This window comes from Parasteatoda tepidariorum, chromosome 3 (assembly GCF_982258835.1).
Source record: "Parasteatoda tepidariorum strain Cologne lab strain chromosome 3, Ptep-v5.0, whole genome shotgun sequence".
Lineage (NCBI taxonomy): Eukaryota > Metazoa > Arthropoda > Arachnida > Araneae > Theridiidae > Parasteatoda > Parasteatoda tepidariorum.
In genome coordinates, this window is record NC_141757.1 from 47506608 (window position 1) to 47710175 (window position 203568).

Consider the following 203568-nt stretch of genomic DNA (forward strand, 5'->3'; position numbering starts at 1 on the left):
TACATAGTCGATTACAGTAATCAATTACTTGTAATCATGATTACAATTTTCAAAAATTTTTGATTACAGCTGTAATCATGATTACAATTTTGATTACAGTAATCAATTACTTGTAATCATGATTCCAAGTAATTGCGATTACAAGTAATCACAACAAAAACGATTACGAGTAATTATGATTACAAGTAATCTAAATATATGATTACATGTAATTTGATTACATGTAATTATGATTACATGTAATCTAATTACACGATTACAAGACTATTGTATTCTTATAAATGATTATATTTTACAGTAGATAGTAGAATGTTGATTACAGTAATCGATTACAACTGTAATTGATTACAGATAATTACAGCTATGTAATCAATTACTTGCAATCACGATTACAAGTAATCAATTACTTGTAATCGTGATTACAACTTTCAAAAAACTTTGATTACAGCTGTAATCATGATTACAATTTTGATTACAGTAATCAATTACTTGTAATCACGATTACAAGTAATCAATTACTTGTAATCGTGATTACAACTTTCAAAAAATTTTGATTACAGCTGTAATCATGATTACAATTTTGATTACAGTGATCAATTACTTGTAATCATGATTACAAGTAATTGCGATTACAAGTAATCACAACAAAAACGATTACAAGTAATTATGATTACAAGTAATCAAAATATATGATTACATGTAGTCATGATTACATGTAATTTGATTACATGTAATTGTGATTACTTGTAATCAAACTATACGATTACAAGTTATTACGATTGTATACTATAGTCAAATTTTTTATGTAAGTATTCATGTGTTTACATATTTTTATGTACATAGAATGTACGCACGCATGAACGTACAATTTGCGATTCCTATACATACAATGTATGCACAAACGTTGTTTGTACGTACAATATTCATAATTATATTGTAATATACTTAATGCAATGCGCATATGCTTAGTACATATAATTATGCATTTATGATACATGTACGCATGTATGTTAGTTTGTACAAAAAGGCAATGTTTTGTATCTTTGTATACATAGACAATGTATGTATGAACGTATATGAAAATAATGTTTATGCGCTTGCATGCTTTTATGTACTTAAGTGCATATATTGTATAAATTTAAGATAATAGCACGCATATACAATGTACGTTTGTAAATAAAATTGTACGTATTTGCGTACAATATGTAAAAATGTTATTTAAAGGCACAATATATGCACATAGTTGCGTAAATAAAATGCGTACATGTATACATGCATATTTATATGTGCATCGATATATGTGCACGCAAAGTATGTACTTATGTACAACTTACGTATGTACTTGTATAACTACATACTTTGTTAATATTTATGCGCATGTAATGCATGGATGTACAAAAAATAGTTATATGCACAATGTATGCATGTGCATACAACGTATACATGTACATAATTACAAGTAATGTACAAATACGTGCATACATTTAAATATATGTAATTACAATATACACATACATTGTGCATACATTAAAAAAATTTATATGAGTAAAGTTATTAAAATTTGTTTTAAAATTATTCTAAGGTATATGAAACTCGACCTCATATTTTTTAGAAAGCAAACGATAATTTTATTTGGAATTTCTAAATATTAATTCCACACATAAAATTTACCGTTTTTCTTACCATTTAAAAAATTTCTATGAATCATGCATTATGCTATAAAAAAAATAAATCTGTATTGTCAAACATTTCATGAAAATACCTCAAAATAATTTTTTATTCAGAGAATTTCAAAATGATATAGAACAATTAAAGCTGAAAACTAAATTTAAATATCGTTTGATTTTGTCATTTAACTTGCTTGAGTCATTAAAAGTTAACTTACATGCATTTTATTTATTGCATTGTACACATATTTAGACGTAAATGTAATGTACATATGTATACGTGTAATGTATGTACGCATGTACAATGTATGTACATACATTCATGTATTGTACGTGCATATATAGTACATATGGATATGCATACATGGAACATACGTGTATTGTACATGTGTGGATACGTTCATTGTACATATATACATTGCACAATATGCATAGATAGGGATAGCATGCATGTACACATGTAAAATTTGTACGAAAGAATTATGCCCAATATATTTATGCACATACGTACTGTATATGTACACACATATGTACATTATATGAATATACATCTGTACGCTATATGTATATACATCTGTACAATATATGCATCTCAAATGTGTGTATGTACGTACGTTATGCATGTCGAATGCATGTATGAATATATGTGAAATATAAATACGCCCAATGTACGTACAATAGTTCACAAATGTATTATGCATATTTGGATACATACATTGAGCATGAACATATTATGTACATGTACATAAATACACTGGACATGCATATCATGTACATGTATACTATTGTACATCCTACAGATATACCTATATTGTACATGCATACATATATTGTACTGTTCATAAATAAATTGCACATACATGCATGGGACGTACATTGTACAGACAATGTATGTATGCTCGTACAAACACAAGTACTTGTATATACATGCGTACATGAACATAGATATAAATTTTACATACACAAATATTTGCATAAAATGCATATATTCATTATGTATAAATGTACATGCCTACATTGTTTGCACATACATACGTAATTATTATCTATATACATACGTACATATATTTTATACCTACAATATAAGTGTATGTACATGTGTGTGATACTAAAATGTCTGAACATATGCACTAGATAAAATCATATGTACATACATTTCAGTTACATTCATTTGTACGTATACAAATACGTACAAAATGCAGTACATGTTAATACGTGCAAAATGTATCATTATAAAATACATTCTACTATCTACTGTAAAATATAATCATTTATAAGAATACAATAGTCTTGTAATCGTGTAATTAGATTACATGTAATCATAATTACATGTAATCAAATTACATGTAATCATATATTTTGATTACTTGTAATCATAATTACTTGTAATCGTTTTTGTTGTGATTACTTGTAATCGCAATTACTTGGAATCATGATTACAAGTAATTGATTACTGTAATTAAATTTGTAATCATGATTACAGCTGTAATCAAAATTTTTTGAAAATTGTAATCATGATTACAAGTAATTGATTACTGTAATCAAAATTGTAATCATGATTACAGCTGTAATCAAACTTTGTAATCACGATTACAAGTAATTGATTACTGTAATCAATATTGTAATCATGATTACAGCTGTAATCAAAATTTTTGAAAATTGTAATCATGATTACAAGTAATTGATTACTGTAATCAAAAAATGTAATCGATTACATTTTTGGCCAACTCTGGTAGAATGTATTTTATAATGATACATTTTGCACGTATTAACATGTACTGCATTTTGTACGTATTTGTATACGTACAAATGAATGTAACTAAAATGTATGTACATATGATTTTATCTAGTGCATATGTTCAGACATTTTAGTTTCATACACATGTACATACACTTATATTGTAAGTATAAAATATATGTACGTATGCATATGCCTAATAATTGCGTACGTATGTGCAAACAATGTAGACATGTACATTTATACATAATGAATATATGCATTTTATGCAAATATTTGTGTATGTAAAATGTATATCTATGTTCATGTACGCAGGTATATACAAGTACTCGTGTTTGTAAGAACATACATACATTGTCCCATGCATGTATGTGCAATTTATTTATGAACAGTACAACATATGTATGCATGTACAATATAGGTATATCTGTAGGACGTACAATATATGTATGTATACATGTACCTGATATGCATGTCCAGTGTATTTATGTGCATGTACATAATATGTTCATGCTCAATGTAAGTATCCAAATATGCATAACACATTTGTGTACGATTGTACATACATTGGGCGTATTTATAATTCACACATATTCATACATGCATTCGACATGCATAACGTACGTACATACACACATTTGAGATGCATATATTGTACAGATATATAAATATAGTGTACAGATGTATATACATATAGCGTACAGATGTATATTCATATAATGTACATCTGATGAAATGAACATATAATGTTCATATAATGTACATATGTGTGTACATATACTGTACATATGTGCATAAATATATTGGACATAATTCTTTCGTACAAATTTTACATGTGTACATGCATGCTATCTGTATATATGTCCAATGAATGTATCCACACATGTACAATACACGTATGTCCCATGTATGCATATCCATATGCACTATATATGCACGTACAATACATGAATGTATGTACATACATTGTACATGCGTACATACATTACACGTATACATATGTACATTACATTTATGTCTAAATATGTGTACAATGCAATAAATAAAATGCATGTAAGTTAACTTTTAATGACTCAAGCAAGTTAAATGACAAAATCAAACGATATTTAAATTTAGTTTTCAGCTTTAATTGTTCTATATCATTTTGAAATTCTCTGAATAAAAAACTATTTTCAGGTATTTTCATGAAATGTTTGACAATACAGATTTATTTTTTTATAACATAATGCATGATTCATAGAAATTTTTTAAATGGTAAGAAAAACGGTAAATTTTATGTGTGGAATTAATATTTAGAAATTCCAAATAAAATTATCGTTTGCTTTCTAAAAAATATGAGGTCGAGTTTCATATGCCTTAGAATAAATTTTAAAACAAATTTTAATAACTTTACTCATATAAATTTTTTTAATGTATGTACAATGTATGTGTATATTGTAATTACATATATTTAAATATACGCATGTGTTTGTACATTACTTGTAATTATGTACATGTATACGTTGTATGCACATGCATACATTGTGCATATAACTATTTTTTTGTACATCCATGCATCACATGCGCATAAGTATTAACAAAGTATGTAGTTACACAAGTACATACGTAAGTTGTACATAAGTACGTACTTTGCGTGCACATATATCGATGTACATATAAATATGCATGTATGCATGTACGCATTTTATTTGCATGTACGCATTTTATTTGCGCAACTATGTGCATATATTGTACCTTTAAATAACATTCTTACATATTGTACGCAAATACGTACAATTTTATATACAAACGTACATTGTATATACGTGCTATTATCGTAAATTTATACAATATATGCACTTAAGTACATAAAAGCATGCAAACGCATAAACATTATTTTCATATACGTTCATACATACATTGTCTATGTATACAAAGATACAAAACATTGCCTTTTTGTACAAACTAACATACATGCGTACATGTATCATAAATGCATAATTATATGTACTAAGCATATGCGCATTGCATTAAGTATATTACAATATAATTATGAATATTGTACGCACAAACAACGTTTGTGCATACATTGTATGTATAAGAATCGCAAATTGTACGTTCATGCGTGCGTACATTCTATGTACATAAAAATATGTAAACACATGAATACTTACATAAAAAATTTGACTATAGTATACAATCGTAATAACTTGTAATCGTATAGTTTGATTACAAGTAATCACAATTAAATGTAATCAAATTACATGTACTCATGATTACATGTAATCATATATTTTGATTACTTGTAATCATAATTACTTGTAATCGTTTTTGTTGTGATTACTTGTAATCGCAATTACTTGTAATCATGATTACAAGTAATTGATTACTGTAATCAAAATTGTAATCATGATTACAGCTGTAATCAAAATTTTTTGAAAATTGTAATCACGATTACAAATAATTGATTACTGTAATCAAAATTGTAATCATGATTACAGCTGTAATCAAAATTTTTTGAAAGTTGTAATCACGATTACAAGTAATTGATTACTTGTAATCGTGATTACAAGTAATTGATTACATAGCTGTAATTATCTGTAATCAATTACAGCTGTAATCGATTACTGTAATCAACGGCCAACTCTGCTTGGGAGACATGCCTCAAACATAAATAAATTATATACTTGAGTACTTAATACAAAAAAACTTCGATAATTTAAGTCTTATCTCCTTAGTCTCAATAGTAAGGGAAGAAAAAATTTTAATAGCAAAAGAAATCTTCCATTCAGACTTAAAAATTAAATAACTGGTTGTCCAGTTATGGTCTAGTTTAATTAGCAATTAAACTTTTTTTTTTATATAGTTTTTATTTTTTATTGCCGGAGTTTAACAGCCGACCCAATTTTTGGGTTTACGACTACTAATATTCAATTCCGTAGCCTTGTAATTTTGAACCTAATCCAGAAGACAAGGGAGCGTACGGGGTGAAATTTGCCTTCGTGGAGGACTTTCTGATGGAACTAACACGCATTTGCTTTGCATGGAGAGGAAGACCACGAGAACCTCCCACGGTTAGCCTGACTTCAATGGGACTCTAACCCATGATCCGTCTACCACTGAGGATATTTCACGTTAGCACTGTGATCGGTGCAAGTCGGATGCGGAATTCGTATCGACCAGCCATCGCTGGGATCGAACCCGGTTCACCTCATTGGAAGACAAACGCACTATCACCTGAGCCATAGCAATTAAACTTATCAAATAAATGTAAAGACTGATTATAAGTTTTTAACACAAATGCTTATTTACTTGGTTATGCTATTTTTTAGTTCATTAAATTAAAATTATTTTTTAAAGTTCATTTTTTGCTTTAAAATGTATTGTTTACTGCTTTAGATAGGTGTATTCTATTAACTTAAGTTTATGACAGTTAAGGTTCATTGACTTTCATTGGTTGGGGGAACATTCATCTATGAACACAAACAGTAGAAATTTTAAATAAAATTTATTTCGTTTGAAAGAGGCAAAATTCAGACAATATAAAGTGCTAATTTAAGGGTGATAATTTCATCAACTTTGTTAACTATTGCCACACTCGCTTTATTTTGTCTCCTTGTAATTTTTGTTGTTTGTTTGTAGAATATGTTGCAAGAATTTCTTATAAAATGTGTGGGGCTTAGTAGTTACAGACCATGTCAACCGTCATCTATGAAAAGGTACCCCGACATAGAGTCGAGTCAACATGTCTTATATACTAGTGAATTGTAGTTGTAGATACGCTACAGTACTCCCCCACCAGAATTATATCTGTGATAGAATTCGATGAATGAATACCACTAGTTGATTCATTGCTGTTTTGTGTGAAGCCGGGTGAGCTGTATTAAGATCACCGTATTTCTTGAGTGTTGAATGTGAGAGGTGTATTAACTTCACGATCGTAGTCGCTCCTCTGTTGCCGTTAGCAGTCGAGTAATCACAAGTATGCAAGCCGACGTTGTGCGTGATCGAGACGAGACTGAGTAGCAACAGTGCGAGGAGGTGGATAATGTCGCAGTCACAAGTAGCAAGTCAACTATTTTAATGTGGATCATCCATCGAAGTAGGCGTTACTGCCGATGTAGGCGTATCCAGATCAAAGTGGGCGTTTTTGCCAAGGTAGGCGTGTTCACATCACGTCCGAAGGTCACCAATGTGGGGCTTAGTAGTTACAGACCATGTCAACCGTCATCTATGAAAAGGTACCCCGACATAGAGTCGAGTCAACATGTCTTATATACTAGTGAATTGTAGTTGTAGATACGCTACAAATGTTTAAATAAAGCAGATACTAAGTTGGTGATTTTGAATCACTATAATAACATCAAATAAGCCGTCGACTTATCACAAGCTAATATACCTCAGATAGGATTAAATGTGGCATATAAACAAGTCTTAAAAAATATTTGCACTTTATTCTTTGAACCTAAGAAAATAATCTTCGCACATTTTTGGGCAAAAATATCCTTTAAGGACTTTTACACTAACTTTCAAATGCTATTTTTTTCCAGTCAAAAAAAGATTTTAATCAAAAGAACATACATATCAAAACTTTGTAATTAACAGTCAGCGAATAAATTGTTAATATTAGGTGGGCAACACAGAAATCAAATCATTCTGAAAATTGAGTTTTGTCACATTATGTTTCGCACACATTTTTTATTGAAGCACACACAACTAACAAAAGAAAAATTTTATTTCAAAGGCTCATTACATGAAAATTATAAAAGAAAGAAACAAGTGCTCGTCTCGAGTAAACCTGTCAACATTAGTTGCTTTAAAATCAGATCCTTGCTTTAATCGTAATATTTCAAGTCCAGTGAGTTATAAATAAAGCAATACATATCAGTAAGCTCTTCAATCTGAAATAAAGAACACATAAATATTTTTAAAAAAATTATGAAAAAATATAAAAACTTTAAGTTATTAAATACTAAAACTACAGTTGAACGATGCTATAGTGAAAATGCTTTCCTTTTTACCATTTCACCATTTCTAATGCTCTTGAAAAATATGTCTGCCTATCTCAAATTGATATGTAAAAGAAGAAGAGAGCAACTGTAAAATGAATTAAATCAGAGGCAAGAGTAAATGAATTAATAAAATGGTGTTCCACGGAAATTTGAGGTTCCGTAAAAGGTTCCAAGAATTTAAATTTTTTAAACTGGTAATGATTGTTGAAACTTGTCGTTATATTTACCCCCAAACAACAAACCATCCTTTATTCGATATTTTGGATAGTTTTATGAAATTATTTAAGTAAAATAACAATAAAAAAAAGTTTAAAAAAAATCTTTTTTCTTCCAATAACAATAGGTTGAACAAATTATGAAAAAGATATGCATTTATAAAAAATTGCATTATTATTTCTCCTCAAAATCTTCAATTCTATATAAAATGATCAAATCCTAGAATAAAGAACTTTATGTTTTGCTGATAATTCTTCTCAACGTTTATAACAATTCTTTTTTGTAAACTAAAATTCAGCGCATTTTATTCATTTTCAGCTTATGCATATACTACAATTAAACTCAGAACTAGTCAAGACGTAGCTCCAGGCTTGTGAATTTAACTGTTTAACATAAAATTTATAATTTTAAGACTATCATTGATAAAACAATGACTGAAATGTCATTCCTCACAATAAATATAATCAAAATAATTTATAGTTAATAATTGGTTGTTTTATTCACAGCTACTAATTTTATTTATCAATTTGGGGTTCCAAAAAAAGATGTTCTATTTGGGGTTCCGTAGCTGTAAAAAAATGGGAACTGATGAATTAAATTCTTTTAATGCTTCCAAGGGGTGATTTGTAAATAGAGGCTTGTAAAGATAAGTACATTCCAAAACTTAACGAAACTTGAATGAACGGGTCAACGACTGTTTGTCGGAAGGTCATTCTGGGGGGGGGGGGGTATTTCTGTATCCTGGGGGGGGAGAGAATTAGAAGGATGCACTGTCTAACAGCTGGTCAAATGTGAGCGAAGTTGATAAGACTGAAATTTGATACAATGCTGTTGCTTGTAGTTCCAACTCCTGCAAATTTAAAGAACTGGAAAAAAAATCTATGGAAATAAAATTTGAGCCCACTTTATATGAATTACCAATTTCTCAGCAGTTCACTAGAAGCGTATAAAATACATTATTTAAATGGGAGTTCAGAAGAGACTACTAAAAATTGTTCACTATAACCGAGCGTTTGCTTTACTCCAGGTTCATTATAGAGGTGTTTGACTACATTTGTTTATTGTACATTGTTTACTTATCAAAAAATTTACTCTTCCAATGTATACTCACTATTTTAGCAGTAGGTTTTCCAGCACCATGACCACATTCAGTGTCTACACGAACCAAGAGTGGATTAACCTAAAAACATTAAAACAAAATTCAAAGTTAAATACTTCATAACTAAACTTAAGTAAGGACGCTTTCCAAGGATGCCCTTTGTATATATGAAGGGATAATTTTAAAGTACTAATAACAATCATGTAGTCTTTTCTGTCTTAATCTAGAAATTAAACAAGTGACGTTCTATAAATTACACTTTCGCAAAACAATATAACAAGCTTCAATACATTAATTTAACTGTATCAAGATTAGCAATCAATTCTCAATAAAAGTATCAGAGAAGTTTAGGTAAATTATGAAACAAATGATAAGTTTGTCCTATGCGCGGAAAAAAATAAGTCTCACCGAATCTAAAAGAAGTAACTAATAAAAGATTATTCAAAAAACGGAATAAATTATACGCGAAAATTAGAGTCCATTAACTAAAGAATAATATTTTGAGAAATCATATTCATCTACAGTGTTCAAAGGCTCTCCAAGATAAAAGAAATACTAAAATTTATAGAAATGATTTACAGAAAATTAGTACTACTCGGTATCTCTGTTTAAGTAATGCATGGAAATAGATCCATAAAGTGAAATTTAATTCCCTGAGCATTTTATCGCAACTTTTTATAATGAGCATGGTTACTTTTCTGCCTTTATTGGGAAGGAAATTTTTTTTATTTAGTTTAATATTGTTCATTCTGTGTAAAAAACTAATTATATTTATTCTAAATCAATTCAATTTTGAAATACAACAAATGTTGGTAAAAAAAAATTGAGAAATGAGATTCAACTTGAACTTATTGTTAAAATAAAAACTTCACTTTAGGAAGAAAAAAATAATAATGATTCTTTCATATTTATTTTCTGTGCAATGTATATATAAATAGCTCAATAGTAAATAAAATTTTACATACTTATATGGAAAGAGATTTTACTTCAGAAATAAATAATATCAAATATTTTCAGCCTTAAAAAATTTGACAAATTACTGGTAATAACTAAACTTATTTCTAACAAAAAATATTAGGTATTTTTTGTACAAGTTGCAGCACTAAAGAGGATTTGGGATGTATAAATGAGATTAAACAATAATGCATAAAGCAAACATTTATAAAAAACATATATACAAGTATTAGATCTTTTTTTATGGGAAATAAAAAGATAGAAAGAAAAGTACCTGTTTAGGACTTTTGCCTATCCTATACTGTAACTCAGCTATCAATTTTAAAGTGTGAAGTGGCACAACTCTATCATCATGATCACCAGTGAAGAGTAGCACAGCTGGATATTGAACTTGATCATCTTTAGGCACACGGACATTGTGCAGTGGAGAATATCTAAATCAAACAAAATTAAAATTTTTTTTATTTCCAATGGCTGTGGCGATGAATATGAATAGGAACAAAAAAAAATTCAAATAAAGAAACAAATGCAATAATAACCCCAAAAAATTCATGAGATAACCCAAGGCTTTCATTTCCCAGTATCTCAATTATTTCGTCACTCCTTGGAAAGTCCCAAAGGTAAGCAAGTTATATTTGTCCATAGACTTGTTTCTTTTATCACACAGAGGACTGGCAGCCTCAGTAAGATGATGCCAATGCAAAAGAGATGGGTAGCAAGGCAAATCATGCCATGTAAGTGTACAAAAAGCGGCCATTGCTGACTGTCTATGCTTGTCAGGCATACCCAAGAGGCAATTATTTCTTCCATATTTGGTTTCTATTTTAGATAAGAGTTCATCTTGGTGAATCCACAGCATTATTTGTTTAAGAAACAATTGAGAGGAGAGAAAAGAAGTTTTGTCTTGTACAGCGTGTCAGCAAAGCATAATTTTTGGCAAGAAAGTCTGCCTACTCATTAGAGTATAAATTACAATGGTCAGGGATCTTTTGCAAAACAATTTTTTGATTTTGACAACATAATTTTGAAGTTGTCTAATGATGTAGAAATAAAACATTAAATTTATTCAACAGTAATTAAATTGTTATAAATAACTGACTTATGCTTTGAATTCAATGAATAAAATCTGATTTTCTATCTCTTATAATTATATCATTTACACTGCAAACATTGTTTTTGACTTTACAAGAGCAATCACATATTTGGAGGTTATATTTTATGAACAGCTTACACTTTTCATAGAACTAGAAGATAGGTGAATAATTCAGGCTAAGACGATTTGATTCTGACAAGTTCCAGATGTATATTCCCCAAATCATTTACGTTATTAAAGAATGACGCATCAATTTTTCAATTAATTTAAAATGTACTGTCAGTTCGAACATTAAGTTTAAAGTCTTTCATGATTGTGTTACAAGTTTACTATTTAGAACTATAACTGAAAAGCAAATATGCAGGTCAATCAATGTTTTAAAAGTAATTATAATAGAAATAATTATGATAAAAATATTAGAAAATTGCAAATTGTGTTTTACGAAACTCACATTAAGACATGAATCATATAATAAAATCAGCTTTACACATAAAATTACATTTTTCTGAATAAATTTTTTTTTACATTTTATAAGAAAAATTAAATATTTGCATAGTTTAAAAAAATAAATAAATTTAAAAAATTTAAAATCAAAAAATTATGTATATAGCTGATATTAATTGAATTAAAAAAATTGATTGCTTAGTTAAAAAATAAATTTCCATTTTAAAAAAATTTATTTCTTATTACAAGCCCTTTCATTTAAACATTGAAAAGCAACTGATTTCATTTTTCATAATAAAACAAAAACATCTAAAGTTTTTTTTCTTTTTTTTAAAATTTAGGGATAAAAAAAAGCTTACAAGTATTAGTAACCTTAAACAGTAAAAATTTTACATCACGCAATGAGAGAAGCCTCAAACTTACTTAAGTAAATTATGAAAATTTTTCTCTTCATCAGGATTGCCATAATCTGATATCCAAGCACTGCCGATTGTAAATTTATGAAACCTCAGCATGTCCATCACTCTGAAACAAATCAAATTGATTTTCTTTACCAGAATGTATTTCGTCTTTACAAAAGAGTACATTTTTTTCAGCCAGCAACATTTCGATTACGAGCAAAGAAACATAACTTTCAGTACATACCCACAGTGAGCTAATGCACATCCATACAGCTCTGGTCTTTGATTAATACATGCACCAATCAACAAACCTCCATTAGAACCTCCATTTATAGTTAATCTACAATGTACAGAATTCACATTCACGTAACAAAATAATGACTATATAAGATGATATTGATCAATAATAAAACTAAACAAAAGTACAGAAAATTTTTGTTCATAAAAACCAATAAAGGGCATGGCTTCTCAAAAATCAGAAGCCTCAGAAATTTTTTATAACAAAAATTTAAGTTGCAGTTACAGTTACAACTAATTTTTGAAGTACCAAAATCAAAATGATTTTTTTAGACTTAAAATTATTCGATACAAGATGATTCAGAGAAGCAGTTAAAAACTTGAAAGGGTGCTAGGACACATCATGAGGATTGAGAATTGCACAGCAGCCTATACCCAGAAATATCATTCTACGCTGCTAGGAATGATTTCATATTATAAACTGGCTAACCATGTGAGCCGATATTTATATTTATATTAATTGATTTGAGCCGATATTTATATTAATTTAAATTACCATAATTTTATGTTTTTCAATAATTAATGTCAAAAAATATATTTAAATACGTCCAGGTTTGAAAACTTATAGAATTGGTAACCACTTTGGCAACCTTTGTAAGTTTATCCCCAAATCAAAATGCTATAAGATCTGAACTAGAAAACATAAAATTAATATGATTTAGATAATAAAAGTATTAGTACAAATATGGATGAACAATTAATACATAAGAGAGAAGCACGCCAAGCCGGATACAATGACATTTATGTACATGTGTTGCTGTAAAATTCTTAGTCACTGCCTGCTTTTTCTGTAACCACTGTGATGAAACTTCCTGTATAGCCTTCAAATGGAATGGCAAAATTAGTAATTGCCATTCAAACTAATGATGACTGAAGGAGAGAAAAAATTGATAATAAAAATCACTTATCACCACTTAGTAAAACAAAACCTAAAAAGTAAAATGAAAAATAAAGAAATGCTAAACTTAATCATTAGCCTGAGCCAGAAAACTAAATCTAAAGAATCAAGCATGAGCGTGCTTAAAAAAAATACTTATATACATCAATAAAGTAACCTTGAGATAAAAGAATTTACTCACTTTTTTGAATTTGTGTATTTATTTTCAATCAAATACTCCGCAGCAGCTTGGAAATCATCAAACACATTTTGCTTGTTAAGTAGTTTTCCGGCAGAATGCCAACTCTCACCATACTCTCTAAAACGAAAATGAACAAATGAATAATGAAAGGAAATTAATAAAGTTTGTAACCAGAACAAAAAAGTATAGAATTACAGAAATTTTTTCTTGAAGAAATGAGAAATTTATTCTAAATGTTTATTAAATTTTACAAGTATTTGAAGAATCAAAATTAAAATTTAAAGGTATATTTCAAAATTAAATGCTTGCTAACAGTGACTACCCTATATTTCTGAACCTAAACTGATCCAGGAATAAGTAGAGAATTTGTATTTTATGTAAAAATTGACAAAAATTCAAAACCAGCATCTTAGGGGGGAAATGCCAAACAATACTATGAATATGGCCAAAAATAGTTAAAAGATTTGTGCAGAATATTTTGCAATAAAATCACTGTAAAATAAAATGTCAGTTACTATAAATGATAATAATAACTCTGAAAACCTTATCTAAAGCTAACTTATTTTTACGATCTATCTTCTGTCTTGCATCTGTATTCTTGTATGTGATCTGTACTTTTTGATGTTCATTGTAAGTATATAAGTTGAGTTTTATGACTTATTTTTAGAAAAATTTCATGAATTCTTGAATTTTACTAATATCACAGAATTTTGTTTTTTGACCCATTAAAAATAATGACTAGCTGTGGTGCCAAAGAAGAAGTAATGACAATAAGAAAATAATGACAATTTTAGATTATCTATAGATTTTTATATACATCTCAGCCAAAAAAATAACATTATATGCAAATAAATCAGGTATAAAAAAAACTCTTAAAGCTACACAACTCTATTATCTTTAAGACATAACTTAAAAAATTTTAATGTTTACATTATTAAATACTAGAAGGTTTTGCTTCCTGTTCGCTCTAAATACCAACCCTGAAAATTGCTACAGGATCATTTTAGTTCCTTGATGACAAAATATTGTTATATCAAAATTAAAAGTTATTAGTACTTAAAAGATGCTTAAACTTCTTATTGTACTAAAATTTAAAAATGAATCATTTTGCTTGGATAAATCTTGCTTAAGCTTGAATTTAATTTTAGGTTACCATACAAACTAGAGCCAAAAATATTATGTAGCAACACTGCAGAAAGTTAACTCCTAATATTGCTTTACAATCTGAAATAATTCTTTTGTATTCATTATTTTAACTGTACATTTCTGCAGGGATACAGCAAAAAAGAAATATTAGAGTACTTTATAATAAACACAACTTATAAATTTGCTTAATTTTGTGAAACTATCAGAAGGTTAACAAAGGCATGTTCATATGCTAAAACAACAACAGTCACGCCAAAGAAGAAAAAAAGAGTACATGAATAGTAATAAAACAAAAGTGCAAATACATAAAGAGTAACAAGTAAGAGAAAAACTCACCCTCCTCCTCTGAGATTTGGTAAAGCAAGAACACCTTTGAAATTTTGAGAAAATATTAACCTGGTGACACTAAAATGAGGTAACAAGCTGATATTGAAACCTCCATAGCCATACAGAAATGCTGGAGCAGTGCCATCTCTAACAAAATCCTAAAATGAGAAAAAATTTGTTTACACACACATTATATATATATATATATATATATATATATATATATATATATATATATATATATATACATATACATATATATATATATATATATATATATATATATATATATATATATACATATACATATACATATATATATATATATATATATATATATATATATAAGTTACGGCCAAAACCCGAATTTGGCCAGCCAAATCGCGTTTGATAATGGTTAAGAACGCTGTAAATTGGCTGGTCAATGTCCGATCTTTTCTTCATTTTGGGAATTGGCCGGCCAGATTGCGAAGTGGCATGGGAGGAACAACCAAAGTTGGAAGAAAAATTCTTTGGCACGTATTAGTGGCTCTGTATAACTTCATTCCTTAAAAATTACAAGCTGCGGTACCCGCAGCTAACTGCTGTGGGATGTGGCCATTTGAGACAAAGTAAAAAATTTAATTTTTTAAATTTTAATTTAAAAACTTGTCTATATTTTTATATTTTTAAATTAAAAAAGAAAACAAAAGGGGCAATATTAGCAAATTAACTTTTTAATAAAACAAATAATAAAAAATTGTGGTTCCACTGTACCACCCGGTATGTGAAAAAACATACCACTTAAATTTTTTTTTCTGTAAAGTAATAGTTATTAGAAATACAAAAGATATTAAAAAAGTAGTAAAATGGGGCGCCTACCAGGCATTCTTGAACGAGCACATCGCCTTTTGGATGGAACATCATGGCCATTTCGTGAAATGGTCAGCCAAAGTAAAATATTCACTGATCGTTTCAATTACATCTCACTTTGGCCGAGAGGCATGGCCAATTCGCGAAGTGGCCAGACTTCGGGCTTTGGCCGTAACATATATATATATATTAAGTATTCAAACACGCAAAATATAACAATTCAAATATGGTTTTATTGCTATGGCAACAGAAGAGATTGTAAAATTATTCAAAACTTTTTAATTCTAATTTTCCTTTCTTTTTTTAAATTTTTAACTCATTAAAAATTTAATACGTTACAATACTTGATATCATATTAAAATTTAAACAGTTTTTTCAAAAAATTATTATTGTAAAACAATGAATTATTAGAGAAAACTAATAATGCAAAATGTATTTCCAATAATATTTTTTTTAAGTGATATTACCTGAAGAAAATTATAAGAGATGATTGAAGCTTAGAGCCCACAAGTAGAATGAACAGCGTAGCAGAAGCAATTGAGTTTTATGGTTTTCTTTTTGTTAAACAGTTGCTTTTAAGCATTCAGCAGTAAAATTCAAGAAAATGTTTACATCAATGAATAATATCAATGACACTGGTTTATAAATTATTTTTCAGTACAAATCACAGTTTTTAGCAAAAATGTAAAAATGAGCAAAAGAAGTTTAAAAAAAATCACAAGCTTTTAAACTACCTTAGAATGAATGATAAACATTGGAATTTTTGTACCATCTTTGCTTGGATAAAACACTTGGGTAGTCTGAAACTTTGAGGCATCAAAACCTTCAACTTTAATTGTTCTAAACTCCTAAAAAAATTAAACAATAATATAAATTAATGTGATAAAAAAAGATACCTCTTTTGCTACTTTACTATTTTCAAAATATTTTTTTAATTAAAACATTTATTTAAAAATATTTTTAAAAATATCATGACAGCATATTTTATTATGTCCTGTATTATGTAAAATTAAAAATAATTAAATTAAAAACTATGTAAAATTAAAAATAGAATTTTTAAAAGTTTCTTTTGAATTAAAAAAAAAATTTCAAAAAACATCTGACTTTTAACTTTTGCAAAAAAAAAAGTAAAATGATTAATAATACACATTAAATAAAATCAGAAAAAAGTTCACATTTTAATTTTCACAAAAATAAAAAAAAGTTGAATGATAAATAACACACAAATAAAATCAGGAAAAAGTTCAATTTAATTTTGACAAAAAATAAAAACAAGGTTTAACGAGGACTAACACATATAAAATAAAATCAGGAAAAAGTTTAAGTTGATGTTGAAATTTCCTACCTTGTGATTTAAATCTTCTTTTAATTCACAACGATAAATAATTCCAGGAGTCAAGAAAGAGACAAATCGAAAGAAAACCTAAAAGAAATTAGTGAATTAGTGAGATAAATTTAAACAGCAAAAATAAAGATAAACATTTAAATGCAATATAACAATTGAAATTTCCATAGTTTAATTTAAAATATTATCAAATTTTTAGTAACATTAAATGAAATACACAAAAATATGTAATAAATTGTGTAAGAATTTTAATTTTATGAATTTAAAACTATCATTATCAGCGTTCGTATAATCAGCGCTCTACTGTGTGAATTTTAAGCATACATTTGATTTGGATCAATTAAAACTAATTATATAGATGAATTTATTCCAAATTGTTTTTTAATACAGATTTGTACTAATTACATATGAAAAATTCCTTATTTAGAAAAGAAGCATTGATTTCTTTTTATTCGTATATTTTTTAGATTATTTAAACCAAATACCTCGCTCAGCTTTTTCTTTCCAGAGCAGCCTGTGATGGTTCCAACTTCTAACGGAAAATTGTGAATGAATTTTCCTGTTTTCAGATCATGTAAATGTAGTTGACTCTAAGCAAAAAAAACAAGAATAAATAAATCGTAAAAAAAATCACCATAATTAAATTTTTCACTTATACACAATCTCTCTGCTCAGAGAGCATTATATTCTCTGCATTGCATCTAGTTCAATAAAAAAAATCATCATGTAAGACTTACGTTCTTAAAATAAAGAATTATAATTAAATTTTACTGAAATAAAATTGAATACACATTCATCAATTAAAATAATATTAAATCAAACATCTATGAATATAGAATATTATGATAAATTCAATGAAGTTTTTCTAAGTCTTATACTTCAACACTAACACTTTCAGTGAGAATGAAATAGCAAGTTGAAATTCTGATATCGATTTAAAGAAGAGCACCAATTTATTTTAGTATAATTAATCCAAAAATACTTTTGAATTATAAAATTCAGACTAAATAAACAATATGTAAAATAAATTAAGAAATGTGCTGCAATGTATCATTTCTTCCTCTTCCTTTTCTTTTTTTTTTTTCAGGTTCACATTCAAAATGTCTTATTTTGCCACATTATTTTAACAAAAAAACAACAAAGAAGAAAAGATTTCCATTCTTTTAACAATTACTAGATAATGATTCAAGTAGCTATTTGTGGTTTATTCCCGGCAACTTATGAACTATTACAAAAAATAAATTAGAACATTATGTTTCAATTATGAGATATGGTTTAAAAAAATGGGTTCAATCCTAAAAATAATCATATGCATAAAAAAATTTTTTTAACTATAATACGAAATCCTTTTAATTATATATTAGAAAGTAAGACAGGACATGCCGACAAGAGTACAGCAACAAAGCTTTGTTTAAATCAAGAATCTTAGTCCATTGTGTTGTTTCGGAATATGCATTCATGGCCTGGAAAATGCTCCAAATTAAATCAATAGTTAATTTGTATAGATTAATAAATTTAGTTAATTTCCTATTTTGATTCTGTGAGCTGGTAGCATCACCATTATAATATCTTAGACTCAATTTATATGTAATCTATCAAGTTGATTTATTTATTGTAACAGAAAACTCAGTTCAAATTTATTCATTTACTTGAAATAGCAAGATTTTAAAAAATGACTAATAAACTTTTTTTTTCCTAATGAATTGCAGAAAGTAATTGCCTAGCTAAACTTGATGAATTTCACTTTTCAAAGATAAATATTAGTATTAATCAACTTATTCCATTGTGTTAGTCCATTGTGTTGTTTCGGAATATGCATTCATGGACTGGAAAATGCTCCAAATTAAATCAATAGTTAATTTGTATAGATTAATAAATTTAGTTAATTTCCTATTTTGATTCTGTGAGCTGGTAGCATCACCATTATAATATCTTAGACTCAATTTATATGTAATCTATCAAGTTGATTTATTTTATTGTAACAGAAAACTCAGTTCAAATTTATTCATTTACTTGAAATAGCAAGATTTTAAAAAATGACTAATAAACTTTTTTTTCCCTAATGAATTGCAGAAAGTAATTGCCTAGCTAAACTTGATGAATTTCACTTTTCAAAGATAAATATTAGTATTAATCAACTTATTCCGTAAATTATACTGTAAAATTGTAATTTTTTTTTAATCATACATAAAATTACTTAAATAAACAATGATTCAAATGTAAGTTCTTGATTATTTAGAGAGAGACAAGTAATCTTTGCTCAAACATTGTAGAGATGAATGAGGTAACAAATTTATTCTGATATTTGGTAATGGAAGCATAAACTAGGATTTTCAATTTTATATTGCAACATTTATTGTTTCCCTAATTCCTAAAACTGCCCAGGTTTTAATGAAGCAAAATTAAAAATAACATAACTTGCAGCATTGATAAGTTAAAGATTTAATTTCCTACTCTCATGAAAGTTATATACAGGTCTTATAATAATTTTATCTTAGGTCTTATAATCAAGTGAAAAATAATTTTATCCACTTATGCAAAACTTATTGATCAATTCTTATTTCAACTTCATTAACTACATTATGAAAGAAAATTAATAACACAATTCAAAATGCTCAATGGACAATTATTACCTTTTTTTAGAATAATAATCTAACTGGTTTTTTATTTTACACCTATACACATATTTTAAAATCAAAACTGCTACTTTTAAACGTTTGAAAATAGTTTGAATTTTAAGAATATGGAGCACTTGAATATTTTGCTCACACTATTGGAAACTGTCAACAAACTGCGCTTTTTTCTTATCTTTAACTTAATTAAAATGGATTACTCATGTTATAGCAATAACACATTTAATACCTTATTCCTATGCAAATTAGTTAGAAGAGTAAAAAAATCATTGTTATAATAAAAAAAATTTCAATACTTTCAGTTAAAACAAGATATAACAATATTCATAAAAATATTGATTTTAAAAACATTGAAAGTTTAAAAAATCTTCAAACATGTAAAATAGGAATAAAAATTTCATTATAAATATGCTTTGAATAATTAAGAAGAAAACCTGAAAATAAAAACACATTATAAATTTAAATATATCATTATACCTACTTTTACATCTTCAATGTAGCACACAAAAAGCTTATCGTTATCAACACATTCTGCCCATTCTAAAACATATTTTGGGTGTTCAGGCATTAAATCCTTCCAATTGTCCTTTGAAATAAAGTTTTAAATAAATAAACAAATATTTTCAAACGCATTCTGCACTTTTGAAAAAAATACACAACCTAAATTTCAATTTGAGCATGTTACTGTACTCAATTTACAGTTATTTACTAATTAAAGAAATTATAAATACTAGTTAAATAAAAATAATAATTTCAGATATTCATAATTTTTGCAATATTAGATGTGATTATAAAAGTTCAAACAGAGCCAACTCTTTTAATTTAAAGATTAATTCAAGAATATTAATTCAAATTATTGAATTAATCTTCAATGAAATTGATTTTTAAAAAAATTAAGGAAAAAAAAAATCCCATGTAAAAAAACTCAAGACTAAAGGCAGTAACAAACTGTTAAAATTTAAGAGAAAAGATTACAACAAAAACATCTAAATTAGGTATAGGTTAGGTATAAATTAGGTATCAAAATTAGGTGTTGGTAAATTACCGAAATAAAAAATGTCATTCTTTTAATAATGTACACTAAAACACATTTCATACTTGCAACAAGTGAAATTTTTTTAAAATATAAGAGCTCACTTAAAACTTACTTCACTGGTATTATTGAAGTCGATGTTAACTAATCTATACATGGGACTCTTTCTATCAGTTCTAAAAGTAAAAGTTGTTCCTTCATTTGTAACATAACTATATTCAGCTTCCATATTATCAATTATACATTTTAAAGGTAGAAGACCTGAAATGTAAGTAACTATTATAAAAATTTAGCACTGATGATGTTTTAGATTTTTGTTTTCTTAAATATTTATCAGTCATATTTTTATTCAAAATATCTAATATAATGCTCTTACAGTAAATCCAATACATTATTGCACAATGTTAGAAAAGGAATTGAAACATGATCTAATATTTATGCAATTATAAGTCAAATAGATAGCTTATAAGTTTTAAAATATTAATTTCAACATAAGCAATCAATATACTCAATAGCTACAACAATTTTTTAATTAGTTACCACAAAAATAAGAAAACAATATAGTTACTTTCATAATAATTAATACTTCCTTAAACAAAGTTTGAGTTTTATTCTTTAGTTTAACCATTCTCAGCTTGTAATTATAGAGTTCAAAATATTGTTTTAAAATCAAAAATTCTCATAAATGTCAGTTCAATAATTATATAATTATACTTTTAAAAATATGTAAGCCCTTTCTCATTAGCAAACTATCCGAAGGTAAAACTTATGCTAAGGTAAAACTTTTTCTTTCAAAATTTATTTATTATAACTTTAAAGTGATTTTTTTCCCAGATAGAAAAAATTTCGTGTTTTATATAAGCATTGCTTTTACTCTCTTTCTCTCTCTATCATCAAAAATAAGCAAATCACAAACCCTCATTCATTATTAGTCTCTGAAACAGAGGGTGCTAATTTTCCAAACTAGTATTAGTAATCGAAAAATAAAACAAAAGAAATATGTATGTACATTTAGCATTCACAAAATTCAAATTAGTGCAATTTTAAGGTTCATATACAAAATTCTATATAAGCATATAACATTAATGAAATTCTGCATGAATTTAAAAAAAAAAAAAGTAACATTTAGATAAAAGTAATAAATTTAAAATTATACAACACTGAACCTTTATACTTCATTATAAAATAAAATATAAAAAAAAAATCAACATAAAATTTATAATTAAAAGAGCTCATTTGCATAATAACAAAATATTGCATGAAAATTTATATTAATTTTTTTTATTGAATACATAAGCTTCTACCTTTAAGTCCTATTATCTGAAAAAAATCTACTTTTAGGTTTTACAAAAGTCCCTATCGTGTAAGGCAGTGTTCCCCAACCCCCGGTCCGTGGATCAAATGGTACCGGGCCGCCCAATTTAAAAATATTTGTGTTCCATTAAAATTTTATTTGTTTAAAGGAAGGGGCCAAGGAAGGTAGTGACGTAAATTTTTTAATGTTTTAAAAAGTTAAAAAAAAGAAAACCACCGCAATATTTTCTCTTTAAATTAGTTTTAATAAATCAATCATCATAACTGTAAATATCATAAATAAAACAAGAAAGCGCGGCGCGAACTATACATTGGAACTAATGAAGAATTTCGTCTTTCCTCCCGATCGACTAATTGATTAAACGTTCTAGTAAGTTAGAATGTTAAATCACTTTCTATTTATTTTTTGGTGTAACTGTATTTTATTTTGAAGGCATGTTTAAATACAATTAAATTAAGATTAATAAATCAAAATAATCTAAAATATAAACAATCAACGTCCGTCCCCCCAGCGGGCCTCGGTAAAATTATCAAACGTTGACAGGTCCGCGGTGATAAAAAGGTTGGGGAACACTGGTGTAAGGTACAAGACTTTTCATTGTACATGTGTCTATATATATTGCACAGTTAGCAATGCTAGCACTGTTGTTAGCACTTATTAGTACTGTTGTTTTGTCAGCATTCATAGAGACAAATACAAATACTGACTCAGGTATTGTACACTTTTGATTGTGATACTTAAAAATTCATAAAAATTTAAGTAAATTATAAAGTAATTATTTTTATAATTATTAAATTTATAAACATTATTTAAATTTAATAAAAATAATTCATAAAGGATAAATTTCAAGAATTACTTTTGATTATTCTCCATAAAACCTTCAAATTTCATAGAAATAAAAGATAACAGTTTGTAAAACAGGCTGATTTAACAGTAAAAATTTTTAATAAATAGCCCCAATACATTAGTCACACTTCCACAAATTGTGAAATTTTTATCTTGTTTTCACAGAACTTACCAGATATTCCATTAGGGAGAGTCTTTAAATCACATATGTAAACCATATTGTTTTTACAAGTTTCTGCAACACTGCAAACAGCATATTGGCCACAGTGACTAACAGATGCAGAACTAAAATAAAGAAAAGAAAAAGTTTAAAATCAGAACTCACTAAGAAAAAGTCAAAAATATTACAATCAATGGTTTTCATCTTGTTACTACTGATATCTGAGAGTGAATTATCTGCTTTACGGTTAAAGCACACACTAGGAAAAAAAAATTTGAATTGTACACAGAGGCTTATTTTGAGATCCTAAGACTTACGGGTAAAGAGCTTTTTGGGAATCCTCAACACAATGCCCTTATTATTCATGTTATTTCCTTCTTCTCTCTCAGTACTATCTGTACTTCTTATCGTGGAATCAAAGTAGCCCCACCTAATATGGTGCTCCTAAAAGAGTGGACAACATGTCTGCCCTTCTGATACCCGAATAATAAATGTTAATATTAATAATAATTGGAAATAATTATTAATATTAACATATTAATAATTATTTCGAATAATAATTGGAAAAAAATAAAGTCTATTATATGTATTGTAAAAAAAAAGCAAAAAAGACATTCAAAAGTACATATCATCAGACTACAAAAATATATTTAAAAACTTAATCCTTAACAACTATTTTTACATCAGGAAATTGACAAAAATAAATCAGCTTTACATCTTTAACTCGAAAAATACTAAGTTATAGATTTTTTTTCCAACTTTTTACATAAAAAAAAAAGATAAAAAACACATTATTTTAAGTCAAACTTAAAATCAATAGGAAACCTTTTAGAAAGCAATAAAATATTTTAAAAATAACAATAAAGAAATAAAGATGTTAGCTTTTTTTCTATAAATTTATATTTAAAGACTAGTTAATATTAAGAAGACTGCAAAATAACGAATGTTATGACCACCTAACATTTGAAACTATTATAATCAAATACTATCTATTAAATCTAACATCTTATCATACAAACAGTAATCATATTCAAACAGTAATCATTTCATTAATATAAGATTGAAAACACCTACGTCATCCATTTAGGGTGCTCAGGAAACTCAACACAAACAACATCTTGAGATTGATCTGTTCCAATCTTATGATAAATTAATTTATGGTTTTCCAAAGAAGTGGTTTCAGTTCCATCAACACCGTTTTCAGCATCTGGATATCCCTATGAATAGGAGAGGACATTTACATAAATAGCAATTAATTCTATATTAAATGTAGGGGTTTTAAGAACCCAAATATGGCTAACTCTCAATTATCCATGGAATTAAGAGGTACAACATATTACAGGCATGAAAGTGGACAAAAATAAAAAAAAAGCTGAACTTTTACAATGCAGATCACTGGAAGGAGGGGGGGGGTGTTCTATATGATATTGATGACATATATAAAAGTAACTTTTAACTATGCCGGGAGATTTTTTATAATATTTAAAGTGACAGATAAATTTAGACAGTTAACTTTAAATTTTCTTAAATATAATTTTAAAATTTTGACCACTACTATATTAAAGAAAATTAAGCAATTCTAGGAAGTCACGACTATTAAATTACTTACTAATGAAAAATATCACATCTTTACAGTAACTAATTCAAGAGAAAACTTATTCTACTTCTTTCAAGAATCGCGATATTGGATTTTAAAATTGCGTGAATATGAATCGCGATATTGGATTTTAAAACTGCTTGAATATGAATCACGATAGTATTGGATTTTAAAACCGTTTGAATATGAATCACGATATTGGATTTTAAAATCACGTTAATATGAATTGCGATTTTGGATTTTAAAATCGCGTGAATAGGAACCACGATATTAGATTTTAAAATCGCGTGAATATGAATCGCGCTGTTGGATTTTTAAAAAAAACGAAAATGCAAATTGCAATATTGAATTTTTAAGTCGCGTAAATAAGAATCACGATGCATAATTTTTAAATAGCGTACAAATACGAAAAACGATGCCTGATATATCAACTGCGTGATAACGAACCGAAATATTAGATTTTAAAATTGCGTGAATATGAATCACGATATTTGATTTTAAAATAGCGTAAATATGAATCGTTATTTTGGATTTTAGAATCACGTGAATATGAAACACGATAATGGATTTTAAAATCACGTGAATATGGAACGCGATAATGGATTTTAAAATCGCGTGAATAGGAATCATGACTTTGGATTTAAAAATCGCGTGAATATGAATCGCGATAATGGATTTTAAAATGGCGTGAATAGGATCACGATTTTGGATTTGAATATTAATCGCGATTTCGGATTTTAAAATCGCGTGAACATAAATCGTGAATTTGGATCTTAAAATCGCGTGAACATGAATCACGCTGTTAGATTTTAAAAACATGAAAATACAAATTGCGATATTGAATTTTATTTTTAAATAGCGTAAATAAGAATCCCGATGCATAATTGTTAGATCATGTGAATTCGAATCACAATGAGTAATTTTTAAATACTGTACAAATACGAAAATCGATGTCTGCTATTACAACTGCGTGATAACGAATGTCAATATTGGATTTAAAAAAGCGTGAATACGAATTGTGACGTTGGAATTCAAACTCGCGGGAATACAAATCACGATATTGGATTTTTGAATTGAGTGAATAGGAATTGCTAGTACGATTTTTAAATCACATAAAAAAATCGCAACAAGTAACTTTTAAATCAGTTAAATACGAAAATCGTTGTTAGATATTAAAATCGTCTGATTAAGAATCGCGATTTTAGCAGATTCCGGAGCAGTTCCTAATATTTAAAATTCCGAAAATCAGACAAAAAAAAAATAGAATATTGGAGGTCGAAACGAAACTACTTTAGACTCCTTTCCACTCTACAGCGGAAGCCGAGGTTATCAAAGCTCCACCCAGTTTCGTCTGAAGATTATTTTCTCGGAAGGCTACTGCAGAGTGAAAAAGTTTGTTCCAAGTTCGACTATCGTTCGGACGGCTTGGGTTTCTCGAATTGGACTCCCCAAAAAATGTAGTTTTTAGAAAATGTTCGGAAATTTTAAAAATTGGGAGAAAAAAGTGGATTTCCGCTTTTTTGCCGAAGTCTTTCATCCCTCATATTAGGAAAAGCTAATTTCACAAATTGATAAGTCTTCGCAAAAAATACTTCTTAATAATTATTTAGTAGACGAAAAAAATTTGATATGAAAGGTATATAAATTTGTACATAATTTTAAAGAATGAAATTTTATAAGGTAAAAATACAAAATTTGAACAAAACTGATCAAATAGTTCCTGAAAATCAAATTTAAAAAAAGTAAGTTATATTTAACTACCAGAAATAATCAGACAACTGAAAATAAATACAATCAAGAATGCATGATAAAAGTAATAATATAAATAATAATATAATAGATTATCTTAACTTACTGAATAAAAAAATCCTTTATTATCATGTGTCCATGAAAGAGCTGAAAACTTTACTTTCTCTATTGTCTCTGGAAATTCTTCACCATTAGATACCTTCTTTATCTATAATTTGATAAAAAATTCAATGAGAAATACAAATATACATTAAACATATTTCATCAACGCTAAGATTTTAGTATAATGAAAACAACCTTTATCTTTTGCCAATCTGAACCACTTTCACTGATTCCATAAGCTAGATATTCACCATTTTCTGAAAATTCATAGAAAGGTATGCTTATCAATCCTTCTTTGGACATTTCATTTGGATCCAAAAATATTTCTGGTTCACTTTCTAATGTCTTCTGCTTATATAAAACACTGAAAAGACAATAGTTGCTCAATGATCTTTGTAAAATAAAAAGGGAAATATCAGTTTATAAAAACTTTATTTAAGAAATGCAACTCAATTATTATTATTTTTTTTATTAATAAGGGTACTTTTATGGATATTGAATAAATGTGATAGCACCCCTAGATAACTTGATAGCAAATTTTTTTTTAAATATCATTCAAAACTATAAATAAAAAAAAACATGAAAATTGAAAAGGCGCTAACCCAGTGAAAAAAGTGAAATCCAGTTTTTATTGAATATTTGAATTAAGATATTTACCATATATTTTAGATGAAATTATTTTCTGAATTAGTTTTAAAAAATACAACTAATAATAATTGTTTATTCATGATGTTAATATATATTTTATTAGAAAATTGAATCAAACTTTTCTTAAATTAATATGAACAAAGCATAGTTAGTAGTTATGTTATAACTTAATACTGAAAAAAAATAATAATAATAATTTAATTAAACTGGAAGAAAAATGTTTGCAACTGTTGTTTTTTGAAGAATTTTTATTTTATTTTTATTACCTTAACAAGCATTAGGAAATTCAGGAAAATTGGGTAACAAGATAGCCAGATACTTCTTTTCTTCGTTTTCAAATAAATGATGTTTATTTGGAGAAGTTGTTTAAAAAACTTCTACAAAAATCCACTACTGATCTTGTATGATCAGCATGTACATTTGTAATAAATACGATTGGTATTTTTCTTTAAATCTTATCACTACAAAGTAGCCTTACCAAGGACTTAATAAATAAAGACAATAAATAAAATTACCTTTGGTTCTGCAATCCAGTGTTATAAAAATAATAATAATTCTCCCCTTCCTTGAATGGACAGCTATATTTAGGAAAGTTCCACATACTCTTAATTCTGAAAGAAAAGTACAAATCAGTTCTTTTTTAAAATGCAAAACAGCTTGCACAGTGTATTAGTATGCATCTCAATAAAAACATAAATTATAACAAAGAGTCTAAAACTTCATTACAGTTTATTACATTTTACTTTTAATAAAAGTTTATAAGGTATTTAATTATTTTAAAAGAAAATATAAAATTAAATATTCAATATAAAAATAGGATTTGGGGGAAAATTTATATAGGGGAACAGGGGGTAATGCCGGGCAGCTAAGATTCAAAGGCCTGTATGAAATAAACTGTTTGACTTAGAAACTGTTTGTCTTAAAAACTGCCTGATTTAACCAAAATATTCATTGTTTAGTTGTATACAATACATCATTCTCAAAAAGTCATAGATGGACTACTTTTTTTAAGAATGAATTGAAGAAGAACCATCCAGTTTGACTCCACTAGTGGGGTCAAACTGGATGGTTTAACTTTTTCACATGTTAACTGTATGGGAAATTTAGAAATACTAGAATTTCATTCAAAAAGTAACACACATTTTATATAACAATTTAAGACAATTATGCCCGTATTTTATATCTGATCTAGGTCTAAGCCTTATTCAAGAGGGGGAGGGAAAGAGCGACAATTGTCCCAAGGCCCAGGGTGACTGAGAGCTCAACCAAAATTCCTTACAAAAATGTCATGTTTATTAATATTTTTCAAAAAAAAATGGCAGAGAATTTCTTTGTATCTATATAAAAAAAAAACTATAATTTGATATAAAGGGTCTTCAAGCATTTAGAACTTTCAGAATAAGTAAATTTTGTCCTGATATACATAAAACTTTTGTTCAGTCTTGTTGTGTGTTGTTATCTTCTTCCGCTGAACTGCAGTTCTTATGGGCCCCACATAGACACACATCAGTAGGGTGGGGCAAAAGATCTGGTAGTTTACGGTTTTAGCCCATGAGCGGAGGATAGAACAGTGCTACCTATCGGGCTAAACTCTTACTGTTTGTTAAGGTATGAGTCATTAGTAAACGTATAATAAGCAAAAATTTTTAATGATGAATAAATAATGATAGCTTTAAAAAAATAAAAATAAAAATTTGAGAGTTGGAATAGTAACTTATCTACAGAGATGCCACACATTAATCAAATACAATCATAATCATGCCAACATTGAATGACCTTCCTCTTGACTAGTTAAGTGTAAATCAGAGTTTGCCTGCTAGATAATACTACTAATTTCGCCAATATCAAGGTATACCCAGTTTTACCCCTCTCTTACCTACATATTTTGTTCAATTATTCTACATTTAAATATAAATCAGCGTTTTAAACTTTTATTTAACAAAAAAACCTAAGGGGTCATCTATAAATTTTGTCTTATTTAGATGAAGAGAGGGATTTTTTAAATTGTGACAGTTTGTGGCAGGAAGTGTGACATCACACATTTTGGTTAAATCTGAATCATTCAAAATCAGCACATTAAATATTTTCATATATTTAGTTTTTGTAATTTTTTTCATCAAAATAAATCCACATCTGACCATTATTGTTGTTAGCCTCACAAATATCATTAAAATACATGAGTGCTTAAAAATAAAATTTGAAGCAGGATGCATAACATGGGTTTTGTTCCTAAACTGCTAGCATATGTTTATATATTATATTGTGACATGAGGTAAGGGGTAGTATAAAATAAATTAAAAATAAACTTAAAACAAAAATATATTAAGTTTAAAAACTAAATTTACATGATTGTGGATATTTCCAGGGTGTGAGATGTTGTGCCAACTACCATCACCAAGGAACTGAATAGATTTTAAACTTGCAAATTTAAAAAAAATTATAAACATGTAGTGGTTTACATGGAAGTAGCTACTAGTTCTGCCTTTGAATAGATCTCCTTCAGTGATGTTTTTCTTTTGTATTTCTTTATTTTTTTTTTAATTTCTTGCACGCCACTGCCTGGAAGTTGCCAAGACGTGAGAATTATTTTGACATAGATCACAATACGGAAATTTTCCCGTCGATCCATAACAACTTTCTGAACCATTAGTATATATGTTAATGCAAAATAGCATGATGCAAGACATAGGGGTAAGGTAAATTGAGATACTTAGAGATTAAGAAAATGAAGGAGTCCATAATATTGAAAAAATATGCAGCATTATTTATGAACAACTACTAAGTGAACAATAGTTAAGCCCAGGGCTCCCAAGTACAAAGGGCCTTAAAAAACTTTGAAGTTAAAAAAATATTTCATTTATATTAAAAGTATCAGATTTCCAGGAATTATAGGGCCCACTTTTTGTGTTTGATTTGGGACCCACGAAGTCTCGCTACACTACTGAAAATACACTTCTGTAATATTTTTACAATATATTCAGCAAAAAATATGCAATAAAAAAATTATTCATATAGCCTAAAACCTATAACATATCATAAAAATACCAATAGAATTAAAAATTAAATCCTCTGGTATGTTATTGAAAATGTATAAATTTCACTAGATTCAAAAATTATTAAGGTGATATGGATTTTTTCTACCTTAAAAATATTTAAAGCTAATGCAGTTTTTCCATTATCAAGTCTGCTTGTTCCTAGGATTATATATATTTATACATTCAACTAAATTAGCATTATACTAATAGTAGTAACATAAAAAAATCTTAGAATGGTTCTGCTTTTGAGGCTACTATATTCCATTATTTTACTAAAATTTATCTTATAATGTTCTTATACAATTAGTTTTTATTAAAACTTATTTAAATAAGACAAAAAAGAAGTTCAAGATATTTGTTAAAATAAAAAAAGACTAAGTAAGGTAAAAATAATAAAATTACAGTTCTAACAACCAATTGTAACTAACATGGTTAACAACTTTGTATCACCTGAAATTTTAAAATGAGCATAAATATTTTGTAGGTCCCACATCTGTCTTTATGTCTCCTTGTGCATTCTAGTTCAAATTTGCAACAAGAATTATTAATAAAACAGAAAATTAATACAAAGAAAATTATTTTTTAGTAGTTTACTTTCCTTCCCAACAAATAAAAATTAATTAGTATTAATATTAATTTAGATTATTAATATTAATGATATATTTTAGTATGTAATTTAAGATTTGGTATTTGCGAATTCATGAAAAGACTTCAGTGCTTTCACTACAGCGCGAGAATCTCGCATGTTTTTTTTCTTTTCTCGCATTAGAAAATGATTAACGTGAGAAGTTCGGGCACTCTATTAATCAATTTTAAAATGCGCGAATCTCTCGAATTTTGGAAAAAATTTCGTCTTCTGCTATTTTGAAAAAGACATAAAAACAGCTACGACAAGTGTTGAGGAAAAAAATGAGTCCTTTATAATAAGTTGTTTAAAGTTAGCTCTATTTTTAGCTGTTCATGAATTACTAAACTCCCTCACCGACAATTTACAGCAATTTGTAAAAGTTGAAGTCTATGAAAACTATGCTGGAAGACCTAACAAGAAGTATGAACATGGAAATAACTTCAACGAACTTCACTATTCTATAACAGAAATAATTGAAAGCCTATGCAGGTAGATGTAGAAGATAGGAAAGTGTGAGCACAATGCTACAAATTTAATTAGTGATTCTGAATAGTTCAGCATCTGTTGCAAGGTCATTTAGCACCCAAAACCAAATTAACACAAAATATTGTAACAGATTGACTGGTGAGCATTTGAGCAAACTAATGAGAATAACTGATGAAAAAGTAGATATAGAACATTTCCCATATGATAATGCAGCAAAAACATTCAATGGTTTAGAAATTAGAAGACGTTAAAAATGTATTATAATTAAAGAAATGTTTTTTTTTTTGCAAGTCTATTCGTGTTTTTTTAGTTTTTAGAAATCTCACTTAACTTTTTGAAATCTCACCCTGTTTTTGAGAAAGAGTGAGAAATTCTCTCCCATTTATTTCTGAAATGAAAACACTGGACTTATTAGATTGCTTTGTTACATAAAATTTATTATTACTTGAATAAAGTTATGTTTTATAAAAATATTAGTGCGATGCGAAAAAATTTTAAAAATTTACCGCTCTCTAAGCTTCTCTCTAACTGGACAATTTTCTAAATAAGGAACTGTTATATCATTTTGAGCTTTCACAAATTCTTTGGTTTCATCTGCATCAGGATCTTCAAGCCATCTATACGGATCAATAACCTGTAAATAGATGAAATTTTATTTTTGCTAACCAATCAGGAAGGTCTCCCTGTTTAGAAATAGTTAGTTGAAGCTGTTAAAAAAAAGTGCAAGCTTATACTCAGGTGTAATTCGATTGGTCGACAAAACGTTAAAATCAAGCATTAAAACTTTTAATAGATTTTAATAACACATACGAGTCCTGGTAAAAAACTGTCAAGGATATTTCTGCTTTCTGATCTGTCACTCTAACTGCAATTGCCAGGGTGCAAAACAAATTTTTAACTTGCAAATTAAAAGGAAAAAAAAAATATTTAGAGGTTCGACCTGGGAAGCTATAGCTTTCTTATTGATCTCTTTCTGTGATGTTTTCTTTTTTTTTTATTTCGGCTCAGATGTCGAGTATTTTAGTGTATATCAATCGGAAATGTTTCCCCCTTTACGGAAATATTGACACATTTTCAATTCTGATTTTAAAAAAAAATATACACAAAAAAGTAAATATATTTATTTAATTTACAAATATATTTAAAAGAGGTAACAATTAAGTTTTAAAACATTAAGTCTTGACAATTTAAAAAGAAAATTAGATGAATGATTAATATAAGAAGAAAAGATGTATAGTTACGTAATTATTAAGAATATTTACTGAAACTGGTGCAAAAACTTTAAGTTGCTGTGCCAAACAAAACTTTTAGATATTTAAATTGTAACTAAATATATGATGATCTATTTCTAAGTGTGGTCATATTTAAATCCCACATTAGTAAAATAAAATTGATTAAAAATAAATTGCATACCTTTACTCCATGGTGATCCTCAGTTGTTCCGTCTCTTTTCGCATCCGGATAAATAAAAGACATATTTGCCCGGCTTTTTTTGAAAGAAAAATTTATTCTCCTTACTGATTTAAATATTGAATGAAATCTATACACAGAAACTGGAACACAGACTTTCAATAAAGCTATCATAAAGAGGGAGTAAGGAGCGGTGATTGTTTACGTTTTCTCCGGTAGCCTGTTTCTTCCTCATTAAAGACTGAGATATTCGCGAAAATTTCTTAACGATATAGAAGAGTTACCATCGTTATCGTTATATCGTTCTTCCAAGATTTATCTACTTCAGCCTTTTTTGTCGCTTTTGCATTATTTTTGAGTTTTATAAATTTATGTCGTATTTTTCTCTCTCATTTGACATTTACCCGCTGTCCGAAGAGGACCGATTTTTTCAGTTTAGGAGCATGGGGCTTCAAACTTCATTCAGATTTCATGTATTTTCAAGGAACAAGCGTTTCCAGATCCAAACGATTATCCTTCTATTCTTTTACATTTATGAGGGTAAAATGATTCTTTAACAATATTTCAATTAAATTTTTTCTTTCATCTTAGTACACGCATCACTGGCTGTGGTCAGTCAGCGAGTGGGTGACCACTTTGATCAGCCTGCTTAAGGATCGAGGGTGTGCGGTATCGGTCCTCGTTAAACTGTTCTACTGTAAAGTGATCGACTTCACGCGCAGGTAGTTAGGCTACCAAAGCAGGGGAGACATACCCTCTGCAGAGGATCAAAATTGCGATGACATGTCTTCGGATCATCCTCAGGAATGTTTCCCAAATCGTCTCCAATAGCCGCCATTGTGCGGCTCCAGTTTGCGCTAAATAAAGTACCTACCTACCATTTATTTCATTTTAGCAATGTGCATTAATGCAGTGGTGTATACAAACTTAGGTGCGCCCTCTGCAAGATTTATAAATGCCCACTATCTCAGATTTAACTTAAATTTTTTTAAATTTTAATATGAAACAAAAACACTATGAAGATATATTCGGGTATTTATAATCATTCATTTTATTTTATTTAATACTCTTTAATTTAAATTATTTTAATTAATAAGGACTTAATAGTTGCAATGGAATTTAGAAAAATGCTAAATTGGAGCATTGTATGCACTTAACAACTTACCACATTTAAATTAAATTCATCTTAATAATACGAGAAAATTATTCACTTTACTACAATAATGTATTCAAAGTTTAATTAAGGGTTATTATTTGAACAGTGAATTAAAAAAATATCTTATAAAATATTTTTGTTATAATTCGTAGGAGTGCGCAACCTTTTCTTGAATAAAGGGTTACGTGCCCAAGTACCTAGACATGTTGATGATAATTATTATAATTTTAATGCAAATATCAGTGCTTCAGCCGCAATTCTTTTTAGCAGTCAACTTAGTAAAATATTTGCATGAAATTAAAGTCTTTTAAATAATTAAAAAAATTATTATCTTTATTTTTTTCTCCTTTTCATCAGTCAACTTTATATTTGCGTGAAATAATATATATATATATATATATATATATATATATTATTATATATAATAATATATATATACATAATAATATATTTGCATGAAATTAAGTTCTTTTAAATGTTAAAATTCGATTAAAACTGAAAAATACCAACTGATACTTTACGAAAATAAAATATTTCCTCGTGCCCCCCCCCCACTGCACTGAGGAGGTTGCGGGGTGCTATTTAAGCCACTGCATTGACGCAATGATTATTCTTTCTTTTTTTTTCGTACGATTTGAATATCACCAAAATTATTTTATCTTCTCGATTTGTGTTTTATTATTTTTTAAATGCTTTCAAAATTAATATTGACAATTAAATAAGTGGGTAAAATTCTAATAGTTAAACCAGATAATACTACCATGCTAGAAAATGCTAGACTCCTAACCCAAAGGTAGCACAGAAATATTGCTAGATAACTAGATTGATATCTCGACATTGAGAACGCCGAAGAATCTGGAAGGCAATGGAACATCCAGGTGACAACATTGCAAGGCATCCACAGATAACGTGATTTCATGAAAAGTTATCAATTAATTCCTGTTTATTAATTCATTTCATACGAAGTTAATTTCCCAAGTAGCACAGAAACATCGATCTATATCATGGTCATTATTATCAATATTATGAGCATGGAGAAACATGGATATCTGTTAGCAAGTTATGGAGTAGTAGGTAAGTAAGTAGGTTTATTTACGTCATACTGCAGCTGTACAGTGGGCTATTATGGGAAACATCCCCGAGGATGATCTGAAGACATGAAACCACAATTTTGATTCTCCTCTGCAGAGGGGATAGCACCCCCGCTTCGGTAGCCCGACGACCCGCACGTGAATTAGAGCACTTTACGGTAGAACAGTTTAACGAGGACCAATACAGAACACCCTCTGCTCTGTCCCTACGCAGACTGATCCAAGTGCTCACCCACCCGCACACTGACAGCAGACAGTGGTGTTCTGATGGGAACCGTGTCTTTACGATCAGTCCACTGCGGGACATTTATGGAATTAATTCCGTCAATAAAATTTCAGTCTTTTTCTTAAAACACTCCACATTAATGATATTTTCGTTCTAAAGTCCCAAAAAATTGTCAGGAAGATCAGAATGAGTAACATTTCTTTATACTTTCACATATTTGTGAAAATAAAAAATAATACTTCGTGGAAATGATATCGAAAGTTATAAGAAACACGATATTGAAATCGACGAAGTCTGTAGATGTTTATTTTACACATTATTTCTATGAACACATGTCATATGACTTTGAACTTATGTCGATTCTTATCTTCGAATCGATTGATTCTTATGTCTTATTTTGATTCCAAAAGGAACAGTTGGATTATGTGCTCTTATTTATTACTTTCAAATAAATAAAAAAATTCTCAAGACTTTACAGTCATTTCATGCAGTTTAGAGTTTTATTCCTTCGAGTGTGAGGGAGCCTTAGTCAGCCCTTCTCATGCATGGCACTAAAGAAGCAAAGAAGGGCATCGAGAGGAATATAACTCTACTCGGAAAAAAAATGTATGAGATAAAAAGAGTTTGCTCGACGTTAAATGTTGAGTTAATAAATTATGTCGATCTAAGAAGCCGAGGAAATTAATTTTGATCATTATTAGTAGTCCCTGGTACATTTATGGGAGGCAAAGTATTGCATCAATAAAGAGCCAGACAGGTAAACATTTCTGGGATAAGAGTCAGAAATGCTTATATTGCGCCAATCACAAAGAGAAAATTGTGAACGTTATTGTCAACCTGGAAGCTCCGTTCTCTCACAATATTTATGGTGGTAATGAAATAAAAATTAAGTAATACATATAAAGAAAATTACGTGAGTCTATAAATTCGTGATGCACTGTTTACTGCAGCCTTCTATAACCCTGTAAAAATCTCTATCGCCGAAATAATATAAGGATTCGGCAATGCTTTGCCATTGCAATTGGTTATAGATCACGAACTCGGCAGAAATAAAAGGTCACTTTATTAAAGCCATCACAACTAACAGGCATCTAGTGTATACTTTGCAAATCATTGACTGCAAAATAATCCTGACGTGATTTTAATAAAACATGCCAGAAAAAAAAATACTTCAAGAAGGTTAAGATTACCCAATCTGTGCTCAAAAAGCTAATTTTGGATTGTAGAAAATGGACGATTTAATGACCTTAATTCATTACCGATTTTCAAACCTAGTGTCGTTGTGAACGAGTTCTTTAAATTAAAAATTTTTAAAAGCATTGAATATATGCTATTAATTACCAAACAGGAAAACACTTTCTGGGAGTTCGCTTCCAAAAAAATATGAACAGTGACTCATGAAGAATGCAAAAACCTTTATTCCACAAGTGATTGCTGGACATCATCTGCATACGAATCTTTCGTAACAGTCACAGCTCACTTCATCGATGATGAGTTTAAGATGAAATCAATTTTGCTCGAGATCATCAGAATGATGGATTTTCATATTGGTGAAAATTGGTTTCAGGAAATCGATAGAATGATTGAAAAATGGGGCATAAAAAAACTAATTGTATCATTTCGGACAATACATCCAACATGACCAAATTAAAAAAATGGATATTTCCATACCCTAAACTAAATTGAAATTACTAAAGATAATAAAGGAGGAGCATAAAAGATGCAGAAAAATTGCAACACTCTTCAAAAGGAACACCAACGCAAGTGAACGTTTGTTAAGTGCTTAAGATGCTGTTTACTGCTGCTTCGAATAGAGAGTTCCTTGTCTTCACACTTGTAAAGTCGGGAGTTCTGGAAGAAATGCGTCAAATTCTGAAATCTTCCTTCGACGTCACCGTAGAAATGAGAGGTGAAAAGCGCTTAAAAGACAGGTTTATTAAAATTAAATCAGGTCTGCATGCACTTAATTTTCTTTACTGCGTTGACGGCCGGTTTATCATGGCATGGCTGTTAGATTAAGGTTTAATACCAGAAATAATTCGAAATAGATACAAGGTAATGTGTGTACCAAAAACGCCACATATGGTTCACTTTTCTAAAATTAAGCAGCTGGTTTTTTAAATTTTGTCAGTTATAAAAACTTAATATAGTACTCTTGCAATCAGGTCAATAGATTGTTGCTGCCCTATTTGGCAACCAGTAATCATCAAATGCTAAACTGTTCCCCAAAAGAGGTTTCTTTCGAACATTGGAACAAGCACAACGCAACCATAAGGATGAATGTTACTCAATCGGCAGATGGGTATCAAAAGTCAGAATTGAAACACAGTGAAAAGAGGCTAAAATAAAAGAGTTAAGATTTTTTATTTTTAAATTCCCTGAACATTTTATAATATTTTCTTGTTAGTATTTCTTTTGTGGCTGATAGAACAATTTCCGCAACAGAATAATTTATGGTAGCAAGAAAGTCTTTGCACCATATCTCGCAAAATTACAGTGAAAGAACTGTAGAACAATAGCTACTCCAGTATCTCGTAATAGTTTTTTTGAAAAATTGATATATGCCTTCTGAGCATAGAACTCGACTAAGTAATGGGATAGTACAACTGATCAGGGCTCGAAGAACCGCCCGTCCGCCGGTCCTCGACGGTCAAAAATTCCCCGCGGACGACAAATTTCTCGAATCCAGCGTCCGCCCACACGGACGGCCATTTTTCCGTTAATGTTCGTGATTCATTTTCAATTTTTGTTATCTTACAAGAGTCTAGCGCCTCACTTCTAAAATGACCCTCTAATCTCGAAATACAGCAACATGCTGCGCATGGTGGAATTGATGTTTTCTCTGTCTGGGCGTACTGCAGCGGTTGAAAGGGGCTTTTCAGCAATGAACTTACAAAAAAACACATTACTTACTGGTCTTAAGCAAGAAGCGTTAAACGCATTTATGAACATCTACCTAAAAGGAAAACCTCTTTCAGATTTCTGTGCAAAAGCCTCTGTAAATCATTGGCTTGATTGTGGAACTGGCAAACGTCATATTTGATTCATTTAAAAAACGCAGTACCATCGGATAAATTGACATGATAATTGATAGATAACTTAACCTTTGTTATTTAAATTATTTCCTCAAAGAAATAAATTATTTCATAATAGAAATACTAGGTTTTACTATTAGTAACCTAGTACTTCTTTTATTACTGTATAATGTAATCCTAGTATTTGTAATCCTAGAAACTACTAATTCATTGTGCAATTTATATAAATGTTTGTAATAAATAAGAGAAAATTATATTTTTATTTATTTAGAAGCTACGGATTAGTTTCAAAGGAGGACGGGTACATTGTTGGACAAGCCGTCCTCGGGGACGGGTAAAATTTATGAGTTTTTTTGAGCCCTGCAACTGATATTATTCTTTTATCAAGAGACAGCAGCAGCTTTGCATTTTCTAAGTGCTCCATCATACAATAATGACTTCACTCTTCTATATTTTCAGGAAAAGAAATATTACAATATCATTTGGCAAGTATTGTAGGATTTTCAGATGAAGTCTAAGATTTCTAGAGTGACAAGAAGTAAAGATAGTATAGGGGTTGTGTTAAAAAAGTGTAGATATTTTCTCACGCAGTTTTAAATGTCATAATGTAATGATTGTATAAATCTTAATAGCTATTCTTTTAAAATTACAAAAAAAAAAACATTTTAATGAATTATAATCTGATTGAATTATGTATATAGCATTTAGAACCTACTAATAAATACATCAGTTGGCGATGTAACAGAAAGTTTAATCAAGATTTATTAGTTTTATTATTATTATGGAGTCCTAAAATTTAAGGATTCATACAATGAGTAAGATCTATTGAAGTCAGCAAATTGCGAAAAAGAAAATATTTAAAAAAATTTTAATTATTATTATATATTTTTTAAATTATTTAACACAGTGAATGCCATGGGGGTCACCGGGGACCGGCACTGAGTTTGTTCGTAGCGCCACGGGGATCACCGGATCACTAAAATGGTTTGATTCGTTTTTTTCGTAGTTCGTAGTCCATTTACGTCTCACTAGAGCTGGACAATGGGCTATTGGCGACGGTTTGGGAAACATCCCTGAGGATGATCCGAAGACATGCCATCACAATTTTGATCCTCTGCAGAGCGGATGGCACCCCCGATTCTAAAATGGTTTGAAGAAATTAATGCAATACATACTGAGAAAATCATTTTGACCAGATGGGCAAGCCATGTAAAATTAGCGTGGCATTCAACGTGTTAAGAAGAATGTAACATATGACTGGCGGACTCGGGATTTGGGCACCCGTGTTTACTTAAAGTAAATCCCCTGGGTTACCATTTTTAAAAGTACTCTTGATTTAAAAGGCAAAATCTAAATCTAGTCGAAAAATTGCAATAAAAATTATAATTAAGCTGCCAACATGCAACGGAAAAAAATCCAGTAGATTAAACAAAATATGTTACGCTAACAGCTAATTATAGCATAATATTTAAAACACATAAATTTTAAGAATTATTGTAGTCAATAAAATACAAAAACTGCACTCCACTAATAACTACAAATTGACTAGAATATATTCTATTCATGGTAGACATTAAACTAACTTGGATATAGATTGCGATTACATAGAATTCATAAATTTCAACTACAGATATTGAAATCATTTTCGATATTTATAATATCCTGAATTAATTTAAAAATAGAGAGTTGCAAAATTTGATAATTTTAGAATATTTAAAAAAAAAGAAAAATTTCAAACTGATTAAAATTCAGCTTATTTCATTATTTAGCGTCCCGCAGTGGACTGATCGTTAAGACACGGCTCCCAGCAGATCACCGAAGTCAAGCATTACTGGCTACGGTCAGTGTGCCGGTGGGTGACCACTTCGATCAGCCTGCATGGGGACCGAGGGTGTGCGGTATTGGTCCTCGTTAAACTGTTCTACCGTAAAGTGCTCGACTTCGCGTGCAGGTCGTCGGTCTACCGAAGCGGGGTGCCATCCCCTCTTCAGAGGGTCAAAATTGTGATGGCATGTCTTCGGATCATCCTCAGGGATGTTTCCCAGACCGTCGCCAATAGCCCATTGTGCAGCTCTAGTGCGACGTAAATGAGCAACAACAACAACATTATTTAGCAGTAATACATATTTAAATACTCAAGTAAAAAATGAATGAGCAGATAAATCTATCTTCCTAATGAATTTTTTTTATTTCAATTTTAAGGAATTTTCTGAAATTAACCAAAAACCAGGAGAATTTTTAAATAAATCAGTAGAATAATAAATCAGGCCAAGAGAAAGTGGCAAAATCCAGTGAGGGAGCAGCTAAATATAAAATTAAAAAAGAGAAATTTGTTTTGAATATTGATGGATCTAGGAGAATCAGAATAATATGAAGCTTTATATAAAACATACAGCTTAAATTACGTATAAAATTTAGCTAATAAACCATTTTTTAATCAATGATGATGAGTATTTGTGCTGTTTACTTTAATATTACTTTGCTTTTTACAATATGACAACATCATGATAATAAACTATAAAAGAATTTAAAAGAATTCCATCACGAAATTTCCAAATTGAGATTTTAAAAAAATCTGTAGAATAAGGCTTAAATTTTTAATTATCAAAGATTCCAATAGAGCCTACCAGGTGGCCGAGTGGTTAGCGTGCCTGACTGCGGAGCCGATGGTTGCGGGTTCGAATCCCGCTTAGGGCATGGATGTTTCTTTCTCTCTGTGTTCTATGTCCTTTCTTCTTTGTGTGTGATTGTGTGAATGTGACCCGCCCTATAAACGGGTTTGTGGTTGTGTGACGTGGGTGACGCTGCTCCACCGCCGTGGCTTCGCCAGAGGTGCCCACTGCGTAACGAAGAAAGATTAGCAGTTCTGGCACTCCTGGCCAATGGGACAATACATCCCAAGTGCCCGCCATTAAAAAAAATAATAATAAAAATTCCAATAGATCACTGGGGAACAAGGGAATATAATATCAATATCTACTTCAGACAAATCCCCTGAGAAATATTACTTTTTTTCACAAAAAAAGGAAGGAAAAAAAATTGAAGATATTTTTACTTAAAAGGAAAGTTTCAAATCTCGTGGAAAGAATTACAAAAAATTACAGTAATCAAAAATAGAAGATGTTTTTTTTTTTTTTTTTTTTTTTTTTTTTAAATATTAAGTGATCTAAGTATCAATGTAATATTATGAAGCTTGCAAATAGCAAAATAGCAATCTTATAAATTCTGATTGATTGATTACTGTTTACATTGCATTAGTAGATTGATACATTAGTATTTTTGTGCTGTTTACTTTTATACTGTGACCCTTACAATATACCATCATAATAATAAATCATAAAATAATAAAAAAAATTAACCTTACAAAAAAATTTGAAATCGTAAATATATACAATTTTAAAGAAGGCAAATGAATATTAATTTTGGTACTTCATTCAAGCACTTTATAATTCTAGAACATGTATGTAGAGCCAAAATATAATAATTAAAACAAGACATTTGCTAAGATCAAATATTTATTATTAAAAAAAATACACAATCTCGAGATATTTTGAAAAATATCGAACCCGTTTCCCCAAATATCACATAGCAAAGTTCTAAAACATTTCAATAAAGATTCTCTGCAAAATTGCACATTCATGATCAATTAAAGTTTATGCACTGAACGTAAAGTGATTAACCCTTAAATGCATAACAATGTAGATCTGCGTTGTATGCCTAGATCCTCATATCAATTTATGTAGTAACCTTTGAAAAGTTTTTCTTTTTAATTTTATGAAAACAATTGTACTGTTTCCAAACACAACTAGAATCTTCGAATCTTTTGTCCTGTGAAATTAATTACTGGAGCTCTATCTTAGTACAATTTTATTTTGGTGGGTGTTAGGAATTACGACTGCTTACACCTATTTCGCAGCTGATATGAAGTTTATAAGTTGAAGTTTAAAGTTTTATATATATTAAAAAAAAATTTATGCATTGAAGGGTTAGTCTTTTACTCACAATTATAGCTGCTGTAATTTAATAGCAAAAATTAGGGAAATTAATAAAAAATACCCGTTAAAATTTATCAAATAAAAAATATATCTTTAAAATATATTTTTGACATTAAATGTTGGTAACATTGCAAAGGCTCTGCTTTCTGTAAAATTTGTCATAAAGCAGTTATCTAAAGATTTTTCAGTCACTAAAAAATCTTGAGAATTCCATTTAATTTTAAAATATTTAAATTCGTCTGTAACAAAATAAGAACAAAGAGATATGTTATATGTATTTCCGACTTCCGGGGACAAAAAAAGTAAACTTTCAACTTACTAAACTAAAAATCACTCATTAAAACAAATTTTGCGACCAATGGAAATTTTTTTTTTCAAAAATCAAGTAATTTAGTAAATGATTAAAATTGACGAGATGCCCTTGCAATAACAAAGAGTTTTTTTCCCACTCCAGAAGGATTTTTCATATATGTTACTTTTTTTTTTCTGAATTCAACAAAAATTTGCAACTAGTAAATTTATACACATAAAACTACAAATAATTACTGTATGCTTTGCATACTATTATTCTTGTAACAAATTTTTGGCAATAATTTTGCTACCCGTCCAAGTGTACTATGTACATTATTCTGAAGTTGACACGAAAATTAATACTGTTATTTGTACTATTTTAAAACAATTCAATTATTAACTAAAAACGAAATGCAAACTTAAACAATAGTATTGAAAATCTATACTGGTACAACAATATTGAACAAGTGAAGGAATGCTAATGATATGGAGCAAAACATCTAGCATATAAAATAAGTATAGCAAAATAAGCTCAGAACTATCACATTTAAAACCGCTAAAAGAAATGTTCCTATTTCAAATGTCAATTGAAGGAAAATTCCTTTCCGATTATCAAATTAGAAAATTTTGTCTAAAAAAAACATTTCAAATGCAATAAAAAATGCAAAAAAAAAAAAAAAAATTTAAATTTAAATGCAATTATTTATTATACATTACTTGTTGAATATTTAACATTATCTATTTGTAATGAAATACTATTATCCTTCCATGTCATTTGGTTGAAATGCCTTCTTGAAATTTTAATTCAAAACTTTTAAAATTTTAATTTTTACCCTAAAAAATTGAAATAAATCATGAAAAACATGTCAACTTAGGAAACATAACAGTAAATTATTTATACCAGAACAAAACAGAGCATATAAAACACACAAATAAAGCAAAACAAGCTCGTAAACATTTAAGAAGTAATGAATCAGATAATCTTCTGACAATAAAATTAAACAGATGTAAAAGTGCGTTATTTCTTTTACCCAATCAATAAAAATAGAAATGTAATTACAAAATAAAATAGAGAACTGATTATATTAAGTCAGAACGTGATAATAAGACTAGTCGATGCTTATAAGAAATGTATACACAAATATATTTAATAAAATATTTGGTTATTTTTTCTCAATCATTACACACACAAATCTAAATAAAGTTCATATTTAAATGAAAAAACTATAATTATTAAAATTTCTCGAAAAATAATATCAACTATTTCTTATCAACAATTTTATTTTTCTCGCGAATACGGTGCAATAGCTCTTTATGATAAATGTTCCATCTGCTCTCTACTAAATTAAAGCAGCCTATCTTAAATTCTCCAACAAGGATATGGTATAGTATTGCTTCTATCATTAGGCAACCATGAAGTTTTGTCCTTGTAACATCTAAATCATAAAAGCGAAGACAGAGGACAGCCTGTTTAAAAGTTGGAACTGCAAAACATATGGGAGGCGGATTCTTTGCTACAAGAGAAGGGAACAAAATCAAAGCTATGTTAGAAAACTATGTAAATTTTATAAATAATAAGAAACTAATTTAATAACAAATGACAATATCCTACAATAATTAATCAAACATCAAACTGTGATGGTATACACTCTATAACAAAAAAATCGGGGCACCAAGAAGGAGTTGTCCGATTGAAACGAAAATCGGTGGATAGGAAGACAATGCACAGAATAGTAAATGATTAAAATTTCAGAACAATTGAATAATTTATTGCAGAGTAACAGTAACAAGCTCAATAAGGTGTTGACCCACCTCTAGCCTGGATACAAGCTGCCACACGGCATGTCATAGACCGATAAAGCTCCCGGATGGTCTCTTGCGGTATTTCTTGCCAAATTCGATTCAATTGTCGAACGAGGTCATCAACATTCCGTGCCAGATGCAATCGCCTTCCCATCATATCGCAGACATGCTCGATGGGAGAGAGATCTGGTGATCTGGCAGGCCAAGGAAGAGTTTGACAAGCTTGCAGGCAGTTCATAGCAACACGTGCCGTATGTGGTCTGGCATTGTCCTGCTGAAAAACCAGCCCAGGACACTGCAAAAGGAACGATAGCGAAACAGGTCTTAGGATGTCATCGACGTACCTCTGTGCAGTAAGCGTACCTCTAATGATGACCAAAGGGGTCCGGCTGTCAAAGGAAATGGCACCCCAGACCATAATGCCTTGTTGAGGGCCGGTGTGGCGTGCAATAGTGAAGGCAGGATCCCCCCTCTGCCCTGTGCGTCACCAAACACGTCTTCGATGATCGTCAGGACACAGTTGGAAGCGGGATTCGTCGCTAAAGACTATACGTCCCCAGTCGGCATCATTCCAGCCATATCTGTTCAAAACATTCATGCATACGAAATTTCAAAGCAATCGGATGATTGCTTCTTGGTGCTTCGATTTTTTTGTTATAGAGTGTATGTAGAGAAAATATGGGAAATGAACCATAGTTCAGTAGGGAGATAGAACCTATGTGTTGCACTGCACTGGCAACCCCTCTAGCTTGAAACAAGATTTTGATAAATTTATTATAAGAAATATTTTGATAAATTACAAGATTTTGATATATTTATGCCCAATCAAATTATTATAATAAATTGCTTATTTGAAAAAATTAAAATTTGCAGAAAACTTATCATTCAAAGCCTTTAAAAAAATTATAAGAAAGTATAAAAACTTATAAGCGAATTTCTAGAAACTTGTTGAATTTTCAAGATGTTTAAAATACTTTAGTAACCAAATATGATTTGCAAGAAAATAATTAAACTTTTTAAAATTGTTGTTGTTGTTCTCATCCCCATGACCAGCTGAGCTAGATCAGGTCCATGAGCTCGTTCACTCTGAGAAAGTCTTGATCCAGGTCCTGCCTGGTAAGTCCCAGACAAGATAAAATGAGGTCAGGGGATGCCTGGGCAGCAGAACACTTAGTGCAGATTTCGAAGTGCATATTACCATCGATATAAGTCATTGATGACAGATGTCCATCTTGCATAATTATCAATGATTTTTCTTCCAACTTTAAGACATTTTTTTTTCATGAGTTATTTTTGATTAATAATAAAAATTACTCCGGAAATTTGGTTTTATTTTGCTGAATACTTTCTTAAGGTTCACAAATTTTGATGCAGTTCTTGCATATAATAACTAAAGTAATAAACTGAAGTTCCAACTAATTGTTACATCTCCTGTTCAAAAAACTTTTCTTTTAATGTTCTCAATTTATTCCTCGTTCCTAAAACTCTGAAATCATCAAATATCATTGATAAGTGTGAGCAATTGCATGATTTAAACACATCTAAAGTTTTATTTTAATATTTCTTGAAAAATTAGAAAAATTTAAAAACTGAAAATGTCTTTTCCATTACTGCACAGCATTGTGTATTAAGTCCAGTGTCACAAAGAAAAAATATAGTGAATAAATATAATTTATCATATCTTCTTACATCATTTAACAACAATTGTTTGCTTCAAGCAATACTGAACGAAAATTAAATAAGAAACTGAATAATAATAATCATAATATATGTATACACAATATATTATGATTATTATTATTCAGTAATTATTCAATAATCTTAAATAAGAATCTATCTATATATATATTTCTCTTACACGGCACCAAAAAAAAGCCTCATTACAACTCCCCGAATGGCAACGTTAGAAAATAGACCAATGATTGCTGCTAAAAATGTCACATGGCAAATCTAGCTGAGGTGGCTCAACATATAGCGCTTTTAAAAACGGAAACTGAAATAACCAGAGAGAGCATCAGCATGTTGTTCAATTCAGCTGCTGCACTCTCATACTATTAAGCTAGGCAGAAGTGAGTAATCTTTGTCGATGGATCTCTATTTTAGTATTTTGTCGAAAGCGTTTTTTTTTTCCACGAATTTATATAGACTAAACCAGTTTTTAGTCATGGACAACTTAATGTTGGCCTCTCTAGGGTTAGATCATGCAATTATTTTTTTGCTATTATTTTTTTGCTAAGCCTTTAATCTTTCTCAGTATTTGTTAGCATTTAGTATTTATTGCAAATTAATGTTTAGTTTGTGCAAGTTTTTCTTTTGTATGTCAAACTTCTAAGACTTATACTTACGTTTTTAAAAAAGTTGTGAATCGTTCATGGTTATTATTTTTTAAAAACATAACGTTTTGTTTATGTAGGTTTCTCCATTGCAATTCACTTATTTCAATTTTTAATAGACTTAATTATAACCAAAATTTTAACATTTTTGAAGAGATATCAGTTTTAGAAATTTTATCTTAAGATTTTATACTATAGCACATTTCTAATAGGTTTAACGAATTACATGTCATTTATTTGAATTCAAATTTATTTTAATGACTTAGTATTTACTAAGAAGATGTATTTTTTAAAAAAAAAAGTTGTTATATGGATTTGAATGATTGTTTTGAATTCTTAGAATTTTGTGCATTTGCAATGTACCTAAGTTAGTAGCGAGCGAAGCGAGCTTGGTTTACGAAGCAAACCATATAAGATTCCGTAGCAATTTTAGGGGGTTGGAGAGCGTTAGCGAGCAGGGGGAGCAGCCCACTAGTATTATATAAAACGCTAATACGTACGTATGTATGTATGTATGTATGTATCAATAAAACCGATGATATTTCTTTTCTCGCTCTGGCAACAGTTTTCATTTTTAATTGATTGGATTCGGCGCGCAAGAGCACGTAGTGAGCAACCAGATAACAATAACCAGAGTGGGCATTATCAGGTTGTTCAATTCAGATTCATGCACTAAAAACATGACAATATTTAATTTAAACTCAATTAGGAATTAATTAATTGAAGTGAGAATGCTTTAAAAGGCCGCTGTTGAATTGATATTTTTTTACTGGGAGCTACCTAAACGTCTAAAAAACGTTTAAGTGTTTGCATTGAATTTTTTATATTTCGCGTTTATTTATGCATTGAATTTTCACGCTTTAAAATGCAGAATATTAGTGAAGCAATATTTGATAATTTATTTTGCTAATATGTTTCTTATTTAGCTAATGTTTTGATTTTTTTTTTACCATGTACAATCTAAATAGCTAATATACTTTTTTAAAAGCCAATAAGAACATTGGTAGAATTCTTCTACATAAGTACAATACTATGTCTTTGATGATAAAATACTGCGTCTTTGATGATAATATATTATGTCTTTGTGCTAGAACATTGAGTTCATTGGCGAGCGAGCGCAGCGAGCCATGGTTCACGGCGTGAACCACATAGGATTGCGTAGCAATCCTCGGGGGTTGGCGAGCGTTAGCGAGCAGGGGGCGGAGCCTCCTAGTAGTGTAATATTTCAGAAAAAGCGGAGAAAATAAGACTATAATAAGCAGTATCTCGTGAAATGAGGAAGCATAGTAAAAAAGAAAAAAAATGCACACAAAATAAAATAAAAAAATCGATTAAAAACATACAGGAAATTCAATTCATAGATTGAGCACAGACAATTAATACTTATATATCAATGGTAATATATTACTATACCTGATATGGTTTTATTATAAATGGTAAGCTTATCTATAGTAACAGTGAAGGATATTCCTAAGTCCTGAGGAAGATACGTCAAATTTACACAAGCTGCAAAAGGAAGGAAAAAAATGTTTAAAAAAAATATTTTTTTTAATATTCAAACCTTTACAAGGAAAAACATTTAACAAGCTACTATATAATACACACATATGACTTTGCTTATGAACAAAACATTGAAAAAAATTATAAAATACTGTTATTTAGACTGATATTTTCTTACTAAATTTAAAGACAACTGAGTTTGCATACTACAAAGATGGAATACTTATTAATCTAAGCAAAAAAGCACTTGAAAATTATCGCACCGAAATGATAGTTAAAAAAGGCACTAATATATATATTAAAGCCCGGAACAAGGCAGGATATTATTAGATCAACGAAATTAAAAAAAATAATAATAATGATAAAAAATAATTAATTTATAAGCGTGTACTGCCGGATAATTCTTGACCGCAGATAACGAATTAGAGGTAAATTTTCTACTTATAGGACTTCCTAGTTATTTCAATAAACCGAAGGGACGACTTAACATCAGAAAGGTCCTGGGTTCAAATCCCGGACAAGTCAGTAATAGTCAGGAAAAACGAGATTCGAAAGAAAAGTCAGTGAATTGTCAGGAGAAAACACAATTTCACCCCAAAACCGGGAATTGTCATTGTCAGAGAATTCGACATTCAATAAGATTTCACTCTTCCCTTTTTCATAATATCATTATTTGCTCTCACGCAATAGGGGATTAAAAAAAATCCAATTTTTTTTCAAACCAACCATCGTCCCGCAGTAGACTGATCGTTAAGACACAGTTCCCAGCAGATTACCGAAGTCAAGCATCACTGGCTGCGGTCAGTGTGCGGGTGGATGACCACTTGGATAAGTCTGCGTAAGGACCGAGGGTGCGCGGTATTGGTCCTCGTTAAACTGTTCTACCGTAAAGCGCTCGACTTCGCGTGCAGGTCGTTGGGCTACCGAAGCGGGGGTACCATCCCCTCTGCAGAGGATCAAAATTGTGATGGTATGTCTTCGGATCATCCACCGGGATGTTTCCCAGACCGTCGCCAATAGCCCATTGTGCAGCTCTAGTGCGACGTAAATTAACAACAACAACAGCACATTATTTATTACGAACAAAAGTTTTTTTATCACCTGTTATATTTATCTATTTGACATCGATTAACAAAACAATATTTTTCTTTTGAATAAATTTTGATTCTTTAGAACTGCGGTATCATTCGCAAGTTTTTCTTGGCATGGAATCACATCTGCTTTCTTTAAAAATCGTGTTTTCATAAAAAAAATAAAAGGAGACGATTGTTTATTAATTTATGCATGCAATTATTTATTACTAATTGCAGACGATTATTTCATGAAGCTGAGTTTTTTTTTCTTTTCTTTTCTGGATAAATTTCGTACTCAATAAATTAATTCTTTTTTATAAGTTTTTTGTTTTAAAATTTCGTTGATCTAGTAATATCCTGCCTTGTTCCGCGCTTTAATATATATATTAGTGCCTTTTTTAACTATCATTTCGGTGCGATAATTTTCAAGTGTTTTTTTACTTAGATTAATAAGTTTTCCTTTTATTTCATCGCCTCCCCCCTCCCGTATAATTAGGTATGAAATATATTGCGCTTTTTAATCATTCGTTTTGCTTTATATTAGTTAAGTTAGGAATTTTAATGATTTAAAAAAAAAAAAAATATGAGAATTTTGTATTTTTTAAACTTGTTTTTCTTGTCTAAACTTGCAATTTTTTTTATTCTTTTAAAAGTTATTTTTCTGTCATTTTTTTTTTAAATTTTGGAGAGATTTCTTTTTTTCTCTTACTTTAAAATGTGTTACACTTTTTCCTTGTAGTTTGGGTTTGATAAAACATCGATTAACTTTTTGGTCTATCCAGAAAACCGGGAAATTCAGACATCCGGGATAGCGATGGTCCCGAGCATCCCGGAAAATTGGATATATAAAGAACGACATTTTGTTTTAAAATATTGAATTAAAAAATTGTTCCTATGAACTCTAGTGGTGCTAAAAAAGTAAGGACCTTTAAAAACCGTGTAACAAAATTAATTACTTTTAAGGGCCCTTATTTTCCAAAATTAAAATTAAGCAGTTTTTAAGGAGTGTGGGAACCATGTTTTACAATTTTTAGTTAGAAAGGTTGCAGTTGATTACTGCTGCTTGTTTTACAAGGCAATATTTTATTTTCAAACAGATAATCTTTTTTTCAATTTAAAAAAATAAATAATTGTATTTCCGAGCTCAAATCTGCTGCATTTCACAAGATATTAATGATATTAAGTAATTCTGGTGAAATTAATCGAAAATTTATTTTAGTTATTACGCCTGTGCTAGGGATTTCAAATAATAAACTTTTAAATTAGTCAAATATCAAAAGCATTTTCAAAATTTCGAAAGACTTCGCCAAATGCAAATCTTAGAAATTTTTTGTAATTAATTTTTTACCCATAGAAAACTATTATGCAATAATTTGTTTCAAGCTTATATTATTTGGACCCAATTCTGATTGGCTATGTGGCGCAACTACCGAAAATTACTGTGATCGAATAAATAATACTGATTTGCTTAGAAAAATGCAATTTGATGTAATTTTTGAGGATCGAGTAAAATACTGTTTGTCTAAGATAGGTACTCTGACCTCCACTAAGTATGCGGCAGTTCGGTGCTATGGAAACAAGAAGAGGGCATTTTAGGGAGGGTGGCTCGATGAAGAGGTCTCCTTTTCTTTCACCGTAAGAGGGACCCCCATCCTTACTTGAAATAATCACACCTCGTTACCATAGTCACCGCTGCAGCTCCAGACGAATTCAGCCAGACTCTTTCCAGTGGAAAAAATCATTCGCTAAAGCTACGATTTTATCGCATTTGGCAAGTTGGCGATTGCTTAGCGCGGGCCCTGGTTATTTAAAGATATATTTCTAAAAAAGGAGACATTGTTGTTATATTTACTGGGCCCATCTTAGCAAAATTGGGGCCTGGGGCAAAAACTTCTTTCGGGACTTCCCCTAGCTTCACTATTTCAGTAATGAAGAACAGAAGACGAAATGTCGTTCTATCCATTTTATTGATTTTCTGAGATTTATATGTCCATCGTGCCGAATGTAGTTTTCTGATTGTTTACTTTGTCATACAGCTACGAAAAATTCATATCCTTGCTGACAGTAGGGCGGAATTCAGCGAAATTTGTCAATTGCGATAGATCAATAAAGCCAATCAGAAGTCTGCATTTTTGTAAACATATCACATTTCACGACATGTAAAAAAAGAAAAAAAGCTTTTGATTGGCCAAATTTGTCTATCGCAATTGCGAAAATTTAGCTGAATTCCGCACTAGAGAGTCATGGATTTACGAAATATAGGTTTTTTATGTTTATACAATAGATTAATGAAGAAGATAACATAAGACTAATGAATTTTACACTGTACTAATATTTTGTTTAAGAGAAGTTCATTAAAGAAGGAAACCTAAAATAAACCTTCTGTTGAAGAAACACACCCGTCCAAGGAGGTGTCGCCAAATCTTCATGACGATAAAGGGTCTCAAATGGTAAACCGATTTACCTCGATTTTGAGTGACCTAGGTAGAGCCTAGTAGCCTAGAGTAAAAGAGAGTGGACAAGGGAGAAACGATTCCTGATTGGTGGACAGAAAAACTTTACCGCCGGAGGCGAGAGTGGAAAATTCGCCATTGGAATTACATGGAGTGAAAATTATCTGACTCAAAAAAATTATGTTCTGTATTAATAAATGCATGTAATAAGTTCATTACTTACTTTTTTTCAATAAGAAACTTCACAGTTACAGTAAATGTTAAAATTATGGATGAAAATTTGGATAGTTGTTAGTTATTAGAATTTATCCTTATTATCACTTACTTGCGTGCATATAAAGTTATGTTTATCTCATTGTAAAGAGAACAAGGTGATGAAATAACTAATGGTTAGATAAGAATAAATGTATTTACTTTTAATGCACATAATTTCTATCTAAATTACTTATAAATTTTAAGATTTGAGCATCTTTTTATCAAAACTTCAGAAGTGCAGAGTTTGGCGATATTACTTTGACATGTTGGCGCGTTACAATGTTCGCGTTACAATGTTACAATGCGCGTTACAAAGTAGCATTTGTTTACTTTTCGTTACCAACTGTATAAAATGCTAGTTTGTTTTAAATTTCAACTAATTATGGAAATTTTTGTTTACAATTTGTTGAAATAAACAATACCTTTTCAGGTGAATATGCGATAATTTTTTCCTGAAAAAGTAATAAATAATAATAAATTATATAATTTGTATTATTAATTATTATTTCTGAAATAAATGGCATAATCATTATTAATTTTTATATTTTATTTAAGGCATTTATTAAAAGCTGAAGTCTTTTCATTAGTCTTTTTTTTTTTCATTGACGTTAATTTTTTAACAATTTCAGATGCTAGACAATGTTTCTTAAAAAATCTGTAATATCATGTGCTTTCCAATCTTAAAGTTTATATTATTGATACTTTAGTATATACTCTTAGAATAACAGAACCTTCAGAATAACACCAAATGAGCGAGTGGCGCCAATTTCGGTGTATCATCTGGCTACCCCCTTGGACAAAAATCTGACGGCAGCGCATGCGCTCTTGGATATTGTCATCACTCTTTTCAATACAGGCACTCTAATTCCACCTTTAGTGGGATTTATCGGAGGCTCAAGAGATTTTTGGGATAAAAGCTTTCTTTATCATCTCTTATTCTCAAATGAAAAGGGATAAATCAGTAAAAAGTAAAGAAATTTTACTAGAAAAATATTATTCAAAGATTATAAAAATAATTTTTTAAAATATCAGTAATCCTTCAATTCAAGATACAAGCTTTGAAGTATTTTGTTTGTTCAGTTCTCGTAAAATTATTCTCTCGATAACAATCTTATCTTCATTCTAGAAAATTGAATTCTGAAAATTTATACGACGTTTTCGAGTATTTTTCTTATGGGTACCATTCATATGAGAAAGGGGGGGATTCCGATGCGAACTTTTCGAAGTTATATATACATATCGTGTGTTTTCATGCTTTTTTTATACTTAAATTTAAAGGGCACATAACAAAGCATTATCCGATTGAAAATGCCAATCAAACTATTGCATTTGTAATATTGTTTTTCTTTCTTGAAGACTTAAAATAGTTGTGAAAAAAATCAATATTTCACAATAATAGTTATTTATGGAATTCAAGTAAATATGTTATCATTCCCTTATGATTAAAATTTTCTAACTATGCAATGTTTAAAAAAACTTATAAACATTAAAAGACTCTGCTAAAAAATTTTTTTTTAAAAATAATAATAAACAAAAAGATTAAAAAAAGAAATATTTTTCGAAAAATATATTCATAGCACTTAAGTCTCAATATATCAAGTTCTTATAAAAGAATGCTTTCGTGGCTCATTTACCGTCGTCGTAAAGTGTAAGCGAAAAAATTACTGAGGTGGCATATTAATAATCTTTTGGCGCAAATTGGAGACTGATGTCACTTTTATAATTTTTTTTCTGACTCTCTAATTATAAGCAAAAATATATTTAGGTACTTTTCAATTATAAAAAACACTCGATTAGTTACCGGATCAATATCAGATTATTAGGAAAGAATTTGTGCAATTTTTTGTTTTAAAAAAAGCGTGGGTAGACTATATTTGAGGGTGCCCCCGCCAAGTTGTGATCGCCAAGCTGGGCAATGTTGAAAACCAATCGTGATTCTGATTGGTTTAGATTTAAACCGTAATTCCGATTAGTTTAGAATTTAGTGTTGCTTTTAAATGAATTTTTAAATGTAATTTCAGAGATCCGTTTGTTCTACATTGGATACCGGCTGGTAAGGTTACTTTTGCTTCTGGCACTATAAATGAATACTGTCAATAAGATAAATCTTAAGTTTCTGTACGATTTGAATAACAGTGGAAAAAAAGCAGTGATTGACTGGTGTATGAATGAAGGTTTAATTAGCAAAAGATTTAAATGTCCTGTTTGTGGGTTACCACGGCGTTCTGGGCAAACAAGTATGGCGCCAAAAATAAGTCGCCAATTTCGCCAAGGGGCACCCTCAAGTATATTTTTCCCAAAAGCGTTATTCGAAAGAATTTTTTTTATAAAAATGTATCAATAATTCTTATTCAAAAATATATCAATAATTGATTTTGTAATTACAATAATGAATGATTGTTTCTCTTAATTTAAATCTAAATAATTGAAAATAAGTGCACATTTGAAGATTGTTTGGAAGTGTTATATTTGGAAAATTTTACTTTTAACGCAGGGAAGACAACGGTTGTTTCATGTCGTATTTCGTAACCATAAATTATTAAAATACTGAATACAATATTTTCACTTGTTTTGACTTAAATTAATATAAAGCAATGAGAAAAATATAAAAATCATATTTAATAAAAATTCTGGGCCAAAAGGTTAACGATTTAATATATTATAGTGTAAAATAAGTGAAAGAGTAAAAGTGAATCAGTAAATAAATAAAAAGTATTAAACATTAACTAAACAAAAAATTTTTATCTTATGAGCGCGTGTAAATCGGGTATGCGTTGATAAGGAGTTGAATTTCCAGTTTTGTTTGAGAGAGAGTGGAAAGATAACACCACTATCTTTATCACTCTTAAAGGTAGGCTGGAAGATTTACATGCAAACAAAAGGCACATTTTGAGTACATCGATTCGATTCGATGTGGGAAATCAGTTTTATTTAACAAATTTTTATTTAGATTGAAAATATGAAACATAGGACAAAAATCTATTATAAGTGCATTTTAGAATTTTAGATGATTGTAAAGCATTACTAACTAAACTATAATACAATTCATTATAAAGCTCCTCATACCCATGCTACTGATAAGGGGAAAAACGTGAAAAAGTGTTGCAGAACCGTAAAGCAGACAAATAAAGTTCGTGTAAGCAACAGAGCACCCCAAGAATTTTTTTTTTTTTTTTTTAATAAAAGTAGTCACACTGGTTAATTGTTGCATAAAGATCATACTTTTACACCAAATTTACCAAATATTCTAAACTTAATTAGGGGATAAGTAAACTTAATAAAGGGAATATTACAAATAAATAAAGTACTAATAAACTTAAAGTTACAGTGTCTGCATACATTTAAGACTATTTTTAAAATTTACGAACCCTTACGAATATTTCGTGAATTAGAATTTTAGATATAATTATATATATATATATATATATATATATATATATATATATATATATATATATATATATATATATATATATATATATATATATATATATATATATATATATATATATATATATATATATATATATATATATATATATATATATATATATATATATATATATATATATATATATATATATATATATATATATATATATATATATATATATATATATATATGCAGGGTGATTCTAAAAAGATGGGAAAAATTTTAGGAAGTGATAGTACACACCCAGACAAACAATTTTTATCAAAGAATGCATGGTCGAAAACAAAACGCAAAGGTGCTTCGCCTATCTTTTCTTCGCCGTTGTACCAGCATAGCCGCTGCCGGTCACTGTTTTGAACACTTATTGTAATCACATGCCATTAAATTTGCTTTTATAACTTAACTTCATCGTTCTTTGTGTGTTTTTGCCTCATATAAGAGCATAAACTTTGACGCCCTCTAGCGGTTTTGGGTTTTGTTTTCGATCATGCATTCTTTGATAAAAATTGTTTGTCTGGGTGTGTACTTATTCAAGTAATTAAATTGCCTCTGAAACTAATTTTTCCCAGACCACTGTTCTCGTAACTTTACAGAGGAAGAAAGAAACTGGCCAAAATAAGAGCCTCCAATGATCTGGGAAACTTAGAATAACGTCCAAATGTGAGGATAAGTTTATTTGCATTCAAAGTAAACAGCAGCGGTCTCGAACAGTACCTGAAATCCGTGAAGAATTGAATGCTACTAGGTAGAAAACTGTGTCAGTAACTACTGTACAGCGTCGACTTCGTGACTATGGTTTAAAAGGTTGTTTAGCTGCAATAAAACCTCTTTTGAAAAAACAAAACATAGTTAAGCGAAAACGACTGTTATGGTCTAAAAAACATGTTAACTGGTCTTTAGAACTTTATTGAGGAGTCAAAATTTGAGTTGTTTGGAAGCAAACGAAGTCCGTATATTCGTCGTTTAATTGGTGAATGTTTGACAAATCAATGTTTACTAAGAAATGTGAAGCATGGTGGAGGTACAGTCATGGTTTGGGGATGTTTTGCAGGGGACAAAGTTTGGAGATCTTGCAAGAATGGAGGGAATAATGGATAAAAAAATATTATTAAAGAAAATTGCAGCTTTTCCATGTGGACAGAGAATCGTTGGTCAAGGATTTGTTTTTCAGCAAGATAATCCAAAACATACATCGAAATTGTGTAGAAATTGCATTGCATCAGAAGAAAAGAAAAAAGTACTGAAATACCCCGATATTAATCCTATTGTGGGTTGATCTCGATAGAAATATTAGAAAAATATGATGTACCAATTGAAACAAACTTTGGGAATCTTTACTTAGTTGCTGGAACCAGAACATTGCAAAAACTAATTGAAAGAATGCCAAAAATATGCTCTGCTGTGATTAAGGCTAAAAGAGGATATTTTGAAGAATCAAAGATTGGATATGTTATACATAAAATTATAGTTCTTACCACATAAGTGTACCTATATTTGTCAAAATAAAAATAATTATGTAACAAAGAATACAACTATTATGCAGGGCCGTAACTACGCCGGGCACTACCCCGACGGTCAAGAGGGCCCCATATGAAGGAACCACATCACATTTTTTTCAAAATTAAGTTTACCTCTTTTATATATATTTATATAAATTTTATTTTAACAACATTGTTAAACATTAACTCTGACTTATGAGCATTTATACTACTAGCATTGTATTTATTACTTTAATTTTGAATTATTCAGTTCAAATTTGAGATTAGTAGTGTGTACATATATTTATGATGTTTAAAATAATATAATAGTAAAATAATGATAATAATAAAAATTTCTTTGGCTTAATATGCAAAATTTAGCTGAAAACTTATTTACATTATTGTAAAAGCAGAAAATTTAAATCAACGTAGAGAAGAATCTTGTTTAAATTTTTATATGCAATGTCCCTTACATATAACTTTTTTAAATGCATGATATATGTTTCTTTTTATGGCTAAATCATCAAAACCAGGAACTTGGACAGGAAAGTCAGGAAATAGGGGTCAGATAAGTCAGGGAATTTAAATATTGCACACATTAGGTTAAAATAAGAAATATTTAGTAAATGCACTAAGTTATGCATCTCGAAATTTAATTAAAAATGAAGAAAGCACATTTAAAATTAGTTTCAACTTATATTATTTCTGCCTTGCAGAGCATATAAATATACATAGAAAATTACCTGTATCATTCAAGCCGATTTTTGGTGCCACTATACGTAAACAGCATCCACAGGTATTGGCCCAACATTGGCACCCATCTCTATTTTCATCCAGGTGAAAGTTCACTTCATATCCATACGTTATTACTAAAAGTATAAAATTAAAAAAAAGCAATTGAAAGATTCGAAGACACTTAATTTTTTAATAGCACTTAAACAAAACAATTTAATTAAGCCAAAAAAAAATTAACAATCAGTTAAAAAGTTGGAATTCCTAGAAATTTATAGCTTAACTCTATTGTTTGTTAAATTAAGTAAGAACTATTAAATGCACATTTAGGTAAAAATTCTGATAGTCCCCTTAGGTCCCTATGTCTCATATTGTAATCCAGACATGAAGTAGTTCACCAATCTGCATTGGTGAACAATAATATTTTTAAAAATGCTTAAGTCAGGATCGATTTGAACATTTAGATTCATTCTGTGTAGATTTGATTGATTCGAGGGAGTTGCCATGGATAGGAGGCGTTGGCGTTTGTCAGCTGTTGAGGCAGCCAAGGCTTGCAAGGGGTTGTAGCGCTGACAAAGACGAAGTAGATTCGATTCTTTTGCATTAAATGCTATTCTTTCAACAAATCTTATTTAGAAAGATTTGTTGAGATTAGTGTAAAAAAAAAGGAAAGGGTAGAAAAAAACAACTTAAAAATGGCTTTTAGGGGAAAAAAAGCTTTGTTGTTGTTGTTAATTTACGTCGCACTAGAGCTGCACAATGGGCTATTGGCGACGGTCTGGGAAACATCCCGGAGGATGATCCGAAGACATGCCATCACAATTTTGATCCTCTACGGAGGGGATGGCACCCCCGCTTCGGTAGCCCGACGACCTGCGCGCGAAGTCGAGCACTTTACGGTAGCACAGTTTAACGAGGACCAATACCGCACACCCTCGGTCCCTACGCAGACTGATCCAAATGGTCACCCACCCGCACACGGACCGTAGCCAGTGATGCTTGACTTCGGTGATCTGCTGGGAACCGTGTCTTAACGATCAGTCCACTGCGGGACAAAAAAGCTCTGAAAACGAAGGTAAAATCACACTAACTAAATGTATTTTTAAAAAAAAAATTATTTGAAGATATTTTTCATTCATAACCATACATTACACTGAAAATGTTTAAAAATTATGGTAAGATAACTTAAAGAGAAATGTTCAAGTCTTTTACATGCATCTTAAAATAATTCTGATACAAGAAGCCGCATTTTCAAACTAAGATAATTATTTCTAAAGAAGGAATTTAACCATGATAATTAATCTTGAACGGCTATGCACCTGTGAATATAATAATTAACAACACGTAGAGAATTCGTAAATAAACTTACAAAAAGCTGATAAGACTGAAAATCCAAAAAAATAAGTCTTCATAATAAACAGTTATTAAAGATCAATCTTATTACAATCTGATAGTTAAGACCTTGGCTAACAATGATAACTATCAATGATAATATTTCGTTTGTCAAGGGCAGTGGCCGATCAACTATTCCCACAGCCTGTTGTCAATGATAATATCTGTTATCATTGATAGCCAAGCTCAAAGCTATCTCGCCGACGTTGACAACAGCTCCACTTTACAGAAACTAATTCTTCCGTAAAACAGCAATTTTATGCTATTCAGCCTATATCTGGAATCGGTGATAAACTGTCATTGTTTGATGGATTAAAACCATAAAAATAAATAAATAAAAAAGAAAAGAAAAAGAACTTAGGATTTTTTTTCTTTAAAATGTATAAAATTTTTCATAGAATTTATAAAAAACTAAATAATTTATTAAGATTATGTTTGATTTATTCAAATATTAATTGGTTCTTTCGACCTATAATTAGCTTTCATTTAAATTTTAATTAATAAGTTTATTAATAATTTAAATTAATTTTTTAATGAAGTGCAAATAAGGGGGTTCCAAAATCATTGGACCAGTCTCTTTTCCTACTTGTTTTTCGGGTGAAATATACATATTTTTTATTTATCAATTATTTCAAAAGGTACCAAAATTTTCGAAATCATTATTTTTCTTTTAATTTATAAATTTTATGAGATAGCTTTAAGGGCGAAAACTCTTTCGGTTATTTAAATAAATTATATTAATTTCAATTGTCTGGAAAAAATATTTTTCAAATGGAATATTTCATAATTATAATTTAAATTCACCGGTTTTTATAATAATAATACATTAAAAGTCACGCTGGAATAATGGTATGAAAATATGTCTTGCGATACAGCTTTTTATTATACATCTAGGATTTGAACATAATATATATATATATATTATATATATATATATATATATATATATATATATATATATATATATTGGAAAAAGTTTTAATTTTTGACAACTATCCAACGTTAATTAGTTTTGCTAAGTCATTTAATTCCAAAGATCTCAGTGAATGATGGATTCCATTGACAAAATTCAATCCATGATCTAAGAAAACCTCCCACTTGGTTTTATAATGCAAAGATGCAGAGAGTGGGAGCTCCAAAGAAAGATACTTTGAATCAGTGTTTTAAGAATCTATATTCAATTTTTTGTCTTCAGATTAATGTTTTTAAGTTTAAGATGGTGCGGAATTCAACAGCAATATTTAAAGTGTGTGCGTACATTTATAATGTTGGGGCCCAACATTCTTACGCGCGTTAGAACCAGAATCTTACCCTACAAATTTATGAAAAATAATGGATTTCTTACTTTTATTATTATGATTTTTTTTTTTTTTTTACTATAGTCAGCATGCTCAGCAGATTGATCAATTTCACAATCCAACAGCCTTTAACGGCTCATTCTCTTTTTTGGAATTTTCCTTTTGACTGTAGTGTAGTTGGTCTCAGTTATATTAAAAGCTGCAATCGTGCAATCCTTTTAAAATGAACTAACCTGAACTTAAAAAAAAAAAAAAAAAAAAAAAAAAAAATCATAAATCATGTTTTTCTTTATTTAAAAATATTCTGAAGAAGAGAGAGTGGATCATTTAAAGCGTCTGTATAGGAAGATCGCCTCTCTGAGTAAATATACTTAAATTTTAGACAACTTCAGCCCACATAGAATACAGTGCTGATACAAAATATACTCCGATTAAAAAAGATCGGAGTTCCTTTGCTATCAGGCTAACCAAGAAAAGTTTTCGTTGTTTCGTTCTTCATTTCATACAAATAATCGTAAGTTTAACTGAAAATAATCTTGTCAAAAAGGGATATGTCCCGAATTTTGTCAGATGAGAAACAAAAATAATTTCTATTATCGAATCTCTATTAGAAATTTTTGGTCCGGGAAGGTAAAGCGGTGAATATCTTTTACGAAATTTTTAAACGAATTTCAAAATTTTCAATATTTTCCAACATAGCTCTCTCTCTCTCTCTGTATATATATATATATATATATATATATATATATATATATATATATATATATATATATATATATATATATATATATATATATATATATATATATATATATATATATATATATATATATATATATATATATATATATATATATATATATATATATATATATATATATATATATATATATATATATACACTGGTTATCATAAATTAAGGAAAAATCACAAAAATAGCGATAACTCTTTCAAAAGTAAGCCAAACCGTGCAAAATTTGCATATGTTGTCCACTAAGAGTAGCTGAGTAAAATTGCAATATGCAAATTAGTGGCGCTGCACTCGGCTTACGTCATCTGCCTGGAGCATAAAAGTCCAAGTTTGAGAGAAAGCACACAAATTTTACTGTGATTGCGACATTGAAAATCTGAGATAGCCAATTCGTAATAATGACCTCTAGGCATCATTTGCCTGAAGAACTACGATGGAGAGCCATCGGGAGACTAGAGGCAGGGCAGAGTCAATCAGAAGTGGCCAGATGGCTAAATGTGAGTCCATCTGTGGTTCATAGACTTTGGAGGCAATTTCAAACCACAGATTCGGCATCTAGGAGGTTCAGTCAAGGACGGCCAACTGTTACGACCAGTGCCGATGACCGATATTTGACATTAAGTGCACGCAGGAATAGAACCGCTACTCCGACACATCTTAGATCCTCTCTTGCTGCAGCCACCGGAAGGTTGGTGTCAACGTCAACTGTGCGCAGAAGGCTCCACGAAGGTGGTCTGTATGCGAGACGACCAGCCATTTGCGTGCCGCTCACATCACGCCATAGGAGAGACCGTTTGCAGTGGGCCCGACAACATGTCCACTGGACGTCAGATCAATGGAGGCCTGTTCTCTTTACGGATGAGTCCAGGTTTAGTCTAGAAAGTGACAGTAGACGTTATTTGATATGGAGAGAACCTGGGACCCGTTATCATCCATCAAACATCCGTGAAAGAGATGCATACGGAAGAGGCAGTGTCTGTGTTTGGGGAGGCATATCCTTAGGAGGGCGCACATACCTCCATGTCTTTCCAAGGGGAACCGTGAATGCTCAGGTTTATCGAGACAACATCCTTGATGCTTATGTGCGCCCATATGCCGGGGCAATTGGTGATTGCTTCCTGTTACAGGACGATAATGCAAGACCACACAGAGCTCGCATTGTTGATGATTATCTTCAACAGGAAACAATTACTCGCATGGAGTGGCCAGCTCGATCCCCGGACTTGAATCCTATCGAGCACGTTTGGGATGCTCTAGGGAGGCGTGTATCTGCCATCAATCCGCCCCCTCAGACCCTTGCCACGCTTGCAACTGCTTTACAAGAGCAATGGCTCTCACTTCCTATTGAACTGATAGACCGCATAATTGAAAGCATCACACATCGCTGTTTGTGCTGTATTGCTTCTAGAGGCAATCATATTCCATATTAAAGGTACTTTTTCTATTGCAAACCGATACTTCCAATTTGTTTATTTTATACATGTGCTAATTTCTATACTACTATTAATGTCTGATAATTTCTTTTTATGTTGTTTAATACCTTACTATGTGTTGTATATTGTGGGTAAGTTTCATAAAATTCCATGTGTAATTTCTTGAGTTATCGCGATTTTTGTGAATTTTCCTTAATTTATGATAACCAGTGTATATATATATATATATATATATATATATATATATATATATATATATATATATATATATATATATATATATATATATATATATATATATATATATATATATATATATATATATATATATATATGACTTCAGGTTGATAAATAAAGATCTCTACGAGTGAAAAAATGTAACGATATATATTATTCTTTATATAATATACATAATATCTTTATATAATTGTGAGCTTAAAAATTAATAAACTAGGTGGACCGTATAACACTTCACGTTTGTGAATTATTACCTTCGTAAGTATTAAAAAAAAATTAAAAAAAAAAAAAAAAAAAAAAAACAGCTTTAGGTTGAGCTATATAATCCTGAAGTATAAAATGTCGCATCTTAGGTTGATAAATTAATAGTTCTAAAAATATATACTTTTGAGGTTACGAAATAATAACCTAAGGTAGAACATGGAACACCTCACGTTAATAAAAAAATAACCTTTCCAAGTGTCAAAAAATACACTTGAGGTTGATTTATAATAACCGGAAGTGTAAAGTGGCACATCTTAGGTAGATAAATAAATATCTCAACAACTATATAAATCTGTACTTGATTTTGAAAAATAATAATAGTATATTATCGAACACCTCACGTTCACATAAAAAAACAACCTATCTAACTCTCGAAAAATACAATTGAGGTTGATTTATAATACATAACTTGATGTGTAAAATGACCAGAGCATACAGGGTAGTTGCCCCGTGCCCCCATATCATAGGGGTCCTAAAATAGAATGTAAAGTTTATTTTACTTTTCCTTCTTTATGGAACCTTTTTTTTTAAAACAAAATATAAATACAGTGTAAAATCTGTCAGTTTTATGCCAGCTTCTTCATTAATCTATCATATAAACACAAAAATCTATATTTCGTAAATTCAACGAGAAACCTTTAAATGCTTTTTTGAAAGATTTTATAAGATCATCAGCAAAAGTTAATAATGTGTATACCACGCAAGCACACACAGAAGGGATGAATCACACAGGTACGCGTCTCTCTCCAAACTACAACAGATTTAAAGTGCACCTTACTGCGTATACACACCGGTTATTTTGTTTACTGTCAGGATCAAACTTACAACCCCCAGTTTTCCATCAAAGTATGTCATTTTTATATGCAGTCTCCTGCACTCCATCTCAAAATTGTAGTGTTCCTTCCTAGTACTTGAAGATGAAGCTAAAATTATAAGTGAGAAAACTAAAACTTTATATTGAAAACACTAAATTTAAAACTATTAAAGCATTGGATATTTATTTGAACCTTTAATTATTTAATTTGAAAATGTATTTAAAAAAAATTTGTGATATCCTTCATAATAAAATTCAGCCCATTGTGCAGCTCTAGTGCGACGTAAATGAACTACAAACAAACAAACAATCATAATAAAATTCAATGGGTAGATATTCGTGTCAATACCTCTATCAATTCAGTATTAATACGCGTATCGACAAAAAATCCTGGTAGCGACACAAAAGAATCGGAAAACATCATAGAGAGCTAAAAGAGTTTAATTAGAAACCGCTCTCAAGTAAAAATTTTATTCTCTCTTGAAAAAAAAAAAAACCTTTACAACCCTTAACAAAAACCTTATTATTCCCTTTTATTTGAAGTGAACTTTCGAGCATATACTGATACGAAAATATGTCAAATTCAATACCATTAAAAAAAAATTTGAAGATGACAATGACACTTTAACTATCAAAATATTTTTGTACATTGCACAGACTCGTAGGGCTAACATGAAATGTTCACATTTTTGTAACGCTTCCTGAATAAAAATTGTACCTACTTTCCAGCATTCTTCATTAAACATAAACAAGACTGAATAAAAAATATTGTTGTTTATTTTTTAATCATTTGATATCATTTACAAATTAACATAAATAATGATGTATCGAAAACATACAGATCAGTCCATATTCAAGAAATGAAAATAAAGATATTTTACTAATTATTATTTTACAATATTTTAAACAGGAAAGTTTAATTAAGTAACAATAGTGTTCGTCTTATGAATTAAATTTTAAATATTCAAAAATGTAATGGTTTTTACTGAGCTAAATGTAGCCGATTAATTGATAATTATTTTAAAATGGCAAACTTGTTAACAGAAAATAATTTTTTATCTTTATAATTGTTGCAGAAAAATTCAGTCAGATGCGAATAACTAGTAAATATTGCTTTAAGAGTATATTCTGAACTAACTACATTACTTTTTATTTATAGTTAAACAACACGTTTCAATACAAAAGTTAACTACTATGCGTGAATATCATAATAAAAACAATCCGTAATATTTACTGACTTATTAGATTCATGATCATTAAATTAGTAATTAAATGTTTTGAATAAGAGGTCACAAGATTACTAAGTTACAAAAAGTAATGAGATAACTGATTATTTTAAAAGTTCGAAAGTTAGATTAGATCGATACTATTTAATCTTATATATTATTAACTCTAATATTAGAAGAAAGGATTCATGAATCAAGCGTTTTGTATCATTATTATATTCCACCCTTCTAAAAGGCAAATAATATCGTATTGCTACCTGGGTATCGTCCATTTTTGTCCTTTTTCGTATAATATTGCACACTTAAACAGTACTTAGGTAGCAAAACGATATTATTTAATATCAGATGGATAGATGCAATATAATACCGTACTAAAAATCCTAGTGGTGATAATATTAGAACTAAATGTTATAAGATGGAAGATAATATTAGAGCGGATATAATAAGGTTACATAGGATTAAATAATTTTTCGATCTTACACTTTAACTTTCAAAATAATCATCTATTTCATTAATTAAGGACGGGGGATACTCTTTTGGAAAAGGAAGCTTCATATTATTACGACGTAAAAAAATTATTATGAAAGAAAACAATAAATTAAAATATTTCCTAAAATGTAATTTTTCACCAATGCAATTTTATGCCAGAAAACGTAAGAAACGTCAGTTCACGAACGACAAACCGAAAAAAACTTTTTGAACTTTTGAATTGTAACTTCTTCGGCTAAAGACAGGACAAATAAAGAGGTTAGGTCTTTGAAAAATTCCGTGTTGTTGTTGAGGGATGAGCTAAAGGGGATAATGAGTATTGCTTTAATTTCTTCCCCTTCAAATGGCTGAAGCATCCTTTCCATTTGTTTTATGTTATTGTGATTATTACTTTCTTAACTCCATGACAAAAATGGAGTTAAAATTATGGGCAAAGAGGGAGTTTCAAGTTATTATTTAATCAAGGAAAAACATTGTCCAAATCTGACGAATCACTATTAACGAAGACGGGATTAAGAGATCAAAACCAGTCTGAGGCCAAAACAAATCTTGGAGAAATACGACGGTGTTTCCTATTACTTCAACTCAACTTACCCCTATAATCAAACAAGCGAAGTCAAGCATCACCGGCTGCGGTCAGTGTGCGGGTGAGTGACCACTTGGTCTGCATAGGGACCGAGGGTGCGCGGTATTGGTCCTCGATAAACTGTTCCACCGTAAAGTGCTCGACTTCGCGTGCAGGTCGTCGGACTACCGAAGCGGGGGTGCTATCCCCTCTGCAGAGGATCAAAATTGTGACGGCATGTCTTTGGATCATCCTCAGGGATGTTTCCCAGACCGTGGCCAATAGCCCATTGAGCAGCTCTAGTGCGACGTAAATGAACTACAACAGCAACATAATCAAACAAGCTTTTATATTTTAAATTCTGTCTTTCTTAATAGAGATTCATCAGATTTCGATGACGATTTTGCTTTCTTTAAATATTGATTTATGCCCACTAATGTGTAAAAAATTTTAATTCATTTTTACATGGTATAAAAACACGTATTAAGGGCGATGAGTACGAAACACCTTGCGTATCTAGTTTGCAAACAAATTACGAATTTACGAAAAATAGCAATACAATCGAAAAGTTTATATTTTTAAAAAGCATTACACAAAGCCAGTTTATATTCTTATGAAAAAGCAATTGGCCAAAACAAATTAACGCGACTGCAGTCAGATCTTATCTTCAAACAACAATCCAATCTTCTTGACACTCTAATCAGATTCAACTTTGAAACAATAATTCTATCTTCTAGCATTTCAGTTATTCATATAAATCCTATAACCTCTTCTAAAATTGTAGAAAATCTATTTTGGTCTCTTTTGTATGTTTTTAGTTTCTCAGAGTTAAAAGTTCTCTAGAGTTTTGAACAACTTAACAGAGAAACGCAATATTAAGTAGTCATCTATTTCCATTTGTTCCACCAGCTCACTGATGGTTATTTACAAACTATTCGTTGAATGCAGTAATTTTATTTTAAAACCGTCGTTGAACAGCCGACCCAATATTTGGGTTTGCGACTACTAATGTTCAATTCCGTGGCCTTCTAATTTTGATTCCAATCCAGAAGACAATGGAACTCCTGGATCAAGTACAGGGAGAAATTTGCCTTCGTGGAGGACTTTTTGATGGAACTAAGCCGCATTTGCGTTACATGGAGAGGAAGACCACGAGAACCTCCCACGGTTAGCCTGACGGCAAAGGGACTCTAATCCAGGATCACTGAGGATATTTCACGTCAGCACTGTGGTCGGTGCAAGCCGGATGCGGATTCGCATCGACCAGCCATAGGTGGGAGTCGAACTCGGTTCACCTCATTTGAAGGCGAACGCTCAATCCCCTGAGCTATCACAGCTCGAATGCAGTAATTTTATTTTATAGCCGTCGTTGAACAGCCGACCCAATTCTATGGGTTTACGACTACTAATGTTCAACTCCGTGGTCTTGTGATTTTGAACCCTATCCGGAAGACAAGGAGAGGAAGACCACGAGAACCTCCCACGGTTAGCCTGACGGCAAAGGGACTCTAATCCAGGATCACTGAGGATATTTCACGTCAGCACTGTGGTCGGTGCAAGCCGGATGCGGATTCGCATCGACCAGCCATAGGTGGGAGTCGAACTCGGTTCACCTCATTTGAAGGCGAACGCTCAATCCCCTGAGCTATCACAGCTCGAATGCAGTAATTTTATTTTATAGCCGTCGTTGAACAGCCGACCCAATTCTATGGGTTTACGACTACTAATGTTCAACTCCGTGGTCTTGTGATTTTGAACCCTATCCGGAAGACAAGGAGAGGAAGACCACGAGAACCTCCCACGGTTAGCCTAACGGCAAGGGGACTCTAACCCATGATCCGTCTGCCACTGAGGGTATTTCACGTCAGCACTGTGGTCGGTGCAAGTCGGATGCGGAATTCGTATCGACTCGGATTCGAACCTGGTTCGCCACCTTAGAAAGCGAACTCTCTATCTATAGAGCCATCGCGGCTCTCGAATGCAGTAATTTTATTTTATAACCGTCGCTGAACAGCTGACCCAATTTTGTGGGTTCATGGCTACTAATGTTCAACTCGTAATTTTGAACCCAATCCAGAAGACAAGGGAACTCCTGGATCGAGTATTGGGAGAAATTGCCTTCGTGGAACACTTTTTGATGGAGCTAACCCGCATTTGCGTTACATGGATAGGAAGACCACGAGAACCTTCTACGGTAAGCCTGACGGCAAGGGGACTCTAACCCATGATCCGTCTACCACTGAAGTTATTTCACGTCAGCACTGTGGTCTGTGCAAGCCGGATGCGGAATTCATATCGACTGGGATTCGAATCCGGTTCGCTTCATTGGAAGGCTAACGCTCTATCACCTGACGGCGAATGCGGTAATTAATGGTTTTTGTTCTATAAGGGATTCTAAGATAGTACCAGTACCTACCTGTTCAATTATTAAAGACGCTGATTTCATAGCGTCCGCCAGACTATCTTTTGATTTAAATCATTCCATTTTCATCTCAATGCTTTTTTCCGGAACGTATGTTCCACTCCCTTTCTGAAGAACAACTTCGTTGAAACCTTTGCTTTTCAAGACACGGAGAACATTTTCTGAGTAGGCAACTTATACGAGATCAGTGGCGTACGCAAGGGAGGGGTTTAGGGGTTTAAACACCCCCCTTGAGCTCAGACAAAATGGCAAAAATAGAAATTTTAGTAGAAATTATGCGAGCTATTATTTTTTAAGACAATATATTTTTATCTGCCTTATGCCTACTTTTTTTTCTCACGGTATTTCTCAGAATACTGAAAAAACATTTACTATTATAGGGTTGTACTTTTGAAACCAAATTCACGTGATACTGTTACGGACTGGTTCCTTTCTGTCCTGCCAGTATAGTTTTCGAGACTGGCTGTCATTCGCGAGATCTTTACGCGATGATTCTGTAATCCTAGACGTGCTGTCGTCTTTGAGACAATTCGAGAATTTTGGAGATGCGGTGAAAAATTATATAAAAGGGGGAACGGAGTACAGTGGATGATGTAATATCAAATTATTAGGGGCCCCCTTAAAATGGATTTTTTTGAAAATAAATTTAAAAAAATTATAAAACAATGACTGTTTTTAAAAAAATCAATTTTAAATATATATTAAAATTTTTTCAAAATGTTATGATTAAAATTTAGTTCTAATTTAACAAAATAAAGTAAAATTCAACTTATTATTTTATTAGTTTACTTTTAAACATGCTTTCTGAAATGAAAAGATATATAAATACTTTTATATTTGAATAAATGAAAAATATACGAGAAAAACAACTTAATCGAAGGGCCCCAAAAAATTTGAATGGCCTAGGTCCCCGCGTAAGCGCCGGCCCTGAGCATAGCATTTATTAATGTGCCAGTATATATATTTACTGTTCTTGGATCTTTAGGATGTCAAAACGTAAGAATTTAACAATTTTTAATTATTTTGAGAAAAAATTACGACCTGAAATTAGTGAGGTGACAGCATCTAGTATCAATGTAAGTTTTTCTGTAGTACAGAAATGTGATACTTTCGTTGAAGAAAACGTTTCTAACATAACAAAATCTGATGAATGTGAAAGTGGCCCTCAAAGTGTTACTTCCCACCCATATGACATTGGACTTTTTTCAGAAGATATTACATTATGTTCTTAAACTTAAAAAATCAAATCAAAATTTAACCAAACAATGTTGTCTAAATAAAAAGTCAAAATTGTCTAGCTGTCTAAATTAAGGAAATAATAGTGCTTTATTACAGACTCGAATTTCTTTTAGTAGTTTCAGAAAATTATGAACACCCCCCTTGAAAAAATTCTGCGTACGCCACTGTACGAGATCATTGAATGAAGTAGAACCAAAGAATATAGAAAGTATGTATATTCTTTGGCAGAGTACACTATCACGGAAACGGACAGCCAGATCTGTAAAGAAAAAATACTAAGGTACTAACGTTTGACATTAGAAGTTTACGAAGGTTTTTTATTAATCTAGTATCCACTCTTACGAAAAACTGTATACTTACTGCGAATTTAGATTATTTTCGAATAAACATGTTATTTAAAAAAAAAAAAAAATACTTCAGACATGCACGATTGTTTTTAAACAAATCGGCGCCCACTTTTTAATATGAGACCAATCTTAGATGGCCTGAAATTTTTGTTTTCTAATGATTATTGTTGAAAATTGCATTCAAGTAGGCCCAATTTAAGCTCAAGTATATCGTAATTTAATGATGAGGAAGCTAATTTGCCTAGCTCACTAAGTTGGTCGCCAAATCATTAAATTACGATAAGACAGCTATTTCTGGGCCAACTTGAATGAAATTTTCGTAATGAAATCATTTAAAAAACAACAACATAAATTTCAGATAAAATTAAGCAAATTTAGATCTTTTAAAGTACTGTTTCGAATGTGCACGAACAACCAGTTCTAAATAGGAAGTAGTTCTCAGATGGCATTTTTGGCCACAGGTTACAATGCAATTGTCAATCCTCATGATGTGCCCCACCTCCGAAGTCCTTTACGTGGATTTCAGAAAATGTAAATAAGAGGAAACAAATTCTTGGCAAGAAGTTATAGGCTGCATTACTCAATCATTGTGTGCTCTACTTCTCAAGTCAGTATGTGGCTTTCAGAAAATGTAAGCAAGAGGAAAAATTTTTTTGGCAGGCAGTTATAAATTACTATGAAATTCTAAATCCTCGTGATGTGCGTCTGTATCGTAATAATGTAAGTTCAAGTGGTTTTAACCTAAAGATTTAAGTTGGATGAATAATAAATTTATATTGTTTTCGGTCGCGAAAGAAAATTTTTTCCTCAGGTTTTCCTTTTTTGTTTCACAAAAAAGATTTTCTCTCAATCACTGGTAAAAATAAAATAAATGTGAACACAGGCGAGGTTAGTATTGAAGAATTTGAAGTACAAATCTACCAAATATATAAATATTTTTTTTTTCTTTTAGCTTTAAACACTTTTGCTAAACATGTTCAAATTGTAATTTGAATTATATTTAACTTTCTGCTTGCATGTATTTTTCTATACATTCAACACAATATTCTGATTCAAGTTATAAATTTCAAGCCAACTATTTCCATTAAAAAAAAAAAAAACTTTTAATGTGATAAATTTTTATTATTTAAATCCAAACTTCTCAACTTTCTTTTCAGAATAAACAGGATACATGTAACAAAATTGAAATAAAGAGACTGATATTCATGTGCTTCATTTAGGCTTTTATTGGGGATATGAATTTTATTTGCAAATTAAGCAGCAATATTATACCATGTATAAAAAACGGTTATTTTTGATCACATTTCATCATCAAAATTTTAAAAGAAAACTTGATTGAAAAATCGATAGTGACAAACTATAAAATAATTTGATAAATTTGAACATAAGCAAAGAAAAAGATTGAACATAAGTTGACAATTTCATAAGGAGGGGAAGTAAAAATAGCAAAATGCAAATTTGATTTCTTTAAACTTATCAATAAAATAGAGAACAAATAAAAAGAACAAAATTTACAAATTCAATACAAAAACATATCAAGTAACAATATTAAAGATAAATGTATGCAAAATACATGTTTTTAATTAATATTACATTTTTTAACATGTATATTTAAAAAGAAATAATAAATCAAGAATCTTAAAACAATAAGAATAAAAAACAAAAATAATAACTTAACAGGCTAATTTTCACAATATTAAAATATATTATTCAATAGTGAATAAATTTTACAATAACATCGTCGTCAGAAGAGAATGATTTATTTTTAAGTATAGAAATATATAATACATTAAGTAGAAAGAGTTAATTCTAAACGTTGACATTCCTAATACATAAATTTATAAATTACAAATCAGATCAGTTAAATCTAATAATACCAAGTAATCGTCACCAAATCATTAACTCTAATAATCATATATTGTAAAATAGACTTATTTTGCTCAGAAATTTACAAATACAATAGAAGTGAAAAATAGTCTGGCATAACAGATATATGCCAACGTTTTAGTTTCTGTACAATCTATTAAAAAAATCAAAAATTAACATTCTTTTAACCATCTAACTAACATCATTTAATTAAATATTAATTTTAGCAAAGTTTTAAGATCTAAAGATAAATAATAAAGCATAAAAAATTATACAGAAGAAATAGCAAGACAAGAAATATATTCAAGAAAATTACGTACTGATTGCAAATTAATAAAAATGTTCTTCTTGAAAGTTACAAGTTTGTAATTTAGAACTTTAAAAAGGAAAATTATCAATAAAATTAAGAAATGCTTAAAATAAGTACACATAATTAGATTTTAGGAGCACTATTTCAATAAGTTGATATTTAAAATCATTGTGCAGTTTCCTTTAAAGAAATTCATTCAAAACTATATTCAGTATTTTATGCAATCAATTGTTTTGGTTGAATTATAAAAAATGTTTTTATTAAAAATTATGTTACATTGCTAATGTAAGATCTAAAAAGTAATGTGATTTGCACATCATAAATTTGACTTAAAAAAAAGAATAAGACCTACTATAAACACTATTTATAATCGATTCATTTAAACTTATTTTCCAAGACTGTAACAAAACAAAAAAAAACTCAACCAGGTGACTTGTCTTGGTTGTATATTTTTTAGCATATTGTCTGCTGTGTTTAAATTGAATAACGCAAGTTTTCTAAAATTTGGAATTTTATTTATTTCTAATAATGTTATTTAATCATGAATATTGTGGTAGATATAGGAATGGTATTTACTTCCTAAACAAGCTTCTGACAAAAAAATAAAATAATAATTTTTAATGTACGTTAAAGAATATAACTTTTTTTTAAAAATCAGAAGTAGTTCAAATCTACATTTTCTAGAATATATAAAATTTAAAAAAAAAATTGGCATTAATGTTCTCATTTTTAATAAAATTATGAGAAAAAAGGGCAATTATAACAAATTTCTAAGGGAAATCAATAATATTTACATTTAAATTTCCTGTAAAGTCTTTTAAAAAAAAGTTGAATACCTATCCTTCTTAAATTTTACACCAATTTGCTGCACATATTTTTTTAGAATTGTTCTGTTGTCATTGTTTCACAAAAAGATTTTAAATTACTTTATAATATAAACAACAATATAAAAGTTACAACCAATTTTAAATTGTGGACGACCATAAATTTAAAAACCATCAATTACAAAATTGAAAAGAATTAAAATTCTTTCTTTTATACACGCCTCTTGCAGTTAAACTTACAACAACAGCTCTGAAATTAAATACAGAAAACACAAGATTGAGTATTTCTTACAAGAGTTACTGATAAGATTGGTCATATACAATGTAAAAAGATCTTGTTTTAAAGTAAAGTTCATTTTCACAGAAGCTATTTATTTTGCACAACCACTTATTGATTACTTTTAAAACTGTATGGACTATTCATAGAACATTTTTATTTTTATAACAATCATGCTTTATAAGATTGATTTTCGTTTCTTTTTTTTTGTTTGAACACTGAATGAAGCATATGCACTTTAGTACATATTAGAATTAAATGCTATATTAATTTTTAAATAGATGCTTTCAACTACACAAGTGTGATGCAACAGTTATTTATAGCGGTGGGAATTAGGGGGCAAAAGACTACCATTAAAACATTGTGGGGGTGAAATTCTACCCATGCGCATGATCATACAGAAGCTACTATGGTCCACTTCATATAGTAGGGTAAGATGGTTTCCACATGGATGAAAACCCACTGTCTAATTGCAACATTATCACCCAGATAAGGTTGAACAGATCAGTTAAGAGGTTTTTTCCTAAGTGCAATAATTTGGTGATTAACGGCACATTTAACTATACACACACAATATGCATAAATGAAACACTTCTTCTTCGCACACATACACACATGGAAACTTTACAGAGGAATGATATAACTCTCAAATTTACAATAAAAGCGAAAAAGCACTGAATTTTTAAAAATTTGAAATGCAACAAAAAATACTATACATCTTATACATCAACAAAAAATTAATATACAAGAAAATAAAAAATATTTGTATAAACATTTACAAATGCAAACTAAGTATATCAAGAAGAGATTAGGTATCCCTTCCTTTTGAATAAAAGTTTTAAATTATAACATCAAAATTTGCAGTGCACATAAATTAAGCTGGAACAAGACTTGTTCATTGAATGTTCAGATATAAGGCAATAATCCAATAGCTTTTTTTTTACTGGGTTACAGATAAAAGTAGCCAACGGATTTCTTCCCCAGAAGGCATAAGTTTAGTGCTTCTACACTGAGTAAGGTGTCAAAAAACACAACTTTTACCTGAAAGAAATAAACAATTGTGTCATTTCAATGAAAAGCAAAAGTTATTAGATTCTTAAAAGTAGAATTAATATATACAGGGTATCTGCTCAACACCTCCTAGAAGTAGGAAGGCCTCAGCACGGATCAATTTAGTAGTCCGATGTGACGAAGTTAACTGCGCAGTAGATGAAAAATAAGAAGGATGTCATTACGTTCGGGGTACTAAGCTGTGCAGTGGTTGAAAATACAAAATATGTCATTGCGTTTGGACTACTAAAGGATATTTATGGTAACCCGTGCTGAGGCCTGCTCTCTTCCAGGAGGTGTTGATCTGCTACAAAGTCAACACCTCCTCCTCAAAGTCATGACTTTTCATGATTTTCCATGACTACTTCCAAGAATTTTTCATGACTTCATGAAGTTACTATTTTCTACAACAAAAACACAACACTAAATTTAAAAAAGCATTATAATGACATTAATTGAAATGATCGGTATAAACAAAACTGTTACACTCTGCATCTTCATGTTTATAGATTTTAAATTTAAAAAATAGAGTAAAGAAAGAGTTGAAGCAATAAAATAGCTGAAAAAAATACAAAAGCAAATAATTATTTATTTTTTCTGCAGAATTATATTCTAAAGATACTTTTTTTGTTCATAGGAAAGAAAAGAAATACTCCAAATTTTTCTGTTCTCATTTCCGAATTAAAAAAAATCGCCAATGACTGGCTTGCTTCAGCTAGAATTTTAAATTGATAAAATAAATAAATTATAATAATTCTGAAATCCCAGATGTTTAAAAGATAATTTGCTCAAGAAAAGTTTTTTTTCTTCCATTTTTTGAAAGAACACCATAATTTTTTTTGAACACGATAAAAACATTTTATATTGTGATAAAATATGACTGTGAGTGAGGATTTTGTTACAATTTCAGATATTCAGAGCACCAAAAAATTTGAGTGGGTAGTTCCATTTCAAAAATAAAATTTTTCGGCAACCTAAATCCATGACTTTCCAGGATTTTTTTAAAAATGTAGTTAAAATCATGACATTTCATGACAAATTTTTTTCAATACCAAAATTCATTCCCCTGTATATGCATAAGTTTAGACAGATATAACAAACACAATCAGTGATTATGAGTTTAAACGACTGATAACGTTTACATTTGATAAAATCAATCCTAAGTAGATTTATGTAAAGAAACTAGTTCTACATGTATATATGAATTCAATATAAAACAATTGTAAAAAAATCCACAATAGTAAAAAAAAACATAATCACAAAGAGGTGTTCCTTACTGAGGTAAAAATGTTGCTTTTAACCACAACTGATTAATTTAGTTTATTATTTTATTTAACTGATTTCAACCAAGCAACTTTTGTAATGATTAAAACCCAGTTAACTTCACAAAACAAAGAGGTGTATAAAATGTCATCAAAGCTAGTTTCTGCTTTATATTGGAAGATTATATATCAAAGTTATACTCATTATTACGAATTCTGAAGTTATCACTTACTCAAAGAAAGAAAAATTCAATACATAAGAAATTATCTACATTTTAAGTTAGGGTCACTAAATAGCCTTACCTTTTTGACAAAAAGCACTACAAAGAAATTTGAAAAATGTGATAAATTTTAATTGTAAAAATCATATCAATGCCATACTATATCCTGAGAGTAACAATCAAAAGAACTAATTAAATTCGGTTATATATATTTATAATCGAATTCTTAATATGGATTTATTTTAATTTTTGAAATAATTTTAATTTTTCTTTTTCAAATATTTTGCGAGAACTACATTGGATTTTCTGTAACTGCAAATCTTATTTGTTAAAGCATAAATATGATATAATTAGTATATATATAAATTAGAGTTACTTATTTAGTCTACTTTGCTTTTCATATTTCCTTATAATTGAAAACAACATAGTTAATATAATATTAATTTTAGAATCACAGTAGTGTCTTGAAAATATTTGGATACGTGAGTACAATCATTAAAAAAAAAAAAATTTCTTAAGTATATTGCAAATGAAAAAGCTAAAAATAAAAAAAAAATTTAAGATATTTCAAAATACAATCAACATGGGAAATTTTATATTCAATTATCTCTAGAAAAAATAGAATAATGAAATCTTTAAAAGGATTTTATGTCACAAGAATATAATTAAATAAAAACTAATGTACTCTTCAAAAAACCTGCATGGTTGCTATAAAAATTTTTCTTTCATTGAATAAGGTTGTTTAATAATGAAGACTATAATATTGGATTTGCAATTCATAGCTAAGCCCCCAGAAGCGAGCTACAGTTGTTCAATTACATAAAGTAAAATCCAGTCAAGCTAACTATTTTCACACCCTATGAAGAAAATTTAACTTAATATTGAAATGATGAAAAGGCTATGTTGATTTTGGAAATAGGTTGACATCATAATTATTACTTACTTTTCCTAAGCATTGTATAAAATAAATAGTACTCTATAAAATGACAAATGCTATTTAGGCAAAGTATGAAAAAAGATTGCTGGATACTTTGCTGGTTTCTCATTTGGCATTCTGCAGAATGCCTAGGAAATATCTAAAATATGAATAGCTTTATACATTACTGTCAAGTTTCAGGCATTATATACAATGCCTAGTTATTTTATAGAATTTCAAACTTTTCTGGTAACACTTACTTAAAAGAATAAAAAATATCAACTTACATCACAATACTTGCTTTTTTCACCCATAGAAATTACATGTCTCTGTTAGCAGATCTTGCTCTCGGTCCTATTTTCTGTACAGGAATCATACTTTTAGGCTTAGCAAACTTGAGTGTGGGTATCTGAGACCTCTTCTTTTCATTATTTTCAACCGGAACTTGCGATGATGCAACAATATCAGGAGTATATCCTTTTCCTTCTCCACTATACAAATTTGCTTTACCTTGACTTCTTCGACTAGGTGGGGTTTGACTGAACATCTTGGTAGGGGTTTTAGGGACCACACTCTCATTAGAAGTGCGAGCAGACCTTGGAGGTGATATTTCCGTTTTTTTCTTTGATTTCGAGGAGCTGGAAATAGTAGGTCTAGCAGCAGGGGCTTTAGGTGAAGGTGTCTTGTTAACTATTTGCTTGTTGATTCCATGACTAATTTTCTCCCATTTTTGGCGTAACATCTTGAACTGCTGACCTTCTTTAACATCTACATTAGGAGATTCATCATTTGCAGCAGGTGAAACATGATTCAAATGATCAATTTGTGAGCTGCAGCCACTGTCGGTGCTAGAGCAAAGAGAGAAATGTGGTACATCTCTTCTTCCAAGTTGATCAATTTCTCTGGGAAGTAAAGTATCCCTAAGAAGATTAGACGGGACACCATTTCTATTGCTTTGGTTCTTATCTTTTTTGCTGTGACTAGTAACATTGAATTCTTCAGCGAATTTAGCATTTGGAAATGGATTAATGGTAATACCAGGCCAAACCTGATTCTCATTGCACTCTTCAGCTTCACCTCGAATATTCATCAAGTTATTAGAAGGTGATGACGCATGGCTGTGTTTGTTCTTAAGACTGAAATCATTAATCTTATTCCCCACTAATTGCTTACACGGTGAAAATTGCAGATTGAGATCCATCACATTTTTGTCATCGTGTTCTTTCCCGTTCTTGGATTCATTTTGAAACTCTCCTAAATTTGGCCTGAAATTCCCCATGTCATATTTCTTCCAGTTATCACCAGATGTTAGTTTAGTTTCGAAAATAAGGTCCAAGTTAAATGACAAGTTTGAAAGAGGACTTACAAGCTCTTTCAACTCGTGGCGTAAGTGTACAGCAGCCGGCAAAGCGAGTAGGCTTAGCAAAGCAGTAGGATGATAGTGATGACAAATGAGACTTTGACAAGAACACAAGTGTCCCAGCCACCATTCAAAACAGCCAAGGCTGAAATTAAAAAAGTGCTTATTAAGTAAAAATGATTAATTCAGAAAATAAATGAAGTACATTACATTTTCAAAGTTTATATTCTTGTTTTTATTCATGATAAATTTTTTCCAATAAAGAAATTAATTCAATGATGGTACTGACCAGTTTTCTCATTCAAGATGCTACTAGCTAAATCGATCAAGCTACTAGTTCTGTATCAAACAATAAAATAATTTTTACATAAAATAATATTTGATAAATTTTCTAGACATATTTAATTATTTTAAAATATACAATTAACCATAATAAACAATCTTAACTTGTTTCACAGTTACTAGCTTTTACCTAATTATCAATTTCATTAGAGCTTAACGTTGAGTTGGCTTACGTGCCAGATAAAAATTCAGTGGAAAAAAAGATTTTTTCCAAATAATAGGTCTTTAAAATAAACATCAAAACATCCTCATTCAATAAAAAATAGCAAATAGACGACAAACGTCTTCAAATCAACAATGTGTAAATCCACATGGTTTGTGTGGTTGCACAATTTTTGTAACTTTTGTTATATATTTCCACATGGTTTTCAAGATCTCAATATTTTAACATGCCATTATAACGAGAATTCCGAATCAAGCATTTCAGTTAGTTATAATTCCTCGATCTCCAATTAGAGACGATTCCACAGTGGTTTTTTTCGGTAGTTATTAAAACGGATTTTCACTTGCTTTTTAAAATCTCAATGTTTAATACGATATTATTTCATTTGGCAAACTTCGAATTGCGCATTCCGCACTCATTAACGATTCATCCGCAATCTGACGTGGATTTACAAATGAATTTTGCAGTTATTGCAACGGATCTTAATATTTTTTAAAGCTACATTATTATTATACACGGGAAATTTTGAATCATGCAGTTGAAGAATTACTTTTTCATGCATACCATTCTTGACGATTTTATTGTCCACGAGGTGACACTGAACCCTTAGGGATTTCCACAAAGTTTTTAAATTTTCGATTTCATTTTTAATATATTACTACGAATTGAGAATTCCGAAACACGCTTTGGAATAATCACTTTATGACCTGCTTAAATAGAGACAACTTAGTCTCAAATGTGAAATTGTTTTTCAAATGTGAAATTTTTGTTCACTTTAAAATTGATAGAATGATTCTTGACAGTTATAATCTTTTTATGCAAGACGAGAGAAAAAAACACTAAATTTTTTAGGGCTGTAGTAAAATTTAGTTTCCATGACATCCAATTTTTTTTCACCCCTACATTAAGAATGATCAATATGTACTGTAAAATAAATTTTATTCATAATTTTAAAAATAAGTCAAAGTCTTCAAATTTATTAAATTTTTTTTATGTATAAAAATGCAGTGCAAACTACTCACATAATGTAATTTTATTTAAATTCGATAGCGGGAAAAATTATCCTTCCCTAAGCAATTTCAGAAGAGCAATCAAAATATTAAATATGAATATAATATTTACATTTTTATCTGCTTATCATTTATGGCTGGCATTCTCAAATGATAAGAAAGTATTGTTTGTATACAATTATAAACTTTGCTTTTTTATATTTTAACAGTAATACAAAACATGAACGAAATATTGTAAAACATTCAACATAGCTAAAATGTATACATATTGGACTATTCAGATGTAAACATATGTTTCACTCAAAAGTTTCTTACTTGATTATGTGAATTCACTGCTAAATATTTATCATAAACATTAGTGCATTTCTTTATTTCTTTTATCTACCCACTATTCATAATTTTTTATGGATTGCTTCGCACAGTTCCCTTTTAATAGCATAAAATTTAATGAATAAAGGTAGGAGTATTTCAATCACCTATCATAATTGAATCACTTTACACCATCAGATTTTCATACATTCTAATCACAGTTCCCTTTTAATAGCATAAAATTTAATGAATAAAGGTAGGAGTATTTCAATCACCTATCATAATTGAATCACTTTACACCATCAGATTTTCATACATTCTAATCACAGTTCCCTTTTAATAGCATAAAATTTAATGAATAAAGGTAGGAGTATTTCAATCACCTATCATAATTGAATCACTTTACACCATCAGATTTTCATACATTCTAATCACAGTTCCCTTTTAATAGCATAAAATTTAATGAATAAAGGTAGGAGTATTTCAATCACCTATCATAATTGAATCACTTTACACCATCAGATTTTCATACATTCTAATCACAGTTCCCTTTTAATAGCATAAAATTTAATGAATAAAGGTAGGAGTATTTCAATCACCTATCATAATTGAATCACTTTACACCATCAGATTTTCATACATTCTAATCACTATAACATTTCTAAAATGCCTGTTTCTGATATTTTGCTCAAACACAAATGAATTTTATTAAACGAGCATTTAAATTTCGTAGACTAGATAGCAAAAGATATATGATAATGTGGACATTTTATATCAGTGATTAAAATAAAAAACTAGTTAAAATATATTGTATGATTTAATGTAATGAAAACGACATCAATTTCTAGTTCATTTAATAAAATTACCAGAAAAGATTGATCAGTAAAACTTAAAAATAAAAATTAATGCGATATATGTCATGATGTCTTAAAAATAAAATAAAAATTTGCCGCTTTAAAAAATTTCATCAGCACTAGTGAAAGAAAATTTAAGACAAAGAATGCTACATTGCCACACAGTTTGAAGGGTTATTTTGTTACCAGAGCAATATAAGTATTTTAACATTTTATTTTAGGAAAATAAGTTAATTTTAACTTTTATTTTTCAACAAGCAAGTGGAAAACTTTCAGAAGGAGAAAAAAGCATAAAAAGTTTTCAAATTTTTTTTAATTCAAAATCTAGCCTTACTTTACTCCGTCCCCTTCCTCGGCGACCTATAGGGCCACTTACCAGGCTTTGGCCCCAATTTTTTTTCTTCAATATTATAAAAGAAATCACATTAAAATCAAACAAAAATCGGAATTCAGCTAAAAATCGTAAAATTCTCATTCCTGCATACTTTTTTTACAGGTCAAAAAATAACAAACATGTCAAAAAATAAAACAAGAAAAAGGTTTTTTTTTTTTTTAAAGGAAAAAGAGTTTTGTTTAGTTTGATTGTTAAAAAGTGTTTGAAAAGAGACCTTTCTGGTACGGACATCCGGATATGAGACTTGGTAGTGTAGTACCAATTAGAAAAAAACACAGGATGCTGGAAATAACCGCAACTGATAATGTATTATTTCATATTTTCTACACATAAGTAAAAATGAATAAATAAAAAAGCATCACTTACTTAAGTAGACCAAGAATGAATGCATTGAATCGATATGTACTGTCAGTAAGCAATTTTTCTGAATTTACATTATTCAATAATTCTTCTACATCTTTTCTTGTTTCTCCTAAAATGAAAGACAAAATAATTATTGATGTTCTTATGTTTTACATTCTTAAGTTCTACACTGAAATTATCATTTAATGTATTACAAATTTGAACTAAACTCACAATTTTAAATGTTTGCTAATGGATCTAAATTAATATTTGCTACATTAATTTAAATGTATGTCAAATTGATCTTTTAAATGCTTGTAATTACTTTTTATGCCATCAATTTAATACTTTTTCTTTCGCCACAACATTTAAATAAAGAATTTTTCTTTGAACCTTGTATTTTCAAGTTTATTCGAGGTTTCGCTCTAACAAATAAGTTTAAAATAAATCCTAATCAAAATAAAAAAATTTTTTTGCGAAAGAGCGCGAATCCAAGGTTTTCTATTTGCGGAACCACATAAATTACATACCTGTATATTATTTTTTTATGTACAGGTATGTGATCCTATAATTCGTGTAATTCAGCAAATCATTACTTTATTACTTAATATTTTTAGATAACAAAAACTTTTAGTGAAATCTAGGGATTTTTTATTTTAAACAAAACTTATGAAAAATTAAAAGTATTGGGGAAAAAAGCTTTGGCTACTCAGATGAAAGAGTGTTACAATAACGTAAGAAAATGCTCGTAAAAGGAAAATAAACACAATGAGCATATTAATCAACATCAATAATCGCAGACCATTTTAGATAAAAAAAAAACTTATAACAGACTATAACCTTATATTTTTTAACAGGATATTCACAGCAGTATTTAACTTTTATATGAGGCATATTATAGAGTTCAACAAGTGCATAGTTAGATTTACTGACTTATGATGTGAAGAGGTGTAAAATGACAAAAATAGAAAACAATTCAGTAAAAAGGGTGGGTTTAATTGCTTTTTTTAAAACTAATTTTAAAAAACTCAGATTTTCCATAAATAATTTCAAAAGTTTTTTTTTTATTAATTTGTTCATCTGAGGAAATGGGAACTAGAAAGAAGGAGTTTCAGTTTTTATGCTAACTCTTTTTCACTAGAAACACTTTCCGGAATTCACTTTCAGAATAAAAACATACTAGTTTGGACTTGACTAAGCTTTTCTTTTTTTTTCTTTTCTAGTGATAGAAATTAAAAAAAGAAAACCAAATGATTATTTTAAAATTACATGTTTATCAAAATTTTTGTACTAAACACACACACAAGAAGAAAAAAAAAGAATACCACTAAAGGAAATACTAAAAATCAGGATAAAATATTTTTTATCACAAAGATCAGGACAACTACGCACACTAGTATACTACACACTGCTTTAGCATGTATTTAATATCTTTGCATGATTAAAAAAAAAGACATAATTTTTTTTTTATAAATTTAATTTGTTTAAAAATTGCTTAAACTGCATAAAGAAGTAGATAAAAAACCAGAAATTGTTCCGAATTAAATTTTCAACTAAATCATGAATAGAAAAATTTTTTGTTGTTGAAAGATTCAAGTTAAATATAGTGTAGAAATCTTTATTGTTCATAAGCTTTCAGAATGGTGAGGGATATTAGAAAATCATGATCCCACCTTTTAGCTTGTATTGCAAGTCCGGAGTTAAAAAATAAATTAATTAAATATAAGAGCATAATACCTTGCTTGATTGACGCTCCAGCAACCTTCCAAGGTGAATTAGGAAGTGGTCCAAAAAACCCTTGTACTGATGGCAACAAACCGTCTGAAAGTATTGTATGAACAGCAGGACAAAGCCATGTAAGGATCTTTTGACCAGTTGAAAAGGAAGAAGCACAATCTCCCTGTTGAAAAAAGTCCAGAAAAATATTAAAATAGTACAAAAGTTACAAAAAATGTAACATAACCAATGACATTGACACAAATTCAGAATGTATATTTATTCTGTTATCAATAAGTTTGCAAAAGTTCATTCCATACTTACTCCTTTCTTGCTGAATGTTTTGTGGTGCTCAAATATAATCTGAGTAGCTTTTCTGAGATTTTCGACCAAACCTAAAAAGATCATTCCATTATTTGATTACATAAGTAGTTATAACCAAATTACATAAACCGCAATAAAAGGAAATTAATAGCAATCAAACAAATTTTTATATTGTGGCTTGATTTACTAGCACTAAAAAAATTATGATATTGTTTTGAATTATTACCTTATACCCACAGCTAATATATCAAACAAATATATGCATTAACATCAATAACATTAAAAAATATGAAAAAAAGAGCTAAATTTAAAGATACCATGTATATCAGAAATACAAATGGATAATTCCATGTTAACTTAATTGTTGACAACTTGTAACTTGTTTCTTTTCTTTTTTCAAGAACGAAAACAAATTTGCAGCAAGTAAATAACTCAATTTTTATAGGTTCAGAACAGAAATTTTTTAAGTCAATGCTAAATATAGTACAAACCCCTTCTTTTTTTTAAATCTGTGATACAACCTTCTCTATTTGTATGATAAAACCTTTTTGTTCAGATAATTTACAAAATCGAGCACATTTGATAGATCCATTTTTTTCTTATTGGAGAAAAGAGATTATAATGATGTGATTGGGAATTTCAGAGCAAAAAATTTAATTGATTACAAAACAAAAACTTTTTCAAAGCGTTAATAGTTTTATTAATTTTGAAATTATTAGAAATAAAAATTTAATTTAACTAAAGAACTGAAAAAAGATTTAGAAGTTTTTTAAAGAAAAAATAACTTATCAACTTAAAAAAATAAAAAAATTTCACATCACAAGCTTGCACAACAAATATTAAATTTATTTATAAAGTAAGTTTCAGTCAAATATGTATAAAATGTGTGGCTTTACAAATTTCAAGTATTCTTCCTTAAAAAGTTGACTAGAGAGCTTGAAATGAAGCAAGAATAATTTTTTCAAAGTCTTCGTGGTAAAGAAAAAGAAAGTGTGTTTCTAAAACTCAAATGATCCACTGCAGCCCGAAACATTTTAATTGTTAGTATAGAAACAATAAAAAAATAAAACAAAAAACCCCAATTAACTGATAAATAATAATATAAAAGCATCAATGTGTAATGAGTGGTAAATCTGGGTGGTTAATAAAAAACACTGAATCTAATCAGCACGGAAAAAATTTCTTCTTCTTCTTCATAAGCGCAACAGCCTTTCACAGGCCAAGGCTGACTCGCAGATTTTCCTCCATCTGGCCCTGTCCGGTGCGACGGCCCGCCATCGGTTGACTCCCAACAGCTTGAGGTCCTTTTCAACGTCGTCTATCCATCTTGTAGGTGGTCGTCCCCTACGTCTCGTCCCTTCAATTGTGGAAAAAGTCACTTTTTTGGCAGGGACGGCATCAGAATTTCTGAAGAGGTGGCCCAGCCACCTAATGCGTGATGCTTTAATAGTTCTCACAATGTCGGTCCCACCGAATTTGTCATATTTTTTGTAAATTTCGTGGTTGTAAAGAATTCTCCATACGTTATTCTCTTGAAGAGATCCAAAGATTTTCCTCAAAATTTTTCTTTCAAAAATTAGCAGTTTTTCCTCCTCTATTTTGCTTAGGGTCCAGCACTCACTTCCATACGTAGCTATAGGCCTGATTAAAGTTTTGTAGATGTTTAACTTTGTCTTCACACTGATGAACTTGGATTTCAGTTGGTTTCTGAGGCCGTAGAAACTTCTGTTAGCCATGGAAATTCTGTTATTTATTTCGATTTTCAGGTTGTTGTGGCTAGAGATCAAGGTTCCTAGGTACTTGAACTGGTTAACAGTTTCAAAAGAGTAAGTCATTATCTCCAGAGGAGATCGATCAGGAGTTTTATTTGTTGCGATCAAAAACTTGGTTTTGTCTGCATTTATAACTAGTCCCATCTCCTTCGCCGCACTCTCAAGCGCTACAAAAGCGTCAATGACTGAGCGCTTTGTTCTTCCAACTATGTCGATATCATCAGCAAAAGCGAGTAGTTGGACAGTTCTTTGTAAGATTGTTCCATTTGTGTTGATACCAGAGTCTCTAATGGCCTTTTCCAAAGCTATGTTAAATAGCAGGCAAGAAAGGGAATCACCCTGTCTGAGGCCTTTTTCGGTGAAAAATGGTTCAGAGAGACTTGACGAGATTTTTATTCTGCACGAAACTCTTTTGAGTGTCATTCTTGTGAGGCTGATTAGCTTCTTTGGGATGTTAAACTCCAACATAGCCTCAAGTAGTTTTCTTCGGAAAAAATTTACACATGCCAAATTATTCCCAACAACATTTCATTATAAAAAAAATAAAAATAAAAAAAAATAATAATAATAAGCGCACTTGACTGATAAGCAGTAATATAAAAGTATCAAGTTATCGATCGGTAAATTTGAGTAATTAATGGAAAACACTGAATTGAATCAACATTGAAATAAAACTTGTACATGCCAAATTATCCCCCACAATATTGTATTAATTTAATCGATATAACATTCATGATGGTATTTAAAATTACAACATGGCAAATAAGTATGCTAAAACTAAATTTTTTTTTATTAAAACTAAAATAAAAGTATTTTAAGTAATAAAACTTGTACATGCCAAATTATCCCCCACAATATTGTATTAATTTGAAAAAACATTCACGATTGTATTTAAAATTACGACACAGCAAATAAGTATACTAAAACTAAAAAACTATTTTTATAAAAACTAAAATAAAAGTATTTTAAAATGAAATGCAATAAAAATCGGAAAAGAAACACCAATTAAGTCAAACCAAATAAGATCAGAAAAAAAACAAAAATGTATCATTAAAGAAATTTAAATAATCGAGGAAGTAACTAATAACTGTAAGAAGAATTTGTAAAACATTTGCCACACTTATATCATACAAAGAAATAAAATGAATAAGAAAAAAAACTCAAATTATACCTGTTTTTCTCCTGAGAGCTTCTTGAAAAAATTTTCCACCACCTGAGAAATTTTGTAGAGTATACGAATCAGATATCTCAGGATACAATAATGAATTTTGAGTAGGAGACACTAAAAATTCCTGAGTAGACTTTTCAGATTCCAAATTGCATATATCACATGAACATTGAGGGCTATGAGCATCTCCTGTAATAATTTAAGAAGTAACATCTAAATATCAAAAAATATTTTTTAACTAGGGAAATATGAATAAAAAGAAATGCTCTTTAGAGGCCAAGTTACAAAAAAATTGTATAAAATACACATAATACAATATAAACCATACATTTTCTTTTTATAAATATTATTTCCAATAATCCAAGTAGGTTATGGTAATCGGAAAAAATACTTCAATATTTCAAATAAATTAAAGAAGTTATTAAATATTTTCAAGTTTTTGTTACTGAAATACTAAAGAGAAAAAAAAATTCACCAAAAATAATACTAGGATAATTTTTATTTCTCACTATTAATAAATTTACAATTTTATTTAAATGAGCAAGAGTTCAAATGAAAGATATTGACACGAAATGTTAAGTCCATTTTGTTATAAACAAATATTACTTTGCTATAACTGTTTTAAAATAACATATTTTGAGAGTTTTACATACATGGTCAGTGTTTTCATTACAGAAAAACAATGAGAGAGAATTTCTCACCCTTTCTTAAAAACAGGGTGAGAATTCAAAAAGTTAAGTGAGATTGCTAAAAATTAAAAAAAAACGAATAGACTTGGAAAAAAATTATTTCTTTAATTATAATACATTTTTAACATCTTCTAATTGAACATTTTTGCTGCATCATCATATGGAAAATGTTCGATATCTACTTTTTCATCAGCTATTATATTTATTTGGCTGAAAAATATCCGTATTTGTTTCGTTTTGACCGTTTCCACCGACATTTGTTTCATTTTCATTTGTCCGTTACGGAGTAGAAGATGTCGCCTTAAGAAGGTATTTGTCCATCTTACATTCATGCACAAAATATGTTAACGTCTTACATGAAGAAACCTTACCGACGATGAACACGTGGTTGCAGAGAAATGTGTTCTGAAAGGGGTTCCGTGGATTGGGGGGTGGTGTTCTGCTGTTCGCACCGGTTCTGAACAATACTGGTGAATAGGGAAGCTAGATAACAAGAACCAATGTTCAAAATAATGAAAGATCAAGGAAGAAAAGTGAAACGGATTTTATTCAAAATAGCAGAATACGAATATTTTTTCCAAAATTCGCACATTTTGAAATTGATTAATAGAGTGTGCGAACTTCTCGCATTAAAAATTTTTTATTGCGAGAAAAGAAAAAAATATGCGAGATTCTCGCGTTCTCGCGCTGTTATGAAAACACTGATGGTTATCTAAATTTACATTAACAAAAAAAAAATTATTGTTAAATATTACTGAAAATTTTAAGTAATATTGGAGGGAATAAAACCTCGTATTGTATCTATAAAGATTCTTGAGACAATTCTCGTAATTAGTATAGCGGGAATACTGAAATACCAATCTAAGACATAACAATCTGTAAGTTGGTAACATGACATAAGCAAACAGTTTTTAAAAATAAATAATTATATCAAAGTATTTTACTTTACGTATTGAAATATAAGCTATAATTTATTTTAAGAATTATAATTTAACATATTGAAACATAAGAAAAGAAATAATACCTGGAGATCTATTTTGCATATCACAGCTACAGCACTTGGCAGACTTACAAGAGTCTGTTTGCTTGGAACTCTTTGTTGGACTTCTTTCACAAAACTTCACTGCTTTCTTTCCATGCAAACAATTCATCTGAGCCTCACCAGCTTGTACTTCACATCTAGTCTCAAATGGAGGTAGTATATTTTCATTATTAAATAGGTAGGGTAAGTTTTTACCAGAAAAGTTTTGGAGCAAGTTTTCCTCTTTGCAATGTTTGTCCAAAATAGTGCCAATATCATGCTGTTGTACACTTAGGGGAGAAGGCAATTTAAAGCTATCACAAGGACTACATTTTTTATCAGAATTTTGTACAACTTGGTACTTTTTTCCACTAGCATCAACCTTTTGATTATTAAAATAATCAGAAAATTTAACATTGCTAGTAGGGATGTTCTGCGGCGAACCTCCATAGAAATCTTGTTTATAATGTACTAAATCACTGGGTAATGATTTTCCTCCATCTTTTCCACAAATAAAAGACGATGCACTGGTACATCGAATTGGTAAATGAGCATGACATTGTTTATCTTCGCACTGTTCAACAGAATTTGACTTGCGTAATATACTTCTTGGTACATGCTGTTTATTAGCAGATTCACTACCTCCTATTTTCAACTTGGATGCATCGTCAATATTACAATAAGAAGAGGATAAAAACTGCAGGGCCTCTTTTGAATTCAAAGCATCAGTAAATGACGAACTATCCGATTTCATGCCTTTGGGACGCTGTTTAGAAATAAGGATTTTTAAGTCATCGGGCAATAACACATTCAAAGATTCCCAGTCCTTTATTTTTGTTAGATGCTTCTGCAACAAATTTTCATATGCTCCATATGATCTAGGTCTTGAAGGTCTTCTCTGGTTTAATATTTCCTGCGGCAACTTGTATTCTGTTGGAGTAAGAAATACTGATTCTGAATTTTCTTCAATAACAGACTTCAAGAAGCTTAAATCTGGTAAAGAGTAATTCGGATAACAGACATAAACAGATTTTTTATCTTTTGCCTTTTGTTTTCCAAATTGAGACTCAACATTATTCACTGGAGACTTGACTGATGTTTGGGAATGTTGATTGGGTTCTGGAAGATTTGTTGTTGATTCCTTGAAAGTGAATCCAGAGTTTGAATTGGAAACAGCCAAAGTTGATGTTTGCACACATGAATCCTTCACATGAACAGGAATTTGAGTCCCACAAGTACATATAGTAGTTAGAATAACATTGCTCTTCTGAATTGGACTCACTGGAGTAGTTACATTGTGAGTGGCACTTATCAAAGAAGGAGGGCGTATCCTTTCCACAGAGCTATGTCGACTACTAACATATCCACTAGATGCAGGACTTGAATCCCTTGAAGTAGTATACTGAACAGTAGTTGTTGTATCACAGTCTGTTTGATTACTGCTGGTTTTACAGCTGAAAGCTTGCAATGGCTTAAAACCATCTGGTCCAGAGCAATCATTAATATTGAATTGTTTCGTTTGCGTACTATGGCTTTCAGTAGGAATTCCATTTCTCTTAGCACTCGCATCTTCTTTATTAAGAACATGATAACCTTTGTTTAATATATCAACATTTGATTTACATGTTGGAAATATATTATTGATTCGTTCTAAATGAGCTCCATTTTCTTGCCTATTGGTTGAAGATGCATGATCAAGGTTGTTGTTTTGTATAACAGTGATTTCTCCAGATGAGCTATCATCACTACCGAATGGATTCTTGCTATCTCTCATGACTTCATCTCCACTAGAAATATCAGTTTCTTCTTCTTCTTTAATTGGAGTTGTATGAAAATGTTTAAGTGGAGGGGAGGGAGCATCCATCAAACTATCTTCAAAGTACTGAGAGTTATCACACTCTTCATTACCTCTCAGTTCTTCTATATTGTTATTATTCGGCACATTATCTGTGTTATATAGGGAATTGATATTGTTGTTATTAGTCTCGGTCATGTTCTGTACAGAATTCCAGTCCAAAATTTGAATATTGTCAACAATCATCTGTGCCTGACGTGTATCATTGTCATTTTGGTTCTTAGGTCGATTCTTATCCTTGTGGTTTTGCGAAAGATCATCAGTATTCCTTTGAAGTGGTTTGACCTTTTCAGATATGTTTAGGGAATTCTGTAGACTAGCATTTCGAAAATTTAGAGGCTGAAGTATCAAAGACGTAGAGGAGTCTGACTGGCCACTGGATCCTATGGAAGAGTTACTCGACACTTTGTGCTTCATAAATAATTTCAGCAGAGACACAGAGTGTAAGCACTCTTTACTATTACCTACATGCATTCCAGCAGCCTGGTAATTTTGTACTAATTCATATAGTGGCAGCCTATGGTTGCCACACCACTTGGCCCACTGGTTAAGCTGCTTGTCAGTTATAAAAACAGAGTTATGACTTAGATTAGGCAAACTTTGGCTTTTGATTGATATTTTTGTATTTGATGTATCACTTTTTCTTCGACTTATTCTATGACTTTTCCAGAGCTTGCTCCAGGTTGTGAAGGCCACATCTGATTGCACCATAGAACTTTGCTTTCGATAAGAGCCGCAATTAATATGAACGGCACCAGACATACTACTTTCTCCTTCACTACTTCGACAGACATCTTGGTAATCAGAATCATCAGAAAACTGTGTACTACTGCCTTCAAAAACTATAGTATAATTATTTTTATTTGCTTTACAAGTGAGTACTAAGTCTTGTTCATAGCTAGAACTGTTATCAAGACTATCTACTGATATCGTTGCTTCAGGAACTGGTGGTTCTCTTAATGGAGAAAATAAAGGTTCATCTTTGCATATGGATATTTCATCCTCGGAATGACGATTGCTGCAATATAAAATTATATGAGTGAAAACACATTAAAGAGTTTATTTAAAATATACACTCAACCTTAAAGGCATAAAAAGTATAAAAGATTACATGAGGAGCAAAATTTTACAACAGTTGAAACCCCTAATCTGCAATTTCCGTTTGTAATTAAAATACCTTGCTAAAAACTTTTAAAATCCAATCAATTGGCTAATGCAATTGAAAGACAAAATATTGATTTGAGTTAAGAGAAGATAATTTAGCTTTGTGATTTAACAGTACATTAAATACACATAAAGTCATTAAAAATACAGCTTAAAGGACAGTTGTTCAAATGAACAATTTTATACTTGCGGTTATAAAAAGCCTGATGTATCTTGATTGGAAGAATAAGCCAAATTTGCATTGGATTACAACACTGCAAAAGTTATTGTTCAAATGTGAGAATACGAAAGACAAAGCATCATAAAAACTACGGAGCAGATGTTATTTTATAAATTACCAATTCCATGACTAAAAGTAGAGTATAATGGCATACAAACAAAAAAAAATCCAAATGCATCAATAGAAGATTCTGCAAATAAGCATCCATTTGTTGGAACACAAAATCATCTGATTGAAAAATTATACATGGTTGTGCATATCGATCAAACACAAATGAACAGAAATTTGTATTTGGATTGAAACCTTAAGAGACAATGATCGGAATTATTCTGGGATTAGCAGATTTCTATTGTACTTTATATTTTAAAAGAGACTTCAAAAAATTTACTATGTACTTGCAAAAGAAAGAAAAATTCTTTTAACAGTTTTACGCAAATTAATTATATGATATTAACAAGGTGCCAACTAATCACGCAAAAAAAACAGTAAATGTATTAGAGAAAACAATACTGAATACTTATCACAGAAAGTTACATAATAAAGAGTAACAAGCATAGGATTTTCTGAATTTCATGCCTGCACATGAAATAGCCAATATTCTTTGTAATACATTTTTATATAAACATTTAAAATTCCTCAAAGAAGTATAAAAGAGAATCTTTGTTTATTTATTCATATACAAGATATATAAAAACATACAATATTTTGATCTTTTTGAGTCAACATACAGACTTTTATACTCATAAAAAAAGCTAAGTAAAAAATCTTTATATTTTGTACCGGAATTAGAGAAACAAAATGATTATTGTAACCTGGAGCTGAATAATACTTATGTACTTTACAGAGTTAATATCGTTAAGCTTTTATATACACAATTAATACCCAATTACACACAATTTTCAGGTATGAATTATTAATTCATGAAAACTAGTACAAACCTTGTTGAAGTATCTAACTCCAGACCATTAAGTAAAGACCCAGATACAGAAGCACACTGCTCACCACGACTTTCAGATTGAAAATCCCCACTATAAATAGCAGGTAGAGCCAATATGGAGTTTATGTCCTCAGATCGGAATGTTTCCATGTCTATTTCTGCAAGGTTGGCATCTATATTTTTTGACAAATCATCATAGCTAAGGTCTTTTTGATGCAATGATGCTCCATACATTGTAGTGGGGGATCCTGCGGGTGAAGTAGGTGATTTTCTGAAACATTAAAAAATTTTAAATTCAAGACTTAATTATATACATCGCAAATTTGTAAGCTAAAAAAAGTCAGGGAAAAAAATCTTAAATAAAAAATTTAAAAAATAATGATAACGAAATACAAGTGAATTACAAAACCTTATGAGTAGGTTAAACATTAAACAAGTTTTGACACTTATGAAACATTGATTACAGCACTGATAAAGAAGAAAAGTGAGTTTATTTTGACGTAACTTTTAATCATATCAAGAGACTACAAAATTCATGCCCAATTCGAAACCTAGTCTGGGAATACTACACAATTTTGATCAAAAATTTATCATTAATGTATTTTCTATTACTGATACATACTATTTCACAAATTTATGATTTTTTTATGAATTTTTTTTATTTTGTCTTTAAAAAAGTCCTGTGGGTAGGTGGTTTGTTTCTACTAAATTTTTTTATGTTAAAAAATTTTAATTGATATAATGAGATAAATACAAAATATTTTAGATTTCCTTCTTCTAGAAATAAGGACCTGCTGCTTCGGATTAACTAACTGGCATTTTCACATTTGCTTTCTACTAATAATATTATAAATACTTTAAAGATATTTTTGAGGTACTCTTTTTCTTTTTTTTTTAAGTACCTGCATTGTACAATTCTTTTCAGTGTTTTAAATAATAACGTACATAATATACCCTTGCCATTTCTTTTAATCTGGCTGCACAACACATCAGAGTAAGTTGTGTCATGACCTGGGTCATCAAGAGCACAATACAATAAAGAAGCTATATTAATGATACAAGTCATTTTCTTCCAACATAGATTAGCTACAGTAGAATGCCATGGATATGTTACTGTACAAGTCAAAATTTAATGATTGTCACCATTCATTGGTGAATGTTACTATTCCCAGTCACTTTGTTACATGTCTGAAATATTTTTAACTCGAACTAGAAAATGTGAATATTCTGCATGGATAAAATTCGAACAATCTGCATGGATATTAAGGAATATTTTGTTATCATTACTTATCAGTTAGAACTCTACCATCAAAGTATGCTGAATGTTGACCAAAATAAGTTAGAAATAATGAAAATTAGTAAAAAGAATTTTATTCACCATCAATGGATTGGATACTGAATCGCATGTGCACACACACACACACTATGAAAACGTTCTTGTAACACCAATGAATGCATTCTAGCTTAAATAATGCAAACCAGCTTATGGTAAAGAGTAAAAAAATACATAAATTATATTTTATGAATATCTGTTAATTTCTCTTCACACTTTAAACAAAGGAGAACTGATTTTAATTTTTATGTTCAATTTATTTTTTAGAAAGAGAATTAAAATTTCTGTTTGTTAAAATATTTTTATGCATATAAAATTATGTTTAGGTTACAAATGTATAAGAAAACAATCTTATCATTAAAATTTAACTGCATTCTATTTCATGCAATATTATTTTACTTCACTGTTTAGTCACTTACAAATTTTCTTTTTATTTGACTTGTCCATTCGTTCAATTATATAGCAGTTATTCACAATTTTTAAGTTTATGCTTTTAAAACTTTTCTATACAGCACTTAGCATATAAAGCAAACTGTTCTATTCCACTTGTACTAGTGGTATACAAAACCAGCCCATGCTTCACATCAGTTTAAATTTTATTAATAATTAAAATTTTAAAATTTAAATTATACATAAATAAAAAGATTTTAAAGGATGGTTAAATCAAAAGCTGTTTACTTTTATTTTTGCAGTTATAGGTGAATCATACATTAAATTTTGAAAATACTTCATAAAATTTCTAAACTTTTTTCTATTGTTGAAAATGTTGATTCAAAATACAAATATTTTTTGTTTAGTATCAAAACTACTAAATAGTAAAATAAAGTAAATTTATATTAGTTGGTTGAATGTAGAATTTAGTGATACAAGAGTTTGTACATAGGGCGAAAAATAGTAATGTTACTTTTAATGCCATACAATAAAGGGATAAAAAACACAACTTTTTCCAAGGTGCTGAAAACCTTACAAGGGAAACTAGGGAAGTGTGACTCGCCAATTTTGAAATAAACTAGTGGGGGGTATGCCTTATGGGGAATCATTTTAGGGGGAAACATTCGTTTCGGCCCATAGAAAGTCCTGTGAGAGATAAAAAATAATTCAATATATAGAAAAGTCTGTATTTTATTACTTCAATGCAGACTATTAGTTATATTAATTGTTTCATGCTCCAATTAATTTTGTGGTACCTTCACGTACTATATAATGCATATTTATTGTCAAAATTGATTTCGGAAATTTTATGTATCTGTAGTTTTTTAGAAAAACCTGGTTGGTTAATTTAAAAAAAAAAATTTGTCATCAAATTTTTTTATTTTTTTTTCTTCAAAAAACTTTCCAAATTAATTGGAGTATGTAAGTGCAAATCAATTAATTAATTAATAATTAATTTATAATTAATTAATAATTAACAAAATATTAATAATTAATTTATAATTAATTAATAAAATATTAATAATTAATTAATGAATTATTAATCATTAATTAATTATCCAATTAATTACACATTAATTGGATTGTGAGACAATTACAATAACTAATAGTCTGCATTGAAGTAATAAAATACCGATTTTTCTATATATTGAATTATTTTTTATCTCTCACAGGACCTTCTATGGGTCGAAACGAATGCTGCCCCCTAAAATTATTTCTCATAAGGCATATATCCCACTAGTTTATTTCAAAATTGGCGAGTCACACTTCCCTAGTTTCCCTTGTTAGATGTGTCTGACATTATTATTTTACCCTACATTTCTTATATTTTTCATGGTTATTAAATGCCTCTCCAACCCAAAAAAAATGTAAATTAATCCCTGCTAATTAAGGTTCAACTAAAATAACATAAAAGCTAACCAAAGCAATTTCATACAAAGACAAGAGAAATACAAGTTTTAAATATTCTTTTACCTGGAATAATCCTTATTGACATTATCTCTAAAATTTGAAATTCTTTCAAATAAGGAACTATCTAAGGATTTTTGGTCAGTCATCTTCACATCAGATGACAGGAATTGATTAGAGTTCCAGTCAGAATCAAAACAGGAATTATTTTGACTGGATTGATTACTATCCCCCATATTGTGCACAGCACCTAAAAAAATATATATACATATATGAATACAAAATACTTTCAACAAACAGTATTTATTTTAGAATTACTTCATTAAAAAATTTTTTGTTTCAAACTAAAGCTTTTAGTAAAGTAAAAGAACAACAAATTTGGCAATCATTGAACAATCATACACCATACAACTGTCCTTAAAAATTTTCCCACTCAATCAAATAGTGATTGTTCACTTATGTTGGCTAATATATATGTAAAAAATAAGAAACAGAGTGGTAAATATCAGTTTCTCGAATTAAATATCGCTGAAAAATGTACAAATGGTCTGATAATTTGAAATTGTAATTACTTAATTTTTGTTAATTTTTGGAAACTACAGTTGAAAAATTGCCGACAAATGGCAACTAAACTTATATGTAGTCCTTTATAAACAAATTTTATGCCATGTTGGTAGCAACATAGTCTTAATTGAGATATAAATAGCATCAGTGATCCTGCAAGGTGTTCTGCAATTACTGCCTATTATATATGATGATATTAGTAAGTTTTCAAAATCCAATAATTTTTATAAATTGTAATCAAAGCGGTTGTGAGGGATCAAAATTATGAAAAACAAGTTTATTTGTCAGATGCTGCTGAAATGCGTACTTTTTCCAATAGAAACTGGCTTTATGAGGACCTCAAATGACTATGAGCTATAATTAAAGTTGATGACTCATAAAATTTGATAATATTCTCTTTTCCTTATTTAACCAGTAGTTTGCAATTGCAAATGCACAGGTTTTAATTAATTAATGTTATACTAGAATTTTAAAAATTTACATTAAAAATGTTATAATCGTAGCCTAAAAAAACAACATATTTTTTAAAAAAAATTAGGATATTTTTTGGAATAGCAGAATACTTATACCAGATAACTTTTAAAGAAGGTAAACATAAAAAAAAAAGAAGTTTTGCTCTATTTAGGTAAGGCAAACACAATTGCAAAAGAACAAAAAAAAATTTTAAAAAATTGTATTTTTAATTTCCGAATTACTTTATTTATCAACAGTTTCCAAAATGATTTTATTAAAATAGAACAACTAACAACTCATAATAGTGAAGCCTGAAAATTTTTGTAATATTGTTTCAATTGATATTCCATCATACCAATATTTAATTAAAATTAGTAATCAACTTCAACCTTCCTTTATGAAATAATTTTATACTTCATTTGTATCTGAAAACAAAAACATGCAGTTTAAAATTTTTGGAGAAAAGAAATTTAGTGGATGATCTCTCAATTAACTATTTAAAAATTCTAATAAATGCAATTTCTGTATTGCTGATAAGAATCGATCATTTTTAAAATAAGATAAAAGACAATAACAGTAAAAATATCAACGAAAAGAAAAAAAAAAAAAACCCTACAAGATTTATCACTGTATTTGCTGAGAGTAACAACCCTTAAATTCATCACAAAAATTTGATAAAATAAAATTGCTAATTGAATAATTTTATCCTAAAACGACTGAATTCGCAAAAAGTTTAAAATAATAAATCCAGTGGGTAATGCCATACGTCTGAAACGTGTATAATTTATTAGTGATCGGTCCCTAAGCTGAGGGCTCCCTACATATTTCAGATGAAGAAAGAGGGGGGAAAAATTGTACAATTTGTGGTTAAAAAGAGGACTTTAGAGACCCATTTATAGTTAGAACCATTTATATACAGGTACTACTAACTATGATTTATTTAGTCAATATTAAAAAATCAGCTTTATACAAAATTAATTTAGATTGCAGGATCCTACTAAAGAGTTAAGAAATTTTACAATAAGTTTCCTAACTTAGTAAGTTATTCTTCCCCTTTATGAAACTGCTCTTTAGGTGAAAATATTTCAAAACCAAAACTAATCTGCAATTGTCAAAAATATGAATATTCACGAAAGAAACATTGAGTGAATTGAATTCATGTGTAATTGCATGGTAATGGACATAGAAAAAAAAATGTAAAGGAGGATCAACTTGTGCACCATTTAATGCTTTTTGCCTCTACCAAGTACTTAATAGCAAAAACTTTCTTCAGTCTTTTTTTTTTTTGGGGGGGGGGGTGAGAATGATGGGGAGAGGTTGGGGTGTAAATCTTTGCATGCATCGCAATTCAAACATAATCGAAACACTTTCTTAAAATGATTTTCAAATCATTCAAAAGAAGGAATAAAGCAAAGAAGCATAAAACTAAAAAGGAGAGGGAGGGGGGGGGGAACGAACCAATTGGATGCCTTGTAAGATTGAATTATTGAATTTTGCGATTTTAACTAGCATTATCAAAATAAAAAGATGTTGAATCGTAAATCCAGAACTTTTGATTCTTCAAATCCCCTATTTTAAAATATGAATACGTAGTATTTATGAAAGTAAAAAAACGAGATGGTCAACACACAAAAATCAGGACTATCAGAACAAATAAAAAAATTTTCTTTCTTCCTTCCCTCAAGAAAATCAGGGCAATTACGAGCCTTGAATAACAAGAATGATTATTTTTCACAAACACGATTCTAAAAAGAAAACTTAAAATGTATTCGAAAACAGTAGGGTAGAATTCAAATATAAATAATATGCAATATTTTCTTTTTTCTATTATTAATTTTTTTTTCTTTTTTAAAAAAGGAAAATACACTTCTATAAGTTAATTGTTCACTATCATAAGTAATTTCACACGGTAAAAAATGAAGTAATAAAAACTTAACGAGAAGAAATTTATTGAAATATACTGTTATAAAACAGGACAAATCTGTCATAAATCGTCATTAAGTCGCGAAGATGCATTGAAAAAGATGAGATGATCATATAGTAGAGGTAACATTGAGCTGAAACAATGGGTTTAATTTTGGTTTACGATGGTATGATTATAGAAAGAGCAAAGAGCCTCATTAAGCGATGTATTTTTTTTTTAAATGTGAAATTACATCCACAGTCTATGTTGATACAACTGAAAAATCCATAAGTAGACTCCTATAAAAATATTTCGATAATAAAATGGAGAGCTAGTGATATGAAATGTATGAAGTATTATGTCATATAAAAACAAATATATAAGAGTTCAAATAAAAACTTCATAGGAATAAATTTCGAAAAATTGAGCAGAAAATAAATCTCAAGGTAAACTATTTTTCTTAACTAGTTTCATGTCAACGCAATGATTCTAAAATTAGCAACGCGTCGAGTCTAGACGAAAAATAAAACAAAAATTGTAAAAGTTTCTGTTTTCTTTGACATCCGGAATTAAATATTAAGTATTAGAGATTAGAGAAGAGTAGAGCGATCCCGCAACAGCCTATTTTAGGCCGGGGGGAGAGGGTAATGGGGGTTAAGGTTCTACAATTTCGTGACCAACGGCATGGCAAAGTAGTCAACATTGGGCACCGGCCGCCTTTACTTTCCAGACAAGCTGATACCCATCGTTCTAAAGCTGTTCCGCCACCAGGGTTCGAACCTCAGTTAAATATTAAGTGAAATCTATAAAAGTTTACTTAAAGACAACATCGAATTATTATTATTTTTTTAAGAAAAGAAATTATTTCAAGAATTGTATTCATAAAATTACCTTGTTAAAATATAATTAACACAATAAAAGTCTCATTATCTTCCTTTTTGTAATTTTAATTGGCTTTTAAAAAATCATACTAAAAAGAAGAAAAAAAGAAGCTCATTGGCGTTGCATCAAAATTATTTTCCACGTTTTAAAAATCTTCATCTGCAGTAGCAGCAACAGAAAGAAAAAAAAAAGGTGACACTTTCTGGAAGCATGTACGTTAACGAGTGAAATTATAACTATTAAATTATTATGCACTATTTAAAGCGTTACTTCATTTTTTTCAGCTGCTATAATTCATATATTTAAATGCATTATGACAGATTTACAATTTTGTGTCATTATATGTTTTTTTTTAAAAAAAATTCTAAAGAAAAATACAAAATAAAGTTTTATATGTTGCTATGACATGGACTAACATTATAATTTAGCTATATTATGACTTATTATTACTTATTAAAATTGGATCACCCTCTAAAATCCGCTTCAACAACATTATTCATTTTAATAATTTGAAAGTGTAAGAAATTTATAAATCTATATTTGTTCTAGAAAGGCTTACTCCAGAATAAGATATTGGTACTAATAGACATTTTACATACTTTAGAATTTAATGCGTGTCCGAAAAAAGGGGGAATTAGGAACAAGGTGTGCATGAAAAGTGAATAAAATATCCGTAAAATACCAGATAACCTTCCTGGACCTTTAAGTAAAGAGGAAAGTCATGCATTTTATTCATCACCTTGCAAAATGGAGAGCAAAATCTTCGGTCAACCATGAGAAACACGTGATTTATTAAACAATACAAAAGGAATAAACTCCTAGGAAACACTAGCTGGCGATTCTGAAGAGATGGAAGATTTCGAACAAAAAGTGCCAGTGAGTTTTATTTTTATTTATTTATACTTTTTGGGCGTGTTGGGTTTTCTGATCGGCGACTGATGAAAGAGACATCAAGCGGCGAAAACTAATTTGAATATTTAGGAAGCAAATGAGAAACCAATGTTCTCGTATTTCTTAAAAGACAAGCTGAAGAAAATGGTCCCGACTCTATTTGAATATATTACGAGAGAGTAATAACGCAGAACAGAAGTTTTACTACAGTCTACAAATAGGTCAAATGACTAACTTTCCTGAAAAAAAAATACAATAACGAAATTTATAATAGTGTAATCAGTCTTTATTTATAAGAAATCGGGTCGTCCAACATAAAAATTGAAGTAAAACTCTACCTTTATTTAACTTTATTTGGATGCGAGCCAAATTCAGCGACCCTATTAGCTTCAGCAAAAGGGTGAATTATGAATTTAAAAAAAGCTGACATATATAGATTGAAAGGGCTGACAAATAAGCTAAAAAGGGTTAGGTAACTTTGAAATCAGCTAAATGAACAAAAATAAGAATATTGTACATAGACTCAGCACAGTGATGAAAGCATTATCTATGCGCAGGGCGGCTTGGAACTTTAAAGTAAAGGTGGACAGTGCGCAATGCTGACCACACAGCCTTCATCATGCAGTTGGCCTTAAAATCAAGAAACAACTGTGATTGCGGTACCGATTTACTTTTACACACAAAATTCTAACTATTAACATGTAGGACATTTTTCAGACTCTCGTTTAACTTTGTATTACATTTTCATCAAACTAAAAACATAATTTAGACCTGGTTATTATCGAGATTAAATTTGTAGAAGAATATAAAATATTAGTATATAATGTTTAGTATCATCCTAGAACATTTAAAATTAAAATGCAAACATTTGAAATCGGTATTTTTGAATTATTTTTAATCAATGTGCTATTCATCAATCAATTCAAGTATTTAAAAACAAAATTTTAATCTTTTTAAAATATTTAAACTGACGAAATATTTAAACTGACTGAAAGATATATTTGTTTATTAGAAATATACATATATATATATATATATATATATATATTCGATTTCAGAAATAAGTCACGACGGCTTTGATCTAGAATTTATTCATTTTTTCTCATATTATACAAGAACAATCTAAGAGCAAAACGTAAATCTTAAATATAAGTATTAAGCAGTAGCATACGTAGACTTAGTTGCACCCCCTGCAAGATTTATTAAGTGTGTCCTATCTTAAACTTACCATAATTTTTTTTAAAATTAATAACATGAAACAAGAAATACTGAGGTGAAGATATATTCGGATATTTATAATCAATAATTTTATTTTAATTTAAGAAAATAAAAATAGTAATTGTGATTAAAAGGTAGAATTAAAATACTAAATTGAAATACTGTATTCATTTACCAAATTGTAGTGAAACGCCCTCAAACGTCGTGCGGGGTTGTTATTTACGCTACTGGTATTAAGCAGTATTTTTCTTATATTTCCGGGATCTTAGATATTTCCTTGAAGAAAAAAAAAGTGAGAAGCAAATAAATGAAAGAGAAATCTGTACAATGCCGCAACTTAGAAACTAAACAATACGAAAACAGCGCGAAGCGTAAATACACAAATAGAGGGAGATATGAAGAAAAAAAAAAACTTTTTCTAGGTAATATTTTTATGGGAATTCTTTTATAGTTCAATAACGAAACGAAGTCATTGGCCTTAAATATTGCGTGATTCATCCGGTAATATAAACAATGAAGGATATATTTTATCTACCGACCTTCAGAACAGATTCAATTATCTTTCAATAATCTTAAACTAATTAGAAACTGTTTTATCCCTTTACAGTTCACCTACTTAATCGCAGTATTTTGTTGAATTCGTTCATAGTACTTCCTCCTCCTAGACGCATTTTGTATTATAAATAAGAAAAATAGAGCGACAACAAAAAATTATCTTCAGGGGGCTATTATTTCGCTTAATTGGGGGGAGCAATACAATAATCTTTAAAGACAAACCATAAAAAATTCACTATTTTCTTAAAAAGATTATTGTATCAAAATATTGATTTTCGTTAAAATGTGAATGTTACAGCATAAGCCACGAAAATCTCTCTATATATATTTCTCTTACACGGCGACAAAAAAAAAGCCTCATTACAACTCCCCGAATGGCAACGCTAGAAAATCAACCAAAGATTGCCGCTAAAAATGTCACATGCCAAATCTGGATGAGGTGGCTCAACATATAGCGCTTTTAAAATCGGAAACTGAAATAACCAGAGAGAACTGAAATAACCAATCTCATACTATTAAGCTAGGCAGAAGTGAGTAGTCTTTGTCGATAGATCTCTATTTTAGTATTTTGTCGAAAGCGCTTTTTTTTTCTTCACGAATTTATATATTACCAATTTATTTGACGATTTTTGATTTATATCACGAATTTATTTGTTTTATCACGAATTTATTCTAAGACTTATACTTATGTTTTTAACAAAGTTGTGAATCGTTCATAGTTATTATTTTTTAAAAATATAATGTTTATATCCATTGCTATTAACTTAATTCAATTTTTAATACACTTAATTATAGCCAAAATTTTAACCTTTTTAAAGAGATATCAGTTTTAGAAATTTTATCTTAAGATTTATACTATAGCACATTTCTAATAGGTTTAACGAATTACATGTCATTTATTTGAATTCAAATTTATTTTAATGACTTAGTATTTACTAAAAATATGTAATTTGTTTTTAAAAAAAAGTTGTTACATGGATTTGAATGATTGTTTTGAATTCTTAGAATTGTGTGCATTTGCAATGTACCTAAAGGCCATATCACACATAGCGAAAATTCGTTCAATTCAACCATCAACTCAACCCCAACTTCGACTTTCTGTTCAACAACCATCTGAAACAGTTGAACTATGGTTGCCATACGGTTGAAAAGAGTTGATCATTGATGAACGAGTGATTTCTTTCTTTCTAGGCGATTTAGCGCTTTACACATAATATATTTTTCAAATATATTTTTAAATTATTCTTTACCTTTAGTCATATAGTACTTATTTTAAATTATTCAAATAAATTACCTTTAAGTTTTTCATATATTTAATAACATAATATAGCATTTTGCAACTCACATTTACTATGTATATTTCACAACGGAGAAAACAAAATCTAATATAAAAGTAAAAATAAACAGTAAGAACAAAATTTAGGAGTTTGATAATTTTTTGCACCAAATTAATGCAATTAATTTTTTTAATGTTGACTTTTAAGTTTTTGAAAAATTATTAAAATAGTTTTTTAAGAGTTCGATAAGTATTATTATATATATGTTTAGTGAAATACTCTAGCTTGAGAAAAATTGTGCTATTTATAGAAAATTAAAAGTTTATGTGAAACTGAATTTTAAAAAAAAGAAAGCTATTAAACGGCACTATTTTGTTTTAGATTCAACATGAATAAACACAAACTATTTAAAAATTAGAAAAAACAAGAACTGATAAAAGTGATCAATTTATTCCAAAAGAAATGTAAAAGCAGTTTCGATTAATTTTTTATGAGCTCTTAAATGATATTTCCTGTGGTGGCGGATGTTACATTCCAAATGTTTTCTTCAAGAGTTCAATAGATGTGCTCTGCATTTCGATGCCATTTAAAAGTTTCCCCAATGGGAGCTTGTTCAAAATTTTGACTCATCTTTGCTGCAATACGAGTAAAAAATTTTATTAAGAAAGGTGAAGCAAGTCTATTTAAGGCAACAGACAATAAGGAACAGTCATTAAAAATAAAATAATACCAACCAATTAATTCTGTCAGCATATTGTAATGGTATGAGTAAGTTTTTTATTATAAGATTGCGTAGCAATTTTCGGAGGTTGGCGAGCAGGGGGAGCAGCCCACTAGTGTAAGTTATTTTATGTGATATTTTTGAATTTTTTTCAAACCACATCCATTTTGTGAAAAAATTATTTTTAAAAAATCCTACGTGCAACGAAAATTGCTTCATGCAGTTAAAAAAAAAAAAAAAAACTGAAGCAAGTTTGGATGATTTTTTTTCTCCATAAGTACAGCAAGTTATGGATAATTTTAAAAAAAGTTACAAAACATTGATTATTAGCTAACTTTTGGAATTTTTGTATTTATTACAGGATAAAAGATTAAAATATATACAATAAAAAAAAATGTATTAAAATAAAGTCGCACCGATTTCTGAGTCTTCCTTAAATAACAAAAGAAACTTACCACAACTTCGTGTAAACGAGAGGGACTAAAAATTACTCATAAAATAAAGTAGATTAAAAAAATAAAAAATTAAAAAAAAAAAAAAAGAGAGGGAGAACCGAGAAGAATTGAGAACACATAATTTTTTATTTATATGCAGCCCTCTAGATTATTTTTATGGCATAAATAAAATAATCTACATCATTACAGGGATTTGGAAGCGAAATACTCAGAAAAAAACGTTTAAAAGATGCCAAGATTGTATTCAAAGAGTCAAGGTTACTTAACTATTTGGCAAGTTGTTAAAGAGCTACTTGTTAAAAGGCACACATAAGCAATTTAAAGAATACAACACTTGGAATCTACTCGTTAATATTCTAGAATTTACACATATTAAGATAAATTGATAGTAACTATTCCGTCCTTCAATGCTAAAGAGAGAGTTGATGACTATTTTGTGTTTCTTTCGATATTTGAATTGGAAACTATTGTGGATCTTTTAAAATATTTACTTCAAAGAAGGTCACATACTAGACCTACAAATAACTACTCGGCAAGTGGCGAGTTAGATGCTTAGCTCTTAAATGATATAAACAATTCACTTTTTCCAATTATTTTTTTTTTCTTCAATTTTTTTTATTACCCATCGAATTTTCCAGCTCGGTGAAGTCAATTCTGTATGGCATTTTTAAACTTATAAAAATAAAATAATTATTTAAATTTTTGCAACTAAAAAATAGGAGTGGCATTTCAGATAATGTAAAATATAATAAAAAGATCAGTAGAATGAAAAGTTTAATGGCGTAAGAACTAGGAACGACTACACAGCACCAAACGTAATGTCATAATGTAATAGTTCCTAATCATTTCCCATCCTTCCTACCATAGTCAACGGTTTCTAATTATTTTCAGCTATGGAATCCTGAACGACAGACCTTCTTTGAATAGAACATATTACTTACAGCAGTTTGTTACTACCTTTAGAGAGAAATTATTTCAGATGCTTCCTATTTCACTATTTGTCCCTTCCTTTGAATTTATTTTCAAAAACAAAATTCAAATAGCTAAATCAAATGGAGATTCTTTTACTTGGAAACCATTTTTTTAAGTGTTAATATATCGTTCCTTATTTGACAGTTTTATTTCTTTAAGTAAAAGAAAGCATTAAATTATTAATCATGCTCTAAAACAACACATTGAGGTTGACAACGAAAATATGTATAATCTTGGATCGCTTGATTAAAAACTTTATTCGCTTCAAAAATATATCGATATGAAATAACAGTCAAATAGTTACATCGAACAAACTAGACGCGTTTTAAAATTTCGACTTAAGAAACACAATTGATATTTCCGTTATCAAAAATACGAGAAATCATCAATTGTTGCTTACCGTTGGAATCTTGAGCATAAATTCAATTTTGACAAAGTCAAATTATTCTCATTCTAGTTACATCAGCTTATCTTGATATCCGGGAATCTTGTTTTATTTATATGAATGTTGATTCCCTTGTTAACGACGTTAGTTCTTCACCACCTCTCCATAGAGCGTAGAAATGCACTTTACTCTGCTTTCCTCTAGACCAGTGGTGCGCAAACTAGGGGTCGCGACTCCTGCGGGGGTCGCCAGAAGTTATTTGGGGGTCGCCAAATTTTTATGAAATGCATTATCCCTGCATGCTGCATACCATACAGTGTACATATAAAGAGTGAAGCGCCGTCACTCAGTGTTTAATTGCAATTGGATTTCCGAAATGTCACGAAATATCGAGTCAGAAGTCATAAAACGCATACAAAATTCATCTCTATTTGCTTCACAACTGGACGAGACTACCGAAGACTCAGCTTTGCCAAAAATTTTGGCTATCCGTGGAAAAACAATATCCCGTTTTATACAAGAATGTCATCAGAATGTTAATACAATTTGCATCAACGTATTTATGTGAAACTGGATTTAGCAAACTAGTTTCAATAAAAACTAAATACCGCTCGCGTTTAAACCCTGAAGATGATATGCGAATCGCAATTAGCAACATACATCCAAACATCGATGAGATAATTAGAAACTTGCAGCCACATACATCTCATTAAAGGGCAATTTACTGATTTTTGTGTTATACAAAAAGCATTTTCTTAAAATTATAAATAAAATTAATATCAGTCAAATATGATGATGTTTTTTTTCGATGAAACGAAAGAAATGCGCGAAATATACATCGTATTTGTGAACATTTATCTCTAGGGGTCACCAAAAATTTTCTCTCTACAAAAGGGGTCGCAGTCGAAAAAAGTTTGCGCACCGCTGCTCTAGACTACTGTGGTTTTTCTATTTCTCACCTTTATTTATTATTATTTCTTATATATCCGTCGTTTAACAGTCGACCCAATTGTGGGTTTACGACTACTAATGTTAAACTCCGTAGCCTTGTAATTTTGAACCGATCCAGAAGGCATGGGAACTCCTGGATCAGTACCCCCAGAGGTATTGATTTGCTATGGGAACATGGAGAACTTTGCTACTCGACAGATTTAACGCGCATCAGTCACCATTTACTACACGGAGAGTCTTCAGCCGGCTGGGATCGAACCCACGAACTCTTTGACATGGGTCCAGTGCCCTACCGACCAGGCTATCCCGACCCTTCACCTTCATTTTTCTAATTTTCGTTACAACGTTACGTTTTATATTTCAAATCACTTTTGTTTCTTCTTATTCACGTCTGGCAAATCTTGAAAATGGAAGCCTGCTTTTGAGCGCTTTAAACATGCCTTATTTCCTACTTAATATTTTTGAAGCAAATGAAGTTTTTAAATCGAGTAATATCTTACCTCTTCAGTTTCTTGGGATTATTTATTAAACGAAGTCTTATACTTAAAACCTATGTATACATACACACAGAACCCCAAATTTCAATATTGGTACATATTGAAAAACTAAACAAAACAAAATGTAATGGAAATGCCCGAAATTAATAAAAATAGGATTTAACTCAGTGTCAAGAAATGAAATTCATTCAGTTAGTTGGTTTAACAATTTAAAAATAGAGTTCGTAACCAGATAAACTAATCTATATAGAAATTGAATGCATCAGATTTAAAGAAAAAGAGTAAAGATATATAGCTTCCATTTGAATAGAGCCATTTTAAACGAGACTGTGATAAGCACCCATTGTACACAGAGACCAGGAACTAAATAAGACAACTGAACTTCAGACAATTAAGAACATAAAATGGAACACGAAGTGTTGGTTGAAGTGGAAGGGGAAGAAAAAAAAAAAGGTCTAACTACGTCATCACTGAGAGACAAATTATTGAGTTGATTAAAACAGTCTTAATGGTGAGACAAAAGATAACGGCATTTAAAACTGTCACAACAAGCATATGGTTTTTTAAACATTTAATTATGACAGAGATAGGATTTCTTGATGTCCCGTGCAGTAAAATTTCATTACTTACAAGGGCATATGTAGTGGGAGGCTGATGGGGCACGAGACCCGAAAGCCTTCAAAATTTGGACATCTTCAGGGATGCAGCGAGGATAAATAGGGCATGCCTAAAAAAACATTAAAAGTTTCCGAGAAACAGTACAAATGGAATAAAAAAAATTATAGAAACTATCTCATGTAAACAATTTTTTTTTTTGTGTGCCTAAATATTGTCTCTTAACACCTGTAAATTACATTAATAAAATAATAAAAAATGAAATTGAATATGTACCTTATTTTAAAAATAAAATATAGATAATTTCTTTTTTTTTTTTTACCAAGTCACTGTCTCCAACTTCCATTTATAAATTTTTGAAGAAAAGGTTAATTGAAATAAGAATGAAGTTGTTTTAAAGATGGTCTAACGCAAATAAATGCATACGGAGAGTAAATGAAAAAATACGGATATCACCCTTAATAACTTTAGATTTAACCCGTTATAAGGCAGTGGGAAGCATACGTCCCATTATATTCAGCCTCATTAATATTTAAATGTTGGTGGGAAGATGTTGATTTGTGCAGCCATCTGCAGATAACTTCAAATAGAATAAATATATAAAATAATATATATATAACAATGAGGAGTTTCGTTTTCATAAATGTGGATAACAGTAAAGGTTGCTTTTAAATGAGTTTCTATATTTAGCTTTTAAAACGCTTTTCTATTCATAAATCAATCTCAATACCAAAAACATAACATTGCTGGAAATAAATGGAATAAAGGTTAAAGGTCAAATTTTTATGTACTATGCAATCTTAAAGGTTCGAAGAACACACATTAAATTAAGTATGCTAATTATTTAGAACTATCAATATACCTTAAGATATATTTTAAAGGCAATTTTTGGAATAAAATTTTGAATTTTTCAAGTGTGAATAAAACTATTTATTAGAAGAGAGAATAGTATGAGAATATTTTAGTTTAATTAAGCTACGCAGCGGGGCGATTAGGTGCTATGTGATAGTTTAACGGTATATCAGCCGGAAGAGTAACTATATTATTTATTCAAGGATGGGGGGGGGTAAGAAATGATCACCACAAGGATGTTTTCGGCACAGCTAGTATGAATTAGATCGAAATTAGAATAATTCGGAGAATTTTTTTGTAAATAACATGTAAATAACTGCTTATTTTGGAACGGAAGGTGAGCCGGCGAAGTTAAGAACAACAATCTCAATCACAACACTGCCTTTAATAAACAGTATCATCATATTAATATAGTTTCAAGGGCAATACACACCAAAAGCCGTGATAGCTCAGGGGAAAGTGTTCACTTTCTAATCACATGAAACGGGTTCGAATCCTAGCAATGGCTGGTCCATACGAATTCCGCACCCAGCTCGCACCGATCACAGCTTTGACGTAAAAATATCCTCAGTGGTAGACGGATCATAGGTTAGAGCAGTGGTTCCCAACCTTTTGTGTACCATCGCCCCCCTCTTGGGGTTGGCTGACACTTATCGCCCCTTTCTCTTTTTGCTCAAAAAACCATTCATTGCTGCTTGTGAGCAACCAAACACTGAAAATATGCTAAGCTATTTGATTTTAATTTAAATTGTAATGCAAATAAGGAGACACATTTATCCTGTCATTTTTATTAATTAAAAAAGATTGTGCATCTCTTTTTTTTTTTCAAAAAGAAATGATATTTAAAACGGAATAATCAAAACAAAAGTACATTTTTTAAAATTCATATTTTAATGTAATCATGAAAAAGTTAAAACGTTAACAACTAAAATTTGAGGGAAAAAATGAAGAGTGAGAAAGTACATTTTCCCCACTTCAATGACTGTCCTATGCTTGGTGTATTTCAAGTTAAAGCTTGAATGTCAAGTTTTATGCTCGTCAGATTTAAACGCGGTGCTCCTTTGAAGCAAATGTCCAACCTACCTCTTTGCTTTGTGAGCAGCTGGAAGACGGAACTAAATCTCTCTCCACTAAATATGTTGACGGGAACGAGATGAGAAGCGGCTCAGCTTGTTTCCACAATTGTGGATAAGTGTCCACAAGCTTTACCCAAGCTAACTCGTAAACGTAATTTTTAAAGACGACATTAGCCTCACAGTCATATTTCAAATCTAAAACCTCAGTCTACAAAGAGGAAGTGAGCTTATCCATAACTTCAAAAGAGAAAGGATCGAAAATCCAAACCGGAATTTCTAATTTCATCAAATCCTTAAATCTTGATTCCATTACTGATCAAGGTGATCAGTAAAAATTAAGATTTTGTTTTCGAGAATCTCGATATCTGCCATTGAACACTTTTTTAGAGTTGGAAATTGCATTAGCTCTTTGCGACCAATGTTTGGCTTGTAGGTATCAAACTTGGCGATGAATGAAGATATGATTCCCTTAGCCCTGATAATGTTCATTTTATTTCCTTGAAGTTTTACGTTGATTTCCTACATTTTTTCAAAACTATCAGTAAGGTACGCAGTTTCCAACTTGCGTTGCTTCAAACTCTCACTTAAAACAGGATCAGTGGTGTCGAGAAACTCAGTAACCGAATCCAGCAATTCGAAGAAACGGCTCAGTTTCCTTTTGAAAGCCATCTCACAGCTGTATGTAGGAGCAGGAATTCGAAATCTTCATCATTTTCATGGCAAATTTCTTGCAACAAACGGTTATTAGGAGAATTAGCTTTTATTGATGCCAGAAATAACCAATTTTTCGCAGCCAAAAGTTGACGATGAATGACATAATAAATGGTGAGATAACTTCCGGAACTTCTTTTTTAAGGTGACCCAGAAACCCAGTATTACTACCAGATATGGTAGGAGCACCATCTGTTGCACAAGCACTTACATTTGTGAGGGAAATTTCTTTTTCCTCAAAATAATCTTTGACCAATTTAAAAATCGACGATCCTTTTGTATCTGTGTTTAAAGTTCTAGTAAACAACATTTCCTCGTTAATCTCCTTACTCTCAGTTAAGAATCTCACATAAGCTAAAGCAGCTTTGTTATCTATCACAGTTGATTCATCAATCTGCAAAGCAAATTTACCTTCCTTCAAAAATCTGATGAGTTTTGATTCAACGTCGGCGGCCATCTCATCAATACGCCTGGAAACAGTATTATTGCTCAGAGGAACAGAGTGACTTATCAGATTTCCGCCTGCGATACCAAAACATATGACGAAAACGATCCTGCACTTGAATTTTTTTTTAATTTTTAACTATCATAATTCTTTGTCTACACCAGAACCATAAGTTTCATATATATTTTCAATTTCAATCTCAAATAGCTTTTGTTATTAATATTATTGGTAATTTTTATCTTTTGAATACTCGTCGCCCCCTGATCGCCCCCCGAAGGATTATCGCCCCCTTAAGAAGCTCTATCGCCCCATTTGGGGCGATCGCCCCCAGGTTGGGAACCACTGGGTTAGAGTAACCTTGCCGTCAGGATAACCGTGGGAGGTTCTCGTGGTCTTCCTCCTCTCCATGTAAAGCAAATGCGGGTTAGTTCCATCAAAAAGTTCTCCACGAAGGCAAATTTTGCCTAATACTTGATCCAAGATTTCCCTTGTCTTCTGGCAGATAACAATTAGTCATTTATGAATATAAATAAAATAAAAAAATAAATAAAAAATGATAAAATAGACTGCCTTATTTTAAGATTTATGCATGTGTATTTGCTTAGCTAATGATTTTTTTCTTTCGAAAAATTACTAGTAAAACGTTTTCAATTAACCTGAATATAAACAAATAAAATATCTGAACACAAATAAAATATTTGAATCTCAATAAAATACAAATGAAATTTAAGAGAACACTGCGTTTATCCTAAAAACATTTTATCCCCGCATGTAAAATACACAGAGATAACAAACCAAGTTATTACATCCAAACTACATTAAGGGAATGAGGTTGTATATTTCATAGCCAGATACAGAAATACCATCGTATTAAATATTTCAATTTAACATAATAAGAGCATTTATTTTTGTTCTGCTATCTAGTAGCAAGATGTCATTACCATTAACAATAATGCGGTCATTTTTCATGGAAAAAATCTATCAATTTATTAATTTCAGGTAAATTCTCTTAGATTTTCATGATCTTCATTACCGATTGTGTGATATGTAAATGTAAACATCTGATAAGAAATAATGGAAAAGGCTATTCTCAAGATCTTGGCGAACCAAGCTCAAGATATACCTATAGATGAGAGTTTTGTAGAAAGCCGAAATTCGAACCAGAAATGGATATTTTTAGTTTTTACCTCAATCAAATAAGAAAAGAAAATGGAGGTGCTACCAAGAGGCGTAGCTAAGGTTTACAACAGTGCACAGGGACAAACCATAAGACAAACTCAGTTTTTGCACCCCTTACAATATGTTACAAGAAATAAAAGGGAACTTTAGGAACCATTTTAAATTTTAGCTATAGTAAAAACTTAAATCAACCGTATTTAGCGTTTTTTTTTTTTTTTTTTTAAAGTTATACATTGAATACTTCACTCCATTTCACAGTGCAGGTTACTAATGTAGTTTCTATTACACTCAGATGTTTTTGATTGCGTTTGTTTTTTGTTGAATGTTAAGTGGGCTCTTAAAACTCATTTTTCATTCAACATATAGACAATTCGATAATAAATTTGAAAAGAAAAAAGTGCAAAACGAACTTCATTAATAGTCTTAGTACGACAATAATAGTTAATAGACTTAGTTAAATTTTTTGGTAAATCGTATAAAAATTTTGAGGAGTTATTGGGCTTGTAATTAGCAAATAAAACTCGGTATATTTAAAAGAGAAAAACATTTTACTCTGGAATTAATTTTCAATTATTCTTCATGAATTCAGCGTTCCTCTAAAACAGTGCTTAGAGACAGATGTCCCCTTTTACCTCCCTCCCCCGCCAGCTACGTCATTGATCCTAATCAATTGGTTGTTGCATAGGAATTTTTTCCCTCAATGTTGTGAAAAACGTTTCTGACGCTACTGAAATAGAATATATGGCAATGAAAGTATATTCAAAAAATAAAAATACCCCCCCACCCCAAATTTTTTTTTTTTATTTTTGACACTGATTCTCTTTTATAAGAATGATAAACAAGCTTAAATAGTATCAAATTTTACAAAATTAATCATCACTAGTAAAATGTTTAAATTTCCCCCCCCCCTTCCTTTTTTGATTTAAATCGGTAAGTCAAGTGTCAATAGTCCAAATCATTATTTTCATTTTATTTATTTTTTTCCAATTTAAGCAGCTATTTCTAGTAGAAAATTTTACTAATAAAGATATCCTAATCAGGGCAATTTTGAACGTACTTTGCGTAACTCTAAAAACTCAGTTTAGATGGTAAAATTAATGGGTTACTTGAAAGAATCGAAGAGTAAAACGAATAGGTGGGTAAAGAAAATCTTGAAACCTCAACTGATAGGAGAAATACTAAACAGGAAGAAAGTCATCTTATTTGTGTTAACCAGCATGCCTTCCTTAGGAGCAATACCTGATATCGTAAAGAATGCGTTTTATGTCCGGCATCAAAGACATAACTAACCTTGAGACACAACTAAATGAAATTCGACGAAAACAATCTTTAACATCTAAGGAAAATTGCAGTTCTCAGATTTAAAAACACTCAAACTAAGTTGGTCTACAATTATATTTCCTACTGCAGTTAATTCAATTACCGATTCTCGTACTATAAGTCTTCATTAACATAACACTCTATTCAGGGTTGGTTATAATATAATGAAACATGCATTTTATTGCTTTTTAGAAATTTTTTAGTAACTTAAACAAGTACCATTTCCTTATGCATCAGAAAAATTGGCATTTTGGATTGGAAGGATTATCAATTTGATAAATTTTAGCTTTGATGAATTTAAACAAATAATATAAGCTGAAAGAACATAAAATAAAAATTTAATATTAATAACTAAAACTGTAAAAATGGTTTATTTGAAGCATAATATGCTTGCAGATTAATACATAATAATGCAAATATATACAAAAGTGTTTTTTTAGTCACAACATCTTAGTGTTTATAATTTAATTTAGAGATCTTTCAATTGAATTCAGATATTCAAATTTATTTTTTAATAGAATTCAATGATTAAATAACTCTTTTTTACTACTGATATACAAACAACTTCGTGGCAAATTATGGGGATACTATAATTTATTAAATAACATTTAAGAATTTTAAGGGGGAAAAATTCACATAATTTAGTGTGTAAAGTTCACAAAATGTGTCTAACATGAAACATAATGTCTGAAACATGACTAAGATAGAAATTTTTTTAAATTCTAATTATTATAGATCGATAATTATATAAGTATATTAAATCATTATGCAAGCTAGTTATAATTAATTACAAATAATAACTATAAAAACTTAAAAAGTCACTCCAAAACCTTCCCTCTATTATTAGTGCCTACAAAGAATACTGTTACAGGAAAGCATAAATAGTGAAATCAATAATACAATGTCAAGGCTTTTTGTTAAGTCACTGATGATAAACAAAATTACATTTCACAGGATGGAGACCTGATTTTTTAAAATCAATTTCATAAATAAAAATAATTAATTCCAGCTACAGAACCTTTTAATATCAATCCAAATTGAGATGTAATAATGTCTCATATATGATTCATATTTAATCAATCAACTGAAGACATCCACGAAAAAAACAAATTTGTCAGCTCACAGGAATGTAATATAACAATCGAAAGACAAAGTTTATTAATTTTATAAACAAAATCTCTCAAAACATTAACTTACATCCTTGATCAGCCGTTCGGGGCGTTCTAGAAGGAGATGTCGTCGTCTCATTATTAGAAGGCTGCCGCACAATCATTATGTTACCATTCTTTTCCCAGAAACGAGTACCGCGTAATATAGCGTCCATCATTTCTTGAACACTTAATAACACAATCACATCACAAACAGATGTAATCCAGATTACACTTAATGTTTAATCCAACATATAGGCGTAGTTACAACGTTAAAAAATGCACTGAATTCTTGAAGAGGACCGATGGCGGATGGTACGGGAATGGGAACTGCGGGAGTAACGGGCAACAGTTGCCCATGCGCGTGATCGAGTCATCATCCCTCCCATGCTGCCTTTCGGGATGAGGACATACATAGGGATGAGGATGATGTTCCCGAACGAAAAGGAAGGGGTGATGGACAAAATATGTAATCGCTTTTTACGTCGCGACGTTTAATAACTTCAACGTGACATCTTCAAATGTGGATGGTAGACTTTGTGGTTTCAAAAAGAGCTACCGAAAATAACAAGCGAAAGCAGACGATAATTTGAAGTTTCGCAAGATTTATTGAGGACGGTAGCAAGGACAAGATGAAATGACAAATGCAGGGATAAATAATTTTATTTCCTCAGTTTTTGATGTTTATTTTTCGTAGGACGTTTGTGAAACTAGTTGCATTCAAATTAGTTTACATTTAATACAGTATTTATCCTATTTACGGGCTCGAAGAATAAGCCCTTTTCATAAAATTTAATAAACCAGGAACCATCATATTCCTTTAAATCAAGTTCAGTTCACAGGGGGGCGCGATTATTTTTAAAATAAATAAATCCTGAAAATAGCAATTTATACAAATGAAAACCATGCAGGACATTTTGCGTTGACACATGTATTTTTGCTCCATAATTCCTAATTTTCCTTCATAATTTCTCAATGTAAAATTTAAAAAATTGTTTATTATTTGATTTTCAATAAATTATATTTTATTACATTAAGACTAGACTAATGTAACAAAATAAAAATCCATAAATAGAAAACTTGTACAATTGACTAAAATGTGCTAAATTTTCCTAGGTACATTTCTACACGGGACAGGGGCCCCCATCAGGGGGGAAGGTGGGAGCAGGATGCGCCCACTTAAAGCTTGGGGGGGAATTTAGAATTTGCCCAAGAGCTTGGGGCCACTGACACGGGAAATTAATTTTTTAAATTAAATTTTCCGAAACATTACTATTTAAACGTAGATACAAATCTTCAATAAAAGGGATAGTTAAAACTTCCCTCTGAACTTTATTTTCCGTTACTATGACGTCCATCCTCTCACCGATTCTCTAACTACCATTATAAAACTGCTTTATATATTAACGAAAGAGAATCATTCAATATTTTTTTATTACCATGCCATGACAATTGTCTATACCCTGACAACCCTTCAAAATTATCACGTTTAATACGCTTGAGAATTTTTTTTTATCAAAAATGAAATAGAAAATTTTACACATTCTTCTTCTTCTTTGTCAGCGCTACAACCCCTTGCAGACCTTGGCTGCTTCAACAGCTGACAAACGCCAGCACCTCCTATCCATGGCAACTCCCTTCCAATTTCTAATCTTTAGGCTTAGTTTACACATTAGGCGTCTATAATAATTCTTGGATCGAGGGAAAAAAAAAAATGTCATCAAAATCTATCTAATCACTACTGAAGAAACCAGAAATGAAAACAACAAAACCTATTTGATTGCCAGAGGAAACAAATATAAGGTGAAAGGTGATTGTTAGACTCAACTAACGGTTTCAGAAGGCAATCAAACAAGTTTTGATGTTTTTCATTACACATCCTTAAGAGTCATTCAGTGAGATTTCTCGTGTGCATAATTACTTAAGTTTTCAGTTTTTGGACAAGGACTATTTATATATAAGCGGCTACTACAGAATACCTAAACAGGGGTCTGTTTAGAAGAAATTAAATGATAAAATATTATGTAAATAAAAATTAACTTACATCAATTTTTAAAAAAAACTAATATAAATTTAAGAATTGTTTAATGATACATAACTAAGTTGTGTTATTTAAAATATGTCAATTGAAATTCTCAAAAATGTGAGTGATTTTGTTTCCATTATTCGTCAGAAATGAATATTCTGTGTCGTGCAGCATAGGCTAAATACCAAATATTTGTACGCTGCATCTCTAACTTAGTAGCAGCAATAGCTGTTTATTTTTGAAAATTTAAATTTTTTTAAAATTATAAATTTACAGTGTTGAGCATAATCTTGTATCCATTTACAATTTAAAAACTCCTTGAAAAGGCTTTATCCAATGACAGGACCCTTTTTGCACAAATTCACAAAACAGGACCCTGGGTGAAAGAATGTAACTTAACGCTTATTTCACATTCACAAATTACGAGCAATTTTTTCACAATTTTACAAAAACAGGATCTTTCACAAAATGTCTGGACAGACCCCTGCTAATACAAGCTATTTACATTGATTAAACTGTTAGCGTCCAATAAGATGTTTTATAAACTATTGTATAAATAGTAAGAATTATTCTTAAAACTTATTTAATCTATCATAAAACTCTTACTGATTAAAAAAAAGACTCAGTCTTATATTTAGCCACGGAGAGAAAAATAGTTCCTGGCGCCATATCTATTCCATTTTACACTACGTAGTAAGTAATGAGCAATCATTCGATCCGGGAACGTGTGAAGGATCTTACGTAAATTAATCAATGACAAACTTTAACAGCTGACAGAATCACTAACAAAATTAGCTATCGATCACAAGATCAAATGTTAAGCTTATGAGTATAAATCATTTTGTTGAAAATTTTCATAGGAATATTATGTAATAAAATGTACGTTTAAAGAATTTTTAATTCGCACTTCTTGTTGCATGGGAATAAAATTTCTTTTCTCGTGTGTTCATTCAAAAAAGTTTAACGAAAAAAATAAATAAATAAATATTTTAGCCACAATTTGTTTAAGCTACATCTGATCTATTTCAATTGGACTCACTGATAGAAATATTTAGTAAAACTTTTTCAGAATATAAAATTAATATAAGGAAAAAAAATCACAGAACAAAAAAAGAAAAGAAAAAAAAAATCACAGAACAAAAAAAAGAAAAGAAAAAAAATACCGGGGGGGGGGGAGTTATTTTACGGTAGCAATGAAAACTATAGAACACTAAGTGTTTATCTGTTGCTCTCTTTAAAAATTATACATTACATTAACAAACAATTCGATTTATGTAATTCCTGTATTGTACACAAAATATATCAATTCTATCTTGGACGAAAAATTAACACTGCAGTCACAAGTAGTAAGGATTTTGCGTAAAAACGTAAATTTCTTTAAGAATTCCACCTTTTTCGGATATAATAAACATTAAACATGTAATGAAAGTAAAACCAATAAAAAAAAGGTTTTAACACATACCCCCTCCCCCCCCCAAAAAAAATTACAATTAATGATTAATTCGATCGTTTAATTAATACTTAATTAAACGATTGGATTAATTCGATCAATTAATTATTAGAACAGATTGGATCAACCAATTCACTGGTTATAATTGTTCTTCTCTTATTAAGTAAATTTTGAGTTGAAGATACGATGAACTTGGCTGGAAAAAATAATCATTATAACAAAACAAAAAAAAACAAAAAGTATTCCCTATCTTAGAGGATTTTAATCTCAAATCAACCATAAAAAAGTACAGTTTACCTCAAACTGAAGCATACGTGTAAAAGCGTTTTATTTCATTTGCTATTTTACGTGATTGTAAAGTTGTACATTGACATAATAAATTTGACTGGAGAAATAATCCCGTCAAAAAAAAAAGATGTAAAAAATTATCCTCCTCATTAAATATTAAAAATCGCCCTCGTAAACAATCACAATTAATCCTTTAAACCAGTGTTTCTTAACCTTTTTGATATAATGGACCCCTTTAAAAAATTTTTAAGAAGTCACGGACCACCCCCCTGTAAAAAAAAATAATTGCAAAAAACATCAATTATTAGAAAACATTTTATTTTATTATTTTAATAGTATACAAAATTTTTATAATTAAAATTTTTAATGTGAAGGTTGCTGCTGCTTTTCCTTAATTAATAAATTTAATTGGGGGATGGTTTTCAACAAAGCAACGTGTATATTATGAACATTCAATCGATTTCGATGTTATATTTTTATTGTCACAAGTTTGGAAAATTCCGCTTCGCAAAGATACACTGTAGCAAACGGAATTATAGCTGCCATAGTTCGATTCACAGGCAATGGGTAGGCTTCCAAACGTTTTAAAAATTAGGAGTAGTCAGCGAACCCCCAAAATATAACCCCTTATAATATAACCATGGACCCCTTAGGGGTTCATCAACCACAGGTTAAGAAACCCTGCTTTAAACTAATTTATAGTTTTAATATAAAAAATTGTCTAAGATATTTAAAAAAAAAAAAAAAAAAAAAAAAAAAAAAAGCTACCCTCCCTGATTTTGAATTCAAGTGAAAAAAATGGCGACAAAAAAAATTGCAGCTATTTTTTTCCAGTTTCGTAGATGTACGAGATAATATAAGGCGGAAACAATCTAAACGAAATACTAATTACACGCTTAAAATGGCCTAATGACTTTGAAACGATAGTGATGGATTTTCTCGTAAAAATATAACAGGATAACGATAAGATTGAAAAGAAAGATAGCTTTTTCTTAATCATATTTTACAAGATAAATGTGTCCCCTTATGTCCAGTACCATGAGCAAGTGTAATTATAATTAGGGTGATTTAACGAATGAATCGCGATAAGAATACTGTCGCAATGCAGTTTTAAAAACAAAATTAAATTCCTGATTACCAAGAAAAAGGTTGAGAACGCCTACGTGAATTCACTAAGTATACCAGACGAAATTATAATAACAGCAATTATTAAATACTAGGAGGCTCCGCCCCCTGCTCGCTTACGCTCGCCAACCCCCGAGAATCGCTACGCAATCCTATGTGGTTCACGCCGTGAACCATGGCTCGCTGCGCTCGCTCGCCAATGAACACAATGTTCTAGCACAAGGACATAATATATTATCATCAAAGACATAGTATTTTATCATCAAAGACACAGTATTGTACTTATGTAGAAGAATTCTACCAATGTTCTTATTGGCTTTTAAAAAAGTATATTAGCTATTTAGATTGTACATGGTGAAAAAATCAAAACATTAGCTAAATAAGAAACATATTAGCAAAATAAATTATCAAATATTGCTTCACTAATATTCTGCATTTTAAAGCGTGAAAATTCAATGCATAAATAAACGCGAAATATAAAAAAAATTCAATGCATTCAATACAAACACTTAAACGTTTTTTAGACGTTTAGGTAGCTCCCAGTAGAAAAATATCAATTCAACAGCGGCCTTTTAAAGCATTCTCACTTCAATTAATTAATTAATTCCTAATTGAGTTTAAATTAAATATTGTCATGTTTTTAGTGCATGAATCTGAATTGAACAACCTGATAATGCTCACTCTGGTTATTGTTATCTGGTTGCTCACTACGTGCTCTTGCGCGCCGAATCCAATAAATTAAAAATGAAAACTGTTGCCAGCGCGAGAAAAGAAATATCATCGGTTTTATTGATACATATATACATACGTACGTATTAGCGTTTTATATAATATAGATAATACACATAACAGTTTTTTAAAAAAAAATCCTAAAAATACAATAATCTAATACAAAAATCTCAAATCAAAAAGTAGAAGAAAGTATCTTAAGTTCTTTGCCAACTCGTTCAACGTATCTATTATGTTGGCTGGTTGTAAAGTAATCTTATTATACTTATAAATATAAATTAGTAACAATTGGTCGAAAGTGCTTAGTATAAAATATATATCTTAAAAGTACTAACGAAGCCCAGTGAGGAGATAAAGCAGGAAAACTCTTAGTTTTACCTGCAAATATGTACTTCCTGTGCTTTGAATTCTATGTTTTAACCGTTTTAATAATATGATAATCATAAAAATGACCAATAATTAGGTTGGTTATGACAGATAAAAGTATGCTAAAAATGCAGGAATTTATTTTAGCTGATTTCGCAGCTGATTTAAATCGATTTTATAATTATATACAACGTATTAATTATATATAAAATACGTAGGCCCATTTGATTGAAACGCAAAAGTTTTTTTATTTTTTAAGCTCTATCAAAAGATGCTTTTATTTAAAAATGCAAAAAAAGAAAAAGAAAAAAAGAAACACATTTTTTTAACATAAACCAATTAAAAATATAATAAATTTAACACATTAAAACAAAAAAATTAATTCCTCGTATTCCTTAGACTGTTAACCATAAAAAAAATCAGTCAAAAAATGAGTTCAATCGATTTTGGTATTTTTTTCTTTTCAACGCCAATTGGTTGGTGTCTCACAATACGATGGTAAGAAGTAAAAGAAATAAAATAAAAAGTAACATGAGTTCTGCATTTATTCAACTATTTTACAAAATTGTCAAAACTTTCAAAGAACATAAAATTAGAAAACATAGCCTAAAATGAATATTTTCGTTTCTGGCTTATTAGAGGAAAGGTTAATAACCTTTAAATGCAACCCACGGAATATTTTTATAACATTTCCATTTTTGAATGCCTTTACGAACATTGGCAACACACGAACATAGGCAACACAATCAAGAGAGACGCAAAAGCGCCCAAGACGCAAGAGGAAATTTAATTCTTCCCCCACTCTACTCCAAACCACTTCAGACTCAACAATCGATAAAAAGGCTTTCATCGAAAACCCTCCTGCAAGAGACAATAATTCACACACATACCATCCAATCCCAAGAGAGTTAGTTTAAAAAAAAAAACTTTCAAGTTTTCTACCTCTTCTATAAGCTGATGAAAGCTGGGATGACAAACTCAAGTATTTAAAAAGGATTTAGTCTTTTATTTGACATAAAGTAGATATAATAAACCTTTGAAAATTGTTTAAGTTTTTAAAAGTCTATATAGTAAAATTTTCACATTATAAAAAAAAAAACTATTGAATTTTTTGATAGTTTATTATACAAAAATATTGAACTGATTTTCGTAAAAATGCAAAATTTACAGCATAATATGACGAACGTACGCAGCTGTGACATGTATGAACAAGTGAACTTGTGCATACATGTCACACTATGGTACTTGATTAATGGTACTTTCAATATAAATAGCTGAAATTGCAACTTGTTTAGCTGTAATAATATTTAATGAACGTAGCAATGGTTCATTGGCAGCTTTGGAACAATTGAAAATAAATATTATTGGCCAGCAGCCAAAAAATGAGCTCTCAATGAAGATGACCGCCAGAATTTCGGCTCCTTGTCTCTAAAAACACGAGGCGTCACATGAGAGAAGATCGACAAGAAAAAGGACCAGACTAACACATTAGACTGCTGAAAATGATGAACACGCATCCTATTGATATTTAGTTGCAAAATTTTATATATTTAAATGGAAAATTGATCACAAAATCTAAAGTACAATTTACTTGAAACTCTATTTCAAGAACTTTCTGTAGCAGTACAATTTTCAAGATTTATTTTTCGCTGCATATAGGGATTTTTTAATTGGATTGACTGGTTTTGAGTAATCTACGAAAATGTAACTTATTTTATGTAATATCTTGAATTTTATTTTTCAAAACACAGGGATGAGAGTAGTCAGAAAGTAAAAAAGAGGAAATCCAAAAAACAAAAAAGAAGAAGAAAAAAAAAGAAGGAAAAAAAAATATATATATATATATATATATAAACAAAAATTTGACAAAAAAGTGCGATTTTTAAACTTGTAAACCATGTGAATATAAATTCCGATATGAGACTTTTAAATCACGTAAATATAAAACTCTACATCGAATTTAAAAAATGCGAAAATACAAATCATGATTTTTTAGTTTTTTGATCCCGATGCATAATTTTTAAATCGCGCGATATTACAACCACAAAAACGAATCACGATATTGGATTTTAAGCTCACGTGAATACGAATTGCTACATAGGGCTTTAAAAGCTCGTAAATACAAATCGCGATATTGATTTTTTAAATCTCGTAAGTAAGAATCGCACTGTACAATATTTAAATCGCCTGAATAAGAAGCGCAACGTTCAACTTTTAAATCAGGTAAATACGAAAATCGAGATTTGATAATAAAATCGAGATTTTAAAAATGCATAAATACAAAACACGATATTGGATTTTTAAATGTCGTAAATAAGAATCATAATATACGATATTTAAATAGCGTAAATAAGAATCGCAATGTGCAACTTTTAAATCAGGTAAATACGAAAATCGATGATTGATATTAAAATCGCGTGAATAAAAATCGAGATCTGAATTACGAAAATACGAGCTATCCAGCCGACGGATAAAAAATACGGAAAATCTTATTTTCTGTGCTTGAAATCGGAGAAAATAGCTAAAATAAGTAAAAATGCGGAAGGGTTAGCAGCTAGGTCGTAGATTGAATTTTCTGTTTATCTTTGAAAATCGTAAATAAATATAATTATTTTACTTCAATGACTGAATTTAAAAAAAACGGGATATTTATTTAAAAAAACGAAACTTTTAGAGAATCGGAGTTTTTGATAAAAAGGCTGAAATTCGAGAGACAAAAAAAATCTCATCCCTGTAATAAGGTCAACCAGTTTTATCCCAAGGAAATGATTTTTAGAGAAACTTCAGAGGGAGGAAAAGGGACTTCAACAATTTCCCTCCGCGGAAAATTAAATTCCTCATAAAACATTTTAACTTGGGCAAAAAAAAATTTCAGCGGAAATTAGCGGGAAAAATGGAAAAATCTGAAAAAAAGCGGAAATCCGCGAATCCGCGGAAGAATCTCATCCCTGAAAACATCGCCATTTTTTAAACTTTTTTTCTTCTAAAATCCATCGTGCAACAAAAACTGACGTAGTTTAAAAAAAAAAAAAAAAAATCAAAGCGTAATCAAATTGGGATGATTTTTTTTTCAACTTAAGAGTTCAGCAAGTTATGGATAATTTAAAAAATAAGTTATGAACATTATATTGTATAATCTTTAATTTTTTTTAAAAATATTTTTGTATAAGAATAACTATCTAGAGTAGCGACGCACAATTTCTTTTAGAAAGGCCCCCTAGTGGTAAAGAATCGGGTAAAGGGAATCGGCTATATACATTATTTGATAACAAATCAGAGCGATATCAATTTGTCGTGAAAATTAATGTAAATAATAATTTTATTTTAGAATTAAAACATAAATTAGAATTTGCCTTCCTCCCCAAAATTAAATTTCTCTTTGGAAAAATTCACTATATAACTTCCTTATAACGTTAATTACATACATTTGTAATTTTTAAATAAATTGAATTACATTAGTTTTAAAAAATTGTGGCTCAAAGAAATTTTCTGTAAAAAAAAATTAAATAAATTTCTAAAGTTTTTGTGTTTATAGACAGTTTGAATTTATAATTAATATTACGGCATTCTGGAAGTTTAATGTAATAATTTCGAAGCCTTATCAAAATTAATATAAATAATTTTTAAAAAAAAATATAACACTTTGTTATTCAGTTTTTCTCTCTCCAATTTTTTTCTTGCCCCCCCCCAAGACAGGGGTGGTTACACACAGGTTACAATTCTATTCACAAATTAGTTTTTAACGGATAAAACGGAAATTAATTGAACATTATTAGCAATTATTGTCTTAAATTCCACATAAATGAACAGTACGACAAAATTTTCAATTCAATATAATTTATTTCGAAAAAAATAAGAAATAAAAAATGAAAGCTTTCGATGCTTAAGAAAATTGTAAAGCAAACAAGCTTGTAAAAGATGTTACAATTTTACAGAAGAATAGCTAAAGTGATTGTTTTATGAATGTCGAATTAAAATCACATACATTATATAGAGTAAAAGTGACGATCACCAATAAAAAAAAATTTGAAACTTTTAAAGAATTAAAATATTCCAAACATCATTTTGACCCAGATTATAATCTCCCTTTTTAATACCTGCATCAAATAGACACAATGAATTATGAAAAATGAAAGAACATGAACATTTTCATGAGAAAAAAAAAGCCCCACCCATAACTTAGCCACCCGCGAACGGAAACCATAGAACCAAATAAACGCTGGGCGATTATATAATGGTTTCTGACGTCACTTTGATATGACGCATACTGCGAAGACCCAACTCTAGGGCCTCCTGCAACACTTATTATTGCCAACGTGGGTTTTATCGGAATCGTAAAGAGAGGGAGAAAGTGGGGGAGGGAGGGTGTATGCACCTCTGAAGAAAGTGTAAGTTTTTATAAACAAAACAGTTTGAAAAAGGAGAGGAAAAAAAAAAAGTTGTGTTTATCTGAAGAATTGTGAAGGAATGATTCATGGAAGCAGCAGTATCTTATCTGTAGGATAAAAGTTGGTTGAGCTTGTCAACATAGAATACATAGAACTAAATAATAAATCAGGCACTATCAATATGACCGAGAAAAGGAAAATCGTTTATGAGTTAAACACTGAAACTAATGTGATATTTAATAACGATATTTAATTATTTATTTTGGATAATAAAATCAATTAGCGTGAAGTGAAACTATTTGAAGACACTTAAGAGTAGGTGGTAATTGTAAAATCTAGTTGTTAAGTGAGATTTATTTAATACGTTGGAAGTGTTGAATAAAAATTCTTTTTTTTAATTATTTCGAGGTATAATCTGAATAACAACTAAGTTATTTTTAAAAAAATTGCCTATTTGGCATAGGAAAGATTGCCAAAAGCGTGTTGACACAGTTCAAAGAGTGCAACTTTTAACACTTTTCATTCATTTTCTTTTTATTAACTATACCATTGTCCATATATACACTTTTTAAATGTTATCTTCCCTCAACAGAACTAGACTAAAGTATTAAGATGCGATTTAGGTATTTAAGTCTGATGGGTGTGACCCAGTACCGAGCAGAGGTGAGTATGTCTTGGGTAAATGAGATGCCCTTTGTAAAAAATAAGTATTGGCTAGAAAAACAGAACAAAATTTTTAAATAACGTCCTTAACATAAATTTTTAAAATCCTCGTCAAAAATGTAAAAAAAGGGCTCACATTAGAGGTCTTCGAAAATAAAAAAGAAACAAAAAACACTGTCGAATGGCTCGTGAGAAAGTAGGGATAAAAACATTGAAACCAGTTTGATTACCTAATCAAATCAAGAGATTTTACTAACATTCGCTTTTTAACTAAATTTATTGTGGTTAAATATATTTTCCTACTTAAAATAGCTATTAGTTAGCGATCTCTTATATTTTATAAATTTTTTACTGCATTTTTGGCTAAAAATATAAAAATGCACAGCAAACGGAATTTTTTTCCCTCCTTTCTTTTCAAAGCTTCATCGGAATTTTTAATGAAAAAAATTAATGCGTTAAACATTAAAAAGCATATAACCTATATTAAATAGCAGTAAAAACCATTAAATATACTAATTTTAAAATTGCAAGAAAAATAGATCTGTGTCTAAGCTATGTCTAAAGCTCCCACCTCCGAAAAAAAAAAAAACAGATTTAGCTAGTTATAAAAAATTTGTCAGAAAGAAATACTTATAGCTTGAAGTAAAAGAAAACAAATAAATAAAATCAAGGAGTTGAAAAAGGGTAGGTGGAAGGCGTTTCGTGGCAAGCGTTCCTTCCCTAGCAATCTCATTTTAAAAAGAAAACAGAGCTTTTTTCATTCTGTTAATTTACATACACAATACATTAACAATTTTTAAGAAATATTGAAAGCACGTTCACAGATAAAGCACTCAGAATTCCTATAAAAATTTTTTAACTAACTAAATTAATAACTTGCTTGACCCCAAAAAATTTGCTTCCTCATAATGCTTACCCTTAACTTCCTCATTACCTCGGTCCACATATAAGGACCTTCACTTCTTAGCTTCTAAAAACACACTATAAGAAAAGTTATAGTTTTACCTTAACTGAAACATTCGTAGATATGTAAGCTTTCTGGGGATTCCGCAGTAGAAGCAGAATATGCAAGTTATTTGGGTATAATTAATTCCACATAAACAGAAGGTTGGGATTTCCGAAAAATTGACACTAAATCCACGTGTTCGAATATGTAACTAATTTTAAATATTATATAATTCAGTTATTCTGCAAATAGTTTTCTTTTCTTTTGACTTAGTAGTTCCGTGATCTGTAGGAAGCTTTTAAATTTATATTTACTTAATATTTAAAAATAATACAGTCAAGAACATGCAAGTCTACGTATTATGAGTATTCAATTTTATATCTATTTAGTACCATTTTTATATGTCTTCTACTTAATAGTTTAATATTATGGTACGTACACACATACATTTAACTTTTTTTTCTTTCTTCCATAATTTTGAAATTTTACCCCCGAAAATTAAATATTTTTTTATAACTAAAGTTAGATTCTTTTCTATTGTTATTTATTTTGTGTGGTGTGCATAATTAAAATTTTTGAAATTGAGATTTAATGCAGTAATGCATTGACAAGCATTGGCATTGCACTTAGTATAGCATATAATTGTAAAAAAGCTTCGTATCTTTAAAAATAAAAAATTCTAAATAATTAATAAATCTAGTTATCATTGTGTTAAAATAGACCATATTATAACAGTATACATGCTTGTTCCTATTTTAGATGCAATTTAACACTTAAATAAATATATATTACTTTATTTAGTTAAAACCTGAGGTCCACGTATGTGTACCTAAAATTATTAGCCTCCCTGGTAGCACAATTCAGATTTTGTTTATCTTATTATGGTTTATGGCAGTAAAATAGAAATTCGAAACTGTAAAATATATTTTTTTTGATACATTCCTCTTTATACCTCAGTAGTGAAGAGATCAATCTAGGGGTTTTACTAAGGTAAATATGGGTTCGACAACCCTTAGGCACACTAGTGATATACCCTAATTTTGTTCTTTCCTTTTTCTTCTGTTTTTATATTAAACCGATTTATAATATAACCGATTTTTCTAATTTCATTACCATAACCGATTCAGTATCGACCTCCCCATTTAGAAAATGAAATATAATCTAAATACAATTACAGGCTTCAAACATGTTTAAAAAAATTTGTAAAAAGTAAACAAGTCTTCTAGTTGAACACTTAACTTTCCTCCTACACTCATTCCAATTTAATCCTATCTTCAAATTATTTAATGGCTATTCAAATTAATATTCATAACAGCCAATTCCTTAATCACTAATCCCAATTATCAATTCTTTAATTTCCTCACAGTTTAATTCATTTATCTATTCATTCACTTATCCATTCATTCATTAACTAATTGCTTTCCCCTCATTCATAAATTTATTCAATAACTCATTCGCTGCTTAATTCGCCCTCTTTCACTCATTTCATTTACTGTTAGTCGCTTTACGCTTTAAAAACCACAGCTTTTTGTGCATTCCAGACTCACTAACTTGATGCGAATTATTCAAATTTGTTCAGGTTTTTTCCTAGATAAATACGAATCTCTCCCTCATGCCATTAGTCAGAAAGTTCTACACTTTCTGCTAGTTTCTAATAAAACTATATTCTCCTTTTTTCATTGTAATTTGTCAATCTTTTCCTGGATAAATGATATCCTGGATATCATTTATCCATTATAAATGATTTCCTGCATATGAATCCTTTTTGCCATTAGCCAGAAAGTCCTACACTATCTGCTAATTTCTAATAAACTATGACTCCTAGTCATTTTTTAAACCTTTTACCTGCTTATATTATTTTGGTTGGTATCTAAATCCTTATCAAATCCACTTGTTCAACGTGATCGAAATCAGATAATTTAGCATCCTCCATTTCATTTTGAAAATTCAGTTAAAAAATAAGCTTTTCTCATTGTTTTATGACATAAGTAAGCAGTCTAGAATTAAAAGTAGTGTGGGGAGAGTAGTTACAGACCATGTCAACCGTCATCTATGAAAAGGTACCTCGACATAGAGTCGAGTTAGCATGTCTTATATACTAGTGAATTGTAGTTGTAATTTTGCAGTGGTAGATACGCTACAGTACTCCCCCACTAGAATTATATCTGTGATAGAATTCGATGAACGAATACCACTAGTTGATTCATTGCTGTTTTGTGAGAAGCCGGGAGAGCTGTATTAAGATCACCGTATTTTTTTAGTGCTGAATGTGAGAGGTGTATTAACTTCACGGTCGTAGTCGCTCCTCTGTTTCCGTTAGCAGTCGAGTAATCACAAGTTTGCAAGCCGACATTGTGCGTGATCGAGACTGAGTAGCAACAGTGCGAGGAGGTGGATAATGTCGCTGTCACAAGTAGCAAGTCAACTGTTCATCCATCGAAGTAGGCGTTACTGTCTAGGTAGGCGTGTTCATATCAAAGTGGGCGTTACTGCCAAGGTAGGCGTGTTCACATCACGTCCGAAGGTCACCAATGTGGGGAGAGTAGTTACAGACCATGTCAACCGTCATCTATGAAAAGGTACCCCGACATAGAGTCGAGTTAACATGTCTTATATACTAGTGAATTGTAGTTGTAATTTTGCAGTGGTAGATACGCTACAAGTAGCTTCCGACTAGCAATGTACACTTATCAAATTCTAACTGATGCAATTTTACTAAAAGGAATATATAAACTTATAAAAGGTTGAGACAGTTAAAAATGTGTTCAATTTCATTAGGTTTTAAAATCAGGCAAATATTTGCAATTGCATGATACCATAGTTCATTTTAACACCATATCTCTCATCCCTAAAGCAGAAAGTGCTGAAAATTGAGATGCAAGTAGCAAAACAATTTAAATCTTATATGTGTTTATCTTAAGTTTTTATTCCCATTCATTATGAGTACATAAATTTATATTCAAATAATTAAGGTTACTTTTTGCAATTTTAGTTTGAAAAATGAACTTACTATTCAGAAGATGGTTTTTAATTACTGAGAGTTAAAAAATTTTGGCAGTATCTGCAAAATAGTGGCAATTATAAGTATCTTTTTAGAACTTTAGTAATAATTCTGTCTCTGGGCTTTCCATTTTTGTAATTACACTATAGGGAAACTTTTATGCCCACATTTCCTTGATTTTCTCAACTATTAGGTAATAAAGAAAGGATGCACAACCATTTTAAGATAGTGGGTCACAGAAACTACAAAATACATTGAAGGCCAACATTAATATGCTGTAATCATAAAAATACAGGAAATATTTAGGATCTCTTTAAAAGTAATGTGAATGAGTTTAAAATATACTACATATTTTTTGCTTGTGTTAAGATAATAAAAATACTTAATGCAAATAAATTTAAACAGACATCCTTACATATTTAAACAAACATTACAAAGCAAATTATTGTAAATTTATAGGCATACAACAAAAAAGGTAATTTAAATTTACATTTATACCAAAGTCAACATTCACTATTATTCAGAAAACATAATTTCTTACTAATACAGTAGAACAATATCATAGCTGTTCATAGAATTTTTAAATTAGAATTTTTATTTTATCTTATTGATTTGTGAAATTTTATTTAATTTAATTCATTTGTAAAAATTTAAGTAATTACATTTTACAGCAAAATTTGAATCCTTTGCCTAAATAAAATTTTCATAGCAAAATGGTCACAATCTGACGCCTTCAGAAAGACTAAACTAGATCAGCAACTTTCTGCTACAGAACGTGACTGAAAAAAAAAATTTACTTTTTTTCTTTTTATTAATATTTTAGACAGTTCAGGAACATTTGTTTCTGTGCTTTTTTATGGATTAAAGGGCCAGTTTTAGCCAAAGAGTCATAAGTTGAGCATCCCATAACTGATATTTTTATTTTAACAAATAAAAAGAAAATATATTTAGATTAATCATTATACATTTTTTCTTACCTAACCCCCTCCAAATCACTATAATACTACTGAGTTAGAGAAGAAAAACAAATATATTCTATATTTAACAATTATAATCCTGGTAGCAAAATCGGCATAGTAAATTTGCACTATCATTATACATTTTTTCTTACCTAACCCCCTCCAAATCACTATAATACTACTGAGTTAGAGAAGAAAAACAAATATATTCTATATTTAACAATTATAATCCTGGTAGCAAAATCGGCATAGTAAATTTGCACTATCTCCAAAAATTTAAATTTGGATATGGCTTCAATGCAATATGACATAGGTTATTTTTTTTTAAAAACTAAGCTTAATTGCACATACATATTTATCATAACTTGCAACTATTAAATTTAATTAAGTATATATAAGAACTTTATTACTGCTTTACTTTACTTTGAATTTTATACTATCATACAATAATCATTTTTGCTAAAAGGAGAAAAAACATATGTATAAACAAAGCTCAATAAAGGAATCATAAAAAAAGGATGAGCTCTCGCAAATGATACCAAAATAAAATCTTTTGATTTTAGGGGGGGAAATGAATGGAATTGTAATTTATAATGTTTTGATTGGTGTCTATTTAAAGTTTCTTCAAATGAAATTCATTACCATACCAGACAAATAAAACAATAACTAGAAAAATGAACATTAAATGTCTTTCCTTGGTATCCAAGTAAAAAAAATTTAAAACTATTCCATATTTTTAATAAATGAATCGATAAAATTGTTTTCTTTTTCAAAGATAGTAAAAATCTTAAATTTTTTATTCATTCTCAGTATTTATTCGAGCAATAGCTCTGTGAATTTCTGCTACTGGGCTATTAATAAAAATATATTTATATTGTTCAAAATACTATATACTTGAATTTCAAATATAATATAAATAAAGTTAAGAATTTTCCATATTCTTCAAAAACAAATAAAAACTAAAGAACATAACTTTTAACTTCTGAGCTTTAATGATTATTTTAAAACATAACAATCAGTGGCTATTGATCAAAATTATGCTACACAACAAAGGTTTAACATGTAGGTTTTATAAATTTACTCATGAATAAAAGAAATATTCTTCTCAAAAATCGGAAAAATGATTTTTAATGAAACATAATTTATTAAGTCACATCAGCCATACAGTCAGTTATTTTATATCTTACTTGGGATTAAAAAAAAAAAAACTAATATTTACAGGAAGCTTAATTTTTAAAAATTTAATATAAATTTTAAATAAGTTAACAAAAAGCAAAACAAAAACATTTTTAGTATAGGGAATAGCTTTTACAAAAAAAAAAAATCCAATTTACTAATCATTCTAATTAAATAAATAAATAAAAAAGAGTTAAACCATGTTGCAGCAAAATTTCATGAAAAATAATATAAAAATAACATAAACATAAGATTCAGTGGCTAAAAATCAGTCAGTATACAAATAAAAAATCAACAGAGGGCATGAAGGTGTTTTTTAATGTGGATTAACAGTTGACACAAATTAAATCTTTATAATAACTTTGTCATTGCAAACTTAGACTTTATAAAAGGTTTAAAAATTTATATCGGAAAATATTAATGATTAGTAATAGATAAAACATAAGAATAACACTATCCTTTTAATAAAACTAAAATAATTTATACCGATATACAAGGACTTATTGCATAAAGAACTGTAAAATACCAATAACATGTCATATAGTTTTGTTTATCGTAGTTTCATTTTGTAAGAAGCGAGGTAGGGAAATCTAAGAACACCATTGAGTTTGGAAAAAATAAATATAGCGTTCCATACACACTATTTCAGTTTGTACTTATACAGGATAAGAATTTTAAACACGAATATAAATAAATTTCAAACACCGTATTACTAATTTGAAAGAAAAAATAGGCAATTGATATTCAGAATCAAAACAAACACTCACTCAATTATTGTTGAGCAAGTCCTCTAAAATCAAGCAAGAAATTTTCATAGTCCGAAAATTGAACCATAACTGGCACATCCATGTACGGTTATTTGACTAGAACTTTAATATTTAAGTTAAAAGAGATAATATACAGTAAAAGAATCCTACATTTGGACTCAACACACTTTACAGATGTGTCAAGGAGACAAAACCAAAACCGCAAGTCCCCTGCAATGAAGTTGAAGTATATGTCCCTCCCTGACATTTTGTTAATATTGATAAAGGGCTATTCTCACTGCATGTGAAAAATTCGTAGATGTAAATTCAGAGATCCAATCGGAACCTGAATGGGGAATTGTTCGCCATTAAATATTTCTCCACATCTCTACCAATTCTTTTTCTCAGAATTCAGCATTTACTGATATCTTAAACTTGTGTTTCGTCCCGCAGTGGGCTGATCGTTAGAGCAGATCACCGAAGTCAGTGTGCGGGTGGGTGACCACTTGGCTTAGTCTGCGTAGGGACCGAGGGTGTGCGGTATGGGTTCTCGTTAAACTGTTCTACCGTAAAGTGCTCGACTTCACGTGCAGGTCGTCGGGCTACCGAAGCGGGGGTGCCATCCCCACTGCAGAGGATCAAAATTGTGATGGCATGTCTTCGGATCATCCTCAGGGATGTTTCCCAGACCGTCGCCAATAGCCCATTGTGCAGCTCTAGTGTGACGTAAATTAACTACAGCTACACCAACAACTTGTCTTTCATTCCACGGTCCATGGAGACTGGTAGAACCCTTTACAAATTCCTCCAAGCCACAAACCGGTTTGACTCTTCACTACAACCTTCTGCTATCTATTTAGCCCCAACCGTATACTTCATTAATGAAAATAGAGAGCTATAAGTTAATGCAAGAGTACGTCGCACTTTTCTACCATTCCACAACTAAAAACAAGTTGCTGTTGTTTTTGTATCATGTATTTGTAACACCCAAAGGCGCGATTTTGAATCAAAAAGTTATTTTTTTTAATTAGTATGAAGAAAACTATGTCTGTTATTTGAAAGTTGTTTGATGTCATTAAGCTCAAAATGGCTGGATATCGAGGAGGTCACATACTTAGGATAAAACTAAAAAATTTCATGTGAGTATTAAATTAAGTTTTTCCCTAAAGAGAATTTTTTTTATTTTTTATAACTGGGGCTGATTGTGTAAGTCTTAATGTTGTGAAAATTGTGCCCGATTTTATTTAGGTGAAAATCTTTGTTTCTTTCCTCTGGGAATAAGTAGTTTTAAATGAATTTTTGGAATTGGAAGATCTCCTTATAGTAGGCCGAATAATCTCCAAATCTTGACAACACAAAATACTTGCTCCTCGAAAAACTAAAAAAAAAAACATTACAATGATGGGGGAAGGGTATAGTTCCTGGGAGTATATCTCCTCTGAAATTGTAAGACTTAAAAGGGTTTAAATCTTATAAAAGCAATTCGAAAAAAATATCTCCTTTTGAAACCAAAAGAATCATAAAATTTTGTTCTTCTAGATAGGGGAGATGATGCACATCATTTTAAAATGTATTTTTGAAGCACTTGAACAGCGCAGTTATGCTGTTAACTGTAATTAAAAGGGATATGGGAAGGCAATATTTCTGTATTGTTCTGTAGCTGCAATCGCCAAGGTGCTTAATAGATTTTAAACATACAAATTATTTTGAAAAAGAAGTTTAGAGGTTTGCCCTAGTGTGACTATGGGTTATATCATTTAAGTTGGTCCCTTTCTGTGTTTTTTTGTTTTAATTTCATGTTTGCTGCCCAGAAATTGCCAAGGCTCAGAGATTTTAATGCTGCAGTTCAAGAGACCATGATATTCCTCATAGAAAAGATAACCATATCTAGATCTACTCCAAAATTATCACCAAGTTTTGGCACTTTAAAAACCTTCACATTTTTTTAAAATTAATAAAGTTTAAAATCTTTTGGCAATTATAGTGGGCCATTGCCTATTTCTGCCATAAAAATTTTGTGTTTTTACAAAATTTATGGTTTGACTGGGGGTGGTAATGGTTTTTTTGGAGCCACGATGTCTCAGGGGACAGAGCCTTTGCCTTCCAATGATGTGAACCGGGGTTCGATCCTGGAGATGGCTGGTTGATACGAATTCCGCATCAGGCTTGGACTGACCACAGTGCTGATGTGAAATGTCCTCAGTAGTAGTCAGATCATGGGTTACAGTCTCCTTGCCATCAGGCTAACCATGGGAAGTTCTTGTTGTCTTCCTCTCCACGTAACGCAAATGCAGGTTAGTTCCATCAAAATGTCCTCCACGAAGGCAAATTTCTCCCAGTACTTGATCCAGAGTTCCCTTGTTTTCTGGATTGGGTTTAAAATTACAAGGCTACAGAGTTATACATTAGTAGTCGTAAACTTGAAATTTGGGTCGGCTGTTGAACGACGGTTATAAAATAAAATATATAAAATAGTATTTTTATGTTTCTTACATGTTACAGTTGTCACCATAACTTTAAAAAAATTTTGTCACATGTGTCAATATGAAAATTTTTCCTAAATTTCTTACTATTTTATTTTTGTAAAGAATGAAATTATAATTACTTATTTTTTGTAAACAGACAAACTCTTAATTAGATTTTAGTTGTACTTTTTTAACCTATTTCTTATCTTTGTGTCAACTAATTTAATCATTATAATTGATAGTAATGAAGATCAATTAGTTTGCATTCTAAGCATAGAGATTTAGTCTTGTATTAATATTTGACAAAATAAAGAACTGTTTGGCCTAAATACTATTTTTGTTGAATTGGTTGATCCTGGATCCTGGTTGGAATTGAAGATCCTGATTTTACGACAGCAAATTACTGCCGGGGCTCATTCAAGTCAAGATTTGTGAGTGGAAGTGAAGTTGATTGCAAAGTATCTGTCCTGTATGCCCATTGAACCTGATTATTTGAATAGATATACTAAAAAAAGAAGATTCTAAATTCTCGTGTTAACTTACCTGTAAATCTATGTCTATGTTTTTATTGTTTCTTTCGCAGTTATTTATAATTTTTTCCACATGGATTTCAAATGCTGATATTTTATTTCATCGCAGTATTACATCATGCTCATGCATCATGTCTAAAATTTGGGTTATTACTTTTTGAAGTATTTGATTCACAGCAATTTTATTGTAAATTCATGTCATTTTCAGATTTTTTTTAGCCATTTCAGCATAGTATTTCGATATTTCTAATTAATACGATTTTATTACTACATTCTAACTTCAGAATTGGGGAATAATTGTTAACAATTTATTTAAAAAATCACTCGCATTTTATTCCATTAGGATTGTTACTAGCAAAATTTTGTCTAGGTTCAGATTGATGTTTTTGAGGTATTTGACTATTGCCGAAAAGAAGTTTTAAATATGGTGGTTAAAGCTGCTTTAGAGTGTCAATTATCAAAAACTTGCCTGTACTGTCTTTGCAAAAATGAAAAAGAGGAAAATCTGAAAAGAGATAAAAAGGATTGCCTAGATAAGGATTTAAATTTTGCCGTTCTCAAGGAAAAGAAAAAAACTGGGGATCAGTTTAAGAAAGAGCCATTACTAAGAAATATGTTTGAAGAAGACTTGTCTATGCTATACTGTTACTGGTAATGAATAATCCTTCTTAATGCAAGTTTTTCAAGGATTATTATAATTTATACTTAACTCACTTTAATTTTGACAATTTAGGTAATTTTCTCGTGACCTTTATTCTTGAAATGGCAAGTGCATATTTCAGAAATGGCATCAAGTAATTTTCACAACTGATGTCATTTTTGAAGTATGCATGTTTCTATTTCATAGTCTTCATAGTCTTGACAGAATATTCAATAACAGGCAACATTTTTTTTTATCAAAAAAATCATCACTAAATATTTTATATATATAAATAAGTTTAGTCATTATTGAAAAATAATCAAAACTTAGCTGCTTAGCTGATTTGTAATTTCAGAATTAATGCTTGAATAGCATCAAGTCTTAATAATATTTGTTATTGTCTCTCAGGTAGGTATATGTTTATATTTTGCTAACAACAAGAATCTTTTGTATTAGCTACTAAGTTTTAAAAGATTCTATAATTATTTCGTTGGTTTACTTTTTGAGAATGTGGTATTGTGATAATGTTCTACTACTTATCATGAACATTAGCTATTTATTATTTTTAATAATAGGTTATATTCTTTTGATTTCTTTTTAAATCAAAAATAAATTTAATGTCCTTTTTTCATTTTCCTGGTTTGTTCAAGGTAGTAGTTCTTAAAAGATCTCTTGTAAGTCAATCTCTTCATTCCTTTTATCAATCAAACATTCTCTTTTTCCTAGGCAGATTTTGTCTGATCATGTATGATTAATTATATAATTATTATTTCCTGTGTTTGTTCAGTAAAGTTTAATTTTCGCTCTTTTTGTTCTGGATTTTTCAAGGAAAGGTTGATTCGCATTTAAGGCGAGTCTGCTTTGCCGTACTGGCAGCTCTTTACCTAAACTTAATCCTAGATTTGTAAGCTAATTTTCTTTTAATTTTAAATAATCTTCAAGTAAAATAATGTTTTATAATGATATTATTTATTATAATTTATTATGATAAAAAATGCAAAATTTTTAGGTATTAAGATTAATTTTGTAATGGTGATCTTACTTTTTGTTTAATATTTATTGGTTTTGTATTTATCCTGCTTTAAATATAATTTAAATTTACTTCTTATTAACTGAATATATTTTTAAGTTAATTAAAATTTTAATTAAGTCCTGAAAAAAATGCAGAAGTTTTAATAATTGTTAATGTTTTGATTTTTGTTGCTTAAAAGAAGTGTTAAGTAAAAGTTATTTATAAAATTCATGTACCTGAACAAAGATTTGACTAAAGTTATTGCTAAGTTCTTTGTAGGAAAGTTATATTATGCAAAAGTTTAAAGAAAAAAAGATTGTTTGTTAAAATTTGTGAGTTGTGAAGTTAACAAAATTATAGTCAAAGAGCAAAATAGTTAGCTAGTTATAGTTACCAAGTGGGGCTGGGCAAGAGGAGATATCTGTCTCCTGGCTCCTTCCTTCGATGGGTGTCAAATTCATGAAAAATAATTAAAATTAAATTCTAGAGTAAAGTGCCTTTCTCTTTCAAATAGCTCCAGTTTCATTTTCTTGTTGTGGGCTCTGTAACTTTTTCAAATTTTTATTTAATTTTCCTAAAAGTTAAACAAGATGTCTAATACTGTAGTTTGTATTGCACATAGTTTTTTTAAAATTATTCCTTTTAACAAATTTGCAATATGTTGCGTAAAAAATGTCTTGCAAAAAAATGCCTACCGCAAAAACTTTTTTGTGTAATAGAAACTTCATTCCATGCACAGTTAAATTTTAAAATGAACGAAATGAAAATTTATGAAGTTACTTAATTGTTATTCAAAGTTGGTAAATCTTATTTATAGTAAAAAGGAAAAGAAAAACAATACCAAGTGCGATTGATTTAAGTTTTCACATTGTCCAACATGTAAAGTGTTTGAAAAAAGCATCTTTTCAAGTCTTAAACCATATTTAAAGGGGCGTAAAAACTGAGTTTGTGTTTGGGTGCTATAAGCCCTAGCTGCTATGTCTCTGGAAGACAATATTGAATTGAATTTTCAACATTGAAGTTTATGTATTTATAAATTACTATAATAATTAATTAACTTAAAGTAATTACTTAAAGGTGAATTAAGCTCACAAATCATTTCTAATTCTAAATACATGCTTTTTTCTCCTTTTTTTTATTTCCTACTCCTATTCTACATTAAATTTTTACTTATTCCAAATTTTTCTCTAATTACTCTCTTAAAAAATATGTTCACCGTAATCAAGCTACAGTCAGTGACCAGTTGATTGTCCACTTTGATCAGCACGCAAAGGGACCAAGGTGGTTTGGGTCGTCGTTAAACTGTTCTACTGTAAAGTGTTCAAACTAAATTTTATGGCATGTCTTCGAATTATTCTCTCGGATGTTTCCCAGAATGTGGCCGTCCATTGTTTAGCTGTAAGTCTACGTAAATAAAGTACTACTCAAAATATGCTAAGCACTTTTTGGATAATCATTTAGTAAGTTGGTAGTGACAGCAATGTTATGTGTCACTATCAATGTTAATTTCTTGTAAACTTTAACAAATTTAGTTGCAATATAGATAATAAATGATAGAATCTTTTATTTTTGTTTTATTTTTATATTGCTTATGTCCTTCACCAATGATGTGATCTAAATTTCTTGAAATATAAAAAGGTGAGAAGGTATTTTATTTTTGTTTTGTATTTTCTGGCTGGGTCACAGAATAGAGTTAATTATTTTTTATTGTTTGTGTATTTATTTAGAGTTATTTTGAGGAATTATTATTTTTGGTATCAATTTTAAACAATGATTCATTGGGTTACTGTGAAACAATTAGTAATATAGCATTGCTAAAATTTATTTATCATTTATTTATTAAATTATTAATTATTTACTTATTAAATTATTTATTTATTATGTGCCTTAGTTAAGTTTTATTTTGATTTGAAAAAAAAATTTACTGTTTGTTATTTTGTTTCTCAATGGCTCTCTTAATTACTTTATAAGTTTACCTTTTTATTTAAAATAATCTCCAACTTAAATACTAACAACCATTACATATATTTAATGTCATGATATGAGTAATTCTTCTTTATAGTATAGTTAATTATAGCTGCACTGGCTGTAAGCAAATTAAAAACTTGGACTGCTTGTCATTTTCTCCTAACATATATATTACAACAACTTTGAAGTCCAAGGAATTTCTAAATATATATTTACATATTTCAAAAATGGCATCACGTCTTGCTAATATCTGATGCCATTTTTGAGCTATGTAAATTTATATTGTATGTACTACCATCAAGCTTCATCACTTTATCAGACATATATTTAATTTTTATAGGGAATACAATGTATTTGTTCTTTCATATTTAATCATTTTTATTTTGCTTATGTATAAATAATTCTTTTTGGAAAAATTTTAAAGGACCTATGATGAATTAGAATTATTTCCTAAACATGGACTTAATCTGGTTGTTGGTGTAAATGGAAGCGGCAAGTCATCTATAATGTGTGCGATTTGCTTAGGCCTTGCAGGGAAACCTCAATTCACTGGTCGATCTGCTCAATTGTCAGAATACATAAAATATGGCTGTGATAAAGCTACTATAGAAATTGAACTGTAAGTATATTTAAAAATTTTCTATTTAATATCATGCAGTCATAATAGCTCTAAACCAGCTCAAGGTCTGCAGTGATAAAGTTGAACTCTTTATATTTAAACATTTAGAATCTGTTCAAGTGCAGAGTTCATAGTTGTCGTGATAGTCCTAATATAAAGTAATTTGCCTTGATTTTTAACTTTTGGTATTGAGAATTGGTCATTGGATAAAATGTATTGAAACAAATGGAACATATTTGGATTAAATAAACAGATTTTTTTAAAGAAAAAATATGCAGCTTTATCTATTTACTTTATCCAAAATTTCATTCACACCAACTTAATACTTACCAATTTTTTATGTTGGTGACAACTCAGAAAAGCAATTTTGTTCACATTTGAATGTATGAAATTGTAGATAAATGAGATTCACTAGCATAAGTGTCCACTTAACTTTCATTTAATAAATAATTGTCATCAAGCTTATTTTTTTTAATTTTAATAGTTACTTTTAAGTACTTATTGGACAGTCTTAAGGCCATTCATCTCACAATTAAATCGCACATATTTTAAGTGTGATTTAATTACATAAAACAGGGTGCGTAGCGTTTGTAAAAAGTACTTTAAGGTGCTTTTTTGGGGATTTCGTTTTTAGAAGCTTTTAAAGGTGCTTTTTTTCAGCTGGCGTTTTTAAAAAGTGCTTTTTTTCTGAAATGTTTTTTCCCCCTTCAGTGATATCTGGTGGATCCCATGCATTTCACGAAAAATGGGGAGTTTGCTACGTAATCGTTCACGCGGACTTCATGTCGTACCCACGTTATGACTTGCGCATGCGCGCACACTTGAAACCGAAACCCGAGTGCTTCAATTCAGATAGAGAATATTTATATTATATATATTAATTTTGTTCTTGTGTATTTTATTTTACTTCTAACACTTTTTTTGACGTAGGGGGTAAGGGTACTTTTGTTCTGAGTTCAGGGTGAAGTTGAATTCACTCGGTGATGTGGGAAAGTACTGATTGTTACGATTTACGCCCATTTTTTTTTAACTCTAAAACTGTTTATAAAAAGATTTTGTTTTTCAATAATATCATTGATTGAATATGAATTTTTTGAGTGCTTGAAAATTTTTTAAAAAGTACTTATTTTTGATTCAAAGATTTGGCTACGCACCCTGTAAAAGTGTGATATTACATTAAGTGTGATTTAATTATATTATATTACATTATATAAAAGTTTTACTCATTAATCAAGTTTTCTCTTTTAAAAAATTTTGTTTTGTGTTTTATTATGATAGAGCAGCTAAAAGCATTATTATTATTATTATTATTATTTTTTTTGCAATTTCTTTTGATTATCTTTGAATTAAAATTTGTCGCACATGTATTCGATAATAAATCTAAAAATAAATGTTATCCAATTATTTTCTTTTCTTTCGAATGCGATAATTGCATCACCTTCTTTCTTGTGATTTATATTTTTGTGTATTCTTTACAGAGATAACCTTTCTAAAAGGAATATAGTTATTACTCGAATCATTCAAGCAGATAAATCATTATGGTATTTGGACAAAAAACCTGTTTCTTACAGTGAGGTAATTCTTTTTAAAATTTCTTTTACATTACTTTTCTTATACTACATATGATACATTTATTGTAAATAAGTATTCATTATTTTTATGCATGATGAAAACTTAATATATGTTATCACATCACATATTTTTACCAATTAAAAATGTGACAAAATGTTGAATGATGTATTCAATTTTTGTTTATTTTTTTACTACTAATATATTTAAAAAAAAATTTATTACTTCTGAAAATTTTTTATTTTTCTTCTTCCTGCTTTATAATATTTAAATCAATAACTTTTAAAAAAGCCAGGTAATTTAAATCACTAGTTTTAAACATTTTATTTAAATCACTGACACCGTACTTAAAAGTTGAATTGTATTTATTATAATACCTGGTGTCTACAAAAAACCTAGCTTTAAATGGAGAAAGGTTGTACTTTATGCTATACATGAATAAAGCTAAACAACGGGAATAAAGTACAAATAAATCCACAAAGTCAAAGATGTGTTAAATTATTTTTCATTTAAACAGTGTGTAAAAACCCATTGCAACTTTTAACAAGGCATCAGCTACAATCATTAAATAACTGCATCTCGCTTTTATTCTTTCTTTTGTAGTTCAGCCATGTGAGAAGTGCAGGATCTTATAATTTTTCATTTGCCATTACAACATTGCTATCTTGCATTGAAGCAATCTTCATGGTTGATATTGTTCAAAATAAATAGATTTGGAAATGGAAGCCAATGCAAATAATTAGGTTTTCTTTTTTTAAATTTCATTTCAAATTTTTTGTGTGGAAAATATGCAGATTTCATGGTTTAAAAACAAGAGGTTAAAATGGTACCAAATAGTATCTGTCAGTGACTATTTTTTAGACTCCATGGTAAAATGTGTGAGTGGGATTTTTCAACCTCTATGCATACATTTCCCTTTTTCTGAATTATGTCATATGGGGTTGTTGGCTATTTTGCCCAAATAACTGAATAAATTCCCAACTCCAAAGTGCCCTAGTGATTGTTTCTCCTATTTTTGTTCATCTTTTTCTTTGTTTTTACATTTGTACTAGATTCAAGCAGTGCTTATTTATATTTCTTAAATATGTAAATGGAAATGCATTTGCATGAGTTTTCTTTATTGTCATCTTCTTTTTTAAATTTGACACAGTTGAATTGTGTCTGTTTTTTTCCCTGTTACTTTATGAATTTAAGCCTGAGCCTTTCTAAATTAAGTTATTTTGCTACAGGAAAGGAAAATAAATAATTTTTTTTTTTTTGGATTAAACCGGTTTTTTCTATGGTTTATTTAGAGCAAAGCATTAAATAATGCTTTATATATAAATAAAAGTTATTAAGCTATTATAAAATATAATGATGAAAACTTTTTTAATTGTTTATTAATATTATCAATAAAAAATATCCACTTTCCTTTCGAAAACAGGCTTACATGATAAATAAGAATTACTGAAAATTTTGAATATGCTTATATATTACTTAACATTTCAAATTAAAGCATGCAGATAAAAATAATTAAAATGATATTTAAGCTATGTATGTAAAATAATGAGTTCTCCTTTGTCAGAATATATGAAAATATCATACTTAAGCATTAATTAATCAAGGCCCACACTAAACACTTCAAATTATTAGTCAGTAAACTAGCCAAATTTCAAAATTTTCTGCCAAAGGTAAATCTTAATAATTTCTTATGATTGATTTATTAACATAGAATACTTCAAATCAGAATACAAATTTACTATAAATAGAATTATTTTATAAATGCAAATTCATATCAAGAGTCATTTTGCGGTAAAGGAGCAATGAGTGGAAGAAAAGATGAAAAATGTAGATGTTTTATCGCCTTTGAGAAAAATAGGAAAATGTTTAGGTTAATTTTTCATAACTTTTTAGACTAGAACAGTAATATAAGGAAATACCTTAGGCAACATTGTGTTATTTTCATGTTATTGTCAGGAGAAAACATATTTTCTGCAAAAATGTTTGGATTATAGTATGCATCTTGCTACCATATAATCTGTTTTATTAACAGAAACTGTAAGAAAAAATTTGCCATGTGATAGCGCTAGCTCCAACAAAGAACATGGTAAATTGTATTTTACAGTAGTTTGTCTCATGGTTACGTAATCTCTCTTGTTATGCAAATAATCTGTACATAATACAATTTGTTATGCGATGTATCTAACAGAAATTACTGTAATCGAATAAAAAAAATACAGGATTTTTTCAGTAAAATTCCCTTTGATTTTCTTTTTCATTATTTAGCAGTATTCAATTTACTACATTTTTCTCAAATTCATTACTAAAAATGATAAATTAAGTAATTACAAATTTTGACTTTTCACTTAAAAGATTTGGAAAACTGTAAGGTAGGTAATATATTTTTTCTATTAAAAAATATTTTAAAATACTGGAATGATGATAAGGACTAAAAGTATCAAATAGACTATATACATATATATACACACATCAAATGGTGAAGCAGAATTATGTTTTAGTACTAATTTAACAAAGACAAATAAACTTTTTTTTTCTTTGAAATTTATATGAACATAATGAAAAATTTGTTGTGTATTAGTCAGTAATATTAAAAAAAAAAAAAAAAAAAAAGAAAAGGGGGAAACCTAGAATTGTCAGAAAATTTTATTTTGACTTTAAAAAAACATGAAATAGTCAGGAAAAATTGCATATTTTTATAAAAACTTTGAAAATTCTTTATCGTATCTGAAAAATATTCAGTTTTAGAATTGTCAGTTATTGAGATTAGAGTTAAATAGTTCAAACATCTATTACAATTTGTCATCCTTGTGTTACCATCTTCATTCAATTAAATATTTTTTTTTTGCTCTCATAATCTAATATTTTACATTTACAAATAAAAAAAATCAAAGTTTTTTGATGAAAAATTGCATTGTATCGATTAAATATGGTCTGGATTTTTATTGAAAATTGCCTAATTGTTTGCCTGGAAACATCAGTGAATTTTTTTTATCTTTTTATTTTGTGAAATTAAGTGGAAACCCTAAGAAAAGCACCTCATTCCCATTTTTGCTTTTGATTATACCGAGCATAACATACTGTTTAACAAGAATAAAAGACAGAGAGACCTTTTATCTAAAATTATCCTATAATTACCTTTTTTGAAGTAATTTTAGTACTATTAGAACATGCAGTTGATGTTGTTATGTGTTATTTTTAGAACTTTTTGGGATAATATGATGACTATTAATTATTTTATAAATATTAATTATTTTATAAATATATTTTTGCTGAAGAGAAATAGATATATAAACATTTAAAAAGTTACATATTATATAGGTTTAATTAAAGTAACACAAACTCACATTTTCAGTTGAACTGCAGATTAAAAAAGATTTTATGGAAATATTTACTATTTCTTCATTTGGTTAAACATTTAAACTAAAGGTAAATTAAAGAAATTAAATAATTTTTTTTTTTTTAAATTGACTGGTATTAACTAGCAGACCCTGTTTTACAGAAAATATAAATATGTACGAAAATTGCAATTACATTATTATTACATAAAATAATTAGTTTTTTTTATCATCTCCAATTAGATACAGAGTACTGTCAAAAAGTTCCATATTGACGTTAGTAACTTGTGCCAATTTTTGCCCCAGGAAAAGGTAGCAGAATTTGCAAAAATGGACAAGAAATCAAGACTTGAAAATATGCTACAAGCTGTAAGTATTGCTTTAGATTTAGAGGCTAATTAAAAATAGTGTTTTTGAACAAACAGCTTTATAAACATCGAACATGTCATATAGATTACGTTTATGATATATTTGATTATAACATATTTGTTTACAATGCTTTTTCAATCCCATTAATACATGATTACATTCATGTGATTCTTCTGTCATTTAGTGGGTGTGTTGTAATCTGCAAATATTGCGATTCATAATCACACAATTTTAATATCAAACATCGATATTCATATGTACCTGATTTAAGAGTTACAAGTGGCAACTCTTATTCATGCAATTAAAAATTCAATATCGTGAAAATCCAATTTTGTAATTCATATTCATGTGCTTGTAAAATCGAACATTAATTTTTGTGTTAATTCGTGATTTGAAACTTGTGTTTTCCAATTCATATTCAGAAAAATTTAAAATTCAATATTGCGATTCATATTTAATGCAATTTTAAAATCCAATTCTTGTAAGTACTAAGTTTTTCTGCTATAAAATGCTATTAATACTATAATGTACTATACAATGTACTGCTATTATACTATAAGTAAAATACGGAAATAAAATACCATTTTCATTGTTTGGAAATTTAAGTATAAATCTGTTAAAAAAATTGTGTTATACAAAAAACAAGTGTGGTATGAAAATTGATATCTTGATATCGAGCTTTTGCACGTAACATTTTCAGGGTTTTCTCTCTATGTCACAATCACCTGTGATATGTTCGTGTATATATATATATATATATATATATATATATATATATATATATATATATAACGTCGTTGCCGAGTGGAAGGATTAAAACAGGTCATAGGTCGGGAAGGAGGGTGCAAAATTTATTTATTAATTATTAGACAAGAGCAGTCATGAGAATGAGTGAAAGTGCACATGAAAAGTTGCGCTCCTTGGTTATATGTTAGGGAAAATCTTGCAAAGTAAAATCCGTAAAATGTCTTAATTTAGGGAAAGAGGGAAATCTTAGTAGTTGCTATTGGTTTATGAAAGAGATCGCGCGTTTCCCACACAAAGCAAGGGAAATATGTCCTGCTCTTAATTAAATGCATAGTTGAGCCAAAAATAGATTTAAGAACAGGATGTGGCTTTTAAAAGTGTGAGAAAGTATTTCAAATAGAATAATTAATTAGGAATAAAGTAGGAGTTGTTTTAGAGCAAAGAAACCAACATAAAAAGATTAATTGAAGCTTTTTATGTTACATCCCCCTTCGCCGGCTTGTAAAATGATGCAGTCGGACCGAGCAGGAAAACAGACACAGGATTTTAATTAAATCAGAGTAACTTTTATTTGATCATTCTTAGTTGAGTGGGAGCGAAGACGTGATGTTTACTCCATCAGCAAACAGTCTTTCTGGTAGGGAAAATCTTGCAAAAAATCCTAAAATGTCTCTATTTAGGGAAAAGAGGGAAATCTCAGAAATTACTATTGGTTAATGAACTTGCTCGAGTGATTCCCACGGCTTAAAAGGGAAAAAAGATCTTTATTTAAATGTATGCATAGTTGGGCCAAAAATAGATTTAGAAACAGGATGTAGCTTTTAAAAGTGTGAGAAAGTATTTCGATTTGAATAATTAATTAGTAATAAAGTAGGAGTTGTTTTATAGCAAAGAAATTAACATAAAAAGATTAATAGAAGCTTTTTATGTTACATATATATATATATATATATATATATATATATATATATATATATATATATATATATATATATATATATACTCTGGTATGCAAAAATTAAGGACAAAATGGAAAATCTAGCATAACACATGATATATTCACATGATGCACTGGGGGCCATGTTGTAAGAAAATAAAACAAGCTGCCGGTGGAAGCTCAGTATTTATGTGAATAGTATTCTAAAGTATATATCAGTTTAAACAAAGGGAATTTGTTGTTAGGGTGTTATATGGCTAACAGACAACACAGAAGAGACTTAACACGGCTTGTCTATTTGCCCGATGGTCAGTAAGTTGGATTCCATTAACGCAAATTCACTGGAGACACCAGTTAATGTGGTGCCAGGAGCACAGCAACTGGACAGATGCGCAATGGGGTTGAGTACTATTTACGAATGAGAGCAGATTTTGTCTGACCAGTGATTCTGGATGTATACACATCTGGATAGAGCAAAGAACATGATATAACACCTCAAACACCATCAAAAGAGACAGATTTGAAGGAGAATCAGTTCTTGTATTGGATGTTATCATGTTTGGTACTCGCACTGATCTACACATCTTCAAATGTGATTCAGTCACTAGCGCACACTATTGTATCTAGGTTTTTCTTCCTTATATGCAACTTTTTAGAGGTGCTGTGTGAGGAATTCATCTTCATGAACGATAATGCTACACCTCATCGTACAGTGGCTCTTACAGAACTGTTGGAGACACTGAAGATATTGCACATATGGAATGGCTGGCAAGGTTCTGGGATTTTAATTCGATTGTACACATGTGGGACACTCTGGAGGGACGATTGGCACCAGCACCCCAGCCGCCGGCAACAATTCCGCAGCTGTGATTTGAACTACAATGGGCAGTTATTTCTGAAGAGCTTCCGCAGATGATGTCAAACCTGCACAGCTGTCAGAGGTGATCATATCCCATGCTAAAGACCGGAATTTCCTTGTCAGTTCCGTGCAACATTGATGTTTTGATCATTTGTACAATTGTGCTTCTAGTCTATATTTCAATGAATTTCCTTAATGCTCCTGTAGATTATATATTTTTTTGCAAGTTGTGTACTTTCACACATTCTTGCACTTTGAGGTTTCCATGGTATGATTTACATCGAGTTTCAACAATCCTGTTCAAACTTACTTTCGAAAAACCACCTTTTCCCTAATTTTCGCACACCAGTGTATATGTATATGCAGTAGGACTTCTATTTAACGAATAATAAGAAAAAAATTCAAAGTAATTAAAGCAATTAAAAACTATACTTCCAGTGGAAAAACACGCTATGCAGCTGAAGTTCCAAAAGGACTTGAAAAATTACGAAAAAATACAGCAACCGAAGCTGATGTCTTCAGGGGGTACCAGCTCCTGAAGCCATAAATGCAAAACCTTTTCTACCGAGAGAGAGCACGATAAATGTCTAAATTGCTCTCTCTGTATCCCAAAGGTTTTGCCAAAGTCCAGGAAGGGAAAATACAATATAAAATACATTAAGCAAGAAAAGATTTTGCATTTATCGATTCCGTAGCTGGTACCCCCTGAAGACTTCAGCTTCGGTTTTCATATTTTTCATAATTTTTCATTGTTTCTCTATTTAACAAAGTTGCTAAATCCTAATAAAACCTTCACTATATGGAAAATTTGTTAAATAGAAAATCCGCATTTAAAATGCTAAAACACAAAACGGGCTTTAAATTCTTTAACACTAGACGTAATTAAAATAGCAACTGTAAATTATTATCTGCTATTTATTTTATAAATCTTAACCATAAAAGAAGTCTGTACGAAAATTAGAAATGGAACAAAAGATTATCTTGTGTTACATGCTGTCATTATCGTATGTGTATTAATTGTTCTGTATCTAAACCACTTTATATTTCTTTAGATTGGAGAACCTCATTTATATCAGCTTTTTAAAGACTTAAAACAAATGAAAGTGGACTCTGTGAAATTAGAAGAAGAAATCAATTTACATAAAAATCACAAAAGTGTAGAAGATCAAAAAAATGAACGAATAAAAGTGGATGTTGAAAAACAGGAAGAAAGAACAATACTAAAAGAAACTCTAAGAACTTTGAAACAGCATAAAATGTATTTGGTAAGACAACTTCTGTATGGTGGTATGAAAAAATTGAGATGTTTAATTACTTAAATATTTAAATTTTGATATATCTGTGGCAGATATGTATAATATTCACAAATGCGCTGACGCCATTCGTAGAAAATTTATCACAATCACTTGATCTAAAATCACACATTGTCATTCATATTTACATGAATTGAGATCTCAATAGCATTTTGTATTTTCACTATTTTATATAAAATATTGCAATTTGTATTCACATGAGTTAAAAGCCGTTATATGTTTATAATGTGGTTCGTGTGAATTAAAAAGTATACATCGGTGCATTGCCATAATTGGCATTATGTATTTCCTAGCCTTGAATATTTCTTTAATTTCTTAAATGTATTTTTTTAAATCATTCTTAATCGAGTTTTAATTAAATTAAACCATTTATTTACTTTCCATTTCAATGCAAATGTAAAATGGAATCAAAAACAAAATCTGTTTTTAACTTTTTATTTTTTACCATACTAATTCTCAGTCTTTTTGGTGATTAGCCATAGCCAAATTATTTTCAAATTTATGTTGATTAAGGGAGTTGGCTTTGTTTTTGACTATTTTAACTTTCGATGAATCGCGAACTCCTGATCCCTTTCCATGCTCTTAGTTGTCTGTTGGGAACAATTCACTTTACTTTTAATTTTGAGTTCTTGGCGCTGGGACTGGAAGGGGGGGGGGGCTTCGGCCTCTCTGCCCCAACTGTTGAATTTTTATCTTTACAGAAATTCTTGATGTTAGAAGAATGATTTTCTTGATCCCTTTGACGAATTTTCTTTCTTTATTTCATTATTTCTAAGTCATATTCTCTAAATAATAAATCAATTTTTCTCAAATGAATTTCTTTATTTTTCTGGGATAAACATGCCTCCTTCATAACCGAAACAAATCTATCTCATACAGCCAAAATTATGCTTAATACTACAATGATGCTACCTCCACTAACCACTAAATTGGACTAACAGCTCCCATCATAATCAGAATTCGCTTTAACTCTATTTAAAAATCAAACATCAAAATTCATATTTAAGCTATTTATAAATCAAACATGGAGATTGTGTTGGACGCAATTTTTAAATTAAATATTGAGATTCGTATTTGCATGATTTAAAAACCATACTTTGAGATTCATATTTGCACAATTTAAATTAAAAAAATAAAATTTTGCTTGGATAATTTTTATTATATGTTTATAGCATTCTATGGAATTATGTTTCCTACATCCACTTTTTGTTTGCTTAAATTTCAGGTATTTTTTCACTTACAGTAAAACCTGTTTTTGTGCGGTGGATAGGGACCGCATAAAAGAAATCGTACAAAAAAGAATATTCGAAAATTTTATAAATTCTTACATATAATAACAACTTTGTACGATATACAACCTAAAACTTTTTTAATGCGGTGGATAGGGACCGCATAAAAAAAGTCGGACTCAGAAATACATCAATAATTCATGAAATAGATATGAGAATGCTTTCAATTAAATTAAATAAGACCTAAAGAAATTGTAAAAATATTTAATTCTTCATTGTACATATACATGGAGAAGTTTTCAAATTACACATTAAATAGTTTTCTGCTACTCGTCGTAATCCAGAACGCGCATCTTCTTGGAATGAATTGGTTGAAAATCGCTTACGTCGCTTGAAGATAGGATTTCAATTGATTTGCTTTTTGGTACCATAAAGTCAGTGATCAAATAAAATGAAATAAAAATCATAAAAACTACATATAAATCGAAACAAAAGCAATTAATTTATTTACCTTTAATCTCACTATAAAATAAATCCTTAATCACATGAATCGTGTCTAAAACTCTGAATACAAAATGTATAGTATTTGAGAGACGCGCAGACAAGAATTTACAAAATAAAAATAACGGTTTAATTTTAAAATACTAAGTATTTTAACAGAGCAGACGATTTTTTACTGATTTACTTCAACTTGTTTAGCGCAGAATAAATTTTAAACAGAAGAGAAAATGGAGTTGACGATAATAAATGAACTAATGAAAGTAAATAAACAGAGCATCGCGAAGTTCAGATACATCGTTGTCAAGGAGACCACTTAATCAGAGTTCGACCACAACATATATATGCACATTGATAGGAAACATTGAACTGGTGCTAACACGGCTAAGATTCATATACCGCATAAAAATAAATTGCACAAAAATAAAATCGCACAAAAATAAAATCGCATAAAAAAGGACCACACAAAAACAGGTTTCACTGTATTTAAAAAGTGTTTTGCACACAACAATTTTAGATTTCTATTTTCAGCTACTTTTTTTTAATTTTTTTTAATCAAACCCATTAGTTGACGTTATAAGATCAAAAATGTATAATTATGACTTATGATAAAAAAACTACTAATTTATATTAAATTGATACATATTATAGAGGAGTGTTTGAAATAAGGTATTTCCCTTCATTTATAGAATTCTTTTTCTTGCTGGCATTAATATTGCAAGTAGTTCCAGAAACAGTTATAAACGTTTTACTGTAGAGAAACTTTGTTGAAGGGAGACTTTGTGTTTTGTTAGATAATTATTTTTAAGCCAAATTGTGTTCCAGCACTTTCGTTACTTTCGGTAATTACTTCCTACTTGGCTAAAAAATATTTTCCTATTAATTTCTTGTCCAAAGGGTAAGGCAACTTGGAGAAATCATATCTGTCAAACAGCTGATTAGCAGAAGTTGTATATTTAAAATTTGATTTTTCAAGAACTGTCTGATTTTGTACTTTACTGTGTAAAAATGCATTCTTTAAAATGAACGTAAAAAGTTTCACACCTTGCAATTCAATTTTTTTAAAATTATTATTAAATAAAATAATAAAATCACTAAAGTATGAAAAATTATTTTTCGCATGGAATTTTCTGTTGAAACATGAATTTTATAGTATCTTTTATACCATATTTAGTTTTATTTTAAGAATTATTTTTTTTATTTCTCTTATTATGCATACTAATATTCCTTTTTATATTTTAGGACTATCAAGAAATACGGAAAATGTCATCTGATCTAAAAAAAAAAATTAAGCCAAAAGAAGAAGAAATTAACACAGCAAAACTGGATATTGAAAAAATAAATAATTATTGTCAAGAAAAAAATTCTATTATCCGAGAAAACTTTGAGCAGATTAAAAATGCGGTTTGTATAATAATTATATAATATCTTATTTAATATGGTATTGATATAGTTATATTTTTCATTGTTAATTAATTGATTTCAAGTCATATTTTTCTTTGAAAATACTATATTTAAAAGGCTTGTAACAATATCGTGATGTGTCACACTTTTTTCAAATTTGACATTTTTCCATCCAACTGTTTCTTAATATTGTTTCCAGGCAGCTACTTTACAAGTTTCTTGAATTTACACTCCGTGTCATCTTAAGGAACTGATTTACTCAGCTTTTTCTGTTAAAGTTTTGTTGAGAATTAAAGCTTTCTTGCTTTATTATATTTTTCTGTCTTCATTTTTTATTTTATTTTTATAGTTTTAGATAGCCTCAAACATGGTTTTGGTCATAATAGCTAGCAAAGAAAAAAAATCTATGCTTATGCTATAGAATAATTGAACACATTTTTAATATTCCCTGCAGGCTCCTGTTTTCTGAGTCTTTTTTGTGAAATAAATATAAGTATAAAGAAGCAATTATCTTCCACTTAAAAAATTATTTTCATTTAATTTTTACAACCATATTAAATTAAAAAATTAATCTTAATAGAAAATCTTTCTATTTCAATTTCTTATTGAGTAGTTTATATAACTGTTCAGTTGAAATAAGATAAATTTAATTTTACTTTGAAAAACAATAAACTTTTTTAATACTGATGTAATTATCTAGGAAAGCACAATCATTTTGATTCATTTGAAGAAAAAAATTGGGCAGTCTTATTAATTCCCATGCTACACTGTCCCAAAGGCATATTTGTCTTTTATAATAATCTTTAACCATATAGTATAAAACATTAAAACTAAATACTAGATCTTCAAAGCAGAGACATTAGTCATAGTATAAAGCTTTACCATATCTATCCATACTATGAGGCAAATTTGAAAGAAAGCAAGTCCCATATCCAGACGTTCGTTTTTCAAAAGGGTCTTTTTTTACGGACACTTTTTAAAAATCAAAATAAGCAAAACTCTTTTATTTTTTCATAAAAAAACAATAATTTTTTTTCCTCTTGCGACCTGTGAAGAAAATGCTGGGATGAAAATCCTCCACTTTTCTGCTGATTTCTACTTTGTTGCGATAATTACCTGCCCTCTGATTTCCATTATGACGTGAAAATAATTGGATATTACGTAAACAAAATACCACTGCAGTAGGAAAATTTTTTTCTCACGTCTTGCATGAAAGGATTATTACTGCTAATAATCACTCACTCAATTTCAGAATGTGCAAAAATTTCACATTTTGAAATTATTGCCGATTTGAGATGGAATGGTCACGACTAAAATGGGTCATAAAGTTATTATTCAAAATCGCTATTCGAAATTTCCCTTTTATGATACTGTAGCATTTAAAAATTATGAAAATATTTTGCCACAACTGACAGAAATGCAATAATCCTCAATAATTAAGTGCAAAATGTGCATTTAGAAGTTTTATGAATAAAATAATATGGTATTAAAATATTGAGAATTTAAAAACTAAGTGAAAATCCTTTTTAATAATTACCAAAAAAAAAACTATTGACAAAACCATGCGGATTCACTGTGTAATCGTTGCTACTTTAGTAGATCAAGAAGTGATTACTAACTGAAACATGTTATTCAGAATTAGCTGTATGCTATAGTGGCATATTAAAATATTACGACTTTAAAAACCAAGTGGAAATTGAAAACAAATGCTGTGAAAATAGTGTGAACAACATGGATTTATAGGTTGTTAATTGAATTTAATGTTCATTATTGTCCTTTTGTTATTTTTTATCAAATAAAGATGTTTTATGGTTATTTACCTCAATGACTTATTATATGGAAAAATATGATTTCTCTGACTTGCTGAAGTCCTGACGATTCCAGATATAGGACTTACCACTGAGTATTAAAACTTACATTTCTGCGAAATTTTTACAAAATTGCTTTCAACTTTCTGCAGGTAGATATTTAGACATTTTTTGATGTTTTGTGAGGCAGGAAGGTTTTCAGAATTAAGGTGATGATCTTTCAGGCATTTTAAAATACTTTTAGAATGTTTACAGTAGCTTTTTGTTTGTAATGTCGGAAAATTAATTAATCAGTTTTTCACAACAACTACCGATGCATTCACTTTTAAGATAGCTGCTAATTTTATTTTTATTTCATTTATATATAAAATTCTTAAAGTATCTTCCCAAAATTTGATCTTTGTATCTACGAAATATCTACAAATAGTGACAATTTATTCTATGCTAAGTATCGATGGGGCATGTCTTATCTTTTGGCATTGCTTAAGTTTTAATCATAAATTTTAAGTTTTTACTAATCATAAATTTCAAACTGTTTAGGTTAGTGACATATAAAGAAAAGTGCATTACTTCTTTATTGTTCTGAAGTATTACTAATACTATTTGTTTTGATTAATGCATTTTTACAAATCATATCCTTCTAAATATAAAACAGGAAAACTGAATTGCTATGTGCGAATGATTGATTCAGACTCAACACAAAATTGAATTTAAGATTAATAGTTAAAAGGTTGAAGTTTTATATGATAATTACTACCTTAATAAAATGATAATTAATACATTCATAGTTTCAAAATCACGATTTTTCATATGATACTTGTATCCCAACTAATTAAAACTTGAAATTTTTTTTTTTGATGTATTATATATTTTAATTCTTATTAATGCTATATTCTTTTATTTTTTTAGAAAAGGACATCATCTGTTATTCAAGAAAAAATTGTAGAATATGAAGCTAAACTATCTGAATTTCAAGATATGGTATGTAACATAAAAGTTGTAACCTTCTAACTTTCTATTGTTAATATATTTTTTCTATTCACAAGAACTAATGTTTGTTCAAATTCTAGCTTGAACTATGCATTTTGGGTGCAAAATTTATTTTAATAAACTTAATATATTTGAAACTACATTTTAGTATGTTGAATTATTTTAATTTTCAGGGTTGCAATGCCAAAATACGTTATCAAAAAAGAATTGAAGAAAAAAGAAATCAAGTACAAAAGTATGATTTTTATAAATTAATATCAATGTATATATATATATAATTTTACCAAAAACGTGTGTGGTCTCAAATTTGTTGCTTGAATTATTCACATGTTTTGCCATCTCCATCTATTTAAAAAAAAATCAGGATTTTAAAAATCACATTGAAAACTGCATCTATAGATCCAAAAAAAAATTTAATAAAACCACATGGATTTATGATGATAAGATCAAGATCTCCTCAAAGTAGTTGCTCAAATATGTGATTAAAGATGTTGTAAATTAGAACAAAATGTGAAATTCATAATAACATCTGCTAAAAAATGAAATCGGTTGAATGGAATGAATTTACAATGAAATTGTTGTGAATCAAAATATACTGATAACGATTTTATAACGGTGTGATTTATGATATAATCGTCACAAATCAAGTTATTAAGAAAAATTAACACAAATTCGTAATCTGAGAATAACATGTTTTTAATAATTCACTAAAAAGCTTTTTTGATTTGTGTGAAAATCCATAGCCAGTAACTGTCGAGACATGAATGACTAAGACATGAATGACATGATGTACAACAATTTCATTGTTATTTCATGCAGTGCATGAAATAACAATGGAATTGTTGTGAATCAAGTGCATAAATGTTTTGTAACTAAAAACTTCTGGATTTTAAGAACTATGTAGAAATTCCTAGCAATAAAGCTGAAAAACCTATAAATTTACAATGGAATTCATCTTAAAACGAGCGAAATAAAAATATGTGAGGTTCGAGAATTCTGTGTCGTTAATATGCTTTAAAAAAATTAAATAAAAAATTGGAGATTTTAAAATTGAAAATTCAAAGCATTAAGACTATGTTAAGCTATTTTCTATACCATTACATGTTTGCCAACAAAGATGAGCCCTGGCTTTTAAAATTCTGATTTTTTGTAAATTCTTAAATTAAATTCAGTCCAGTTTCTCATCAATTAATTAAAGATTATACCATTTAAATAAAGATTATACGCATTATAAATTTGAACAAGGAAATTTTAAAACTAGTTGGAAATGCAAATTTAAACTGAATGTTATTTTTTTGGTTCTCTGTTTGCTTAAGTGGTATCAATCAATCTGACTGGTATTAATTTAATGTATATGTTGAGAATTAAATAAATGATTTATAAGGAGCCATTATTTAAACAAGTGAAACAATGTTCTTTCATTAATTTTATTTTAAAGAAAACTTTATTTTTGGCATATTGTATCACTAATGTTTTTAGCTCTACAAAGGAAAAATAAAGCAATAATTATTTTGATTTTAAATATGTTTTTTGTTGGATTTGTATTTTTTTAGATTAGCTGAAATTAAACAACAAAAGCTTGCTTTAGAAAGGCTAGTTCAAAAAAGTAGATCGGAATGTCCGGAACTGAAGGTATCTAACTATTATTTTCTTATAAATAGTTTTAGAATCATCCTCTGAAATATTTCCAAAATTTTAGGGGTTATGCCTAATTTTAATGTTATTTCCTTAACAGAAAAGAGTTTCCTTTTAGCAAGAATCTATGAATCTCAGTCACCATGGCACCTAAAAAATAGAAGCTTCTTCGCAATATTTTAACAAACTTAAAATCAAATAATGATATGCTACTTTCTATTCTATTGTATGCTGGCTTCGATTTCATGTAGGATGTAATTGTTGCAGACCAAGCTCATTAAAATGTGATTGATATTCCTATATCCTATTAAAAATATTGAGTTTCTTTTTAAAAAAAAAAGAAAGAAAGAAACATGTGGTTGTGACTAAAAAAAGATGTATGATCAGCAAATAAAAACCTAGGAAATCAGGGAAATAAAAAAAAAAAAGCTAGAAATTTTTTTAAAATTTTTTACTCATTTTCGTAATTTAAGTTATTTTACCATCCATTATACCCACTTTTTTTAGACTGAAATGTATCGCCAAACAGTTGAGCTATCATCAATTTAGCAATACATTGCTTGCAACAAAATTTGTTCCATTATAACGCTGTTAAACTAGAATGCAGCTTAAAACTCTCCTATGGTTTCTAAACAAATGGAGAAGCCTTTTACCTCTATGGAGACTATGGGACTGAGCAGTTTAGGAAAAGTAAAAATTTTGGTGTACGTGGAAGATGGGGTTAGGATATTTGCTCCTGTTTTTAAAAGTAATTTTTTCCCCCTTCTAGTCCATTTATGGTTCAAGCTTGTTTCGATGCTTTGGTCATAATTTTTTTCTTCCTATTTTGACAAAGTAATTCAAAATGTATTAGTATTTTTAACTTTATAAATTTCTCCAAAAATTAGTTGGTTATAATTTAAGAACAATAGAATTTATATTGCACTCTTTTTCGGAAAGCTTTTGTACAAATTTTTTTTTATCCAATGAAATCGAGAATTGTTTTTTTTTTTTTTAGTAGAGCCAACCAATAACACATTTTCTTACAATTTCTAACAACAATGTCTGTCTACAAATTGTTACAATTGTTGCATTAATGCTAATTTTCTAGATTTCATTTTAACCTTTTACAGCATATTTTAATTTAAAAAAAGTTTTTTTTAAGAACTATATTTTAACATTTAATTTTACTTTTTTGTAGGTAAATATTTGATTTTTGATCCGAAATTCAAATTGCGTAGTAATTAGTAATCACAATATCGAAAGTTCATAAATGTTGCTTGCTTACATTCCAGAGATGATATTTCCACTGTTTCACCTTTTACCATAAAAATTGACTAAGACTGAGGAATGCAAAGGAAACATGTTAAATGATGTATAAACATAAAATATATATTTCATAGCTGCCAAGTGTACACATTTTATCGAAACGGTTCCGTTTTTTATGCTTTGTTCTGATAATACGATTTTGGGTCAAAATGTTCCGATTTTTCATCTTATCTTAATTTTTTCTTTTACTCTATGAAGCGATCCATGTCCGATTGGCGAAATCCAATCAAGTCACGTTATCTCTTAGCTCCGCCTCTAGCTCTATTCGTATGTTTGATGACGCATGACACTTTACAGACACCAAGAGGAAATTTTAGCTTCCTGATTCTTTGTCTTTTACTTGCAACTGTACCGGTGTTGAATGTTTACTCAGAACGCATCTCTTCGATTTGAGTTTAGCTTTGAATGTTTTTTCATGTGGTTATCTGAAAAAATGTCAAAAATTCGGCGAAGTCAGTGTTTTCGCGACAATTATAGTGAAGAACTTGATTTCATCAAGAAAGGAGACATCGTACACGTTATGTATTGCTTGCAATATATGGCAAGCATGCTACCGCGTATACAAATATGAAAAAGTCGGCAAAAATTTCTGATTTTGTGTCCACTATTGATCTACAATCAATTAGAAGCGAACTATAGGATTTCTCCTTGAACACAATATTCCGTTAGCTGCTGCGGACCATGCATCAAAGTTGTTTTGTGCGATGTTTCCAACTTCTTCTACTTTGCAGGCAATTTTGATTGCCAAGTCCCAAATGATTCAGCCCTGTTATAGACAAGTGTTTGATGAAAAGTTTTTAAAATCAGCCAAATCTGCTACAACTGTAGCTCTTAACAAGAATAATTGATTATTTTTTATATGCATTTATTGTCACATATATTTGAGTAATAATAAAATATTTTGTTTTTAAATATGTTTTAAATTACTAAAATCAGCTATCATTTCTGTTTAATTAGTTTGTTGAATAAGAATAATAATCAGAAATCTTGTCAGTTGATATGTACTATAATCAGTAATAATTGTTACATTAAATCTTATACAGTTACAATTATACAAACATTTAGTGTAAAGAAGTAAACTTTAATGTCGCGACCGTGTTACGTGTTCATATTTTTTTCCCTGGCAGGTATGATACTTTTTTTATTCAAAGGAAACTTTGGTTCTTTTGTTCTGCTCTGTACAGGTACAAGTTTCTAATTGAAAAAACAAAACAGTTAATTATGCTAAACTTAAAAATCCTATGTTTAGATTGGAATTCTATAAATATTTTAATTTCAAATAAGAAAAAAAAGAATAAAAATTTAAAGAATTTTATCTATTTTTTTAATTGAGTATGCAATAAGAAATTAGACAATTTTGCATTTGCGACATTAATTTTTGTATACTGAATCTGTTAAAATAATATTGCAAATTTAAAGCAGCATTATTTAAACATTTGACTTGAGACATTGGTCTAAAGAAAATATGATCAATGAACTTTATAAAGAGCACTGTTTACATAAAATGCAGTATAAAATGGCTTAATATTGAAATGTAAATACAGTTACTGACAAAAATGTTTTTTCACTTATGAATTTCAATGAAATGAGACTATCCATTAATTAAAATGAATATTTCTGAACGGATATTTAATTATAAAAATTATATTCCATTTTTTAGCTAAACTGTATGGAATATTTTAAAAACAAAGCAAAAGTTTATATTTTAGACATCAGTAATCAGAAAATAACAAAACGTTATCGCACAAAAGTCATTGTATGCTTTAAAAAAAAAAACACACACAATCTGGGAAGTAAAAGCGGCTAATGCACAATGCGAACCACATACCTGGCATCATGCTTTTAGTCTCAAAATCTTCGAGCCTTTACTTTCATGATTCTACAGCCAAAATGCTTTACTTTTAAATATTTGCAAACTTGTTCTTTTATATTTCATCTGTGTAAATTTTATTTTTTTATAGGAAGAAAACATAAAATTGACAGCAGAATTAGAAGACTATAAAACTCACATCTCAAAACTTAACTCAACATTTGCTTTTATAAATGTGGAGAGAAATAAATTGGAATATGGTATTAAAAGTAAGTATTCCATATTTATACTGATGTTTCAAAGTTATACTATATGATAATATCGATAAGATAGAGGGTTTCTCAAAACAGATTATATATAAACAGGAACGATCTTAAATTTGGAATTAGAGCTATTTAAGTATTTCAATTCTTGCAAACCACTATTTGTTAACCTATCTCAATTTTTTCTTTCTTTGTCTTATAACTATTTAGATAATTTAAACGAAATTGAATCTTTGAGAAATGAAGATAATAAAAGATTAGAATTTTTGAAGCAGAGGTTCAAGGATGCATATGAAGGAGTTATATGGTTACAACAAAATTATAATAGATTTAGAGCTAAAGTTCATCCACCAATACTGACTTTGGTAAGAGAAATTTTATTTACTTTTTTCTTTAAAATTCAATGTTTTATAATTATATTGTTATATTAGCAAAAATGAACACTCAACTAAATAAAAAGTTAATTCTTAACAAGGGCTGATTTCCGAAGAGTTTAAAGATAGTAATAAAATTTTAAAATAAAATTATTCTCTTGAATATCAAAGGTTTGTCAAATTTTATAATGAAATAATTGAAGATTTATGACTCACGGTTTTGGAACAGCTGCTGAAATTGAGCCTAACTACTCCAGAATGCATTTTCCCCCCAAATTGTTACTCATAATTGCTGTTTTTTTTTATATACAAATGTAAAAACTAATACTATTCATTCACAATATGGCCAAGCGAGCACCAAATCTTAGCTAAGGAATTGGTTTTAATGCATCCTGACAGCAAGCAGTATTCATTTTTTCTCTTAAATTATTTTTATCCTGCTTCTCTCATATCAAATGATTTGGAAATATTTTGTATATTCAGTTCGATCTTCTCTCATATTGCACTTTTTCCTAATTCATCAGAATGTAAAAATAAAGTTCAAGGTTATGGCATTTTTCATGTAGCGGTTACATACCTCTAGTATAGCTTATTATTTCTGTGAGTAAGAATTAAAGAGAGGGAAGCTACAAATAAACTTGTTGCTATTTCTTCATTTTAATGATATGCAAAATGGCCAGTGTGTTGCAAATTGGTTTATAATGCAATCAGATTTTGTGTAAAAGTCTGAGATGTTTTGACATTGTTGCTTGTTCACATTATTGTTTTTCAAATACAAGCTTGCTATGTGCTTGCTTGTTTATTTCTATTATAATGTAATTTATGGCATTTATTTGTTTTTCTTCAGGACAATAATATAGTCTTCTTAATAATGTTCAAATAAATTTGTGATCTTGTTCCCAGGTCGTCTTGCTGCTTCTTACAACGCTGTGCATTAAAAAATATGCGTGTAAGCAAACAGAATTAAGCTCCTCAAGTAGTTATTACTAAAACGAAATTCACTTGTCCTAATAATGTATTAAAAACATTTGAATTGGAAAACCATCATGGAAAATGTAAAAAGAAAAGGCTCAATAAATGACCTGAATTTGGCTACTCTAATAGCTTAATTCATTGTGAAAATTCCGAATAAGCATAATTGAAAAGAAATCTTTGAATCAACAGAGGCATTTATTGGGCAAAAAAGAAAAAAAAATATTAAAGAGGCACATAACTTCTAATAATAAGCATATTGAACGAAAATATTCTACTTTCTTCATCATACTTAGTTTAACTCTCCTACAAACCTAATCTTGGTCTGTGTTATAGATTAAAAAACCAATCAAAACGCATGCATTATGAGGCAAAGAAAAACTGTAAAAGCAACACTTACAACTGATATGTAATTTGTTTTTATGTTCAAAAGTAAGCTTTAAAATAAAAATAATAAACAGACGGGAAAAAAATACCTCATAATACTAGTTTCAATGTGAAATTGTACATGGGCTGCCTTTGTTTCATACCCAAGCTGACACCCATCAATCTGAAGTCGAGTGTGCTTTAGTCTACTACCAGGGATCCGACCCCAGTTCTTCTTTATGAAAGTTGTATTTTATCCACTGAGCCAACATGGCTTTTTTTACATTATAGATTTTCCTCAATAATTAATCCATTGCTATTTGGAACGGGGGGAAAAAATTAAGGATTGTTTCAAAGAAGTTGTAGTGTTTAAAAAAAAATTGTTTTGTGAAAGAGAAGGGACAGAGGCTAGTGTACCAGAAAGAAATCATAATTATACAAATAAAAAATGCTTTCTTAAAAGGTAAATTACAGATGCTAATTATAATATCAATAATAAATCAACAATATTTTATGTTATGTTGTAATTTGGGCCAAAAAAAAATCCTTAAAGTACCTCTTTATTATAAAATCACCTATACTTTTCAGGAAAATAGCATATAAAATAATAAAACAAAGTTTAATTGAATTTTGAAATTAAAGAAAAAAATCTTCTGTACTACATTTTCATCAAATATTAGATTTCAGACTTGATATTATTTAAATAGGTGCTATAAAAGAAAGTTTTTCGTTTTCTTTGCATCTCAAAAACGCTTTTGTCTTCCTTCAAAAGAATAGGGATGCTCATTCCAATATACTTTTTTTATACGCTATATTTTCTTAACATTTTATCTTGAATTTGTGGTTGGTTTTTAAATATTTTTTTAAAATGTCTATATTAGGTTTTTATCTTTCCATCTGATAAATTAATTTACTTATTTTCTAGGATATAATTTTTGATATAATAATATTAAATTTTGACTTTAATAATTATTTTTCATTGATTCAACGCACCTTTGTGGGCCAAGGCCTTCATTAAAACCTGCCTCTTTCATATTGTCATAATAAGTAAAATGATATAGATTACTTAAGTCAATAATATGAGCTTTTTTTATATTTGACGTTTAGTTGATGTAAATTAGGTTTTTATCGATTACTTCTATAGTGCACATTTTTAACATTTTAGGTTTTTTAACAAACTTTTAATTTCTTAAAAAGAATTGAATTTAAGTTTGTATTTAGAACCTTATTTTTTTCTTGAAAGACCCAATTTAAATAAGATTTAGTGAAAACTCTGATTATATTTCTCACCATGTAATTAATTTTTTCTCAAAAGTTTCAAGCTCTATGAAAATTTCTAAAAATTTTTAATATTATTTGTTTTGATTTTGAAATGTTCTAAATAGTTCATTCTTGTTACTTTTTTCAGCTAAAGATAGAAAATGAAGATAACTGTAAATATATAGAAAATTTAATCAGTCAAAGAGACTTAGTTGCCTTTGTCTGTGAAGATAAGGAAGACAACAAGCTTTTAACGCAGATATTGAGAGTGCAAAAGAAGCTCAATGTCAATATAGTGATGGCTCCAGACAAGCCTTTGGATTGCTATAGAGCTCCACCCCTGACAAAGCAATTCAGGTAATTAAACAAATCAATTTAAAAAATGAAATTTTGTTCAATAAGTAAATAAAAAAAAGGAGAGAATTGCTTTCATTTTAATTCAGATAACATTTCACAGTACTTAATTATATTTTATAATCAATCATGATGAACATGATTTTTATTGATTTTTCTCCCTTTTTTTCCCATTGGAAATTTGTGTAATTTTTACGTAACAAAATATTTTTTTAATGTATTGGACCTTTAATATGTTGATCAAAATTTGATCAAGAATGCAGTGTTACAAAAAATTATAAACACATAATTTGCAGCTGATGCTCTATATTGTATAGTTTGTTTGAAGCAAAGTAAATATGCAAATTTTCTGGTGTTACAGTTTTTCCTCCAGGTCCATCTTGATGTGCTGTTGTCCCTCTAAATTATTAATAAACTTAGCATTTGTGCTATAAATTTTTTTTTTAAATTCTAAGTGTGATGTATAGTACAGTAGGGAACCGATTATTCGGAACGATCAGGCCCATCACTATTCCGGATAACTGATTTTTCCGGTTTTCTGAATCGATACAAAAAGCAGTTTTTTTATTGTTAAACCCAACTTAAAAAAACAAAAATTGTTGGAAATAATACATCTTTCAAAAAAGAAAGAAAACTCATAAAATCTTATGAGGAAAAAATTTTTTTTAAAAAAATGGCGGGAAAATTTATCGAATTTCGTTCCGGTTTTCTGATTTCCGGAGAACGGGTTCTGTACTGTATAGAGTTAGGTACTGATTCGAATAAATTGATTCCAACCAGTTGATTCGAATCAGTGATTTGAATCAACTGAGAATCGGATTACTTGATTTTATCGAAATGGATTTAAATTATAATGAATAATTGTTTCTTAAATTTAAGTTAGTTTTATTTCGTAGTAATGCTGTGTCATATACAGTTAAAAATTTCTTGTAAAACCTAAGAAATTCTTGCACATACATTATAAGGGCTTCAGGTATTTCAATTCAAGATTTAGATGAATTCAGATAAAATCCATAAATAAAACATTTCTTTTGTAGTTTCTTAAAATTCGCCATAGTTAAAAGTATTTATAGCATTTAGCAATGTATACAAAATAATTATTCAAAAGAATAATACTTTTTTTCTATCAACATTTAAAGGAAAAATAGTAGACTTTTTTGAAATTTTTTTTGAGCATTTGATTCAAATCATGTGATTCACAGTTAAATTGTTTAAGTCATGTTATTTGAATCAGTTATTCAAAATGAGATCTGAATCACTTGATTCAAATAGTGAACCAAATTGCATGATTTAAATCACATGATTCAAAACATTGATCCAAATGGCATGATTTGAATTACTTGGTTCGAATATTGATCCAAATCGCATAATTCAAATCACTGATATGGCATAATTATGTCCAAATCACATAATTAAATCTGATCTGATGAACCTTTATCTGTAAAAAAGCATTTTTCTACTAAAATATTTTTTTAACATAGACATGAATGCATGTGGTGGTTTGAAATCTGCCTTGAATTGCATACATTCTGATTCTTATGTGTATAAAATGATTTGAACTCTGCTAACCATCAGGGATGAGATTTCTCCGCTTTTTAGCGGATTTCCGCTTTTTTCACTTTTATCTCTTAAATTTCAGCTTTTTTATCAAAAATTCAGATTTTCTAAAAATTTCATTTTTTTTTATAAGTATTCCGCTTTTTCAGAAAATTCACCGATTTTCAAAGAGAAACAGAAACATAGCTACCAATCCTTTCTCATTTTTACTTATTTTAACTATTATCTCCCCTTTTACGCGCAGCAGATAAGATTTTTCGAATTTTTTACCCGCTCTCCAGATAGATCCGATTTTCGTAGTTCAAACGACGCAATTTTAAGATCAACTATCGCGATTCTTGTAAGAAGTAATAAATGTGACTGTTTTTCTAATGACGATTATTAGTATATATAAGTGTTACAACATCAGAGAAACTGGAAGAGAATATATTCAAAACTTACATTCTGTGCTTGCAAAGAAGAAAAAATAGGACTTGTCACAAGATGTTTGAAGATGGACTAACGACTAAATATAGCAAACATAAAAGATATAGCAAATAAAAGCAATCACTTAGAAAGGGATTGAATTTAAAAAAAAATTTGGGGGGAAAAAGAGTTAATTAACTCATCATCAAAATTTTATTTATAATTGCTGTTATTTATGCTATAAAATGCAAAATACTTATCAAATAAAGAAACAATTATCTAAGCAGTTGCTGATTGTCATGTAATTTTTCAAACTAAAATAGCAATTTTTGTATGTTAAGGAGTTACTATGTATTTCTACTTCACTGTTATTGATATGTTTCAGAGGGCTGTAGTTAGATTAGACCATAATATGAACATAATGATTCGGTCCATTGTTAAAGTTTTTTTTCCCCAATATAATTTAAAAAGTAATATTACTGATATATTTGCTATAAATCACATAACAGTATTTATTAAAAGAAATGAAATATTAATATATATTCTCAGTTTTAATTTGCTAAACCAGGTAGTTTTTCAAGTAGTAATTGTCTCTTATGCGAACTGAGGAAAAATATAATTTCCAGCTTTATTTTTTCAATTGGTAATTTTTTTTCTTCACTAAATGTTAAGTATCAATATAATCGTTTTTATAATAATAGATCAGTACACAATTGTATGTCAACACATTATTTATTACCTTAAACTGTCTGGAATTTATTATTAAAGGGTTGCTCTTGCGTAAAATTTGGAATCGTGGAACTATCATGGAAATTCAGCTTTTTTGCGTTTTGGCTAATCTCATCCCTGAACCATTAAAAAAATACCTGAAAAATTTAGGGAATTATTATTATTATTTTTTTTTTTTTTTGATTAAATGAAATATAATGCAGTAAATACATTTCCATAAATTTATATTTCCAGAAAGTATATAATTTCTATTTTAAATTTGACTATGTTTATTTACATGATTAAAATTAATCTTAATTCTGTCTCTTTTGTAACAGGCAAATGGGTATTTTATGCTTTTTGAGGGAAATAATATCTGCTCCTGATGCTGTTATGCGTTTCTTGTGTGAATGTTATAAATTACATATGATACCTATTTGTAATCACACTGCTGAAGAAAAAGAAAAAAATATGCGAGATATACTTCAGAATTTTAGGTCTTTTTTTACAGCTAATGCGAGGGTGAGTTTTTGAAAATTCATCATTAGATTTTTTAAATATTATTTTTATTTTTAAGATTTAATTTGTTATTATTTCCGAGGTAAAAATGATTTTGGTTCCCTTATTAAAAAGAATTCCTTATTAAAATATTTTTTTATTTGAGGTATGGAAAAGTCTAAGAAATTCATTTTAATTAAATGAGGTATAATGTAATAACTACTTCACTATTTATTTCTAGAAAGTATGTTTTTAGCATATAACATGCATTTTTAGCTAGTAGGCCATTAGTGAACATTTTTTAAAAGTTAAAGTATCTTATTTACTGAAATATTTATTTTCTACACACTTTTATTTTGCTCTTCTTCTTTTTTTTAATTTTTTGTAATAATTGGTCACATTATGTTTTCTGTGTTTATTGGTTTATAATGTTAACAATCATTGGGGAGAAAAAGTTTGTGATTAAGGGTGAGAGGTAACGAGGAGTATAGTATCACATTTGGTTGAAGTAAAATATTTATTAAAATTTTTTATAGTATTTTTTTTAAAACTTTTATTTTCATGTTTATTTTAAAATTAAATTTTCTTTCTCCTGATTTTATTTTTTATTGAAAGAAATTGATAGTGTTCAAGTTAAATGTCGAAAATTTAAAGAAAATTAACACTCTTTAAATAAATAATGTAGATCAGTTTCACTAAATTCAGGCAATTGGAAAGAGAAAATAAAAATAACAAAATAATTCAAATTCTATTTAAGGAACCAAAATACTATTGTTTTCATCTGCTCTTTTATTTTAATATTTTATTACTGTTGTAATTTGAGTAAGTTTTTGTTTTGTATTGTAAATTAGTTTTTGTAAAAAAAAAATTTCGTACAAAGTAACTATATATATCATGATACTTACGAATGTCATTAAAACACATAAAAGTTAAAAGTAAAATCTAAAATATGGTCTGCTATGTAATTCTTTGTTACTAAACTACAAATGCAAAAGCTTTAATATGATAGGATATGTTACTTCCATTCTTATTTATTTATTTATTTTTACAAACGGATTATTTTATAAAATTATTTTGTAACGAAAAATATTTAAAAATTTATGTTTTGCACCTAATTTTTTATATTGAGAATATTTGGAATTAAAAATAATAAGAAATGAGAAAAATGATGATTATAAAATGTCTCTGCTAAGAAATATTATTTTCTACTATTACTGTTTTACTTATGTTGAATGTCAAGCACTCCCATTTGTTAACCACTGTAGAAAATTTAAAATTATGTCCATTACACACACAAAAAGAAAAAGCTCTACAGTAATGAATAAACCTTGCTAGTTTAAAGTTTCAGATCTCGGATGCACCTGTAAAATATTTTATGTTTTAATATTTTAAAAGAAATTTATGTTGTTTCAAATATTATGTATTTTTATAATTTGGTTATAGGAAAGCAGGATTTTAGTATCAAGAATTAGTCATGTTAAAAGTTTTCAGATTTTTTTTACTTTTTTTTTCATTATTTTTCATTAATTTGTAAAAAATAACATTTTATAATTCTTAATTCTTTGTGTTAACTTTTTGTATGCTTTTTCTTTTAAAAAATTTATACCCTTGAAATGTTTTTTTTTTTTTTCTGTTTTGTCTAGTATTCTGGGAAATATTCAAAATATGGCAATAAAAATTTCAGCATGAGAAGAGATCCAATACAGTAAGTTCTAAAAATATTTTGCAATCATTAATTTTGATTATTACTCTTTTATATAACAATCTCATTTGTAATAATCATCATCCCTCCTAAATATATTATTTTTTATTTTAAAATTTAGTATTGAGATGCTGATTTTTTCAAGTGATTTTACTTCCCTAGTTTTAGCTGATTGTCATACTTTGGGAAATTCCCTAATCTTATGATAATCTCATCTATAATATTCCTGATTGTCTATATAAACCTAAATGATTTTTTTTTTTTAACTTTAAGAATTTGTATTGTATGTACTTAGAGATGTTGCTTTCTTAAGTGATTTAAAACTCCTCAATGTTGTGAAATCACTTTTTCTGAGCTGATTATGTATCCAGCAAATCAAAGAGTCAATGCATCTGCTGATCTTACTCTACCCAGAATAGTAATAAGAGGCAAAAGTGTTTGCTCATTCAACTATCAGGAGCGAAGCAATAAAGTTTCAAAAAACATTATATTTTCAGTTGGGAAGTTTTCTTATTTAATTTCAGCTTAAATTTAAAATTGTCTCCTTATAAATGTACAAACATATCTATTGATGAAGTTAGTTTGTTTATGGTTTATTTTTTTCAAATTCAATATGTTAGAAGTAATACGAAAACTTATAGGTAACTATTTGTTGGGAATGTACACTTTTTGGCAATAATAATTTTTTATTTGTAGTAATTCATTTGCTTAATGGTAAATTTTAGGCGCAAGAGGATTATTCCAAGTTCCAGAGACCACTCTGATCAACTACAAGAGCTTTTAGCTAAATCCCAGGTATTATAATTGATATTTAAAAAATTTTCTATGTTTGCACATAACATATATTAAGATTACAAAACATTTGTTTCATAATAATTTCTTTTCAAAGATCTTTCATTTTGCTTCAATTCATATTGAATCTATAATAGCACTGTATATGAAATATGTGTTTTACTTCTGAGTAATTATATAACATCAAGTTTATGTCCTCCAGGAAATGATAGCATCTTTAATATAGAGTTAGTAAATTTTTTTTACACATTATTCGATTTCAATCTTAAGTTCAATCTATTTCGAAAATTTTCCTCACCTTGGAAAAGATAAAAATAAGAAGTCTAACACAATTGTAGTGTAACTATGACTTTGTGCAGTAAGAAGAGAAAAAAATTGAATTAAATTCAAATGAATTTATGAAAAGTTTATTATAAGGGTTTCCAAATTTTCTACCTTAAGAGCCACAATGACTTTGCCACTGAGTCCCAAGAGCCAAAACCTACAAGAAAGGGTCATCTGAGCTTCCCTAGCTTTAGAAGCTTTTGAAAAATGCTTATTTTTTCACAGCTTTAAACTATTTTAAGTATTTTTTATACATTATTATATTGTTGCTTGATAAGGCATTTTGTGTATTCTTACTGTTTTGCTAAGTAGCTAGCTCATTATAATAACATTCTCTAGTTAAGAAATATGTGCTAATTTTTGTTTTGGAACTAGTTAGGTAGTGAAATATTTATGGCTTCAATGTGTGTCACTTATTGTAAGTTGGCAAATTATGTTACTTATTGTAACATGACATTTTTTAAACTAATTTCCTATCAGTTATTTAAGTTAAAATGTTCACTTTCATTCTGTATATAAAATATTGTCTTTCTTCTGATTATTTTTCTGTAAGATTTTCTCACATTAAAAAAATCCAATCGAAATGTGATGGGCCAAATACTTGGCAACTTAGACCTGCTATTGCGGGCTATAGTTTAGATACATTTGATTATGTACATTTACTATATGTTAAGCTTCTCTGTTAAGTTCATGGGTGCAAGTCTTCCGTCCCCAGGACGGATTTCCGTCTTTCGAAAATGTCCGCGGACGGAAGTAAGACGGAAACAAGACTGACTCGATGACGGAAATCGGAAATTTTTTTTTTCTGTCCCTAAAAATATTTTTTAGGTCTACGTTATTGGTCTACTCTCTTATGTCCTGTTGTTATTTTATCAAAAGACAGATGAATAAATATTTTTTGTACAGTATTTAAACTTGATGTATTATGGTAAAGCTTTCTTAGATAGTTTGCATATGTCGAGGGGGTATTGTATATGTTAGGTATTTCAGTCAAAAAAATTTTCAGTCTTGGCCTTTTTTCCAACTTGCACCCATGGTTAAGTTTAACTAATGAACATCAGTGCAATAAATAATGTCATTACATTTACATTATTAATTTCGAAAATGCATTATTACCATTTAGTAAATCTGACAAATAATTTCAAAAAGTAATAAAAGAAGAAATAACAAGAGAAGAATTGTAAAAAATTGCAATAAAACTGTAGATTGATTCTTAAATTCCTCATCATGTTTATATAGCTGAAAATAAAATAATGTGCTACTTCATTGCTTTCATATTATTATAAATCAAGTCAAAATAATAATTTAAGTCAAATAAAAAATCATATCATGTTACAGTCAAAGTTAATAATTAATTATGAAAAGTATTGTTTGTGTGACAGTATAGATGTGAAAAATCCAACTGAACATATTGTTGAAATAGGATAAAGAAACTAGAAATAGCTTTGCCTTAAAGCATAGTTAAATTTTTATTTTATTTATTTAAGTATTCAGTACGTTGTTCATATTTTAAACTAGGTAATGTTTTCAGGCTATGAAATCTGAGTTTGAAAGTTATACGTCCGAACTTAAAAAGTTAGATGAAGATAGGAAAACACGTGAAAGAGAAGAAAATGATCTTCGAGAAAAAAAAGTAAGCTTTATAGCATTTTTAGTTCTTGCATTGTTATTAGTGTTATTTACAGGTCATTTTTCATATAAATATCTACATATACATACATATAGACAAAGCCTGCTTTAAGCCCCTGGGAAAGATGTCTGAAGCAGCTAGCTCTATTTAAAAGCCCTCTTTCTTTGCTATCGAGGATTTTTGATTTTCATTTTCTCTATGTTTTTTGTTCTAATAAATTTTTGATGATAAAGTATCACTCAACAAAGAAATTGCTTATTTTGGAATTAAGGATACTACTAAGATCAAATTATATTTTCTCTTATTTATGAAAAAATATTAGCTAATTTTAATAATTTTCGTGTGATTCAAAATTTTATCTGATTTTATTATTGTTAGCATTATCAGCAAGACAGGATCAGTTTTGTAATTTTTAATTTCGTTTCGACATGTTATTAAAAACACTGCAAATATTAGGACTGGAAATTAATGTCCTTTCTGTGCATTTGATATCAAGATTTTATTTTTAATCAAAATTGTATTAACCCTCGTTAGCAACAACCGTTCAATGCCGGATTGAAAATGGATCTAAAAAAATTTATTGGTTTTTAAGGCTAACGAATTAATCACCAAAACGACATTACTTTCTGGTCTCCCTAAAATCATTATTGTAATGAATAAAATTTCAAAATCTCAAAAATGAAAAATAAATCTTACTAACTTCACAATTTTAAATTAAAACTTTTCCAACAACAACGCAAGTGCATGACTCTGCACCTATGTCCCACGAAAAGCATCAATCCTATATAAGATCGTGGCCAAGAGACAAGTTACAAACAATATATTTTTCTATTTGCCCTTTACAAAATATCCATCCATCAGCTGTAACCTAACTAGACCTTGTTAAAAATAAAATAAAAAACTATTATCTTATAAAAAAAATGAAGAAAAAAACTATTACTTTAAACCTTATAAAAAAAGCAATTACTTGAAACCCTCTTAAAAAAAAAAAAATGAATTAAATAACTATTTTTAAAAAATTATGTTACCTGAAAATTTATAAAAACTGCTATTACTTGAAACTGTAATTAAAGTAATAATGTCAGGAAATCACGCAATTTAAATTGGGGTTTTGAGGGGTAATGTATGCATTGAGGCACAAAGTTGTTGGTAGCAGATTGTATTTTATTAAGTTTGATTAGAAAGACATCGGGGGGTCAGAATACTAAGTTAGGGCTTACAAGAAGAATAGCAGTCAAATTATTATATATATTTTTTTCTGAGGTTTTAGATTGATTTTTTTTTCTTGGTGTGGATGCAAGGCTTAATTAGACTTATTGGGCCATTTAAGTTTCGTTTTTTATTTATTTATTTATTACTATTATTATTATGGTAAAAGAAGTACATATTCTTACAGGAATCTTATTAGATTTACTTCCAAGCCTGAAAAAGTTTATATACTTGGATGATAGTAGGTGAATGAACATCATTAATGATATTTCATCTGAGGTGCGAAAAAGAATGTGTCGAATGAAGGTTTTTATGGCCTTAAAAATATTTAAAATCATATCTGATCAGTATGAAATGCTTTATGCTTATGCTTTATAATTGCATAAATTAACGAATACTAACTTATGCAGAAACATGGACTCTAGACTGAAGGATTAGGAAATACTGGCTATTTTTGGAACGGAAAAAATACTCCAATGTATTCTAAAAGGAATACAAATTGATGGTATCTGGCATAAAACAATCGACTCGTAACTGTATGAGTAAGAGATATAAATAACCAGATATTGTGAAATTTATTAAAATACAAATATCAAAATGGGCACTATACCTCATCAAAATGGAAAACAGATATGTTAAAAAGGTTTTTATGGCAGATAGGTCTTGATGGTGGCTGGGTGGTGCAGTTGGTTTGTCGTCAGCCTTCTGAGCCCAAGTCTGCGGGTTCGATCCCTGGCCCAGACACCGGATTTTCGGGATGCAGAAAATCCTCAGCGGCCATGTCGTATGATTATGCGGCATGTAAAAGATCCCTGGAGTGTCTTATTGGCTCTTGGCATTTTGGCAAAATTAAATTCCTAGTGCACTTTAGCATCCGAATAGAGTCTCGGTGCTGCCATCTAGTGTGGCAGAAACTAGACATCCAAAACATGACCAACAGTGTCTCACCCATTGTGGTGGTCCTGAAAGAGTGGATATCACCTCTGGAGAACACACTAGGTCTGCTCATCGGCAAGACTGATTGTGCAGCTCATTGGAAATAAAATTAAAAAAAAAGGTCTTGATGGAAATATGTTAAGATGGCCATGATCTACATTGGATTGTGGCACCATTTTAGAATCAGAAGAATAACAGTTTGGATTTAAATATTATTTGGGAAAAAATGATAAAAAGAACCATACCTTTGCAGAAATGACTGAGAAAATATGCAAATAGGCAAAACATATTCTCCTCTTATTCATTGAGTGCGGAGCATTAAGTATTCTTAATAATAATTAATATTAATTATAATTAATATAAATTATGTAGTGGAAACCACAATTTTGACTTCACTAACTGAAGATTCAACTTAAATGGAACCGCTTCAATGCTGGAATGTTATTTTTATTTTAGAAAAATTTTATTAATTAATTTTTTTGTAAAAACTATTTTTACTATGAAAAAAATGTTAAATGATTTATAATTTCAGGGTTGGTGCTCAGAAGGAAGAACCTGGAAAATACAAGGAATTTAAAAACCATCAAAAATAATGGGGGAAATGCAGGGAATATTAAATCTTTCCTTACAAACTAGAAAATTCAGGAAATTTCAATTCTTATTTTCGTTTTCAAAAGAATGCTGACCTTAGAAAGCGCAATCTATTGGATATTTAAAAATGATAGTTCAGCCGTACTATACATAATTTACTTTAGCAATATTTGTTTAAGCTGTTTTAACTATGTTGTTGTTCCAGCAATTAAAGCTAGTATAGTTATCGTAATGAAAGCTCACCCAAGAGCAAAGTAATGGTGTGTTTCCTCTTAATGTATTGTAATACTTAATTTATTTTATAATATGTACAGGGAAAACCAATTGTTTTCCAGATTTAAGTGGCAACCATGAGTTTTAAGTTTATAACTGTATGTATAATATATTTTATTGTTGTATTTTTTATTTTCTTAGAGAGCTGTTGTTGAGAAATTGAGAGAACATCATACATATGAACGTCAACTTGTACAAAAAACAGAGACTTATGAAAGAAAGAAAGATGAAATCATAAATGAAGAAGATGAGAAAATAATTCTCATGAAAAAAATTCAAGAAATAAACTCTAAAAAATGTTTCATTCTGAAGAAATTTAATGAATTATTAGTGGTAAAACTTATTTGTATTTAATATTTACATTTTCTTAAGACTGGTGCTATTATTATTAAATATAGAGAAAAAAAATAGTTTCATATCTTTATAAAAAAATATTATTTAAAATTTAGGATGGTCATAGAAAATATTTGAAATTTAACTAAAATACTCATAGGTAAAATTATTTTAAATTTAAACCGTTAAGGTTTCAAAAAAAAAAAAATATTCGAAAAATTCTTTGAATTGTTTTTTTTTTTTTAATTTCACCTCTAATTACAAGTGTTTTGTATAAGAGTATGACATAACCAAAAAATTATTAATAAAATTTAAGAGAATAGTTTCGGGGAAACTCAATAAAATCATTCTGGAAAAGTCAGATAACTTTTTTTTCTAATTGTTTGTGGCTACCTGTATACTGTAATTTGTTGCTAAAGATGATTTGTTGTCTTGATATTTTATACAGTTTCAAACGTTTGTCATTGAAAATAACAAAATGTTTCTATACCACAATTTTTGAAGCTAGTAAGGCATAACAATATACTTTTTGAGTTAAAAAATTATTATACTACAACTGTTGCATTTTTAAAAATTTAAACGCAAATTTTAACTAACATGTTTTCGATTGAAATTGTTTACTATTACTTAAATGTTAAGTATGCTTTAAAGTTTGAAGATAAGGGTATTAAGTTAAAATATTTTAAGATCTTAAACTGCATAAATTTATGAGTAATGATATATAAATTTTTTTAATCCTCATATTCAACTTCAGAACAATTTTTCTCCTCTGTCGTTTTATTTTATGATGTTAAAAAATTTTTGTGAAAAGTAAATGGTACTTTTAAACTATTCCTGTAGTATACTAATTTTTTTTCCTGTGCAGTACAGAACCCGTTATCCGGAAATCAGAAAACCAAAAAACCAGAATGAAATACGATAAATTTTCCCGCCATTTTTAAAAAAGAAAATCTTTTTTTCCTCATAAAATTTTAGGATTTTTCTTTCCTTTTTGAAAGGTTTACCTTATCATTTCGGAAATAATCATTAATCATCGTTTCTTCTTCGTTTTAAGATTATTTCCAAATATTTTTTTTTAGTTGGGTTTAACGATAAAAAAAAACGGCTTTTTGTAGCGATTCAGAAAACGGGAAACATCAGTTATCCGGAATAGCGATGGTCCCGATCGTTCTGGATAATCGGTTCCCTACTGTGCTATTAATTTTTCATGCCTGGTAATACTATTATGTAAAGTTATGACTTAATTTTATGTTTAATGTTGGTATCTGGAAAAATATTAATAGAATATTTATCTTTATCCAAAGTCATATGTAGATATATGACTTTTACATTGTAGGCATTAACTATTTTATTGTAACAATAATTCTATCTTCTTTTTTATGAAAAAGTTTTTATTAAAGTATTCAGAATTTAAATACATGTATAACATCTCTGTTAATTTAGATCTTAAATTTGTCAACAGAGTCTTTAATATCCTCTGTTATATATTTAGGACTTCATAAAGTGTAAAAAGAAGAGACTGACTAGTAATTTGAAGGCAAAGTTGCTTGAAAAAAGTATATTCACTTTTCAACGACAATTGAAAGAAAAAAAAGAACAACTCGCAGTGGATGAGGTAGTAAAGTACAATATAGTTTTAAAAAGTGTTTCATATGGATGTTATTAATTTGCTGTTACAATTGAACTCCCCACCCTTACTTTCCTCTAAACTTATATAATAAATCTTTAATTGTGTGCAACTGCTAGTCCAAAAACAATATCTTGTTTGTGGTCTATGTTCTTTGCAGAGAGACGAGAGTACAAATCATGTAATCTCATTTTGTAGCAAATTGTTTAAGGACTAATGAAAATAAATTTTGTACACCATATAGATTATTTAAGAGAATAAAGGTAGCTTTTTTTAGTCCAGAAATATCACAAAATTTAATTCCTAGTCATTGCAATAAAGTTATTTTGCGCCTTTCTTGTTTCCTAAAGTTAAATGGTTTCCTACGGTTCAATAATTTTTTTCAAATTTTTTGTCTGTCTCATAAGCAGTATTTGATATTGAAACAGTTAGCCAGGGTTCGTATTCATCCACATTTTCCTAAAATAAAATATTCTGTCCTTATTTGTCCTGATTTTTAATATTTTTTCTATTTTTTTCTTTCTTTTAAACATATTTTAACACACAGTGATTTTAAAAGAATCTTTTGGATTTTTTTTTAAAAAATGTAACGGCATCAACTTTTGTACTTAGGTCCAGAAAATTCAAGTTTCAATATTGCTCACAATACGATGTACACCGTATACATGGTTTTTAAAATCATTTTGTTTCAGCTTGTTTTTGTTTTAATTTTTTCTTTAAAAACCTTCAGTGTTACTCCTGTTTTTTTTAAAATAATATTGTGGAAAATGAATTAAGTATTTAACATAATGAAACATAATTTTCAAAGCAATTTGCAACACTGTTTTTTAGCTCTTTGTTTCCTCTTCTTAAAAATAGTATGTGTATATTGCACAAAAAATATTCTTTTTGTTGTGAAATGTTATGCTGATTTTTATTTTTTACCTCTACGAACCTTGAGTATACATACATTTGTATATATTTTGTGTGTGTGTTAAATGCTGTTCTGATTCATATCTGGAAAAATGTGACACCTGAGTTGTCATTTCTATGCTAATTTATTCTTATTGACCTACAAAAATGGTAATTTAATTGCATTATGTTTTGCTGTCTGTTATGAACTTTGTCAAATCTCATATGAACTACATATTTACAGTATTATTTTGAATACTATCCTTGGAGCTATATTGCAATTCAAATGAGGTAAAAAAAAACAACATAAAAATTGTCCAAAATAACTTCGTTTTATGATAATTTTTGTGTTTTGAACTGCATAGAATTGTTAAAGAATAAATAATACATACAATCATTTAAAAAATAAACACTCTTGTACAAGTCAATATTGTATGTTAGAAGTCTCTATCTGATGAAAGACAAATTATCTGGAATTGTTGTTGGAATCCACAGAAATTCTTTTTTAACCCTTAGAGCCTTAGTCCTGGATTTTTTCAAAACTATCTACTGCAGGCTTGCCAGCTTCTTAAAACTACTTTTCTCTGTGTTATTCAATGAAAAATTAGTGTTTGACAGGAAAATTTCAATACAATTTTATACAGGGACTCAACGCTTGGAGAATTAAATGTTCAGATATTTTTGAAGAAAAAAAAATCATAAAATAAATGGTGTATTTTTAAAAGACTAATAATATTGAAATAAAAAAATAAAGCTTAACTCAAATTCTTTCAGATCTTACCAATAAACTTAAAAATAAATAATTAAATATATTTTATCATGCTAAGCAAAGTTTCATACTATATTACAATAACAATTAGTTATCCAATTAACTATTTTTTGAGAAAAATAAGTGAATTCTAATTAAAATAATGATAAAGAACACAATGCCTAACTGTTGGGGTGCAATAATATACAGTAACTCAAATTGCTAGATTTCCCGTAGTTTTAATATAATTTCTTAAGAATTATGAATTATGTAAAATAAGTCTCTTTTTTTATGAAAGATTTCTATTTTTAATTTTCCTCAAAAAAATTTTTTTTTAATTTTTTTGAAGTTTTTTATGTTTTAAGTTTGCAGAAATAGACTTTTAATCCAACTACTGAAAAATATTAAAACTCATTAAAGATTTCTCATAATATTTTAATTAGAGGTTGGAATCTCTTCATGTATGGCACATACGATCTAATCAACTTGAATTAATTTATCAAGCTGATTAATTTTTCATTTTAAGCTTTTTCATATTTCTCTTCAGACTCTTTTATTTTATCAAATGTTGATTTTATTCAAATCTATTTTAATTTTTTTTATATATTTTTAAATTATTGTTAATGAAAAATTTTTGATCAACGTTTTAAAATAATTCTCTTGAACATATTGATACAGTACTTAAAATACTTAACTATTTCATTAATTATATAGAGAAATCTGGAAAAATTAAAACAACATAGAGCAGCCATTGTAGAAAAGGGATTTGCTTTTCATAATGAAATTAAAGGATTCTTACAAGAACTACAAGCTGTAAGTCAATATTTACTAATAAATTTTGCTGACTTTCTTCTATTTTTTGTGAATTATGTATTCAAGTTCTGGAGTATTGTTTTTGTCATACTTAAATTGACAGCTATATTTCTTTATGTTTTTAATTTTCCTCCTTTAAGACTGGCTATAGACTTGCATATGAAATTTTATGTTCCTGATAATTGTAAGAGTTTAAGTAAGCCTTTATTTACTGTTTGTTTATGTACAGTACTCCCAAAGATTGTTGAAGGTTTGTTATTCTTGTAATAATGGTAGACATAACAATTTAGGAGGGCTTAATTTTCTTCATTTCATGTGTTTTCCACTTGTACTGATGTGAGACTAGTAGTTTTAGAAAATATAAATTGTATTGTGGCATGCTCACAAATTAAAATTTAAAGTATTCTAAAATTTATACTTAAACATAATAAAATATTGAGAACTGCTTGATTTCGAGGATTTGAAATGTGAAATGTAATACATTATTATTACATAATAATATATTACATAATGTGATAGAAATTTATTCTAATTAGTATTTTTAACTAATAAATGGTATGTTTATTTTCTGTACCATATAAGTACAGTATTCTTAAATTTTATTGAGTTGCAAACTCTTTTTTTATTATTTTTTTTAAGCATTGAATATGATCTCAGGTAATTTACTGTCAAAATAGTTAAGTCTTTTGTGACATAATATCTCCTTGTTAAGTAGCAATTATTTTTGTAATCATAGAAAAATAAACAAAATTTGTTCCTTTTTTAAAAATTATTTTGCCCCTTAATAGAATATTTGTAACTAGTAAACATCTATAACATTTACTGTAGGATTAAAATGTATTTATACATTGACTTTATCAAAATTACTTATTAATTTTCTTTACATGTCATAAAATGATATTATATAAAATCTGTATTTTTATTTTAGCTAAGCATTTACATTCTTTAAGTGTGCCTCATTTTTTTGCTGTGCTTTGCTCATTGAACATGAACCTGACAAAAAATGAAACAATCCTCTTGAGTCTTATTTTTGTCTTTAAAGTATTAATAAAAATAGTAAACACCCAAAGGGGTAGACATTGAGTGTTTTGAAAATGAGCAAAAGGTTGAGATTTTTTTTATGTAATTATTATGATGTGATATCCTGTCCCTTTTTGTTTTAAGTGTGGCAAAAATGGAATTATTTCTTTCTTTTTTAATCCATTTGAAGAACATTGTTTTTAGAATTTTTATTTTAATATATTCTTTTTCCTACCTACGTTGAGGTCATAATGGCCACTTTAACCATTTTTCTTCTAACATCCCAGTACAAACTAGCCTTCATGTGAAAGTTGTGAATGATCAAAGAATGAGTATTGTTGCTAAGAGATGGGCAAACAGTCACATGTTTAAGATTTATTTTTCCTCTCCTGTTGGGGAGATCCATGGGAATTGGATTGGTAATGAGACTGGATCATAATTTGCTGAAGACATATGGTTTGGGCTGCAGTTACTCTTTAAGCACTACCCAAGGAGCATGTGAGAATTAGAGTACACACTATTAGAGTACAGGCACAAGTAACACTACTCCCATGTTACTTTTTTTTTGTTGGTGTCTTTCGAAGCAGCTTTTTTGTGTGTCGGGGGTTTTCTTTCAACATTTTAGAAAAAGTTGTATTGTCATCAGGTATGAAACTGCAGGTGAAATGATTGAAGCTTGTTAACAGGAGCAATATACCATTTGAGATTAGAATGTTCTAGCTGGACAGAATGCTGTTAAAATTCTTTATAAATAAATTCCCATTGGTGATAATTTAAATTTTCATTGTTGATTGTTGCCCGAAAGAGAACTCTATTTAAAATTTCTGTGTTCCATCTAGTTGGAAAATTTTCAAAATGTCTATTGCAAGATTCCACTCCCTCGCACACACGAAAGCAAGTAAATAAAAACATAGTAGTAAAAAATGTATGATTTTGCTGCACTGAATATAGAATGTTGCTTAAGTTTGTGTATAACATCTCCAATTTGGCTTTTGTTCTTTTAAAATCAGTAATTAATTCAATTTCAGAGTTCAAAATGTTTTGTGCTATGAATTCTAAAAATTTATCTTTTAAAATTTGCTTAGCTTGGACTTTGTTGTGAATGTTTTTGTTATGGGTTCATGGTTGCTTTGTTTGCTTAACTTAATTTTTTAAATACTTGAAGATTCTAAACAAGAATGTAAAGTCTGATACTCTTCTCACGAATAAACTGTTATCCTGTTCTGATGATTCTGTGTCCCTGCAATGTAATAAATTTGGAAATCTAGATGAATGTTCTATTCCCAGTTTACCAAAGCCTTTAATGAAGGTAAATGTCCTTGTTAAATGTTACATTTCTTTTTAATGACGCATATTATTGGAGTTTAAAACTATAGTTACATTACCAATTAAAAAGGGTTGAACCTTGAAAATTCAAAAGCCTGGCCACCTTTAGAGTGAGGAAATGTATGCATTTGTTTAAGGTAGATGATATAGGTCATACACATTGAAGTAAAAGATAAATATTTTAACCTTAGGGGCATAAACTCATGTTAAAGAAAACGCTTGCATGGATATGCTTTAGCTGCTCTCGCTGAGAACTTAGCAAAATTTGGAACATATCTGTATTTATTTTTGTACCTGCATGTCACTCTGCATATGCTTCAGTGGTGTTGTAGAGAAAAAAAATTATGTAATCAGCCCTGGAGATATTCAACATTAAATGATTTTGGCTGTTAACTATATATTACTTGACCATTACTTAATACGTAATCCTTAATTCTTATTTGCAGGACATTTTTAACTATCAAAATAAACAAGTCTCTCTTCTTTTTAAAAAAAATAATAATAATTAACATTTGCGATGTTAAAAAGAAAGTATTAATATTTTTTTCTTCTTTATTTCCCTTTGCTGCTTTCCAATAGCTAAACATTTATTCTACTTCAATAAGCAAATTAAAGAATTCTGGAAAAATCTATTTTTCAGAATTAGAAGTCCTGACGATTCTGGATATGTAACTTTCCACTCTATATAGTATTAGAGTTGTCCTTTATTCTAAAAAATTAAAAAAAAATGTAATTTAGTTAGAAATTTGAGCTTACAAACATTTTAAATTCTGTCTGCTACTTCTATGTATCTAATGTTTTTCTTTCCTGCAAATATTTTTAAATGTAATGTCATGTCTGTGCTTAAATTTGTCAAGCCAATAATTTATACTTTAAATTTCTGTAGTGTCTAACTTCCATATACTTCTTGTGCCTTTTTATTATTAATTATCCATTTACAGGAACAGTAGTTTTTTTTATTCTTACCGAAAAAAACAAATTGAATTTAAAATTTCATATAAATTAGTAGTTTATGATACTTTATTTATTTATTTCTCCTTTAGCACAGTACTTGCTTGGTCTTTACTTAATCCTAATCTCTGTTCTAGGTTTCCGTTGCTACATTAATTAGATAAACTTTTTCTTCTAATGTTAAATTTTTCTTGTTTGTAGCTCTGATAAATAACATGTGAAAGTAACACCTAATTACAATGGTCACCCTGAATTACTTTACTAATTATTAGATCTTTACTCTCTAGAAATCTATCTTAATAGTTTAAAGAAGTGACCTAAAGTATGCCAAGTAATTAGCTCAGATGATATTTGAGTTACAAAATCAGACACAAAAGCACACTTTCTCAGAATGAACATACCTTTTTTTAGGACGGATTCAGATTTTGGACCCCCGAAATATAGGAGGTAGCCGCAAGCTGGAAAATATGGTCCCCATAGTTTGGTCAGGATAGCGATCCGAAGTTTGGACCTCATAATGTTAATTTTATTGTTTGGATATTTCACCATATCTCAAGAACTTTTTAAACGAATTGAAAAAAAATTTGCCCGCAATTATGAGATTCATTTATCCAAAGATAATTCCATGAAAAATGTTTTTTTTTTAAATATTTTATCTTTTTATTACTTCACTCAATAATAGTCGAAATTTTTTTTAATTGTAAGATATACAATTTTTTACATTTTTTTAAAGTGTCTTACAAATTAGTTGAGTAGTTCCTGATTCAATTTTAAAAAAGTCATATGTTTAAAATTTGATTTCTCAGGAACTATTCAACCGATTTCTCTCAAATTTTGTATTTTTCATATTAAATTATTTACTTTAAAATGATGTAAAAATTGTATACCTTACAATTCAAAATTTTATGGACTATTATTAAATAAAATAATAGGAAATATTAATTAAAATTTTTCATTTCGCATAAAAGGTTCTTAAGATATGACGAAATACGCAAGAAATAGCATTTACATTATGAGGTCCAAACTTAAGATCACTCTCCTGACCTAACTATAGGGACCATATTTGCCAGTTTGCCGTTACTCCCTATATTTTGAGGATCAGAAATCAGAATCACTCAGAAAAAAGGTATGTTTATTCAGGGAAAGTGCGTTCTGTATCTGGTTTTGTAACTTAAAATATCGTCTGTATTAACTGATTAGCACATTTGAAGTCACCCCTTTGAACCATTAAGTTTGAGCTTTAGAATGTGAAGAACTGATCATTAGATCCATAGGTAATAAAGGTGGTCCGTTTTGTTTTTGGCACATTGTACATACAGGGCTGCCTGTCCCATCTAACAAAATTAAAAGAAATCTTCTCTCATTTAAGCAAAGAAAAAAATGATTTAAAACTTTTTATTTATTTTAACTTTTACAATCTTTTAGTTATATCATTACACAATGCAATGTTAACTGAAAAGCTGAGTGGATAAAGCAGGTAAGTGGCATTTTCGAACTAATTTAGATTTCTTCAGGAAAGTTCATATTTTAGTCTTATTTAATTCGATAACATTCATTTATTAATTCCCAATATCTCAGTGGATGAAGAAGTAAGTGACAATATTTGAGTGTTTTTGGAATGGAAGAACGTTTGGTAAAATATGTCAAACAAGTAAATGTACTTGACAGGAATTAGTCATCAAACATCTCTAGAAAATCACTCGCTTAGCATCAAAGATTAATAAACTAGGAGTTTGAAGGAGTATTAGGAGTTATCTATTCTATATTACTTTATTTTTTATTTTTTTAAATTTATATTACAATATTTTATTATTTTATCATGAAAATTTAAATTAGATGAAAGAGAAATAAGGAGAAACCTTATAAGGAGGAGTTAAGGAGTGTAACTTTTGTTCTAATGTTCAAAATAATTACTAGTTTATTATAATTACTAGTTATAGATATTCTGTCTAGTTAGAATAAATATAAAACAAAATTAAAAAGTGAAAAAGAATTTTTTCCAATTAAAATTTTCTTTGGATTATTAATTTTAACGAAGATTATTACTTCTAACATTTGAATAACAAAGGGCTTATCAATAATGTTTAAAATGTATTGTACATTGCACAAAATAAAAAAACAGACTTCCCTGAATAAATTTTAATTTAATGATCGGATCTTCACGTTCTAAGACTCAATTTTAAATATTCAAGGGATTGACTTCAAATATTCTGATTAATTAGTGCAGACTATATTTTAAGTTACGAAATCAGACACAAAAACATACTTTTTTTGAATTAGCATACTTTTTCCCCCCAACGGATTCGGATTTCTAACCTTTAAGGGAAAGTACGTTTTTGTGTCTGATTTCGTAACTTAAAATATCGTCTGCACTAAGATTACTTGCACCATTAAAATTGAGTCCTGGAATGTAAAAATCCAATCATTAGATCAAATTATTCAGGGTGGTCTGTTTATTATTTTGCGTTGACCAAAATGTATTACCAAAATGTTGAGCATATATCTTAAATATTTGGCAAAACTTACGGCAACTTTTCGTAAAAATCAGACAAGGTCAGAGTTCTCAAATCAAGTCTACATATGAACAAATCGCAGAGATAGATTGTTAAATTTTTTTGTTACGTCCCTCCCCAGAGATTGTTGTGCTCATGCAAAGTATATTTTAGTAGAGACTGATCAGAGTTCCGTTAGTATTGAGCTAACCATAATAGGTTTACGTGCTTTTCTATTTTATAAGAATGCTGATTTGAGATTGCTTAACAAAAATCTTCTCTAAGGTTAATTTTTTCTTGTTCTTTTCGCAAGAATTCTCTTGTCTTATAGAATCAAAGTTAAAAAGCTAAAAATGAAAAAGTTGCATATAATAATTATCGGAAGTAATTGTTTAGTTCCGAAATTATGCTGATGACATAAATTATAAAGAAAAAATCAGAGTTGAGCAATTTATTATGATCTTGAGGTTTACCATGATTGAAAAAATGCCTGACAATTATATAAATATTTTTATAGATATAAAAAAATTTCTTTTTTGTATAAAACTGCTATTTAAAAATATTAGCAGCAACAGCTATAGATACTTTTTGTATTAAAACTAATAAATGTCCTTTTATTCTATCCTATAATAGGTTTACGTGAATGTAATAAAATGTTAAAACATTTTAACCAAAATCAGCGCTTTTTAAAGGAATTTTTTAATTATAAATAATTACAGAATTCTTGTCAGTTTATTTCTCTGGTTAATTTCGTTGTTGGTGAAGTGCCATTGTAATTATGTATTTTCATTTGGGGGTTCCCAGAACAGGCAAGAGTCACAAAGCTTCATCACCCACAAAATTTCCCTCTCCCTTTTATTCAACTACTTTAATGAAGATTAGAATCAATTGAGATATTTACCTGATGGGCTGTGCACTAATTGCATAAAATTTTTCAAACTTTTTTTTAACTTAATTATTATTATTTTTTTTTTTACCTATGACTTTTCGTTATTGTATTATTATTTTTATAATTTTCAGTGCTTTTAATTTCGCTTTTTAAATTTATCAATGTTTAGGAGCAAGATTTTAAAGAAGTGTTAAATGAGGGGATTTTACTATTTTAAATGCAACAAAAAAATAACATGTTATTCAGATTTTTCATTTCAAATATCTTTAACAACTCATTTCTTAGTGATTTGATTTAAAAACAACTGAAATAAAAAATTCAATTTGTTAAATATTATGAGTGATATAATAATAATTTATTTTTGGCAATATTGTTTAGATTCAATACTCATTATATTTACGTTTCAAAATTATTCAAATTTTTTTAATCATTTCATTAAAGAAATACTGGACCAAGTAGAAAAATTTGTAATATGAAGTTATTAAAGTTTTCTTAGTTTGCTTCATCTACATATCTTTGTACGTTCTTCTACATATCTTTATAAATTCCGTACGTTCTTCTACATATCTTTATAAATTCCGTATGATCAATAATATTATTCTTTTAATGTTTTGTTGAATAACTTTTATTTAAACCAAAAAAAATTTAAAAAAAACACTCGAGACAATCTTTAAATAATAGTTAAATGAATTATAATTTTGAAAAGTGCTTAAAAGGTGCTTATTTTTTGTTGAAAAATTTGACTATGCACTCTGATAGCAAGTCTATTTGAAAAGTGATACCAATTTGTTCCAAATTGATGCTGCTTAAATTTTATTTCATGAATATAAGCCTAAATATATGTGTATTTAGTTTAGCTTTTCAAAAATAGTTATATATCTATTGACAAAAATTAAGAAAAATTTTTCTTTATAAAGCAGTTTTGGTCAAAAATTTATTTAATCAAATTTACTAAAATGTCACTGACCTGCTTTTCCTCTCTAAGTTCTTCAACTGTTTGTAATATTTTGTAAGACACAGTTAACATTGTGATAAAGAACCATGTAAAAAAATACTGAGAAAAAGAAAAAAGTAACAAAAAAGTCACTAAACCCTGAAAAGTCCCTGAAAAAGTAGAGTCTTATTAAGATTGTTATGCAAAACTAATACACTAAGTAATAGTGTGTTTGCTTAGTTTGAGGTAATTAAGCATTCATTCAAAAAATCTGATAAAAATACCTTTATAGAGATTGCAGCTTATAAGTTTAAGAAAAAGGAAGGGAAAAAAAACTTAGGAGTATGAAAATTTTTTCATTTTGGATTCTTATATCTTTTCTAGAGTGTCTCTCCATATTTTATCTATAGTGTGTCGATTACGACTGATAGTTCTTATCAACGTATATTTAATAATCCTTTTTTATTGAAAGTAAGAAATGTCTCTTTGTAAACACAGCGTTGTATTAAATATTTTTTATTTTTTTTAATGTAGACATTACCTCTAAATTTTCTTTACAAATTGAAAGAAAAGAGCATGTCATAACAGAGCTTTTAAAAAAATTGATCAAGCTTTTATGAAACCAATCTTTATCTAGTTAGAAGAAGAATATTATGTGAAGTACCAAATCACCTTTTTTTTAAAAAAAAATCAATATTTGTCTTGTACTTGTATCATTCCTATACTTTAAAAAAAATTATTCATTAATTAAAGAATTTTTGAACCAACCCACTGTAGGCCGAAAGGTCATGAAGGAAAAGATTCTACAGTTTTGTAACCTACACTATGATTGTGGCAATGTAGTGATTGCACAAGCCAGCTCTATTATTCTTTAGTAGTCATCAAAAGTTAAACTTAGTTTCAAAAAGTATTTACTTTTTTTCTTCTAATTAATACAAAATACAGTTTATGATCATTAGCATAACTCACCATTAAATGATTCTTTCCTTATCACAACTGCTGCATAAAGTCCCATTTGCTAATCCATCTACGCAATGTTATTTTAATGTTCATTAGAACGTCTACACTGATCTGTTCATTCATTCCAAGCTGTGAAAGTTAAGTCATTAAATTTAGAAAAACCAGTTAAAAGTTTCAAAAGAAATTATTTAAACCTTTATTTTCTTTGATATTACCACACAATAAATGTAAAACACCTTTAATCCTCTGTGAATGAAAGAAAAGTGACATGACCCTCTAAATTCTAATTCTGAAACCTAGCTGGTTGTAATATATGGACATTCATAATCTATAATTTTCTTTTCAAAGGATTGAATAAATTAGTCAGTCATACTTTTCTTGTTTGAAAATTATATTCTCTCTTCTTGTGAGATGTAAGTCCAACTGTGTGGTTATTTTCCTACTTTGTCCATGTGGTCTATGCAGTTATCTTAAAGTACGTTATTTATTGGGAATGGCTGCCCTAAACCGGTAAATTATTTTTAAGCATTTTTCACTTTGAAGTGTTATTTTAACCCCTTAACGATTGGTTAATCTTCAAGAAAACAGTCATAAAAGTGCCTATTTTGCCAAATACATGTATTTGATTAGTGCTGACATCTAGTTTAAAATAAACTATCTACAATTACCTTAAAAGTATCCTGGTACTGCCTTCTGGTGTGTAAAATGAGAAATAAAGTGTTTTCCGGGCAAAGAAATGAACTCGTTTTATTCTTATTGACACGTTACTATTGAACACTCCAGCCCTGAAATTTCACGGGAGCGAGAAATAGAGGACAAAACCTCACCCCGTCATTTTCACGGGAGCGAGATCTAAGGGGTTAATTGCTACTTTCACATACATCTTCATCATTACCAATTTTTATGTTAGTTACCAAATTTTTATTAAATGATAGCATTGCATTGTTTAAAATTGGTCAGATATTTTTTTAGTTATGAGTTAATATTTATGGTGTTTTTGGGCAATCACTTATAACGGCTACTTTTGCCCAGACCAGCGAGAAATGGAGGGCAAAACCTCACCCCGTCATTTTCACGGGAGCGAGAAGGAAGGGGTTAATTGTTACTTTCACATACATCTTCATTATTACCAATTTTTCTGTTAGTTACCAAATTTTTATTAAAGCATTGCATTGTTTAAAATTGGTCAGATATTTTCTTAGTTATGAGTTAATTTTATGGTGTTTTTGGACACTCACTTATAATGGCCACTTTTGCCCAGACCACCAGGGTCGCTCTCTATACCAAGTAGAATTTGTTGACATTATGAAATCTATTATTTATGTTGTTTCTTTCAGATAATTTTTAAGAAAATGATTATTTATTTTTAGAAATTATTAAATAATTATGGCTGTAAAACTAAAGAAGAAACTGAAAGAGAAATCAGCCGTATTCAAGCACAACTGGAAATAACTTCTGAAGAGAATGAAGCAGTAAGTAGAATTTTTTAAAGTAAGCTTTTCCTTATGTCTCTTTAACACTTACAGTTAAATATTTTATTTAAGAATACAAATAAAGAAACCAGTTGGCTTCAGTGGTGACTGGCGGTATTACATAAATAATAGTGTTTAGCAGAAATATTAGGGCTCATAATTAATGCTGGTTCATTAGTCTAGGACTACTAAAATTTGACTCTGACATCACTATAATTGTCAATAGTCTCCCAGGCTGTTAATCAATATAACCAGTGATATGCTGTTTTGGTTCTTAGTTAACTATTTTGGCCTGTGTTATCATCATAAATGTAAACATGACATTCTTAGTGTTATGTTTCATTTAAATACACTTTCATAACTTAATAACTTGATTTAAACAAAAAATCTAATAAAGGCATATAAATGGACCAGTGTGAATATGTGTAGACTAATAATATTTTTAGTCACTGGTTTGAGGTCCAGTCATTAAATTTTCAGAATTTCTACCCTTAAATTAATTTAAATTTTTCTTGAAATTTATCCAGAAAACCTTGCAAATTTAGATTTCTTTTTAATTGAAAAAGAATTATGTTACTACTACCTCTCATAGTAATAGTCACAATCAATGACAGACATGACAACTACTACTTATTGAAAATTGTTGTCTACCAAGATTTTTTTGAAATTGTCCTGTTAGGGAATTTTATTTTTGTAATTGAGTGAAATAATATCATTCATTTTATATTAAATTGTGTAAAGTCAATCAAATATTCGCTATAACAACTAAATATTAAAAAAATAATTTTGTATGTTTGAAAATTTTCAACAAAAGCATTTTAAAATTATCTTTAAACTCTTGTTTAAAGTCTTAAATGCATAATTTAGTACTTATATATGATTTGCTTTTTCATGGTGCATAGCATTTTTAAAAAGCGCTTATTTTTGATTTTAGTTTTTTAAAAGCCGTTAAGGTGCTTTTTTTCATTGGGTGTTCTTAAAAAGTGCTTAATCAAAAATTAAAATTTTCCTGTTGATTTTCATGCAAAAGCGTGCTTTTCACATTGTTCTGTTCGATATTTTCATAATTCATTTTGGCATACTGTCGGTCCATACAGTATGAAAGCGCTAATAATTTTACATGTTTGATGAAATACTCGTGAGTTTGCATGTGCGTCTTCTGAACAGGGTTCAGTGAGATTATTGCACTCTCTGCATTTTGCAAATATTCTCAATTTCAGGCTTCATTTTCCACCTTCTGATATCGAACCGAAAAATCTCTTGATCATTTTATAATGGCTAATATAATCAAGAAAAGAGTTCTTTGGTCAGAAACTAGTTATTTTATCATGTTCATGTAAAGTATTTGAAAATTATTTTGCATTTTGTAAATATATATTTCACCTAAAAATATTTTTTGAGTGCTTAAAAAATATTTAAAAGGTGCTTATTTTTTGCTGAGAGATTTGACTATGCACCATGCATAATTTTTCTGTATCTTTAATTTGTGACTTCTATTCCTGTAAATTTTCTTTGTAAAAACGATTATTTTTAGGCTTGATTTTTGTCTACAAAATTCCATTCAGTTAGACTATTATATTTAAGTAAAATATATTTGCTGTTATTACATAATGCATAAAACTTTTTTATATCTGTTAATACTTTTTACTTAAGATTTATTTTGTTGAATTTTGAAAAACTCTTTTTAGATCATTCAAATATGTGCAAATTTATTCAGTTTTGTCTAAATTTAGGTTCTACATGAATACACACAACGAAAAAAGAGAATTGCAGAAATAGAGACAAATATTGAAACATTTCACACCAAGTTGAGGGAACTGAAAGCAGATATAGATAAAAAGAGGAATGAATGGCTGCCTTCTTTATCAAAATACATCAGAAATATTAATAGAAAGTTCAGTCAATATTACAAACAACTCAAATGTGCAGGCGAAATAAGTTTAGATACATGCAATGATTCGGTAATTCATACTAAGTATTTTCTATTATCCTACCTTTTTCAATAATTATGCTCCTAATGAATATCGTATGTTTTAATTATGATTTTGTATTATAAATTTTATTGTTGGTAATTCTATATTTAGATAATATCATCTGTTTAAATCCTTTATTCTTTATTAAATTTACATTTGATGTGTTAACGCTACTCTAATTTGGAAGTAGTGAATCAACTAGTAATGAACTGAGCAATGTTTCTACCTTTCATTAAATCTGATTAATGTGAGAAAAAAATCCTCAACCACTCACCTGATTTGATAATTCTTTATTTTCATGTAACTTGGTTCTGCATATAACTCTAAATTTATCAATTGATTAAGATTCAGGTAAGGTATTGGCAATGCAGATTTTTCAAAAAGTGCAAACAAAAATTATTATTTAAATAATTATTAAGGGGGATATTATGTTTTGTATAGTTATCAATTTGGTCTGTTTATCTCAATTTCTTATGTTAAGTTTGCTGGAATTAAGAAATTGTTAATTGCTTTAAAACTTTATGTAAAAATATAAAACATGTTGTTAATAGGATTATTACTACTAGGCTAGACCACTCTATGCCTATGAAATATTTCCATTATCAATTTTAAAGTGTGCACCTTTTTGCTGGAAAAGTAAAACTCAAATATTATTTATCTTCACATACATCTAAAATATCAAATTTAGAGTTTAATTAATTTATTATCTGTTTTTGAGTGTGTTCATTCTTAGCAAAAATTACAATCTATCATCTACATAAAATAGAATTATATTTTTACAAAAATAGTAATTGTGTACAAAATGCTCTCCATTAAATTCAGTTTTTCTAATATATTTAATAACGTTTTGAATGACTCTTCAACTATGATTTAAAACACAAAAATATTTTTTATCATGCTTTTTTATTTTTCCGAAACCCTTCTGGTGCTTCTTACATAAAGATTTCGTGTAAAATTAACTATTATGATTTATTTTATAAACTTAATTCTAAAAGCTTATTGGTCAAAACTATTTGGTTATTATTGTTATTTTAAAAAAAGCAAATTTCTTCAGGTTTGTTTAAATGTTTTCTTTTAAATTGTTTACAGGATGATTTTCCCAAGTATGGTCTTCAAATAACACTGAAATACCGAGACAATGAGCCATTTATGGAATTGTCCAGCACTCATCATAGTGGTGGAGAGTGCAGTGTTGCTGCTATTATCTTCATTCTTTCTTTGCAAGAACTCACAGAAGTGCCTTTTAGATGTATTGATGAAATTAATCAGGTATTACTTAAAAGATCTCGTTCTTTTAAAACAGAATTCCTTTTTGACATTTAATTCCATCTTGTTCCTTTTTAAACAACTATTGGCAATTGCAGAATCATGAGAGAAATCTAGTGATTCTACAATTGCCAGCAAGATTTTGATTTATGCTTATCAGGTGTTCCAAAAAGTATCAACAATTTGTAAAATCAATTAAACCCATACCAAATAAATCCCTGGGCATAGAAGTGTAGGGTAAACTGCATCCTGCCTAAGAAACAAAGTCCAAATAACAAAACCCTTTAACTGATTGATCTATTGACTGAAAAAAACTGTAAACAATGTTTTCTGCTGCTATGTTAAGTGTTCTAACTGAAATATTTGCACCCTTGTTAATTTTTTGGTTTCAGGTTGTACCACATTGTTGCTGTAAATAATAGTTGTTTTGTAAAAATATTTTTAATAATTTCTCTAAGTTATTAATACCATTTGTTTGGGAACTTTATTGTTAACTTCAAAATTTAGTCATGATAAATTCTTAAGCTTTTTCCAGTTTCTTGAAGTGAGGGCTGCAAACCATGATACTTCTTCTGTTTTAAAATCGGCTTTTTAAATCTCAGTCATTTTTAGTACACCCTATAGTGCTTCCTAATCTTTTAATTTAACTCTGCAAATCCTTTTAAACCTAAAGGATGGGTTAAACTTTTTTTTTACCCCAGCCATGCATCAACAGTCAGACCAACTTTTACAGATTAATCTATTTAGTAATAATATTGTTTGTGCTCAATATTATTTATTACATTGTGTCTGCTCTATGTGTTTTTGAAATATGGAAAACTAGTGCATATGCAAAGGAATAGGTTTAACTAATGGAAAGAATAATTTTATTTATAGAAAGGAACCTTGTTAATGATAATGGGAGACAGCTATGATTTCAGTAACATATTCTTTTAATTTTTTGTACATTTTTGAAAATGAATTAGCTTTTAATCGTGTAATAAATTCTTTTTTTTTTTTTTTCAGGGGATGGATGCTCAAAATGAAAGAAGTATGTACAATTTAATTTCAGATAGTGCAAAAAGTGGATCCTGCTCTCAATATTTTCTGCTTACTCCTAAGGTATTAATATTTCTAACTCAACTTTTGTATCTCTTAAAAATATTAATCTAAGTTAGTGCTTCATTTATTTATAGTTAAATTTTAAACATAATTTTTTTAAAATTTTCTCCAGGTTATTTATTCAAATTTGTATCTTATACATTCTGCACTCAAATATTGCATTCAACGTTTGATTTGTATTTAATAGTTTATCATTTTTAAAATTTTATACATTGCTTTGTAATAATGATGAATTTTTTTTATTTAAGTAAAACTATAGGTGTTATTTTTAAAGTTTATAAGTACACTTTTTTTAATGAAAAAATGCTGTTATTGATTAATCTTTTATCCTTTTCATATAAATTGTTTTGAATAATTTGTGTTTCTTTCTCACTGCTAAGCTTTATCTTAAACTGAAAAAATAGTGTGTTTCGATTATCATTTAAAGTTACTATTGTAGCTTTGGTTTAAAAAAAAAAACAATGTCTTGATTCCAGTTTCAATTTGATTTAAATCACTGATAGCCTGATTAAGAAAACTATTTTGCCAGATTAATTTAAACTTTAAGCAATTGTGAAAAAAAATTTATCATTTTTTTAATTTATGTATTGTGCAACAATATCAGATTTACTCTTATCAAAATAACTTGATTAAAATACTTGATTTAATTGGACGTAAATGTTCAGAATAACAGCCTACAATTTTATGGACAACAAAGTGAATATATTTAAAAACAGGTATACCGTCAAAAGAATTAAGATATCTATCTGTATTTTAAAAGTCAAAATATCTTACAAATAAAAGTTTGATATTACCATGAAAATTGAAATTAATTGGAATAATTCTTCAAATTTTTGCTATTTCAAATAAGTATGTAAGCCAAGTATGGGTTTTGTATGAAAACTAACTATAATATATTTAATCTCATTATTTAAGATTTCAACTCAAGAATTCAAAATTTCGTGCTGAATCTAATTTGATAATTTTTTAATTTACAGAATGTTCAATAATTTCTTATGCAGTATTTGTATCAAAATGTGCCCATTAACCAAAGATTCTATTAACTAATGATTTATAGCATAGAATTTTATGAAATGGAGATAAAGCTTTTAAAATAACAAAATGTGACTTGCTATAGAAAGAAGACTGAAGGAAGTAAATGGTTTCACACATTGGACTCAATATGTTTGTTTTCACCAATTCGAAAATCTTTCTTTGCAAGAACTCTGTAACTCTCAAAATGATCGAATGTTATCAGTATTCATTCAAGACATGCCACCCAATAAATAGTCTTTAGGGAGATTTCTAAATAACACATCTTTAATAGTTTAGGGAGTTTTTTTTTCAAGTAGGAGATATGAATAAATTAAAGCTTGCCAAGTTAAAAGATGAAATCATACAAACCCACTTGTTATAATGGTTTGGGCATAATTTTTTTATTATTTATTTATTTATTATTATTTATTTACTTATTTATGTTTTTTTTTTTTTTTTTTTTTTTTTTTTTTTTTTTTTGCTGAAATAAAATGTGAATACTTCTAACTACACTTCCAAAATTTTTTCTTTCAAGCTGTATAGTTACTTATTTCATCCAGTCTTTCAAATTATCAAATTTAAATCTAGTTTTCTTTCTACTTCAACACCCATCAGCAAAATAACTGAACCTTTACAAGAGTAATGAATGCTTTTACAAATAGGAACTTTCTTAGTTTATGTAATAATTAGAAATTCTTTCATATTAATAGTTTTTTTTTTTTTTGCTAAAGAGTTTTGGATTTAGATTGATGTAATAGAGAGGCAGCCACAAATACCAGCATATCTGCTGACTTCTTCTGTGCAATTTATATTGTAGACACATTTGTTTATTTTTTCAGAGTAAGATTAGTTTCATTCAAGAGTTTATTACATGTAATATTATCACAAGCAATGAAAACAATTCTGTATCATATTACAAAAATTCCTTGAAATAACAATTTGAAGCCCAACCCCAATATAAAGAAAAATACAATTCAAATTGTTGATTTAAATCACTGAAAGGCTTTTTTGTAAAATGATGAACACTATCAGATAGAAATTAAGTAAAACTGTAATTTGTCAAGTCATTGTTTGTCACTTGTCTCGTAGTGGAAAGGTATAGAAAATTTTAGTTTAAACATTTTGGAGATTAGAAATTCATTTAAGCAGACAACTTAACCACTCTTTCCTTTTGAAAGTAATCTAATGTCTAGAATGAACCTCAAACAGAAATAATGTTATGATAAAGAATTGCCGTTGCGTAGTGTTTGTGTGAATTCTAACATCATCTCATTATCTTTTTCAACAACGCAATTACTAAATCACACCCACACATTTATAATAACAAGCTATAATTTTACTAATGAGAATGAGAGCATATATTGGATAAAAAAAAAATCAGTTATATTAATAGTTAACATATGAAGAAAACTATGTAATTAAATTTCAATATTAATGTTTATGGTTAAAACTTAATAAATAAATATAGTTGAAACTAAAAAGTTGTATTTTTGCAGAGTTAGGAAAATAGGGTTTTTATTTGGACTAAGGGCATTCTTGTTTTACCTGCTAATTTCATTTTTCCTCTAACTTGCTAATGAGAATAGTGCCATTTTAAGGAAAATAGTTTTATAAAAATACCAAAATAGCAAGAAAATAAAATAAAGTTTTTATTCCATTTAAAATTCCCAGATTATTAGCCAAAAATTCTCATCTATAAGCATGCTGTTTTCTGCAAATTCACTGAATTCTGCCTGATTTCGATCAAAAATTTTAATTATCAATTCTCAAGTTGTAAAAATTTGATATGTTGTACAATCCATAAATTGTTAGTAAGTTTTTGATCATTTCTACCCAATTTAATGTTGCAGAATATTTTAGATGCTTGAATGATATTGTGTAGAAAAACCTGATTAAATAAATTTTATTACAGTGAAATTTTATAAGGGACCATTGTGATCATATACTTACTTATTTATTATTTTTATAAGATGAAATCAAATCATATGTGATGGAGTTTAATTGTTTCAAAAATATGAATTGTTCTCTTAGTAAAGTTTATTCAAAATGAATTTGATCTAATTTAAATTTTGTCTCTCATAAAACTTTTTGAATGAAAAACTAAGCGGTTGTTCATAAATTATTTTTTTAAACATTTCCAAATTATTAAAATTAGTGAAACACTTTAATTATAAACATGAAGATCTGATTATTAAATAATAAAACAAAATGTTATTAAATAATTAATTTGGCACCTATTATGAAATGATTCCAAATGAGTGTTAAATAAGAGAATTGAGAGTTAAATTTTTTATGTTTTATTTATTATAAGTATTTTAATTATTGAATTTCATTTAGAGCAATTTGCAATTTTTTTATTAAATTTTTTAGCAAACATGTTTCTGAAGTTTTATGTTATCGCACAAAGTTCAGCTTTTATTTCAAAACTGTGTGGCGTGTCTGTATCTGTGAAAGAATTAATATGTGTTCTTATTTTTAGTTTAAGGCATCTTGATTCTAATAAGTAATACATTAAAAATGTTTCGTTTATCTATTACAATGTTACTTAGATACTATATAATGCTACTTAGATACTATAAATAGTATTTTTTTCTTCTTTTTTTTTTTTTTTTTTTTTTTAGTTATTGACAGGTCTGGATATGCTTGAGCATGAAGATGTTACTGTTCACATCATTTTTAACTCAACCTTTTTAGAAGTAGATATGAGTGTCCAACAACATATTGAACTGTTAGATACCTGATAGAAATGAGAAACATTTCTTTATACATGTACAGTTGGTTTTAAAATCAAAATTGTTTATTTGTATTTTTCCCCCTTGTTTTGTTACAATATCTCAAAATTAAAATAAAAAATAATCTTGTATGAAAAGCTCTTTTCTTGTCTGCATTATCATAATTTATAAATTTAAAGGTTTTTGTTTCTAATTTTATTTAACAGAGGTAAGAAAGTTTCCATTATTTTTAATCATAAATATCAATGTAAAAATTAAAGTTTGTGGTTTAAAATGTAGTCTAAATTTATTGCACAAATTTTTATGTATCTATGTTAATGTTTTCAAAATTATATTTTTGAACATCAGAAGTTTTTTTTTAAATTTCAAAAGTCATTTATATATTACATAAATCTTTCAATTATTTATTTATTTTAAATATGGATGTTGTTAAATATTATGATATGATCTCGGGGTTAAATCATTACAAACGCCTTACGCCTTTAACAAAATATATATAATAACAAAACATGGATGATGTTCATGATACAGTGGCATGGAAGAAACTGATTACAATGAATGATATGATTTCACATTACTGCGCAGAGCGCAATCTGTTTAGTTTTAGAAATTATTATTTACATTGAGAAATATTATCAACACTCCCCCTCCCCCTGATGAACTCTTAGTTCATAACAAATTAATCATTTCAAAATATTAATCAAAGTTATATTTCTCAAATGTAAGTTACCAATAGATGTCTTAAATGTCAAGATGTTTTTGTCGTATTTTGAATATAATTTTCTTAAAACTATTTTTTTTCTTGTTATAATCAAATGCAATGAATATCTTGATATTTTAGGTATGTCTTTATCTTTGTACAATGAACAATATTTCTATAAAATTTTAATTATGCTAAAATACAGGATGATTCTAAATTCTTGGAGGTGAAGAAGGACACATCATAACTAAGAATTGCACAGGCACCCAGGATTATAAATGTCAATCAACGCTGCTAGAGATTCTTCCCTATTATAAATTGTTTCTATGTGAGCCTTTGAACAGGCTTTCATTTATCTAAATTGTCTTAGTTTCATGTTAATATTATGTTTTCTATTAATTATTGTATTCAAATAGGCTCGGACAAAGCTGTTTTATTGTAATTTAATGATTTAGCAAACTTCTTAGTCGCCAAATCATTAAATTACAATAAAATAGCTAATTCTGAACAATTTTATTTGCAATTTTTGACAAGAATTATTAAAAAAAAAAGAAAAAACTAAAATTAAGATTGTGTAAATAAATAAAAATACCTGTTCAAAAGCACTCCTAGAAACAGTTCATATTAGGGAAGCACCTTTAGGGCTATGACATTTTCTGTCATGGGTTTCTAATTTTTATGGATCTTTAATTCTTAATCCTTATGATGTGCCCTACCTTCCCTCCAATTTTTTTCATGAGTTTAGAATCATCCTGAATTTCTTTAAACTAAAATTGAATGTGATAAGAATTTTTGTGAATTTTTAATATTGTTTGCGTGTACATGGCAATATTTTATTTTCATTAACTTTTTATATTTAATTCTGTTACTTGTTTTTTTCATTACTTTTTTGTGGGAAAAAAGATCAAGTATTTGTAATGAAAATGTTGAAAAGATTTTCATTACTTTACTTTTGCTGGAATTTTTCAAAAGTTAATGTATTTTTTAACCACTAACTTCTTTTTCTTAAAACATCTTTGAGGATTGCGATTTCCGCTAAGGGTAACAACAACAAAAAAAGAGAGGCCACAGCTCATTTTAACTGCTGAAAAGTCATTGAGTGATTGACTATTTGAGTATTCGGAAAATGAATTATCTGTTTTCATAGAATCAGCTGTGATATATGACAAAAGTCAAAATATTCTTAAAAAGATTTGAAATCGGAAAAAAATTTATATTTAGCTGTAATGAAGTATAATATTTGTGTACTATTTCTAAAAAAAAAAGTTCTTTTAACTTCAATTGATATTGTTTCCACTTCTAAAAATTTTTCGCCTGTGGTTTTAAAATTGTCAAAAAGCTATTTAGAATTCATACTTTTTAACAATTTCTGTCTTATTTAAGACTTTTTCTTAGAATCAGCTGTGATTTCTTAGAATCAGCTATGATATATGATTTGAATAGCTGTGGAGAGGAAAGAAAATCGTTCAGGTCAAAAGATTCTAAAATAGTTTTGAAATTGGAAAAAAAAATGTATATTGAAATAGCTATAATCAAGTATAATATTTGTAAACTATTTCCAAAAAAATAGTTCACCTTTAACTTTTATTGGTATTTCACCTGGACATATTTTTCTTTTTTCCTAAAGAAAATAGTTTTGTTAAAGTTACAAATTCTATGTATCTTTGATATCTTACTGACATCTTTGTTGTGTTTTGACTTTTGCTATGCCCCTTTAAAAAATAGTCAGCTGTTTTCTTTTCCTTGATCAATGGGCTTTGCTTCAGGTTACTTATTTATATTAGATGAAGAACAGCGGTACATTGAAGACTTCATTTTTTTTTTTAGAGGGGCACAAGTAATATTACAAAATCTAAATTTTTCCGTTTCAAAAGTGTTTTAATCCGTTTATTTGATGTAGGTATTCATTTAACTTAGACAATTAATATTTTTGTAACCAAAATAAAAGCATTTGCAGAAATATTCCAAAGAAGCTAGCCAGAGAAAATATTCTCTTAAGCGTTTCAAAAACTGTTTGATTTCTATTTCATTTTTTTTTTTTTTTTTTCAACAACAAATTATTTTTACAAAAAATTGAAACAACTAGCCTAATCCCATTTATAATCTTGCTTACTGTTAAAATAATGCATTTACTACTTACTGTTATGGTTTTATATTATTACATGATTTATTATTTCAAAGCAATCGTAATTGAAAAAATATTTGTGTGCATGAAGTGAAAGAACTTGTGAAAAAGATTAAGAATTGCGAAGTATAAAAAATTTTATATTATTTTAAGTTAAGTCATTTTACATGTTAATGCAGGACTCCCACGATACTTAAAAGTACTTAATTATGGTTCAAGGTTTTTAAAAGTCCTTAATTTTTTAGCATTTCTAAGGTTGATAGTAACAATTTTTCATTTAATTTTTTAAAACAAAATGTCGTTATTTTATGACTTCAAATTAGACCATGCATCGAAAGGCAAGCATTTTAGAGGGACGAAAACTAATGTGGGGGGGCTACAGGAAAGGGGAAGAAAGCATTCATTAATATATTCAGGGTTGCCACTTCACAGGGAAAACCTGGAAAATACAAGGAATTTAAAATTCACCTAAAATTACAAGGAATTTGTAGTTTTTCTTTACAAACAGAGAAAATACCAGGAATTTTGTTTCTTATTTTCGTCTTTTAAAAAATGGTGACCATTTAAAGCTATGATATATTTGAGGATGATATTTCAGCTATACTAAACTATTTAATTTACTCCAGCATTATTTGTTTTAAATATGTTCAGCTGTACCTTTTTTTTTAAGTTTCTCAGGTAATTAGTATAGTTAGTACAATGTAGCTCACACGAAAGCACATTGATAGTGTGTTTCCTTTTAATATATTGTGTATAATATCTATAGGTAAAACACAGGGAATTTTTTTTTTCTTCTTCAGATTAGAGTGTCAACCCTGATATTGTTTCTTTCATTAATATATTCTGCCTTTTGCCTAGAATGATACTCTATGAGGAGATTGAAGCATTCTAAAAGAAAAGAATAGTGTGGACAAGGGGAATACTGCACATGGAAGAGATAGTGAGAGATTAAATTTAATTAGTAACATTCTTTGTTTTTATGCCAGAAAAATCTAAAATTCCAAGTTTTAAAGATGTTTCCGATTTTTCTTGAAAATCACTTCATAAAATTTTAAAAATTAAACACTAATATATCCTTAAAAATTAATTCTTTATATCATTCTAAAGATTAAATGCTTGGCATAAAGAAAACATTATTTAAGTACTTATAAAAAATAATTAATAAGTAAAATATAGAACCTTTTTGTAAGCAATCTAAGCTGCCCTATACATTAAATTTCATATAAAGTGTCATGTGCACTATTGCTTTAGAAATATATCCAATTTAACAGCAACAAAATAATATTTATTAATATTTAAAACGACAAAACAAAACAATTATGAGTATATTATAAGGGCCCTCAGCGGCCAAAATAGACTTACAGAAATATTCTCTTATCGAGGAAAGACCGGCCTACGCGCCGGCTCCTCTTCATTCTCTCTCTTCTCAAATCTTTAATTGGGTTAGTGATTAACTCGCCCTCTAGCGGTGAGCCAATCACTACACCCCCCAACCAAGATTGAAATATTAATTTATACTTTCAATTTGATATACAATATCAAAATGAACACTGGATATTTCTATAAAATAGCTTGTAAAATATATAAAAGTAAGCTTATAATTAATCACATGAAAACAACAATTATCAAATATTAACACAAAAATTATAAAATTTTAAAACAAGTTTTCCAATTATTAAAATAAAATTAATATATAAAACTAATATTAATGAATATTTCAAATAATGCAAATAATATGTAGTTACTTCAAGTAATAAAACATTTCCAATAAGCAGATAATGCACTCAATTACTTAACATAACATAGCATTAAACTATTAAAATTTATAACTTGCTTATAAAATCAAAATAATATATATAATTAATGAAATGTAAACATATGTAAAAAGAATGCCACAAATTTTACAATTTCCATCAAAACTAAGTAAAACAATGCTTGACTGGAAATTCTTATTAATAAAACAGATTAATAACCAACTAATAAATTTATCAACATTTCAATATATTTTAAACATTACCCAAAATTAATATATTATAAGGGCCCTCAGCGGCCAAAATAGACTTACAGAAATATTCTCTTATCGAGGAAAGACCGGCCTACGCGCCGGCTCCTCTTCATTCTCTCTCTTCTCAAATCTTTAATTGGGTTAGTGATTAACTCGCCCTCTAGCGGTGAGCCAATCACTACATAAAGTAAAATAAATTAGAAAATGTTAATAATCGCTTTGATAGAGTCTCATTATCGTCTGTTAGCATTCAGTTAGACTGGTATTAAAACGTTTTCACTGTTTTCATTTGTGTGCAATGTATTTTCTAATTATTTTCTTTACTCCTATATTTAAATTACTAGTAACTTTGATATCTGAGTTGTGTACGAAAATACAAAGAGCGTTTAACAACGTTCGCAAAGAGGACAGGCTATATATCAAGGATGATAAAAAAAATGATTGATTAATAGAAAATATTTTTTATTGCCATAATGAACATTTAGGTGGAATGCTATTACCGTCAAGAAATCTGAAAAACATTTTTGTGGTTTTCTTTTGCTTGCATCACAAAATTAGATTTGTTTTAATTTAATTTTACATAAAATGGGTTGCTAAACTAAACTCAGTGGCGCGACAGCCCATAGAGGGCCAAGGCCTACTGTGCCCATCTCAGTTTTCTTGACCTTGGGCTCTGGGGTGCAGAAGCAGTTGTTCCGGTTAGGTGGTTAGCCGAACGCGAAACCCCCAGTGTTTAGTTCCCAAGCATGCTTGGTACTCATTTACCGACCCACTGAAGGGATGAAAGGCTGAGTCAACCTTGCCCGGCCCGAGGAAAATGGGTTACTACAATAGTTTTTGTAAATATGATTTTACTCTGATACTTAAATTGCAAGTTATTTTGATTTCTTGGTTCTGTTAAAAATATAAGACGAAGTGTCTCACAACATTTAATAAGATGATATGATGTCTGTCAAGGATAATAAAAAAATTATTGATTATAAAAAAATAATTTCATTCCGATAATGAACATTCAGCTGAATCGAATCTACCGTTTAGCAATCTAAAAAACCTTAAAAAGATAATTATAACAAAAATAATTCCTTTGAGATAATGAGCATTTAACTGGAATCCTAATACTGGTAAAAACAATCTAAAAAAAAATCTTCGTGGTTTTTCTTTTGTGTGTTAGGCCTAAGCTTTTATCAAGGCTAACCTTGGCTAAGGGAAGAATGTCTTGGCATAGGCTTGTTGAGAAGGCCAAGGCCCATCCTGGGCTGTCGTGCCAATGAGAAGAAGAAGTAACTCAAAATCTGAACATTTTAATTTCAAAATAATCTGGATTAAAATAAATTATTTTTATGAATATAGTTTTACTCCGATACTTAAAGTGCGATCTACTTTGATTTCTGGGTTGAGATAAAAATTACAAAAATAAGCATTCCATAATATTCTCAAGGAAGATTGGCTGTCCGTCAAGAATACTAAAAAAAAAAGAAAAAATATTTCATTATGAAAAATTCATGGCAATTACTGAGCATTTAGCTGGAATTATTTTTCGTGGTTTCCCTTTACGTGTAACGCAAAATATGATTGTTCTCTTTAAAAAAAGAGACATTCATGAAGGCAGCAATGCTTAATTATTTGCATAAATTATGAGTTATTTTATATTTCTGCTTACAAAAGAAGAGCATTTGATTTATTGCAATTCACTAACAGCGTAGATAGTTATTTGCGGATGAAAAGAAATGATTTAGCAGATTTCGATATTAATAATTCAAATAACTATTCATGCACGTGTAATTTGGAAAATTATTAATCATTACTTAAACACTAAAGGGAGCTTAAAGGCATATTTATAAAGA

General features: G+C 29.0%; 4 protein-coding genes across 6 annotated transcripts; 1 reads left to right on the forward strand and 3 right to left on the reverse strand.

Moving 5' to 3' along the window:
- Window positions 1-8101: 8101 nt before the first annotated feature.
- Window positions 8102-33533, reverse strand: LOC107447102 (prolyl endopeptidase). Its single transcript, XM_016061920.4, has 19 exons — window positions 33295-33533; window positions 32388-32515; window positions 28248-28343; window positions 27280-27448; window positions 27089-27190; window positions 24711-24853; window positions 23649-23761; window positions 21431-21576; window positions 20764-20868; window positions 18135-18239; window positions 17650-17727; window positions 17039-17152; window positions 15462-15610; window positions 13980-14096; window positions 12848-12943; window positions 12626-12727; window positions 10940-11099; window positions 9724-9792; window positions 8102-8285 (listed from the first exon to the last, which is right to left on the reverse strand). The coding sequence occupies exons 1-19, from the start codon at window positions 33463-33465 to the stop codon at window positions 8220-8222; spliced, it is 2229 nt and encodes a 742-aa protein (XP_015917406.3). The 5' UTR covers window positions 33466-33533; the 3' UTR covers window positions 8102-8219.
- An 8763-nt stretch (window positions 33534-42296) lies between these two features.
- On the reverse strand, window positions 42297-59770 carry LOC107447115 (uncharacterized). Its single transcript, XM_087159273.1, has 4 exons — window positions 59515-59770; window positions 58157-58282; window positions 48635-48727; window positions 42297-44599 (listed from the first exon to the last, which is right to left on the reverse strand). Exons 1-4 carry the CDS (start codon window positions 59555-59557, stop codon window positions 44346-44348), a joined length of 516 nt encoding a protein of 171 aa, XP_087015399.1. The 5' UTR covers window positions 59558-59770; the 3' UTR covers window positions 42297-44345.
- Window positions 59771-74095: 14325 nt separating this feature from the next.
- Window positions 74096-133334, reverse strand: LOC107447098 (uncharacterized). Of its 2 annotated transcripts, none has more exons than XM_071179080.2 (10): window positions 133115-133334; window positions 96227-96410; window positions 92990-93259; window positions 88816-91685; window positions 87106-87291; window positions 84163-84233; window positions 83860-84022; window positions 82147-82252; window positions 77636-78853; window positions 74096-74940 (listed from the first exon to the last, which is right to left on the reverse strand). In XM_071179080.2, exons 2-9 carry the CDS (start codon window positions 96394-96396, stop codon window positions 77668-77670), a joined length of 5022 nt encoding a protein of 1673 aa, XP_071035181.2. In that variant the 5' UTR covers window positions 96397-96410; window positions 133115-133334; the 3' UTR covers window positions 74096-74940; window positions 77636-77667. The 2 variants fall into 2 exon arrangements, with proteins under 2 accessions (XP_071035181.2, XP_071035178.2); XM_071179077.2 differs by lacking the exon at window positions 133115-133334 and adding an exon at window positions 115280-115685.
- A 622-nt stretch (window positions 133335-133956) lies between these two features.
- Window positions 133957-197031, forward strand: LOC107447099 (structural maintenance of chromosomes protein 5). 2 transcript variants are annotated; one of them, XM_087159274.1, is made up of 25 exons: window positions 133957-134232; window positions 140133-140327; window positions 141806-141902; window positions 145475-145600; window positions 149196-149408; window positions 152426-152587; window positions 155305-155376; window positions 155559-155620; window positions 156939-157017; window positions 160290-160407; window positions 160612-160766; window positions 163522-163730; window positions 166736-166919; window positions 168539-168600; window positions 169323-169392; window positions 171245-171346; window positions 174494-174685; window positions 176178-176300; window positions 178666-178764; window positions 180950-181093; window positions 188707-188808; window positions 190542-190769; window positions 191871-192050; window positions 193053-193148; window positions 196784-197031. In XM_087159274.1, the coding sequence occupies exons 1-25, from the start codon at window positions 134180-134182 to the stop codon at window positions 196901-196903; spliced, it is 3243 nt and encodes a 1080-aa protein (XP_087015400.1). In that variant the 5' UTR covers window positions 133957-134179; the 3' UTR covers window positions 196904-197031. The 2 variants fall into 2 exon arrangements, with proteins under 2 accessions (XP_087015400.1, XP_087015401.1); XM_087159275.1 differs by lacking the exon at window positions 180950-181093.
- The last annotated feature ends 6537 nt before the right edge of the window (window positions 197032-203568 follow it).

Excerpts from the sequence above, each read along its gene's own strand:
- LOC107447099 (XM_087159274.1), top strand. The coding sequence starts at position 134,180 with ATGGCTGGATATCGAGGAGGTCACATACTTAGGATAAAACTAAAAAAT. Across the intron at positions 160,408-160,611 it reads ATTGGAATATGGTATTAAAA|ATAATTTAAACGAAATTGAA; the intron begins GTAAGTATTCCA and ends ATAACTATTTAG. Across the intron at positions 192,051-193,052 it reads GTATTGATGAAATTAATCAG|GGGATGGATGCTCAAAATGA; the intron begins GTATTACTTAAA and ends TTTTTTTTTCAG.
- LOC107447102 (XM_016061920.4), bottom strand. The coding sequence starts at position 33,465 with ATGATAGCTTTATTGAAAGTCTGTGTTCCAGTTTCTGTGTATAGATTT. Across the intron at positions 32,516-33,294 it reads AGGATCACCATGGAGTAAAG|GTTATTGATCCGTATAGATG; the intron begins GTATGCAATTTA and ends ATCTATTTACAG. Across the intron at positions 17,153-17,649 it reads AAGAAGATTTAAATCACAAG|GAGTTTAGAACAATTAAAGT; the intron begins GTAGGAAATTTC and ends TAATTTTTTTAG.
- LOC107447115 (XM_087159273.1), bottom strand. The coding sequence starts at position 59,557 with ATGAAGACTTATTTTTTTGGATTTTCAGTCTTATCAGCTTTTT. Across the intron at positions 58,283-59,514 it reads TTCAGTCTTATCAGCTTTTT|TAATAACGTATGGATATGAA; the intron begins GTAAGTTTATTT and ends TTATACTTTTAG. Across the intron at positions 44,600-48,634 it reads TTATAATAAAACCATATCAG|CAAAGAATCCGCCTCCCATA; the intron begins GTATAGTAATAT and ends CTTCTCTTGTAG.
- LOC107447098 (XM_071179077.2), bottom strand. The coding sequence starts at position 115,409 with ATGATGGACGCTATATTACGCGGTACTCGTTTCTGGGAAAAGAATGGT. Across the intron at positions 84,234-87,105 it reads AGCTCTCAGGAGAAAAACAG|GTTTGGTCGAAAATCTCAGA; the intron begins GTATAATTTGAG and ends TGATCTTTTTAG. Across the intron at positions 78,854-82,146 it reads TTCATTCTTGGTCTACTTAA|CCTTGGCTGTTTTGAATGGT; the intron begins GTAAGTGATGCT and ends TTTTAATTTCAG.